Source organism: Aplidium turbinatum, chromosome 11 (genome assembly GCF_918807975.1).
Source record: "Aplidium turbinatum chromosome 11, kaAplTurb1.1, whole genome shotgun sequence".
In the NCBI taxonomy this organism is placed as follows: domain Eukaryota; kingdom Metazoa; phylum Chordata; class Ascidiacea; order Aplousobranchia; family Polyclinidae; genus Aplidium; species Aplidium turbinatum.
Window position 1 is genome coordinate 4060320 of NC_137482.1, and position 265064 is coordinate 4325383.

The window sequence follows — 265064 nt, forward strand, 5'->3', positions numbered from 1 at the left end:
TCCAGAAACCTCTTATTTACAACTATCTGGAAGGTTTCAGTTGCTCCTGTAATCGCATATACACTACACCTAAATGTGGACCTTTTCGGCTCAAGGGGGGGTTCTCGGGAACCCTGAGAACCCCCCCTGGCTACGGGCCTGCCGTGCACAGACTAATTGAAAACTCAATCTATTTTGAAAGATTTGACTGTGATATAGGCTAGGCTACAATTGCAAGCATGGACGAAATGGAAAACTCAATTTGAAAGGCTCGATCAGGCTATATATGTATAGCTCAATTTATAGGCTACCTCATATATATTTATGCTCAATTTCTAAATTTCAATTCCATTTGCGAAACACATAATTGCCAAACTCATTTTTGAATTACATTAATAATGAAGTTTATTCTCTGGAGAGCATTGTGCTCAGTCAAAAACAAAATAAAATCCAGGCAAGCTAAGGTGTTTTTTTTTTAAAGAAGTCTTTCTGCCCCCCAATCAAATATTCTTGATCAAACATCATTCATTCAATCTACTCAATGCAGCAAAAAGCCTTTTCTAATCGATGCTCAAAGTCAAGTGCAGATTTTCTAGAAACGCTTTTGATACTACGCAACAAAATATGCAAGCTCTTTCTCTTCCAGCATTGCAGTCGGTACGCAGCTGGCAAGTTGATTCTTTTTTACATTGCAGACATTGAATCATTGTAAAAAAAACGGCAAGGCCGATTTTGCTGGCTGGGTTGTCACATACACTACTTGCATTGTGCTGTCTGTGCGTCGGAAAAGTTACGTCAGAGGGAAAGTTTGTTTGCCAACAATTGTCTTATGAAAAGGATGAATTTTCTTGGTTCAAAGTCTAAATTGCCTGTTTCTAAAGCCACTTTTGTTGCAAGTTACATCGGTTAAACGTCAGAACGGTTCAAAACAACTTGAAAGTCAATTTTGGTTTGGAAGAAAGACGCTCTCCCAAAACCGGATGCAATGAATGCAGAAAGTATTCACACGGTAAAAGATAACAATGAAAAGCTCTGCAAATAAATCCCAGAAACACTTGCTTTTTTTATCTTTCCTGTAAAGAATATTCAAGCGTATTAACATATTTCAGTGCCATTATAAAGAAAAGATCAACTGAAAGCTGCATGAACTTTTTCTCTACACATTGTACTTTTCGAAAACAACTTGCAGCTAGTTTTACGTTTTATTCCTCCTGTAGTTTTGAAAACTTATTGTCTAAAAAAGCTCAAAAATAAATTTTAGTTGCAAAACAAATAAATAATTTGATAAAATTGTTTGTTTCAACTAATACTATGATGAAAGCAAAAAGTAAAGAATGTGCGAGTACTTCCTTGTCTTGTTAAAAAAATTTAGCAATCGTGCAATTGTGAAGTAGGGTGGGCCGTTTTTGACTTTTTTTTGAAATTCATAAACGGCTAGTCATAAAAAGTGGCACATACATGAAAAAATTACGTGTGCAAAATTTCATCAGTTTGCGGGTGCATCTTCTGCCCCCGCAGGGAGGTCAAATTTTCATTTTTTTGAAAAAAAATAGGAAATTTCACTTTCCGTTTTGACATAATTTTTTTTATAATTTTTCTACTGGCTAGTTATAAATTGTAAGTGGGATGTTATCAGAACTTTCCTATGTAAAGGCATGTTCGAAGCTTGAGGTTTACTGCCCCCGCATCGACGACCAAAATGCTGAATTTTCACCAATTTGAGATGCTATTTTGTCATTGCTCAATAAACAAACTTGTCGCAAAAGGGCGAGATAGTGTTAACGCTGTACGCTCATTTATGTTCTGTCCACTAACTATGCAGGATGATACGAATGAGGTACGAACATCAGTACATATTTACGATAAAGAGTTACAAAAAAAAAGAATAACCTTTTGAAGTCAAATTCTAGAGGTGGGCCTGAATTTTCTGCAAAATTTGGACCAAATGAAAGAATCTGCAAAGTAAAAATATTTGAAATCGGTTGTTGTAGCCAAAGTGTTCCAATTTTCTGCAATGTACTTGTCCGTAGGAAAATCGTGTCCCTGTTACAGAACGACAGTTTCTTCTTGATCAAAGAACAACTCGCATAGTGGTGATTGATAAACATGATAAATCGGCCACAAAATCTAATTTTAAACGTTTTTCGATGAGAGTCGCAAGATCAGAACAATTCCGTTCTTTACGTGAAGACCCAGGAGCAGGCACAAGTAGCGCTTTGGTTGAAATACCTTTAACTTCTTATTCAAGCTCAGAAACTTTGTCATCCAATGAAGAACGCTGCGAAGATTTTGATTATCAACCCAATTTTGCCTCGGAAAACCACAGAAAAAGCAAGGTTACTTCCAATTTAGTAGTATTTGCTGAATCATGCGATCGTGCTGGTATTTCAGATAGGTCTGCAGCACTTACTGCTTCATCATTTCTAAAAGATGCGGGAGTTGTAACGGATAGCGAATCTCAATCAGTTATAGATAAAAGCAAAGTGAGAAGAGCGAGAAAAAAAATGAGGTTTACAACTCAAATGGAAAGTAGGCCTATCATGTGCATAAATTTGCAAAGCATATATTTTGATGGCCGAAAAGATTAAACCATCAAACAAAATGAAATTGCTGGGCGACTTCGAAAACATTTCGCAGTTGAAGAACACATTACTTTACTTGAGAAGCCAAGTTTTCATTTCATTGGTCATTTTACTGCAGCCAACTGATCTAATGTGTCAATAGCTACCGGGATTCTTCAATATGTTGGATCCAATAAAATTAGCTACGATAATGTAATGGCAATTGGATGCGATGGAACCGCAATAAACGCAGGTCAAAAAGGCGTCGTGATAAAGCTCCTGGAAGATCATTTCCAAAAGCCACTTCAATGGTTAATATGCCTACTCCATAGTAATGAATGGCCTCTTAGGCATCTTATAAAAGATATGGCAATACTAGCAGACCTGATAGCTTCACTGGGCCCATTTTAAAGCAGCTAGCCACTGTCACACAACTAGATGTTGTAAAATATAAACCAGTTCCTGCACCAGAGATTGAAATTGATGAAAATGACCTCAGCACTGACCAAAAATATCTTCTACACATGCACAGAGCAGTGAAAATTGTAGATATATCAATTCATTTCGCATATAGGAGTCCAGATATGATGAACCACTCAAGATGGTTGAACACAGCCAATAGAATTCTACGTTTATATGTTGCATCTAACGCGTCAGCTGCATTGGTGGAATGTGTGGACTATAGGCTATTATGAATGTTTATATTCCAGTATGGTTTGCCATTATAAAGGAAAGCAATTTCACTAATAGCCAAAAACATTTCTTTAAAAGTCTACACTCTGCTCAGAAGCTATCGAATAAACCCCCAATATCCTCAGCAAAGTAATATACAGGAATGCGTTTTATGCCCATCCTGAAAACATTTGTAAATGTTTGTAAATGACAAATTTGTGTAAACAAAATCATGATAACAATTCACGTGGAACTGTACAGTACATTCCATTTACGGAACCTGCAGATCATATTGCTTTTATTCTGAAGTAAATTATAGGTTGCGTTTTATAGCTGCAACTTCATTCATAGCTTGTCACGCCAGTGTCGGAGCCAGGTAAGAGCATTGTTTGTGATGTTTTTGAGGTCGTTGTCATCACATGAAGGGCTAAGGGGGCAGTTGGTGAGGATGTGCTTCATCGTCTGATTGTCTAGGCCGCAATCACACGTTGGGTCAGGAGTCATCTTCCATCGGAAAAGATTGCTTTTATTTCTCCCGACTCCGCAGCGGGCTCTGTTTAGGCTCTGTTTAGGAAAGCTGCAACTGATCAAACGTAGGCTACTATTGCTTTTAGTTTAAGCAAGACTACGTCTTATAGTTTGTCAGTTCGTATCATCCTGCAAAGTTAGTGGACAGAACATAAATGAGTGTACAGCGTTAACACCATCTCGCCCTTTTGCGACAAGTTTGTTTATTGAGCAATGACAAAATAGCATCTCAAATTGGTGAAAATTCAGCATTTTGGTCGTCGATGCGGGGGCAGTAAACCTCAAGCTTCGAACATGCCTTTACATAGGAAAGTTCTGATAACATCCCACTTACAATTTATAACTAGCCAGTAGAAAAATTATAAAAAAAATTATGTCAAAACGGAAAGTGAAATTTCCTATTTTTTTTCAAAAAATTGAAAGTTTGACCCCCCTGCGGGGGCAGAAGATGCACCCCCAAACTGATGAAATTTTGCACACGTAATTTTTTCATGCATGTGCCACTTTTTATGACTAGCCGTTTTTGAATTTCGAAAAAAAGTCAAAAACGGCCTACCCTATTGTGAAGTAAGCAATTTTTAATTTCACATTTTTCACAGTGAAAAAGTTCACCACAAACCCAACTAGATTTAAGGAATTGATTCTATATTTTCTGAAATGTTTTATTTCAGCTTTAGGGAACATTTTTTCTGAATTGCATGTTTGTTTATTTCATCAATAAATTATTTCTTCAAACCTGCCGCCACGTAATTGAAAAAATTACAAATCCATTAGCAATTCTGCGATGCCGTTTAGTTGCCGCAAATTGGACAGAACAAGCATAAATAAAATCATTACAAAACCTGTAAATTATAAAGTAAATTTAGACAAAAATAGCTGAGCTGTTTCAAACCACAACTCCTTTAGTTCTCCCCTCATCCAAAAAAACAAAACAAAAAAAAAAACAATTTGTTTGGACTGTACTTTGATATACTGTATTTGATATCTACAATACAGTATAATACTAGTACTTATGCAATCTAATATCTATACTAAAATTGCCTATCTCTTTCTCTCCCTTCCTGCACTGCACACAAGACAGCAAAAGAAAAATTCCATTCTAATAAATAGTTTGTAATGCTTAGTAAACAAAAACGGAGTTAAAACGTCATGAGGAACCAAACACAGCTAAAATTAACCCCATTTAACCTTTTTAATGCAAATTCAGAACGTTTTTAAACATTTCTTTAACCCAGTACGCCAACTAATGACTCAACAAGCCAACAATTACCTGGCAAGGATGGTATCAATTGCTTCAAATTACTTTGTTCCCAAGCTAATTTGTGCTATTAAAAGGAAGAGAATATTTGGTTGCATTGTGAAGGCATTTTTGGGGATAAAACAGTCCATGACAAACAAAAATTCTTAACAGGCCTAATTGCTTTTTAACAAAGATAAAAACTCATTCAGTAAATAGGTAAAACATTATCGCACTGAATTCGACTTTTGTCTGGACATTTGCAGTCTTGGCCGAGTGGCACGAAGGCTTCTTATCTACTCTCTGAAGGCTGTGGTTCGCCTCTCCCCGCAAACACACAGTTAAGTTTCAGTTTTAAACTTTAAATTCCAGAAAATAAAGTTGGCGGTTGACTTTCTGTGAAGCTCGGTAATAATAGCCTACTGCCACTGGACTTTCGACTTAAATGACTGTGTCGCTGGTAACCGTGTGTTGCAAGCAACTGACTTCTTTGCTTATCTTTTCAAAATTTTCATTATTTACTCGATTGAATATTATTGTTTTTCCCTATTGTGACTCTATCTACTGTGCTGTGGCAACTACAGAACTTGTGACTTTGTGTTGTAACAACGTAAGTAAACACAATTCTTTATCTCTTGGCTTTAAATTAAAATACTACTGGTTGCAACTTGTGGTCACAGCTGTCTTACATCAGAGCTGATTCAATTTCGAATTTCTTACTAGCTTAGGCAATATCTTTGCATAATGAGACACTGGTATGCAAAGCTTACGTTTTGTGATTGGGAAAAGAACTTTGCAGAGAATTTCTCCAAGAAAAATATGTGCACAGTCCGCTTTACATCCTACCCAGACAACAAAATCCGTCATTTTTACATTGATTTAACGTCTGCAAACGTTTACAAACCAATGTAAAATGACGGATTTTACTATCTGGGTACGACCTTTGCCATAAAAATTGATGATGCTTAATATTGTAGTTCTGACTAAAAGGTGAAAATGACAATGTTAGTTAGTGACGTTTCAGACAAATATTTTAATATTCAATTCAACTTTTACATAAATGAATCAACTTTTGATATCGAAATAGCAAGGAATATTGAAATAGATGTACTGTAGTGTCTGACAATTGAACATTTTATGAGTTTCCTAGTCTAGTTCTATTGCCACAAATTAGATTCTTATTGCCATCCTAGTCTTAGAACACAAACCTCTTCCTCTGACAACATCAAACATGGCCTCCACCATATTTGGTGTGAAGCGACTCTTGTGCGTAAAATTACGACTGTCTCAACTCAAATACTTTAGCAATGAAACTTTTGCTGTGTTTAAATTACAAAATTATAACGTAGTCTAAATTTGATGAAGGTAATACTTGCGAAAACTTCAAAACTTTCCATTTACTGCCTTGACCAAAAGCATAAAATTGAACATAACTTCGCAGTGTTTTATTCTTGTGATGTTTCTTAACGTAAAACTAGCGTTCTGCTACTTCGGATTTGTCACCTTTCTCTAAGTTACTGATTAACAATGGCGTGTAGCAAAATCTTTAAACAAATGAATCATAACAAACAGCAGCTAATATGTAGAGGCAGGCACGGGCTTCTGTTCCGAGCTAAAATATTTTCAAATTTAAAGCATTTCGTTTCGTTTCGACGCAAACTGTTTGTCTTAATTTTGTTTAATTTCGAAAGAAATGCATTTTTTTCTGCGGTTATAACCTCGAAGCAAAACGATTTTTCCAATATTCAGACTTATAAGGGGGCCAGCACAAAAATCTTTCTAAATTTCAACACAAATTCGTGATCTTGATTTCGTTTCGAACTAATTTTTTGTTTTTATTAAGGTTTGTTAAAAAAACACTTTCACACAGCCTGAGTAGTAGATACTGCTTTTGTAAACTCTGTTGAAACTGAAATGTTATTGGAAGCATAGCCGTGTTCACTGTTCAATGCTTATTATTGTCGTGTATTATTTACTGTTCGTACTCTTCATTGAATGTTCTTTAAAACAAGTTTAAAGATTTTGGAAATTGTCTCATATGTACAGTTCTAATCCATTCTAGTATTTTTTTACCAACCTAGGAAATAATCATATCAACCTGGTTCGACACCTGCCGGACTGAAAACTACTTTTCCTAAACTACTCAGTTTTACTAAAAATGTACTAAAGATTCTCTCCCGATAGCCTAGTTAGTTAAGTGCTTGACTTCAGATGAGGAAACATCGAGATCAAACGGTGCTGGTTCAACTCTCGGGGTATGCGCTTGAGCAACTAGTTTCAAAAACTGCTCTTCATTTAGTGGCAACTAGTGGATGGAATAACTCACAGACAACAACAATTCAACAAGCAGAATCTTCACTCTGTCTCACTCGATGACCGAGCCTGCGTCAATGGTTCAAAGGTGAGATGGCTGAATAATTTACTATTAAAATCAGTCCCGGTTTGAAAAGCAGATGTAGGCTAATTAATTCAGTACCAAGGATCTTATAGAGGACAATTATTCTGTAAGTTAGCAGCTGTCTTGAACAAAAAAAGTTTCTTTTCGACAAGTTAAACGACTATCCGTTTTATATTTCTACTGTTCTTATTAGGATCATGCCCATTGCACAATCAACAAAAAATAAATTTTCAAGGCTAGATAACCTTATTTGTCGTTATTAAGCATAAGAAGTGAGCATTTAAAAACTATATTGTCTCCTGTTTGTCCACCTCGTTAGCGCAGTGGTTAAGCGCCCGACTCACAATCAAGCGGCGATTGTTCGACTCTCGGGGTGTGCTCTTGAGTAACGCATTTCAGGACTGCTCTCCATTCAGCGGCACCTAGTGAATGGAATAATTTCCAGGCATCAACATTTTAACAATCGATACTTCACTCTGTCAATCTCAGCAACCACCCTGCATCAAAAGTCTCTGCAAGTATGCAAAACTACCAGGAATGACCTATCAGAGGCTTTGTCAATCCTAGGATAAAGATTCAATACCAAACCAACCAAGTTGTCCATTAATTTTAATAGACTTTAGTCAGCTTAGGCTACCATATGCGGCTGATGCTTCACTCGCATTGTTTAGTAAAAGTTTCAAAGTCAAATACTATATTTTCTCCTTTCTCTCGGGCAGTCGTTTTGGTTTGCGATCAATTGACTGTGACATTAAAATGTTGCTTGTTTTGAAACAAATGTAGACAACAATCTGGTTTGATCACAAATTCTAAAGTCCATCAGCCACAATCTTCTGGTCCATAATCGCCAAATGATATTATTTGCGTATTCTAGAGGTCTCTTGATGTAACATGAAGACATTGAACGTGGATAGAATAATTACGAAAATAAAGATGTTACGACTCCTCTGGTTGAGGAGGTAGTCATCCCTTGACATAACTTGCAAAACCAGCCTGTAAGCGTGATTTTCCCTACGGAGTCCAGCTGGGGCAATGCCTGATAGTAGGCTACCGGCAGAAAGTCAGTGGGAGTCGGTGGTTAACTCATGGTGGTGTTGAGGACAGTGTCAGTTTTGCTAGTGTGTACGCTGCGACACCAAGCGGGGGAAGTCTATTTGGAAGTGCTTTAAACAAGTGCAAGAGGACTTTGGAGTATAGAGATGTTTCACTTAAACATTTCAGAAATATTTTGCATGCTGATAGGTTTGCATGGAGTGCTTCAGCGTGTTGTTTATAGGTCAATTGCCGATCGAGGTTCACTCCAAGGTAAGTTGGGCATGGGTTGTGTGGTAGGGAGTTTCCATTAAGAAAGACCGACAATTGGATTCCATGTTGCACTTTTTTCTCACAAAAAACTTTGTCGCAAGCAAGTTAACCATCATGTCTAAAACCATTGCGGTAATTGGTAGGCGTCTAGGTACCAAGTTAGTGCTTGGCTTTCGGTTTAGAATTCCCTTTATACAACGTTTCAACGTCTATTGAGGTAAAAATAATATAGGCTATCAAGGTCAGCTCCGACAAATTCCAATTATATTGTCAGGAAGATGGAACGCCTGTGAGCGATGTGCATCGGAAGAACACTACTAGCTACAAAATCACGATCGTGTAGTTAGTTGATAAAAGGGGTTTGCACCACCTCAATGGCCGAGTGGTTATTGCCTTCGGCTCTGGTACTAGGAGATCTGAGATCGATTCCAGATCGGGTCAAACAGAAAATTTGAATAAGGTACCGATTGTGTTCTTTTCAGCATAACGCAGTGGACGACATATCACATCTGATAGGTAAGTCGCATACTTGAATCCAAGCATCGGGGGATGAGAAGATAAGGTTCTCATTGTACTAAGCCATCGGCACTAACGAGAGTAGGGTGGCCAGTTTCTTTCTCTCAGCCGCCTTTCCTTCAGCAACTACGCCCACTCAATTTATTAAACCCTGGGTAGAGGTGAGCGCTGTTTGTCAACAACCAGCTTAGCCGGGAGTCGAACCAGGATTGCATGATTGGATAGCGAGCGCCTTACCCACTGCGCCATCCCAACTCCGCGCCATCCTCAGATCTGATATAAAATTAAAAACGAGCGCTTCCGCTAAAAGACCTTAGCCGTTGCAAAGCGACGGTAAATAAACCATTGCATTTCGTTATGACATTTGTTGGTGTAATGAAAGTAAACGTAATTCCACATGCAATAAAAATGCCAAAACAATAAGTAACGACATGAAGAGATGATGCAGAAATCTTCTGTTGCTTTTTGTTTCAGTAGCACAACATGAAAATCTTCGTCTTCGTTATTGTCCGCCATACTGTTAAAATATGTAAAAAGTTGATAAGTCGCAGCACTGGTAGCCTAACAATCTTCATAAAAACTCTTGACCCAATCTTATGCCGCCAAAAAGAATTCAGTTATGCCTTAAAACTTCTTCGTTAATTTTAAATTATCCTGATTAGCCAAATTTATATTTCTTTTTTCTTTTACCATAAATATTTCATCACTTTTAGGCTAATTTCATTTTAGCGATAGCTCCTGAAGAGAGTCAGGCGAAAACCAGCAGTTTCGAGCTACCATGAGCAACATTCTCCTCGCAATAAATCCAATTAATAAGTTGTATTAATCACTATGCCATCTGTGTACTACTCACTGTGAAACTAACTAAAATATAAGTACATAGGAACCCCAGTTTTTGTAATGTACTTCCTAAGAGATTTGACACTTTCCTTCCTTCTTCCTGCCCCGTTAGCTCAGTGGTGAAGTGCTCGACTCAAGATCAAGCGGCGCTGGTTCGACTCTCGGGGTGTGCGCTTGAGCAACGTATTTCAGGGATTGCTCTTCAATCAGCAGCACTTAATGGATGGAATAATGTCCCAGCAACAATACCTCAACAATCGGAAAACTTCACTCTGCCAATCTCGGTAACCGTCCCTGCGTCAAACGTCTCTACAAGTATGCGAAACTACCAGTATTAACTTATCAGGAGCTTTCCCAGTCGGATGATAAAGATTCAAAAACAAATAAAAAACTTTTTCAGCTATACCTCTGTGTGGAGTGCATCAGAAGGTTCGTACAGGCAGCCTACTCAAAATAGAACGTGCAGTTTACATTGAGTAAGCACTATTTGAGTAAAACTCATCTGCCGTTTCTATCAAGGTAAAACTGGGGGTGACAGAGATAAACCTCGGCCCCAAAATCTCATACGTAAATAAACAACGACGTTAATTTTGTGTTTTTTCTTGTATAAACGCAGTGACCACAAGTCAGGTAAATTGATGTTGTCGTCAAATGGTCATACCATAAGTATAATACAAACTTAAAAGTAGCTTATAGTGGTTGAAATACCAAAGCAGTCGTAACCCAAACAGCAAAATCCGCCATTTTTGCATTGATTTGATGTCTGCATACGTTGAATCAATGTAAAAATGACAGATTTTGTTGTCTGGGAATGCGACAAAATTAATAATTTCTTACCCAGACGGGAACACTTAGGTCCCCTTCAACGCAGTCGTACCTCACCCCAGGTTGAGTTTCCACACATTTGTATGGTTCCTTGCAAGGTTTTTGACTGCAACGTCCGCTTTGAAGAGCTTGGGCTAAAATTGTGTTGTTATAAATTGTGCAATTTTGGTAAAGAGGCAGTTCTATTGAGCAAGAAGCAGACAAAACCAAGTGGTAATATCAGGAAACAATATGCTGTTGGATTTTGGCGAATGCAAACACACGAGGGGCAAGATGAAAGTATAAAAAAATTACATCGGCTAATTATATTTCTTTTGTATTACGATAAATGCCGCGTTGTTGCTTGATTTTATTGTTGGGCGTCTTGATCTTGAAGCTTCTTCGTAGTTTGAAATCAGGGCGCATTTTGAAGCGGTAGCCACTTTAAAATAGGACAGTTTTCCGTGCGAACCAGCTACCACCATTGCGCCGCGGCGTATTGGTTAAGAAAGAAAGGTAGGACAATTTTCCTTATAAACAATTGATCACAGTCATTAAGATCCTTCTTGCACTCGGTTCAGTTGCAGAAAAAAAAAGAACATTAGCAGAGGGTGGGAATCGACTCCACGCAATCGAAATGGCTATTCCCTTGCCCAGGGCCCAATTAACCATGAGGCACACGAGGCACAGGCCTCAGGCCCCCTGGCTTTGGGGGCCCCCAATTTTTTTACCTTAGTACCGTAGGCGTCAATACTTTTATAGGTTTCAAGCAGTGCCATTTAAAGGGGGCCCGGACCTCGGGCCCACCATCTCAGGGGCCCACAAATAATAGATTTTTGTGTTTCAGTAAAGTTTTTTTTTGAGTTGCTAAAGTTCACTGCATGTACTTGTCCATTAAGAAGATGACTTAGGCCCTTATTATACTAAAACATCTCAAATTTGGGCCCTATTATACAAATTTGGGGCCTAACTACAAGAAAACATCTCTAAAAACAAAGTTAAAATGCGATAACGTTAGTAACATGATCTGCAGAAATGTATTTAACATATAACAGGTTTGATGCAATTGAATATATGAATTCAAAAAGGGCCCAATTGCCACAAAGTGTTTTTGGCACAACTGTTTTGATTATTTTGGTCATTTACATTTGTGGTGAAACTTCGATAATGGTTATAATATATGCTTAAACATACTGGTAAGAAGCATCATACCTAAAAAGTTCACTCAGTGAGGATTGAAGTGCAATTGCTGTAGTTGGGCCCATTTCAAAATCAATGTAAAAATTGATAGGGTATTTTCAAACACGGCAAAGTTCAAACAGTCAAAATTTTGTACGATGGTATTACCGCGTCGTGACCGATATGTTTGATATGTTCCATTTCCAGTATTTTTTTTATTAGAAATTGTTAACACTTTTGGCTTTCATTCCAAGCAAAGGTGTAGCTAAGAAATGAAAGACTTGTGTTTGCGGTTACTTACACTTGTGTTGTTTTCTAAACTGGTGAGAAAGTCTATTGAAATGAACCACATTTCCATGTCGGTGCAGTGAAAATATACACAATATTATAGGTCTGCTTGACGATAGAGGGCCCAAAATTATTCTGGCCCCGGGGCCAACAAAGGGTTTAACACAGCACTGGTTTCAAGGATCAATTAATAAACTCTGCTAGTTCAAATTCAAATGTAGCATATATTTTGCTAGTGTTTTCAGTATGAAATTGAAATGAGCTCAATTTCCAATCTGTTATAGAGATTTTTCATCCAACAATGTTTGTAACAAGTATAAGAATATTCATCCTGTTAGAAAGTTGTAGGTAAATTGGCTAAATTAAAATTTATGAAGTTATAGTTTTGCTTGAACTATTTGTTAGCCCATATTTCATCATTCGCAGAGACTACATGGTATTGCATTGAAAGCGATTGCCAACAGGAGCCCCTAAACTTAGCTGTGCCTCGGGCCCCCGTGAGCCTTAATCAGGCCCTGCCCTTGCCCTAACCTTAACCCATTAGGCCACGCTGCTTGTGGCGATATATTCACTTAATTTTTTTTGTATCAAAAAATCTTTCGAGTAGATCGGTCAGAATATCACGTGCTGAGTCGCATGACTGAAATCAGCTGATTCATAAGAAAAACTGTCCTATGTCAAAGGGCCTTTTGAAGCAACCGATGTTTTAATCATTCGAAGGTTTGAACATACATGGAGATTTATGCCTAATAAAGATCTAAATATACAGCGAGATGGCCTATCTATAGCACTCCTACAACTTTAAAATTGTTAAAGTTACAGTACAGTAGCCTACAATGCACAATGTGAAAGAAAACGTACAGATTTATTCTATCAAAACTTTCATTACACCTACTTTTGTCCACGCAAGTGTCTATGCCTTCCTTCATCCCTGGTATGTTCTGGAATCCATCACATTCGCAATAGACTAACTTATTTCTCATCCTTGTGCAATACGTTGGATCGTAGGCGCTTGCCCAACGCGGTGGAACTAAACAACAACACAATGACAACACCCTTCATAAAACTGTAAATTATCAATTATCATCTTCCTTACACTGATGCACACAGTGCCGTACCCAGAAAGAAACTTATCAAAGGGCAAAAGTAACTACTGGGGGTAATACGTTGGTTTGGTTATGAATCTTTATCCTCGGACTGACAAAGCCTAGATTGGTTATTGCTGGTAGTTTCGCTTACTTGTCAAGGCTCTTGACACAGGGCCGGTTACCGAGATTGGAAGAGTGAAGTTGTCCGATTGTTGAAATGTTGTTGCCGGGGAATTATTCCATTCACTAGGTGTCGCTGAATGGAAAACAGTCCTGAATATACGTTACTCAAGCGCAGACCCGGAGAGTCGAACTTACGCCGCGTGCTCTTGAGCCGGGCGCGTAACCACTGAGCTAACGGGGTGGATTTAACGGGGTGAAACGTCATTTAACATTAATTATTGTACTACCAGTGCCGACCGCGCGTATACACGCGGTCACCCCTGGACCGCACTGGTCATTTTATAAATAGATAAATCTGGTCTTTTTGTTTGCCAAACTGCATGAGTCTGACTGTTTTACAGTCCCAATTAGTGTACAAAATTAACAATTTTGATTACAAAACTGAAAATTTAGATCACAAAACCAGATATTCTGCTCATACCACCAGAAGTTCCGGTTAGAAAACCAAAAGTTGCGGTAAGAAAACCAAAAGTTCCGGTTAAAAAACTAAAAGTTTCAGTTTGAAACTAAAAGTTCCAACAAAAAGATACATACCACAAGCTGATGTTTGACCGCCGTCGACAAAGACAAGCCACTCTGACTTTCCGCATTCCACTTCATCGTTCCGCTTTTCAATATTTCCGCGTGGTGGTTTTCCTGGTTCCGTCATCTTCACACTTGTGTATCCATTGTTCATCTTTGACGCTTCTCGTCGTGGGTGTGCTACATCATCTTTATCCCACTCCTCATCTCCCACGAAACCTCTTTTTTTGCTCGCATTCTCCTCTGCGTTCTTCAGAGAAAGACCCAACGCAGCTTTGTACTTTTTCAACAATTGCTCTAGTTCACCATTACCGCCTTCCTTTTCGGCATTGATATTCTTCATTGATATGGCAATGCAAAAACACAACACCAACTTTGAAAACAGCATTCTGGTAATTGTTCTCTTAAAACTAGAACGATAATATCGGTCTAAAAAAAATTCTGCAATTAAAATTTTTGCAATTTTGGTAGTTTATGGTTAAAACGGATTAGCCCTACGTCAAACATTTAAATTTTTCTCATGCCAACCGACATGGATAGCCTACAGAAGAGGTTATCCCGCTTTAAGAAGAAACATTTCCACTAACAAGCAGTTTTCACTCACATTTTATTGAAGTTTTCATATAGGCTAGCTCTAAATCTAATGTCGCCTTAATGTCTTCTTGCTGGAATTTTTGAACTATAGTGTAAGTTTTTCTCTACCTTGTGCAAAGAAGTTCTTCCACCATGCTGCAAGGACGGTATTCCTTATACTTGAAGTGACAAATGTCTTTATATAACTTGCATTATAGACTACCTATTAGCCACAGCGCAAATTAAACTTTTTAACATTTTGTTTAGTCATCAATTCGGTTCATTAAACTGTTGGTCAGACGTCAGGGTAACACGGTTGATAAAAAAAAAAACCTTGACAGAAATAGTACAAGACATTTGGCCTGTTTTGGACGCAATTATCTGATTTCGGTACACTTCCATTTTGCCGAATGCAAAGAAAGCTATGATCGACTGTCAGGATAAAGCCACATCTTAGCTTAGTTCACAACTTCACATCTAATATTTTTTCAGATCAAACCTATTCAAATGCTGTAAACTTTTTGATTTTTCTTTTGTTTGACGTTCCGAAAACAATTTTTTAAGTAAAACTGCATCAAGGTTGTTTACAATACTAACTTAATCAGTACCAGTACCAAAAAGTAGACAGGCATAGGTTCAGTGAGACTATCATGACAACAATTAGGGCATCTTCTATGGTTGTCTTCCATAACATTCAAAGCGGTCATGTAAACAAGACAAGCTTCGATCCGAGCAACCTAACATTTATAATGATGCACTTCCAACAGCCGGAGTGCAACAACAACAATAATTACCAACCTAATATATGCCGCACGAAAAAAGAGTCTCAAAGAAAGCTGAATTAGTCCTGTATGTGTATACTAGTCTTTTTAGATCAAAGTTATATAAGAGCTTTCCAATCATAGCAGAGTTAGTTTCAGGCAAAAACATTTCCGATTGATTTGCACAACCACAGACCGGGCTATCTGCAAAGCAACTGATTGTGTAAGTTTCAGCAGCAGCTTAGTCAAGCAAAGTGACATACATGATCAGGAAAGGCGTATTTTCCCGAGACAAATTCACAAATTAAAATGCAAAAATCAAATTCTCGAAAGACATGATTAAGCTCGCCAACTCACGCTTCCAAAATTATTTGCACTTTTTTTGTGCTTATTGGACTAGAAATTGACTTCTATCCTTTCACGAGATGCATTGGTCATGTCGTGCGCGAGTTAATGACTCCAGCGGCTACACACAGCAAGATTTGCAGTGCAGTAACACAAAAAAGATAAAAAAAAGCGATCAAATTACAGAACAGTGCGTTTTTTTGATCGATTTAGAATCGATTCAAACTTTTCTATGGTTGCAGACGAAATTCTTGCTGCAGAAGTTTAGGCTACACTGTCAATCTTAGTGACCATGACTAGGTCGGTAGATCGAAACTCTGGCACGGGAAGCCAGATATCTATAAAACAATACCGAATATAGTCATTCACAGTCATTTATTCTAAGCATCAGTTAAAAATGGTACAGTATTGAAAATATGAAATTGGTGCGGATCTAATTCAGTGCAGCACCAATTTACAAAATTATGAATCAACAATCGACAAGGAACATCCCGACAAGGCTTATGATGAAACAAAGCAGTATGACCAGATAAAGTTACAACGTCTGGCGACGGTGAAAAGATGCAAAAATGGTAACGCATCTCACTGAGGACCAACACATCAAAATTCCGATTGAATCGCCACTGAAAAAGCATGTGCTACAACACACAGCACAAAAACAGCGTGAAGAATGAAATAGACTACACATCGCATATATGAAAGCAAAAAGGTACAGCACTAAGCCAACACAAGCAAGGTTGCAATCTGCAATACGTTGAACATTAAAGAACAAACAAAGAATAGACTAGATGCAATCTAAGGTATAGATACGTACATGAAACGATTTGCTCCGGTAGGGGGCGCTAATGGTAATTACAATGTTTTATAAGTTACTTCAGAGCAGAGTTTCTTAACCGGGGGTGCTATCACCCCTGAGGATGCTGGAAAGCAGTGAAGCCAAATGTCCACCATGAATCAAATTTGCAAAACAACATGCACTAGTGATTCGAAATTAACGATACCCAGGGGGGTACCAGAATTTCCAAATCTTGTTTTAGGAGTGCAAGTGCTAAACAAGGTTAAGAAATGCTGGTTTAGAAAATGTTAAAACAATCGCCTACAGCTACACAGCATGAGGGAATAAAGATTTTCTGGTTGGATCCACGTGTAAAGAAAGTGGAGAACTTTGTGGAATTTTTGATTGTAGCCATTTCCTCACTCATAAAAAACAACATACACAAAAAATAAATATTGTACAAGAAACTTAGACCAAGTATTAGCACTGTCTATCCCAGACAGCAAATCAACCGTTTTTTTATATTGATTCAACGTCTGCAGACGTCTGGGATACGGCACCGGAGCAACACTTTGCATAATGCAACTTAGCGTTAACTGTGCCAGCAGCAGCGTGTGGTGCAACAAAGTATCGACCAAAGCTGTGTAACTAACCATTGACGGTTCTTGTTGTCAAAACACTGGTTTCGCCAACAATGAATCAGATTTCTCAGTTTCAACGTTTTCTATACGCGTTAATACGTCAAGTATAGTGAAGGTTATAAAGATTTAAAAAGTTTTACATCATACTTCTAAAGCAATGCTCGCATCATTGATGAAACAATTCACTGTAGCGCCAAAATGCTGATTAAATAGATTTTTGTCAATTATAAACATACAAAATGCAGATTACAATGCAATATACAGCTGCGGTGGCAAATGCTTCAAGAGTGAAAACCTCAATAACAAGGTCCGTTTTGTAAAATATTTCACACCGTTGTGTACCAAATATGCATGCCAACTTGTTGCTGAAAGAAGTTATGAAAAGATGATAAATTTATGAAAATTGAAATCATTTCAGCTCGACAAAATAAACTTCCCTGTTCGCTGAAGTCACCAGTCACGTGACACCAGGTCTTTGTTTCACCAAACAAAAAGTTCGGCAATAAAGGAAAGTGAATTGTCTTGAAATAATGAACATTGTCGTTCAGCGTAGACAATCTCTAAGCCGCCTGTACACTTTTTCAGGTGGCAACAATCAAAGAAAAATACAAAAATAATCGAAATTCAACATGTAACTGAGCAAGAATATGTTCGAAAGATTCATTTCTCAACTGAACAAGTGGTGACAGGCCCAGACAGCAAATCAAACGTTTTTTACATTGATTCAACGTCTGCTTATGTTGAATCAACGTAAAAAAACGCTTGATTTGGTGTCTGGGGGCACGGGTCGTTGGAATTGTGAAAAATGTCCATGTCTTCCAACTTGTCGGTCAATCGTTATCTGAGGGAGAAAGAACGATTCATTAATTCAAAGAAATTATTAGCAGCAAAGCTGGTTGGCTGAATTTGGTCGACGTTATCAATCAACCGCACTGGATGACGCTTCATGAAGACGAATTCGATCAAGCGAGCAAAATCTTGAAAACTAAAATATGGCGCTAACAAAAACTATACAGTACATAAAAAAACACAACAAAACAACTAAAAAAGAACAATCAAAAACGACAACAATGTAGGCCCAATGGGATGTGAAAATGAATGGAATTTGGTCGCAAAGTCACCGAAGTGCAATATGAAGCTCAAAAATGAATATCTCTGCATCGGCACATCGGAATGCAACTAAAGTATACTTGGGGTACCAGCCCTAGTGGGCTGAACGACTTGACGGGGCTTTTAGGGGTGAAAAGGCCGGAAAATCTCATGAAAGGTTATAAACGTGACCATACGTTATTTGGTTTTTAAAAATGATCATTATACAATTATACATCCAACTGACACCAGTGCAATAAAAATGTATGAAAAGCGGAGTTAGCTATCAAGAACTCACCTTCACAATATGCCCCATCCGCCATAACCAACTGCAATATCCTCTTGTAGTAGTGGTCGTGCTTTTCTCCTAGCAACGCTTTGACACGTGACTGACATTCCATAACCTCTTCGTCTTCATCTTCGTGAATCGCCTGGCAATGTTATCACATGATGAGGTCATAAAAGGTCAAAGGTTACATAAGGCTACTACCAAATTGTACTAAGTTGGTGCTAATCACCTACAAACTAACTCCCATCGGACTGCAGTGATTGATTAAAATTATTTGTTAACTTTTCTCATTAAGAAATGATAAAAATACCAAATTTCTCAACAAAATTGTGTCATCCGCAGCTTTGTACCTGGACGCTTCTATAAACCTTTAGAAACTTTTCGAAGCCAAGTTCCCATTCTAGTTCTTCTCTGTTGTGCTCTAACCTGCAGAAGACGCTCTCAGTGTCCGAATCCCCATCGTGGTCGCTTGATTCCGAATCCGTAAACGAATCGCTATCTGCAAACAAATGGAAGAGAAACTAGCAACAAGGAATGTGCAAGTTGATACCCAGACAGCAAATCAGTCGTTTTTTACGTTGAATCAATGTAAAAAACGACTGATTTGCTGTCTGGGTATAAACCGAGTCGGTTCCAACCGGTCGTGCGAGCACAGCGGGATAAGAAAACAAACTGAATTTGAAAACGAAGAGCCAAAACTCCAAAGATTAAGCATTGGAGACAGCAGTGCCTCAAAATTTCAAACTCGTTTGATTTATCTGATGGGGATGTCGAGTTGACAGGTTTGATTGATTGATTGTGTGCCTAATCTGACACAGACGTCATGGTCTTCAAAATCTCTCTGCCATTTGACATCCGTACAAAACCGTTGTTATTGAACGGCTTTGAATTGGCGCATAACCAGAAGAGCCTAACCTACGATAGCACAGATGTGAGTTTATCCTGTCTCACAACCCAAGACTGTGACGCACAATGCATAGAAATGATCGGTTTGTAAGTTTTTCCTATGACGGGTCGGGATTCGAATCAAAATCTTTTGAATGCGACTTTTCGACCTTCCAGCCACCGTGCTGGCTGATAACGGAGTTTCATCTTGCGTATCGAGTCAAGCTGGACGCCGGCTAAAGAGGTGGGTAAGTCAGAATTTTCTGGCGACATTGTGTCATCAGGAACAGCAGTTTAGAAATAAGAAATTTTCTGAAGCAAATTAGTGGCCCAGCAATAATATTCATCCGCCAATAATATACCCGACTGCCATTCTTCATTGGCGTTTCCCTGACTTCCGGTGCTTCCTTCACTATCCTCTTCATCCTGGAGCATCACTGATGTAGATTCTTTAGCCGAGTAAGAAGGAGACTCCGATTCTAAAAACAAAAATAAAAAATAAATTCACGATGAAATGAAACATGAAATAATACAAAACATTCTCGACGTCTAAGCAAAAATCCACCAGCGCATGTCTAACAATGAACGCGTCAGTAGATGCGGTTTTACAATGACAAAATAACAATCAGAAGAAACAATGTTGACAAAAAATGAAGCATCAACAAAAAGCAAAGTTTATCAATAAAAACGTTTTTAAAGTGTGCTTACACACGCAGTCGTAATAATCCTTTACAAATTTATTTATTTCATAAAAGTTATGACCGTTTCTAAATTGAAGTAATTTCTGGACGAAATGAAAAACTAAGTCTACTGGAACGTTTTACATCATTTTTGTGAAAATGGTACGAACAAATTCACCTGCAGCGTCTGAGCTAAGGAGAACACTCTCTAAGTTAGCTCTCAGATCATCCATGTCTTCATCATCATCAGATGCTGCTTCCGAAACTCCATTCAAAGTGCTCTCTAGATTAGATTCTTCATCCTCATCAAAGTTAGTGTCGTTCATGGAAGATACAACGGATATTCCTTGAAAATCTTCATCAACGTCCGAAGAAAGTTCCGGATCTTTATCTGTTGGTTCCTCATCATCCTCTTCATCTTTAACCGCATTTTGGAGATCCGGCAAAGAACAGGTCCGTAGGAGCTGAATTAAAAGAGGTCGATGTAACTAAGGGGATGTAACCAGCACAGCACCAGGCAACGTCTTTTGTCGTATCAAGGCGTACACCCCGTGAGTGAGGTTGTTGGTTAAGTTAGTAAGAAGTTAAGAATCTTTTATGTCTTTTACGTCTTTTACGCCTTTTACGCCTTTTACGCCTTTTACGTCTTTTACGTCTTTTATGTCCATTTTCAAGAGTTTCCGTCTTGCCAAAGCCACAACTGAGTGCTTTGGATAGGTGTCGAACCGCCGCCCTTTCGAGTGTCAAACAAAAGCAATCACCACTCGGCTATGCAATCGAAAACAAAGTTAATAGAACCATACAGACGAAGAACAAAGTTGGGCAGTGGGCTCACATGTCTTTTAAGAGTACAATCCGTGAAACTGTAGTCCTCCATTTTTATTTCCAAAATTAGCAAGTTTATGAGACAAACGTCCTTACTTTGGGGTTTGGAGAATCAAAATGTCCCAATGTGAGTTTCATCAACATCTGGTCGCTCGCTGTAGCGTAAAGGCTCTTACTCAATGGACTGGTCTCTTCTTTTGCTTCCAACTTGTCAATCTAGAGATGATATACCGAAAGACATCACTAAGCTGCAGTTTATGAACTCAAACTAAAGTGTTATTTCTAAACCTCCTCATGGAAGTTTCGAGCCTTATACATTCACTTATATTCAGAGTGAGTAGCATTTTTATGTTTTAATTCTCAAAGAATGAAAGTAGATGTTCGCATAATACAAAACTTAGGCCTAAAAACTTGAGGAGTACGACATCGCGTGTCAAGCGACACATCTCCAAAAATAAAATGTTACGCAGCTCTGATTAAAACTACACCTCAACGGAGATTCGAAGTTACTAAATTTAAATCAATTTAAATAATGCCATCAAATATTGACCTACCTTCGGCAGCGGTGAAGTGGTTGCGCCTTCTGTATGAAGTTGGTGCACTTTAGAAAACAATGGACTTGCGCATATAGATGGCTTCGGTACGGGGACTGTATAGCTTGGAGTAGAGAAACTATAAAATATCAAACAGAATGTTCATGAATTAAGCATATAAAAGATATATAAAGCCATTTTTCAGAAACCAACAGTAGGTTCCACTCCGGCACCATAAGCTAATTGGTAAACCAATTGTTGTTCCACACTAAGTATTGTAATGCTCATTATTTGATGGCTGTTTCGCTTTGACCCAGAGCGAAAAATGTTTAAATGTCTTATTTAGTTTAGCTAAACTAAAATAGAAAAGTAAATGATAAAAGATTTATCAATTGTTAAAAAGTATTACCTTTCAGCTTCAGCTTCTTCTTTGGCTGTGTCCTTTTCTGGGATCATCTCGTCCTCCTCACGCATAATCTCAGCTGAGGAGGGTCTCACTGCAGGCTCTAGAAGGTCCTGCGGCTTAGGAAGAGTTTGGGGCTTAGGAAGAGGCGGTTTTGGTGGCAGAGCAGGCTTTAATTGAGTTTTCGCTGGTTTTATCTCATCCGACCAAGCTGTAGATTCAGCTGCTTGCTGCGGAGAGGTTTTAGATTCGTTTTCAAATTTAATCTCTTCAATATCGTTTTCGGTAATCGCGTCTGCGTCAACAGGGTTTCCGTTCGCATAATGAACTTTTTCAGATTCTTCCGATTTCTCGGGAAAACTTTCTCCTTTAACTTCTCCAGCACCGTCTTGCGGTTTGGTTTCACTTATTAGAGCCTGGTCAGAGGGCGCTACAGTTGACCCATCTCCCTCCATCTTGGCATCAACACTTTCGGAGGTTGCTTCGTCGCCTTCAAGCACCTCTGGCTTCTCTACGTCGACAGACTTGATGACGTACGTGCCTAGCTTCTTGATTGGTTGAAATTTGGCGGCTAACTGCTTGTCAGGTCTCGCTTGACTGGACGTTGCTTGGTTTTCCACGGGGCTCTTGCGCAAGACAACAGTTTTTTCGTTGACAGCCACAGAAGGCTTGGGTTCAGTTTGTTTCTAAAAATTCAGCAAAAACTAAGTTCATGATAAACCAGTGAAAACGTGTGATCAACCCAGCAAGCCGCAGATGTTCAAGATCGGCTAATAAAACATAAAAGGTAATTTACAGTCAATATTAACGGAAAATATCCTTTTAAGCTAAAAAGCACGACGGTTCCTTAACGTTTGTTAGCGAAGTTAGTTGAAATACTTTCCCTCAGTGACACTTACCTCAACAATTACATTTTGAGAATCGTTGGATACGTCGGAACACGAAGAAACTGTAGACGAAGCCTGTTCCTCTGCTTGAACTAAAATATTAACATTACACAAGGCCACGTCACTAAGGGAAGTAGTCACGTGACATACGTTGCACCACGAGCTGGGTGGCTTAAAATTACCAAATAAACAAATGAGAAAAAACCCTTGGTTATCTAATAATGCAGAGATTAGCGTAAGATGATGAAGTTTGTATCAGTAAAATAATTCTAACAGTAATACATGACTTATTGGGGCATGATTGCTCGTTTGGCATATACAGCTTTGTGATTTTGAGCAAATATCATATCTGTTGACTTGTCGAGAGGAGCTTCCTTGCAGCGATAAACTACATCTATACAATGCAATGCACACAAGACAATTTTGCAGTCAAATCTTATGCGGTCTTCGTCACAATTATTGATAGAATTTTTTATTAATAAAATCTTTAGTGTCACAAGCGAAAGCACGTTCTACCTTTTCCCTGGTCAGTTCCCGGGGGAAGGGTCAGCGTTGGGGTGTGGAGGGTCATCTGGTTGAGTTTTTGGATGAACGTTCCACTAGGAACGGCCCATTTCCTCTTCCCAGGAGCAGGAGGCTCCTCCGAAGAGGCGGTGGAGGAGATTTGCTGTGGCGATGAAGCGTCGGGTTTGCCTGAACGACATTGGTTCGTTCTTTTAGCATCAATTTGACGTAATTTTTGGTTGATTGAATATCGCAAGTACCAAAACACACAATATATTGTTTAAACAACGCATTCTTAAATCCCGCTATTGCACCCTTATGTGGTCCAAATGTTCACACGTCGATCAAGATACAAGCGATGGATACGAGCAAGAAACCGTGGTTCTGGATAAAAGAAAAAAGTTGATACCAACTTTTTCTCATTTATTTTTTCAGAGAAAAGTGTTTTGTTTGAACTGCATTCTTTCTATTCTTGACCCCCCCAAGCCCCCATACCAAAGTAGCTCCAGGGTTATCGAAAATGTCTTTTCACTATTCACCAAACCAACAAAAATCCACCATCCTCTTAAACAGGATCTGGTTGACAGCTAAGAAAGGATTGACAACAAAAGCCACTCTGACGTCACCTGTAGGCCGAAATAACGTTTCGACTGCAGCACCAAGCATAGACGCCACATTTAGGAAGCCATGAGAGGTCAATTTAAGCTAGTATTCTTCTTCTTGCGTATGAGATGATAGCAGTCACATTGTTCCAACCAGGTGCTGCAGCCATCGGACTATGTTACTATCATGCACTGCGAGACTCTATATTTGGCAACGAAATAAAAGTAATCTGTAGCTAACTTCAGGATTACTTAGAATTTCTCACCTCCAATGACAACTGTGATTTCTTGGAGGGGCATCTCAGAGATGATATTTCCTATGTTGGCATCTTTACCCCAAGCCTTGCGTGGGGCTGCATTGGTGACCTGTAAATGTTAATTTTGATTTAATTTTACATCGGAACAACATCTCACATTGAAGTTAAATGACGTATAAGCAAAATAACGTCGCCGAAGTGTTTAATAATGATGATCAAATAATCATTTTTATACAATGCTCTGGTCATTGCAGATACTCGTTGCTATCAGCGCTTTACAAATCAGACAGTGTCAGTGCGGCCATACAGACGTGCATCTGAGTACATTAATCCCCCAAATCTGTTCCTTCGCCGAGTGGAAAGCAAGAATATTTCGTACCACCTTGGAAGGGTTTTGGTATTACCCGTCAGAACATCGAACCTACGTCTAACCCGTCAGAACATTGAACCTACGTCTAACCCGTCAGAACATTGAACCTACGCCTAACCCGTCAGAACATTAAACCTACGTCTAATCCGTCAGAACATTGAACATAGGTCTAACCCGTCAGAACATTGAACCTACACCTACCGATTCTGAAACGCACACTCTGAGTGCTAAAATGCAAGTCCGCAAAGTGGTTCAAGACAAAAGCTGAACAACTTTACGAAGCAATGAAGGAGTTAAATACCTGATTGCGCTCATGCAAAACAGGCAACGGTCTGGGGAGAGGTCGAGTTGTCTCAGATCTGCAAAGCAAAAGGAAATCTCTTTGGTGCAAAATTTCATGACGAAAATTGCGACAAACAAACCTAGTTTCGAACTCCTTGCTCTATGAGTAGTGCCATGCACAATGAGTCAAACTATCCTGTTGTAATGTTGCGTCGATGTACAACAGACGCTAAATCGTTATTTCCTTAAATTATCCAGGAATTTTAAATACTTTTCTTTCTTTTCTTCATCCTTTTTCTCTTGTGGCTCCTCATCTTCAAAATCGACGCTAAATCTTTCATTGACGCGCTGTAAGATCTTCTTTCGAAGAGCAGGGTCCTCCGCTCGGGACGGACTTAAAATCTGAAAAATAGCAGTAAAAACGCATGTAAATACATGTGCTTTTCAAAATTGGCATAACCATCATAGCAATAGAAATATCAACCCAGTGCGAGTAGAAATCAAGGTTGCATTGCTTGCAGGTATGACCTTTAGAAACAAAAGAGACTTTAAACAAAGCATCGTTTCCCGACCTTTACGTGGTCATGGGACCTTTCGAACAATGTTTATCTCGTTGGTAATGGTTAAGCCCATTTTAACTCTACTTGGCAACAAAATTTCAACTAAATCTTTCGAGAGCACTTTCACGAAGAAACAAAAGCATGAGAAAATATTGCACAGTTTATTTAGAGATTTAAAAAGTGGAAGCCATACTTTGTGATCTAATTTCTGAATGGGTTCTTTTGTCTCTTCCTGGACTATAGGGGCGCCGACCGCATGAAGAGCCTGCGTGACGCTGATCGGATTAGGATTATAGATGACCGGTTTCTCATCGGGGTTGACAATATCGCGTGCACCTCCTTTAGAGGGCCGCTCGTCGGGGTGGCTGGCTGCTTGTGCCTATGATCAGCAAATATAATTTATTGTTATTGTGAAATGAGTATTAGAAATATATTTGCACATCGTGAGACAACGTATCCCAGAAATTATATGCAGCAATCAAAAATAAAATCTAAAATCTCAACGCATGAAGAAAAGTCAAGAAAATAATCGACAACAGTTGACAATAAGGTGGCAATTATGCGTACACTAAACAATAAACATATATAGATCTATGTTTACGACCGTGGCCCCTGCTACGTTTGATTTATCATTCAACTGATGCAAGGACCGATACCATGTCATCTACCATACGTTGATCACATCAGCTTTGTTAGTGCGCTATTGGATATTAACTATCATCACACAACCTAACAGTAGTGATGGAACAAACTCAAGTTCCGGTTGGGGCCACTTTTTTCAACTCCGGCTCGGAGTTGGAGGTGTGTGTGCTAACTGTGTGTATGGCTGTGGTCAAATGCATGACCTTGGATAAATGTAATTTTGTGTTTTATTGTAGTATTGTAGTAATGCAAGAATACACAATTACATATGTTGGCCGTAACATTGGTCCTAAATGTACATGTAAGATTGAAAATGGGTTCAAGGAAGTCAATAAAAATCTTTGATATCTTAAAAACAATACTATACATCAGGTAAATAGAAAACACAGCTTGTGTTTTCTAACACAACCAACCGCTTGTTTAAAAAGTTCATTACCTCATGTAATATATATTAACAAAGGCCGAAAGCTCTGGCCTCGGGTCGGAGTTGCAATCCTCTGGCCGGAACAACCTGCCTCCGCCCAAAATCTTGTCTCCGGTGTATCACTACCTAACACACCTACCCTCCACATAGCGTAGCATACACTCATACAGTTTTACTGTATATCACGTGCAGCTGGGTGCGTGTTAGGATTGGCTGAAAGCAAACTGCTTTCGAAATCATTCCTAACTCGGCGAAAATATGCAGGTGTGTAGCAACAGTATTGCTCAAAGACCATGAGATGTGAACTCCAGATGGGATTTAAAATTTTAACTTTAAACGAAGTTTATACAACGTTGAGCCTTCATATTCATCGGCACAGAACACACCTTTCCTATTTGAAATGTAATCTTGGTTAAAATTGGTTTCGAGGGACTGCGGCCGGTTTTCAAGCTGACAGACACTTACTTGGACGGGATCTCTATTCATGCCTTCCTTGGCGTCAAGGACTTGTCTTCTTTTCTCGATATTAGCTTGCAGCAACCTTGCACGATCCTGAGCTTGCTGCTGGAGAGCGTTGAGCTTCTTCTTCCTGACCTCTTGGCTCTCCTCATCCTCGCCAGATGGCTCCACCTAGCGGAAACAATAAAGTTAAAATGGAATATGAGTTTGTTGCTTAGTTTGCTCTGGTGCACCACGAACATAAAAAATACACGAGACCGCAGAAAACATCATTTTTCATTCAAACGCACAAAATAGAATTTAAAAAAATTCTTAAAGCCTAGGTTGCTACTTTTTATCACATATTCAATTATATTAGGTTTTCTATCACATTGCTTGGTATGTTGGAAATCACATTGCTTGGACTTAATTATATCAGAAAATAATTTTCAACTTTCTTGACTTATGTTTAGTCACACATTTACGTGTTACGTCATGAACGTGATGGAAGCAGCGCTCATCGTCCTTCGCGCCTTTGGGGCTACCTCTGATATCACATAAACCTGGCAGACTGTTTGCTCTATTTGCCCAAGAAAATGCGGAAAAGGCAAGTTGAGAAGGAAAGCAGCAAGGTCAGTTGACAAGAGAGGACACGTTAGACAGATCGATTTGGAGGCAGGGTGTGAAGGCGATTGCGGGACTTGGAGGTGAATCCGGCCACCCTCGGTAATGGGGACATCACCGGATTAAAACTGGACTACTGCTGCTACTACTACTACTTGGCAAACAAAAAATAGTACAATCGTTCATGATAAGGGTGATTGTATGTTCGACAGCACCACACTCGTAGAAATATGATGACATTAACATTACTAGGTATGCATTTGAGCGTAGTTGCTGGCCTACCTTGTAAGCTTTCTTGTTGCCAAGCATTTTATTCTTCAAAGCTTTTCGCTCGTTGTAGTTTTGCAAACGAATCTGCTGCAGCCGTGCGAGATATTGATCCTCAGATTTCTTTCCTGGAAAATATTACTGCGCTTATAAGTATGTATTTGCTAAAGTAAGTCGTTTTTTCTTATAACATAAAAACAAGCATCCATTAGCTATGCACAGCTGCGAAAGTCAAACCTACTATTGCATGATGCTGCTGAGTGGTGAAGACCACCTGATTTTTCAAAGGTTTTTCCAAATAATAAGCCAAAACATGATAGTCTATTACATGCATTATCTATTTGATAACATAGAGTTGCTATGACAAATGTAATAGTTCACCTTTGACAAGTCCTCCAGCGGCGTAAGGCTTCAGAGCAGCCTCTACGCCGACCTGGGGATGCCTGGATGGAACGTCCTGAAAAATTAGCGAATTTAACGAAACAATTTCAATGTGAAAATGTTACTGCGTTCCAAAGTTGGCCAACTTCACAGCATTTTCTGCTTGGTTTGATGCTAAAGTCAACAACAGCGCTTTGAACCGTTTTGTGGATCCAAAAACTAGCTAAAAAAGCTTTTGCAATTTTGTGGCATAAAACACTTGTATCCACAGTCCATCTCCCCATGATCCATTGCCCTAGCCCTATATAAATTTTATGATAAATGAAATTTACTCTTTCGTTGCAACATTATTCCGCAATATTATTTTTAGACTACTTTTAATACAGGTAGCGTAAATAACTTCAAAGCTGCGAGTAAATACTTTTCGGAATTTTGAAACAAAGTTTCCATAGAAGACAGTACAGGTGGAGCAACTATGCCTAAACAATGAACAAGTTACAAACTACTGGGTATCACGCGCGAAGCAAAGCAATATTGGCAAAAAATAATGAACAAACCAAACCTTTTGCAAGTAATTTCCTTTCATTTTGTTCATCTCTGCTTCCCGTTTGCGCAGAAGGTACTCACTAACAACCTGCGCCTTGTTGGCTGCCTGTTCCGCGGCCATTCTATAAAGACAAATCAATAAAATGTTAAGGCTCAAGGCAGCGGTTTTCAACCTGGGTTCTAGAGGTCATCTGTTAGTGAAAGTTTCCAACTTGGATGGATTATACTCCAGCTAATGTCATCTGTGATTGTCTACGTCAGTGATTTTCAACCGGTGTTCCGCGGAACACTGGTGTTCCGTGAAAGATCGTCAGGTGTTCCGCAAGAAATTTATTAGTTTGACTAGTGTTCCATGGAACACCGGTCGAAAATCACTCCTTTGACACAATTAATGTGCACAAATAGCTATTATTCATGGCGTTCTTTAATACAGGCCATGACAACAGCGAGCGCTTCTCGCCGGCTGAAGGCTGATCAAAGGTCACTCGCGATCGCAAAAAGCAGCGCATTTCAGGTTGAAACGAAGAAAGTTTTAATTATTGCATCATAATATCAAAAATTATTGTATTAATTATTTGAAAACTCTCGAGGAGAAACTGTCTTTTTATTTCCCTTCTGCTCCTACCGAACGCTTTGACTGGGTCAGGGATCCTTACAGCTCAGCAACAGCTTTTGACAAAGTCATGACTGTACAGGAGCAAGAAGAATTTATTCAACTTAGACAAGATCGCACGTTAAGATTGAGATTTTCCGATCTACCTTTGGAACGTTTTTGGGTGATGACTTCCAAGGAGTTTCCTATTGTGGCAAACAATGCTATTTTGACTTTGCTTCCATTTTCAACAACTTATCTGTGTGAGATGAGTTTTGCAAGCATGACTGCTATAAAAGTTAAAAAACGAGAAAAATTGAGAACTGTTGAGGAAGAGCTTCGCGTTTGTCTTTCTGCAATTCCTGCCCGAATATCAGCTTTGTGCTCATCCAAACAGGCCCAGATATCGCACTGAGAAAGCTGACAGCCAATAAATTGTTGTTGTGCTGTTTATATTATTGCATCATTATAAAATTTCGTTTGGTGTTCCGCAAGATTATTTTAATGCATAAACTGTTCCGTGGCTCAAAAAAGGTTGAAAAACACTGGTCTACGTCATGCCGGGATCGACGTTTGCCGACGTCCAATGCTGACTATACGAGAAACAAAGGGTCGAAAACCGCGTAGTAGCAGTCAATGTTTGGTCAAATCTATTTCAGAGCAAATTCCTCTTGTGGCTGTGCCTGTGCAATTTGAAAGATGACGCTTCAATCTACACGCACCAATCGACCATGGAAATGAATTTGTACATCAGAGATGAGACAAACAAAATTAAACTTCACCCCAAAATTAAAATTAACTCAAGAAATGGCAACATGAAGGCTTCCCACATAAAGGCTTTATAAATAATATAATTTACTGCAAAAAACTGAAATTACATCACGCCAGAGCTGCAAAACTAAAATTTATCTTCAACATGCCTATTAGATGCAACAAACCTATTGGCTTGGGCTGCAAGAATAGCGGCCTGTCCTTTGTGCCTGTCTTCCCATGCTTCTTTGACCCGATTCAGACCTGGGGCTGCAAAATCAGCTGCTCCAAGCCTTCGAAGAAGAGAATGTTAGTCAATGGCTAAAATTAAGCTTTAACTTTAACTCTAGTTATGCATCTGCAGACGTTGAATCAATGTAAAAAACGATTGCTTTGCTGTCTGGGAATGAAATGGTTTCAACAACCAGAAAAACAATTCAATGTTCCACTGCGATTCTCACCAACCTGTCTCCTTGTTCGAGTTTATTGAGATACTGGTGATATTTATCGTAGTTCCCACGGTCACCATAAGCTGCTGAGACAGGACGATCTCTTTCGTTCACAAATGATGGTTTCTGGTTAATAGACATTGAGTACTTAAGAGATAACGAGTTGGATAATATATCACATTAACATCGGTCTATTGAATATACACCACGAGAAACCAAAAGAAAGAAAGGAAAACCAAAAGTGAGATGGAGGGACGACATTGACAAACAATGCAATACAACCAATTGGTACCAACTAGCACATAATCATGTAAATTGGCATGAAAAAGGGCTTACGCTCTGCAGTGGGCTCTCACAGGCTGAAAATGATTGAATATAACTGGAAATATTAATGAAACTAACAGGAGAAGTTATATTTTGTTGCTCATCATGCCCTCTGAACAAATGTTAGACTACAATGGCGCACAGAATTCGTTTTTTTTTTTTACAAAGGTGTATTTTGCATTGGGACAAAGCACAAAAAATGAAGCGGTACTAGTTATTTTTTTCATCTCAGATTCTAAAGTAGACAGCTGCTTTACTTCGACTCTAACCAAACAAGATCCTAGTTTTTCACATCGCACGCTACGTACAGGTTGCTTGGAAACAACAGGGTCTTCATTTTTCTTCGGTTCCAGAAGTTCGGATGACCTTTTGAGATGATTGACACGAGCTTCATCTCTCGCTCGTTTCATCTGCTCCTCCTTCAGTCGAAGAGCGCGCTCTCGCTGCCTCTTCTGAAGATCTTCCTACACCAGGGAGTTCAAAGTTTAAATAAAATGGGTTTGTCTCGCACCCTGATTTGCTTATGATGCAGGTAAGATGGTCAATTCTAAACTTGCAATTAAAGTTCGATACCCATGTAGTTGTGGGTCGATAAATCGTCGCTATCTGTTACTAAGTGGAACAAACATGGTAAAAATAAACCCCAATATAAAAACGAGAAATGATGGCCCATTACGTTACATTATCTATTACATTAATGGCTTTCCCTCTTATACATGGTGTAGTTCAAACACAGATCAAAACTTTATCCTAATCAGGCGACTATGGTTCGACACCCGGCTAAGCGACATTTCTGTAAAAGTTGTTACTTTTTGCAAAATGAACAACCAAAGATGTTACCAGTCTGGTGTTTGTCTGAAAGTACTGGTTTATAATTCTCCCATTCGTATGGCATGTTGCATCTTGAGGTCTACTAACCAGACAGCAAATCAACCGTTATTTACATTTATTCAACGTCTGCTATACTGCAGACATTGAACTTGTTGGCTGCCGTACATTGAATCAATGTAAAAAAAAAACGGTTAATTTGCTGTCTGGGATATGTTGGACAGACAGCGTTGAAATAACACAGAATGTGCCAATCACAGCAACAAAGCAAAAAAACGTATAGAACACGCAATAATCACGTGATTGATTGTTAGATCACAAATACTGTAATGTGATCCACAAACTGACCAAACGTTTCTTTTTTTCTTCCACGATCTTTGCCTTTCTTCTTTTCTCTTCTTCAACCAGCAACAGTCTCTTCTGCATAAGCAAACAAACTTGTATAAATTCACCAACGACACACAAAACAAAAACCAACTTGTATCAAATCACTCTGTCCACTTTAACTCAGGACGTTTAACTTTTCTCAACTATTTGACTACATGTTTCAATCGAAAACTATATGAACCACATTCTGAATTTTTGGGAAAACTGTTGTAAAATAGGTAGCAAACGAATTGATCGCATAATATCATTTAGGTCTTCCAGACCGGTAAACACCGCAAACCACATGGTGAACTTCACGATCAACGGATCAACGGAACCCCCAAACGGGGTTCATGTTCTGTGTGATTTAGACGATAAAATAGCACTCGATACCTGCCCCTAACAATTAGTCCAGGCAACCGTCACTGCTTCAGACAGAGCCCCCCGACACGGTCAACCACAAAAACTCACTTTTTCTAGTAAATCATCAATGGCCTTTGGTTCATTGACAACTTTGCTTGCTCGGACAGCAGGTTTCGGCTTCTTGACTGCAACGGAAGGCCCATAGGCGGCTGCTATCTGTTGGTCGCGTCGGTTACGGACGCCCATAGCACCACCACGGACTTCTAAGTTCTGGAGACGCTTGGCTGAAAATGCAAAGCAACTTATGAACACAAATAACTTTGATAGAAATACAAATTGGATAGAAACGTAAATGACAAGACAAATCCATTGGCTTCGTTCCAACCAGCAAATCATTTTCTTTTGACGTTTATCCAATGTCTGCAGACAACCGAAAGATTTTGCGAAACGTATGCTGTTGGCTTTCATAAATCGTGAGATCGCTCTGACGAGAAATGTCGTCAACGACATACAATATCATCGCTGCGAAAAACCTATCTCTTGAAGATCTTAATAACATTGTTGAAACGTACTGCTGGAAAACTAAATGGCATCCAAGAAAGCAAAATCCGTCATTTTTACATTCGCCTGCAGACGTTGAATCAATGAAAAAGACGGATTTTGCTGTCTGCGATATGCTTAAGCTTGAACAAAAAAAGAAAATTTTCATTAAGTGAAATGGACCAGTTTTGTTGATTTTATTCAGAAAACGATAAAACCACACATGTTGTGATAGCATCTCTTACCAGCAATGGGTTGATACCTTCCAGCAGGAGATGGCTTGGCACTAGAAGGCCTGGCCCTGCCTTTGTGCAGGACAGTATGGCTGAACTCGTCTTCGTGCTGTTCGGGCGAGAGAAACTGGGCAGTCAGACCTGCAATGAATGGCTTACGAAGGATACTGTTTATGGACGGACGTTCTCGTGGGCTCCGGCGAAACAAATGGGATACAAGGACCCGGAGATCGTAAGAGTAACGGGACGGGACCGGAGGGTAAGAGCCTCTGAATATAAAAATAACAAACTAAACATATGAAGCTATACGGTTGTTATCACGACAAAATAATGTCCCAATGCCGCAGTGGTAACGCCACTGGCCCAGTGGCAGATACGGGGGGTGATCCCCCTTAATAAACAGAAAAGTAACTTTATTCACAATACGATGAAACGTATTGTGAATAAAGTTACTTGAAAACGTTGGTAATAAAATCTAGGTACCGTATTTACTTGATTGTAAGCCGCGGCTTATAAAGTTTTTTTTCCATCATGTTTGCGGCTTAAATTCAAGGGCGGCTTACATTAAATTTTTAACACTATTACATGCGGCTTACAATCAAGTAAATACGGTATCACCTTTAACCAGTGGCGGCTGGTGGCCTCCTGAATTGGGGGGACTGCAAGGCAGCATATCCAAGAATTGTTGGAGGGCGATATCAGGCGAACCTTGCGGGCGTGTCGCCGAAGGCGACACCCACGGCGGGGGGTCTGGGGGGCCTCCCCCAGAAAATTTTTTACAATTACATTTAATTTGGTGCATTTTGAGAGCATTTTCAAAAGAAATTTGGGAGTGGAATAACAGTCAAAAATGCTGCTGTAGAGCTTGAAAAATACTAATATTTCAAATTTTTATATTCAAAATCAGTGCTAAATACAAATCAAACTATGTTCTATGCACTTCGTCGTTTTCTCAATAGTTCGCTCAGTTTGTTGTCTGCAAATATTTATTGTCGATCGCCGGCATCGGACACGATTGTCCACATACGATCCACACAAAAAAATACACAGAAACAAAAGACAAACAGAAGTACATTCACAGGAATGACGCTGAAGTAAGCAATAAATTTATTAATCAATCGTCCATTTCAGATCATGCGATCCATATCACACAAATTAAACATGCGAAACAAAAATCAATATTCAAAATGAAATATCATACTTAATCTGTTCAAACACCCAACTATAAAAAGAAATTTAAACTTTATCAATCGATGAATGTTGATATCACTGCTGTGCCATAGCAGCCATCAAGGCTAGGTAACGGCATAGCCTACATAGTGGTATTATAATGAAGGAGGTAGTTTGAGTTACGATAGCAGTCATACCTTATCAGGGAATCAACAATAGAGTTTGACGATGATTCACATTACCCAACAAAAAAAAGGCCCTTTTCCGTTGTAATGCATCAAATGTTATATGACATACAATGTTACACAAGACTTGATGTTCACGTAGCCTACGCTATAATGTTTGGGCAAATGGTGAATAATTCTAAATGCATTATTGAATGCAACACGCAAGCGATTAATTCACGTTGGTGATAATTTTCCCATGGTGACATGCATACATTGGGGTACAATATGAACGGAAGAGAACATTTTTAACTTCACTGGAGCTCTTGTAAAATTTTAATTTATTGGTAAAACAGTATAATGATCGTACTTGTCGGTTTATATCCTTGTCATCACACATTGCCGTGTCAAGAAATACACCCAAGTATCTGACGCTATCTACAGATTTGATTTGACTTCCGTTGAGCCGTGAAATTGGATTTAAATTTAACTTTAAGTGATTAGTTAGAAAATACATAGCAAACGACTTTTTGCAGTTAAAAACGATCTCATTACAAAGTACATAATCTTCGCACACACACAGTATATTGCAGTATACATGTAGTATAACCGTAGCTACATCTTTTTTGGAGCACCCTGCATGTATGCACCCACTGCTCCAGAACTAAAAATGCTTGGAAGTTAACATTTTTTATTCTTTCCTACAAAAATTATCTTTTGCCAGCTGAAGCCAGCTAGCAACCCTGCATGTATCACAATACAGAAGGACAAAGACAAAATCTCAATTCTATCACAAGTATAAATGCCCACTGGATGGCAAGTATAATTCAGTTCAATTCAAATTATTTTTCTTTGACAGAATGCAAAAGAAATGATATTGTAAAAAAGAAATACAGTAACAAAACCAACAAAAGGAAAAGGTGGCAAAACCTTAATGGTTTAAGACGTGCATGAAAGGATCTAATATTGCGGTATATGCATCGATAAATATAGTTAAGCACGGCCACCAAACCTGACACTTTAAAACAAGTAGATGAATTAGTTAAGAATCAGTCGCCTCCTCATTCCAGAAACAATTGGAGCGCCAATTCTTAAAGCAATGAGAACACGACTGAACCTAACATTACAAAAACAAACAAATACACACACACACATATTGTAATTATAACCATTGATCTCGCTCAAGCCATAGGTGCCACATTTACTCTTTGCTACACATTACTGAGCATCACATATAAAGGACAGCGGACCTTTATTTATAGATGAATTCCATTCGGCGACTTTTTGCCATGGCAAAATGGTCAATTACCCTCTCGTTGAAATCTTTGGTTTCAGTTATTAAGCGATTTTCTATTGACACCATGGCTAATGCAGAAAGTCTTTCAGTACACATGGTGCTGCGGGAAAAGGTTTTAATCCTTTTCAGTGATGAAAAGCAACGTTCTGGTTCTGCTGTTGACATTGGAGTGGTAAGTAGAATTTTAGCTAGCTTTATTACTTCAGAAAAAGTTGATTGCATTCCTTCCAGGTTTAGCAACGAAAGCAGCTGCACAAGTCCACTCACTGAATGCATGTCATTTCTAGAATAGAGAACAGACAGCTCCGGTTTGAGCTTGTCTTTGATTAACATAGGGTATGCTTCACAACATTTTTCTAAAGCTTTTTCTGGAAACTGTCTTGCATATTGTGAAGCATTTTTCAAATTAAATAAAGTGCTTGCTTCAAGATGATTGGTGAACTTGAACCTTTCTTGACACTGCATTAAGACAACATCACATACTTCTTTAGCATCAATGATTTGGGATTCAGGCATTCTCCGTGTGGGTGAAGGTGACTCATTGTCTGCAGCAATGCCTTCCCTTATTCTTTGTATTGCTGACAGAAAATTATCCAGAGAGCACTGCACTTTGAATGACTCAAGCTCCACAGACTGCAGCTGAGCAAACAGTATGTCAACATGAGGCATGATTTTCGAAAAGAAATCTAACCAAAACACAAATTTTGGATCTATGAGCATTCGTTTTATACCAGCAGCAGCAAAGCCAGTCACCGAAGAGTTGCTTTGTTCCAAAGTTGAGCAGCATTCTATAAGTGCGTCTTTTACCTCCGATACAGCATTCACCGTCCTGCTTTTAAAATTCCATCGTGTTGCTGATGGGCGAGGAATACGCCTTTGAGCAACTTGGTCCAAAGCAGCCATTCTTTGAGGAGATTTGGAGAAAAAACTTGGGATTCCCGAAAGACTGTTAAAAAAGACTCTGACACTGGTATTCTGCGAAGTGGCTTTTTGTATAACCAAGTTTAGCTGGTGTGCATAACAATGGACAAAGTGTGCATTGCTATATACTTGCTTGATTCTTGATTGCACACCATTTCTTGCACCACTCATAGCAGCAGCACCATCATAAGTTTGTGCTACAAGTTTGGATGTATTGCTCCCAAGCAAAACTTTAAGTTCCTGAAATAGGATTGAAGACAGAGCTTCTGCTGTCTGGTTAGCAGGATTAAAAAAAACCCAAAATCTTTCAACAGGCTTCCCATGACTTTCATACCGTAGTACAATCACCATCTGTGTCTTCTCTGAGATGTCAGTAGTTTCATCACACATGATTGCTACAAATTCAGACTGTGATATTTCTTCTTTAATTTTGCTTTTGCAAAGCTCAAGAATCGTTTCCAAAAGCTCATTTTGAATAGTTTTGGATGTACCTTTGAATACCTTTGCAGAATTAAAATGATTTTGGAAGCGTGAGTCAAGATTGGAAGCAAAATCAATTAACCCCATGAACACACCAGGATTTTTTGAGCCTTGACTTTCATCATGTCCCCTTAATGGCAATTCAAATCTGCCACAAAATTTTATACAATCTATAATCTTTGACAATACTGTTCTGTTCTTCGTTACTTCTTCATTATGTTTAGTAATGGAGAGTTGATATCCAGAATCTATAAGTGTAGCAATATTAACTCTGCCAAGCACTGAAAGACTCAAAGTATTGTTCATGTGGAAAGTTGATCTACTATGCTTCTCTGTCTTTCTACTGAGATGTTTCAGGTCTTTCACACCTACTTTGGTCCAGGAATGTTCTTGATCTCCACCAAACAGTAAACAGGGAAAGCAAAAGAAAGCATTTTCACTGTTGCAGCCACACAGCCAGTCATGATCATCATACACATTTCTGTTAAACTTCCTTGCATAAGGGTTACCTCTACTGGTGGATGATTGGGAAATGTCAAGGTTTGGAGTGGGTCTTCCTTGTGCTTTGATGCTAAGTTTTTCTTGCAGAGACAACTGGGAAAACCTAATTTTTTTCAATGACATTACAGAATTATCCATTGTATATAAATTGCAAAATGTTCCAATTAAAGTGTAAATTATTATAGCATAAACCTGTTAAGACAAATGAAATCATTGTCAATTTTTTTAAATGAAGGTAGATTCAGAGTCAAAATAAGAGTATCCATATATATATGATATTTTTTTTTTATTTATTTGCATCAGACTCAAGATGAAAGTAGAAACAAAGCAGATACTCAACTCCGAAGAGCTGAGTCGTAATGTACCAAATACAAAGATTGAGTGTAACAGTCTGTTCGCATTAGTTCATATATCCATTGGTTGGAAGACAAGTTACAGCGGGTTACAAACTGATATAATTTTTTACAAATAAAAGCTTGAAAAATGGTGATATTGTTATCAACGAATGCAGAGGTGATGCTGCATCGTCTCTGCAGATTAAACAACATTCTGTAACAATTATTGTATCCAACACGTAAGCGATTACTACTGGATAGAAGATAGTTACACCATAGTTGACAGGCATATAAAGGCATACAATAGGAACGAAACAACACATTTTTAACAGCAATCAAACGTTTGGAAAACCTTGCTTTTAACATGTTTTCAGAACAATACAATGACCGTAATTGTCGTTTCATGTCTTTATCATCAGGTAGAAGCGTTAATTATTACTCCAATATATTTCAAGGGTCTCAAAGCAGATACGATTTTTATTTAAATACCGTATTATATATGATCGGATTATAGCCAAATTTCAACATCTAGGCTTTATATAAAACACCAACAGTTTTGTTGCAATTAAATATAATGTCATGAGAAACTACATACATTTGACAAACATTGATGAGTTTCTGGAGTCCCTTGACACTTGATGCAAAACAACACAAGCCTTCAGCATACATTAAATGATTGAAGACAGGAGTTGCCAATGCAGCAGCCAACAGAAAGACCGTTTAATTCAGAAGATAAATCATTCATGTAGATGCACTTCTGCAGCATACCGGTACTAGACCTAGAGGGCAGACACTAGTGAAGCACCTAACTTAACTATCTATCACTCCTGACGGATCACTGAGTGGAAACAATTATCGTTCCTTGCCCTAGAAAATACTATACCAACCCTCAGCAGCATGGAGTCACATGCAAAGATCAAAACCCTAACCTTATTCCTAACTCTAACCCTTACCTTAATTAACCCTACCTAACTTTAATCCTAACTCTGGCAACACCTGATTGTAACTATGGCAACAAGTGTGTAAAAATAGCCACTTTGTAATAACAATAATAGGATGGATAAAGAAAACCGGACATAAAAGAAACCCATCCTCAGGCAAAAGCAGGTTTCGATGTGGCCCAGGAGAGCAGGTGTTGAGCTCTTTTTATGGTCAGACTGCACATCACAGTCACACAGTAGCCTAAGACGATTGAGGTTCGAGATCCAGTGTAAGTTATTGTTTCTTGTCCTAGCACTATTGTTTCTTGTCCTAGCACTGTTGTTTTCTTGCCCTAGTACCGGTACATCCAAGAACCTGTTGCATACCCTAATCCTACAGCTATCACATTTACAGTCATGTCTCATCGCTACTCTGCGAAACAAAACTTAACTTTAAAAAGTCTGTAGAATTATTCGGTTAGGGGGGGGGGGCTGTTTTCCATGCAGCCCCAACAGATTCAAAAATTGCTGTTATGTATTCTGTAAAATACCAAAAGAGGTGGAGCTTCAAGGATATTTTTTAGCCAATCAGAGCACTTGAAATCCAAAATCTGGGGCTGCAAAGAATGTTGTCCCAAAGCCATGTTTCCAAACAAATTTTTAAATATTTTAATTTTCAATCCGCAATCCATAAGTGAAAAAAGTAATCGGGTCGGACAAACACAGAGGAAAACATATCTTCCCTTTTTTCTCTTTCTTTCAGGGGGGGCTGCAGCCCTGCAGCCCCATGGCACGAGCCGCCACTGCCTTTAACATCAGGAGGTAACCTACAGTCACCAGAAGAACGCAAGTTACTTTAATTTATTCACAATGTTTGCAAGGCCGGGTTAATGTTGATCTTACACATCATTGTGCTTTGTTGACATCACTCTCCGCTAAGATCATTTGCTGGATCCGTCCTTGTAATATTTACAAAGGAGAAATAGTGCAAGTTTAAGAGATTTGGTGCACTGGAAACAATTAACTGTTAGGGATGATTATTCCAAATGCATGTACATAACAGCAATGGATATTGGAATGCTATCAGCCACCATGTCTCAACTGTTTTGAGAGTAAGAGTAAGTTTACATTACCAGCGAGAATCCAAACAACGTATGTACACACCAACCTTATGATTTTAAGCACCAGATTCTTCATGTTCCCAGCTTCAAATGCATGCTTCAGTGTTAGAGTCTCATACACGACGCAGCCCAGCGCCCAAACGTCACTCTTGTTGTTATAAGGTTTGTTTTCACATATTTCAGGACTGAGATAGTATGGGGTTCCTGAATAGCAAATGCAGAAAATTTAGTCTGTCTAATAGCTCAGTTGTCTGCCCAATTTTTGGCACGAAGAAACAACAAGATCAAGCAGCGCTTGTTCGACTCTCGGACCTTGCGTTTGAGCAACGCACTGTGAGGCTGGTGGATGGAATGATTCACAGACAACAAGTCGACAATAGGAAACTTCACTCTGCTAATCTCGTTAACCGGGCCTGTGTCAGTGGTTTAAAGCCTCGACAAGTAGGCTATGCGGAAACGCGAAACTGCTAGAAAGATGAAGATTTAAAACGACCAACCACTACATCATTATAAAATAGCCCCATCATATTGAGCATTAATTTTTACTGTGTTCCCTGGATGTGGTTCCGCGCAACACGCTGTTAATGTTTGTGTCACGTTCATCCACTGCAGCTTTACTCCTCAAGTAAAGCATCGCAACTATAGATTAACTCAAAAATTTTACTTTAATCTTGTTCACTTTAACAACGTGATTGTGCCCATGGTTTAAACCAATGAAACAAAGCAGTGGTTTTTCAACAGGGGTACTGTGACATTATAAAGACAAATAATTGTATTTTACAAATGAATTTAATTTGTCATTTAAACAAAGCAAAAGAAGTCTCCCAGATCAACAGCTCGATTAGTACTGAAACTTTAAAATATAAATTGACAGGTGCACTTTGCAAATGCACGATTGTTAGTAGCCTAGAGCATTAGGATAAGCTGAACTGCCTTCACAGAGGCAAAGCACTTCAGCAAGCGTTCCACAAAGGCTATTTTGAAGATTTAACCAAACTAAATCGATTCATGAAATAAAGATGTATGCTATTGGTATTACTGCTGCATAAGTGATGAGATATACCCAGTGCTTAATTTCTCAACCCAACACACTTATTTTAAAACTTGTCGCAAGAGAAGCATCTTACCTTTCAATGAAAAATATTTGCAATAAATATTACTGTGTTGCCTTACCGATACAAGTCCTAGCTAGCTCCATGGTGTTGTTAAGGACTCTTGCAATTCCAAAATCACCAAGTTTAATTGTTCCTGCTTTAGTAAGAAAAATATTCTGCAAGTGCAAACAAAGAACGTAACTTTATGTGACGTCAGGCTATTACAGTTAACACGACTTTAAAATATTGCTGAATTTTATTTCTATTTGAATAAGAAACTGAAGAAGCCGCTTTATGGTGGTAAAAGCTTCATCAGTAAATTATACAAGTTTCCAAACCTGACTGGTTTTATATACTTTTTTCATTTATTGCTCTGCTTTTTAATGCTGCTGTGTTGAACATACAAAGGTTTGGCTAAATATTAGCATCAGTCTGACCAAACATATCATTCCACGACTAATTTATTCCACAAACTCTTGTGGGGTCATTGACATTTAAGCGCAGTCACATCAGCCAAGTAGGCACTGTGGCTAGGGATGGGCAAAATAGAAGAATAAGCTATTCTAGAATTATTCTAGAATAATTTTTCGAATCTAGAATTTCGAATACCTATTCTAGAATAATTTTTTTAATTTCAGAAAAAAGTTAAAAAGCTTTGTTTTTATTCTGGTTTTATTGAAGACACATAATGGAAAAGTGGCAACAAAACAAAAAACAACAGTAACGGGTCATTCCATGTCAACTGATCCAAAAAAATAGCAAAAGTTAACCCAACATCTCAGATTTTCTTGAAATTTTGTTTGGTTATTGAACTTTTCGTTCTGCTTCAGAAAAAGTAAGTTTTATGAAAATTGGTCAAGGTTTGACGAAGTTACAGCTTGTACAAATAAGGTGCTTTTTGTGTTCGGCGAAGCGGAACAGTGAGCATGGCAATGGTTGTTAAAGTTTAAAGGGTCGGAAAATCACTTTACCAAACGTTTTCAAAAAATTTTTCTTAAGTAATACGTTATACTATGGTCTGGCTTTCCAGGGTGAGAAAGAAAATTTTATACTGCAGGACCTTCCCCCTATTTTTAGGGGTATCTCTAAAGAGGTGCATGAAATCACTCATGCGTAACACTGATTTGAAATGTTGATATCTTGACAAGCACACATGCTGTGACCATGTGTGATATATCCCCTGAAAGCTCTTGATGAGGGGAATAACATAGTAAAATATCGTGAATGTCTTTTTTGTTTATTTTCTATAAACCAGCTTTCAATTTCAAAACAAATTGAAGTGTGATTTAGTGATTTCCTTAGTACATGACCAACGTATCGATCATACTCCACATACAGAACTTCTTTATTCAACATCTTACTATTGTCATGAGTAATATTAGCCTTTACAGCAAGCATAGAAAGCATTTAACTGGCAAAACATCTGAAAAACACAACAATATTGATGCTACATATCGATATCCGAGGCCGCAGGGAACCACAACGGGCCTTGGAGGTCAAAGTTAAATGTTGGGCTCTTTTCTCCACAATTCCTCAGCTTTTGCAAAAAAAAATGTGAAAATTATTTTTGATCAGCTTGAATTGGACATAACGCAATAAAATCAAAATTGATTGGTAACAAAATTTATGTTTTGTTAAACTTATGAAATAGCGAATGCAGATTGTTTGTCAATATCATCGATTTAATTTCATTAATGTGAAGGATGCTGCTGTTGTCTTCAACAAGAACATGAAATTGCGGCTTCATCTTTGATAGGGCAACATGCATGTTATCCTTTGCATCCAACCGGTTTCATGAAAATCCTGGCTCACATGAATATGTAGTCGCAAAAGGGATTATAGCAGCCATGGCTCTCTTTACCAAAAGAGGATATGCTTGCATTAACGAACTCCAAACATCGCCAACACTTTTCAAATTGAAGGATATTCTTAACAATTCCATTGCCCTTAGTTCAATGAACTCATCTTTGCAGGGTTCTCATCACTGATAGATTCCAGTTCAACGAGGAAAGGGTAACGTACCCATGCTGTATTTTTAATATCCTCCGCGGCTAAGCAGTAACCTCTGATAGAGTTTTGCAATGCTTCCAAATGTCTGCACATGTTTATGTGCAGAGAAGATGGTAGAGCATTAAAAACTGCAGTTCCATTTTGAAGCATCAATTCTTCCAAGGTTGACAAATTAGAATAGTTGTTAGTTTCCAATCTCCTTTTCCACAGAGATGACTTGTCCTGAAATGCTTTAAGTTTTTCAGAAGCGTCCATAGTTGTAACGGCAGGGCCTTGAAAAGAACGATTTACCTCATTCATATGAGCAAAAACATCCGCCAAGTAAGCTAACCCTTGAATAAACTCTAGTCTTCACTGTCAAACTGCTTTGAGAGTTCAATGTTTTTGTCTCCTAGAAAAAAATAAACTTCCATTTGAAGTTCAAATAAGTGCTTCAAACCTTGTCCCCTAGACAGCCAGCGAACTTCTGTATGATAGAGAACTTCATGTTCCGCTCCCATTTGACATAACCTCTTGAATATTCGATAGTTCAAAGCACGAGCTCTGATAAAATTAACGATTTTCACACTACCAGACAAAATTTATTTCAAATTAGTTGGGAGGGTTTTCGATGCTAATGCATGGCGATGTACAAAGCCATGAGTAACGATGACCTGAGGAAAATCATCAGCGTTGTTTGAACTTAATCTCTTTTCTTTTGAAAAATTTATTCCATTTTTGAAATTATATACTAAGATTTCTATTGGGCCTTCATGGACCCCCTAAAACTAGTCCTTGTGCCCCTTGGGGGTCCACGGATCCCAGTTTAAGAACCCCTGGATTACAGCATGTCTTTTGGAGACTAGGATACCGGTCAATGTAGTTATATTTGTGGAATATACAAATATTGTCCAAATATCCTTTTCTCAAGTCTTCCACAACACGAGCATGCAAAACCTCCCTTTCATCATCTGTCAGCGTGTTTACAGGAATCAGGTCTTGTTTTTGTGCTTGACAAGCCTTTTGATGGCAAGCAGCACTCATTAATTTACCAATACTGCATTTCTCCATGATCTAAATAGATTGTAATAGCGCTATTAATAATATTATGCGGTAATTTCTCTAAAAAAAAAAGAAATAATAATTGGAGTACAGGACCAAAGAAACAAAAAAGACATTTTCAATATTTTTCTCAAATATGAAGCTCAACAAGACCTTTCATTTGAGCCTACAACCAACTTTCTACCTAGTGTGCTTGTCGAGATATTTATGTTTGAAATATGTGTTATGCATGAGTGCACACATGTATACCCCTACACTAAACCCACCCCCACTCAATAACCCCAATACAAAATTCCAACAAAAAGCAAAAACCTCTTCAGAGTAACTCCCATTATAACCTGAACAAATTTTAAGGTGATACAAATTTCCTCCATGAAGATATGACACTTTAAAGAGCAAGCTTGTTTAAAATTAGAAGTGTTCCGGTTGAGCGATTACAAAAAGGGGTAAATTTCAAAGTGTTGTAACTTCAACTCCGTTTGACCAATTTGAAAAAAAATTTGTTGTTGAAATCACGGTTTCCTGAACTTTCCAAATGTGAAATTTAAAGAAAATCTGAGAGATTGGGTTAACTGGCCTGGATCACTTGACATGGAATGACCCTAACTGCCTGCCTAGGAGAGCAAGAATTTGTTGCAGTTAAGATTGTTTAAAGCTTCTACTAAAATGCTCGCCAGTGAGCCGCAATCGCAGTTTTGATGCTGTTAATCCAGCACTAGAGAGGGATCTTTCTCGCAATACTTTCTCGCAAGATCAAACAACAGCGAGAACTTTTCTTTATTTTTGTTCCACCATTCAATTGCATCGCTGTTTGGCACTTTTGCCTTAAGGTACAATCGGATTTCCTCGGCAGCTAAAAGCTGTTTGTTGTTACTTGATGCTGAAGTATTCGTCGCTTCAACACCGGAGCTCAATAAAGCATCCATTTCATTGGATTTAGAACTGCATTGTTATGGAACTTCCTACACTAGGTGGTAGCCTCACCCAGAGTTGAATTGTTTTCCATGTTTCGTACGACGAAAATAGATGCAAATCCACAGCACAACGGTCTTCTGACGTCTACAAAGCGCACTGGTAATAGGGGGGTATGTTAAAATACGAATTTTGAGTACAAACTCTGAGTACCCCCCAAAATTATGTCACTGGGAGTAAAAAAACATATTATGAAAAAAATTTTGGATTGCCCCCCCGGGAACTCCCCGCTACCGGGGGGTTTTATGAGCGATTGTCAAAATACATGGGATTTGATACCTACAATTTGAACCGATTGTCATAGAAGGCTGGGACCAGTCTCAAAAGTTTCGTTTTGAAAAGTTAAGATAGGAATGTAACAGTTTCAGAAGTGTCAGGTGTATGGACAGGCCCATTTTGGTCCAAAACGGCGTATTTGGCCTATCGTGATTGTATGAAGTTCAAAATTTTACCTTAATAAGTTTGAAATCGGGATATTTTTTTGTTGAAAACGTTGTGATTCGAATTAGTACTTTCAAATGAATCATATGCATGTCTAGTTGTAAAAAATTGATTGATTATATGACGTCATTACGTTTAAAATCAGAGACATTTTGGGTAGTGTCATAAAAATTGAAATATAGGTATTACAGCCAGTCATCATAAAGCATTTTCAATTTTCTTGCCCATGTTTGCTCTTTTGAAATATAAATATATGTACGCGTCAGTTACCAATACGACGTATTATATATATATATATATAATATTCAGTATATATACTGATAAAATAATAAGAACAGGAGGCTATTGCTATGTAATATTAAATGATAGTTTGTTTGTTTGTGCATTTGCAGTCTGTGTATTATTTTGTTGTTTTGTTTTGGATATGGACAGCTTTGTCTGACTCATATAAAGAATAATCATAGTTATGTTTCAAAGGTCCAATGTTATGGAAGTATTGTGTAGTTCTAGATATCAAATTAGTTAGTGTTTTTTATCTTTTCATTAAGAGCTTCATTCAATAGTTGAACTGTTTCATTTGAAACATAGCATTTGATATGGGCAGATCTGACATACGACACATCCAAGCTATTATGAATGATCTGATAAGTATCAGTAACAAGAAGTTCAGGATTTTCAGGGGAAATCCATATTTCTCCATGTCTACTGTTGCCAACCTTCTTGAAGTATGTAAGTAGTAAGGCATCATCATTCACAACTTCAACAATGTTAGCAAGGTGCCAGTGTTATTCACTTCCTTCAATCCAGATGGCAGCTACAAACTCACCAACTTGATAGGCTGGTGCTGCAGAATCAGCTTCCTGGTCATTTGATGTGGAGCTTGAATTTGCCTCTGTAAGCAAATGCAGAGCAGAAAGCACACTTTGGAGGTCTAACATTGTTATAGTTGCACATGAACGTGGATTATCTAACTAGCTGATAAGGTTGTTGCCATAGTCTTCAAATCTGGAATTTTTATAGTCTCATTTCAGTCGCAATATTGAAGCACTTGATTTTAGGGAGTGGCATGTCTTCTTTGCATAGCGAAATTCAGTGCAAAGTCTTTTGTTCTTTATGTGTGATCTGATACAACATCACTTAGAAGGTAAGCACTTACTTCCTCAGAAGTGGTGAAAGGCCCTGGTGGATTTTGCGCTTTCAGGAAATCTAAATCAGCAAGTTTACTTTGCTCTGCTCTGATATTAAGAGCTTCTTTTTCAGAGTAATCTTTTTCTTCATAAGCTTTCATCTTTTCCTTCCATTGTAGTCTAATTTCTTTGCTGTCTTGTACTGATTTTTCCCATTTCTTTTTGTCAATCTTCTGAATATTTTTAAGTAAATCCGTGCTTTTATTGAGAATTACACTTCTGGAGACTGTATCAAGATTTCTTTTACCATAAATATTTATCTTGTAGTTCACTAATCCGACACTACGTTCTTCACCCAGGTTGTGAACTGGTAGATTATCCAGTTTCTGTAGGACATCATCACTTGCCGATCCAATTTTCAGCAGCGATCCTGTGTCCTCATTTGCAGCAGGACCAAAACCAAACAGAGACCCTTTTTGAGTTGCCAAGCCTTTTGCAAAAGATTGAAGGAATAGAGCAAGCAAGCTCTTAACTTCGTTACAATGTTCTTGCAAGCAAACATCGATCGAGCTGAGAATTGTTGGTTTAGGTAATGTCGATTTGAACATATCAATTGACGAAAAAGAAGTAACACACTCTGATGTTTGCAGGAAATGATGTGCCTGAAGCATAGTCAAGTCGGGCATATATGACTCATGCAAAAATATTGCAACCCTATCATAGCTTATTAATCAAAAATTTTAGGCCCATTTCCAACTCATTAAGGCCAATTATTGCCAAATTTTTGATTTGGTACCATCGCAGTAGGCTAAATGGATCATTTTGGGCCAAAATGGGCTTGTACGGGCCAAACTATACACCTGAAACTTCTGAAACTGTTACATTCCTATCTTAACTTTTCAAGACGAAACTTTTACGACTAGTCCCAGCTTTCTATGGCCACCGATTCAAAAGTTAGGTGTCAAATCCCATGCATTTTGGAAATCGCTCGTTAGACCCCCCGGTAGCGGGGAGTTCCCGGAGGGGCAACCCCAAAATTTTTTCATATGTTTTTTTACACCCAGTGGCACAATTTTGGGGGGTACTCAGATTTTTTTAATTTTAACATACCCCCCTACTGGTAAAGAGAGCTGGCTAGCCGTTTTCGCTAGAGCGAACAGCTATCGCCGAGCCGAGGTGATCGGCGAAAAATTGATAAAAAATTTTGGTAGTCGAAAAAGCGGATATTTCATTTCGGTTTGGAAAATTCGATTCGAAATGTGATTTCAATTCGAATAATTAGATATTCGGATTGCAACTATTCGAAATTCTATATTGCCCATCCCTAACTGTGGCATCAAGCAATTTCGGCCATATTTTTGAGAAAAAACATATTTTTATAGAGTGCATGGTTAGGGTGGTAGGGTGCGTTGTTAAATGTTTGTTATGTGTGATCGTTGCTTGTATGTTAAAGAGAATATGCCTTGCCTGTCGTAACCACTATGCAGTATGCACCATACAAAATGCACTTTCCTCAAAACAGTACCAAAATCTGCCAGCGCCCTAGTGAGGCAGCATCTAAATGGCAATGCTACAGCAAGTGCACCAGTTATACATTCGTTCTTAATTCTGAGTGTGTAGTCACAAACCCACTGAGCTATCGAGGCAGATTGAAGGTAAAATTACTAACTTTTGTCTTTGTCAGACAAGGTATATATATTACTAACATTGTCATAGGGAATGATGGTCATCAAATAGAAATCATCCTTATAGATGGAGATGTTTTTAATATATCATTCATGTTGTCTAAACTATAAACTACGTTGAGCTAAGCACAGCAGTTCCATTACTATGACCATTTTGTACTGAATATTGTGGCCTATATTAGGCGGAAGGCCACAATAACTAGAACTTAATCAATCAAATATATAAATAATCATGTAAATTGGTTTTTTTTTCACAGAAATTGCCATAATCAACAACTAAAGTTCAGAGGAACAATCTAACTAAAAGTCTTAATAATAAGTACAACACCTCTAGATCTTAAATAATAATTTAGGCTTTTCTACAATTCAGGAGCTTAGATGCTAACTCACGGATGTTTTAATGTCCCGATGCAAAATCTTACGATCATGCACATGCTTCAGTGCAAGGCAGAGTTGAACAAACCAGCTTAGAACTTGCTTCTCTGAGAACAAAGCTCCTTTTTGCTTGTTTATTAAAGCATAGAGATCTCCTCCTTCACAATACTCCATCACAATATAAAGATAACCATTTTCTGGAATAATTATCAAAGTAGTAAAGGTTATTTAAGTGATTACAAATAACACATGCACATCACTGCACAAAGTTTATGCATATATATCGGTAATATATAATATATTTAAGTTACAAAAAATACATAAACGTAAACGCATAACAATTTGGACTAATGACATTAAAGAATAGACGGGGTTTGACTACAAAAACACAATCAAAATATCTCAAAACAAAAACACTTGTTGTTTCATTGCTTTCAACCTTCCACGAGAGGGAAGAATCTGAAGATAAATACACAACAACATGAACAATTGAACCTGATAAATTTCTGACTCCTAATAAATATTTCAAAACAAATTTTATTCTAAGCATAAAAAGACAAGAACGACCTTTGAAAAAAAATTCAAATTTAAAAAAAATTAGTTTTACACAATACTCCTTCAATACATCATCAAGCACACCAAATACCTTCAAAAGAAGCAGTGTATTGCACAATGTTGGGATGACGCATTTTAGACAAAACAGTAACTTCCTTTCTTGCCTCATTTCTTTCTTTCGGTTTCATTTTTGAAATTCCAATTTCCTATAAAATTAAATAAAAATTGTCTTATTTATATTTAAATTATTTTACTATTCCATGTGAAGTATTGGGTGTGTTATGTTAGTTGTGCTGTTGACAATGTATTAACATGTCTCTGTTGTTTGTTTTTTTTTCTCCACTCATGTTTCGATTGTTGACAGTAATTTATTACGTCTTTATCAGCTGTCATTGTTTTTTTTCTATTATTGTTTTTGTTACTTAGGCCTATTGAAGGTGAAGGGCTGGGTGAAAAGTGATGACTGACTCGATGACCTTTTGTGGTCTTTTTACTGTCTCCAATTCATTCCGTGGAAATTGTTAGTTATTGATTTCGTCATAAGTGATGTTTTTGTTGTGTCTGCTGAATGGAAAATAAATTTAATTGTTAGATTATTCAAAAAAACAAAGCAATAAGGCATTAGTGAATAAAACATTGCATCTGAAAGCCCACCACTAACTCAATAGCGTACAGTGGAGACATTTTTGATGATAAAAAAAGCTACAAAACTCAAAAGCAAATAAAAATGAGTACAATTTTACTCTTTCAGTACAGGTATAAATGCTTTTGTAATATCAAATCAACTAAATTACCTTCACAACATAGTGTTCTCCATTCTCTTTGCTCTTGACAAGGATAGCTTTCCCAAATGAGCCTTCACCAATCTTTCGTATTTTCTCATATTTATCCATTTTATTGCAAAATGTCTTTGAACGTTGTTGTTTTAACAAATAATTTGTGTTTTGCCATACATTACTTCACTTGTCTTTAGTACTGGTATAAGAAATAAAAACAAAATATTGGTCATAACAGCAACAAACAGAAAGTTCTTTGTAGTTATTACATCACGACCAACAATGTAACTGCACAAGACAAAAAAATCACGAGATAAAAGATCGTTTGATTGATTTGGGTTAATTTGTTCTATCACAGCACAAGGGATAAGCAATTGAACATTAATAAGCAAAACGTAAAATGGTGTATCATTGGCATAAGACTCTGTAGTCTGATACAGATCACCCAGTAACGTAGCATGCATTATTGGATTTGCATCGACATATTTAGGTTAACCTCAATCGACTGCAGACAAGAGTTGGCCACTTTTACTCTAGAGTTACTTCATACAAGTCTGCATTACATGATGTCACGATTTCTTTCTATCTCTTACCAGAAAAGAGACTTGGAAAGGTTTAATGACGTAGTTTAATGGGATATTACTGAAAGGCAGTCAATTAAATGTCAAATAGTTCTACTAGTGAAATGATAATGAAAATTCTTTAAGGACTTTAACGAACGGCTCAACACAGCCTCTCATGTAACTCTAATTTCGATCAAAATTTATATCAGCACCAACTCTCATCTACTTGTATTCAATTACGGTACTTCAACTCTCAATGAACAATAATCTCTGCACCTATTACCAACTCTACAACGACAATCTCTCATAATTCATAATCAACTCATAATAATCATTTACGCAAATTACACTACTATTTATAGCAGGTCATTTGGTCTAGTAACTTCGAGAAGGTTACGTAATGTTACACCATAACAAACAACATCTGGTAATTGTGAAAAACAAAAGAACATTCCAGATTCGCACGTCAACAAAACGTTCTAGAAATACGTCATATACCCAAATAAAGATTTTGCAATCAGAGGTTACTACCGGACAGTAACCGACAATAACATATAGCATAAGAATTCCACAATCAAAACAGCATGTTCAGTCAAGATACAAAGCAGGTTGTCGCGAGGCCTTACACATTGATTGTGACACATGAAATAAAAATATATTATATTGATGGAAAACAAAATCAGATGCAAGATACAGTAACTCACATATTAAACTTCATCATATTAAAGATGACTGTGGCTATATTTACACTATATAGTGTAATAATAGCCTCAATAGTGTTGTCAGATAAGGAATTCTGCCCTAATTTGAGAAAAGTTTAAAGCTGTTGAAAACAAAAACTTGTATTTTGGAAATTTTTTTTAGTCCTGGTTAAAGATCAAAACCCTAATCTTATTCCTAACTCTAACCCTTACCTTAAACCTTCCTCACTTTAATCCTAACTCTGGCAACACCTGATTGTAACCATGACATTAAGTGTGGAAAAATAGCCACTTCCATTCAAGATTGTGCATATTTAGGCCAAAAAGATTGAGCTTCCAAAAACGTTTAACTATTATGCTCTTTTCACTAATCTTTCATCCCGAGAGCGCCCCAGCAAAGCGCTACGGTAGTTACACGTGTGCTAGTGATCCGATTTGTATGAGTTAGTATGTTGATCAAAGGCCATGGCAGACTGACAAATGACAGCAACTTACTCTAAGTCTCCAAGGTCATAGCTGTTTATCACAAAAGATCAATGGACTGAGCTAAGTAAATCAAAGATCTTACAAAGAACATTTTAAGAAATCGACCTGTCTCATCATTTATTTCTTTCGCCATTCATTCAGATAATTTGAAAAATAAATCTTCTATCCCGCGTCCTGTTACCAAAACTACAAACAAAAAATAAAATTCCAACAGAATACTCAGTTGCGCCACCTTCTGTATTAGTGTACAGTAATATTTTGAAGAATGGTGTTGCAGTACCCGCGATCACTTTTGGTTCCAACGTCACACAGGTTTATTAGGCGAAATTCACACCGAACATACCAAACTGTCTTCATCATATAAAAACGTCACACGAAAATTGGCGCATGTTTGTTTCCTTTTACCATTCACACCAGGAATACAACTTTTGGTGTAAATGGTAAAGGAAACAAACATGCGCCATTTGTGGTTGCGACGTTTTTGTGTAGGCTACTGAATTTTGTACATTCGATGTGTGAATCTCGCCTTAGGCTACATTTTATACTGATTCTTTTATTAGTCATTTTACAAGAAAATCTTTTTGTACCCACTCACTAATTAGATTATTCCAATTGTACAATTTTATCGAGTTGATTTCGAGTGCCGTAATGGGTAGTACGGTATCAAATTTAAGTCATAATTAGAGTAGGCCTAAACAACCGGAAACAGACATTGCAGTCGGCTGAAGCGTGGGTCAGGTGTACGTCGGAAGGCGGAAGGCGTACACCGATGCATAGCGCTCAAGTCCGCTTTCCCGCAATGCAGGATAAAGATAACAAAACACAAAAAAAAAAAAAAAAAGAGTTGATAGTTCGTCATCTAGTTCGGACAGACCACGTAGGCCACTCCGTTTGGCACATGATAAATGGTAGGCTACAGTTGCAGATGGTGTGGACTACGGCTTGTTTCGCACTTATTTACACATCATAGATGGAGCTTCTGGGGAGGGTGACTATCAGGGGCTCTATCCACTTTTATAATTCTGGGAGGGGGGTGATTTATAGACAGTGGGCTAAAATCGTCTTAGTCATTCCAAACCACTTCAATAAATGGGGGGATGATCACCCCCTTACCCCCCTTGGATACAGCCCATGGTGACTATAGTCCTCACTCCTCAACACTGACAACACATCGATCCGTTGGTTGACGTTGCCTTGCATGCGATTTACTTAGAGCAAAATCCCGAAGCGGATTAACGTGTTTCGTGCCACACAACAACGCGACAGTGTCTGATCAAGGGCTGGGTTTGTCAGAGACACCCAAATTTAGAGTGCCTTGCGCTGTTCTGAACGTCGGGGGCACCGGTGCTGGAGAGGGTGATTACTGACTAATCCTCACGCCCGTTGGTCGATGTTGCCTTCATGAGAGAATGGGAGCTCCCGATGTTGGGTTGCTCAGTGAAAGAAAATCGACCCTTGTGTCCAGTCATAAACAACTTAGGTTTGTAAGTAGGCTACTGAAGTAAAGCGAAATCCCAAAAGCAGATTAAGCGTTTTTTTGCCACAGAGCCATTCCCATTCTGTCATGCTCTTTTTTGCTATGAGCTAAATGCGTCAAGATGCGTCAAGATTGCACTGTTAAATTTCGTATGTGTATTGTTTTTTTATGTTGTATATTATATATATCTATCAATCAAATCAATCAATATATCAATCAATCAATATTTGCGTTCAACTTCGACACCGTTCCATTTTAAATAAGCCATGACACCACACGGGTGTGGCAGACTCGATGACCAGTTCGGTCCTTCTGTCACTCCCATCGTCATCAGCAAACAACCTAACTCACATTGTAATCTTGTATTGTTTTGTTTTTTCGCATGTGCTGATGATGCAAAATAAAAGAACTTCTTCTTCTTCTTCTTCCCTCACCACCATCTCAGCACTCTTGATAACGCACCATGGCCGATCTTCACAGTAAGTATCTATTTATACAAATCTTGAAAATATCAGCTCAAGGATATTGTTCCCGACAATTTTCACCAAATCAAACGTCATATAAAAACCGTTCAAGTCTACTGAATATTACGTCATGGAAATTCCTAAAGCATGTGCCAAAATTGCACCATCGTTCATAAGACCTGTTTGGACCTGTTTGGGCCTGTTTAAACAGGAAATATTACATCAGCTTAAACACCTGTTGGAATGACTTCATAATTGTCTTTCATTTATTGCGTCACAGTTACTTTCTACGTGAATTTGAGATATTGATATCTATTCTGGTCATTCGTAAAATGATTGTTTGAAAGTTGGCCGCACATTTAACTGTTGGCTTAGTGCTTGCTAGCTGGACAAAAGTTCCGTCTTTTATCCAAGTAATCTGTTCTGTAGTGACAGTTTTCAGTGGTGTACGCGTTGCACCCCCTCGTTTTCGGTAGCCGTGGGCTAATTTTTACAGAAATACACTTTTTGAAAAGAAGTTCAAGTGTGTGTTTCTTCGGTCATTATATGCAGACGAAAGGATCCGGGAACTTTAAGTTACAATTTTCCCACGAAGAAATTATGGTTTACCGCTGTGACCAGATATATCCTGTATCAGCTAAAAGCTATATTATGCTGAATGCTGATCAAGCTATGGATATATGTTCTTGTTTTTATTTTTGTTGATATTTTTTTTAGTTTTCTGTTTATCCTGAGCTTTTCTGTTACAACCGTGCCAATTTTTATTCAATTATTCGGTCAGAAGCACGATGTAACCGTTTTTTTGTTTCTACCTTTTACTAGACCTTTGCTATGTCAACGTGTATTGTTTTCCCTGTGATGGTCAGAAAAATAAAAAAACAACTGAACTGTGATAATGGTCGATTCCAATGTTCCGTGTGATTACGTCATTTTCTTGTAACCTGTCAGGACCGAATGACCGATCGCGAATTCGCGAAATTGCACTCAGATTTTCGTGAATCAATCAATGTTTTATTTGTCAGTAACAGGAACATAGGTACATGTTTGAAATATGCAATTAATATACACAATGCAAAAGCAGGGATATCTAAAGAAGGAGATACGAAGGCTTTTATTACGTCTGACAATAGAAGGGCGTAAATAATCTGTGTTTATCGTAAAATGACAATTGGCACCGATAGTAGTTTAATAAATCTTGTTATGATAACTTGCATTGCGCTATTAGCATCAGGCCTGGATACTCACAGCATGCTCATGGTTGCTTGATAATTCAAGTACCTATATACTTGTTTTACATTTAGCCTACTGCAAAGGCTTTGTTAAGAAAAACAGCTTACTGGTAACTTTTCAACTGTCTTTGTAAACAAGTCTTCTTTAAATATGCTCTATGTAACATTTGCTAACTGTCTTCTGTAGCTCATTGTACCAGCTCCACTACAAAACTTTCTACGATTTTAAAAAGAACCACATATTTAAAGCACTACCAACTACCGCCCTGGTAGTGTCATGAGAATAAGGCAGTCGCTGCGAGCCTTCATATCCCCTTCTCTAGATATCCTTGTGCAAAAGTTACACAAGTTCCCATACCGACAGGGAGACAACGAGACGACCATATGGTCTACTAGGCCTAGTCAATTGCCACCCTACGGAAATGACAATTTTGCCATTTAAAGCAGTGAAGCACTGGTTGGTTGGTTTTGAATCTTTATCCTCGGACTGAAAAAGCCTTGATACATTATTCCTGGTAGTTTTGCATACTCGTAGAGGCTTTTAACGCAGGGCCGAGATTGAGAGAGTGAAGTTTCCGATTGTTGAAGTGTTGTTGCCAGGGAGTTATTCCATCCATCAGTTGAATGGAGAGCAGTCCTAAGAATGTTTTACTCAAACGCACACGCCAAGAGTTGAACCAGGGCCGCTTGTTCTCGAAGCTTCTTCGTGCATGAAGTCAGGCGCTAATCAATTGAGCTATCGGGGCAGTTAGTTACAGCGCAGTGTAATCAATCAATTTGATGTTTAAAACTATCAATCTCACTAAAGTTAAGTTTATTTTTTGTATACTGTTTCTTTTGTGATTCGAATATGGGCATTCTTGTCTGATACAAATAAATAAACTAGACTTGAATGATATCAGTATGGTACCTTAATTACAGGGAATGTTAGCCTATAGGTTTGAACCCATTGTTTCTGAAACTTTTTTTTTGAATAGAATGCTGCTTTGAAGTCTAAGCATTGCATTTTGTTTAAAAGCTAATGCTGCGTTTAAATCAAGAGGGATAGCCTATGCCAGGGCTTCCCAAAGTGGGGGTCGTGACCCCTTGAGGGGTCGCGTAACGAACTTCAGGGGTAGCAGAAAGTATACAAATCTTACACAAAGCACTGCATATTAACACTTACGGTATGTGCAAGATGTGAAAGTTATCAACTTTATAAAGAGTCGTGCACTCAATTAGGCTACCCGTATTTTGTAAATTTATATAAACTTAGTGAAATATGGAATAGGAGTTTAAACCTTCTTTGCTGCATTGTAAACGTGGATTTCAAAACTAAAGTCAATGCTTTAAAAAGTTGAAGTCGTGATTTTTCCAACTAAAAAAGTTTAGACTTTGTCGGCCGCTTTTTTTAAAGACGTTTTTGAAAGGCTTTTCAAATTATGCTATTTGTCAGGTTTGCTTGAAAAAGAGGAACAAATTTAATTTGTCCTTCCAAGGAGAAAACATCTATGTTTTACATTGAAATCTAAAGTTGGAGCATTTATCAAAAAAACTAAACATCTAGAAACAAAAGATTAAAAGAGTTATTTGAAATATTCTCATTTACTGAAACTGTTTGGCTAACAATGTGGATGTGGAATCAAAACTTATTAAGCCTCTGGTTATCGACACTTGTCAAGACTGTTGAAAGAGTTTAAAAAGTCTTTTCTTCTTGACTTGGACAATACCAATTTAGATTGAATTCAAAATCCATTTGTAATGCAAAAACAAAGTACCGAGCACCTCTGTTTCAAATCTCAGGAAAAATTTTCAGATCTATCTTTTGACTCTAAGTTGTGGCTTGAATTTTCTAGAAAAAAATTTCACACTTTTTAACTTAGCCTAACGTTAGAGCAGAATATTCACCATCATAAGGCTTAGCAATAACCGCACTCCTGCCGTTTGTCTCCACGTATATGTGCGTATCAGTGTTTTCAACGTTGATAAAATACCGTTCCAGCGTAAGTAACATTGAAACCGTCTTCAGACCAGCATTGACAAACATCGAGCGACGGCTAGACTTGCTTTGTAGCAGAAAGCAGAAAGCACCCATCACACTGAATAAATGTGCAACTTTTTGGTTTTGTTTCCAGCAGGCTACAAGTAGTAGCCTAAAGTAGCAGGCTTCGAGTATGGATAGCTTGTTATTAGTTTTTGTTTAAATTAAGCCTTCCTTTCAATAAATATCACAAATGTGGGCCTATATTTCGCATTGTTTATCCTTTTAACCATATAGGGTTGCGGAAAATTTTAGGAGATTAAAAGGGGTCGCGAGCAAAAAAGTTTGGGAAGCCTTGGCCTATGCCATTAAAAGCTATTGTTCAATTGTATATGTACAAATTTAACATTAAAAATGTTGTGTTAATAGGACCTCTGCTTACTTACGTGGATACAGTACTGTACCGGTACCGTAGTAGTCTACAGATAAAAAAAAATTGAAACTGCTGGCCGGCTGTGTAGCCGAGTGGTAGGAATGACTGCGCGATGTTTGAAAAAATGTAAGTTTGACACCGCTCCAGAGCAAGTGGCTGTGTCTCGGCAAAGACACTTAATGACAAGCCAAAATAAGGGGAGCAGCTAAGTCGGAAGACTATATGTCACTTCGCTGCTTCCTGTCATCTGTTGTGTTGCATCTGTGATCGCAATGTACTGTATAATATCACAATGGGTGCAAATCATGGCGATCTATACTACTGGCCATCCCAACGTGGCAACAGCCTAATAATGTGGGGGCCTATACGAAATTTCAATTTACCGACTGAGATAAGTGTTACAACATGAAATCAGCAATTTTCATTAGTCAAGTAATGTTTTTTAGCCTAAAAGTTGTAAATACAGTGCCAAAACGTAATTAAGATGTAATATTATTAAATAAGTGGCAAGAAAGCAGGACAATAGCTACATGTTAAGAATACCATGAGAATCAAGATATCAACAGAATCAAGGTACGGTACACGAAATCAAGAGTGACCCAACTTTCAAAACATTCAGTATGTTAAAAAATTCGTTTCTAATCCAGAAGTATTTGTTTTTAGTAATAATTTATGTAAAAACGCCTTTTTTACGCCTAATACCTGTTATTTGCCAAAATTTAATAGGCCCCCACATTGTTTGGCTGTTGCCACGTTGGGAAGGCCAGTAGTATAGATCGCCATGGTGCAAATAAAAACACGATTATTATTTATTATTATTAGTCAAGTTTTTAAGGTTTCTATGCGTGTTAGCCTACTGAAACATGTAGGTAATTAACCGAATCAGATTATCGGGGCTTGTGTAGCGGTAGGTTTTAAGCCACCCACAATTTTATGAGGGAGAAATATTGGAGAGACGTTGCCGACCATCGGGCACAGGCGGCTTTAAGCCTACAAGTGCCAGATTATCTTGTGATTTGATATTTTTGAATCTTCTGTATTGAAACAGTTTATATGTTAGGCAGTGTTTCCCAACCAGGTATCTTAGGCTTATAGTGTTAAAAAATTTGTGAGAACGGATTTTCAACTGATGGGTTTGAAAACGAAAAAGAGGAATAGGCTCATTGAGCAAAACAATGCACATATTACACTCAGTGTTATCGCACAGAATTATTCCCCCAGAATGACAGTGGTGTTTGGACTCATTTTGAAATTAAATCAGCAATCACAAAATGTGGTATTGTAATATTAATACACATTACACAAACAATACCATCAAATTGTTACACGCTTGAGACTATGAAAATATCTGTCTAAAAAAAGAGTGTATCTGTTTAAGTTAACAAATACAATTTTCAGAGGTCCTTAAAAGAAATGGTCGCAAATATGCACCTGGACTATATATATATATACATTGTTTCTAAAAACTTACTGAAAAGTATGTAATGAATAAAACATTACAAATAGTCCTGAGCGTAATAGTTCAGTATTTTTACATTTAGTGAAATATTGGGTGTAATACACTATAAGCGTTGCAATATTTATTTGGGTATGAGTAGCAGCTTGAAAATGGTTGGGAAACACTGCGTTAATCAATAAGCGATTATAAATGTCGATTAACCACTTTTTGTCTGTCCTAAGAAGAAATGTTTATTGTACAATAAAACCAAATAAAAACACCATTATTAACCGTATTATATATATTGCCTATTGTAATATTTGCAGATTGTTGAAATGTTGATTATTCTTTTCTTGAATTGCTATAATTAATTCATTACAATGCTTAATGAATGGCACCAGTAAGACTGTAATTGACTTTGTATTGAAAATGATACTTGTCAATAGTACCCAGCTTTATGATGGATTCTGAATTCCTCGGTGACATTCTTGAATGCTCAGTGTGTCTGAAGCCATTGGATGATGAGAACAAAGTATGATGATTATGTTTTGTACTGCTATAAGTTCACTTAATGTCAAGTTACATTTTTTTGTATTATTTTGTCAAAACTACTTTTTAAATAAGCTGAAACAGTACGTAAGCATTTACAACTTAAGCATTTACAATAAAAAAGTTTTTTTTGGAACTAGAAATATGAGAAATTCTAACACCAGACTCCCCTGTGTAAGGCTTGTATAGAAGTGGATATGTAATCTTTGATGGTGTACAGTGGGTAATGGGTATACATAATAAGGGTCTGCTACTATTCGGTGAGTCCGATTCGGTGAGTTCCTAACCTTTAACCCCTAACCCTAAAACGACAATGATAATTAGGCTACGGTACCAATAATTTAAAAAAAAAATTGAAAAAATCCTTGAATAGGGATCGGACTCACCGAATCAGACTCACCGAATCGGACTCACCAAAACGGGCCATTCGGACATAATAAAGTACTTTTCCAGGTTTTGCCTTGTCAGCACACATTTTGCAAATCATGTTTGCATTCCATTGTTAAATCACGTAAGGAGCTGCGATGTCCCGAATGTCGTATTGTAGTTCGTCAGCGCGTGGAAGACTTACCATCAAATATTCTGCTTATACGACTCCTTGATGGTATACGAAGCCAAAAGAATCAGTTACTTCTTGCTTCAAATTCTGATAAAACAGAAACAAGGCGGCATTCTGGTGGGTATCATATTTTATAGAATTATATGCCATGTATGCAATAAGAAGATTTGATTAATCGCTGATCATTACTTTCTTTGCAAAGAAACCTGCTTAGTGCTTTTGATTTATTTTTGTTATAGTTTTAGTTTTTTGAAAGAATTTATCTTTTTGCTACGTTGTTTGCCTTGTTCATTATTCCATTCAAGAAGTTAGTTATATAGTTATAACAAGCAGTAATTACCAAGCATAATGAATTTGTGATGAAAGCTTTATTGCATTGAACTTCACAAATATTAGTTAAAAGATTAATACTAGAATATACATTTTGGATGTTTTTTTGTTCTTGAATTATATATTTGTTTTTATTCTTTGCTTTGAGAATGGAAATTATTCTGTGGTCTGTTACTATTCGGAAAATCCAGTTTGGAGATAGCCTTTTATGGATATTTCTAAAATCTCATCTCACAGCCGCATCTGTTTAATCAAAGAAATTAGCTTACAATAGAGGTTAATCAAATAAAGTCTCAGCGAAAATGTCTCAATAGTATAATCGTATGTTTGTTGCTGTAGTTGAAGGAATTTTAAGCGAGCCTGTTCCAGCTAGTGGTGGTGCCAAGGATGGCGGTATACAGCCTCATGGTGAACCTCTTCGCCCAAAATCATTACACGAACGTACAAGCAGTGAGCCGGCATCAAGCAAGGTATGATTCATGAAGCTAGGATGTAACATGTAGAAAGATATGATTATGAAACATTAGGTACCGTAGCATATCTTAGCTAGTTCAGTTTTTCTGTAATTGTGTTTGCTCCGCTAACTGCATTGAGCACTCTTTGTTTGCAATTGCTACAATTTATCCTTGAAATACCACATAAAACATAAGCATGATTTTACTGCAGATACATGTCATGTCGTCCAAGCCTTTAGCAAAAGCAGTATTCCCTTTCCACTCTGCTCAGTCCAGGTACACTTTTCAGAATTTTATTGACTTTGATAAGTGTTTGTTTACCTGTATTTTTTAGTGGTTTTTAACGGCCACTTGATTGATTTCCAGAAAATGAGTTAGTTCAAATTTTTCGATTGATTTCAGGATAAACTGATTTCAATGGTCGTATGCATGTAGTCATGATCATCGTTTTATTCATTCTAAACTAAACAGATAGATTTTCTTATGGTAGGCGCTGGATAGCCACATATATGCTAGTACATATTTGCTATGCAGTGATGCAAATGAACCTTACCAGAAAATATGGTCAAAGCGGCTTTTCGAGAAGGTGTGGTGAACTAATTGTTGAAGGAAGGAACTCACAATAACTTGCCATTTGGTGTGTGTGTGTGAGAGAGCTTATTTATTGTGTTGCTTGTTTAAACCTACGTTGGTGCAGCCGGTAGAAGATTGATCAATATTTGTCCAAGTATTGGCAAGCTTTTAGTATTGATCACCAAACAAAAGTCGCATCAAAAACTTAATTTCTTCCATTGCCATGTTGGGACTCCAGCGTTCTTACTATCAATATACTTTGTTTTGAAAGGTTGATGAATGGTGAGTGTGTGTAAAGAGTGTTTGTTTTGCGGGTGAGACATTTGAATTAATAGCTGGTACACATCACTGGCTAAATCGTAATAAGTTAGTTTCATTGCAGAGTGCAGACCAGTTTTACCCGATTGTAATTGCTAGAAAATATCTTGCATCAATTGATTTTTTAATTTTTCATAAATGCGTGCATAGTTGCTTGCTATTTGAAAGAAGTTTTACAACATTCCGATTAAGAACAATGACAACTTCTTTAGTGTCATTTAGCCACATCCCAGCTATTTTGACTTATGCCATCACACCATTTTTAAATGATAAGTATAAAGTATTTTGTACTCTTCACGTTGGATTATCTCAGCCTTTAGTTAGTTGGTACACGGTTTTTCGTTCTTTGTTCCCCGTATTGCGAGGGTTGGACGTCACTAAATTTCGATCCTGCTTGATGGCGGCTTTCCACAATCCACATATTCCTATTTTGAACATTGACCACAACAAGGTTCCCCTTTCAATGAGTTATATTGTTTGCGTTTTTCTCAACAAACATAGGCTGCATATCATGGAGTTTAAAGTGTCATCAAGCTGTGACAATTACGTGCCTGATCTGACACAAATGTTGACGATAGTCTTTAAACTTCTCTGCCTTTGGCATTTGTGTAAAACCATAAGTTATAAGCTGCATAGTCATACCGTATTTATTTTTTATGTGTTACAATGGATATCTGCTCTGTATGTGCAAAAATGGTGTTTATGGCATTTGGCTTAGGCGTTACTTGGTTATTGTTCAGCTTGAAAAAAATCAATAACGATGTATTGTGCTTGAGATGTAAACACACTTTTTTTAGAAATTTGATTCGGCTATTTCCGATTTCATTGAAACCGCTTTGGGTATTTCTTTGCTAGGTATCACTGTCGTCACAACAATATTCACAAGAAAAACTAAAAGCTCAATTCATATCTTTTTACGACCTTCAAAATGGCTTTCATTCCTGCCATAAGAAAGCTTTTAAGTACCATAAGGACCACACGTATTTACCATTGCCGTGTCTTCAATATCGTCACGCATCAGTGATGATAATGTCTGTCCTCTAAACTTGTAAATTGCCATTTACATTGTGTTCCTTTTGTATGCCTCAGCGACTTGTCATTCGAAAAGGGTGATACGATCCATCTGTTGAAGAAGATAGATGGCAACTGGATGAGTGGAGAATGTAAGGGGCGGACCGGCGTATTTCCTGTCAGTTACGTTAAAGTATGTATTGTCACAACAGAGCCTGACGTCAAACTATTTATACAAATATTTGTTGGTAATTTGATGCCAAACCATTTCCGAAATCTTGAATGGTTTTTGTTTTGTGTCTTTTTCAGTGGGTATGACGTTTTGTTCACATTTCGGAAACGGTGTTACCGACTTAGATTCTTTGCAGATTTTTCAGTTTGGTTGTCATTTTTAATTAACTTTATCCAACGGAAATGTAACGCAAAACTTCCGTGTGCATATTTTATGAAGAGATCTTAGCGAGTTAGCTTTCTCGTAATAGAAATTTCGCTGCTTCAATTTTTCCATGAATCAAGAAACTACTTTCAATGTAAATTTATTACAGATGGTTTAACCGGTATTCAGCCGCTATATTGTACGTTGAGTCGATTTGGTTCATGGTAGCTGCTTAATGCTTTCATTCATTCATAGATTTTACAACCGCTACCATCAGAGCAACCAAGTTGCGTTGCTCTCTACGACTTTGAATCTGACAAGGATGACCATGACAGGGATTTCCTTCATTTTTCAAAGGTGGGTGACCTAATTTTGGTTAAAGGAATGATGTTGATAATTTGGAAAGATAATCATTTCAGCTCGATGCAGGTTGACTATTATTCATAATATTTCATTTAACCACTTTTTGGCTGTGGCCAAAATGTTGCGCCGGAGTTGGACTCTGTACGTTCTTGCTTTAAGCAATTGAGACGATTTTAAATCTGTTTGTTCGTCAGAACGATCGTATCACAGTCATCAGGAAAGTCGACGAGAACTGGATGGAAGGAATCTTAAACGAGAAGATAGGAATATTCCCTGTTTCTTTTGTTGAGGTAAATCCGTAGTTCAATTGTCGCTGCCCTATAATATGCATCCTTACGGGGCAAATGCTTATCTACGCCCAATAGGCTATCTCGCCGTGTTATCTACCCTCTAAGTCCTCCCCAGAGTCCCAAATAGCTCAGTTGGAACAGCTTAAACAGTAAATCCAATAACAAAACTTTATCAACAGTAAAACTTCGAGATCAAGCGGCGCTGGTTCGGCTCTCGTGGTGTGCGCATGAGCAACGCACTTCAAGGACTGCTCTGCGGATACCAGTTGATGGAATAATTCACAGACAATAACCTTCAAGCAAAAACTTCGCTCTGTTCAAACTCGATGACCGAACTTGCGTCTGTAGTCCAAAGTATCTACAAGTAGCTATGTGAAACTTTCAGGATTAAACTTTCAAAGAAGCTTTCCCAATCCAAGGATAAAGATTCTCTCGATCAGTCATGTTAGTTTTATGAAGAATAGAACCGATTGTGCCTGATATTACGCTTGCTGCGATAATATCAAAAATGTCTTGAAACCAAATAACCTGGAAATTCAATCAAATAATGCATTCAATAATAAATGCGGTTTTCGTATATAACCAATAATATAAAGCGAAACGAAACAAACCAACTCAAATGTTCAACAAGATTAATCAAATAAATACACTTATAACTATTTATCTTCTTCAATAGATTTGTCGTACTTGATCAGCTGTGACCTCCCCTATGAACTTTCCATTAGGTTGTTTTTTTTATTACAGTAATATTTCCAGCATGCTTTTCAGTCCTGTACAGTAATTTGTTTAATATTTCATCTTTTGTCGTCCTTTAGTTGGTTTGCCTTGCACCATCCTGGTCAACATCACATATTTTAATAAGTTGCTTCTTACAATGAAGTAAATTAGTTTTCTGAGGTTGATATGGCGGATTAGATTCCAACTATCGTCTATTTGTTGGTCCTTAAATTCATTTGTTTTTCAACTTATAATCATCAATGTCATCTCATAATAAAGTCCAATGATGCTTCTAGCTGAACAATAAAGCTCGGAAGTTGGTCGACGATATGTCCTCTCCTGATCCGGCGGAGGATAGTAAGTCTCACCGCAGTGGGATCTTTGGAGCAGCTGCCAGAAGAATAACCAGCAATAAACAAGGAGGAAAGAACACCAAGAAGCGCCATTCGTTTCCAACCTTTTATGCAGGTAGCCTGTTCACTTTAGCTTTGACAAAGTCTGAACGCAGTGTTTGCTTCTATTGTCTCGCTTTGTTTTATTTTGAGTTGAAGTAACTTTTTATGTCTATGAGCATTTGACAATGTTATGCTATGGGTGCAACATAATTGTAGTGTCCGCCTTTGAATCGGTAGTCGTGGGTTCAATACCCTATCAGGTCGTATCGTTACTAAAACTTATTCCTGCTTGGCACTCAGCAAACGAATGGATTCAGGGTGATAGTGTACTCAGTTGCGCATCTATACGACTGCGCTGACACTGTCTGACATGAAAAGCATTGAGAGCAACGCATGTTTGGGTAGATGCAGCGCTATACAAAACATATTAATTTTATTGACGCATTTTCAGAGGCTAGATCAAAGATGTTAAGATTTTTCATTCCTCAGGAAAGAAAAAAGAAGAGAACTCACCTTCCACTTCTACTTCCTCTCATCGTCACTCCATGGAGCTGAGTCCTTCATCTTCTATCGCATCCTCCAACGCCAACAATTCACCTGCATCAAACACCTCCATCAATGGTGACACTCCCTTAGTTGCTGCATCAACAGTTCAAGTCAGAATCCAAGACGATTCAGTGAAGATCCGTCTCCGGAGACAAGAAGCAAGCAGCGGTTTAACCAAACGCTGTTCAGGTGCAATAGAGACACACTCTTCACCTGCATCAAGATCATCTTCTATTCCGAATCCATCATCTGCTCAGGTACGATAGATTTCTTGGTATCCTTCGGAATTTCTGTTCATTTTCCTTGAAAGTGCTATCTCAGTGTCCAGGAAAGACACTTTATGACTTGCTCGAAGACGGGCGAGAATATTGGCTTCTCGTTCGCATAATAATAAGTTTTAGAGCACCACGTACAGTATGTATCTGGCTACGAATAAAATGTGTTTGAAGATGCAAGTCAGCGTATTCATATCTTCAGTTAGAAAGTTCCACTTTCAACGTTACTCTTTAAAGACCAATTTGAACTCCAAGACAGTATGGTTTGTTTTACGTTTGTTTCTGAAAAAACTTTTTTTTATTAGAACCTTTCAGAAAGACCAAAAAATGAGCGATCTTTCAATAGTCCCTCCATCGGTGGACCTGCTCTCTCGATGCCTGTGCCAACACAATTGTAAGTAATGACATACGTTTGATCATGAATCATTGATGTCATGCTGTAAGGTAGCCCTAAGTTGTGTGTTGTTGAAACGGCTGATTGATTGCTTTCTATATTGACTCCACATCAAGCTGATTTTTTTGCTTCTTTATTAAAATACAGTAAAAATGCTTATACTTTGGGTAGAATCGAACTAACTGGTCTTGGTTTTCAATTCTGCTTACTATCACAAAGACTCCTTTTTTCTTTTCTTTCCGATTCTTTGATTGCGTCATCCAGAGCTACTTTTGGTTCCACTTCATCCACTGGGCTCTTACCAAGATCTCTTTTAAAGTGTCTTATAAGTCTTCTATCACGCATCTTTTCATCTTCAATTTTGTCCATCTGTTTTCTCTTTACATTCTTGGGTCTTGTCCTTTGCCTCATTTTGCTGCATAGATCGCGTTCTCAACCATCAAGGTAGACCAGTTGTTTGCAGCGACATTTCTCCGATTTGTTGTCTAGGTTATTTTTTACTGTCTGATTTCTTTTCTTATTTTTCTTATTACTTACACATTCCCCCCCCCCCCATTATTAGCCCTTCTGGACCAACCGAATTCTCTATCGAAAAGTCAATTAGTGCTGGCTCCTCAGATAAACAAATGCTAAAATCAAGCGGCAATAGTGTACTAACGTCTGGCATGTATGATTGAGCAGCGCGCTTCATCGAATACAGTCTTCCATTCCAAAGCGTAAGCTGGATCGTAGTTTACAGTTAATCCAACAAACTAAAACTTTAAAAAAAGAACTAACAATTATGGCTTGGTATGTTTCGTTTGTTTTGAACCTTACATATAGATGTGAGGCTATCAGAATAAATCTTCCAAAGAGGGTTTAACTCCGAGTAAGATACTCATGCATTGTTGATTGTCATCAAGTTAAGCAAGGGTCGTTCTCGCAGGGTGACTGCCCTGTATGATTATCCGAGTCAGAAGTTCGACGAGCTTGACGTCATAAAGGGAGACTCTTATCACGTCATAGAAGTATGTGACGACGGATGGTGCAGCGGAACTCACATCAAATCTGGGAAGTCTGGTGTGTTTCCCGGAAATTACGTCACGTCATCTTCTTTAGCATCAACGTCGTCCAGGTGAGTTGGCCGTCAACGTCATTCGTGGTGACATACGCACAGCCATCTTATTTGTTACATTATATATAGTAATATAGGGCAAAAAAGCCAAAAGCCACAAACTTCGGTATAAATTAGTTTGTGAACATTAAAACAAAAGTATTTTACATTGGCTGTAAAGGCATATGGGGGGGCACTTTTGAAAAAAAATTGACTTGTCTCTGTGCATTATTTCTAAAAATATCTATTAAAATCTTCTGATTTTTTGCCCCATTTGTGGGGCAAAAAACATGAGTGGGGTAAAATATTTGGTACATACCAACTGTGTCATACAAAAGTTTTGAAAACCGTACCAAAAGCTTTTTACTGTGATTTTTGAGCCTTTTATGTAAAACCGACTTGTCAGAAAAAAAGTGCAGTGTAAAACAATCCAGTTGTGAGAAAAGCTTCATAGATAAATGTAATATAAAAATATTGAAACATTTTCTATGTAGTGCAACATTAAATTTTTTTAGGTGGATTGCTTTTTTTGCTCCAACTACCCTCTTGTTTTTTGCTCCATCTTACTATAATTTAAAGTCTGCAAACGTTGAATCAATGTAATAAAGGACTTGCTGTCTGGTAAGGTTGTAATTCAAAAACAACTGCTGCCTAGGATAGTAATCAGTGCTTACTTTACCATGTTGAGGTCATATAGTTCATTTATTGTACTTGTCGTTTTAAAACGCTTTTGTCTCAGCTGTTGTGATACAAAGTTCCTTTTCATTTTAAGACTGTTTTTATTAAAATTTTGTACTTGTGAGTCACACTGCAGGAGAAATTGTATGACGAAATTGAACTGTATATTTGATATTAAATTTGTTACAAACTTTTTTCCCATCATATTTACTTATAATTTGATTCTGTCAGGCCACCACCTATTCCCACAAGCTCATCATCTTCTACTCCGGTAAGAAGCATGAGTGATGTAGTGAAGATATAGTCTAGTTTGAGTACCTGCGTGAAAATAACCGTTTTGTTTGTCGAATGAATTCTAGCCCTTTTTCAACGCTTTCTTCCGTTGTGTACGAATTATATTGGTTTATAATAAATAAAGACCGTTTTAGATCTAAAATCAATCTTAAATCATTGTTGAAAAGTGTCTACAAGGAGTTTCCAATAAAAGCGAATGTCTTGGCAGGGAATCAAACTTGTGGCGAATTGTTCTTTGTAACAACGAGCTGTCACCACACTGATAAAGTTTATCGGTTTACAGAGAACCTATGAGCTATTTCGACAAAAGCAACAGCAGAAAGTCACCAACGATGTTGAGAAGTTGTCACCGGTTACCAAGTCGGCGAGTCTGCCTTCAACCTTGTCCCCTGCATTATCATCCTTGCCCTCTTCGACAGAAAAGCCTCTCAAGTCAGTTTCTCCCACCCCAATGAAACCCCTCACGCCAACGTCTGCCAAAAAAAGTTCCTCCCCCTTGGCTTCTTCCACATCCAACCCAACGTCTGAGGTTGCTTCCAGCCGGCTTCGAGCCGGTGCCTCCTCAGCTTTTAAACCAGGAGGATCTGGAAAAGTTACGCCACTGAAATTAAGCTCTTCCAAGTCACCCGCTCCCCTCAGGCCGGCAGTATCCCCTTCTTCAGTAAAGCTGGCATCTTTAAAAGTTTCAGAAAATGAAATGAATTCCAAAAGTAAGTTTCTATTTTTGTTTCAAGATAATTATAAGGATGATTATTATATTTGCTCGATTAGTTTCCGTCTGGGTAGTAAAGTTTTGATCCATATAAATAGGAAAGCAAGTATTCTTTAATCTTATCATTAAACACATTGTCATGACACAGCCGCATGCTCTCGGTTGGAATCGAACTGTTGACCTTTTGTTCATCAATTGCTTTCAGTAGTAACTATACAGCTCATCTCACACCTTACACTAACTTGTTATCTAATTAGTGAAAGTGGACACGAAAACTGGCTTCCTAGTTTTTTACTTAAATCTTCCACCACCTGGCATTATCTCTGGATATGACCAAAAAGTTATTTAATTTCTGAGTTGGATTTAGTGATCGGTAATTAATGATTGGCTTGAATTCTTCAATGCCATTTAAATTTAAAAACTTAAATTGTATAACAATCATTAATAATAATAAAATCTTTAAAATTATATCATATGTAAGCTATTCTTTCTAATGATGTTGCTTGTGATTGAATAGGCGAGGCTGCAACCACCAGCAGATCACTTGATCTTTCCTCATACAAATTGCACTCTTCCAACAAAGATTCGAAAAAATCCACAGAAAAGGTAAAAACAGCAAATACAAAAAACGCAGTCATGTATTCACACCCCTTTTATTTAAGACTTTTTCACAAATTTATTTGTTTGTTTAAACTACCAAGTTAGAGATCGAGATCCTTTCTTTCGAATGTTGATTGTTGTTTTTCGAACGTTAATTGTTGTTGATTTAACGTTGCTAGTTTATCAATACAACTTTGCTAGTTGTTGATACACCTTTGTTGGTTGTTGATGCAACTTTGTTGGTTGTTGATGCAACTTTGCTGGTTGTTGATGCAACTTTGTTGGTTGTTGATGCAACTTTGCTGGTTGTTGATGCAACTTTGCTAGTTGTTGATACAACTTTGCTGGTTGTGGAACTTTTCTAGTTGTTGCACCATTGTTGGTGGTTGATGTAACTTGTTGGTTGTTGATGTAACTTGTTGGTTGTTGATGTAACTTTGTTGGTTGTTGATGTAACTTTGCTGGTTGTTGATGCAACTTTGCTGGTTGTTGATGCAACTTTGCTGGTTGTGTTGACAACTTTGTTGGTTGTTGATGCAACGTAAGAATGCTTTGATAATTGACTGACTTCCAGGATAAGAGGAGAGATCGTGGGATGCTTAGCAAGTTAATCATGGGAAATAGTGGAGGAAGAAAACCAAGAACTCCTCCACCTCCTGGATCGTCTGCTTCTCCCTCCAGGTATGTGACGTCACAATGGTTGTTTGTTTCTGGTTGCTGTAGTAACTGCATTGGTTGTTTTTGCTATTTTATTTTTTTTATTTATTACTTAGCTTCTTGTGGTCGCACATTTTCCGGAGCATCAAATTGTTGTTTCACTTGATGTTTTTTTGTGTCTAATTCTTGTTTGAACTTGGGCTGAAAAGAAACACGGATTTGCGAATCGCGCCATTGGCTCTCGACTCTGTCAATCAGTTTGCTGTGTTGTTGATCAACGAATTCGATTTTGCTTAACGATTTGATTAATGTTGGAACGTTGCAAACCGCTCATTTTTATCTAGTTCTCCCGGTGTTTCTAACAAGGATTTTCAGAAGTTGTGGTCTAACCAAAATCAGCCGAGCGTGAAACCGTTACCACGTGACAGGTAAGTTGATTGTAATGTCAAACGTACAACCGACTGCTTGCTTCAACTGTGCCGTGAAACAGTGATCTCTGCTCGAGGGACGGAATTTTGTAGCGCTTTCCAATAGATAATGTTCATCTCACAGCAGTCGCCGCCTCTCCTGCTGTTGAAGGGGTTTTGATTACTTTTTACTAGTAAATTTTGTGACAAGAAGGATATTTCAACCACTATCTTTGATGTTGCTACTCAAGCCTGTTGACTTCCATACCCTTTCACCCGCCGAGTGGCGGCTTAAGCATCGGTGACTCCATTCGCACCTTTAAATTCGGCTGCCACCAACTAGGAAGGCAATTGTCCGACATTCTAGCACTGTGAAAAAGAATTGAGTTGTTTACTTGGTTTTAGTTTTTTTTAGAAGGATTGTGACTAACACTGAGTTGGATAATTCTTATAGTTTATGTGTATTCCTGCATCAGGTACCTCGCCATTATGGACTACCCTGCTCAGGATGAAGAAGAGCTGGACCTGACCAAGGGTGACGTAGTAGTTGTGCACAGTCGCAGGCCGGACGGCTGGTTCAAAGGAACGCTGCAGCGAACTGGGAAAAGCGGGTTATTTCCAAGTACTTTCTTGCAAAGGATTCCAAACTGAATTTTTGTTTTCATTCCGCAGCGTCACTGAGTTACACTGACAGCAAATCGACAGTTTTTTACGTTGATCTGCTGTCAGGATATAAGCTTTTGCGTTAAATATAAAGAAGGATCATTTATATTTTCTAATCAAATTGGTGCGTAATGTGGTGCCCCTAATAACGCTGTTTCGAACTTAGATGTTTTAGTTACAAGTCTAACTGATCGTTGTTGAAATTGAAAACTGTTTTTAGGCGCTAGTCTGAAATTCAGCCAGCACAGTTATCATTTTATGACGCTTCTACGTCTTGCAAAAAATGGAACTTTTGCTGGTTGGGAATTATGTTCACTACATTTTCTGTGTTGGTTTATTATCAAATTATGTTGTATCAATGTTGTGTTGACTGCTTTTACCTTCCCTGGATGAAATAGTCACCCCGCACTTCAATTAGAATACACATTATCATATCCCAGACAGTAAATCAACCGTTTTTTTACATTGATTCAACGTCTGCAGACGTTGAATATCAATGTAAAAAAACGGTTGATTTATTGTCTGGAACTAGATCATCTGACAAGCTTCTCCACCGAAACGCTTTGGCTTCGTTTTCCTTATACCTCAGCCAGGGAGTAGTTATAGATATCCCTGACCTCAGCTAACGAAGCTGAGATTTTTTACACTGCTTCAACGTTTGGCAGCGTTCTGAAAAGTGCAACTTTGCCTCCACTTTGTCAACTTGATTTCCACTTTGTTTCGTTATTTAAACTTTCAGTTCAACAACGTTTGTAGAGATAATACAAATCGTGAAAATGTCATTTAAAAGACAGTTCTAAGCTTTTATGTTGAAATTTGCATATATCTTTTTCATTAATGCAACTTCTGTATTGATATGTTTCCCGTCGCTTTTCCAGTGCAATTGTCACATATATGAAATGTTGTCCAACATAAATAAAGAACGTTGTACAAATGTAACTAAATGTTTTGACAACGTTATTTTCTTATTCTTAAAGTTGGTAGTTCTCGCCTGAAAACCAAAGTCTGCTATGTCAAAAAAACGGAATTTTCGTAAACTTCTACTTTCATACTCAATGTTTGGGTTAAAAGATAGAAAATGCATTAATTCTAAAATCATTTACATAAGCTTCAGAAAACTAACTTGTTGGTAGAAGCTAAGTGCATAAACAAGAGAAGAAAAAACTACGAAACCGAACATAGCTCACTTTGGTTTTCATCTTGACCGACACAAACCATCATGAGGAATTAAAGTTTATTGTTGAAGCGGGGTTCCTACGTTTCACACTCCCACCACAATCTTGATTACACTCCACCGTATCATGTCAGTAAATCGTCGTTCGTCCACTGATACAACCCAGACCGTCATTTTTACATTGATTTTGCATCTGTAGACGTTAAATCAATGTAAAAATGATGGGTTTTGCTGTCTGGGAATGTCCCAATTGAGTGCAAATTAATATGTTTACATTGTTTCCTCCTACTTCACTTTTTCACTCCACATCGTCTTTGTGCTGGGTATTCATCTATGGTGGTAGCTGGCAACATCGAGTGGTGCAAATTTATGAAACACTCGATTTTTTCAACGATTATAACAGGTTAAATTATGTGGTTATATTATGACGTCATACAGAAGTAGATGGTATCTGTTGCCATTCTGTTTGTCATATTGTCGTTGAATGAATTGTCAATGACTGTACTTGATAGCAGAACTAAGTCGTCGCTATGAGTTCAATAGCTATCAACTACGTAGTCTCTCTGATGTTTAATTTCTAACGCGTACCCTCCAGAGTAACGGTCGTATGTTAGCAACATAGCCAGCCTTCAACTGCCGTGTTCGCAATAATTTCTACTGAAATTTGCTGTCCATTGTTAAACGTTTTAGAAATTTGGAACAATCGAAAGATTTGTGGTAACTATACGCCGGTGATGCAATCATGAAGTAGCGTCGGTCCACAAGTTACCAGGGTTGCCCATTTTTTGTGTAATAAGTTCCGTCAAAGGAATTGATTATAAAGTATACATAAACATAGCACTGATAACTAAAATGGTGTTTTCCCTTGCAATAGAAAAGCGTACATTGCTATAATTCTTTGCCTTCAACACCGGACAACTCTAAAATTGCTTAAATTTATTACAAGCTGTTCACGTACATATGGCAACACTTTTGACATAAATGTAAGATAACTTATAACCTGGCGTAACTTTTAGACCGTACTCTATCCAGAAGTTGCATTAACTTTTGGACTGATGTAACTCCTACACCGAACCTAAAAACTAAACTCCTGGCCACAAGTTGAATAGTTTCAGAATCAATTTCCGACAGAAACGAAGCTCTGAACTGATCCAAGATGCACGCATAGAAATCCACCTCATTTTAAAATTAACGTTGCATTTAGTTTTTCCCGTGTTGGTACGCCTTCGTTGTCATATATTATTTTTGTGGTGCTGGACTGAAGTTTTTGATTTAAATAAAGTTTCGTTTTTTGTCGTCACGGGAGCTTTGTAGTGCTAAAAGACTGTCTTATTCCAATGGGTTGACCGGTGGACCATGATCGGTTTTTGGTTAGTATTGTGGTTGTCAGGGCAATCACTCACTATTAGCCTATCTATTTGCATTGTTTGTTCATTGTGACAGCAGGGCTGCAATCCTCAATAATGTCAGTAGAAGAAAGCCATTTTTGTATCATTTCAACCAAATTAAACTTCCAAAGTTGAGCTTTCATCGTCAATTAAAATTTAGTCTTACGTTAACACCAATTTTAAAGCAATTTATGTCGCCTTCGTTTGTGACATAAAATGTTGCCCTCCTGGAAAAAAACCTTGCCCTCCATGTGAAATTGATCTAGTTACACCACTGAACACAAGCTCAACTAGTCACTGTTTTTTTTTCCAAAAAAGGCCCATGTTCAAGAGAGTTGAAATGTTCAGCCCCTAGACTCTTGGACTGGCGAAGAAATAGGTTTCTCAAAGAAGAAACCGCACGTGCAGTGTAGTAAAGATCTGTCATACTGTTGGCTAAAATATTTAAATTAGACAGTAACATAGCCCACTTGAAGTTCCTGACGAGGCCCCAATAGAAAGCGAAAACATTCAATTTATTTCTTTGTAAGTTTTTTGTTTATCTAATAAAGATTGATAATTTCTATTAATTTAGCATGTCATAACTTAAAAAGAATTTGTTATGAAGGGTTGCTTCAGAATGAAACAAAACTTTAAAATATTTTCCAAAAACTTTGGAGGATTCCGCAGAAAATGAAAGGTTTTATTACAATTGTTTCCAATCTTTTCACGTTGAAAGCTTTCCAAAATTACTTGAAGTTAATCAATGTCAACGCTTATACTTTACTTTTAGTGCTCTTTTCTAGGATCTATGCTTTGGGTGTAAAGCCTTTTTCGAACCACTTAGGGGTCAGTGAATAACCGGTTGCAAACCGCGTTTTTGATCTTTGATTTATTGATGTTAAAAAGTGCCACTGTCTTTCGTCATAACGGCGTTCAACCATAAATCATCGAAAAAGTTACTTTGATCGTTCGTTTGGCAAAATTTAATCACAAAGTTACATTGTACAAGGCTGCTGTTTAACAAATCTGCAAACCCTAAACCAATGTAAAAAGAGAGATTTTATCCACAAAATTCTTCAGTCGCAACGCATCTTCATCGTTGTTTTCTTAAGGGCAACACGAAATCCTTTCCATTCGTTCCAAATGATATTTCTCCAGGGCCCTTGTGACTTTCCCCATGCGGCATTTGGAGTAGCATGGTAGCAAGCATCAAACCACCAACCACCAGTGTAAACTTCTGAACCTGAGCATTGACCAGTGCTGCAATTGAAAAATATTGTGACAAACGTACATCTTGATCTATTGTGGGAATTAGAGAAACTAATCACAAACGTTTGAAAACTGTGAAAAAACGTCATGTCTTGTTAAACAAGGAGTTATTACAACGAGACGTTAACAACGTCACATAGACAGAGTTGAAAATGCAAGATTCAGATCTGAAAATGATTTGCAACTCAAAGATGAAAACTTGAATAAAACCAGTAGCTTTATAGCCTATCATGAATCCTCATCATTTGTGTGTCCGCTCCAATAGCTCAGTTGGTTAGCACCTGACTTCAAGAAACCTCAAGATTAAGCTACGCTAGTTCGACTCTCAAGGTGTGCGCTTGAGCAACTTATGTCAAGAACAGCTCATTCAACACAACACTTCAATAATCGGAAACTTCAATCTGTCATTCTCGGTGACCGAGCCTGCGTCAGTGGTTCAAAGCCTTCACAAGTAGATAAAAAACTGCCAGAATTATGCTTTCAAAGCTGTTTTAGTTCGAGGACAGAGATTTAATCAATCAAGAACAGGTAAAAAGGTGCTTATTATAAGGTCTAACGATGTTTTATTTCATAGTTCAGGTATTAAGCTTAATTCATTCACCTTCTATCGTTATCCCTATCCTTTGTGGAAAACCGTTGGCCATGATGAATTCCGTTAGGTCCTCTACCCAGTCCATCTCCTGCTGTTCCACTGTAACCAGTGGCATGAAGTCGGTACAAGTCGCTTTCGTCCGACACCGAAAAGGAACTAAAACATGTTTTTTTTAAAATCATACCAAAGACCTTTTAAAAATTACTGAGTATTATAATTTTTGGTTTGCAGGATAATAATGCACCCGGCTGCTCTCACACTGTCAACTTTGTAAAGAAATGACAGCAGCGCATATCAGCGAAGTAGCGTTTCACAAAAACATCTCAATATTCCAACTTTATTAAACTTATGTTTTGCATAATTTTTTTTCTTAAGACTTTTGAAAGTTAGCTGATTTCGTCAATTCAGTGTGATCCTATGCGTGAGCTAATGTCAGTGAGATATGATAGTGAAATTAAAGTGTAGCATACATGGCGAACACTATAACCTACAGAAAATATGAAACACTACTTTTCCAACTGTAAAAAATTTGACAATGAAAACATTGGAAATTACTGTATAATAGATTCATCTGATTTGTTCTTTTCTTTTTTATCAATTTGTACTTCAGAATAATCAAGAACACATGTGATTTGCGATCAAAACTCTACATTCTTACACTTTGTGCGCATCTCATAACAATTACACTCATCATGTAGAACCAATTCTGTTACGGTACAGCTAGTTTAGGCTACTACAGAGTACAGACCTGTATTCAGCAAAGGCTTGGTCGTTATCAAAACTCCACAAATCGACTCACAATCTACACCGACGGTTCCGAGTTAGACTGTGGATTTTGTCAAGTCCTGTGTATATTTATATCAATTAACTGAAAATTAGGAAGCTTAGTGCACTTTTCCTGGATCTTCATAGAAACGTTATAGCCTATGCATTGAAATAATACTAAGGTATGTAGTATTTAAAGATGCTGAGAGTGTGTTCCTAAACGTCTAAAGGATGTTTCCATTGTTTTCTATTCAATCACAAAGGATTAGCGAAAGAAAAATATTAACAGGCTTTAATATTGAAGGTATGACGCACAGGTTTTTAAGATACTCTTTTCTTTTGCAAGTGAAAAGTTGCCTGTGCTGCACTCGACATAAATAATAAGCTTACAAGAAAGATTATTAGCATGATTATTACTAGCTTACCAAGCCAAAATTCCCCATTCAAATCCCCAAACCCATTTTTATACACATTCCACCCTTGATCAAAACTAACGCTTCCATCAAATCGTCTTTGGAAGACCTGCTAATATAAAACAAAAAAACGTGATAAGCTATAGCCTACCGTCCTCAAAAATATTAATCTGCTTTGCAAATAAATAGAGAGATAAAAACGATTGAGGAAGTCTGACGTTTTTAATGCTTTTTTGAAACGTATCGTAATTTTCTTTTAGTGTTTGCTTTTGAAAAAATATTTAAATTGAGCAAAGTGCGTTGCGTCTAAACTCTAAAGCACCACCTGATCGAAAATACATGAATGAAGAAGGAGAATCCTTCGATTGGGATAGAATAGTGGCAGTTTGTATTTACTGCAGCTATTCCCGGTCAGCAAAATCTGTCATTTTTACATTGATTCAACGTCTGCAGACGTTGAATCAATGTAAAAATGACAGATTTTGCTGTATGGGTTGTTATCGATTTGACGTAAAAAGCTTGTCATTGTATTGAAAGAGCCTTGATGTCAGGCTGTAGGCTATCTAGACCACTGGTTTTCAGCCGGGGTTCCGCAAGTTTACATTCAAATCCGAGAGTCTATTATATTATTATATGCATATTGTTTAAATATAATCAAATATTGATTAGGTTTGCCGTTTGCCACTATTAATAAATTTGCTATACTTTAACACGTTTGCTGCGATCCCGCATTTTCGTTGTTTTCTTGTGATGCGATAACCTTTAACTTTCTGCTTTCCGCCAAATTTTGTCGACATTTTTTCTTCGCTTCAGCCTTCAAGGAGTTCTTTCAGACAGTTCGTTTGTACACAGGTGGGTCAAATCGGCGTGAACGTGTTAGAGATCATTTTGTTTTGCCAGTATTAGGTTTTTTACAGCTTGTATTTTTATTGTACATAAATAAATCTGAAAATGAGTATTTTAATTTAGTTTTATTAATCGAATGATGTTTTTTGCATAAGGCAATTAGATTATTGAACAGGGGTTGCTCGAGCTTTTGGAATGTTTCATTGGGTTCCGTTCCACCAAAAAGGTTGAAAACCACTGGTCTAGACTAAAAATCCACAAGTTTGTTCGGTGGTGCTTTCTGGTTTTCTTTCTTTTGCGTATTTTGTTAGCTCCAGTATTTTATTCCTTCTCAATGTGTGTTAGAAAAACAATACAGCATTTTCCTCTTTCTTAACAGGGATTCACGCATCACTAAGGGGTACGAGACATGTTCCGAAGAGGCACAAAGCAGAGGTGTACAGGAGCCGGAGTTTTAAAGTATTTATAAACCAGTGTCTCGATTTTCAGCCGGAGTTGTAGTGGAGGCGGGTCCTGAAATTTTTGGAAAGAATAGGAGTCAGAAGAGAGCGGAAGTCTGATTTTTACTAGTTATTATTTTTTGCGTATAGTACAAATCATAGGCGCCTAACCCGTGGGAGCGTGGGGGCCAGGCCCCCACGCATATTTATGCGTGGGAGCAACTTTTTATGCTGCATTGATACATAAAACAATAGATGAACTAGCGATCGGCAGCAGGAAAACATTTTTAAATGCAAACCGCAACAGCTTCGCGCTAAATAATCACTAGAACGAGTAGCGATGCTACAATCCCACCCCAGACAAAAAAATCTGTCATTTTTACATTGATTTAACGTCTGCAGACGTTGAATCAATGTAAAATGACTGATTTTGCTGCCTGTGACATAGCAAAAATCTACCATATTGCGTCGATTCAATGTCATCAGATGTTGAATGCACCCAAAAACAACATAATTTGCTACGTTGACGCAGCGTGCGTTTAGCTTAATGCGCATGCAAACAGACTCGATGTCGCTTTCGAAAGTCGAAACCTCTGCAGAGAATTGTCGCGGCAGTGAATCGCTTGCTGTGAAAATGAACTTGAAGTCTCGGCCCGAGGTTACCACTAACCAACGTAACAAGGGATGGTGCAAACCGCATTGCGCACACGCCGCATAATCAACGCAACAATGGACTCGCGCAAACTGCATGGCGCACACACGACCGTTGCCATAGAATCCCGATCAAAGGCGGGGAATATGCGCATCTTTTGTTTCATCTGCAACACGAAAACGGGCGTATTACAGCGAATTGAAACTTGAAAGCTGGTCAGCCATAAGTTGCGATATTGTAGTGAAAAGGGAGCAATGTCAAGTCGAAAACTTAATCAAACGTCTCTCCGTAACTATTTTTCAAGGGCTGTTTACGGATGTCAGCAACTTTTAAATTTATTAAAGGTGACGTGCTGTTGAATTGATGTAAACATGAGTGATTTTGCTTGCAACAGGTATATTTTCAAGCGTATGATCAAGTTAATATTTTCATTCCATTTACAGACAATACCTTTTAGTAAACCTTTTCGTCTCTTGTTTCATGCTAATAAATCTAGTTCGTTGCTAAACTTTATGTTGTGCTTAGTTTGAAGAATCGCAGTCCATCAACCGCTAGCCAACGCAGACGCATAGCATGTGTTTTGGTCGAGTTTTGTTTATAATAATTAACGGTAGGTCGAACGTAGCGATAACTCCGAGTGTGGCAATAAAAGCAATTCTAGTGTGACGACATAATTACGTCATCCATCTGCATGACATTTCGCTGAATTTACGTTGCTGCTGGTGAAACACGCTTTCGCCCCCACGGCCAAAAAAATAGTTAGGCGCCTATGGTACAAATGCTTGCTTTGTAGGCTGCTTGGTGCGGTTTCTGTTTTGGTGTACAAGTAGGCTACTAAGTAAAGTACTTTATGGTTTTATTTTCCAAGGGTTAATTTTTTTTTATTTTAAAATTTGCTCTTCTTTTTATGGCAGGAAGTAGGGCAGGTATAGTTTATGATATAAAAAAATCTGCATTGTGGTGCCGATTGTGGTTTATGGTCTCCGTTTGTAGTCAAAGTGGAATTTGAAGTCAATATCTCCAAAATATTTGAAGCAAGAGTAGATTTTGAGAAAGACTTTGGCGTCGGAGTGAGGCAGGAGTCCAGAAAACCTGACTCTGTACACCTCTGGCACGTATATACAGTAAATTATATTGCTTGGTTATAAATTGAGGTAAGAAGCTATAGGCTTCTAGCTACCTATTTACCGGGACTCAACATTCTCAATTGTTAAGTGACTATTACTCTTCAGCTATCCTTAGAGGTACAAAAAGTCGAAAACTAGTTGGTGATTTCAATGTGGTAGCCTACCAACAAGGGAAAATAATAACAAGTAAAACAATATGAAAGTTTTAGAATGTTTGTTTATTTGAATTACTAAACAATTGAGTATTCTCTTCTTTGTTGTTAACATTATGACGTCTTCCCCTCCATCCTTCGTCACAGAATGCCTCCTCACCGGATTGAAATGTTTGAAGTCCATACACAGATGACGTATAACAAGACACGGGTCTAGTGACTAGTCTTTTTAGCTCTGCAACATCCACGATCACATTTGTAATGAAGAAGCAATGTGAAAAAGCCTTGAAATGGTCAAAATTGTTTTGATTTAAATTTGCAAGTATTTTAATAAGTTGCAATACAAATGCAGGAAAAAATGCTGTATGAAAACTATATGTTTTCCTGATCCTTGTTCGGTTTACCTGAGAATTCTCTTCGGATCTCCTCCTCAAAATCACCAAGCGCACAAGCTTCTCCTTTCTCTCCTTTTGCACCAACATCTCCTTCACTTCCTTTCAATCCTTTAGTTCCAGGAGCACCAGCCTTTCCAGGAGCTCCAATGTTTCCCCTTTCACCACTTGCTGTGCCAGTGGCATCATTGCCACAAACCGTGATTTGTTGACATTGTTGCATGCAGGCAACTTCAATGAAGGTTGCAAGCAAACCAACCACAAATGTTTTGGTTATCATAGTTTGGTCATTGAAATTCAAATATTTGATATCTTTACATTCCTATGTCATATACATTGCAACTTTATTATGACCTGAGCTAACTCCCTTTACACAGAATCACCGTAGGCTTAATTAGACTCAGGGATACCAGACTTGTTTAGATGTCCTTGATTACACTGTTCATGGGCTTAGCTCAGGGTTATCTAAAGAAGGGGATGCGAAGGCCCATAGCGATTGCCTTATTCTTATGACACTACCAGGGCGGTAGTTTGTAGCGCGTGAAACATGCGGTCCTTTTCAAAATTGCAAAAAGTTTTGTAGTGCAGCTGGTACAGTCAACTACAGAAGACAGTTACCAAATGTTGTATAGAGCATATTTAAAGAATACTTGTTTGAAAACACAGTTGAAAAGTTACCAGTAGGCTAAGCTGTTTTTCTTAACAAAACCTTTGCAGTAGGCTAGATGTAAAGCAAGTATGCAAGTAGTTGAATTAACAAGTAACCATGAGCATGCAGTGAGTATCCAGGCCTGATGCTATAATAGCGAAATCCAGGTTATCATAGCAAGATTTATTAAACTAACCTACTATCGGTGCCAATTGTCATTTTATGGCAAAAAGACATTATTTCCGATAAACAGATAAGAAACTGAATATGACTAGTTTTTAACTTTTTCACAAGCGAACTATCAAAACTACTGTCTTACACTTCTATGCCACAAACTATTAAAGCCCTGAACAAAATAACTTAAACATTTTAAACATCAACAACAAATTTCTTTTCTACCTTACATCTAATCACTTAGGCTACGTCTTCACACGTTTTCTTCATGAACTAAACGTAACAACATTTCCCTACACTTAGACACTTTGTCGCTCTTTCCACCTACCAACAAAGGATATCCGTCCACCTACACACCAAACTATCTGCAGGCATATAATCCTTCCAGCTCTTCGTTGGCATTTCAAGAAAAATCAGTCACGACGATTCACAATAATTATTGGTTGGTTAATAATAACAATGTTATTGTTTTTATTTATTGTTGCTCTACAACAGCTATAAGGTCTTTTAGTGACAGGGCTCGTTTTTAATTTTAAATTAGGTTTACGATGTCTCGACTTATAGGCCTACTCACTGCGTTATGCCAGAAAGAACACAATCGATATCGCTTAAAGTCTTCGGTTTGACCCGACCTGGAATTGATCTTAGATCTACCAGCACTAGGGCTGAAACTCCTCGGCCACTGAGCTGGTAACTCCACTTCTTATAATTTGAAGCTACCAAAAATTAAATCTGTTTCTCATTCGGAAGGTTATGAACTTTCCAGTCGTCGTGATTGTGCCCTAAAGCGATCGTTGCGGTCGTTGATTTTGTTGCTGTATCCCTGCTAGTTAGTTTTGAGCTCTTTTCTGGTAGTTTAAGAGCTTAGTGGATATTTGGATAATATCTGTATCTCTGATTCAGTTTGATTATTGACGCCAAAGTAGGAAATAGTTTTGGTCAGAAACACTAGATCAGTGGTTTTCAAACTTTTTGTCTTGGAGGACCCATGTTGGTGCTTTCGAAGCAGTTGAGGACCCCTAAAAAGTCTTATCTGAAATTTTAGTATATCGCGTCTCCTGATCGAAACAATGTTTCATAAGCTTCAAAGAGACACACTTATTAGAGTTTGCTGAACTCGCGACACACTTATGACGATTGATGATGATGACATTGACAAAGTTATATTATTACTACAGGCTTATGTTGGCAGACAGGACCGAAAATCAGTAGCCTAGTCTTATATTCTGGTTTAATGCTTATTTTTATTTTATTTTAATATTAATAAAGTTTTTGTGATCTTTAGGTTTACAAAGAATGTTTTCCTTTTTTCATTTTGGATTAATATTTTGTTGGCATCACAGTCATGGCGAAACTGTGTGTTCTAATAGGCTGCTGACTAACGTTTGCATTTCTGAATTATGAATTGATCAATAAGCTGTTTCAAAAGAATTAAGTTGAACATACATAGCCGATGGCCACCTGAAGTTGCGCCCTGATTTGTTACATTGTGCAGATTTTGATGTCTGCTACAGCTAGTGTCTGATTGAAATTTTTAAGTTTTTTTTTTACTTTTTGTAACTCGTAATGGTGAAAAAGTTTTTGTTGCGTTGGGAAATCAAAAAAAATCAAAAAGACAGCTAAAAAACGCTCAATCAGACGTCATAATAAAATGTTTAGAAAATTCATTCAGATAGTCACCAAAGTTGGTAAAATCTGGAAAATTCTGCAGGATTTGGCAAAATCGGGCCTTATTTCTAGGTAGCTAGCATGCATAACCTTATAAAAAGATTTAACTTGTTTACTTGACATTCTTTTAATTAGCAAACCCAACCTTTGTGCGCTAGGCTACCTTATGGAATTTCAAACGACCCATCAAGAGGCTGCGACGCTTAGTTTCAGTATCACTATAATCCACAAATCAAGCACAATTAATTTGAAATGTTGAAATTCATCAATCATGATACAAATTTTACTTTCACAAACCCCCTGAAAACGCTTTATACCTTGGGGTCCGCAGACGCCATGTTGAGAACCGCTGCACTAGATGTTTTTTTTAGTTTTTTGAGAGATACATGCCAAAGCGAAGCAGGGTCTTCTTAACTTGACTGAATAGCCTACTGCCTAAGGATGAGTTACCCATCACAGTGTACACTATAAGTTCCATTTCTAAGGCACATCTTCAACAAGGATATAAAGGTTTTTGCCTAGGTGGCCGTTTTCATGAAAAGCGTGCCCTTGCCAGACAGAAAATGATATTTTACTGAATTTTCGAAAGAAACCGATCAAGCACAATTTGAGAAACTGCATAAAAACCGGAACGCTGGCGAAATTTGAGAGCTCAGCATTTGTTTATCAAAGACCATTGCAACTATGATACAAATCGTCCACGTTCATTTAGAATTATTACTTGTTTAATATTTGTTATAATAGATCCTATAGCTTGCCGAGGTAGGTAGTGTTGTTGGGGAGAAAATAGCCTATTTAAAAGTACGTAAACGCAACTTTCCTTTGTTTTGAAAGTGACACATACCCAAGCATTCTCATTGTCCTCTACGTTTGTACTTTGTTCCGCTTCAATATTGCGCATCAGGCTTCTTGAGACTCTATTTTAATTGCAATCTCTATGGTTTAAAACTTGGGGAGATGATGTAAAACAGTGAGCTGACTTGTCAAGCATTGGAGAAGCAAAAAGAGCAGCAGAAGAACGTGACATGTGGAAGCAAATGACAGCCAACTTTCGATCGGAGACGGCACATGATGATGATAATGGTTTTAAGTTTAAAACACAATACATTTAAAACCAATGCACATTTTGAATTCTTTTGTAATCACAACAGAGCTGTAGCCAGGGGCGGTTCAGAGGATAATTTGGGCCCGGTACCAATGAGATCCTCTGTCTCCAAATTAAGACACTACTCACAACAGAGCTGTATCCAGGGGCGGTTCAGAGGATAATTTGGGCCCGGCACCAATGAGATCCTCTGTCTCCAAATTAAGAAAATTCTAAAAAAACGCACTATATCCACAGACTGCTAGGTGTCTTTTTCAAGTTCCCGGGAACTTTGGAAAGGTTATGGCTCCTAAAATCGTCCGGGAAGGTCCAAACGTATTCCTTGAAACCCCCATAAAGCCAGAAAACAAAGAATGTGACATTTTGTTTCAGCTAAAGAAAAAATTGCATCCAAACACAACTCAGTCGCTATTTCCTATTACTTGCGCTTTCACGCGCAAGCTATTAGACACAAGCTGGAATATTTTAGATTAAAACCATTTTCAACATCTTCAATCTTATTACGTTACAAAGGCTCTTCCATTAATTGATAATAAGCATCGAGTGACACATTTTGTTCTGTTTATTAGCAAAACCTGATGGCAAAATGACACAGAACATTGGTAGCGTTAAGTTCACTGTACAGTTTGTGACAAAATGGAGCAAGTGTGATTACACGCAGAAGCTTATTGGATATATTGGAGGACCTTCAGTGAATCCGTATCACTTTTTCAATTAACGTTTTTCAAAAATATTCAACTTCAGCAACTGGAAACGATTCGTTTAGTCGCATCGCATCTTCATCGTTGTTTTCTTTAAGGCAACAAGAGATCCTTTCCATTCGAACCAAACGATATTGTACCCATTTCCTTGTGACTCTCCCCATGCCGCGTTTAGAGCGGAATGATAACAACTGGCAAACCACCAACCACCGTTGTAGAGCCTTCCTGATGTTGGGCAACTGTCACAAAAGACTTGCGATAAAACTTTTTTAGTATTTACTGCTGATTTTCAACTTCAGGCTACAAATAAAACGTTTTTACGATATAGACTAATTTAAATCCTACAAAAATTTTACGCTATCTGAACTTGGATAAAAGTTAAATGTGTTTAAAGTGTATTCCTCATTTTATTAAAATTGTGGTTTAGTGTTAAATGAATCTCGTAATAGATCTGTCATTGTAGGCCAGTAGCCAGAGGTAATTAAATTCATTGTTGTTCGATCTTAGTCATAATACACGTTACGGCTATTGTACATACGGGCAGTAGCGTTGTCAAGGAGACCCAAAGAGTACTTTGGACCCGGGCCCGAGATAACTCTGGGGCCTGGATTACTTTTAGGAGGAAGAAATTATCCCTTTCCTTTGGATACCTATTGTTATGTTTAAAATGTGTCTTGTTTGGAGGTCTCGGGCTGCTCCTTGACACCGGGCCCAAATTGTTTCCTCAACGGCCATGTATGCAGCTTCTGTAATTTATTACTGCAATAAATAAATTCAGAGCTATAGCGATTAACTGTTTTTTCAGAGTTCATTTTATTTATACGTAGTCTATCTCATTGACCTAGTCCCGCTTTTCCGATCCTTTGTGGCAAACGGTTGACCATGATGAATTCCATTAGGTCCTCTACCCAGTCCATCGCCTGCTGTTCCATTGTAACCAGTGGCATGAAGTCTGTACGAGTCACTTTCGCTTGCCACCGAAAAGGAACTGAAAGACGCAGAAATAACTGACATAAGCTTATGTTTTCGTAGTGTATAGTAAGTTTCCGAAAATGCTTAATTCACCCTATATCGCTATTTGAGGCCGCTAGTTCCGATGACGTCATACGCACTTCAAATGTGTGGATTTGTAGTTTCCAAAAAAAAACGACGCTGCTGATCATTACAACAGAAAATAAGATTCAATATAAATTCCTGTATACAAGGTATGACGAGATTTGTAGACTGTATTCATACGTAATTTTATCTCAAATACGTAAAAGCAAAAAACATTATTATATAGCCAGTGACGTACGCAGGGGGGCATTGGACCATGCTCCTCCCCCTTTCAAAAACGTTTTTGAAATACTTTAGTCATTTAACTTTAAATTAAGTGTTTAAATACAACTTTCAATGTACTAAAGTGTTAGCCTACTTATTGTCAAAAATGCTCAATTGAATCAAATGCCCCCCACCTCCCCTTGGCCCTTACGTAACCTTGTGTACGGCTCTTTGGTTCAATCCGCCCCAATAGCTCAGTTGGTTAATGCGTGACTTCGTGAACGAAGAAGCTTCAAGATCAAGCGGCGCTGGCTTGACTCTGGGGTGTGCGCTTAAGCAACGCACGATAATCACTGCTCGCTATTCAGCGGCATCTAATGGATGGAATAATTCCTCGGCAACAAGACTTCAACAATCGGAAACTTGACTCTGTCAATTTCGGTGACCGGGCCGCAAAATTTTTTTTCCCACGAGATTTCTGTCTTATTTGCATATTTTGGTAAAAGTTTGTATTGAAACCGTGTGAATGCAACATTTTCTCGTTGGCACGGTTGGTTCAGTGGTTTCATCCGCTGCCTAGTGTTCATGAGAACGAGGGTTCACTTTTTTTTTCTTTAAATTAATTTTTGCGATGCACAAGAGCTTTTCAAAAAAAGTAGGGTTAGGGAAGGCTTATATTTTATTATCATTGGAGAATTTCATTGGCAAATAGTTATTTCGCAATCTGAATCAACCAATCTCTCAAAACACTTTCGGAAAATCTTATTTTTAGAGTGACTAGAGTCAATGAGACAGAAATCTCGTGCGGAAAAAAATTTCGCGACCGGACCTGCGTCAGTGATTCAAAGCCTCTACAAATATGCGAAACTACCAGGAATAAGCTCTCAAAGAAGCTTTCCTAGTAGTCCGAAGATAAAAATTCAATCAATCAATCAGTCCCAACTCTTTCCTGAAAATTGGCAAATTACAAAACTTGCAAATTTATAATTAATTTAAATAAATCACATAGATAACATGTGATGAGGAAGTAGCAACATAGAACGACTGCCAATTTCAGAACCATGGTGAATAATCTTGTAACTAATATTAATGAAATATATCAGTCAACATTGATTTGTCAAATTAGCAAAGAACTAGAGAAAATGATTATGTTTTCGCCCTGCATTGCACAAACAAAATGGCAGACAGGATCAGCACTGACAAAAAAGCGAAGCTGAATTTGATGCATAGTCAAAGCATTGCTTTGTCCTATGCTGACATGTGCTATTTTAAAAGCAAATGGGAAAACTCCCCGCAAGAAAATCCCACGTACGTCACTAGCAAGCAAGATATAGTTATGACTAGGGCCATTTTTATTTTGAACTAAAAAAAAATTTTTTTGACTTTATTTTTATCAAATTTTGACTTTATTTTGACCTACCGAAATTGCTTATTTGTTGAGGGCACAGTTCTTCCTTGAATTGATACTAGTTACCCAAACATAATATTTTATCGATTTCAGACCCAAACGTAATTTTTGTCGAAAATTCAAGGTGTTTTATGGATTATAAAAAGTGTGTCGTGTTTTTTGGCGATAGGAAAATCTCGACAAATCTGTCTAACTTTTGCTGAAGACGATTTAGCTTGATTAGGCATTTTTGTTTTACAGAATGTCAGTAGGCTATTCCTAAAATCTAAACTGTTGATCTTCGAAAAGACCACGTTTGTGAACAGTGGCGTAGCCAGAAAAAAATTTTGGGGGGGGCCAAATATTTGATGAATTGAAGAAAACGACAAAATGTTTGATTTCAGACATCGCCACCTGATGTGCAGTGGCGCATCCTGGTCGGTTAAGCAAGGGAAGCAATAAAGCTGGTGGGGTTTAGAGCGTGCCGAAAGCACGCGTATTCTAGGGGGGTCCGGGGGCATGCTCTCCCGGAAAATTTTTGCAAAATTACACTTAAATAATGGATTATAACGCTTTCTGGAAACACTTTTAGGGTAATATTTGTATGAAACTTATCAGCAGATAAACAGCTATTAACTTATTAAAGGTAGCTCTTACCTACACACAAACGGGCAAAAACTGCGGCTAAAATTAGAGAACACAAAAAACTCAGCTACACAAAAACCCTACAGAGTAAGCGATTCTGAAATTGCTTCTACAGATTAGTTAAAAGAAGCGTAAATCGCGTAAACTTTGCGCGATTTACGATTTGCAAAATTTATTGGTGTCTTTCTGTGTGTCTAAAACAAGTCCTGGGGGGTGTAAATAGCCAAATGTCTTGGAAAACAATATAAATTTATACAAATTATATTATATTTTCAACAAAGGGTTCAACTTCGGAATCCAAACTTTGAAAATTTGGGGGGGGCCATGGCCCCGTTCGCCCCCCCCTGGCTACGCCTATGTTTGTGAAGAGGAAGTGTTTTCATAAGAATAATTAAATACGTAACAATGAATAAACAATGGACAATTTGCGATAAAAGTTACTGCTGATCCAAGTGGGCATTGTGACATATTCCTGCTTTTATGGGTTAATATGGTTTAATTGTGTCGCAGTTCCTGATTTACCATGCTTCCACGAAGATTTCGACAAAAATTACTCTCAAGAAACACAAAAAGTTTATCAAAAGCCATAATTTGACAATTTTGACTTTATTGTAAATTTTGACTTTATTTAGACCTATAAACTTCTTACAAAACAGTCCCCTATAGGTGCGAAAACAACTTAATTCTTTGATTCGTGGATAGACGAGGTCCTTAAAATTTTTTAACTTTATTGACTTGTGCGGGCCCTAGTTATGACAAATTCTAGCCTACATTGAAAAGAATGTACAATCAAATTTTTCAAAGTTAGCTCAGGGTTAGCTTAACACTCTACCTGTATTCGGCAAAAGCATGATCGTCATCAAAACTCCATAATTCAATTCTCAATCTGCATTCACGATTTCGGGTTAGAGTGTGGATCTTATCGAGACCTGTTTGGAAGAAGAAGAATGAGTGGCATTCAAATACCCTAACAAATCAGCAAATCACTTCCACCAAAACTTTTAAAGTTTAAATCCACATTTGCGAAATGCCCGTACATAAATACATTTTTAAGGAAATAGAAAATGGAAAGGGGCTGGACTTTGTGAAAAGAAGCAGCAAGATCTTGTAAAACGCTGGTTGGACTCTTGGAGTGCGCGTTTGAGCAAGACCATTCAAGAACAGCTTTCCATGCAGCAGCACCTAGTAGATGGGAAATTATACAAAAAACAACACGCATTAGAGCTTTAACTTCACTCTATCAATCTCAAATACCAGGTCTGTGTCAGAGCTTCAAAGCTTTCGCAAGTGTATGTGAAACTGCCGAAGAGCTTTGAAAGAAGTTTTCTCAGTTTGGTGATAAAGACTCCTATAACCAATCAAATAAAAAACCTGTTATTAAAAGATCTATGTTTCTTTATTCATTTAAAGATCAAACAAACCAAGTGTTGTTAAAAATAGTGAGTATTGCTTTTAAACGTAGGCCTTACTTCTAAAACATGTTTTTGTTGCAACAACAAAAAAACTCTTCATAAATGGATAAAAAAACTAACTTCGTAAAATTAGTTTGATTCGGCCAGTAGCTTACCAAACCAAAATTCGTTGCTCAAATCTCCAAACCCATTCTTGTACGAAGACCAATCTTGGTCAAAACTAACGCTCCCGTCAAATCGTTTTTGGAAGACCTGTGTGAACAGTTTTAGATCAAGTTTCGAAAAAATATTTAGTGCTGATGAAGTGATCAGTTCAGTGAGAAATGTTACTATGTACAGAAAAAATAAATGTTCAGTATAGGTAGGAAATGGGATGAAATAGAAGATGGAATAGAATGAAGGGCAGATTCTGAGATGGATGATGAAAAAAGTCAAGGATGGAAAGCGATGGAAGATTTAGATGATGGGATGGAAGACTGTCTTCCATCATTTCATTTCCATAAAACGTTGAATAAAAGTTTCCGTTTAATTACGTTTCTTAAACTGAAATGACTCAAGTTTCGTTTCGTATTGAACCAGTGCGATTGTTTCCCGGACAATTATGCGAGAACGAGAAGCCGACAACACTTACACCTCGTGAGTAGCGTAGAATAGTTTTCACTCCGTGAAGGCCCCAAAAAGTACATCTAAGTCAGCGGTTCTTAACCTTTTGTCTTGTCGGCACCACCTTGAAATTACCAATCAATTCTCGCACCCCTTACTATAGGATTGGCTGAAAAGTAATAGACGCCTACAGTTCAAAGTTTTTGTTGAAACCTGGTAAAACTTGATAATTCAGCATCCCTGCGCCGCCTAGGCACAGGTCTCGCACCCCTTAGTGGTGCGTGCACCCCTGGTTAAGAACCTCTGATCTAAGTCTAGGTGTCCCCAGAAATTTAATGAAAGTGAAAGTAAAGATAGAAGAAAGAGTATGCTTGTCCTGCTACAAATTTCAAACACAGACTGGACAGAAAACACTGCGAAAACAGAATATACAAACATCCCCTCTCACGCTCACTCAAATTACAACATCGTTAACATGCACATTGCACAAGCTTGGACCCGCATGAATATCGCCACTCTCTCATCCAACTTCCCCACACCGCAATCCATGTTGGCGACTGACCAGCACACCGACTGAAGTCTAACAGTACAGCGACATTTAATGAACACAGCCTCAAAGAGTAAAAGCAAAAAAATTTAACAGTTTCGATTAGACTCTTCTAATAATAGTATAAAACAATTGCAGCCATTGGGCCTACTCCAATGGTAGTATAAGCACAGTAACTTCTTACCTGCCATCCTTCCTCACAGAATGCCTCCTCACCAGATAGCAACGTTTGTCGGCCTTGTACAGATGACAACGAGCACGAAACTTTTGGTATCAATGAGATCAGTCTTTTCAGTTCTGCAACATGCACAAAGCATCAATATGTTGACATAAAAGCGCAAATGATGATCTATTTCTATAGTAAAGGAATGAGAAAGACCACGACATTGGGGATCGACACGTTCTTTCAGCTTTGCAAAGTAAATGTACAATGCCTTGATAACATAAAAAAGCAATAAAGTGATAGGCCTATTGTATGTGTCGGAGTAGTTGAGAAGTTTTCATTTTTGTCTGCAAACAATGACATGGTTTAGGCTACTGTAGTAGAGTCTGCTAGAAAAGCCGTTAAGAGGTGATGAGCGGATGCACATTTGAAACCATATTCTAGGCCAAGAGCACGTGTCTGGCAGTGACGTACGGTGGCCATTTCTTTGACAATTTTTTGAGCATTTTTCGAAAGCATACTTGATTTGCACATTGACTTTTTCATGTAGCCTAACACTTATTCATTTGGTGATGATTTCAGAAACACGTAGTTTGGCGTAATCCAAAGTTTCAATCACAAAGGCACAAACTATCGTAAACTTGAAAGCGACAATCTTTATTTCAATTATTTGGTATTATTGTGCTTCACATATGTCTCGTTGTGTTATAGTTAAGCGTAACTCAGCAGTGCATTCAAAATGGTCTGGTGCTTATTGCAAATGTAGAGTAACTGATAACAATTTGAAATTGCATGTAGCTTAGGGTATTTCATATTTTCACCCGTTTCGGTTTTCTAACAGCCTGGGGTGTGATGTGATATGATTATCAAACATGCAAGTCTACCGGGAAGCCATAAAGGTGTGAAGCACGGCCCTTGAAGTTCCAAATAGCCCAATTTTCACGTATTTCGAAAACGCTAATAGCAGAGTGACAAAATTGGTGTCAAAATGCGCAGAAGAGACAGTTTTTTATGACCGCTTCTGATTGTCAAAAGATGTGTCGGCACCAGAAAAAAGTTATTTGAAAAAAACTAGTTTTTGATTAATTTTCAATTATAATTTTTAACAATAGAGAAATAAAACAGAGTAACCTTAGCGGGTTTACCACACTTTTTTTACACACAAAAATATAACATAATTAAAATCAACTCAAACGTTTTTGACACGTACGTGTGTCCTCATCAGGAATTAAATCTGCAATATACATAAAACGAAAAATCGTAAAATCCTTTTATGTATATTGCAGATTTAATTCCTGATGAGGACACAAGTACGTGTCGAAAACGTTTGAGTTGATTTTAATTATGTTATATTTTTGTGTGTAAAAATAGTGTGTTAAACCCGCTAAGGTTACTCTGTTTTATTTCTCTACGGCCATGACTCTACGGCCAACTCTCCACCAAAGCTTTATAATTTTTAACCAATTGTGTTTTTTAGAATCTTGTAAAGCGGGATCACATGTATTTATTTATTTTTTGTTATTCAGATAAATTTGCAATAAAAGTAAAACACACAGAAAACTAGGTAGCCTAACGAATTTTAATAATTGCTTAAAAACAAATCAATTCCCGGAGTACAATAATTGCAAAATATTCACGCAAGCGAAATCAGAGCGATTCAGCTTTGTAGCTTTTTTACTTATTTTTTTTTCAAAAGGCTTTTTAATTTTCCAACTCTTCTTTCAGTGGCCCGATTGTTGCCATCAACCGATTTCCAAAGTGTAGGTTAACTCTGTGGAATCTCGATGCAAGGGACCTCTTTGGTTCTTTTGGCAAAAAACTGTTTCAAACACGAAAGCTCAATCTCGCAAAAAGGAGCAAACATCAACAGAGTGAGGAATGGGGTGTCCAACGTTTTTTTCGTAAACAGTTTTTCGTAAAACAATTGTTCGTAAGCAGTTCTTCGTAAAGCAATTCTTCGTAAAGCAATTCTTCGGTCATGCAATTGACCGTAATACTAATTGTTCGTAAACAAATGTTCATAAAAGTTGGGCTACAGCTTTAAAAAAAACAAAAAAACAGTTACAATTGTTTACGAACAATCAATTAGGGTAGCCTATATCTTAGAGATGTGCTAATTGTGCTTAAGGACGTGCTGTACCTAAAAAGTGTAGACGAGCAGACAGAGTGTAGAGTCCCTGATTCAGAATGGCATTACAGTTTGTGAGCAGCGAAAAAGGAAAGCCAAAACTTTTGTATAGTGGCCAGTTTTATTACAGAGATTATAGTGCACTTAACGCACAAGGGCAAGAAACTACTTATTGGAAATGTGAGCATTTTAATAAGAAATGTCCTGCACGAGTAACAACTGCTATGGCAGCCATTGTACAATCCAGAGGTGAGCACAATCATGCTGGAGATGCTGGTCATGTCGAAGCAGCAAAGGTTATGGAAAATATTCGTTGTGCAGCAAAAGACAGTCGTGATGCCCCAAGTTACCTCGTCTCAGCAAAAACTATTGGACTCAGTCGAGCCAAGGCAGCAAAACTGCCAAGTGTGCAGAGCATGAAAAGGGCAGTCACCCAAGTGCGATTGAAGGAAAATGCAGGCCCGGCAATCCCACATTCTCTCCGTGACATTGTGCTTCCAGTAGAGTACAAGCAAATGTTTGCTGGTGTAACATTCTTGGCCTATGATTCTGGGCCTGGAGATAACCGTATGGTCCTCTTTGCCACTGAAAGAAATCTGCAGCTCCTTGCCCGTTCAAAGCACTGATATGCTGACGGCACCTTCAAGACAGTGCCTTCACTGTTTGAACAGCTTTACACAATACACCGACTGAAGGAAAACACTTTAGTGCCTCTGGTGTATGCCCTGCTGGGAGACAAAAGGAGAGGGACATACATTCATCTGCTGCAAAAGATCAAGCAGTTGTTACCTGCTGTTGCTGTTCCAGAGACAATTATGACTGACTTTGAGATGGCCATGGTTAATGCAGTAAGCAGAGAGTACCCACTTTCAACTCACCGAGGCTGTTTCTTCCATTTGTGCCAGTGCATTTGGAGAAAGACGCAATCAAGTGGCCTGAAGGAGCAGTACGAGACAAGTGCAGAGTTTGCTCTGAGGCTGCGCATGTTGTCGTCTCTGGCCTTTGTGCCTATTGATGAAGTCAGCCGGGCCTTTGACATTCTCATTGATGGGAATGTATTACCAGATGTTGCTCAGCCAGTAATTGACTACTTTGAAGACACTTGGGTTGGGCGCCCAGATCGTCGTCAAGGGCGCCGTCCTCCAATGTTTGCAATTCAAATGTGGAACTGCTATGATGGCGTCCTCAGTGGCCTTCCCAAAACTAATAATAGCATTGAAGGATGGCACAGAGGGTTCATGTTCCAGGTATCTGCAAATCATCCAGATATTTGGAAGTTCATATCTGCAATCAAGCGAGAGCAAAACCTAAATGAGGTTCGCATTGAACAGTATGTCAGTGGCCAGGCAGGACCCCCTCCAAAGAAGAAGTACAAGGACAGTGCAGAAAGACTAACTAGAGTCGTCCGAACTTGGCGTCAAGACTTTCAAGATGATGAAATTTGTGATTACTTGCGTGGAATTGCACACAATACTTCATACTAAACTTGGCTCGTGGACAATTTGTACGAAGTTACTCAAAGTAGTATTGGTAGTGTAAGCAAAGAATTGCTAAACACAGACAATTGTTGTATTCCAATAAATAACAAAAAATGCGCTTTTTCATTGTGCTTATTTCTTTGTGTCGTCGTAACTTGGTTATTCAGGAAAATTTGCATTACGCACCTTCATCGGAAATTGCAAGACAAACCTTGCTGTTGCGAAAAATTGTTCACGAACAATTCACCTATCATCTGTTTACGAACAGTTCACCTATACGAAGAATTGATGTATACGAAGAATTGCTTTACGAAGAAATTGATTTTACGAACAATTGTTTACGAACAATTGCTTTACGAACAACTGTTTACGAACAATTCATCTATATATAGATGAATTGTTCGTCGGTTATAAATGAATTGTTCCTCGGTTATATAAATGAATTGTTCCTCGGTTATAACCGAGGAATGAAATGATGAATTTTTACAGCAGCATCGGCAGAATACGAAACTACTTCAGCGTCAACGCTTACAAATTAACAATCTACCAAGAAAGACATTGCAAGGTTTGTTCTAGATAATATCTCATAATCACGATAACAATTTTAGGATTAATCTGAAAAACAAAAAATAAACAAATACATGTGATCTCCCTTACAAATTTGCTAAAACACGATTGGTAAAAATCATAACTTAAATTTAGTCAAAAACTAGTTTTTTTTCAAATAACTTTTTTATGCTGCCGACACATCTTTCGACAATCAGAAGCGATCATAGAAAACTATCTCTTCTGCTCATTTTCACACCAATTTTGTTACTACTATAAGCGTTTTTGAAATACGTGAAAATTGGGGTATTTGGTACTTTGAGGGCCGTGCTTCACATCTTTATGGCTTCCCGGTAGACTTGCATACTTATCGGGGTCATTTATTTCTTGTGTTTTTGTTTGATAAATCTATTCGGCATATCAGTGTTGCATCCCGCTTCCTCAACTTATCAGAGATGAACCTGCATCTTACAACACACACGATTTCAAGAGAAAAATGCAAGGTTGTTTTCCATTTTGAGATGGGACAGCAATTTTGGGGCAATGTCTCCTTTTTGCAAAATCTTTGTTGTGACTGACGTTGTGGGCCATTAAGTAGCCATTGTCACGTCACACTCTAGAATAACATGTTTTTGCAATGGAAAAATACAGAAGCATGTTTGAAAATGCAACAAAAGTTATCATTCAAAAATTAAAATTTACTCAAAAAAACCAGTTTCTTTGAATAACTTTCTTTCTTCCGATTCGACTTTCGACTTTTAGAAGTGGTCAAAAGAAACTTTATCTTCTGCGCATTTTGACACCAATTTTGTCACTCTACCATAGGTAGTTTTTGAAATACGTGAAAATGGGGTATTTGGAACTTCAGGAAGCGTGCCCCATATCTATATGACGTCATAATGAAGCAAAATTTTGGGTGTCAAGTTTTTATCCAAAATCTCATCACATCACACCCCAGGCTTTTAGAAAATCAAAAATGGTGAAAATATGAATTGTACTGTAGCAAGCATTGTAGCTATTATAGGGGTAACTTCAAGAAGTACCAGAGATAACTTCAAAAAGTCATTAAGCCTAACCAAGAACAATAAATAAGCAAGCAAAACTAAATACCCATACACAGTTTAGCAGTAGGCTATACTGTAACATAAACCTGTGATTGAGAACAAAGTGTTAATTAGACGGAATTACAGAATTCTTCTAATCAAAAATGAGCACAACAGATAATTTTTGTAGGATTATTGGCGTAGCCTACCACTGTTCCTTTGCCAAAGTCACAAAGGGTGGTTCGCAGCTGCTTCGTGCCACAATGTCAAAAACATACGTGATTTCAGCTAAAAAGCGTTGCTATGTAAATCGTCAAACCTGCGAGTTCTCTTCGGATCTCCTCTTCAAACGCATCAAAAGCACAAGTTTCTCCTTTCTCTCCTTTTGCACCAACATCTCCTTCACTTCCTTTCAATCCTTTAGTTCCAGGAGCACCAGCCTTTCCAGGAGCTCCGATATCTCCCTTTTCACCACTTGCTGTGCCACTGGCACCATTGCCACAAAGTGTGATTTGTTGACATTGTTGCATGTATACAATCTCGAAGCATAACACAAAAACACAACAAATTGCTATGTTAGTCAACATAGCCTCTTAATTTTCTCTTTCTGTTACATAACAATGAGTAATCTTGGATGTCACTTAAGGTATGCTTTATTGCTTACATATCTCGGCTCTTAATTGTTTTCTTTATTTTCGATAGAGAGCTTTGAGATGTTGCCATTGGAGAAAGAGGCATGACAGAGGAGCACAACTTAGTGTCATTTTTTAATAAAAGGTATAACAGTAGTCCCCGCTCAATAAACCCACTGTAAATAGGCCCACCCGTTTATTAAGCCCAAAATTGTCTTCCTCCGAGATAGGCTTGATAAGCGGGGACTACTGTATTACAATCATTCTTTCATTCAGGATGGATAATAAATTTTATAAAAACTTTCACAGGAATTTATTTTTCCAAACCCAGGAGTACATATTCCCTACAGAAGGCAAGTCGATGCTATTTGTTGCATCACTTGCATCGGAGTCAAGCTAATTGTCAAGGTGTCAGTCAAATTGGTTGACTCAAAAATTCTTCCAATGTTTATTAGAAAAGGCGTTGAAATAAATTGTTTTTCACGAAGTCAATTGGTCATGTACAGTGGCGTACGCAGGATTTTGTCAAGGGGGGGGGGGGCCATTGACAGTAGCGTATGGCCATAAATTTGTAAAGGGAGGGGTTTGACAAGGGTCGGGCGAAGCCCGACCGCGTTTTTGCCTGAGAGGACACCCAGCGGCGGGGGGTCTGGGGGGCCTCCCCCAGAAAATTTTGAAAATTAATTTGAATTTGGTGCACTCTGAGAGCATTTTCAACAAAAATGTGGGTATGAATATTCCTGTAAAATGGTGCTGTCAGGTGGCATAGCAAAAGGATAAGATCATGTTTTCTTCGGCATTTTTCGGAAATAGAGCTAAGTCTCTATGTTTTCTTGTTGCTAATTCCTGGCTGAGATGTTTGAATGTTTGGTATTGGCAAAACTCGCTCTTTTAATGCAATTTTGTTTAAAATTAGGCAAGTTTTTTTTAGACTGAAAGCATCAATCCAAAGCATAAAGAGACTGAAGGCATGATTTTTAATATCGTGATGTCACACGCGTGCCAAAGAGGGGGTTGTAACCCCCAAACCCCCCTGGCTACGCCACTGGCCATTGATATCCCAGACGTCTTCATGATATCCCAGTATGGTTTTAGTTTAGACTTTATCCATTTTTTTCTCACTATAGTAGGCTTACAGAACACTATGCTACATTGGCATACCTGGGGTGGGGTTGGTGGATTGGGCCATGTATTTCGTATTAGCTTAGTCTATAGAACAACATTGTTAATTGCTCTGACAGTGCAATCCAAAACATATTAAATGCCTTAATCTACGTCGTTAACTACTAAAACATTTTTAGGGGGGGGGGCCATGGCCCAATGGCCCCCCCTGCGTACGCTAGTGGTCATGTATTAGGCTAACTACATTCAGTGGTGTAACCAGATCAATTTTACATGGGGAAAAGGGCAAAGAAAGGGCAAGGCTTTTTCCAGGAGGGTCAACATTTTCAGTGACGTCATAAATAATTTGCTATAAAATTGAGGTTAACGTTAAGCCAACTTCTAATTGACGATGAAAGATTAACTTTCTTGCCTTTGGAAGACGTTTTTTTGGACTGATCATGCGTATGGTAGCCATCACAGAGTTTCTAGAGGAGCAAATGAGTAGCCCTGAGGAACCTCCCTCAGAAATTTTTGAAAAATTGCCTTGAAATTGCGCATTCTAAGAATAATTTCAGCCTAAATCAACAGTGAAACTCTGTTAAATAATGCTGTAACACAGGGTCAAAAGTTTATTTAAGTTACATAAAACTAAAACAGCTGTAAGAACAAATAGACTGCACTAGACTTATAATAGTTGGTTCAATGACAGGCTTCACTATGCCAATAAATATCTTTCGCACAAAATACAACACAGTAGCCTACTTACAGTATCTAATTTTTGCATTAGATCTGAGGTGTGCGTCGTAGGCGTAAAAACAAACATACAATTACAGTTGGGTTGGCTACTGCCTACTGGTAAGCAAAAGGTTAAGTAGGCTAACAAAAGCGCATCACTGCCTCTGACTATACTGTAGCCCACTGTTAGCAGCGAAAGTGTTACATTACATGACTAATAGTCGCATAAATTTGAATGAAGAAATACTATAGCCTACATCTTTTTTGGTCAACTTTTCAATAGTTGTTAATTGGTTACAAATCCAAAAATATTTTGAGAGGGGTATTGGAGGGCAATTGTATACTTTCCTATGCTAGGACTAGGCCTACGTCCCTGGTTATATGGATAGCACTTGCTGACTTTTGTTTGGTTATAATTGAGGAAAAGCGATCCAAATGACAGTTTGCAAAGATCGAAAATGCTGGATCATGACAACACATCAATTGTGACATATAGGAAACTATTTTCAGCTGGATCAAAGAAAACGAATGTGTTTCTCGGCAGCCGATTTCTGCTCAGCCTTGTGCTGATAGCCAGGAAGAACGCTCCTTTCTTCACGAAAACGAATGTGTTTAACCCGTTTAATCAAATTTCATTAAATTAGGCGAGCAGCTGTTGTAGGGCTACTGCACTATGAGATACAGAATTCCAATCAAAAACTGTTTTCCCTGATTAAAATTTTATTAGCTGCATATTTATAAGGGGGTAAGAAATTTTATAGGAGAGCAAAAAAATTACAGAGGTGGCAAGTTACCCCTTCCTTGGTTACGCCACTGTCTACATTAAAGATGGAGAGTATAATTTTAGGGGAGTTAGGAATTTAGAAATTAGTATTTTATGGTAATGGGGTGATTGGAAGATTTCTGTAAAAAGTTAGAATTAAGGAATATTTGGGTTTGAAGGAAATAGAGGATTTGGAGCGATGAATTTTTGAAGGTCGATTCGTGGAATCGAATCATGGTTTGATTCGTGGAAAATGGTTTGATAGGGGGTTCGTGGAATCAAGCTTTTAGCATATTGAGGCTTTGGGTATTAGATAATTGAGATTTTGAACATTAAAAATTTTCTAGGAGAGTGGTGGCTAATTTGGTAAGAAAATAAAGTTTTATGGGATGTAGAAATTAAGTTCTTTCTCTTTACTAGTCTCAAGACAAATAACTTACATTTTTTTCCTTTGTTTCGTAACAAACTGATCAAGCTTGCTTAAATCAACCGATTGAGAGACGATGATGAGAGATTTACGTAGAGAGATGTACCGGATACATCGGTATCGATATCGGCGACATATGTCTAGATGTGTTTATTGCTCATTTTACAGTTTTTATGGAAATGGGAAAATGACAGGTTTGTTATGGCTATGATTATAACAATTAAAACTTTTAATAAGTTTTTCAATTATCAAAATAGTAACCGTGATCTACTGTAGTAGACGGTGGCTAGTGACTTATTGTTCAAATTACTAAATTAGTTTGTCAAGCATTTTGTGTCGTAGGGGAAAACGGGGCTTGTCGGAGCACCGGGTTGGCTGAAACATTGCTGTTTTTTTCACTCCATATCATGGAGTGTTCTTTTTGCACAGATCGAAAATTCTCTGCTGACTCATTTAAAATTTTACGCAAAGGGAAATCCCAATGGCACGAAAATTCAGGAGCGCTGTGTGAAAATTCTTTTGTAGTTACGTAGTTGCCTTTTCCTAATGTAATTTGTTTTCGGTCTGTCTGTCTGTTTTCCACACTATTGCTTTTAATCGCTGCGTATTTCTTGATGCTTATAGTCTGTTAGCTAGTTACCTTCAAGAAGTTGAAATTTATTGCATTTTTTATAAATATTTTCAGATTCCTGATGAGGGCTTAAGCTAAGCCGAAAACGTTCGACTATTAAAACTTGAATACTGCACATAGTGAATCGCTACATGTCTCCCTGATAACTTGTCAAGCTACACGCCACTATGGCCTCACTGATATTGAACACTTTTGATTGTTGACATCGATTGAAAGACGCAATTGAATGCTCACGGTTATACTGTATACACTACAGTATACAGGTATAAAAAATTGACGTATATTCCAACTAAACCCGTGCGGTGCTCCAACAAACCCGGCCCATGGGGTTTAAACCTATAATGCATGTTTGAAATAATTAAATTTGTGCAAAAACTTGTAAGACATTTTGGTCAATCTTTTTTAATAGGCCAAGTTGCACAATATAATGGTCTAATATCACACTCAATAAAGTTTTGCAAACTCATTCTGAATTTTTGTAGTTTAAATTTTACTAAAATTTGTTCTGACTAATCCCGGTCTCTCCTAATATGCTTGGATAGACGGTTTGCCAAACAAAGTATTGTTAATCGCTTAGTCAAAACATTTGACTCCCCTCAAAATTTTGGCTGGCTACGCCATTGAATGTTATGGTTAATTTATTGTCGCTGTACTACAACTACTGAAGTATTTTAGCGGCAAGTCTCATGTTTAATTTTTTATCAGGTTTAAGATGTCACCACATTATTACCACACTTATCCTCGCCGCAGTGAGTCTGCGGCGAGGATATCTGCGGCGCAGTGAGTCTGCGGTTAGACCCGACCTGCAATCGATCTCAGATCTACCAGTTCCAGAGACAATTTAGGCAAAACCCTCTCGGCCACTGAGCTGGTTTTACGACTCGCCTGGAAGCCACGCGATATATGGGTGAGCGAAACGCAAAGTAACTTCTGAGCTATCATATCAATCTTCCTTTGCATTAGTTCAACACAGGTGCTCGCTTTTTGTTGGTGGTTAAGAACTTTCTTTAGTCTAGTTAAGGCTGCATCAACGGGAACCCAAATTCTGCAGAGAGAGCTGCGGTCGAAATGAAGCCAGAGCTGCCAGCTTTGAAAGTCATTACAGGCTGAATTGCACGTGGATAACACTGGTCTACAAAAAAAGAATTTTTTTTTGCTCCATGAACTTTGAAGACTGATTTAGAGTAATTTTGGGGTTCTAAATCCGAATCTGACCTCAGATTTATCCTATCACGTCAGGTTTGTGAAATATGATAACAACAAATTGTTACTTTCGTCAAAAGTGAAAGATTTGGCGTTGCGTTTACCACCAACTTATGCAGTGCTGTAACGAAAGGTTAGTGTTAGACAGGCCTAAATATGGTTACTGAACAAGCATTGCCATCATCATCATCATGCCATCATCATCACCATAGGCCTGCTTAAATCTTTGTGGTTTCATGCAAAACATTGACGGGGGAGGGGGTCAGTTACACTTATACCCTCCCTTTTAGCTTGTTATTACTGCCTTGTTCATAATGTTGCTTGGAAAACAAATTGGTATCAAAATTATAATTGGTAGGTGTATTTCAGCTGCTTATGCACCACATGGCCTGGATTTCCGGATCTTGCACAATGTGTATGTGCAATAAACGCAACGTCAAATCTTCCACTTTTGACAAAAGTAACAATATGCTGTTATCATATCTCACAAACCTGATGTGATAGCATAAATCTGAGGTCAGATTCGGATTCAGCACCCCAAAATTACTCTAAATCAGTTTTCAAAGTTTATAAAGCAAAAATTGTGTAGACCAGTGTAATTATTATGCTGTCCAAAAAACAAAACATACCTGGCTATCATTTCATTTTTACGCCAATTCACTAGAGAAGGCAGAAAAACTTTAGAGTTTAAACTAAAAAAACCTTTTCTAAATAGCTTTCAATTGATAGGAATAATGATAACAATGCAATATATTAAGTTTCGTTTTTAGCAGCATGATCGTTGTTTGCTTCACAAATGTAGATACAAACGACCTGTTTTAGCCTGATGCTGCGGGTTCGTTGTGTGGTAGTAACGTTTTGTCAGGAGCTTTCGGAACTGTATTCCCTAGTCACGTGCAATGACGTTTCTAAAAGCTCGTGACATACCACTACTAACACCCAGGGCCGGATTTAGCTGATGGGGGGCCCGGGGCACTTTTAGATCAGGGGGCCCTCTTGCAAAAACCACCTCTACGTCTACAATAGCATTAATCCAGCACTGCACAGCATTTTGCAGAAACTTCAAAGGCTGATGCAAAACAAAATAAACACAAAATCACATTTTTTCCACGTAAGGGGCCCTTCAAAAGTCGGGGGGTCCGGGGCACCTGCACCCTCTGCCCCCCCCCCCCTAAATCCGAGCCTGCTACCACCGCAAACCGCAGCATCAGGCTAAAACAGGTCGTTTGTATGATTGTATCTACATTAATCTTTTTTTTGCCAATTGCGACAAAATGCAGTGTATTGCCATTAGCCAATCATCAGCTCAGTTACGGCCTTGTGCTCTATCGCCGGTAGATCTGAGATCGATTCCAGGTCGGGACCGATTGGTAGGCTATTTTAAAAATTTTAAAAACGGGACCGATTGGTAGGCTACTTTTTTTGCCGTAATGAGGGTAAGTCTGGTAATAATGTGATGACATTCCAAATATGATACTAAATTAGAAATGAGCCCTGTCGCTAAAGATCTCAGCAGTTGTAGAGCGACAATAAATAAAACCATAACATTAGACTTATTGTTAACTTATTATGGCACTGCGAATCATATATGCAACACAATAAACAACCAGAATCAGCGAAAGGACACGTAGTCGTGGAGTTGGCTGCCTTCAACTATTTTGGCATGCCATGTTTTTGCCGAGACACAGTCGCTTGCTCTGAAGCGGCGTCAAACTGGTGTCCTTTACTCCTTCTGAGAGTCGCTCTCACTCTTCGGCCATGCATAAAAAAACAAATAATAAAATTAAAACAAAGAAAGGCAACAACAAAAAACACATGTTTCTTTAAATTTTAATAGAAAAACAAATTTCATCACACGCAAAGATGAAAAGGCTTTTGATTTTCTGGTTTTAGGTCAGTTTGTAATATGCTTGATCGCTTGCAGTTAAACATGGAATGACAAATTGGCAACTCTGCTTTAGTTCATCATTTGATGATTTATTTGCAAGCAAGTTTCAAGTCTGTTTGCGGTCAAAGAAAAATGAAGGCTATTTCCAGCTCATTTATTTGAGTGATATAAAAATGAAATGGTTATGTTTTATGTGTTTGTTTCCCAATTTGACGCTTTATTCACAATCAATCGATCATGATTGAGTTTAGCTTATTGGACGATACATACGAAAGCATTCATGACCACATTAGAATATTAAATTCAACAATCCAGACAGCAAATTAATCGTTTTTTATTATTTCGTTTATGTCATTATTCAAGAAACGACGGGTTTTTGTTGTCTTGGAAGCTATACAGGAACAGCATCGTTTTTCTTTAATGACCGGACTTTTAGTCGTTGCCAACCTCATGGAGTGAAAAGTCATTTCGTTTCGTCAACTTAGTCTTAGATGGACAAACATATTTCTTCGACAAGAGGTACAAGAGATTCAGGTTTCAACCAGTTTTGAGATAATGGCTGTAACTAAGACCTGATAGACATCTATTGTAGACCAGTGGTCCTCAACCTTTTAAAGAAGCGACCCCAATTTGAATAAAAATAAAATCAACGTCTACATACGACATCCTTTTGTTTTGCGGTACCGGTAGGCTATAGAGAAAAATATTTCAATACCGGTAGCCTACCCCTAAGAATAAATAACATGAATAAATATGTGTAGATTATACAAAATTACAGAAAACTGTGGCTACACATATATTCTAAAATGATTTTTTAAGATGTTTCCATTGACACATGCTTTTGATTTCAGGAACACAAAATTGTCAATTTGTTTTAACAATTAATTTGCACTGTTATACTGCGTAAGGATGAGTTGCCCATGTAGGGGAGAGTGCCCAACAGTGCCCCTCCCATCGTTTTTCGCAATCCGTGACAAATTATTCACTCAACTGTACATTGCCATGGTCACGTGGTCCGTAAAAGCTGCTGAAATTAAGTTAGGCAGAAATAAGTCATTGCTTGTTGTTGGCAGAAATGAAAGTTTGTTTTAGGGGGTAAAAAGTAAATTTTCAGAACTTTATAACTTTTTTTGTTGCAGTTTTTACGGTGGCTTCAGGGATGCTTCACAAGTTTTTCATGCTTGGTCAGTCACTAGACTAGGTTTCAGTAATAACGTTTCAGATCGTAGGCCTCGGTAAAAAGAACTGACGCCATCTTATCTTGTAGGCCCGTGGTTCCAACAGTGCCCCACCCTGAGGTCTCCTACAGTGCCCCGGTGGAGCACTGTTGGAAGCCATGAGATTTTATTAATCAATAAGCAGTGCCAAAATGATTATCAACATTTTATGTTATATCAACAATATTATAGGTGTTGGGGAGTTTTTGGTAGCCTGTGTTTCTAAGTTTCGGCTGTGGAAGAAGCTTCGTGCCTAAACTATATGTAGGCCTATTGTTTAGTAATTTTGTCTGTTAAATTTGGTTATTTTGCTCCATAAACCAAGCCATTTCTTATGAACCACATGCCAATATAAGGCCTACCAAAGTGTGTTGTGTCTGTATCTTGTGTTAATCATACCTTCCATGTGGCCAAATCAATGATGTCTTTAATCTCCTGCATTGATTGATTGATTGAATTTTTATCCTCGGACTGGGAAAGCTTCTTGCAGAGCTTAATCCCGGCAGTTTCGCATACTTGTAGAGGCTTTGAATCACTGACGCAGGCCCGGTCACCGAGATTGACAGAGTGAAGTTTCCGATTGTTGAAGTCTTGTTGCTGGGGAACTATTCCATTCATTAGGTGCCGCTGAATGGAGAGCAGTCCTTAACGTGCGTTGCTCAAGCGCACACCACGAGAGTCGAACCAGCGCCGCTTGATCTTGAAGCTTCTTCGTTCCAGAAGTGACGCGCTAACCAATTGAGCTATCGGGGCTATTATTGCATGTTCTTTCACTGATTGACTGTTGAATAAACACCTTCCTTATTGTAATTGGTAGTTAGGGTTAGGTCATAACACCAAAGTTTTAAAAAAAGTAATTACAGCAACTTGGGCTGTTCTATAAACTACAGCTCAGTGTGTTCGCATGGTTCCTTGGAACCTATTCGCATTATTTCGTTTAAGCACAGTCACCACGACGGGCAGATAGCGTGTCCTACATGTTATGATAATTGTTGCTGTTATATTTTGTGTCTGTGATAATTGTGTAGCATATGTACCACTTTAAAAGGTTTTGTCTTGACCTGACCAGCTCAGTGACATCCATCATGTAAAACAATACCGGTATTAACACAAGTTTCATACCTAGGGTAATCATTGCAAAAAGAGTGGCTCAACATTGCAACTAAAGGCACCAATTACTTTGATAGGGGCACTGTTGGATATGGTATCCAACAGTGCCCCACTTTGACAGGTGATTATTAACGCCTGATTATGAAGTTTGTGTAAAACTTTTAAACTTTTTTTTATGTGGAAATACTAAAGAAAAGAAGGAATTTTCATAATAGAAAAAAAAAATTGAAAAAAAATTTTTTTTTGATGTCTAAACCTCAATTTTCCAAAAAGCGGGGCACTGTTGGACACTCTCCCCTACACTATAAGTTCCATTTCTAAGGCACATCTTCAACAAGGATATAAAGGTTTTTGCCTAGGTGACTGTTTTCATGAAAAGCGTGCCCTTGCCAGACAAAAAATGACATTTCACTGAATTTTCGAAAGAAACCGATCAAGCACAATTTGAGAAACTGCATAAAAACCGGAACGCTGGCGAAATTTGAGAGCTCAGCATTTGTTTACCAAAGACCATTGCAACTATGATGCAAGTCGACCAAGTTCATTTAGAACTATTACTTGTTTAATATTCGTTATATTAGATCCTATAGCTTGCCGAGGTATAGGTAGTGTTGTTGGGGAGTGAATATCCTATTTAAAAGTACGTAAATGCAACTTTCCTTAGTAGTTTTGAAAGTGACACATACCCAAGTATTCTCATTGTCCTCTACGTTTGTGCTTTGTTCCGCTTCAATACTGCGCATCAGGCATCTTGAGACTTTATTTTAATTACAATCTCCATGGTTAAAACTTGGGGAGATGGTGTAAAACAGGGAGCAAGTCTTTTAGGCGCTGACAGTTAGGCGCTGGTCTAATAGGCGCGCACACTGTGGCGTCTGGATATTTAGGTGCGGAGCACTGTGGCGCCCGGTCATTTAGGTGCTATTCCTAGTAAAGTCTGCAGATTGTATCAGCTTGGCAGGTAGGAGCGTAGGGCAATGCTTTTCACACAAAATGTTATATTGAACAGAAAAATATATTGTTGTTTTATTGATTTATTATTGTTTTATTTGTTGTTAGTCCAGGTTTGCGTTGGTAAAAGCTTTATCAATAAATTATTCAAGCTTCCGAACATTATTGAGTTCGAATAGTCGCAGCTGCCATATCAATCTTTGCTTTATGATGTAGCAAACTTACCAAACTTTTTGGTGCAAATGAAGTGCTCAGATCCAACATCAGCTTATATGCAGGGCAATTCGAGCAGTAGACTACCTGATCTCCACAGGACACGTACTTCTGGAGTAGAAAATTACCAAACTTTTCTGTGCACACATGCAGTGCTCAGACCCAATGTCGGCTTATATGCAGGGCAATTAGAGCAGTAGACCACCTGATCTCCACAGGACACGTACTTCTGGAGTAGAAGTTGCCGGTTTAAAGGCACAGCGTTGTGCAATCTGTTACCTTTAATAATTAAGTTACTTCTACTTGAAACGGATAGATCGTGTGAAGATGAGGTGCGAGAAAACGCTCTACTACTATTGATATTAGCACATCTCTACAGGACATTTGCAATGCATCCTGAACACAAGTTGCAGCCAGATGGAACTTTACTCAATCTGTTATCTTTCGCAATTACTTCTGTTCGGGATGGATTGGCCATGTGACGAGAACGCGTAAGACGCTCTACTACTGTTCACATGAATATATTTCTACAGGGCATATAGGCTACACCTTGGCTACAAGTTGCAAGCATAATGGTGAGACTTCGCTCGTTATTAAACCTAGTCGGGGTTTTGACGGAAAACTAAGTTACTCTTCACTCAAGCCTACCGCCCGCTTGAATACAGGCTACGGTACATTTTTTACTGGTGTTTAGTGTAGTTATTATTTGACCTAACGAAAAGTGAACTCATACATGTTCGGAAACTTGAATAATTTATTGATAAAGCTTTCGCCGACGCAAACCTGGACTAACAACAAATAAATGCAGAACATGCGCATTAAAAAAACAACATATTTTTTTGTTCATTATAACATTTTATGTGAAAATCATTGCCGGTTTAAGCAGCTTCACTCACGGAAGCCATGACATATTTTTCTGTTCAATATAACATTTTGTGTGAAAAAGCATTGCCGGTTTAAGCAGCTTCACCCATATATTTTTTCTGCTGAATATAACATTTTGTGTGAAAAAGCATTGCCGGTTTAAGCAACTTCACTCACTGAAGCCATGACCAACAACGCACACGCATTAACAAAACAATATATTTTTCTGTTCAATATAATATTTTGTGTGAAAAGCATTGACCTACGCCCCTACCTGCCAAGCTGATACAATCTGCAGACTTTACTAGGAATAGCACCTAAATGACCGGGCGCCACAGTGCTCCGCACCTAAATATCCAGACGCCACAGTGTGTGCGCCTATTTGACCAGCGCCTAACTGTCAGCGCCTAAAAGACGTGGACCCGTAAAACAGTGAGCAGACTTGTCAACCAACTTTCGATCGGAGACGGCACATGATGATGATGATGGTTTAAAGTTGTTTGAAACACAATACATCCAAAACCAATGCACATTTTGAATTATTTTGTAATCAGAGCTGCTGTAGCCAGGGGCGGTTCAGAGGATAATTTGGGCCCGGTACCAATGAGATCCTCTGTCTCCAAATTAAGACACTACTAAAAAAACGCACTATATCCACAGACTGCGAGGTGTCTTCTTCAAGTTTCCGGGGCCTTTGGAAAAGTTATGGGCCCTTAAAATCGTCTTAAGGCGGGTCCAAATGTAGGCCTACTTCTTGAAAGCCCCCCCTCCCCCTTAAAGACAGAAAACAAAGAATGTGACATTTTGTTTCGGCTGAAAAAAAATCGCATCCAAACACCTCAGTCGCTATTTCTCATTATTTACGCTTTCACGCGCAAGCTATTATACACAAACTGGAATATTTTAGATTAAAACCATTTTCAACATCTTCAATCTTATTACGTCACAAAGGCGCTTCGATGAATTGATAATAAGCATCGAGTGACACATTTTGTTCTGTTTATTAGCAAAGCCTGATGGCAAAATGACACAGAACGTTGGTAGCGTTAAGTTCACTGTACAGTTTGTGACAAAATGAAGTGTGATTACACGCAGAAGCTCATTGGATATATTGGAGGACCTTCAGTGAATCCGTATCACTTTTTCAATTATTGTTTTTCAAAAATATTCAACTTCAGCAACTGGAAACGATTTGTTTAGTCGCATCGCATCTTCATCGTTGTTTTCTTTAAGGCAACACGAAATCCTTTCCATTCGTACCAAATGATATTGTGCCCATTTCCTTGTGACTCTCCCCATGCCGCGTTTAGAAGGGAATGATAACAACTGGCATACCACCAACCACCTCTGTAGAGCCTTCCTGAAGCTGAGCATCTGCCACAAAATATTTGCAGTAAAACTTTTTTAGTATTTATTGCTGATTTTCAACTTCAATCTACAACTAAAACGTTTTTACGATATAGACTAATTTAAATCCTACAAAACTTTTCCGCGATATGAACTTGGGTAAAAGATAAATGTGTTTAAAATCTATTACCCATTTTACTAAAATTGTGGTTTAGTGTTAGATGAATCTCATAATAGGTTTGTCATTGTAGGCAAGTAGCCAGAGGTCACTGTTGTTCGATCTTAGTCATAATACTCGTTACGGCCATTGTAGGCTAAATGCAGGCAATAGCATTGACAGAGGGACCTAAGGAGTAGGCTACTTTGGATCCGGGCTCCGGGCCAGGGATAAATCAGGGGCCTAGAATGCTTTTAGGAGGAACGAAAACGAATAAAACATCCCTATTGTTATGTTTAAAATGTGTCTTGTTTGGTGGTCTCGGCAGCTCGTTGATACGGACCCAAATTGTTTCCTCAACGGCCATGTATGCAGCTTCTGTAATTTATTACTGCAATAGATGAATGCAGAGCTATAGCGATTAACTGTTTTTCAGAGTTCATTTTATTTATACGTTGTCTAACGCATTCACTTATTCCTGTTATTCCGATCCTTTGTGGCAAACGGTTGACCATGATGAATTCCATTAGGTCCTCTACCCAGTCCATCTCCTGCTGTGCCATTGTAACCAGTGGCATGAAGTCTGTACGAGTCGCTTTCGTTTGCCACCGAAAAGGAACTGAAAGACGCAGAAATAACTGAGATAAGCTTATGTTTTCGTAGTGTAGTAAATTTCCGAAAATGCTCAATTCACCCTATATCGCTATTTGAGGCAGCTAGTTCTGATGACGTCATACGCACTTCAAATGTGTGGACTTGTAGTTTCCAAGAAAAACGACGCTGCTGATCATTACAACAGAAAATCAGAATCAATATAAACTTCTGTATACAAGGTATGACAAGATTTGTAGACTGTAGTCATACGTAATTTTATCTCCACAATCAAAATACGAGCAAAAACATTATTATATAGCCAGTGACGTAGGCAGGGGGCTATTAGACCGTGCTCATTGCTCACTCCCCCTTTCAAAAACGTTTTTAAAATAGTTTAGTGATTTAACTTCAAGTCAAGTGTTTAAATATAACTTTCAAGGTACTAAAGTGTTAGCCTACCCATTGTCAAAAAATATTCAATTAAATCAAATACCCCCCCCACCACCTACCCTTACTTAACCTTGTGTACGGCTCTTTGATTCAATCCGCCCCGCGATAGCTCAGTTGGTTAGCGCGTCACTTCGTGAACAAAGAAGCGTCAAGATCAAGCGGCGCTGGTTCGACTCTGGGGGTTTGCGCTTAAGCAACGCACGTTAATCATTGCTAGGGCCATTTTTATATGACCTTAAAAAATCAATAATATGACTTTATTTTTTGGAAAATATGACTTTATATGACTTTATGTGAATATCGTTTATTTTTACATACGAACAACGTCACTCATGAAACTAAAGAGTAAAACATACGCAACATAACAGTAATACACATCCATTTTTATTTTAAACCACTGTTGTAGTACAGTTTCATGTAGTGTGGAATGTTAGAGTCTTTGAAGTTACGATTTGGACGTAATAATGACTTTAGTAAGGAAAATGAGCGCTCCACAGACGCTGATGTGGGTTGACACTTCTGCAGTTTTGCATAAAGCGCTGGTGAAATGTCTTGTCTTGGTAGCTCCATAATTTGTTTCACATCGTTTTTGTCCAATCGCTTCTTAATGTAATTTTTGAGCTCAAGCGGATCTTTTCTGAAATCAAGGGCATTTAGATCAGCATGGGCCTCTTTGATGGTGTACGTACAACTTTCCATTTTGAGTATTAAGTTGACCTCAATGTGTGACCTCATAAAATATAGGTCTGTGACTGTAAGTGTTATGTAGGCTAATCCTACAGTTTGCCTTCGTTCAATCAGAAATTGCCTTACTTTCTTAGTGCTTAATTGCTTCACCGCTTAAATTGGTACTTTTTATTTAAAGTATACAACGGTATGACTTTATAACTCAAAAATATGACTATATAATTTAAAAAGCTGATATATGACCTAACCAGGAAAATATGACTTTATATGACTTCATAACTTTCTTAATATACCTCATAGGGATGCGGTTTTTGCGTTAAAATTGATTTCACGACTTACTGATGCATAGAAAAAAATATGACTTTAATGACTTTAAATGGCCCTAATCATTGCTCTCAATTCAGCGGTATCTAATGGATGGAATAATTACCCGGCAACAAGACTTCAACAATCGGAAACTAGACTCTGTCAATTGCGGTGACCGGGCCTGCGTCAGTGCTTCAAACTCTTCAAAGCCTCTAAAAATATGCGGAACTACCGGGATTAAGCTCTGCAAGAAGCTTTCCCAGTCCGAGGATAAAAATTCAATCAATCAATCAGCCCCAACTCTTCCTTGAACATTGGCAAATTACAAAACTTACGACAAAACTTGCAAATTTATAATTAATTTAAATAAATCACATAGATAACATGTGATGAGGAAGTAGCAACATAGAATGACTGTCAATTTCAGAATCATGGTGAATTTTCTTGTAACTAATATTAATGAAAATATCAGTCAACATTGATTTGTCAAATTAGCAAAGAACTAGGGAAAATGATTGTTTTCGTCCTGCATTGCGCAAACAAAATGGCAGACCGGATCTGCACTGACAAAAAAGCAAAGCTGAATTTGATGCATAGTCAAAGCATTGCTTTATCCTATGCTGACAAGTGCTACTTTAAAAGCAAATGGGAAACCCCCCTGCAAGAAAATTCTTCATACGTCACTAGCAATCAAGATATAGTTATGACAAGTTCTAGCCTACATTGAAAAAAATGTACAATCAAATTTTTCAAAGTTAGCTTAACACTCTACCTGTATTCTGCAAAAGCGTGATCATCATCAAAACTCCACAATTCAACTCGCAATCTGCATTCACGATCTCGGGTAAGATTGTGGATTTTATCGAGACCTGTTTGGAAGAATGAGAAGAAGAATGAGTGGTACGCAAATAAAAAATCAGCAAATCGCTTCCAATAAAGCTTTTAAAGTTAAAATCCACATGAGCGGAATGCTCGCACACAAGTAGGCTACATTTTTAAGGAAATAGAAAATGGAAAGTGGCTGGACTTTGTGAAAAGAAGCAGCAAGATCTTGTAAAACGCTGGTTGGACTCTTGGAGTGCGCGTTTGAGCAAGGCCATTCAAGAACAGCTTTCCATACAGCAGGACCTAGTAGATGGGACATTTTACAAACAGCAACACGCAATAGAGCTCTAACTTTACTCTATCAATCTCAAATACAGGGATTGCGTCAGCGCTTCAAAGCTTTCACAAGTGTATGTAAAACTGCCGAAAATGAGCTTCCAAAAAGTTTTGTTAAAGACTCTCATACCTAATGAAATAAAAAACTTGTTGTTAGAAGATCCATGTTTCTTTGTTCATTTAAAGATCAAACAAACCAAGTGTTGTTAAAATAGTGAGCACTGCTTTTCTTTAACGTAGGCCTTACTTCAAAGACATGTTTTTGTTGCAACGAAAAATCTCTTTATAAATAAACAAAAAAACTAGCTCTGTGAAATTAGCTCGATTCGCCTCGCTTACCAAGCCAAAATTCGTTGATCAAATCTCCAAACCCATTCTTGTACGAAGACCAATCTTGGTCAAAACTAACGCTCCCGTCAAATCGTTTTTGGAAGACCTGTGTAAACAGTTTTAGATCAAGTTTCGAAAAAATGTTTAGTAGCCTACTGATAAAGTGATCAGTTCACTGAGAAATGTTACTGTACAGAAAAAATAAATGCTCAGTATAGGTAGGGAATGGGATGAAATGGACGATGGAATGGAATGAAGGGGAGATTTTGAGATGGCTGATGAAAAATGTCAAGGATGGAAAGTGATGGAAGATTTGGATGATGGAATGGAAGACAGTCTTCCATCATTTCATTTTCATCACACGTTGAGTAAAAGTTTCCGTTTAATTACGTTTCTTAAACTGAAATGATTCAAGTTTCTTATTGAATCAGCGCGATTGTTTCCCGGACAATTATGCAAGAATGAGAAGCCGACAACATTCACACCTCGTGAGTAGCATAGTTTTGCACCGAAAACATAGTTAGGCACCAAAAAGTACATCTAAGTCAAGGTACCCCCCGAAATTTAATGGAAGTGAAAGTTAAGATAGAAGAAAGAATAAGCTTGTCCTGCTATAAACTTTAAACACAGACTGGTCATAAATCACCGCGAAAACAGAATATACAAAAGCAGTCCCTCTCACGCTCACTCAAATTATAACATCGTTAACATGCACATTGCACAAGCTTGGACCCCCATGAATATCGCCAATCTTTCATCCAAGTTTCCTTCACCCCAGTCCACGTTGGCGACTGACCAGCACACCGACTGAAGTCCAACAATACAGCGACATTTGATGAACACAGCCTCAAAGAGTAAAAGCAAAAAAAAACTTAACAGATTCGATTAGACTCTTTTAATAATAGTATAGAACAATTGCAGCCTTGGGCCTGCTCCAACGGTAGCATAAGCAGTTAGCACAGTAACTTCTTACCCGCCATCCTTCCTCACAGAATGCCTCATCACCAGAGAGCAATGTTTGTCGGCCTTGTACAGATGACGACGAGCATGAAACTGGTAGTGTCAATGAGACCAATCTTTTCAGTTCTGCAACATCCACAAAGCATCAATATGTTGAAATAATGGCGCAAATGATGATTCTATAATAAAGGAATGAGAAAGACCACGACATTGGGGAATCGACATGTTCTTTCAACTTTGAAAAGTCCTAAAGTCTATATCGATTTTTGTAGTTAGTATCGTTTTCGTCCCGGACGCGTTAATGACGAAAAATAAAATGATTGATTGATTGAGTGTCGAGTTTTTACCCAAAATCTCATTACATTATACCCCAGGCTTTTTAAAAATCAAAAATGGCGAAAATATAAACTGTACTGTAACAAGCATTGTAGCTACTATACGGGTAACTTCAAGAAGTACAAGAGATAACTTCAAAAAGTCATCTAGCCTAAGTAAAAATAAAGTCATCTAGCCTAACTAAATAACAATAAATAAGCAAGCAAAGCTAAATACGCATACACAGTTTGGCAGTAAGGCTACTGTAACATAAACCTGTGATTGAGAACAAAGTGTTAATTAGACGGAATTGCAGTATTCTTCAAATCAAAAATGAATATAACAGATTATCTATGTAAAATTATTGGGATAGCCTACCACAGCTCCTTTGCCAAAGTCACAAAAGGTGGTTCGCAGCTGCTTCGTGCCACAATTTCAAAAACATACGTGATTTCAGCTAAAAAGCGTTGCTATGTAAATCGTCAAACCTGCCAATTCTCTTCGGATCTCCTCTTCAAACGCATCAAAAGCACAAGTTTCTCCTTTCTCTCCTTTTACACCAACAATTCCATCACTTCCTGTCGATCCTTTAGTTCCAGGAGCACCAGCCTTTCCGGGAGCTCCGATATCTCCCTTTTCACCATTTGCAATGCCAGTGGCATCATTGCCACAAAGTGTGATTTGTTGGCATTGTTGCATGTATACAATCTCGAAGCATAACACAAGAACACAACCAATTGCTATGTTAGTCAACATAGCCTCTTAATTTTCTCTTTCTGTTACATAACAACGAGTAATCTTGGATGTCACTTAAGGTATGCTTTATTGCTTACATATCTCGGCTCTTAATTGTTTTCTTTATTTTCGATAAAGAGCTTTGAGATGTTGCCATTGGAGAAAGAGGCATGACAGAGGAGCACAACTTAGTGCCATTTTTTAATAAAAAGTATAACAGTAGTCCCAGCTCATTAAACCCACTGTAAATAGGCCCACCCGTTTATTAAGCCCAAAGTTGTCCTGTCCCGAAGTAGGCTTGATAAGCGGGGACTACTATATTACACTATATTCATTCTTTCATTCAGGATGGATAATAAATTTTGTATAAAACTTTCACAGAAATTTATTTTTCAAATACCCAGGATAGTGATGCAAGCCGCGCCGCGTACGCGGCCGCTTTTAACTTTTTCGCCGCGTGCCGCGCCGCGCCGCGGCGAAAAAGTTAAAAGGTTGAAATGACCCGTGGAAGGTTGAAATGACGAAGCCGCGCCGCGCCGCTTTTCGCGTAAACTTTCAAGAAATTAAACTTTCGTAAACGTAAACATTCAAGAAATTAAACTTTCGTAAACGTAAACTTTCAACTTTTCAAGAAAATCAGTTATGAAACTTCAAATTTAAATTGGAAACACGGATCAGTTTTTTTTCCTTCGGAAACTTTAAGCTGGAAAGCTATGCAAATGCAAATTGCAAATGGCTTGCAGTTGACAGGGTTTTGGGGCTGGCTTGTCAGGGAAGCTGTACGAATGTTTTTGGTTAATAACCTAGTTTAGCAGATAAGCTCAGCTCCCAGTTACCAGGCTATAGGCCTAGCGCAACTACCGCATTAGTTACTATAACAGTTAGCCCAGTGAGTTCAGGCTATAAGTTTTACTCTTGTGTGTGTAGTTCATATAGCCACTGACATTAAAATTGCATTATTGCTTACAAAAAGTGTTCAAAAGTCCTGATACTGGATCCAGGAACATTCTATTTGTCTTAGTTTGTATTATGTCTTAGAACTTAGATGCATTGCTGATAAAAGAATATATGATCTGGTTAGCCGGATGCAACCTAGTTCGTACCTTGAACAGTTCGTACCCTGGAAAGATCGAGGAAAAATTTTTAAAAAAGCGGAAATCGCTGATCGCAGTTTCCGCAAACATTTTAAAATTTTCGCCCTGAAAAGATCGAGAGAAAGATAGCACAAAGCCGAAGTCGCTGATCACAATTTCCGCTAACCCTAACCGTAACCCTCACCCTAACGCTAACCCTCGCTGATCGCAGTTTCTGCAAACATTTTTTTTCTGCACTTCCCGCTAATCCTAACTCTAACCACCATAGACTAATCTATGCTCTAACCCTCGCTGATCGCAGTTTTCGCAAACATTTTTCCGTAGTTTCCGCTAACCCTTACCCTAACCTTAGAGTAATCTATGCTCTAACCCTCGCTGATCACAGTTTCCGCAAACATTTTTCCGCAGTTTCCGCTAACCTTTACCCTAACTCTAACCATAGAGTAATCTATGCTCTAACCCTAACCCTCGCTGATCGCAGTTTCCGCAAACATTTTTCCTCAGTTTCCGCTTACCCTAACTCTAACCATCGAGTAATCTATGCTCTCTAACCCTAACCCTCGCTGATCGCAGTTTCCGCAAATGTTTTTCCGCAGTTTCCGCTAACCCTAACCCTCCAGTTGTTTGCGGAAACTCCGATCAACGACTTCGGCTTTGTGCTATTAAACTGCGATCAGCGACTTCGGCTTTTTTTAATTTTTTCTCTTGATGTTTTCAGGGTACGAACTGTTCAAGGTACGAACTAGGTTGCACCCTGGTTAGCCTAAGCAATTAGTGCACAACTGTACTGGTAGGTTACCAGTTATATACCTTTTTTTTTTTTCCGCGCAACTTAAGCCATGAGTGCTTTTTGCTACATCTGACTTTCTAAAAAATAACGCGTTAAAATATTTTTTAAAAATTTTGTAGTTTGCGGTGTGCGGTGCGGTGCAGTGTCAAAGTTCCAGATAAATTGCGGTGTGCGGTGCGGTGCGCGGATAGATGAGTCAGTTGCGGTGCGGTGCGCGGATAGATGAGTCAGTTGCGGTGCGGTGTGCGGATAAAAATTTTGGGTTTGCTGCATCTCTAGCCCAGGAATATATATTCCCTGCAGAAGGCAAGTCGATGCTACCTGTTGCATCGGAGTCAAGCTAACTGGCAAGGTGTCAGTCAAATTGGTTGACTCAAAAATTCTTCCAATGCTTATGACAAAGGGCGTTCAAATAAATTGTTTTTCACTAAGTCAATTAGTCATGTAATATGTTAACTATACATTCAGTAGCGTAACCAGATCAATTTTATATAAGGGGAGGGGCAAAGAAAGGGCAAGGTTTTTTCCAGGAGGGGCAACATTTTCAGTGACGTCATAAATGGAGGCGATAGGCTATAATTTGCTATAAAAGTGAGGTTAACGTTATTCTAAATTTTACTTGACGATGAAAGATTAACTTTCTTGTCTTTGGAAGACCTTTTTTTTGGACTGATCGTGCGTATGGTAGCCATCACAAAATTTCTAGAGGAGCAAATGAAAAATTACGAGAGGGGCCTGAGGAGTGAGGAGCTTCCATCAGAAATTTTTGAAAAATTGCCTTGAAATTGCGCATTCTAAGAATAATTTCAGCGTGAATCAACAGTAAAACTCTGTCAAATAATGCTGTAACAGAGGGTCAATAGTTTGTTTAAGTTACATAAAACCAAAACAGCTGTAAGAACAAATAGACTGCACCAGACCTATAATAGTTGGCTCAATGATAGGCTTCAGTATGCCAATAAATATCTTTCGCACAAAATACAACACTGTATCCAATGTTTGCATTAGATCTGAGGTGTGCGTCGTAGGCGTAAAAACAAACATACAATTACAGTTGGCTACTGCCTACTGGTAAGCAAAACGTTAAACAACAAAAGCATATCACTGCCTCTGACTATACTGTTAGCAGCGAAAGTGTTACATGACTAAATGCCACATAAATTTGATTGAAGAAATACGTAAGCCTACATCTTTTTTAGCAAACTTTTCAAAAGATTACAAAGTTTGTTAGTCGATTGCAGAGATGTACGTATACGCCGCAAATTCTACGCCGTAGACTTTTTGTTTACGCTAACGCTTAGGGCCACCTTTTTTTGGATAGTTGTCGCTTGAGTCGCCCTCTCGGCCACTGAGCTGGTTTTACGACTGGCCCGGAAGTCATTCGATACTCGATAGGGTAAGCGAAACTCAAGTAACTTCTCAGCTAGCATATCAATCTTCTTTTGCATTAGTTCAACACAAATACTTGCTTTTTGTTGATAGCTGAGAACTTTCTTTTGTCTAGTTAAAACTGCATCCATAATAGGAACCCAAATTCTGCAGAACAGTTGTCGAAATGAAGCCAGGGCTGCCAGATTTGAAAGTCAGTTACGGGCTGAATTGCCTTCTGCTCTATCGCCGGTAGATTTGAGATCGATTCCAGGTCGAGTCAAACCAAACATTTAAAAAACGGTACAGATTGATGTTTATTTTTGCTTAACGTAGTGAGGGTAAGTCTGGTAATAATGTCATGACCTTCTAAATATGATACTAAATTGGAAATGAGCCCTGTCGCTAAAGATCTCAGCAGTTGTAGAGCGACAATAAATAAAACCATAACATTAGACTTATTGTTATTTTGGCACTGCAAATCATATGCAACACAATAAACAACCGGAATCAACGAAGGACACGTAGTCGTCAAGTTAGCTGCTTTCGACTATTTTGGCATGCCATGTTTTTGCCGAGACACAGTCGCTTGCTCTGAAGCAGCGTCAAACTGGCGTCCTTTACTCCTTCTGAGAGTCGCTCTCACTCTTCGGCCATGCATAAAAAAAATAACACATAAAAAAATTAAAAACAAAGAAAGACAACAAAAAAAAGTTTCTTTAAATTATTATAAAAGAAAAACAAATTTCATCACACGCAAAGATGAATAGGCTTTTGACTTTATAGTTTTATGTCAGTTTGTAATATGCTTGATCGCTTGCGGTTAAACATGAAATGACAAATTGGCAACTCTGCTTTAGTTCATCATTTGATGATTTATATGCAAGCAAATTTCAAGTCTGTTTTTGGTCAAAGAAAAATGAAGGTTATTTCCAGCTCATTTATTTAAGTCATATGAAAATCAAATGGTTATGTTTTAAGTGTTTGTTTCCCAACTTGACGCTTTATTCACACTCGATCGATCATGATTGAGTTTAACTTATTGGACGATACATACGAAAGCATTCATGACCACATTAGAATATTAAATTAAACAATCCAGACAGAAAATTAATCGTTTTTTTATTATTTCGTTTATGTCATTATTCAAGAAACGACTGATCTTCGTTGTTTTTGAAGCTATACAGGAACAGCATCGTTTTTCTTTAATGACCGGACTTTTAGTCGTTGCCAACCTCATGGAGTGAAAAGTCATTTCTTTTCTTGTCAACTTTGTCTTAGATGAACAAACATCATTCTTCGACAATAGGTTCAAGAGATTCAGGTTTCAACCGGTCTTGAGATGAGACATCTACCGTAGACCAGCGGTCCCCAAGCTTTTAAGAAGAGACCCCAATTTGAATAAAATTGAAATTACATACGACATCTTTTTGTTTTCCGGTACCGGTTTAGAGAAAAATATTTTAAGTACCGGTACCGTTAAAAATAAATAACATGAATAAGTATGTGCATACTATGCAAAATTACAGGAAACTGTGGCTACACATATATTTCAAAATGATCGTTTCTTAAGATGCTTTCATTGACACATGCTTTTGATTTCAGGAACACAAAATTGTCAATTCCTTTCAACAATTAATTTGCACCATTAATGCGATGGTTGCGCCTGCGCACTGTCCACAGGTTTTTGAAGCTGCGGCTTGACTTTGCATAAGCATAACCGCATGCCATGCTCTACTAATCGATTACGATGTTTCATTTTGTCACTGCTCTGAATTCTGCTTCCAAAGCCATGTGGTTGAAAGCGGAATGAGCAGTTGAATAACGCAATTTGACATAGTCGGGACTCGGGTACGTTGAGTGTATTGACACCCAAAAGTATAGCTTTGCTGAGACCTTTGGATGTTTTTTTAAGCGAGTTAAAAATGCGGTCTGCTGCATCAGCTGTCATTTTGTAAGGGGTAGTTTCCTCAAATTTTTGACAGAAAAAAATCTATAATCTTGTCTTGCGCTTAGGACGACGTCAGGATCTCGCCATAGCAGTGCTCAAACTTTTTACTACACTGCGGAAGGTGTCCAAATATGATATTTTAAACATACAGTAGCCTATAACTCTGTAGACAACATTGCATTGTTGTAGTTCTGGAAATATGTCAAGCCCATTTTGCTTCACATAATTTTGCCACAAGATAAGTTTTTTTGTAGAAGGCGGTTATTTCGGCACTGAGTTCAATAATTGTAAAATCAAAACCTTACACGGTTGATTCAAACAGTTCAGCGAATCAAAGATGTCCGCTAAGCCACGTTTGCTATAAAGTGCTGTGACGTCACTACACGCAATAATCATCTTGAAAAAAAAAGTTAAAAAACGCTGCACTGGCAAAAAATAAGTCCAAAAACAAACAGCCCGCAAATTAAGAAAAACACTCAAACTTAAAAAGTTGAAACCAGTTTGAGCATACATATAAGTTGCACCAAAACAGTCAGCATGTGGGTCACTGATTAGTTATGGCGTCCCTCAAAAAGGTTTACGCTACTTCCCGTGGGGTCGCGACCGACAGGTTGGAAACCACTGGTCTGAACAACCATCAAGGATCTATTGCTTTAATATCCTGCCAGAACCTCACATTGCATTTGAAATTCCATGCAGATCGTTTGTAGGAAATCTAGTCCACGCGATTGCCCTTCGAGTAGAACGTCAACTCAAGTCCAAGACAACCACAGTCGAACTATACTTAGTTTTTAAAGATCGAACTCCTCTCTCGTTGAGTTTTAAAGGCCAAGGGTCTAATATACAACCAATTCACTTAGTTTGTTCTACTTGCAGAGTGTAAACGTGGCTCTTTCGTTTAGAGCAAGCATTGAGTAAAGTAGGCCTTTGGGTCAAATCCCGCCCGTTGGATCTTCTAATCTTGACGACCAGATGCTGTTGAGGCTATAAATTACTGCATCAAACCAATCTATTCTTTGTCTGAGTTTGTTGTATATTGTTGACCCCACGCCTTCACACGACAAATGAAATCCAAACACAACCAATCTGTTGTAGCAACTTTGGTTCTGTTTTGTAGCAGCTAAGGAATGTTGAATATTTGTTCATAAATTTTTAAGAGAAAACGATCTGTTTAAGTTGTTTAGGCATCAAGTCTAAAAAGTCATACGTGTTATTGCAGATTCGGTCTTCTTCAAAGAAAAAGGTGTTTTAATCTAATAGTCATATTGTCGCTAGCTATGCAAAATATTACGCTACAGGAAATTTTTTTCAAGATTAGAGTAGTTCATTAAAGAAACAAAAATTCGTCGTTGCGCTAAAAGCGGAGCGGACAAATAAACTCTTTACGCTGGAGTTAGATCAAATACCGTTGATGTGATCGAAAAAGGGCTCGTCCGGGAATTGAACCCGGGATCTCTCGCACCCGAAGCGAGAATCATACCCCTAGACCAGGGGTCACCAAACTACGGCTCGCGGGCCAGAACCGGCCCGCGAACTGATTTCATCAGGCCCGCCACGTGCTGCGGAAATTGCAGCTGCACTACAATAATTCTGTGCATGTGCTTCCCTTGGCATTAGCAACCGTCTTTGGCTTTTCCTTTTTGTGTAATAGACACTTCTTTGTTAAAATTGTTCGTTCTTATAGTTCGTTGTTGTATGTTGAATCTGTACATTTTTCCACCAGGCAGCCTACATGTTGGTGCTCTGTTTTTATCATTAGGTTGCCACAAATGGGGACAGATTAGGTCAAATTTGGAAAGATGTAATGCTTTTTCAAGAGCACGATGCCCTGTATAGTGTATCACAGCAGGGGATAACTGCACCAGCAACCTTTCGATTTTCATCACAACTTTGCTATTCCACCGCTGACTTTCTTATTTATTGTGCTCAATTCAGTTCAGTTCAGTTGTTTTTATTTCTGACCATCATATCAAAAAACAATACACGTCAACATAGCAAAGGTCGAGAAAAGGGTAGAAGCGACAAAACGCGAACGTTAAAACGTGCTTGAGACTGAAGTAAGTTATTGATTTGAAAGAAATTTGGCACGGTCGCAACACCTTCAGAAAAATTTAAGATATAAAGGGAAAATAAAAGAAAGAAAATGTTACAAAAAAAACAACAAATAAACAACATATATTTAGGCTATAGCTTTATTAGCCCACATAGCTTTAGCTGATATATTTAAGATTTGTATGGACAGTTGCTATGAAGATCGGCCATGGTGCGTTATCAAGAGTGCAAGTCAATGGAGATTCTAAATAGTTGTAGGCCTATATTTTTTCGCAATTTGCATCCGGCCCGCAGCTTTTAATCTCGCAGCAATCCGGCCCTCAGAGAAAAAAGTTTGGTCACCCCTGCCCTAGACCAACGAGCCGACAAAATAAGCACAAGTTGTACAAAACAACAGAAACTTTCCTTTTTTTAAATTGGGAGATGATAACTCTACCAAACTGTTCAAAACGCAATGCTCCAAATCAGTCCACAGATCATCTTGTATTGAAATGCCCAGCAGCAAAGCTTCAAGGAGGATACCACACAGCCCACCAATGCAACAACGTCCTCGTGGATTGGCTAAACAAAAACTGCTTGCACTTGTAACAAGATAAACATAATTTAAACGTTTTTTTTGTTTACTTTTTTTGCGTTTGCAAACAAAACAATTGCTGATTTTATGACAGCAAAATTATACTGCGTGGTTCAACTTAATTCGTTTTATGTGACTCGTTGGTCTAAGTCAGCGTTTCTTAACCGGGGGTGCTACCACCCCTTGGGGGTGCTGGAAAAGAATGTAGGGGGTGCTAAATGCATGCAGTATAATATCAAAAAATTGCCATTTTACTTTTCTGCATTTTTCGTCTTACTGCCAGTATCAGCAGTTGTCATATGAATGATTGCTGTTTCGAAGTAGCCTACATGATTTGCTGTTATTGTAGTCATCTTCCTGTCAAGTACGCAAATTGATCCTCAGTAGTTTGTGCGAATTACCTGGTGGGTGCTTTGTTGTAATATTGTTGCCAGGGGCGCCGGAACGATATTTGACTGGGGGGGCAAGATTACGAAAAAAGGGCACTTTTGTTTACTAAAAGGCCAATTTTTTTTCAAGTTTTAACATAAGATATAGCGATAATGCTAATCTATCAGCTCACTAGGTATTGAGTAATGATAGCCTACAAGTGTCCGGTATACAAAGAAGGGCATCATGCTATGTTATAATGATGTAACCTACTGTCAAGCCTTAAAGCAGCCTGCGGCCATGGCCGGTAAGTAGTGCTTGAATGACCGCCTGTGCTACCTCCTCAATCGGCCAAGTTTGGCCGTCGGTCTCTTCTAGCCAATTCTTTAATAGAATGATCGTGGATTAACTGTCGAAAATATGTAGTGTCAAAGAGTGACGCAAAATTAGGTCAGCGCGTCATAATCGCCACTGTTGCATTGTGCGGGAATATTTTTTATTGATGGAATATATCCATCTGCGATCACCAGCGCTGCAAGTCTTGTTTGTAATTCCCGACGTTTATTTTAACAAAGTCTTAATCCGAAGTGTTAATTTACGTCGGCTGGCAATATTGTCGTTTTTATGGCGATTCGATGTTGTCGGACATTGAATCGTTGTTAAAAAGGAGAACTAGGTTAGTTAACATCCCAGGGGAAAACATTTTTTGAACATATTTTGCAAAAATTATGCTTCTTTTAGGCTAGTAATGTCCTTCACATCAATGAAATACTTATTTTATTACCTTGCCGTCATTGTTAGCACATGTCGAACGTTGTTTTTCGTTGCTAAAAAGAATTCTAGGGGAGTGGCGAACTTCTTTAAAATCAGCCATATTGGAGACACTCGTGCGAGTGTCGTTTACGGTTAGATGGTCCCGCAGTACTGGATTACACTCCTGATAAAGCAGTTATTGCGTTGTGCAACGATTCTATTGTAGGACGTCGCCCAGGCCCAGTCTTCAACAATGCTAAGTGATCATTTTAGCATTGTTGCAAGTTTAATTCTATTTACTTGTGCTGTCGTTATTTTTATTTTGGCCTCCAAGCACGCAGATTTGGCCGCCGAGAAAGAGCTCCCGGTAGGCCACAATGGCTGCCGAAAAAAAAAACGAGTTTTAAGGCCTGAAACTGTGTTGCAAAATGTTGTGGCGTAAATATTATTTTGAGGCAAAAATAAAAGATTATAATCAGGCTAAAAGCGAATAGCAGAAATTGTTATATTGCAAAATGTGCAGTAGCTTACATGATTTTAAAAGGGCACCATTGCCCCTCCTGCCCCTCCATCTGCAGAAAAATTGAGGGCAGGGGGGCATCCGCCCCCCCGCTTCCGGCGCCCCTGATTTTTGCTCACCTCTCGCTTCCAGAAACCACCATTGCAAAATACATTCCCACAAATCACTCACATCCACAGTGGATGCAGCAGCCTTTCTTGGCAGACATGAGTGATGATAATAAACTAAAGAAGGAGCTGATTGACATGCAGATGAATCAGAGTTGTCGGACAAAATTTCGTCAACTTCCGCTTGCTGATTTCTGGTGTGATCAGTTGACAGCATATCCTGCATTGGCACGAGCAGCATTGGAATTGATCCTTCCATTTCCGACTACCTACCTGTGTGAAAAGGCGTTCTCCACCATGCTCCAAATCAAAACAATTGGCCGGAACCGCCTTCAACGTGGGTTGCTCCACGGTGTGAGAGTGGCTTTGACCAACACGAAACCTCGAATAAAAAAATTGGTCACACATAAGCAACAACAGAAATCGCATTGATAGGCTACATGCGTAACTAGTTACCCAACTGGGTAACTAAAGTATGCTTAAGTTTTTCCATGTTCTTTCACTATTCTCGGGTTTTCCTTTGTCTTTTATCACCAATTAATGAGTCAATGACGACAGTAGTTTTGAAGAATAAACAAATTGATCAATTTGTACATCGCTTTTCTTTCAATAGTGCAGGCCAAAGTTTAATGGCGGTGCCGAAATTTTGACATGCTTTTTGATCACTGGCGGTATATTTTGTATTTTTTGTCGCCTAAAAAACTGTACTGTTGTTGAGAGTTGATTCGCTTACATATGGTTATAATTGAATTTCTGTTGGTGAATGAAAGTCAAATACCAAATCCTAAATCAACTTCGTTAAAACAACTGCACAGTTTGTTAAACAACAAGAGACTTCATTACAAAATAGATCGCCAGTAATCTGAAGGCATGTCAAAATTGCAGCCTCTACTAAACTTTTGGTCGGACTTTAGTACCGTAGTCGTATGTCAACGATAGTTAGGGGGTGCTAGACTGTTCAGGCCTGTTTACAGGGGTGCTAGAGTCAGAAAAGGTTAAGAAACGCTGGTCTAAGTGTATGCATCTCGCTAAAGGTGCAACCATTTGATCACAACTACAAGATTGGTAAACTCATCTGAGTCAAAATTTGTGTCACAACATTGTGTGGTATAATTGCATAGCATCACCAAGATCGATAATACGTCATTCTTAGTAGGTCTACGTCTGACCCAGATAAGATGATAATATGGAAAAGGACATAACGTAACAAAATGACATGAGAGTTGCAGACATAACTGCAAATAATGCCGAATTAACAATAAAAGCTAAAGATAAATCTTTGGTAGAGAGTTTGCTTTGTTGATAAAAGGTATTACTATTTTGCACTAAGTTAGTTGAAGGTACGTAAGAGTTTAACTGACCGATAAATGCGTGGTCGAAAATCCTTGTGGCACATATTAGTGGTGCGATACTGACGATCGAGCCCGACCTCATGGGTTAAACACGGTGTCGCCTTCTTATTATTATCAATCGTTGGAAATTTTTGCTACAATCTGCTGCTAAAAAATTCTATGCTCAATGAGGTTTAGAAATAACTAATTTGCAATCAAAAAGCAAGTGGGCTCGTCCGGGATTTGAACCCGGGACCTCTCGCACCCTAAGCGAGAATCATACCCCTAGACCAGGGGTCGGCAAACTGCGGCCCGCGGGCCAAATGCGGCCCGCGGACAAACTTTTTGCGGCCCTCGAACGATCTTACTTTTAGTGCATAAACTAAAGTTTCATCATTATCTACGCATGAATTTATTTTATATCATAACAAAAAGCCCTTTAACATGTGTCCCGACATTACTCGGTAACTCTCATGTACGCTACAAAATCTCTCAAAATTATGGTCTGACGTTACTCAAAATTAAAATGGAAATAATTGAACTTCAATCATCCGACATATTGAAGGCCAAATACGATTCAGTTCCAATTGCCAACTTTTATAAAGAATATGTCCAGAAATCCACCTATCCTCATCTGTATGACAATGCAAAACGTGTAATGTGCATGTTTGGAAGCACATATTGCTGTGAGCAGCTCTTTTCAAAAATGAATTACGCAAAGAATAAACTTCGCACTCGCCGTCAGATCGTGATTTGAATGACGTATTGCAAATATCATCAACAAAGTTGCCAGTTGATTTAAACACCTTGGCCATGACACAGAAACAACATCATCCTTCACATTGATAAATGATAAGTAAATAAAAACAATGCATTGCGTTTTAATACGTGTTTGATAATAAATATGAAACGGCAACAAACACGTCTCATTGTGCAATAGACACAGGAATAGGAGTTGCAAGTGCGCCATGATTTTAAAGATAATGTGGCGATTGTTTATAGGTTGAAATTTATGCGGCCCGCACGGTACCAGAAGTTTGTAGATTTGGCCCAGTAGTACAGAAAGTTTGCCGACCCCTGCCCTAGACCAACAAGCCACATATTAAAACAATAATTGAAAATAATAACCCAGTAAAAATGTACCAATGATGTTGCGCACACAATGCACAGCAGTATCATTTTTGCAACATCAGGTGACCCAAACTAATTCTTAAGTTTTTTTCAAGCAATCTTAGTCGATAACATAAAACTTTTAAAACTGAAGCCTTTGATAATAACAATTTTTAAATCAGATATTTTGTTTAATTAAAAATAATGGGTTTGCATGTTAAAAATAATTCAAAAATATTGTTGATTTGAGTTGTTTGAAACAGCGAATTTTCAAAATTTAAAAACAGCTTTAAAATACAACTCCAAACTTGTGTTATAAATACAGTTTAAATAAACTGATTGATTGGTTATTTTGTTCAACATAAGCCGTTTTACTTGGCTCATTGGTCTAGGCCTAGAAGTATGAATCTCACTTAGGGTGTGAGAGGTCCCGGGTTCAAATCCCGGACGAGCCCTTTTTGATTAGTGCAAGGAGATTAATGAATGCATCAAAATTTTTATCACAACATCATGTCGTATAATTTCACAGCACCACTAAGATCGACGATAAGTCATCTTTGGTAGGTGCAACTTCGATAGTATTACATGGAAAAAGACACAATATAAAAATACTGATATGTAAGGCAATGATCTGGACAACCATGAAGCAACTGTTGCTTTATTATCCAAACCAAAAAAAAATTCTTTCAAGATTAGTTCATTAAAGAAACGAAAAGTTGTCGTTGCGCTAAAAGCGGAGCGGTCTCTTTTCGCTTGAATCAGATCAAACGCTGTTGATCTGATCAAACAAGGGCTCGTCCGGGAATTGAACCCGGGACCTCTCGCACCCGAAACGAGAATCATACCCCTAGACCAACGAGCCGACAAAATCAGCACAAGTTGTACAAAACAACAGAAACTTTCCTTTTTTTTAAATTAGAAGATAATAACTCTACCAAACTGTTCAAAATGCAATGCTCCAGATCAGTCCACAAGCCATCTTGTATTGAAATGCTCAGCAACTAAGCTTCAAGGCGGATACCACACAGCCCACCAATACAACACTGTTCCCATGGATCGGCTAAATAAAAACTGTTTGGACTTATAACAAAAAGGCGTCATTAACATTTAAAATTTGAACCTTTTTTGTTTGCTTTTTTTGCGTTTGCAAACGAAACAATTACTGATTTTGTGACAGCAAAATTATATTGCGCGGTTCAACTTAATTCGTTTTGCGTGACTCGTTGGTCCAGGTGTATGCATCTCGGTAAAGGTGCAACCATTTGTTCAGTAAACCAGCTCAGTGGCCGAGTGGTTTCGCCTTCGGCTCTGGTGCTGGTAGATCTGAGATCGATTCCAGGTCGGGTCAAACCGAAGACTTCAAAAACGGTACCGATTGTGTTCTATCCTGCATAGCGCAGTGAGAATGAGTCGGGTAATAATGTGATAACAGCGTAAACCTGATACAAATTAAAAATGAGCCCTGTCGCTAAAAGACCTTAGCTGTTGTAGAGCGACAATAAATAAAACCATAACATTATTATTATTTGTTCAGTACTACAAGATTGGTAAACTCATCTGAGTCAAAATTTGTGTCACAACATTGTGTGGTATAATTGCATAGCATCACCAAGATCGATAATACGTCATTCTAAGTAGGTCTACGTCTGACCTCGATAAGATGATATGGAAAAGGACATAACATAACAAAATGACATGCAGACATGACTGCAAATAATGCCGAATTAACAATAAAAGCTAAAGACAAATCTTTGGTAGAGAGTTTGCTTTGTTGATAAAAGGTATTACTATTTTGCACTAAGTTAGTTGAAGGTACGTAAGAGTTAAACTGACCGGTAAAGGCGGTGGTCGAAAATCCTTGTGGCATAAATTAGTGGTGCGATACTGACGATCCCGGCCTCATGGGTTAAACACGGTGTCGCCTTGTTATTATTATAACAATCGCTGGAAATTTTTGCTACAATCGGCTGCTAAAAAATTCCATGCTCAATGAGGTTTACGAATAGCTGATTTGCAATCAAAGAGCAAGTGGGCTCGTCCGGGATTTGAACCCGGGACCTCTCGCACCCTAAGCGAGAATCATACCTCTAGACCAGGGGTCACCAACTGGCGGCCCGCTAAGCTGTTATGTGCGGCCCGCGGAAGGTATCAGCGTACAAGTATAACCAAAAATGCGTTTCTTTAAGACAGAGCATGAAGGCAAAAAATACTTTCCGGGAAGCATATTTTCGCTTTGCACACGATTCCACCGACCGACCAATCAGATTGTAGTGCTTGGTGGGGGTCGCTTAAAGTTATTCCAATGCGATGTCCAGCCACACTGTCCCAGTGGTTGATAAAAACGTTTGTTTTCGAATTTCGAAATTGTCTGTGAGCATAGGGTTGCTTATTTTAAGTTTGTAAATGTTATGTAAACGCTAGTGTGCGTTTCACCGTTATTGTGTTTCACGAGCAGTGTTCCTTTATGCAAGTTTTCGTTGGCAAAATAGGTCGGTGTGCCAACTCAATTTATAATAAATTGGCAAAATATTATATATAAATTTAAGGACTTTTTCTGGCTGTATTATGAAAGTATTTAGCTTAGTACTGCAAAATGTTGTTAATCAACAATTATTGCCATGCTGATAAGCACCGCAAGTGACAGTTGTCTAATAATCAAAGAAAGACGGTTTTATAGACTCTCACAAAAAGAATGAAAAACCAACTCATTGCTTTTTTAGAGGGAAGACTGTTCATGAGTTACGATAGAAACGTTTTTTCGTTGATTTCCACAAGCGTTTGTTTCATGGTGCCTGATTTCTTTTCCCTGTTATTGGAGCCTATTTATCGCTGATATGTTTGCAGGTCACTATTGTTGCCTGTATTGCGATGTGTCAAACATTTCCTTGTTCACTGAAGCTGTTAATTGCAAGATATCTTTTGTGAAGCGAAGTGACAACACCACTCTTGTTTGGCGATGAATATTCTGTTGAAACCACTCGCCTCGCTATAAGTGCACAAAGCAAGTGGCCTCGTTTATTAGGCATTGTTAAAAAAATCAAAAGTGTTATAAAGGGAGCTTGGCCTGGCAGTAGCGTTGTTCGATTAATTTTGTTGCTGCGGTATTCTAACATAAATATGAACAACATGTAACGCTGGATACTGGGTATACGAAATGTGTTTTTTTCTAGCATAAAAGTCAACCTACCTAACATTCTATTAGTGCGGCCCGCCACAGCTCTCCTTAGTGCTAAAGTGGCCCGCATGCAAAAAAAGGTTGGTGACCCCTGCCCTAGACCAACGAGCCACATATTAGGTCGTTGATTGTAAATAATAATCGAGTAAAAATGTACCAATGATGCTGCCCGAGACAGCAAAATCCGTCGATTTTACATTTATTCAAAGTCTGCCGACGTTGAACATTGTAAAAATAACGGATTTTGTTGTCTGGGTCCTTGCACTGATCAAAAAGGGCTCGTCCGGGATTTGAACCCGGGACCTCTCGCACCCTAAGCGAGAATCATACCCCTAGACCAACGAGCCACGTCAAACGCCTTAAGTTAACCTGTTAAGTGCGTATGACGACAATTGTCGTCCGAGACAGTCGCTCTTGCTGTGCGTAAGACGACAATTGTCGTTTTCGTGATCGCAGCTATTCATGGTACTTTTAATTTCGCTTTCCTCTATTCGCTTTGTCTGGAAAGCGCAATTATGACGTGTGAAGAAACATAGATGCATTGTTTACATTACAATAACGATTGCAGCCTGACGGAAATCATTAATCCCTAAATCACTCTATTACAATATTTTATTACTATCTTATTACAATATGTGGTAGCTTCTGCACTCACCTACAATATAACCATAATTGCAAGAATAAAAAGATTTCATCCTACACGTGTTTTTTTTTTTTTTGAAATGGCTTCCTTCCAGTGTATAAAATTCGAACCACATCATGCGCGTTCAGTTAGTGTGAAGTCATTTTTATGTAATGTTGCAAGCAGTTTCACAAATTTTTGTTGTGTTTGAAAACATATTTTGTAACATATAGTGAACAAAACAATAGGGTTTTGTGTTGCTGCTAATATTAGAACAAGCGTCAGAAAATGATACAGTTTGAATATTTCCAAACTAAACTTCACTTGAGAGTAATGCAACTACACCAGAAAACAATAGTCCTGCTGGAGACTTCTCCGCAATAGTTGATGAAAAAGTAAAGCAATAGACACAAAAGGAAATTAAACAAAAGCGTATTGTGCTGCGTCATGGGGGTTCCCCAATATCCTAGCAAGCAATAATAATGCAACGAAAAATACTGCGAGTGATCAAATTAAATACGCACAGTAAGGAGAGTTTCGAAAATTTAATTACGCACTTAACAGGTTAAACAAAATAACACAAGTTTGCTGTTATATTTCAACGTTTTTTTGAATTTTGAAAATTTGCTGTTTCAAACATCTCAAATCAACAATATTTTTGTACTATTTTTAATGTGCAAACCTATTATGCTTAATTAAACAAAATATCTGATTTAAAGTGGTTATTATAAAAGGTTTCAGTTTTTAAAGTTCTATGTTATCGACTAAGATTGCTGTGGAATGGAAAATGCCATCACAGAATAGAAGACTGTTGGCCACCAACTCTCGCAGTACGGGGAACAGGAGACGTTATATCGTAGACATGAAGACAGACACAAAACATAAAAAACGCAATTTTGAGATCCCCTGTATGAGGAGCATCATATTATGGTTTTGTTATATTTACCCATGAGAACAACATTAGCCTACTTTTGAGCAATTCTAAAAGGGAATGCGAGAACTGGTTAGTGATTTCAAAATGGTGCCAACAAGGAAAAAGATTAGAACCACTGGTTCAGAGCAAGCATTGAGAAAACTAGCCTACGGCCTTTGAGTCAAATCTCGCCCGTTGGGTCTTCTAATCTGGCCTACCAGATGCTGTTGAGGCTATAAATTACTGTATCAAACCAATCCATTTTTTGTCTGAGTTTGTTGTATATTGTTAACCCCACGCCTCCACACGACAAATGAAATCCATACACAATCAATCTGTTGTAACAACTTTGGTTCTGTTTCATAGCAGCTAAGGAATGTTGAATATTTGTTCGTAAATTTTCAAGAGGAAACGATCTGTTTAAGTTGCTTATAGGTATCAAGTCTAAAAACTTATACGTGTTATTGCAGATTCGGTCTCCTTCAACAAAAAGGTGTTTTAAGCTAATAGTCATATTGTTGCTAGCTATGCAAAATATTACGCTACAGGATTTTTTTTTTCAAGATTAGAGTAGTTCTTAATGAAACAAAAATTCGTCGTTGCGCTAAAAGCGGAGCGGACAAATAAACTCTTTTAGATCAAACACTGTTGATGCGATCGAAAAGGGGCTCGTCCGGGAATTGAACCCGGGACCTCTCGCACCCGAAGCGAGAATCAAACCCCTAGACCAGCGGTTCTTAACCTTTTTTTCCCCAGCGCCCCTTTTCAGAGATTTCCATAGTCTGGCGCCCACCATAATATAAGGGCTGTAGCCTACTAATGACATTTTCTTCCAAGACTATAAGGCTAGCCTACAGCCAGTAGTAATTAGTTATTAGTTAGTAAGAAAAAACTAGTTTAAGCCGATGTTAGTTTTAATACTAAAAAATCAGCATAGATGTGCCTTAAGGCTCTTAACTTAAAAGTCTTAAGGCACATCTCTGCTGATTTTTTAGTAGTTAGTAAGAGTTACACTAATAACCATTATTGACTGACTATTATTATGACCAGTCCTTATGGTTTGCTTGCACTGCCTGCCCGCTGTCCCTGCCAAAAGCTGACCACAAAATGCCATTTACTTACTACAAGGAAAGGGAAACAATGCCCATTATCAACAACAAAGGCCATGCACAACACCATCCGACGTCCACGCTTGTCGGATGGTGTTGTGCATTGTGCTGTATAGGCCAACATAGAATGCTCTGAGAGAGAATCACTACTTCCCTTGTTAAACACAATCTCTATACTGTATATAGCTCCTCATCCTCGGTGGATTCTCGTACCCCCAGCAGAACTACTAAAGCAAATTTGCAGTGAGGAAAATATCGTTACACCTTCTGAATGTAGCGCCCCCTATAACGCCCCCTGAATATTTCCGCCCCTCTAAAAGTTAACAGCGCCCACTAGGGGGCGGTAGCGCCCAGGTTAAGAACCACTGCCCTAGACCAACGAGCCGACAAAATCAGCACAAGTTGTACAAAACAACAGAAACTTTCCTTTTTTTTAAATTAGAAGATAATACCTCTACGAAACTGTTCAAAATGCAATGCTCCAGATCAATCCACAAACCATCTTGTATTGCAATGCCCAGCAACCAAGCTTCAAGGGGGATACCACATACCACATAGCCCACCAATGCAACACGTCCTCATGGATTGGCTAAATAAAAACTGCTTGGACTTGTAACAAAATGGCGTCATGCAAAACAACATTTAAAATTTTAACGTTTTTTTTGTTTGCTTTTTTTGCGTTTGCAAACAAAACAATTGCTGATTTTGTGACAGCAAAATTATACTACTTGGTTCAAATTAATTCGCTTTATGTGACTCGTTGGTCTAGGTGTAGGCCTATGCGTTTCGCCAAAGGTGCAACCATTTGATCATAACTACAAGATTGGTAAATTCATTTGAGTCGAAATTTTATCACAACATTGTGTGGTATAATTGCATAGCATCACCAAGATCGACAATACGTCATTCTTAGTAGGTCTACGTCTGACCTCGATAAGATGATATGGAAAAGGACATAACATAACAAAATGATATGCAAACATCAAAGTAAATTACGAGACTGAAAATAATGCCGAATTAACAATAAAAGCTAAATATATAACAAAATAGAGGAACTTGATGAGAGGTCACAGGCTCACAGCTGATCAAGTATGGTTAATCCGTGAGGATGGAAAAGTTCCTCCTGGCTATCAGCACAAGGCTGAGTACTAGTTCTAGTAAATGGTACTGCTATTTTGCACTAGTAAAAGGTACGTAAGAGTTAAACTGACCGTTAAAGGCGGTGGTTGAAAATGCTTGTGGCATAAATTAATGGTGCGATACTGACGAGCCCGGCCTCATTGGTTAAACACAGTGTCGCCTTCTTATTATTAACAATCGCTGGAAATTATTGATGCAATCGGCTGCTAAAAATTTTTCTACTCAATGAGGTTTACGAATAACTGATTTGCAATCAAAAACCAAGTGGGCTCGTCCGGGATTTGAACCCGGGACCTCTCGCACCCTAAGCGAGAATCATACCCCTAGACCAACGAGCCACGTGAAACGCCTCAAGTTAAACAAAATATCACAAGTTTGCTGTTGTATTTTAACATTTTTTTGAATTTTGATGATTTGCTCTTTCAAACTTCTCAAACCAACAATATTTTTATACTATTTTTAATGTGCAAACCTATTATGTTTAATTAAACATAATATCTGATTTAAAGTGGTTCTTATAAAAGGTTTAAAAGTTCTATGTTATCGACTAAGATTGCTGTGGAATAGAGAATGCCATCACAGAATAGAAGACTGTTGGCCACCAACCCTCGCAGTACGGGGAACAGGAGACGTTAAATCGTAGACATGAAGACAGACACAAAACATGAAAAAAGCAATTTTGAGATCCCCGTATGAGGAGCATCATATTATGGTTTTTGTTATATTTACCCATGAGAACAACATTAGCCTACTTTTGAGCAATTCTAAAAGGGGGTGCGAGAACTGGTCAGTGATTTCAAAATGGTGCCAACAAGGAAAAAGGTTAAAGGGCGGGGAAACCCAAATTACCTTTGCGAGTTTTTTGTTTCAGCGTGATGTCATTGTGTACAACATGCGCTTTAGCTAGAAAAAAATCCAAACTTTGTTGCCCTCGTCTCGCTAAGGCCGCTTTTGTTTGATACCTGTTTGCGAGGTCTCGTTGCGCATCAAGCTGTGATTCTGTTCGCTGTGAAGTCACAAGGTACATATAGTTGTGGCCAAAAGTTTAAGACCAGACTTGATTTATGACGATTTTTGCATTCCTTCAAAATACTGCATCAGATATAAGATGATGCATAAAGATGATGCAACTGAAACAATATATGATGCAGTATTTTGAAGGAATGCAAAAATCGTCATAAATCAAGTCTGGTCTTAAACTTTTGGCCACAACTATATGTACCTTGTGAAGTCACAGCGAACAGAATCACAGCTTGATGCGCGCGAGACCTCGCAAACGGGTATGAAACAAAAGCGGCCTTAGCGAGACGAGGGCAACAAAATTTGGATTTTTTTTTGTTGCTAAAACGCATGTTGTACACAATGACATCACGCCGAAACAAAAAACTCGCAAAAAGTTAATTTGGGTTTCCCTGCCCACCACTGGTTCAGAGCAAGCGTTGAGTAAACTACGGCTTTTGGGTCAAATCCCGCTCGTTGGGTCTTCTAAATCTGGCCTACCAGATGCTGTTGAGGCTATAAATTACTGCATCAAACCAATCCATTTTTTGTCTGAGTTTGTTGTATATTGTTGACCCCACGCCTCCACACGACAAATGAAATCCATACACAACCAATCTGTTGTAACAACTTTGGTTCTGTTTCGTAGCAGCTAAGGAATGTTGAATATTTGTTCGTAAATTTTCAAGAGGAAACGATCTGTGTAAGTTGCTAAGGTATCAAGTCTAAAAAGTTATACATAGCATTGCAGATTCGGTCTTCTTCAAAGAAAAGGTGTTTTAATCTAATAGTTATATTGTTGATAGCTATGCAAAATATTACGTTACAGGAAATTTTTTTCAAGATTAGAGTAGTTCATTAATGAAACAAAAATTCGTCGTTGCGCTAAAAGCAGAGGGAACAAATAAACTTTTTACGCTGGAGTTAGATCAAACACTGTTGATGTGATCGAAAAGGGGATCGTCCGGGAATTGAACCCGGGATCTCTCGCACCCGAAGCGAGAATCATACCCCTAGACCAACGAGCCGACAAAATATGCACAAGTTGTACAAAACAACAAAAACTTTCCTTTTTTAAATTGTGAGATGATAACTCAACCAAACGAAAGGCACTTTAATATGCAGATATCCAATCCATGGACTTCTGTCCAATCCAACCACGAACCAATCAGATGCTACGTTGTCTGTCCAATTGTGACCATTCCAGCATTCAGCCAGAGAATTAATTCTTACTTCGAACTTTGTTTGTCTGATTACAAAATAAAAAAGAGCTATACCAGTGGTGGGAATCAAACCCACGTCAAATGACTACCACCGCCCTAACCCAATGCGCCAAGTCAACCGATGGCAAAGCATTGATTTAATTTAGCTAGAATTTGCGTTTTTCCTTTATTCTTCCTAAACGCAACCTTGATGACGTCATGAACAGCGTAGCTTCTGATTGGTTCGTGGTTTATTAGAAATCTGCTTGTTAAAGTGCCTACCCAACCAAACGGTAGGCACTTTAACACTACCCACTTGTCGAAAAGGTACGCAATCATGCGTGATGTATAATGACATCACTGGTATTTCAGTCACAATTTTCCTTATTAACTCCATTGATTGCAGTCATTAAAATTCTTCTTGCACTCAGTTCAGTTGCAGAAGAAAAGATAGTATTAGCAGAACGTGGGAATCGAATCCACGCAATCGAAATTACTACTCCTTTGCCCTAACCCATTCGGCCACGCAGGTTGTGGAGATGCATTCAGTTAAATTTCTTTGTATCAAAGTTTTTCGATAAACACGACCAGATAATCACGTGTTGAGTCACATGACTGAAGTCAGCTGATTTGGGTGTACGTCACGCATGATTGCGTTATGGAATTCGGACAGTGTACAACGTTAAAGTGCCTACCGTTCAAAACGCAATGCTCCAAATCAGTTCACAGATCATCTTGTATTGAAATGCCCAGCAGCAAAGCTTCAAGGAGGATACCTCACAACCCACCAATGCAACAACGTCCTCGTGGATTGGCTAAATAAAAACTGCTTGGACTTGTAACAAGATAAACATAATTTGAACGTTTTTTTGTTTGCTTTTTTTGCGTTCGCAACCGCAACAATTGCTGATTTTGTGACAGCAAAATTATACTGCGTGGTTCAACTTAATTCGTTTTATGTGACTCGTTGGTCTTATGCATCTCGGTAAAGGTGCAACCATTTGATCACACCTACAAAATTGGTAAACTCATCTGAGTCAAAATTTTATCACAACATTGTGTGGTATAATTGCATAGCATCACCAAGATCGACAATACGTCATTCTTAGTAGATCTACGTCTGACCTCAATAAGATGATATGGAAAAGAACATAACATAACAAAATGACATGCAGACATCAAAGAAAATTACGAGACGGAAAATAATGCCGAATTAACAATAAAAGCTAAATATATAACAAAGTAGAGGAACTTGATGAGAGGTCACAGGCTCACAGCTGATCAAGTATGGTTAATTAATCGTGAAGAAGGAAGAGTTCCTCCTAGCTATCAGCACAAGGCTGAGTACTAGTTCTAGTAAATGGTACTGCTATTTCGCACTAGTAAAAGGTACGTAAGGGTTAAACTGACCGGTAAAGGCGGTAGTTGAAAATCCTTGTGGCACAAATTAGTGGTACGATACTGACGAGCCAAGATAATAATTCTACCAAACTGTTCAAAACGCAATGCTCCAAATCAGTCCACAAACCATCTGGTATTGCAATGCCCAGCAGCCAAGCTTCAAGGAGGATACCACACAACCCACCAATGCAACAACGTCCTCGTGGATTGGCTAAATAAAAACTGCTTGGACTTGTAACAAGATAAACATAATTTGAACGTTTTTTTGTTTGCTTTTTTTGCGTTTGCAAACGAAACAATTGCTGATTTTGTGACAGCAAAATTATACTGCGTGGTTTAAATTAATTCGTTTTATGTGACTCGTTGGTCTTATGCATCTCGGTAAAGGTGCAACCATTTGATCACACCTACAAAATTGGTAAACTCATCTGAGTCAAAACTTTATCACAACATTGTGTGGTATAATTTCACAGCATCACCAAGATCGACATACGTCATTCTTAGTAGATCTACGTCTGACCTCAATAAGATGATATGGAAAAGGACATAACATAACAAAATGACATGCAGACATCAAAGAAAATTACGAGACTGAAAATAATGCCGAATTAACAATAAAAGCTAAATATATAACAAAATAGAGGAACTTGATGAGAGGTCACAGGCTCACAGCTGATCAAGTATGGTTAATTAATCCGTGAAGAAGGAAGAGTTCCTCCTGGCTATCAGCACAAGGCTGAGTACTAGTTCTAGTAAATGGTACTGCTATTTTGCACTAGTAAAAGGTACGTAAGGGTTAAACTGACCGGTAAAGGCGGTAGTTGAAAATCCTTGTGGCATAAATTAGTGGTACGAGCCCGGCCTCATGGGTTAAACACAGTGTCGCCTTCTTATTATTATCAATCGCTGGAAATTTTTGCTGCAATCGGCTGCTAAAAAATTTTTTTACTCAATGAAGTTTACGAATAACTGATTTGCAATCAAAAACCAAGTGGGCTCGTCTAGGATTTAAAGCCGGGACTTCTCGCGCCCTAAGCGAGAATCATACCCCCAGACCTAGACCAACGAGTCACATATTAGGTCATTGATTATAAATAATAATCGAGTAAAAATGTACCAATGATGCTGCCCGAGACAGCAAAATCCGTCGATTTTACATTGATTCAAAGTCTGCCGACGTTGAACATTGTAAATATAACGGATTTTGTTGTCTGGGTCGTTGCACTGATCAAAAAGGGCTCGTCCGGGATTTGAACCCGGGACCTCTCGCACCCTAAGCGAGAATCATACCCCTAGACCAACGAGCCACGTGAAACGCCTTGAGTTAAACAAAATAACACAAGTTTGCTGTTGTATTTTAACGTTTTTTTGAATTTTGAAAATTTGCTCTTTCAAACTTCTCAAATCAACAATATTTTTGTACTACTTTTAATGTGCAAACCTATTATGCTTAATTAAACAAAATATCTGATTTAAAGTGGTTATTATAACTGAACAACCAGCTACACTGTTACTAACTGATCCTGCTAAACAGTCATATTCCAATGTAGTGAAAAGACACAACTCCATGATTACAGTGGATAATCATCCTAAGTATCCCCACAAGATTACCTCTGATAAAGTCCAAACTGAATCTAATGTCAGAAAGGATAATTGGGTTACAGTCAAGAAAAGACGGCGCAAGCCCCGTCTGGGCCAGCTTGATTCCTCATCAAGTTTAAAAGCCATACACATGCCTGTACACATCTTTGTATCAAGGCTTCAGCCAGACACAACTTCAGAAACCATCACATCTTTTGCATCGAAGCAATTTCCTGAAGCCACTGATATAAGCTGCATGAAGTTGCAAACAAAATTTGATCACTACTGTTCTTTTAAAGTTTCTGTCTCAGGAATTCCAATGAAAACATGTCTGGATACTGCCAACTGGCCTACTGGTATCTTGGTAAAACGTTTCTTCAATGCTTCTAAGAATTTTAGGATAGAGCCTACAACCACACAAACTCCTGATGGAAGGTAACAATAAAGAACAATTAAAGGCTGTCTCATACAACTGCAGAGGTGTGGCATCATCTCTGCATGATGTTCAGTTACTATGCAAGGATTATGATATCATACTGCTGCAGGAAACCTGGTTGGCTAAGCAAAACCTGGCCTTCCTTTCTACAATTAGCAAAAATCACTATGCATATGGTTATTCTGCAATGGACTTTTCTGATAAGATGAATACAGGTAGACCTTATGGTGGCACTGCCATCCTATGGAGTAAAAGTATTCCTGCTTCTGTATTTCAAAGTGATGATTCATCTATTATTGGCCTTAAAGTTGCAATAGGGGAAGCAGACATGGTCCTTATAAATGTCTATCTACCTTACTGCTGTGATAACAATGAAGACAAATATTTAGAATACTTGGGTAAATTAGAAAGTATGCTTTTTGACTGCCCAAGCAACAACACTTGTATCCTAGGTGACTTTAATGCAAGTGACAAAAATATGTTTGGAAGCATGTTCAAAAGCTTCTGTGCAGACCAGGACCTGATTATTTCTGACATGGCCCTGTTACCTGCTGAATCATTTACCTACATCAGTGATGCTCATGGGACATGTAGCTGGATTGACCATTGTGTCACTTCCACCGCTCTACACCAATCCATCTGTAAGATAGAAGTTCTCAATGACTATATTATATCTGACCATCGACCCTTATCGGTTAATTTCAACTGTAAGTCGCTTCCAAAATTGGATTTCATTGATCCCAAATATACCAATTCAAATACTTTCTCTTGGAAAGCAGCATCTCAGCTGCAATTAGAACGCTATGCTCAAGAAACCAAACACAGGTTAGCTCATATTTCTTTGCAAGCTGATTCTGTCATATGTCAAAACTCTCTCTGCTGTGATAAATCTCATTTAAAGGAGATTGACAAGTTTTATGACAGTATCGTGGAGGTCCTCCTAGATGTCTCAAGAAAAGTTCTTTTAGTTAAAAACAAGAAAATATCTACTTATTCAACTCCTGGTTGGAACAATACTGTCAAGTCACTCCACAAGCAAGCCAGAGCTAAGTACCTGGACTGGGTTGAAGGTGGCAAACCTAAAACTGGCAGCATACACAAGGCCATGTCTGCTACTCGTAAAATATTCAAATCTTCTCTACGAAAGTGCAAAAGTAACAGAGATCAGCATGAAGCAGATGCCATTGCCAAAGCATTTCATGCAGACTCCTCGTTTAAAACATTTTGGGATAAAATTAGACAGTCTGGATCACAAAGATGTTCATTACCTACCTCTGTCGGAAGTGCTGTTGGAAGTAAAAACATTTCGATCATGTGGATGTGTCACTTTAATAAATTGCTAAACTCGACTGGTAAAAAAGTTGTCAATGAAGAATTTGTTTCATCGCACTTAAATGATATACATGGCTATCACAATACTAAACAATTTCTGACCTCTGCCGACACAGTTTCTTCTTTGCTTCATAAATTGCCATTAAATTGCTCTGTTGGTTGTGATAAAATATCTTCTGAGCACATTGCTTATGCAGATTCCCGTATCAGTGTATATCTTTCATCATTTTTTAATATGTGCCTTGTTCATGGGTATGTGCCAAATGCTTGTCTTAAAACTGAATTAGTTCCCATTGTTAAAAACAAATCTGGTGACGTTAGAGACATCGCAAACTACAGACCTATTGCTCTTGCTACTGTCATTTCTAAACTATTTGAACATGTTGTACTTTTTTTTATTAATGACTATCTCACAACAAACGATAATCAATTTGGCTTTAAACCTAAGCATAGCACAGATATGTGCATTTTTGTACTTAAGCAAGCTGTGTCTTACTACAGAAAACGTGGAAGTCCTGTTTTTTCTGTATTCTTAGATTCTTCGAAAGCATTTGATAGGGTAAACCACAACCTCCTATTCAAGAAACTAATTCAACGAGGAGTGCCAATGTGCCTTGTTCGTCTAGTAGTTTATTGGTATACCCATCAGCGGATGTACATACGCTGGGGTTGTCATTACTCACAGTCTTTTTCTGTCAGCAATGGTGTCAAACAGGGTGGTATTCTCAGTCCTTACTTATTTGCCGTGTATATGGATGATCTATCGACTGTGTTAAGCAAAACCAAGGCAGGCTGTTACATAGGTAATACACTTGTTAATCATCTCATGTTTGCTGATGATATTTGTTGTATTTCTCCAAGTGTTCATGGTCTGCAGAGTATCTTGAATGTGTGTGAAGATTATGCGCTTTCTAACGATGTCATTTTTAACTGCAAAAAGTCATTTGCTATGTACTTCCAAACAAAACACTTAAAGTTAAATATGAATCCAATTGTACGGCTCAATGGAAGTGAGATCAAATTCGTAGACAGTGTCAAATATTTGGGTGTTTTTCTTGACACGGCAATGTGTGACGACAAGGATATAAATCGACAAGTGCGATCAATCTACTGTTCTGCCAACAAATTAAAATCCAAATTTTACAAGTGCTCCAGTGATATTAAAAATGTTCTATTCCGTTCTTATTGTACTCCAATGTATGCATGTCATCTGTGGGAAAATTATCATCAACGTGACATTAATCGTCTGCGTGTTGCCTTCAATAATGCGTTTAGAATTATACATAATTTGCCTAAACACTATAGCGTACGTGAACATCAAGTCTTGTGTAACATCATAACATTTGATGCATTACTTCGTAAATATGTTTTTTCTTTTGTTGGAAGATGCGAAGTATCGTCTAACTCTATTGTTGCCTCCCTGATGAGGTCTGATTGCCATCATATATCAAATTACCGTCTTCATTATAATAATTCTATGTATGCTATTAACTAGTTTTGATGGCTGCCATGTCATCTGATTGTTTTTATCGTTCTCAATACTTTCAGTTCTTCTAACTTGTAACGCTACCGTACCATTGTCTGTAAACTTGTAACAGTAGATAGCCTATTTATTGAGATTTTGTGCATTTGCAGTTTGTGCATTATTTTGTTATTTTTAGATGTTATTTCGTTGTTGTTGTTCGTTATTTGTGCATTTGCAGTTTGTGTATTATTTTGTTGTTTTGTTTTGGATATGGACAGCTTTGTCTGATGCAAATAAATTATTATTATTATTATAAAAGGTTTCAGTTTTAAAAGTTATATGTTATCGACTAAGATTGCTGTGGAATAGAGAATGCCATCACAGAATAGAAAGCTGTTGGCCACCAACTCTCGCAGTACGGGGAACAGGAGACGTTATATCGTAGACATGAAGACAGACACAAAACATAAAAAACGCAATTTTGAGATCCCCTGTATGAGGAGAATCATATTATAGTTTTGTTATTTATCCATGAGAACAACATTACTTTTGAGTAATTCTAAAAGGAGGTGCGAGAACTGGTTAGTGATTTCAAAATGGTGCCAACAAGGAAAAAGGTTAAGAACCACTGGTTCAGAGCAAGCATTGAGTAAACTACGGCTTTTTGGTCAAATCCCGCTCGTTGGGTCTTCTAATCTGGCCTACCAGATGCTGTTGAGGCTATAAATTACTGTATCAAACCAATCCATTCTTTGTCTGAGTTTGTTGTATATTGTTAACCCCACGCCTCCACACGACAAATGACATCCATACACAACCAATCTGTTGTAACAACTTTGGTTCTGTTTTGAAGCAGCTAAGGAATGTTGAATATTTGTTCGTAAATTGTCAAGAGGAAACGTTCTGTTTAAGTCGCTTAGGCATCAAGTCTAAAAAGTTATACGTGGTTTTGCAGATTCGGTCTCCTTCAAAGAAAAATGTGTTTTGAGCCAATAGTCATATTGTTGCTAGCTATGCAAAATATTACGCTGCAGGAATTTTTTTTTTTCAATATTAGAGTAGTTCATCAAAGAAACAAAATTCGTCGTTGCGCTAAAAGCGGAGCGGACAAATAAACTCTTTTCGTTGGAGTCAAGTGAAATGCTGTTGATATGATCAAAAAAGGGCTCGTCCGGGAATTGAACCCGGGACCTCTCGCACCCGAAACGAGAATCCTACTCCTAGACCAGGGGTCACCAACCTTTTTTGCATGCGAGCCACATTGGCACTAAGGAGAACTGTGGCGGGCCGCACTAATAAAATTTTAAGTAGGTTGACTCTTATGCTAGAAAAGAACGCATTTCGTACCCAGTATTCAGCGTTACATGTTGTTCATATGTATGTTAGAATACCGCAGCAACAAAATTAATCGAACAACGCTACTGCCAGGCCAAGCTCCTTTTACAACACTTTTGGCTTTTTTAACAATGCCTAATAAACGAGGCCACTTGTTTTGCGCACTTATAGCGAGGCGAGTTGTTTCATCAGAATATTCATCGCCAAGCAAGATTGGTGTTGTCACTTCGCTTCACAAATGATATCTTGCAATTAACAATTTCAGTAAACAAGGAAATGTTTGACACATCGCAATACAGGCAACAATAGTGACCTGTAAACATATCAGCGAAAATTACGCTCCAATAACAGGAAAAAGACACCAGGCACCATGAAACAAACGCTTGTGGAAATCACCCAAAAATCGTAATTCTATCGTAATTCATGAACACTCTTCCCTCTAAAAAAGCAATGAGTTGGTTTTTCATCCTTTTTGTGAGAGTCTATAAAACCGTCTTTCTTTTATTATAGACAACTGTCACTTGCGGTGCTGATCAGAGTGGCAAGAATTTGTTGATTAACAACATTTTGCAGTAGACTACTTGCTTCGACAGTACATATACTAAAATTGGAACGATGCAGAGAAGATCAGCATGGTCCCTGCGCAAGGGTGACACGCAAAATCGTGAAGCGTTCCATATTTCTTTAAAAAAAACATTTTGCAGTACTAAGCTAAATATTTTCATAATACAATTAGAAAAAGTCTTTAAATTTATATATAATATTTTGCCAATTTATTATAAATTGAGTTGGCACACCGACCTATTTTGCCAACAAAAACTTGCATAAAAAGAACACTGCTCATGAAACACAATAGCGGTGAAACGCACCCTAGTGTTTGCATGACAGTTGCAAACTTAAAATAAGCATTAAGCAACCCTATGCTCACAGAAATTCGAAAACAGACGTTTTAATCAACCACTGGGACAATGTGGCTGGACATTAGGGTGCATCGTCTCCCCCTTTTTTTTGAAACTGGTTTCGTAACATTGAGAAGTGTGTTCCACTTCAGGAAAAATTCATCAAAAAAAATTTTTTTCGCTCAGGGACTCCCCCTTCCACTAGCGCCTGACCCCCCCAAATTGCGGACAGAAAAATCGCCATAACTCCAAAACTAAAATACTTAGACATAAAGTGTTTGGTATTAAATTCATTGCAACTATATGATTTGATCCAAATTTGGTGAATAAAACATATTTTATAAAGAAACAATTTTTTTGCTATTCAGTAGACACTGTTCACTCGAATACATCTAAAAAAATAGCTATGAAATGATAATGCACTGTTCGTTTTATGCATGTTCCCTCGCAAATATTATAATAATATCAATGAATGAACTTAAAATATCAATAAGCCTAAAGTGAATTCTGTTTCATTACTAATAATTATAATAATATTCAATAAAACTTTAAAAAAAGGCAGACTTTGTCTCATAGAATAGCCTTAAAAACGGCTTTAAAAAGGGGGGTCCAACAAACGTTTTCGTCTAGCTCCCTTCGGGAGTAGTCGCTAGAATAGATTCTTCAGGCAAACGGGGTAGTATTTGTAGTAAAGCTGTTTTAAATAATTACATTTCATGGGTATTTGAAAATTATGTGGCGATATACCGTAGTTACGCACAGAACTCAGATTTTGTCCCATAATCAAAGGCCACTTTTGAAAGTGGAGTTGCAAGCTTGTTAGATGGATGTAATGCAACAGTCTATGGTTTTTGTCGCAAGTTTGGTCTCTTAGATTTGCTTTGTTGAACCACCTGAAGAATGCTTTCAAAGTTTTGAATATTTTGAGCTGATGATCGAAAATCTGTGGCCAGCTTGACATTACGCTCGGAGCAGCCATTTATAACCGTTAACATTTCTGCTTTTGATTTGGCCAGTTTATACTGACCATCTTGTTCCCACTCTAACGTTTTTTTCAAAAAACATTGGGCGTACTTTTAACAGCTTAAAGAGATACCAGGAATCTTTACCAATCAAAACAATCAGTGAAGTATTGGCATCGATTGTGCCTGGAAAGCTTTCCTTTACCTTTTCTTTTCAGAGGTTCCTGAATTGAACCATCAGCTGCTAGCATTTTTAACAAAGCAGTAACAATTCCTCTTTTTGTTTCCTCTGGAACACAGTAATCAAACAGAGAAAGAGGAATCATTTCCTCAGTTAAGTACCAGAGGTGGAGATTCAGCTTCTTCAAAGCACTAGAAGCTACAATGGGATCAATCTTCTCAAACAAATGTAAAGTTTTCATTAACTTCAGGTCTGCCCATGGTGCAGAAACTCCTGAACTGCAACGAAACCACCATGACACATACACATATAGGAGGAACGTTGCAAACATTTTCAACTTATTAGTTTCCTCTGGCTGCGGAATCAAGTGTTCTTGGGATTAGCAGCATCCATTACTTCTTCACTTCAGCCCTTCCAGACAATAGTGACAACTTTATGACATAAATAACTTTAGCCAACTTCTGAGCTTTGTGAATAGCTCCTGGCTGTTTAAATTTAAATGGCTTCTTGCATGGCAATGGATAGTTGAAACTAAATAGACACAGCTCCAATAGTTCTCTGTAGTCTTCTTGAGGAAAATATCTTTCATCATTTTTTGTAAGCAACTGGGTTGCAAGAGCTACAGATTCACTGATTGACAAGCACTTGTAGCTTATGTAGGCTATCTAAATAAGGTGGGAAAAAGATGAGGTCTTGAGAAATAATGTTGAAGTGAGTACGAAAGTGAACAAACATAGTTATTTCAGGCGATCGAGATGTTTCAATACTCAGTGCTTCAAGCGCATTACCTACGATTAGTTCTCCAACATGTTTTCTGTTGCAATTCAGCACAACCTCCAGACCAAAGGCCAGTGTTTGTTGATGTAGTGTCAATACCATGCTGATAGCACCATCAACAGAACAGTTCCATGCATCCAATAATTCAGTAGTGAAATCAGCTATGATGCTCCCAATTGATTGCTCTATTTTAGGATTGAAAGGCACACCAAGCAGTTTGGTTTAATTTCGAGGACTGAATAGTTGATTGATGGTACAAAACTTGATTAAATCTTTAAAAAGAGACGGATCCATAACTCTTTATCTCATAGAGTAGCCTTGAATAAATAATATAATATAGCCTTGAATATAGAGTAGCTTTAAAAGGGGAGTCCAACTTGAACGTTTTCAACAAAATTTTTGTTTTTTTGTAAAATATGTTTTATTCACCAAATTTGGATCAAATCATATAGTTACAATAAATTTAATACCAAACACTTTGTGTTTAAATATTTTCGTTTTGGAGTTATGGCGATTTTTCTATCCGCAACTTGGGGGGGCCAGGCGCTAGTGGAAGGGGGAGTCCTTGAGCGAAAAAAATTTTTTTTGCTGAATTTTTCCTGAAGTGGAACACACTTCTCAATGTTACGAAACCAGTTTCAAAAAAAAGGGGGAGACGATGCACCCTACTGGACATCGCATTGGAATAACCTTAAGCAACCCCCACCTAGAACTATAATTTGATTGGTCGATCGGTGGAATCGTATGCAAAGCGAAATTATGCTTCCCGGAAAGTATTTTTTGCCTTCGTGCTCTTTAACTCCTCAAGAAAAGTATTTTTGGTTATACTTGTACGCTGATACCTTCCGTGGGCCGCAGCGATACAGCACGGCGGGCCGCATGCGGCCCGCGGGCCGCCATTTGGTGACCCCTGCCCTAGACCAACGAGCCGACAAAATCAGCACAAGTTGTAAAAACAAAAGAAACTTTCCTTTTTTTAAATTGAGAGATGACAACTCAACCAAACTGTTCAAAATGCAATGCTCCAGATCAGTCCAGTAAGTCCACAGACCATCTTGTATTGAAATGCCCAGCAACCAAACTTTAAGGAGGATACCTCACAGCCCACTAATGCAACAACGTCCTCATGGATTGGCTAAATAAAAACTGCTTGGACTTGTAACAAAATAGCGTCATGCAAAACAACATTTAAAATTTAAACGTTTTGTTTGTTTTTTTTTGCGTTTGCAAACGAAACAATTACTGATTTTGTGACAGCAAAATTATAATGCTTGGTTCAACTTAATTCGTTTTACGTGACTCGTTGGTCTAGGCCCTAGGGTTATGCATCTCGCTAAAGGTGTAACCATTTGATCACTAGGCCTACTCCAAGGTTGGTAAACTCATCTGTGTCAAAATTTTATCACAACATTGTGTGGTATAATTTCATAGCATCACCAAGATCGACAATACGTCATTCTTAGTAGGTCTACGTCTGACCTCGATGAGATGATATGGAAAAGGACATAACATAACATAATGACATGCAGACATTAAAGCAAATTACGAGACTGAAAATAATGCCAAATTAACAATAAAAGCTAAAGATATAACAAAATAGAGGAAGTTGATAAGAGAGGTCACAGCTGATCAAGTATAGTTTTTTTTTTGTCGTATCCAGGCTTACACCTGGTGGTTGAAGATTTAGATTAAGTGGACGGGAAGGCAAGGAAGCCAATCTTCGTGTCCACCTTCAGGCATGTCTTTAAGTGTCCTGCAAAAGACACAGCCGCATCTCTTGAGCGGTGTCGAACCGGCGCCCTTTCGGCTATCAGCACAAGGCTGAGTACTAGCTCTGGTAAAAGGTAAGTTACGTACTAGTAAAAGGTACTATTTTGCACTAGTTAAAAGTACGTAAGAGTTACTGACCGGTAAAGGCGGTGGTCGAAAATTCTTGTGGTATAAATTACAGTGATCAGATTAATAATCGTGTTTTTATTTGGACCCATTGCGATAACATACAGTACAATGCGATCACAGATGCGATACAACAGACGACAGGAAGCAGCGAAGCGACATATAGTCTTCGAGTCAGCTGCTCCCCTTATTTTGGCTTGCCATTAAGTGTCTTTGCCGAGACACAGCCGAGTGCTCTGAAGCGGTGTCAAACCCACGTTCTTTCGAACGTCGCGGAGGCGTTCTCACCACTCGGCTACGCAGCCGACAAGATTTCTCGGTAGTGGTGCGATACTGACGAGCCCGGCCTCATGGGTTAAACACGGTGTCACCTTCTTATTATTACCAATCGCTGGGAATTTTTGCTACAATCGGCTGCTAAAAAATTCTATGCTCAATGAGGTTCACGAATAACTAATTTGCAACCAAAAACCAAGTGGGCTCGTCCGGGATTTGAACCCGGGACCTCTCGCACCCTAAGCGAGAATCCTACCCCTAGACCAGTCGCTCCCAACCTTTGTGTTGTCACGGACCCCTTTAGACAAAGTATTAATTCTGCGGACCCCTACCTAAATTTTGCCTGAAACTCAATTAACATACTATTGACTAATGTAATAATTATGCTACTCAACTACTGTACTGTGTCATATTGCATTGCCGCTATGACTCCTGCGGCAAATATCAGGTTAAACAGTTGCTCAAATAAGAAAACGAATGAATTGTTCAAGAAATGTCAGCAGTATTTGAATATTAAGGTGACCCAAAGTGCCATGCCGAAACTTTTTCAACGTAAGTAAATTTAATGAGAGGACTGTTGTTGCCTTTCCTGAACTAAACGACTGAACTGTGCTTGAGTTTTTGACAATGCAACACGTATGTCATCTGCAACGTCATGGCGATTTCGATGTTTAGTTTTTATTGTAACAAGAGCTGAGAATTCTGCCTCGCAAAGGTAAGTGGTTATGAATGGTATAACAAAACAATAATCGCTTGCTTTGCCAAGAATGGGTAGGTTTGCAGTTACATCAAAATTCTTCCACAGTTTTTGAATGAAATTCAATGCGTAATAACTCTTTTGATCTCAAATCAATCAGGTCATCTTTACTGAGATCGTCATCGCTAATGTTGCTCAAGTCAAAAAGAAAAGGATTTCGAATCCATGTTTCAACTTCTTTCGGCATGTGTTCTAAATTAAAATAACGTTGAAATGAGATTTGCAGGGTTTCCAAGTGTGCGCAAAATTTTTCTCTCATAGAGATCAAAAGAGTAGGCTACATTCTCTTTGAGTTTCATCCATCAAGATAAGATCTTCTAACATTGGAAAGTTAGCGTAATTACCTGCTTCCAATTTGCGTTTCCAAACCGGCAACTTGGCTAAAAACTCTTTCAGTTTTTCAGCTGCATCAATTATTGTCACACCTGGTCCTTGAATGCCACGATTAACATTGTCAATATGACCGAAAATATCGGCTAAGTAGGCCATGCCGTATAGAAAACTTTTACTCTCAAACAATTTTGAGAGGGGACTTCCTTTTACTTTCAAAAGAGTTGATACCTCATTGTTTAGCTGCTGCAGTAGTTTTAAAACTTCCCCTCTAGACGTACCTCAGAATGATACAAAAGTTGCCTACTTCGTAATCTGACTCTACTTCTTGAAAGAGCGCTTTAAAAGTACGGTGGTTTACAGCTTTGCTTTTGATGAAATTAACAACTTTCACGCAATTTGTCGGAATTTCTTTGAGACTTGTTGGTAAAGTTTTTGCTGCTCAGGCGTAGGCTACCTGTGCAAGAAGCAATGGGTAACAACCACGCGAGGAGCTTCGTTTTTTACTAAAGCAGAAAATCCGGATTTGTTCCCGAGCATAGCTGGTGCTCTATCTGTGCATATAGAACAATTTTTTTCCCAAAATTCATCAAAGTAATCACGGACCCCCAAATGCTTTCTCACGGACACCCAAGGGGTCCGCGAACCCCAGGTTGGGAACCACTGCCCTAGACCAACGAGCCACATATGAGGTAATTGATTGCAAATAATAATGGAGTAAAAATGTACCAATGATGCTACCCCAGACAGCAAAATCCGTCAATTTTACATTGATTCAAAGCTTGCCGACGTTGAACATTGTAAAGATGACGGATTTTGTTGTCTGGGTCCTTGCACTGATCAAAAAGGACTCGTCGGGGATTTAAACCCGGGACCTCTCGCACCCTAAGCGAGAATCATAACCCTAGACCAGAGGTGACGAACCTGCGGCGCGTCAAAGAATTTTGTGCAGCCCGCAAAACAATTTGACAATCGCTCATGCATTAAAGACATCTCAAACAGGGGCACCGAAGCGGTTTTTGACTGGGGGGAAAGGATTATGAAAACAGGGTATTTTTGTTGCTGAAAGGCCAATCATTTTTTTTTAAGTTTTAAGATAAGATATAGCAATAATGCTCATCCATCAGCTCATCATCGAGTAATGATACAAGTGTCCCGTAGGCAATACAAAGAACAATGGTACGGAAGGGCATCATGCTATGTTATGATGATGTAACCTACTGTGATACAGAATTTTGTGTCGTGGATAATACTTTGAGGCAAAAATGAAAGATTATAATTTGACTAAAAGCGAATAGCAGAAATTGTTATATCGTATTGCAAAATGTGCAGTAGCTTACATGACCTTAAAAGGGCACCATTGCCCCCCTTGCCCCCCATCTACAGAAAAATTGAGGGCAGAGAGGGAATCCGCCCCCCTGCCGCCCCCCGCTTCCGGCGCTCCTGATCTCAAAGCTGTTTTATGCCTTCACTGGTACACCATTCATTCGCTATTTTCTTGCCCTAAACACTAACTTTTAGCGTTTAAAGTTTTTATTTTTTACTGTTGTATGTTTCGATTCTGCGTAAGATAATTTCAACTGTGTAGGTTTTATTACTTTCATCTGCCGTTTGTTACTTTTCATGAATAATATCTTGAGTCGCTTCTAAAAGATTTCATTGTAGGTTACGATTAAAAAGTTGTGTGGCCCGATAACTCATGTGTAATTGACAAAGTGGCTCGCGACCGCAAAAAGATTCGTCACCCCTGCCCTAGACCAACGAGCCACGTCAAACGCCTTAAGTTAAACAAAATAACACAAGTTTGCTGTTATATTTCAACGTTTTTTTGAATTTTGAAAATTTGCTGTTTCAAACATCTCAAATCAACAATATTTTTGTACTATTTTTAATGTGCAAACCTATTATGCTTAATTAAACAAAATATCTGATTTAAAGTGGTTATTATAAAAGGTTGCAGTTTTTAAAGTTCTATGTTATCGACTAAGATTGCTGTGGAATGGAAAATGCCATCACAGAATAGAAGACTGTTGGCCACCAACTCTCGCAGTACGGGGAACAGGAGACGTTATATCGTAGACATGAAGACAGACACAAAACATAAAAAAGGCAATTTTGAGATCCCCTGTATGAGGAGCATCATATTATGGTCTTGTTATTTAGCCATGAGAACAACATTACTTTTGAGCAATTCTAAAAGGGGGTGCGAGAACTGGTCAGTGATTTCAAAATGGTGCCAACAAGGAAAAAGGTTAAGAACCACTGGTTCAGAGCAAGCATTGAGAAAACTAGCCTACGGCCTTTGGGTCAAATCCCGCCCGTTGGGTCTTCTGGCCTACCAGATGCTGTTGAGGCTATAAATTACTGCATCAAACCAATCCATTTTTGTCTGAGTTGTTGTATATTGTTGACCCCACGCCTCCACACGACAAATGAAATCCATACACAACCAATCAGGAAAATTTCTTTCAAGATTAGTTCATCAAAGAAACAAAAATTAGTCGTTGCGCTAAAGGCGGAGCGGACAAATAAACTCTTTTCACTGGAGTTAGATCAAACACTGTTGATGTGATCGAAAAAGGGCTCGTCCGGGAATTGAACCCGGGACCTCTCGCACCCGAAGCGAGAATCATACTCCTAGACCAACAAGCCGCCAAAATATGCACAAGTTGTACAAAACAACAGAAACTTTCCTTTCTTAAAATTGGGAGATGACAACTCTACCAAACTGTTCAAAATGCAATGCTCCAAATCAGTCCACAGACAATCTTGCATTGAAATGCCCAGAAACCAAACATCAAGGAGGATACCACACAGCCCACCAATGCAACAACATTTTCATGGATTGGCTAAATAAAAATTGCTTAGACTTGTAACAAGATGGCGTCATGCAGGGGCGCCGAAACGATTTTTGACTGGGGGGGGGGGCAAGATTACGAAACAAGGGCACTTTTGTTTACTAAAAGGCCAATTTTTTTTCAAGTTTTAACATAAGATATAGCAATAATGCTAATCTATCAGCTCACTATGTATTGAGTAATGATAACCTACAAGTGTCCGGTATACAAAGAAGGGCATCATGCTATGTTATAATGATGTAACCTACTGTCAAGCCTTAAAGCAGCCTGTGGTCATGGCCGGTAAGTAGTGTTTGAATGACCGCCGGTGCTACCTCCTCAATCGGCCAAGTTTAGCCGCCGGTCTCTTCTAGCCAATTATTTAATTTCGCAATAGAATGATCGTGGATTAACTGTTGAAAATATGCAGTATCAAAAAGTGACACAAAATTAGGTCAGCGCGTCATAATCGCCACTGTTGCATTGTGCGGGGATATTTGTTATTGATGGAATATATCCATCTGCGATCACCAGCGCTGTAAGTCTTGTTTGTATTTTTCCGACGTTTATTTTAACAAAGTCTCAATCCGAAGTGCTAATTTACATCGTTGCAATATTGTCGTTTTTATGTCGATTCGATGTTGTCGGACATTGCCAGCATTTGATGAATGCAAAATAGCAGTACTACCTAGGTTAGTTGGCATCCGAGGAGAAAACTATTTTGCAAAAATTGTGCTTCTTTTAGTAATGTCCTTCGCATCATTGAAATACTGATTTTATTACCTTGCCGTCATCGTCAACACATGTCGAACGTTGTTTTTCGTTGCTAAAAAGAATTCTAGGGGAGTGGCGAACTTCTTTAAAATCAGCCACATTGGAGACACTCGTGCGAGTGTCGTTTACGGTTAGATGGTCCCGCAGTACTGGATTACAATCCCGATAAAGCAGTTATTGCGTGGTGCAACGATTTTATTGTAGGATGTCGCCCAGGCCCAGACTTCAACAACGCTAAGTGATCATTTTAGCATTGTTGTAAGTTTAATTCTATTTACTTGTGCTGTCGTTATTTGTATTTTGGCCTCCAAGCACCCAGATTTGGCCGCCGAGAAGGAGCTCCCGGTAGGCCACAATGGCTGCCGAAAAAAAACGAGTTTTAAGGCCTGTTTTGTGTTGCAAAATGTTGTGGCGTAAATATTATTTTGAGGCAAAAATTAAAGATTATAATTAGGCTAAAAGCGAATAGCAGAAATTGTTATAGCCTATTGCAAAATGTGCAGTACCTTACATGACTTTAAAAGGGCACCATTGCCCCCCCTGCCCCTCAATCTGCAGAAAAATTGAGGGCGGGGGGGGCGTTCGCCACCCCTGCCCTCCCGCTTCCGGCACCCTTGGCGTCATGCAAAACAACAATTAAAATTTGAACGTTTTTTTTTTGTTTTATTTTTTGGCGTTTGCAAACGAAACAATTACTGATTTTGTGACAGCAAAATTATATTTCTTCTTTCAACTTAATTCGTTTTATGTGACTCGTTGGTCTAGGACTCTAGGTGCTGTATGCATCTAGCTAAAGGTGCAACCATTTGTTCAGTACTACAAGATTGGTAAACTCATCTGAGTCAAAATTTTTATCACAACATTGTGTGGTATAATTTCATAGCATCACCAAGATCGACAATACGTCATTCTTAGTAGGTCTACGTCTGACCTCGATAAGATGATATGGAAAAGGACATAACATAACAAAATGACATGCAGACATCAAAGAAAATTACGAGACTGAAAATAATGCCAAATTAATAATAAAAGCTAAAGGTATAACAATATAGAGGAAGTTGATAAGAGAGGTCACAGCTCATCAAATATAGTTAATCCGTGAAGAACAGAGCGTTTTTCCTGGCTATCAGCACAAGGCTGATACCAGTTCTGGTAAAAGGTGGGTATGTAACTTACTAGTGGAAAGTACTGCTATTTTGCACTACTTAAAGGTACGTAAGAGTTAAACTGACTGGTAAAGGCTGTGGTTGAAAACCCTTGTGGCATAAATTAGTGGTGCGATACTGACTAACCCAGCCTCATTGGTTAAACACGGTGTCGTCTTCTTCATGTTATCCATTGCTGTCAATTCTTGCTACAATCGGCTGCTAAAAATTCTTTGCTCTAAGAGGTTCATAAATAGGTCTAAGTTTGCATGTGCAATCAAAAAGCAAGTGGGCTCGTCCGGGATTTGAACCCGGGACCTCTCGCACCCAAAGCGAGAATCATACCCCTAGACCAACGAGCCACATACTAAGGCATTGATTGTAATGAGACAAATGAGAGACATGGCAGACAGCAAAATTCGTCATTTTTACATTGATTCAAAGTCTGCAGACGTTAAATCAATGTAAACAGTAAATTGACGGATTTTGTTGTCTGGGGCACATACAATGCACAGCAGTATCATTATTGCAACATCATGCAACCTAAACTTATTTTTAAGTTTTGTTCTTTTTATAATAGCCACTTTAAATCAGATGTTTTGTTTAATAAAAAATACTAGCTCTGTATATTAAAAATAATTCAAAAATATTGTTGAATTGAATGTTTGAAACAGCGAATTTTCAAAATTCAAAAAAAAACTTTAAAATACAACAGCAAACTTGTGTTATTTTGTTTAACATAAGCCGTTTGACGTGGCTCGTTGGTCTAGGGCAGGGGTGGGCAAAGTTGTTCAAAGAAAGAGCCGCTCGCGGATAAACCATAAACACCAGCGAGCCGCAAAATCAGTTGACATAACATAACAGCAATAAAAACACAATGATTGTTTATCCACATGAGTTATGTACTTGACTCACTAATCTCTGAAAATTTGGACGATAAGTTGTTAATGCTGTGCGAATTAATTCTTCCATTTGTCAAAGTTGCACGATGTTTTGATTTTACAAAGTCATAAATTCTTGTAAAAATGAATAAGTAAGTTCTGGTACTACTTCTAAGCTTCAACTAATAGCGACTTTACTAAACTTCCAATTGTTGCTGACTGAACTCAAAATGAGCCAGGAGAAGCACAATGTTGTTTTTGCAAAGTCACAATTTCATTGTTTAACAGTGGCTACAGTAAAAGAGAGACTCTTGTTTGATCTTTGTGTTGTATTGGCCGCAAATTAGATTTTGAAAACAGTGTAGGCTAAGTCACAAATTTTAATTGATACCAACCGATTTTTGCGCCCCTATCAATGTGGCGCCCATGGCTCGAGCCCTACCTGCTATACCCTATAGGTACGCCACTGCTTGTTTGACAGTCCGAGATACATTTATAAATTATAATCTTAATTTTTTTTGTAATATTACGATTCAATGCAAGAGCCACAAAATTTATGCTGAAGAGCCGCATGCGGCTCGCGAGCCGCAGTTTGCCCACCGTTGGTCTAGGGGTATGATTCTCGCTTAGGGTGCGAGAGGTCCCGGGTTCAAATCCCGGACGAGCCCTTTTTGATCAGTGCTAGGAGATTAATGAATGCATCAAACTTTTTATCACAGCATCGTGTCGTTGTCGTATAATTTCATAGCATCACCAAGATCGATGATAAGTGGAAAAGGACACAATATAAAATACTGACATGTAAACCTCATATTGACAAGACATGAGGTGTATAGCTTCAAAATTGGGTTATATAAATTTCCAGACAACAGATCAATCCTTTGATGTTGATTCAAAGTTTTCAAATGTTATAAAAATTAAGCCATTGAATCAGTGCAAGTGTGTTTTTCACTTTGGCGTGCTACCCAGACAGCAAAATCGGTCATTTTTACATTACACTAAACTATTCTAAAGGCAAATATGAAAATGACGGATTTTGCTGTCTGGGCAGTGGTGTGGAAACGTATACAACCACTAATCTATTCTAAAGGCAACAACTTGTGAACTCATTCAAGAAACACAAATCGAAAGACTTATTTATCTTTGTAACAGCTTAAAACTTAGATACTGATACACAAAACTACAAAACAAACCATTACGCAAATCCGGAAATGCAAAGACTGCTCGTTCGGAAACTGAACTGAGCCATAAAGTAGACAAACTGGCAACATTGATTGTCGGTATGGTTAACAAAACGTTTGTGTACTGTACACACTGTGACACTGACATAGTTAACCTAACTAGCAAATCAATCCTTTTTTAACAACGTCCAAAGACGTTGCATCAATGTTAAAAAGAACGATTTTTCTAACTGCAAAGTCAGCAGGGGATGAAGTAAAATCAGGTTACCATACAATAAAGCTGCAAGCGATTTGTCGATTGCGCTTTTGCGACAATAAGTTAAGAAAATATAAAGTTGCAGTTGGCCAGGTAGCCCTTGCATTTTGGCAACCTATATTTCACTAGCGTCATTGGCAGCGTATTAGATAGAGAACATTGTCATTTTGTTTGTTGTGGAAAATTGTGAACTGAGCTAGCAACATTTCAGCAAGTGGCTGAAGTTGTTAAATGATGAAACTGAGCATGAGCAAGCCGTAACTTGGAATGCCAGAAGTTAGCAAAATGAGTTTGACAAGCGATGACCAAGCACGTCCGATGCTGGATGAAAATTTAGTTTGCTGACTTGGGCAAAAGCTGAAATGTAATTGCCGAAATGAAGCACTTGCTGAGTTGTCGCATGCCGTGTTGTCCGACTACCTACTTTTTAAAACTTGCAATGAAATGTATTGCTGAAGGTTAACAGGTCGATGAGCCTTCAACCCTTCATTGTATTAAAATAAATAATAAAAGTGAGTCTGTTGTCTGAAAAAGCAATACGTCATAAATGTTATCTTTTTTTAATCGAAATTATTTCAAACTGATCTTCAAGTTGCAGACGTCCTTTTCACATTGATTGTAATGAACATCAGCAAACGTTAAATCAATGTACAAAAGGTGAAATTTGCAAACTGGATAGAAGATGCATGTTTCAGATTTAGACTTTTAGTTTTGTTTGATATCGCATTGCTTGTAGGCTACTTGTAAAACGTCAACAAAGCAGTCAAACTACATACAACACAGTGACGTTCGGTGGCTTAAACCATTGGGAAAGCAACTTGGAAATATGTTGCAGCAAGGTAGTAGGCACGAGGGGCGTAACCGTCGGGCGAAGCCCGAAGGCGTGTTGCCGAAGGCAACACTTCCAGCGGGGGGTCTGGGGGGCCTCCCCCAGAAAATTTTGAAAAACACTTCCAATTTGGTGCGCTCTGAGAGCATTTCCAAAACAAAATCTTCGGACTTTCCCAGTCCGAGGATAAAGATTCAATCAATCGATCAAACTGGGACTAGTCTAGAATGTTGGCTGCTTTTTTAGACTGAGCACAAAAACTTATTGTCAATGTCATCTGTAAGCATTTACAACATGCATTGGACTGGTGCACCAGTAAAGAGCAAATAATTAGCCTATAAATTAAGCTAGTCCATTCTTGAAGAACACAAGTATGTTTGCTCTGAACTTGTGATGTCAGTCTATTGACCCAAAGAATTTAAAAAACACTTGTGCTGTTTCAGTACTGGTTGGTTAATGTACCCTTTGGAATTGCATGTCTTATTGTAGAATCTATGTTTTTTTTGGTAAGAGAACCAGCTTTATTTTCAGCGTACTCAGTAGCCTATAGTTACAAGCCCGAAAATCACTCATGCGTAGAGGCTGTATTCCTTTCGCCTGAAACCAAAAGCAGCCGCTATGAGATACGCATGACGTCACTGGGAAAGCAAGTTTAACCATAACACCAGATAACACATCTGATTGGCTAAGCAGCTGGTGTCGTTTTGCAAAACGATTGAGGATTGGATAAAACGAAGGCGTTTTTCAATGTAAGGTAAGCACTTTTGAAAGTTGATTTCCCTGGAGCTTCAGTGATGGTTTCTGACAAAAGCGTTTGCGTTAATTGGCATTTATAGGCAAGAAATGCGGTTTGGTGAGGACTTAGATACTCACAAGAGTTACGAGTAATTCTAGTCACGAACACAGTAATTTTCAAGTTAAAATAGATTTGATAAAAATAATAAGAAGTTAAACCTAGAATTCAGTCATTATATTTTGCATAGTTTTCGCTCAGGTAAGCACTGCTTTCCTTGCTTTCCCTCACCGATCGTCACTGATACAACATAGCATGAAGCACAGGTACACATGTATAAAACTTACAAAATTAACACGTGCAAGAGATTTCTTTCTTACCACGCGGTCGCTTATTTGCTGTTTGCGTCACGACTTGCTATCTCTGTACACAAACCATGACAAGTTTGAAGCTTTAGTTAGGCTATGTAGAATTAGAATATCAAGGGTCTCAAACACGCGGGTCGCATCATCGCATGCGGCCCGCGAGAATTTTTGGTGCGTCCCGCGATGCATTTTTAAACTTTGAAATAATTAACAATTACAGTAGGCTACACATCTTTTCTATAAATTTAGAAAGGTAAAAATTAACTCTAAAATTGATCAAAAAACCTACAAACAGGGTTGGAAGTAACGACTAGTTGTCACTATTCGATAGCGTTATTCGTTGCTTTCTGAATATCGAATGCTTATACCCATTCCTTTTAAAAATAAATATCGAATGCGCGTTATTCACTGCTTTTTTATGCAAGCAACGAAATCATTATTCGTTTTTCACTAATCGATATTTAGGAGAACTGCTGAATCATTTTTTGTTGTTCACTTACTTTGTCGTCAAAACGAATTTACGAGATTTGGTTTTCGGATTACTATCCGACCTAGTCCCCTTCCAGTTTTCGAACTTTAAAGGATTAAGGAAAATTTTTCGGCAACACAGTTCAGAAAAACCATGCCAGTGAGAGCCGTTAACAGTGTTGCAAACCTTGCAGTTTTCCCGCAAGTTTGGGATTGTTTGATTTCGAGTTTTTTTAAGTTTGCGGGTTGCTTGTTTTTGGGCTTTTTTGGTCAGTCAATTTTTAGTAATTGCTATTCGTTGCTTTTTTTAAGTATCGATAGCGGAAAGTCATTGCTTTTTTGGGCACTATCGAATAGTGAAATAGTCATTGCTTTTTGACTAACGACTTCCAACCCTGCCTACAAATGCCCATCAAACTTCACACGACTTTTCAGCACTACTGTCGTGCCATTTTATAGCGTGCGAGAAACTCGTATTGTTAGTTATTTGTTACATCATAATCACATTGCCTATTCATTTGTTGTGTCGTTACCCCAATAGCAACCTTGGTATTAGCTGAAGTCAGCTCTTCAAAAATTTAGTTTTTTCTGAGCAGTTTGAAAGTTTATTGCAAGATTTTTACTCTCCAGTCCGTCATTTCGTTCGCGTTCATTTTTGTTTATCTTTTGCGTTTTTTTTGCCTTTGTGCAGTGTTTCTCCATCTTTTTGTTCTTACTACTTTTTCTTGTGATCTAACCTTTTTGGTGTGTTCTTACTACCTTTTTTATTGCATTTTTACTATGTTATTTTGTTTATTGATTTCTTACTGTGTATTCCAACCCTCGGGTTAATTTAGAAGTGTTCATTTGGCCATCGAGCAATTTGAGTTTGAGACCCTTGCCTACTATAGAATAGATCAAGTGTGCCGAAACTGCCAAATCATTTTAAACTGTTCTAAAATGCCAAAGTTCAAGTTTGGAAGCATATTTACAGGTTTAAAAACTAAATATTTTTCCATCTCTCTTTACCAGCTGGGTTGTGTAATTTAATCGTCCGATTTCGTTTACTTTGAAAGTGATTGTGATCACGGGTGAGTTTAAGTTTGATAACATTAAGTAATAAAAATTAAGAATTGGCTGTGGTCAGTGGCTCACGTAGGTTCTTTCAAGATAATAATCACGAAACCCGAAAAATGCCCTTTCAAACATTTTTGCATATTCAAACATGAAAAAACGTTCAAGTGCCGAGCTGCTTCACAAAGTATCCCACATAATAGGAAACAATGCCTTTGACTAACGAGAGTCCACTCAGACGAAGATCAACCTCTTTAAGAATTTATGAACCAAATCGGAATGAAAAAGAAGACTTAAAAATTTTCTTTTTTAAGGGTTTTCAATTTCATATCTACTCAGCTTACACTAATATACCTAGATAAGTCGTACTGGTTGTAAACTATATTTCAGGTGGTTCGAGCGGTATTGGAGCTTCAACGGCCAAGGAGTTTGCCAAAGAAAAAGCATCACTAGTCATTACTGGAAGAAATGAAGAAAAGCTTTCCAAATCAGCAGAAGCATGCAAAAGCGCTGGAGCCAAAAATGTAAATAAAAAACGATGAGATATTAATTTTAAACCTCGTCATGTGACATGCGAAATCCGTCCGTGCGTCTATGCTATACATCCCTGTCACAGGTAACCTGTGGTACAGTACTCGATTTCGGACGTTTCTGTCCTGAAGCGCTTTGCGCTGACGCTAATTACTTTGTACGCTTACTTTGTTTGCCACAGTTGAGTTCTGTCTTGCATACTGAGCTGCAGTTGCTTTGTTCAGTTTAACCTTTAGTAGAAGTGTTGTTTGTTGAGTTTCGTGAGTTAACCTTATTGTGTTTTAGGTTATGCAACTTTTTAGTTAATTAAAACCAACTTTGTTTGTGTGACTAAATGTGTGGTACTACAATACCTATTTGCAAGTTGTTACCAAAACTTGTTGCACAAGTGTGGTAATAATTAATATCACAAGTAGCCTAGATCTACTTCATTCACACGTTTACCGTTTGGGTGTCATTCACACCAAAACCGTATCAGATTTTCGGCTTTGCATAAGTATTGAAAATACAGTACAGTACTGACTGAACGTAAACGTATACATGAACTATGAGCATGCATGTGCGCTCTACAATATACCTCTTCTGCAATATAGGCTACTGTAATATAGCCTACCAATATACCTATATCAGATTTTGTTGGCTTAGCAAAAAAAATTCGCTTGTCTGTTTAATAGAAAATCTTAAATTGACTTATGGACACCAAATAGGTGTTACAAGTACTTGCCGACCAGCGAGAGTTGCAAGACCTTGAGAAGATTATAAATAAAACTATAGAACAATTCGGACAACTTGATGTTCTTGTCAACAACGCTGGAGGAGTCTTCGCTCTTGGAGGAGTAAAAAGCGTAAGTGAATAAGTAACTTTGAATAAAACAAAGATTTCATTTGCTATCCTGCAAGACCAACTCAGTACTTCGGCTCATCAACCTCGATGTTTTGAATTGTCAATAATAAGAATACAATTTAAAAAACGTTGAATAGAGAGCAAAGTTTGTGTGATACAACAATCGCTTCATCTATGTTAGGATTTGCTTACTGGTACGGTAAGTGTATTTGTGAAAAGCGAAACAGCTGTTTCATCTGTGTGTGTCCTGAGACGGTGCGGTCCACAGTTTTGGGTTTCCTATATCATTTGGCCTTGTCATGACCTTGGTCTGGGTAGAATCTCACTGTCTTTATATCTTGGTAAACTATTGAATAAGCTGAAGATTCTATTTGAATAAGCTGAAGATGCTATTTGAATAAGCTGAAGATGCTATTTGAATAAGCGGAAGATGCTATTGCTATGGCGAAATCGATTCTTAATAAATTACACTAAGAGGTTAGCTTGTTGTGCAAATGCCAGCATTTGATGAATGCAAAATAGCAGTACCATCTTGGTAAACTACATAAGTTTCGGTCGGCTCGTTGGCTTGACGTCAGCTTTCACAGTCATGTTGCTTTTGGCTGAGAAGTCATTGCGGCTTTTAAAGAAAGGCCATACCAGCAAGTCATGGAGCTTCTGCACTACAAAGACGAGAGTTAAAACAAAAATTTTGAGACGCCTCCTCAGTATAAGGGTAAACGTCGTCGTCGTATGAGCTTCTAGGGCCGAGGGTCTATCCTTTCACCACCCCAGATTCATGATGTTCCTGGACTACACTGGAAGGCTACTAGAGAACAGCCAGTCTTTGGTTTCATCATCCAAGACGCGCAGACCTTCCGCTTTGTTAGGTGGCTCGAAGATGGTACAATCGTTGATGACCTTTGATGATGATGGACTCTGTTTCTCAGCATCACATTCACAAGAACTGGAAGATGCCATTCCTAACTGGTGTGTGGTTGAACGGAAAAACCGAACGCTCGTACGAATACGACTGAAGCGCACCCAAGCCCTGTCTAGGAAAACCAATTATACAGTACAAATAGTGTATATTCCAAGTTTGATTGCTCCAGAGTCCTTGATTAAGATTTTTATGCATAAAAACATAGTATTTGGCTAATGAGCTCTCAATGTTTAGCTCAAAGTTGCTTGGTCATCATTTCCAGGACAATAATCGCCTCACTGCAGCTATCTAGTGTTTCTTATTTCATAAAGTTTGTAACTTTTTACTAACTTTCTCATCTTCAGGCACCCATAGAAGCATTTGGGATAACCTTTGACACAGTGGTTAGAGCTCATTTTTACCTCACGAAACTTGCCATTCCCCATTTAAAAAGAACTAAAGATATTAACAATCATATTGTGGTTTATTATCGCTTCTGTATTGAAGGCTATTGATGCCGCCTTCCGTACTTGTCTATCTTGCACCATATTAACGATGTGATAACATTAGAACTTGGCCTTCGCACTGAACTGCTTACGCAATAAAGCGCGATAGATAGAATTGTCACGTTTTTGGTGTAACTTTGTTTGGAGTCGAACCCAGGAAGTCGGGTGTGTGCATCAAGTAGTTCAACTGCAGCCCAAACCCCCATAGCCGGTGAAACCACCTCACATCAACAACATGATAAAAATGATGAAGTCTTTTCATGCGTATCAAACAGCAAGGTCGAACACGATCCACGTTTGCTGCTTGGACGACTTTAGGCAAGAGGTAACCGTAGTCAGAGGATAGAGGAATACCTGGAACTCAGGGTCGTTGATAACATAATTTTGGCCTGGTACCAATCAAATTCTATAGCCCCTATTCAAGACATTTCTAAGAAAAATGCACTACAGTATATTTAAAGTATACTCGGTAGTTTCGCCGTTTTCAGCCCCCTTGAAAAGGTTATATAGCTCTAAAATCACCCTGGACAGTGTCCAAAAGTACCTCTTGGACTCCCATGTTAACGCTACTGCTGGAACTCCACTATTGATTGGCTGTCGAGCTTCTGGATACGAGCGAAGTGTAATGCACGATCTCCACAAACCTAATGTTTAGTTAAGGAAAAGATTTCACAATCTAATGGAATAGAGCCCAAAAAGTAGATAGGTTTTTCAAAAAATGTTTCGAAAAGTAAATTGTTTTCATCTTCAGTACGAGTTTGTGCTCTTTATTTTTTTATTAGATTGACCACTGACCAGTCGTTCCAACCAATTTGCTCCAAACTTCTGACAACTTGCAACCTTTCGTGCAGGCTGTGTCATCAACGTATCAAGCATGTGTACTGGGATCTATGCTGCTGATATACTTCCTGCAATGGCAAAGTCAAGCATTGATTATTTTACCAAGAGTGCTGGATTGGGTAAGACACACAGACATCAAAGTAGCAGTAACTCTTTGGTCTTTTTGTCGCTTGTGTTCCTTTGAATATATATTGTAAGTACAAGTGTCAATTGTTCTGCCTTTTGCCACTCTCAAACATTCTTAGTAGGTTGCAATGATATTTAAAAACAAACAAAAAATCTAAGTTGCTTCTCGCTGTTTTGGTAGTTGGTACTTTTTGCATTTGTTGAATGGACAAGATCTGTTTGAGCTAATGTCTTGCTGGTCTTGGATCAATCTCTAACATGTCGATATCTTATGACAGAACTAGCCAAAAAAAGGATTCGAGTAAACGCTGTGAAGTAAGTTTTTGCAGAAAAAACTATTTTTGTTGTAAATCCTGCTGTGCTTGTAGTTTGGTGAGATTTGATTTGATTTAATTTACAAAGAAATTTGTGATTGGTGAATCCGCTACTGACGTCATCACCAAATCAACTTTCGATACCCAAAGCTAATCACATAGAGCTGTTTGATGATGTCGAAACAGTGTTTCCAGTCTTATGTACAATGTTATGATAAAGATTTAGATTGTACCAAGTTGTGTTACCATCTTGGTAACTGCAGTTAGCCCTGTTAGCTCGGTGGTTAAGTGCCCGACTGTAGAAGTGTGCGCTTGAGCAACGCATTCAAGACAACTTTCCATTCAATGGCACCTAGTGGATGGAATAGCTTACGGACATTCGGACAACAACAATCAGAAACTTCACTTTCTCAATCTCAGTGACCGGGCCTGCATCAGTGGTTCAAAGCCTCCATTAGTATGCTAAACTGTGAAGATTGGTTGGTTGGTTTTGAATCTTTATCCTCAGACTGACAAAGCCTTGATTGGGTATTCCTGGTAGTTTCGCATACTTGTAGAGGCTTTTGACGCAGGGCCGGTTACCGAGATTGGCAGAGCGAAGTTTTCGGATTGTTGAAGTGTTGTTGCCAGGGAATTATTCCATCCATTAGATGCCGCTGAATGTAGAGCAGTCCTGAAATGAGTTGCTCAAGCGCACACCCCGAGAGTCGAACTGTGCCGCGTGATCTTGAGCAGGGCGCGTAACCACTGAGCTAACGGGATTAAACTCTGCAAGAAGCTTTTTCAGTCTGAAGATAAAAATAAAATCAATCACTCTTCCCTACATCCACACTCATGAAAATGTTCTGCCCAGTATCTGCACACTCTTTTAAATGTTTAGAATAGATCATTTGACTAGAAGCCAACATTTAGACCGGCAACTACACGCTAAAATTTCGATAGTAAAAAAGCATTCATTTATATTTGTTTCAGTCCGGGGTACGTGCTGACCGACGTTTTCCAAAAAGGTGGAATGACCGAAGACGAAAGAGATAAGTTCTTTAAGAAAATGGGAGAAGGGCATCCGTTAGGTGGCGTCAATGTTAGCTTGGAAGAATTTGCTAACACCATTTTGTACCTAGCTTCTGATAAAGCTTCAGCCATCACTGGTACCTGCTTGTTTGTCGATAGGGGGCGCTTATTAACTGGAAAGTAAAACGCGAAAGTTGACAAAAGATTTCAAAGGCCACATGAAACGTGCGAGCTTTTAAAATTACGTTGATGCGTTTAAACGGTAGACCACTAACAGTGTGTTACTGTATGATGTTTTCAAATTGTTTCATTTTCACACTTGTGCAAAATTACATTGCCAGAGTTGTTTTGTGGTCATTCAATACTTCAATTCGAATGAAGCTAAATAAAACTATGACACCCAGCAAGTCACAGTTAGGACAAGACGCCACATCAGACACGCATGAGATTGTATGGCCAATGAAAGCAAGAACATCTTTGAACTTTCTGTAACTCATTGACAGTTTTTGTACATGACAAAAAGTTTTACTTATGGGAAAAAAAACTTCCACTTGTTTCAAAATAACCACAGAGTCAGTGAGAGAAGAACACAAGCAACTTCAAATATCACGCAGTTCCAACCTCATTCAAAAAGTTAATTTAATTAATTTGAAAGTAAAATTGTAAGATGTTCTAGTTTCAATAAACACTGATATTTTTCTGATATTTTCATTATTAATAAAGAGTTGCATTTTGGATAAGTTTAACTTACAAATAATATTACTCTAGTGACGTTTCTACACACCTGTAGCCTAATCATATTATCGCAAAAAGGATTTCTTTCACAACAGACATTAGATTAGAATTTTTACTATAATGTGAACTAAACTGTGTTGCAAAGTTAAAAACGTAAGAGGGAAGCGAAGAGTCCGGACTGCGGAAAATTCTAAAAACTCCTCCTGTGTTCTGTTGGTCATGTGATCATAATTGTGATCTTGTTGAGTTCAAAAAATGAAGGCGGGAACATTTCAGGTTCACCTCGAATAATTCTTTTTTAATTTTATAGCTTTTAGCCACAGTAGGCCTATAGCAGTGATTCTCAAATTTTTTTTCTTGCGACGCCTTTGCAAAAGTTTGCTGGACTTCCGGCGCACTTAGTCGTAAAAATTTAAGAAATTTTATTTAGTTCTTCGTGTCTCCAGCCTTCATTTATCTCGCAGTGATGTCAAGTAGAAATGTGCAGTGTGATTGAACAGTTTATTAATAATGAGTTTCAAAATATTCAGTTATTTTCTGCTTGCTACTTTTTCCTACAGTGATTTTTGCAATGCAATGAACACGAATCTTTACCCCACCTTCTATTCTTTATGTAGCACTCAACGGCACCGAGTGGATGAAATAATTCACAGACAACAACACTGCACTATCGCAAACCACACTCGGTGACCCGATCTGCATCAGTAGTCCAAAGCCTCTACAAGTACGCGAAACTGCCAGGATTAAGCTCTCGAGCAAGCTCTCTCAATCCGAGGATAACGACTTCCATGATCAATCAATTTCGAAAACCGCCCGAAGTTTCTACACCTTCCCCTTATTTGTTAAATAAACATCAAATTAACCAAGCAATTTCCTGCTCAGTAGCCGAGTGGTTTCGTCTTCGGCTCTGGTAGATCTTAGATCGATTCCAGGTCAGGTCAACACAGAAAACTTTAAAAACGGTATCGATTGTGTTCTTTCTTGCATAACGCAGTGAGATTAAGTCGGCAATAATGTGGTGACATCGTAAGCCTGATTTAAAATTAAAGATGATCCCTGTCACTAAAAGATCTTAGCTGTTGTACAGTAGAGCGACAATAAATAAAAACCATAACATTATTATTATTAACCAACCAATGATTATGAATCGTTGTGACTGTGACTGATTTTTTTGAAATGCTAACGAGGAGCTGGAAGGATTATAGGCTATGCCCGCAGATTGTTTGGTGTGTAGGTAGACGGATATCCTTTGCAGGTAGGTGGAAAGAGCGGCAAAGTGTCTAAATGTAGAGAAATGTTGTTACATTCAGTTCATGGTGAAAACGTGTGAAGACATAGCCTAAGTGATTAGATGTAAGGTAGAAAAGAAATTTATTGTTGGTGTCATGTTGGTGTATAAAGTGTTTAAATTAATTTGTTCAGGGCTTTAATAGTTTGTGACGTAGAACTGCAAGACGTAGTTTTGATAGTTTGCTTGTAAAAAAGTTAAAAACGAATCTTGTTCAGTTTTTTTTTTGTAAGTAGGCCTATAGGCTACTTTAGCATAACCTTAAGAATCGACATTACAGCATGACTTAATATGCAGAAACAAACTTTTAAAAGCCAAACTATGGTCATCAAAGTAATTGTTGTCTGTTTGATAGCATCCTTTGTTGAAATGGTTTGCACTGAGCAATCTCAGCAATGTCAACATCTCACACTTTGTGGCAATGGTGCCACTGGCCCAACAAATGGTGAAAAGGGAGATATCGGAGCTCCTGGAAAGGCTGGTGCTCCTGGAAGTAAAGGATCGAATGGAAGTGAAGGAGATGTTGGTGCAAAAGGAGAGAAGGGAGAAGCTTGTGCGCTTGGTGGTTTTGAAGAGGAGATGCGAAAAGAACTCGCAGGTAACCTGTAAGAGCTTACAGATGACAGTTTGGATGAAATGTTACCCGTTACAATTTCACAAAGGGCTATTGTTATTTGCATTTATTTATGCTAAGCTGTTGTTTTGAAAAAACAACGTTTTCATTGCTAATCTTGTGAGTATTGATTTTGAACGGTTGATTGGCAGTCGGTAAGCTATTGAGAATAGGCCAAATAGGTAGAAAAAAGGCCAAAAATAAGCCAAACTCAAACAAGATAAAATAAGCATTGTAAGTCGTGTCTCAATGTGCCAGAACCCGAGCTTGGATTTGTTCTTGTTGAATATCAGCATTTAGAAGCAGAGATGCCAGACTATGAAAAGGTCTTAAAGCCAAAATAATACAAATGGTTTGGTTTTTGGTTTTGAATCTTTATCCTCGGACTGACAAAGCTTTGATAGGTTATTCCTGGTAGTTTCGCATACTTGTAGAGGCTTTTGACGCAGGGTCGGTTACCGAGATTGACAGAGTTAAATTTCCGATTGTTGAAGTGTTGTTGCTGGGGAATTATTCCATCTATTAGGTACCGCTGAATGGAGAGCAGTCCTTAGAATGCGTTGCTCAAGCGCACACCCCAAGAGTCGAATCAGCGCCGCTTGATCTTGAAGCTTCTTCGTTCATGAAGTCACGCTAACCAACTGAGCTATCGGGGCGAACTTAAAAAAAGCCAAACAAGGAAAATATTAGATAAAAAAGGCCAAATGGATATTTACCTGTTTCTATCAAAATACTGTCTATAATATTCATATTTCTTGATATTTTTATGACTTGTAGCGGATTTTGATAAATTGTAGCAACATTATTTCTGAAAGTAGCCCGAAAAATAACAAGTATAAAAGATCTGAAGCGGATTAGTTTAAATCCGCTACAATGGTGAGATCTGGAACCACTGGCGGACTTAGAGGTGAGCGCAGTCTGACTCGGCGCCAGCGTCACATTACGAGTATTATTACATGGCATCTTTTCACATATAAACTAGGTGGGCAATTGCCCACCTATTTGCTTGCCCCCCTAGCCTTTTCTTTGCCCCCCTAGTTTGAAACTAGGTGGGCAATTTTTAAGACTTAATTTTTGTTTAAATTAGATCCAAGTTAAAGAATGGACAGCTAATCAGTGGTTCTCAACCTTTTTTTGGCTGTTACCCTAATTTCCACCCTGAAGTGAGCCAATTACCCTCAAGATCAATTTTCAAAAACAAAAGTGTTTATTGCTAGGCCTATGTATTTCAAAGGGCTAACTATGGCAATCAAAATGCAATACTATGCTGAATACAAGATGACAATGCGCGGTAAACATTCAATGCGAAGGTTGGACCTGGACTTCAGCCGCCAGCTTTGTGATCTTGGCTTTGTGGTACTGATCCCGATTCTTGTGTCGCTTTCAACATCCAGGCGATTGCGCTTCTTTGACTTCATTCCCAAGACAGTTGAAAACCTGTTTTCACAGCGATACGTTGTTGAAAAAGATGTCAGGATATTTAATGCAGTGTCGCTAGCAGTGGCGAGTGGTTAGCGCGTTGGGTTCGCAGTCGAGAGCCTGCATGTTCGACTCCAGCCACCCGCACTTGCTGTTGTTTCTCTGGGCAAGAAACTTTACGATAATTGCCTCTACCCAGTGATCGATTTCGAGTAATGGGTAGTACCAAATTTAAGTCATAAGTAGAGTAGACAACCGGAAACAGACATTGCCGTCGGCTGCAGCGTGGGTCAGGTGTACGTCGGAAGGCGTACTCCGATGCATAGCGCTCAAGTCCGCTTTCCCGCAATGCAGGATAAAGATATGAAAAAAAGCAAACGCTAATGTTGGTGCGTCCTGGAGTCTGCCAAATCAGAAGGGTTCCAATCCAAAAATCAAGTTTCAACGCTTCGTTCATTCGGAGAGTGATAAATTGGGCTCAGCGCAACATTGGAGACTAGCCGTGTCCAAATTCGGAAAAGTAGTTGGCCAATGCCCATCTTCTTGGCTTGCTGGCCTAAGTGGTCAGCTATGTCCTCCTTCAACGCCGCTGTCAACTCAAGTCCATTGCCTTCGAAGTACATGTCAAGCGTCTGAAACTGCACTACTGTGTCTCTTCCAACTCGCTTGTTCCAAAATTTAACCTTCGCGATAAAGGCAGCAACGGCTACTTTGGTGTCGATCACAGTTACATTCTTGCCTTGAATTAAAAGATTATCTTTGTTCAATTCACCAAAGATATCAGCCAGGTAGCACAGCTGGGAAGTCCACTGTTGGTTAGGGAAATATTCAGCCAAGTCGGACTTCTTTTCTACCAGAAAAGCATGGACAGCCTTACGAAGTTCGACCAGGCGGGTTATCACTTTGCAACGAGACAGCCATTGTACTTCTGTGTGATCCAGTAATGCTTCGTATCTTTCTCCCATCTTCTTGCATAGTTCCTTGAAAATACGGCTGTTCAATTCCTTCACTTTTATAAAGTTCACAACCTTCACTTGCTTCACTGATTCCAAATCGGGTCTCGTTACCCTCCAAAAATAGGCAAATTACCCTCCGGGGGTAATTTACCCCCAGGTTGGGAACCACTGAGCTAAATGGAAAGCTTTAGCATACATTTAGAACTTATGAGCCTACTTTTGACTTTACTTATAATATCTTTAATGTTCCATTCAGGCCCGTAGCCAGCCGGGGGCCAGGGAGGGCCTCGCCCCCCCTGAAAAAATTTTGCCTCCCCTGGCAAAATCTAAACATTCTCGAGCAACAGCTACAATTATAATGATTTTGCCCATCTTTCCCGTTGCAGAGCTCCAACCTAGGCCCAATTAACTACAGTTGTTTTGTTTAGTTAACAACTAAGATGATTAAACAATTTCACAAACACAAGGATTTCTAAAGCTTTTTTTCTAACTGGGGAAATGTGTTGAGTTGTGCACACCAGAAGGCATCCAACTGCATTGGATCAAACTTCATTTTGCTTTTACTACTAACTTTCATTTCAATAAGATAGTCTTTCATTTGGTCATTATCATCCATAGAATGTAGGCTGAAAATAAATGGGTCTTGCATCCATCCCTGAGAAGTAGAAACCTCTCCAGTATATAGACATATACAAAAGTGAATTGTTACGCATTCTTCACACATGTGCCTAAATAGCGTATAATTTCACAGTGCACGTCGTAGGCCTACCCCCTGCTTTGATGCTTCGTACCCCCAACGGGTACACGTACCCCTGGTTAAGAACCACTGCACTAGACGCGGAGCATGTTACAACCAAGACAGGCAAACTTGGTGCTTATGGCCTTTGAACATTCTGTATCGAAATCTATCGATTTAGACTTGTTTGTGAGACGGTTTGCATCCAAACATCCGCGACTGCAATTGCAATAGACTAGCTCACGGGTGTATAGGCGGAATGTAATCATATATATCAAAATCCTCGGCACTAGCTTGTTCGAGCCAGTTAAAGTTTTTGCTCATAACAAGGGGGAAGGGAAGGTAATTTGATACGGAAGGTAATTTGGTACACCCCCCCTACAGAAATGTACAAAAAATATTAGTCAAAAATATTGTTATTAGGTGGAAGATCTGTGAAAATAACGCCTACAAAAATTGCACCATGCAGCTAACTCGTGCTTTTGTGGCATAAAATTGTAAAAGTGTGTTTTTCGAATATTTTCGTAAATTTTTTAACTCATGATTATTTCCGTCTGGAAAATTAAAGAAAAGTTCCTGAAAGATGAAACCAAACTCATTTGACAGTTCATTGATAAGGCTTCAAGGGCATGTCACGTTTTTTCTGCAATGTGCATCCAAGCATACAAAAATCAGAATTTTATAACTTTTTTTGAAAAAGGTAAATTGATACATGTGGAGAAGGTAAATTGATACAGCATATTAAATTCTTTTTTGTGACAGTAATAAATGTTGTCATTGATCTAGTTGATTTAAATAAGTTGTTCTTTATTAACTAGACCTGCTACTTTGGGAAACAACTAGCCTATTATATAGGGTTTTGTAGGCCTACACGCTATCTGCTGTCAAAAAATGAGAACAGCGCATAGCACCCCCCTTGAATAAGAACTCCAGCCAATCATCCTTCCCATGTCCATACTGCAGCAGAAGCTTTGCCCAGTGCTTTGCCGTACACAACTATACATGAGCCTCAACAGTCATCTTTGCACCCAAGCACGCCAACCACATATTAAATTTTCATTTATTGCTTTGCTGTCAAAGGGGATTTCTGTGTTAGTTTTACTGCATCAAATTACCTTCCGGGTGTATCAATTTACCTTGCGTGGAAGGTAAATTGATACATTTGAGTGACGTTTTTAAAATTTTAATTAAAAAAAAAAAAGTAACAAAAATATAAAAGTGAAAATGTTTTTAAAAAGTGTGCAAGGGATCAGACTTTCATTTCAGCTTAAAACCAATCGTTTGTGTCACGTAATTTTCAGTTAACAGGCAAAAATGTTAAAAGTGTATCAAATTACCTTCCCTTCCCCTACCGCTATTTATAACTTACAACAAGTCAACAATTGCTATGTTATGTTGGTCATTGTAATGCGGTTGCCGTGATTTAACTAGCGGATAAAATAAGAGACCAGTGTTGGTCTTAACACTAATCTGATATATTGCAACTTTTGTGGATACGGGTATTTAAGAGTTTAAAATGCCAAAATTATTTAAATTTTTTCGGCCCCCCCTGACAAAAAGTTGCCCCCCCCCCTTGCTCTGCGGTCTGGCTACGGCCCTGCATGGTTCTATTCAAGCAGATTAATTATCAATTTGTGTTGTGAGTAGGCTACCTCAAATTTTGTGTGAGATTCTAAATGTCTGAATTACCAAAGTTTGTTTTCTGGTTTTCAGCAAAATAAAATACCAGCTCTTTAGAATCACCTAATTCTGCAAAGATTCAACTCATTCTAATATCTTAGCAGTTGTGTTTCACATAGGCTATTATCATAGTTGCAGTGCTGTATTCGAGGGTATACGGCGGTATACGCAGTATACTCTCTGCTTTTTCGAGCAACTACAGTCTCTGGTTTTCCAAAAAGAGTGCCTATGCTACCCTTGCTGATTCTTGACAACTACTACAGAATTCTAAAATGGTGCCAATTAACGCGAATCAATTCATTCAGAGCATTGTTAGCAGAATGCAAATGAGACTTTGCGCTAATGCCGACACTGACAATGGTCAGCTACTGGTTGATATTGCTAACTTGCAACCTGAAAAAATGATAGAAGGAAATTTACGTCATGGAGAAGCAGAGGAGAGAAGAATTTGTAGACGCTTTGACATTTCTGACAGTAAACCCTGTGCTTTTTTTACGAATACAGCACTGCATAGTTGTTTCTTTTTACTTTAGCACAAGAGACCTCTGCAACTAAATGTTGCTAGATTAAATTTTATTACATTATTATTTACAAAATATTGTGGGCGGGGATAAATAAAGGAATTAATTATAGCCAGTGGTGGATTTCCAGAAGATTAGCTTCCGGAGCGCTAGTTTTTTACTTTCCAAATGCGCTAGATGCCGTAGAAAAAATTCAGAAATATGTCTTTATAAGACTTTGAACCAACACACTTGATGTACGGTAGCCTACCTAAAACGTTGCTAAAGTAAGTATCATGGTCTATAGATGGTACAGCGTTGTTCAATGCAAATATTCATATTTTAGTGAAACAATAATACAAAAAAAATACAAGTTATAGCCTAGAAAAAAGAAAGAAAAAAATTTGTTTTTAGTTTTTTCCACTTTTGATTTTTCAAGTTATAGCCTACAATTTTTAAGACACTTTTCGTATTCAAAATCATAAAACCTCTGGCCTCTGGCGACTTCGTGTCTCAATTGCCGGATTACGTCCATGGCGTAATCAGGATCCAATAACATACTTCGCTGGTTAAAAATTTCTCAGTGGAAGACGGATCATTCGTATAAAGAGTAAACTTGAAACAGTTACAGTGTGTAGAGAAGCACGGTCAGATGTCAGTATGAGGTTCATTTGTAAAAATCCGCGCTCACATTCGCTCGATGAAATTGGAAGGGATTATAGTGACGTTATCAAATTTTGAAGACTCTGGGATCTTCTTTTCGTAGTTATATATTCACGAAGTCCTCTCACAGCAGCTTCGCGTTCATCTAAGCGCAATCTCTTTGCCACTTCAATGATTTCGTTTTCTCCGTGTGTCATTATACTGTGTCCTCTGACCAAGTAGTTGAATCAAGTATTTTTCAGCTGTTAATAAATGACAGGTCTGTTGAATTCAACAAGCGATCTTGGATGGAATTTCCTAAGTGATTATACACCCTTCTCTGTTGGGTGGAAAATACCACCCTTTGGTAAGGTGGAAATGACCATCTTTCCGAATAGGCTATGGGGTGGGAATGAAAAAGTAGAAGTGGAATTTTTAGACCACCCCTAGAAGTGGTTAAAACTACACTTTTTGATTTACAGTGTAGAAGAGGCGGGGATTGATTAGCGGGCTATTTCTGCAATTGTTTACATGTAATTCTACACCTTTGAACTCTAAGTTTTCTTCAGCATCCTTAGCAATGCCATAATGTCGTCCGGGTTCGTTCCTTCGTGTTTCAAATAATTTTGCAAGATTATTAATTTTGTTATCTGCATCTTAAATAGTAGCCTACATGCTCTGTTTTACAGTTCAAGGCTTAGGCTATTTCGGATAATTTTTGCGAGTATTCGTACATCAAAGCCAAGTCCAACAAGAAATCCGTATATGTTATCTTCGACAAGAGTCCTTGATATTTTGCACGTTCCCAAGAATCTCTTGTGTCGCTAATAGCCCCCTTTTTAAACATTCGACAAGTGCTGAGAAATCATTCCAGACGGCACTAACTGTGCGGAAACTCGAGGCTACCCAAGTACCCAACGTGTGTCTAGTAGGCCTACCCTTCCGATTTTCAACAACTGCACTTCAACAGCCGCTGCACATTCACCCAATTCCCTGCTATGGTTAGAAGCGTGATAAAGGCTATAGCGTTTGTCCATAAAAGATCGAAATCGATTCAAATTACTGACTGATTTTACAGCATGACGAACCGATAGTTCCAATCTATGGTTGCACAACCTACCACACCACAATGTCTGAAAATTAATCACGAAGCCATTTTGCTACACCATTTTTGCGACCTATCATCACAGCCGCGCCATCACATACAACACAAATCAAACAAGAAGATAAAAATGTTGTAGACATGCGATTTGATCTTAGGCAGCTCTTCAAAGAATCATAGATGCCATTCGCCGTAAGAATAGCGAGCTCAACAAGACAAATACATTCACAGGTTCGCTTTCGTCAAGACTGGTACCAAGATATATTATCAGAGTGAATACCCGATTTAACGTGTTCGACTCATCAAGAATTATGGATATACTTTTACTGAACAGGGCAAAGCATAATAAGAGTATAAAATATTTGAGCTTCCGGAACGCCGTTCCGGAGAAGTCAATTTTTTGATCGAGCTTCCGGAGCGGCGCTCCGGACCGCTCCGGCTGAAATCCAGCCCTGATTATAGCCTATGGGTCTCAAAAGTTTAGTCTAGTTATAATATGCCTTTTCACCCACAATTTGCCTGAGAAATCTACGTTTTTAAGCTTAGCCTACATGTTTTAGGCCTACGCTCGGGAAAAAATGCCCTTTTTCCCTTCATTTACGCGCGAAAAGTGCCCTTTTTAACATAACTCTCGCGCTAAAAGTGCCCCTTTTTGAAAATTTGCCCTCCTAGTCCCAATTTGTGAAAAGATGTTATATGAGTATTAAATAAGTCTAGAACATGTCTTGAACAATGGTGAATATGGTTTTCATCTGGTAAGGTTACAATATATGAGAAATATTGATTATTATGCATTTTAAAGAATAAATTTAAAAAAGGCCAAATCTAGAAAAAAGCCAAATGTATAATTTCTAAGGCCAACATACTTTAAAAAAGGCCAAATTCGAGAAATTTGGCCTTAAAAAGGCCAATCTGGCAACCCTTCTGCGAACACTCATGTTCACTGCGGCCTGCGGGAAGGATCTGATAAAAGTCCAGACTGACATTATTACATAATAGATCAGACAACTTCAAACGAAATTTATTTTACATTTATTGGTATTTTGAAAAAAAAATGAAACTGACAACATCAAACAAATCTACTTTGTGTTTTGTATACGTTGTTTATGATTCGGCCAAAAAATACTTATTTTATTACTGCGCATTTTGCAGTTTATCACTGCACAACTTTGATTTATCATTGCACAAAATGGTTATCACTGCGCCTTAGAATTAGGTATGATCGATAATGAATATAAAGCTGTACTCCTCGCTGCTTAATTACAACACACTACAAGCGCTTGATTTTGTCGTTATGATTTGCATAATAATAATAAAAACCTTTTTATTTTCCCGTTTTCCACAACTTCTCCTTCCGTTACACAACCGATAACGCAGACAAGTCAATATTTTCTAAACCGTCCGGATATAGGCTACAACATGTTATTTTTCTTTTCATGTTTTTAATACACTTTAGATTTATCTTGCAGAGATTAGAACACTTATTGGTCCACCAAGGTCATGCTTGTCGTCGTCTGTGTATGGCAGACAAATGTTGCAATCAGGAGAAGAGGTTTTCTGCGAAGGGGGATGGCGGGTGAGTCATTGTGCTTAGGCTTAAGGATAAGAACGTGAAGTTAAGAAGTAACTTTTTCTTCCGTTTTCAGCTAGATATGTCATGAAAAGTGTTTAAGTTTTTCCAAGTGTTTATAATAATCAATAGTTCTTTTACTTTGTTAAATAACAATCATTCTACTTTGCCTACATTTTATGCCGTGAGCTTACATCTGGTCAACAAAGATTTAGGTTGAGCTGACGGAAAGAACAAAGCCGATTTTGTGTCTACGTTTAAGCACGCCATTAATTGTCATACCAAAGACACAGCCACATGTACTTGAATGGTCACTAAGTTAGCTACCAACTATGGCATGCCATTAGGCGTCTTTTCCAGACACAGTTGCGTAGGGGACGGTCGGGACCTGCGAGCCACTTTTTTCTTTTAGATGCATATCTTCTACGTTTCTCAATATTTTTCTCTAAAAATTGGTTTTGCAATGCCTTGTAGTGCTACCTACTCTACAGCAAAAGCACAAGTTATTATTTCAGCAAATGTTTAATTTACGCTCAAAAACATAAACACGCGCCAAGCGTCTTGTCGCACCCCACATGTAGGGAGCGATAAGACACGTGTCGGGAGCGATAAGCCACAATTGCGATAAGCCAAAAAATGTAGTATTTTAGCTAGGAAATCACTTCACCATTTCAAAAATACAATTCTAAAACACAGTTGTATTATTTATGTGTCAAATCAATCTTCAAGCCAGCTTCCAAGCTTTAAATTTTGAATTAAGCGATGGAGAATTTTCAAATGATTCCTTGGGATGAGTTGTCAGAATTTTCATGTGAAATAGCATAATTAATAGTTGCAAACGAAACAAAAGTCAGAATTGTGATATATTCTAATGGAAAGGTGTGAACAGCAAAAAAATTATGTCATATGACACTTTAACATCTGCTATCACAGGCACTTGTCATGGCTTGCAGGTCCCAACACAAGGTGACTCAAGGCTCCCTACCTGATGTTTCAGAAATGAAACAACAGCTGAAAAAAAACTAACATTGCTATCTAAAAATCTTTCAGCTTAATCTCATCATAAATACATGACCTACTATTACAAAAAAGTTCATGAACATTTCTTGCATAACAAATGAGTTATTTTAAAACACATTCAGTCAAAAAAATTTACTTTTTTAACACAAAACTTATAAATCCTCATTGCACCTTCATTTTTAGTACAATTTTGACCAAAGCATTGTGGGAAAGTTATCCAAGCATAAAAATATAATGACGTCAAAAAATGCAAAAAGAATACTTTATATTAAAAAAAAGGGGGGTGGATTATGGCTCCCACCATGATCATGGGTCCCGACCTTCCCCTACTCTAGAACGGTTTCGAACCGATGTCCTTCGAACGTCGTGCAAGCACGTTCAAAATTTGGTTACACAGTTTATGAAGTAAGTTTGTGAGGTTTCTTTTATCGTTTCTAGCACAACTGGAGTTGCAACATTCATCTGATGATAAACACCCAGACTATTTAGTATTCAGGTTTATTTTACTTGATAAGGCCAAAAACTGAAGAAATTGAAAGATAAAAGTTTGTCAAGATTGATTGTTTATTCAAATTAAATGGGTATCGAAAAAAACGTTAAGACTTTAAACTCTCTCAATTGTTTTTAATCTCCATTTTCTTCTTCGTTTAAAATCTATTTTCAAAGCAGACTAATACTATTGAACGCGATCTTATTATATTTGCAGGTCTTTCAAAGACGATTTGATGGAAGTGTTAGTTTTGATCAAGGATGGATATCGTACAGGAATGGGTTTGGAGATTTGAATGACGAATTCTGGCTTGGTATAGGCTACGAGTTAGATTAATGTCTTCTTATTTTTACATGTGATTTAGTTGGAAACTCAAAATGAAAAAAACATTAATTGAAAAACGAAACTAAAATATCTCCAATATAGGAAAACACTAATCAGGAGATCTGGTCGTTGGTTTGTTGGTTTTGAATCTTCATCCTCAGACTGACAAAGCCTTGATAGGTTATTCCTGGTAGTTTCGCATACTTGTAGAGGATTTTGACGCAGGGCCAGTTATCGAGATTGACAGTAAAGTCTTCCGATTTTAGAGGTGTTGTTGCCGAGGAATTATTCCATTCACTAGGTGCCGCTGAATGGAGAGTAGTCCTGAAATGCGTTGTTCAAGCGCAAACCCAAGAGTCGAACCAGCGCCGCGTGATCTTGAGCCGGACGCGTAACCACTGAGCCAACGGGGCGGACTTAAACTTAAAGAAAGTAGCCTAAGTTTTCTAAAGTTTTAGTTGCTTGTTCTTACTTACTGCTTTACACAGGTCTCAGTAAAATCCATTCTCTAACTCAGAATGGCGCATGCAAATTGCGCATAGACTTATGGGATTTTAATGGAGAACACGCCTTTGCTGAATACAGGTTAAATTTTAACTATAGATTCTTGATTCTAAGAGCAAAAGTTTGATAAATTATGCAATTTATTGTTGAGCGCACAGTAGCCTAAGACTTCTTGCATTTTTCAGTTTGTGCATCAGTTAGGTTATAACGCAAGTTTGGAAAGAATTTAACTCAAAACCACATAAAATCCCATTCGAGCCATAACTATATGTAGAGTTATGGAATGACTTGTTAGATCATTTGCAAACTATTGCTAAAATAGTAACTTAATAAACTTTCTAAAATCATCTTTTCTTCTTTATCACTGCCTCTTTAAGAAAGGTTGCCGATCAGGATGAGTTATATCCAGGACCGTGTGAGCACCATCTTGGGCTCCCCCAGAAATCCACTAGTAGGCCCCTATGTTTAGTGATTGCTCTTAAAAATTGGACCATAAAGCGTTTAGGGTCGCAAACTCTTTCAATACAAGGAAAAAATTTACATTCATCATTTTAGCAAATAGTAAACAACTCTTAAGATTTTCTAGAAAAAATATTTAATATGCTATGCGGGCAATGCATTAGCCGATCTAGAAAAAATTGGGAAAATACTAGAGTTTTAACAAAGCAAAATTTATAACATAAATAAATAATGCAAAACTTAATGTCCAAAAAAGTGAAAGGGGGTGTGGGCGTGGGGGGTTTGCTCCCCAAAGTTTTTGTCAAATGTAATTTTGTTTTGGTCATTTTTAGGCATTTTTATAACTAATAATGTTTTTTTTATCAAGATGCACACTTTGTATGTAATCAAATTCATCAAATTAAAATTGCATTGGGATGGAAGGTTTGGTTTAAAATTTAAGTTAGCCTCCCATTTCAAAAAAAAAACTTCATTCACAACCACAGAAGGATTTCAATAATTTGTTTCTTGAAAGTTTTTATAGCTTTGAAAGTGGTTTAGCCTTTCAGCAAACTAGAACTTCGAAAATTTATCTGAAGTGTCCCCACCTTCGCCGATAGCATTTTCTCTTCATAAGCTATCTGGATTAACACTGGATTTTATCAATTCACTTTTTTAATTAATTAGGCCATTCGAGTGAACAGTGTTTAGTTTGGAATATTCCACCATGTTGTTGTTATTTTTGGGACACAAAAATTTTCGTTCCCTTAATCTCCAACTATGCTCAATATCGCCGATGTGAACAAAATGTGGTTGAGCGAGCAAAGCGATCGAGAAAATTTTTGAAAAATGGATAAAAAATATAAAAAATAGGCTACATAGCCTATTGTTAAAAGACTACATGTAAAATTACAAGCCAAACAACGCTTCACGTACTGCCAGGGCCGGATTTAGCTGATGGGGGTCGTGGGGCACTTTTAGATCGGGGAACCCCCGCGCAAAAAACTTTTCAAGCCTAGGGCGCGAAAAACCACCTCTACGTCTACAGTAGCATTAATCCATCTGCCCCCCCCTAAATCCGGGCCTGCGTACTGCATGATTAAAGCTATTAAGTATCGAGCTTTTGTACGTAGTAATTTTTTTTTTTTAACACTTACAAAACATCTAGCAGATTAAAATGAGTGAGTATTCAGCCATGCCCCCTCCCCCGGCCGCGACATTTTTTTCCCACGAGATTTCTGTCTCATTAATTCTAGTCACTCTAAAAGTAAGATTTTCCGAAAGTGTTTTGAGAGATTGGTTGATTCAGATTGCAAAATAACTATTTGCCAATGAAATTCTGCAATGATAATAAAATATAAGCTTTCCCCAACCCTACTTTTTTTGAAAAGCTCTTGTGCACCGCAAAAATTAATTTAAAGAAAAAAAAGTTTGTCTTCGACGGGCGTCGAACCCTCGTTCTCACGATCACTAGGCAGAGGATGAAACCACTGAACCAACCATGCCAACGAGAAAATGTTGCAATCACACGGTTTTAATACAAACTTTTACCAAAATATGTAAATGAGACAGAAATCTCGTGGGAAAAAAAATTTCACCCCCCGGCCGGGAGGTATGGGGTCAGTTAACACGGCCCTGGTTATATCATTATTTACAAGTCAGTAAAAATGAGAGATTTAATGAAAAAGACTGATTTTAGAAAATGCACGCTATGCCTTCATACTTGAAATAAAATAAGATTTTATCTGACATTCATCTTAGGAAACTGTTTAAACATTATTTTTTCTTACATTTATTTTGGCGGGAAACTGTTCATTTTTAATCTGTGATTTCTCAAAGTAAACTTGAATTTATGAACTTTTATTGCAAGCTAATATAGCTTGATTAGGTTACAGATACTATACATTTCAGTTCCTTTTTGGTGTCGGGCGAAATCGACTTCTACAGACTTCATGCCACTGGTTACAGTGGCACAGCAGGAGATGGACTGGGTAGAGGACCTAATGGAATTCATCATGGTCAACGGTTTTCTACAAAAGATCTGGATAACGATAACTAGTCAGTAAATTGCTCATGAAAGTGACAAATTCAAACAATCATGCTAAAAATTGTCTTGTTATTGAACAAACAAAATCTTTGAAAACTTTACTGCTTATTAAACTTTAAGTAAACTAAATGTTTATTTTGGCTTAAGCTATGCAGCACCAATCGTGCTTTCCTTAAATTTTAATTATTCAGGGCAATAATATGGAGGCCCAATAGGCTACGCACCTATAGCCTACAACTGCGCTAACACTGTCTGATTAGTAGCCTAAAGTGCTGAGAGTAACATATCAATACAAAGCTATATAAAAACACACACACATCCGCCCCGATAGCTCAGTTGGTTATGCGCCCGGCTCAAGATCACGCGGCGCTGGTTCGACTCTCGAGGTGTGCGCTTGAGCAACGCATTTCAGGACTGCTCTCCATTCAACGGCACCCAGTGAATGGAATAGTTCCCAGGCAACAAGACTTCAACAATCGGAAAACTTCACTCTGGCAATCTCGGTAACCGGCCCTGCGTCAAGAGCCTCTACATTACAAGTATGCGAAACTACCAGGAATAACCTATCAAGGCTTTGTCAGTCCGAGGATAAAGATTCAAAACCAACCAACCAACATTAGTGTTGCAGAGCATTCTTCTTACTAAGCGCAGTGTAAGCTCTGTAAATGATAACGTTTGCGCATCATTCTGTTACATGATTGGCTTGTTCTGTATAAGTTATTGGCATCATTCTGTTACGGTACATGATTGGCTTGTTCTGTATACTGGCATCATTCTGTTGCATGATTGGCTTGTTCTGTATATTGGCATCATTCTGTTACATGATTGGCAAACACAATTAAGCCACTTCTCGTACCGTTGCTCATCTGGAAGTAAACGAAGAAGATTTAAATGTTCCGGTACGGTACGGAAATATTATAAAAGAGAGTTAACAACATTAAAAACTTCTTCATGTTTTTTTGCTTCAAAAAAAAAATTAAAGAAAAACTTTTCACTTGGCTATTTGAAGACATAAAAACTCAAGTCAGTAGGCTAAGTTGGGATAAAAACTTGCAGGCTATCTATCGACTATCGGTATTGAAAATCTTTTTAAATTGCAGTGGCGGCTTATGTTCAACTACTGGAAAATATTACACTGGTGGTTGGTGGTTTGATGTCTGCTACCATGTAAGTCCAAACGCGGCATGGGGAAAATCGCGAGGGGGCTGGAAAAATATAATTTGGTACGAATGGAAAAGGGAAAATATTGCCCTGAAGAAAACAACGATGAAGATGAGATGCGACTGAAGAATCGATTCCAGCGGCAAAAGTTGAACATTTTGAAGAACTGATTGAAAAAGTGATACAGGCTCACTGTAGGCCTAGTAGGCTATACTGTATAGCCAGGGATATCTAAAGAAGGGGATACAAAGGCTTTTATTACGTCTGACAATAGAAGGGCTTTTGTTTATCGTAAATAATCTGCGTTTATCGTAAAATGACAATTGGCACCGATAGTAGTTTACTAAATCTTGTTATGATAACTTGCATTGCACTATTAGCATCAAGCCTGGATATTCACAGCATGCTCATGGTTGCTTGTTAATTCAACTACCCATATACTTGTTTTACATCTAGCCTACTGCAAAGGCTTTGTTAAAAAAAACAGCTTACTGGTAACTTTTCAACTGTCTTTGTAAACAAGTATTCTTTAAATATGCTCCACTTAACATTTGCTAACTGTCTCCTGTAGCTCACTGTACCAGCTGCACTACAAAACTTTCTACGATTTTAAAAAGAACCACATTTTAAAGCACTACAAACTACCGCCCTGGTAGTGTCATGAGAATAAGGCAATCGCTGCGAGCCTTCATATCCCCTTCTCTAGATATCCCTGTGTATAGCCCTTGAATATCTGCAAAAAATCTATAAATAGAGAAACAGATTTAACTGACTTGTGAAATATTAGCGTTTTACAGTGAAAGATTTTTTCAAAAATCACAAAGCATAGTCTGTCAGATCAACATCTATTCTTACTACTTTAGATGTGCGTTTGAGAAACGCAGGTGAGGTAATTCAAGGACAGTTCTCCATGGAAATTATATTGGATGGAATGATTTACAGGCAAATTAAAAACAAGAGTCCGCCCCGATAGCTCAGTTGGTTAGCGCGTGACTTCGTGAACAAAGAAGCTTCAAGATCAAGCGGCGCTGGTTCGACTCTCGGAGTGTGCGCTTGAGCAACGCATTCTAAGGACTGCTCTCCATAAAATGGCACCTATAAAATAATAGATGGAACAATTCCCAGGCAACAACACTTCAACAATAGAAGACTTCACTCTGCCAATCTCGGTAACCGGACCTGTGTCAAGACTCAAGAGCCTTTACAAGTATGCGAAACTACCAGGAATAACCTATCAAAGCTTTGTCAGTCCGAGGATAAAGATTCAAAACCAACCAAGAGGAAACTTCACTTTTTATAATTCGGTGGCCGTTAGTAGTTTATAGCCTCTACAACAGGGGTTCTTGACTCTATTGGTCTGTGGTTCTTGCAAACAATGGACGAAACAACATCAGCAGTAAGCGCTGGGATAGAAATTAAAGTCAAAACTTGGTCACCATTAACAGTCAATAATTGTGACACAAACTAAGGTGTTTCTCGGCAGTCGAGTGTAGCAAGAATTGACAGCGATAGACAGGTGTTTCGCCCATGAGGCTGAGCTCATCAGTATCGCACCACTAATTCATGTCACATGGTTCTCAACCGCTGCTTTTGTCAGTCAATTGAATCAAAGTTTTAATGGCTAGCAGGGCCGGATTAAGGGTTTTTGGGCCCCTGGGCTGAGCTGAAAGTGGGGGCCCTTATCAAGTGACATTTTTCGCTAAAAAGGTTATCGATTAATGACGCTAAAAGCATTTCTCAGCAGCTGGGGGCTCCGCCTCGAAACCCCGAGCTGTGTGTATTGTGTAGTTGGTACTGTGCTTTTGCTGCGATTGGGATTGAAAAAAGCGATTAAACAGGAACATTGCTTTTAGAACAACAAAATGACATAATTCGTTTAATGCTGACTGCATTAGAGGGGCGCAAACTCTCACTTACCCGAGCGACGCCACTATTCTCTATGTACGCCACTGTTCTCTAGTTGTCTTTTTGAAAGCAAAACTAATCATTTCAGAGCAGATCAACAAACGAATCCGTTTGTGAGATAGGCTATCACTGTTCAAAGGGAACTCGATCCTTTCTCCACAATTTTTAGTGGCAACACTTTCAATACAAATTGCTTATAGGCGATTATTGATATATTGTACGATAAAATGTTCATTTTGTGCACTACTGTACTGTTCAAAACAAACAATTTTGCCCCAAGAAAATTGTAAGGAAAAACCTGGTTAATTTTCAACAGTATTTCTTCGGAAAAGATTCGCTTAGTTACTAAACGTTTGTTTTTGGCCGCAACTTTATGTATGAACCGTGAATTGTTTGTCAGCTTCACACGATAAAAACAGAATCATATTCATAGGAGTATTGGTCATAAATCAAAAATGAAACTGCAAACTGGTAGGCGGTATCGGTAGTCATTTTGTTTGCTGCACTAGAAAATTGTTCATATCAACTCGAAATGAACGCTTTCTTGCTTTTCTCCTGGCAAAATCGCTGATCAATTCTTCAAAATTCAATGACTCCAAAATATCGTGTTCAATGCTTAGAAGCGAAAGATTCGAAACTCGCTCTTGCCGCGAAGAATTTCGAACTTCGTTTTTGATTCTCTTTAATTTTGAAAAAGATCTTTCTCCACTGCAGTTGGAGACCATCATACACAAATACATTCACAGAGCAACGAAGACATTGGGAAAGGTTTCAACGCACCTGTTTTCTCTTAGAAGTAAGAACATGTTGAGCTCAACACTGCTTTCCACTTTGGGTTTTCTGAGGCTTCTTTTCCACCATCAGCAGTTTTCACTTTGGAAAATTCTGCAAAATGAACTGTTTCAGTTGGAAAATTGGCTTCGAAATCCATGGGATATTCCTTCATCAATGCAACAGTAGCATGATGAATCTCGTTAGGGATAAGATCCGTCAGTTTTGAAATGAAACTAAACTTACTTTCGACGTCACGGTATGCTTTCAAACGCTTATCTAGTTCTGCAGATAGTTTGTCAATTATGGCAAGATACACTTCAACTCTAAATTTATCTCTTGGGGAAAAAATCGTTGGCTCTGTAGAGGGCTAATCAAAATGCCTATAACGTTGCGTTTGAATTCGTTTTGAAGAACCTGCGTAGGTGTTGGATCCACATTTCTTCTTACCTTTTTCTTCATACGTTTCAAAGTTGGATCTTTCGCTTTTGACAAAGCTCATGAGACTTTGTAACAACTGTACTGCATTATTCAAACACAATCCACTTTTTTGAAGGGACATGTTTGTTTTTTGAAACTTTTCCAATATTGCACTCCATATTTCAAGCAAAATAGCTGTCTCCAGTTGTTTCAACTTTTTTAAAAATCCTTCTCCTTCGACTTTGCTGTCTCGAGATTGAGCATCATCAGAGGCCAATTCTAGCGCTAAAATGGTCTCACTTAGTGGTGGATTTCCAGAAGATTAGCTTCCGGAACGTTAGTTTTTTACTTTCCAAATGCGCTAGGTGCCGGAAAAGAGATTCAGAAATATGCTCTTATAAGACTTTGAAACAACACACTTGATGTACGTGTTTAAAACGTTGCTAAAGTAAGCATCATAGTCTATAGATGATGTTTGTTTGAGATACGAATTAAAGCAGCAATCTCCAGCTGTGCAACTAAAAAAAATAATAGATTTTTTTCTTTGAGGTGGGGGCCCCCAAAAGTGGGGGCCCTGGGCTTCAGCCCAGTCCGCCCCCCCCCTTAATCCGGCACTGATGGCTAGTGTGGAGGCTACACCGGTATGGTTAGCGATACACAATGCTCGCTGTTCTATAGTGAGTGGCCAGGTAGTGTTGACGCCAGGAAGATCGCGCTTTCTAAACTGTACAAAGTAAGGTGTTGCCAACAATATTCTGTTCACGACTTGTACAGCACAGCAGCATACGGTACTAGTGCAACAGCCTACCACCTTCGCACCCCCTTAGGAGAACCTTCACGTCCCTGAAGGGGGCGCGTCCTCCAGTTTAAGAACCACTGCTCCACAAGTATACAAAACTGACAAGATTAAGCTTCCGAAGAGGTTTTCTCCGTTCCAGGATTGTGCAAATCAAAAAACTTACGTAGTAATAAACCAGTGCTTTCTCATCGTGTTACAATGTATTTACATCTTATTAACACAGAAACAATGTAAAACGATGAAAATGGAGAAAAGGTATCTTGAGACAATTGTATATATTGAGTTCAACTTCAAGACGCGACATGATGATCAACACGCGTCATTGAGGAAGTGTTTCCAGATGGCAAATCAGTCGCGTTTTACATTGATTCAACGTCAATGTAAAAAAGCGACTGATTTGCTGTTTGAGTTAGGACAATATTTCCAATCATTGGCTTGTTTCCTTGGCTGGTAAAATATGTTGTTTACACTAATTCTGCGTCTACAGACGATGAAGTAATGTGAAAAGAACCGATTTAGCTAGCTAAGTTAGAAACGACGCAGCTTATACAAATAACGTCGCTTTACATAAAATTAACGTAAATTACAAATAACTTAGCGGTAAAATTGATAAGACTTAAACCAGGTCAGAGCATTCCGAAGCCTTTGGAGTACTTGATGGCTTTGAGGAGGCGCTCCCTCATCTTGTCTCGGTTCTTGTAATCAGGTAGGAGAATGACATTGAAGCATGTGTGAGCCGTGGGGAGCCTGTTCGAATCTGGCCCGTTACGAGCAATTATCTGCAAGTGATTACAAAGAAAGTGAAATGAAAAGGTAGAATACTATTTGAGATGATTTCGTACTAAGTTTAACGCGCTGGTCTGTGAACCAGCATAAGAAGTTCTGGAAAACTCGGAAAGTCAAATCAGATCCTGCCACAAGCCTAAAAGAAAGGACTCGGATAAGATAATTGAGCAAATCTACTAATCCAACGTCCAAATAAAAATTGAGCCCGCAATTTTACTGATGTTGGTCAGAACTCTACTGCTCAGCCACAACCAAACCATCTCGGCTAACAAAACCTGCTCAGATTGATCCCGTTGAATTAATGCAAAAATAGCAAATGATAAGTTGAATGTTGCATAAATAAAATATCTTGTCAACCACAAAACAACGTTGTTCGGCTGCTTTACACCAAGACCTGATGTCAGCGGATTGAACCGTCACCATCGTAATGTAATGTTATCTCGGAGGTAACGATTGAACCCGGATAAAACCCATGCAACATGAAGTAAATTGTCCAAAGCTATAGATTCCACTTTTTAAACGGAAGAAACGCCACGAAATTACAACACTTTCGCGTTAAACAATAGATAGAAGAGCTTTACCATTTTCAACTTGGCAAGTCCACCAACGGGGGCTCTGTCGCTTCCAGTGGAGAACTGGAGCAGAGATCTCTTTTCCTCCTGAGTTAAGGTGTGCACGACCGACCAAAAATCGACGATGGTTTCGGAGGTTTTCGTGAATCCGCCGTCGTACTCGGTTGTCCGCTCCAACTCGTCAAAGTCGTAATCCTGTGTGATGTCACTTCAGTTTGAGAAAACGTCATTTCCGGTATACGATTGCAAATGAAATCGTTGTGTAAAGAGCAAATGTAATGCAACGAAATTTTGATAGATTAAAAAGATTTTCATCATCGGAAGTTATTCCTTCGCTTGAACAAAACTGACGATTGTTGCGTGAAAAAGTCAAACTTAATAAATCCGCTGACAAGTCCTCGATTGCGGAGTGGCGCCCCTTTGACTATAGCCCTTGATTTCTCTCATTATAAAGAACAGTACACTGCTCTAGGAAGCAATGCGTACGACCTTTCTCAGGGCTATGGCTTGCAAACTCAAACAGTCCTTGCTTGGGATGTCTTTAACCATCCATTCCAAAAGAGAAATTGCCCGGCCGGATGCTTACCTCGCTTCCTCGGACTAACAGCTCCAATTCGTCGTGGTGGAAGAGATACTTGAGTGGGGATTCGCTGACCACGAGGTCAAAGCCGCTCAAGAGGGCGTTGAACTGCTCAGATATAGATACGTTGAGCAGCCAGTCTGCATACAGGTGGACGTATTCCTGTGGAATGAAGACGTTATGATCAAATATACTTATGCTTCTTAAAGAAATAGAAAAAACAAAGCACCTAATTGAATGCAAAATACCGGAATTATCAATGGCTCTTAGGCCCAGAGGCTCCGAAACAGTAAATCGATTTTTGTCGCATCCAGGCTTTCGCCCGGTGGTTGAGGATTTAGATTGAGTGGACAGGAATGCAAGAAAGCCAATCTTCGTGTCCACCTTCTGGCATGCCTTTAAGTGTCCTACCAAAGACACAGCCGCATGCTCTTGAGCGGTGTCGAACCGGCGCCCTTTCGGGCGTCGTGCCAGTGCTCTCACCACTCAGCTACATAGCCGACGGAAAATCGTTCGAAATTTTTTATGTGCTTTTAAAGAATAACATGAACTGATGCGTTAAATATCACTATTTCATGACAATTCCACGAGTAAGTAATTAAACCACCACTCCTTTAAGAAGCCTGCCACATCGCGAAACAAATGAAGTGAGCATCTATGAAGAGCAAGCTACAGACCACCAAAGTTTGTTATTTTATAGGATATTCACTCACAAGGTGGTGTAAAAGTAGAAGTTTTTCAACAACATTAAAGTGAGAAGGTTGTTATTTTAGAATTAAAATACTTAGTAAAAAGGTCAAGTTCAGACGGCGGTGTGAAGGCTTTTCCTTTTATCGCATTTATGTAAAGTAGAATTTCCTGTCGTGGCTGTGATTGAAACGAAATATCGATTTGCGTTGTGTCAAAACAAAATGTTACTGGCAGTTTTGAAAATTCTGATAAAATTTAGAAAACCTAATTACTGTACAGCAGGGTTACTCAACTAATCTTAACAAAGGTCCAGTTTGACAAGTTGAACATTTATAGTGGTCGGGTGAATAAGTTATTTTACACGCAACCACGAAAGTGAAACCATCTGTACCAAACCATTTTTTAGGTAAAATGTAACTCGAATTGCATTTCTGAGAAAGTGTTGGGGAGTCTGGGAGTCGAAGCCCCCCAGCAACTAGGATGATCACAGTAAAAACTACCTCCTCCAAGCAGAAATCTGTTTAAAGAAGCCCTGAAACGTGGCAAAGAAGTTATTCTTCCAAAAGCTTAAGGTCCACCATCAACACCCAGAAGGTCCGGATTTGGACCGCGGTCTGCCAGTTGAGTAGCCCTGCTGTACAGTAAAAGAACGAAAGCAAAGAAACCCCGCATCAAATTCATTCAGTTTGGACTTCGGTTTGTTGTCTGAATAAATAAAACTGTTTATGAATGTGAAGAAATTCTTTGTTAGTACGTCGCAAGACAAAACACACTTTTGAGTTTGTCGCATTACAAACGTTTGGGAACCACTGCCCCCGTACATTGGAAGTAGAATATATCTGCAGGTTACTTGTCGGTTTTCTGACGTCACAGGTACGTCTTCCCCGCCTTCTTTCAAGTCGTGGTAATGTGTCGTCCCGAACACGTCCTGATATTCGACTCGAAATGTCACCATCAGATCTTCCTCGACATTACCTTCGTACGTCAACAGCTCCTGGAGGCTCTTGTAAAGGAGCTGAGAGAAAATATCGTTTGATGTTGACTCGAGTACAGAATAATTATTTTCCGACTTCATATCATCTTTTGTTATTAAAATACCTGGACAACTAAAAAGCGGATGAGACCGTTGACCAGGCATTTAATTCAATGACATAATACGCTTTTCCGGTGTAAAATAAGCCAAACTCGAAACGTCGGAATAAATTGTAAAATTGTAAATTACCGGATTATAGCCAGCTAGGTCATGGAACTTTCCTTTCTTCCCCAGCAGCTTCTTATAGACGACTGGTGGGAGGTTGACGTCAAGGATACAGTTGTTGTAGATGGCCAAGCCGAGCACTATCCCAGTAAGCCTGTACTGTGTCAGCGCTTCAAATGATTCGGGGTTGAACCAAAACAAATGGGTCCCTTCATCATACACAAACATACCTGAAACAAACAGAATTTTAACAATTACAAGATGAGCTCGCAGCTCAACTGCCGGCTGCATAGCCGAGTGGTAAGGGCCCTGGCTCAACGTTCGACAGGGCACCGGTTCGACACCGCTGTGTCTGTGTTTTTGGCAAGACACTCATACCAGATTATGCACTACCACAACAAATACATAGTTAAGTGTAATTGAGAGTAAACGGACAAACGTACAAAAGATTATCGGTTATCAAAGCATGCGGCCACACCTCGATAAGACACTTATATATCACGTCAAAAACCTCTAGCCAATGTTTATAAAAGGTTACAAAGAGTCCCTTGAATTTTTTCCATTCCCTCATCTCTGCCACAAAGCGTTCGTTTGAGTATGGTAAAAAAAGCAGACACAACAGGGCCCCAAAATATAACTGTAAAGCAGCAGCGGTCAAGTAAGAAAGGATCTTACCGTTCTCGGGGTTGAATATTTTGTCAATAACAAGCTGGAAAAACTCTTTGGACACCCCGCCTTCGTCTACGCCCTCTTCGCCGTCAAACTCAACATAAAGCTGTTTCTTTAAATCTTTCACGTTTTCCGTGGCCAGCTCAAGCTGTGGAAAAGAAAACAGATTTAAAAGAGCAGGTAATTGATTTGTAACCATCCCAACAAGTTTCTTTATAAAGAGGTTTACCAATTGAGCAGTTACTTTCTGCCTTGAACAATTGCAATTCGCTCTGTTTAATATAGAAAGTAACTTTTACATATTATTATGTCAAATTTTGAAGTGAAGACCTGCCTTGATTCAATGATGAAATCAGTTATGCTGGTGGTTGAAACGTTACCAACAATGACCACGGCTATTACTTTCAACATATTGTAGTGGCACAACTGCTTTGTAGTCACTGTTTGAGCACAACTAGCGCACAAATCAAAATGCAGGCACGTGAGTTGTCTCTCTGAAAGCACTAGGAGCCAACACTCGGCCAAGCAGCACATATTCTGGTGATTCGTCCGAGAACCAACCATTAGTCTGTCCCGATAGCTCAGTTGGTTAGTTAATAGTGCGTGACTTCATGAACGAAGAAGCTTCAATATCAAGCGGCGCTGGTTCGACTCCCGGGGTCTGCGCTTGAGCAACGCACGTTAAGGACTGCTCTCCATTCAGCGGCATCTAATGGATGGAATATTTCCCTGACAACAAGACTTCAACAATCGGAAACATTACTCTGTCAATCTCAGTGACCGGGCCTGTGTCAGTGATTCAAAGCCTCTACAAGCATGCGAAACTGTCAGGATTAAGCTCTGCAAGAAGCTTTCCCAGTCCGAGGATAGAGATTCAATCAATCAACCAACCAATAAAAAAACCGGAACCAACGTTTCATCGCACCTGGATTAATGTATCCTCTATGATGTGAGTGCGTCTGACTTGTAGTTTAAGATAGGGATGGATAAGAGATCCTTGCATAATGCTGGAAAACACTGTGCGGCGTCGTTCGCTGAACAATGAAAGAAAATTGTGAGAAGTTGCAATTCAATATCTGTTGATCTCGCATCCAAACAATCTAGAGAGCCAGAAGAAAACATCACTTTCGGATGCAATTCTACCATGGTAATTGGTAATGATCAAAACAACCAAGGAAAATATGAAGACTGGACAATGGGGACATGCATCACTGGTTCAAAAGTACAAGGAATAAGTTTCATAAAAACAATCTCATTTTAAAGGTAAATACTTTGTCATACAATTTTGGTAGAGAGGTGATTTTTTTAGCCATAGACAAATAAAACCTAACAACCAGACGGCATTTAACATACTAACATAAAAGCAATCTAAAAATTATTTATTGGCCATACTCAGTATGGCCGACAAACGTTTATGGCCATCCTGAGTATGGCCGAAAGCGTTTGTAATTTTTAGTTTATTTTGATGTCAAATGCCGTCTGGTTGTTAGGTTTTGTTTGTCTATGGTTAAATAGTTATAAATACTTTGTCAGTCCATAATTTCCGGCTGAGTTACCTATACATTGTGACTCTGTTGTCATAGAAGAGGTGTGTGGTCTTGCTAACTGTGTTCAACAGGAATGGATAGTGGAGGAAAGAAAACTTGGAGGGAAGTTGCTGACTTATTCTGTAGTTTGTGTAGTCTTTGTCAATCTGAAACAATAGTTCAATTAAAATTTTGATGGGTCTTCTTGTTGAAGCATCAATATAACAATGCAAAGAAATTTATTTTCACACGAGTCAGTTCAATCATATATATATAGCTAAAAATCGATTTCGATCAGCTTGAAGCTAGATCATCTTCAGTTAAGCTGAAAGCAAACAGCACAAAATCAAATGATGAAAGTGCGAAGGAATGAAAAACGTTTTACTTTAGCTACGTCAAAGAATTGATGGAAAAACTAACAATCAAAGGTGAAATAAAAGGAAAATGGCACGAAAGAGCATGGTATAGAATTGTACCATCGTCCATCAATAATACAAGATATCATGTGTATAAAAAAAGTATTCGCTTCCTGTTAAACAAGTTTCCATGTTTTTTTAATGTTTGTAAATGAAGTCATCAGCTGAGAACATCAGAACACCAAAACCAAATACCGAACACATGCCGCTTTCTTGTCGTATCTTGGCTTGCAGCCAGTAGTGACGAATTATGTACACAGGTCAAAGCTATAACGACTTTTTCTGGGACAAAAACGTCACGAATAAGGAGGACTGACGAATTAAACGATGAGGAATGTTACTGTACTACTAAACGTGCCTCTTATAGCAAATTAGTTGTTTTTTACATTAATTCAACGTCTGCAGACGTTGAATCAATGTAAAAAATGACTAATTTGCTGTCTGGGGCTTGTCAGAAGTTTATCACCTTTATGGAATCGTTTAAGGGCTCGTTGATGAACTCAGTCAGTGGCACAACGGGTTCTATGCCATCCAGCTTATCAACATTGAGTTCCTTCCCCAAAGGATCTACCCATGTGAATTGCAAGTCGTCGTCTGTGCATCATAAAAAAATCAGGGTGAAACAATTTGAAATCAATCTCTTAAAGCGTATATCATAACTCAAATGTGTTTATATTGCAGAGTCAGGCAAAAAAACAACATTTCAATTTTCAATCATTAGCAACATTGGGGATAGCTTGCACAAAATTATGCAATGGAGCATTTTGTCACTGAACAAACATAATTTTTGATTTAACAGGAAAAAAATAAAAAACACTATCTGATTTTAAATTGTTTTACAAAATACGCAATTTTTGCTACACATGTAGCTTGTAGCCTACATTTAGTTATCCGGCATGTGCAACCTAGAGTGTGCTTACTTATTGAAACAGACTTTTCAACCATAGTGTTTTACCCATATTGTCCAATGCTCCATGAATAAGAAGTCCAGCAGCAGTCTTCGATGTCTCTCTCAACTTGACAGAGACTTTGGCTCCAGACTGGTCGACGTCTCTGTCAATCTTGCCACCGAGGATTGAGGCATAAAATAAAATATTCAGACATTTCGATGCATATACAATTCCGCTATTGACTTGCTGACCAGAATCATCATCTGTTTCCTCTTCAGAAACAATCTGCAAAAACATAAAAATTCTTCTTCAATTGCAACAATTCATCAAACATCACGTCATCTACCAAGTCTATTGTCCAAAGCTAATTTTCTTTGAAAATAACCGCTCGTCTAAGGTTTGAATACAATTTGAAAAGTTTAGAATATCCAGAGTAGAATAAGCACAACAAACTCCAACAACTACTGTTTTCTCTTTTAAAAATCTGCATGCCATTTTTCAACTTAACCTTATTATACAGACATTTGCAGCCAGAATACCGTATCTCTTGTTCCCAGTCAATTATTGTACAGAAACAAGATCAACCAGAAACAGGCATAACTGACATTTATTTGGTGATATTTCAAATATAAAATTTGGTAACGGACAGACATTGATGCGAAAATCTTTAAATTTGAAGACCACAAGAGCCTCAGCTCCGCAATATTCAGCGTGTTAAAACTACTAAGTATGATGGTTTGTGTAGGAAAAAAAATTGGGTCTGGTTTCAGTATTACCAATTTTACGGACTATTGAAATAAAGTAACGAACAGACAGATAGAATTGGGAAATACCACTAGTCAGCCTTCACATGCACTTTCTATCTAAATTCAGCTCCCAAACCCAATAGATCAATGCTTTTTTTAATTTGAGATCTACCCCCCATCGTAAAAGTAGTATTTTTTGCTACTCCTTGATGCAGTGTTTGCGCAACAATTAGTTTAAAACCTTGATATAAAGTAACGGACAGACATTAAAAAAAGTAACGGACACTATCTCATTTCTGAAGTATTTTGCTACACTGAACCAAGGTGATGGAAAAAATGTTAATTTCCGAATAGGAAAAATTATGGTTTGCAATTTCGGAAAAACTTTGGTTGAAAAAAGTTTGTCTTATTTACAAAAAAATTGTTTTAATATTCATAGGCTGCCATTACAATCATATACATAAATTACATACATTTCCGAATTTGTTGTCATGCATTTCCAAATAGTGGTGCTACCCTGCTTTTTCCAGCCCTGCTGAAGTGTTTTTCTACCCTTGTTTTTTCATTCCTTACTATATTTTTATATTCTTATCAATATTTGCATCATCATAGCGGTCACTTTTCACTAGTGGAAGATAAAAGCAGTTTATTTATTGGATATATATATATTCTTGAAATTATCTTTAATTCGTGGAAATTTTCGACTTTTTCAAGTTAGTTCACACAATTTGAGTCATAGTATCCCCAAATGTGATGAAATTCTGGTATGTAAAAGGAAACATTTCTCTCTCCTCCAGGAATACGGTGTGGAGTGGCTATAGCCTGCACAACATCACTTATAGGGTATTATAATCATGGAATTCATAAGGGAGATCACAGCTGATCAAACATGATCAATTTGTTAAAGAAGAAGAATCATGGAAGTCCTCATCCTTTGGCCATCTCCATGTTGATCCTGATATGTTCGCTTTGGAATAACATTTGACAGTTTCTCTCTCTTCACTTGCAATCAAAACTTGTCAATGACATTTGCAGCGAGTAACCAACAATTGTTAGAACAAACATCTTTGATATTTCCCTGACTTGATCTTAAATTAACGTGATCTTCATTAACGAATCACAATTATAATGGAAATTTTTTTTAACAAAAAACATTTACATATAATTTTTTTTACTTCAAAATTTTTTTTTCAATCTATAAAAGGGGGTCTAATGCGCTAGGGCTAGTTCCAACCTTCCCTTTCTGACTACATACCCAGTCATCTTGTGACAGTCTTGGTGTTTAAAGCCCTATTTACAATCTACACAAATTCATAAAAAATATGGTAACGGACAGGCACAATATCAAACTTCCATAAATCTAGTGATTTAAATTGGAGGAAAGATAATTGTATAGGATTAATATGTGCTGCCAAATGTGAGATAGTCAATATTATGTTAGAAGTTAAAAAAACATATAGTTGTTTCTTGTTCGTAAAAAAAACTTTTTTGAGACTTTTTGGTAACGGACAGACATGTGTGGCTTACCAAACTTGCATACCTATTTTCTAAACTATGTATCAAACACAGAGCTCATTTTTTTTATACATAATTTTTCATATATATATGACTTCTCCAGATACATTGAAATTAGAAGAATAGAATAAAACAAACGTCATTTACACCCTGTACCATTCTAAGTGAAATTTTACTGAAAATTTGCTTGTAAGCAGGTGGAGATTTCAGAAATTAAGAAAAAGTTTGTCTGTAATGATAAAAACAAAGTAAAGTTAAATATTTGCTGTAGAGACTTTACCCTAACATTTGAACCTACTCAGACTTAACTGCGTTACAATTTTATTTTTTCTTACTCTGTCACACAATTTTGAAATATGCCCATTTAATGTGAGACTCACCTTAAAAGTGATCAATTGCTGCAAATTTTCAATGATATTTCTCAAATGTTTTGGATCAAACTCGGACCAATAATGAGCAAGTGCTGCTTGGGCTGGAATGGGTAAACGACTAATCACTTTGCAGAACAATGGGAAAGTTTTGTCTAAGGCTTCCGGGCTGTGAAGACTTGGATTCTCAATCAATACAACAAACATATTTAAATAATTGGGGTCTTGCATGTAAGCTTGCTTGTTAACCGATAATTGATGTTCGATGTCGTTTATAACGTATGCGATGGAATTGTGCATCACTCTTTCCAAAGAAGGGTGTTTTCCCCATAGTGTATATAAACCTCGAATATGTTCAATGTCTGCAGTCGGCCTATGAGACTTTCTTTTAGAAGTAACTAGTGAAGACACTGGAGAAGATTTATTTTCGGAAGTTGTGTTGTTTGCATAGTTGTCTTCGTCTAAATCATCCATTGATAACTTTTCTTTTTTGTTGTTTAGCAATTCTTCATCATTTTCATCTATGTCTTTGTCTTCGTCACACTCTTTACGCGAATTAAGAACTTCTTTTGTCGGCACACAAAACCTATTAATATTGTCAACAAATCAGTTCATTCCATGTGCTTCATTTAGTAGCGGTACATATTCAAATGTGGACAAAAAACACGTTCGTATTTTTGCAAAGAAAAAAGCAATAGCAATTAGGAAGCAAAATTAGTTTTAACTGTGACTTATGATTGGCAATTGGCATTTATAAACATATATAACATACTGTGGTTTACTTTCCAGAACAACAGCACCACAAGGGGTACTTGCCATGCTTTTGTGAAGCATTTTTCCTTATGAAGAGACTGCTGCCTCTCAGTAGACGAAGTTATATTACGACATAATTCATACATCTAAAATATTGTGTAAGAGAAAAACTTACAGGTTTAAGCATCTAGACTTCGAAAATATTGTCCATATTCCTTCTTTTAAAGAAGTCAGCCCATTATCTTCAGATACAGGGGACAATTCTCTGTTTGACAACTCTTCAAGAGCACGGTACTCTGAATCTGAAACTTTGTTGTAAAAATAATAATTTGGCAACGTAACATTATTGTACTTTGGACAATAACAAGTTATGCCTAATCTATGACTATTTTAAAAATACATCAACTCGTCAAACAGTTAGGATTTAATATACTGTCATGTAAAGCTTTTTTGTTGGCACCTGGTGTTGTTTCATAAATTAAAGTACAGATACATCTCATCATGAATGCAACGGAAAATTTCCCATATTTGATGTCACATACAGAGAAGACATAGGAGTTCCAAAAGAACTTGGTGATAATTTGTATGGAACACAAGTTAAAGATTTCACTACAATGCCTGCAATCGCTCTATGCTATGTCATCACAGAATCTGTGTCACTTAGCACAAAAATGATGCTCATCACAGGAAATCTAAGAATAACTCACTGTACGTTTGTACTGACATTTAGAAACAAGCAGCCAACAGGAAACAAGAAAGAACAGTAGCCGACGCTACAAATTCAAGGTACCTCTTACATTACGACGCCAAACTTAAGTGGACTTAAAATGGTCATGAAAAAGTGATAAAGAAGCTTCCTTGCACTTTTAAATCAATAAATAATAATATAATAATATTAATAGTATTAATCATGTTTTTATTTGTGCCCATAACATACTGTACATTGCAATGACAGATGCTATACAACAGACAACAGGAAGCAGCGAAAGGACTAATAGTCTTCGACTCTTCGAGTCAGCTGCTCCCTTTATTTCGGCTTGCCATTAATTGTCTTTTGCCGAGACACAGCCGCGACGCGTGCTCTAGAGTGGTGTCGAACCCACGTCCTTTCAAACATCATGCAGACATTCTCACCACTCAGCTACACATAAAAAAGGATGATAAAGGATGTTGCATCTTTATAAATACAGCTGATGATGAAAGACTTGCAGCTGAATCCACACTCACTCGTATAGAGGTTTATCAGGTGGAAAAGCTACCTCCAGGTACAAATGAGCAGTGGTACAACTGCCATGGTTTTAACCACAAGAGAACCAACACAGACTGCTGCAAAGTGTCTATGCATCATTTGGGTTTTGCCAACAATCCTTTCACTTGCATTTAAACACTCTAGCAAATCATGGGACGTCTTTTAGAATGCCCATAAACTACGCCCAGGACCTAACAGACTTCAATAACAAATCAAGTAATAAGAGTACTTGCTCTTCAGTGCTTTACAAATCAGAGTGTCAATGCAGCCATATTGAGATGCAACGGAGTAGATTATTAGCCGAATCCATTTCATTGCTGAGTACCAAGCAGGAATAAGATTCAGTGCCACTTTTAAAAATCTTTGGTATGAACTAACAGGGTATCGAAGCCACGTTTACTTCAGAGGCAAGTGCACTAAACACTAAGCCGGTAATACCATACATACATAATATATACATCGTGGGAGGGGTATCAACTGTTTGACACAAAAAATGTATTCTGAATTATCAGGCAAAGGTGCTATTTACTGCGCTGAAACTATATATATATACTTTTTATAACAGCATAACCATTAAAAATTAATGCTTAGACAAAAACATTTCACACTCCAACAGTATTTAATCTTATAATGTTGTTGAAATAAATCTACTTACGAGGAATTTCAGATTGAGAATGTGTGGTTGTTGCTATGCTCTGAGAACTTGAAGAAGAAGATTCATGTACAGAAATACTTTGCAACTTTGAATTGATTGAAGTGGAATCCCATGGTTTCTCTGATGCTGGCGAATCAGGACGAGAAACATTGTCATTAAAATTGTCCTTTGCACTAGTGTCATTGCTACTTTGTGATGTACCAACACTTTCTGAGGAACTATGTGAAGTTAACGATGAATGTGATGATTGTGGGCTTCTAGTGATGCAGTTACTTGGTTCTCCAGAACTATAATTATCAGGGCACGCTTGTGATGATGAGGATTTGATATCTCTCGCATCTTTACGAGCAATCTTTGATGGAGGCTTATCGCATAAACTAACTTTGCTTCGAAATAGAGTTAAAGCTCTGGCAGCAGCATCATCTGAAGACAGCTTTTCAAATTTTGGATTGGATGCACAATCCGTATTTGTGCAATCAGGTCGACCACATCCATCGGTTAATTGGGAATAAAATTGTTGTATCCGTTCTTTGACAACCGCGCCTCGTTTTGACATCATTAATGGCTTCCCAATATTGGAGGAATTATTTTCAATGCTGAAACAAGACAATATCATTGGACCTTCAACAGATTGCAATACAGTATAAAACAACACACATTTGAACGTCAAGGATAACCTGTGTACATCAGTTTAATGCATCTTCCAGTTTTATACACTTTCATGCACCAGTTTAGTTCAAAATTATTACCCGACTCTTTTCAAAACTACTATAGCAGCACTGTTAGCAGTAATCTGCTCATACACAGCTGTAGTTAGTACAGTAACATCCCAAGCACGATAGTGGTGGGGATGATCTGAGAACAATGTCTATACTCGTGCGTAGTAGATTATTGCAGTAAGGAAATGAATTGACACCATCAAAACAAAAGGGGGAAGACCAGTCTGATGCCCAAAACCAAACCATTGACAGAATGTAGAACAGAACTGCGAAAGACTTGATTACAAAAAGGAATCAAACTTAAAACCGATACCCATACCAAAGCATGCTAGTATACTGATGTACTATTATACAATCATACTGCCAAGAGTAGCTGAGAAGACAATCAAGATTATCTGAGGTGTACTCTCTGGTACATATCGACACATATTGAAACTTAGTGAAAAATTTGACTACGTACTTATGAAATACAAAGCTTGAATCCTTCTCTGAACAATTAATGTTACCTTTCAAATACTTGACCTGTTGTGCTGCATAATTTTTTCAGTTGTTATTTTGGATGAGCAAGTTACGCAGTCTCTCAAATGTTTTACAGCTGTGATACTGTATGATTTCTTTTAAAATATTTCTGTTTTTTTTGCTTATTGTTTTTTTTTATAATATTAAATGTAGTGTTGTTGCTGAGTTGCATCTGTTTATGGTAGTTATTAGAATTCATCAAATCTTATTTTTTACATATAGAAACATATATGAAAACTATTCCATATATATATACTGAACATGTTGCTTGAAACTCAACTCAAAAATCTGCAAATCCTCCTCTATAACTTTTAAAATAATTTACAAAAAGAAAAGATGGCTTGGTCACGTTGAGCGCAGCTCAAGCTGGATCGCACAGGTCAGATGTGTCAACATTGCAGCACAGCGGGGTCAAGGTAGATCAAAACTTTCTTGGGAAGAACTTGTAAAACGTGACCTTATAGCCCTGAACAGTGAACATGGACTCTGCCAACCCAATAAATCGCGAGGTGTGGAGGGGAAGACTTCGTTCTCGACAGACAGACAGGCCACAGCCTTGACATGAGGATTAATTCATGGCCTGTATAATCAAAATTGGTTGATGATGATGATGAAAATCAAAAAGAAAAAGGTGAAATGTTTTGAACAGTATATTTAATCATTGACACTTATCAACCAAATGCTAAATCATAAAACAGACTTGTAATATAGGCTACCTAAGTTTTTGACAGCTTCACTGTCTTCGTTTATTTATGTGTCTCGATTAGCCAATTATAATTATATCATTGATGAGTTTGAGGGTGGCTGCTTGACTTGAAGACCTTGAACGGTCACTTCGCAGCCTTACGTTGCTGTGACGCTATATATTACTATTTGCTTTTTTTATTGTGATGTTTTCAGCAGTTTTACTGTATGTACATTATTGTACAAAGTGTTTTGATTTATTGTACATTTTTTTTTGCTGTTTGCAGCAATTAATAAATCTTTATTTATCTATCATCTGTGGTACGGTAAGTGAATACTGAAAAGTTTGGTTGTTCATCAGGACAATTATCTTTCTATCCTATTTTTCTGTTCTTTCACCATCCTGTTTATTGTTGCTTTTACTTTCAATTTCATCAGATGAACGTTACAACTAGTGCTTGAAACGATCTGTGGTAAGCTAAAAATAGCATATTGCAAAGTAATCAAGTGAATGATCATCGTCTCACATTACTACTTTACACTAACACACTTTTTCCGTGACAAATAACTAAGTAATACTAAACATTAAACTATTATTGTGACCGACTGAGAGAGTACAGGAGCTTGATATCTTCATGCTATTGTGCAGAATGCCATGTGCTGTATTAGTGTATTATCCATGTTTTTCTATACAAATAAGTTTTATGTCTTAACAATAAAAAACAATTTGTTAATAACAATATTTTCTTAGTTTCCACTTTTAATTTATACAACTTCTTGTTTAGACCATATCCACTTTTCACAATTTTGCTTATCGTCGTCATGTAATCAAGAGCACATCACAATCTCGCCTTGTTATGACTTTCAGTGATGTACGCGCATACAAAAAATATTGACGCCATCAGCCTTAACGCAAATGTTCAAAAAACCATACCGGTACGCCATATGCGTCAACGTAACTTGTAAAAAAAAGTTGGCGGCGTCAGCACATACACTAGCGTAAACTCATTTTGTTTGCTAGGTGCCAAACATTCACACGGATAAACCACTCGAAACAAACAAGTTTTATTTTGAATTTCCACGAAAAAACACAAGCATCTAAAAGTGTTCATCTGACATTTTGCTGCGTTTTGGTTTCAATATGTTTTTGCCCATTGAAAACATTCTTTCAACTTATTCAAAATTTGGAAAGTTTAATAAAAAAAAATGCAAACAAAAGCTACAGTAAGACATTAAAAAGTTTGCGTTGACGCTATGCGCTAAAAAACCGCGAAAACTTTACGACGTAGCCTCAAGCGACAACTATCCAAAAAAATATGGCCGCAAGCGTTTGCGTAAACAAAAAGTCTACGGCGTAGAATTTGCGGCGTATGCGTACATCTCTGATGACATTTGCTTTACTCCTGTTCTTGCTATGCATCAGAATTAATCAATTAAGTTGCTAGTCGAAGGTAATATCAACATAAAGCTAATAATTGTAAGCATTAGAATGGTAAGAAATTTAGGAGCTTGTGTACAAGTCATTACCCTGGTCATAAAGCTGACATGATGTACAATTGTACATCAATGACCGAAATCAACCAAGCCTTGTAGGGTGAAATGTTTGAACAGTAAAGCAATAGGTAAAGCAGTTTCACCCTATATATTTTTGGTCGATTCCAATGTATAACAATGTGCAGTGACGTAGCCAGGGGGGGGTTTTGGGGGTTACAACCCCCCCTTTGGCAGGCGTGTGACGTCACGATCATAGGCGCCGACTTTTCAAAAAACCTTGGGGGGGCGAGAAAGGTGATGACGTCATAACCATAACGCTATTTTACTCAATTAAAATAGTCTTTGATTAAGCTTAGTGTCTTGTTTGTATTGACAGTTGACACCTAGGTCCTAGGTCGCAAACCGAATTTATTAGAACCGCTGCTTGAAACGATTAGTTTTACGCATGCTGTACGCCAAGTTGTAAAAATTATGATATTGTTAGCTCATAATTGGAACTGTTGGAAAACAAGCCGATTCATTTCCTTTTTGTGCAAGTGAATAACAACGATCAAGACAGTGAAGTTATCGAAATAAAACGCAAAAAATCATGATCTCAAGTAGAGTAGAAACCCGCTATCAGTTTTATTAACCTCGTTTTGCTAATTACTTATTTTCAAAGCGCTAACAACGACAAAGTGTTTTCTGTTTTTTATCAAAAGTCTTTACTCTTTATAGTCTTTTATCGAATACCGGCGTATATACTCGAGTATACGTCGAGATATTCGCAAGTGATTTTCACCTCAAAAAGACAGGTTCAACTTATACACAGGACAAGCTGTTGTCTCCAGCTCCGCAGTTTTCAAAATTTTTGCTGGGGCGAAATCATTGCCGACGTAGATTACGGAGTGTGTAATGGCGTAGTCGTCGGCTGAAATCAAAATTTTGAATACGTTTATTTGCAGTCAATCAAACTTAAGTTTCAAATTTAATGATTACTTGTCAATTCTAAACCTTATGCAATGTTAAGCAGTATGCAAAGCTCAGGAGACAAAAACAGCGGAAAGAGCTGTTTTAAGAGATCAATTTTTTTCTTTTGCGTGTAGGATATAATCGTTCTTATTACGTAACATTCCATGATCGTTGAAGTCGATGTCAAACCTTAGCGGCCGCATAAAACGATGTCAGTTGGCTTGGTGATAATAGCCGTAAGAGGCGTCGTTAAGGCAACTAATATCTGTGACCAAAACCATTGAACACCTTTTCTTTTAGGCAGTGGCTATTTGACCGGCTCCGGTCTTTGAATCTGAAACACTATTTGACCGGTCATGACGTCACTACATAAGCACTTTTTTCTTTTTCTCTTTCAAAGCAAAAGACGTGAAGCGCCGAAATAAGTTCTAAATTCAACACGTTTGCTTCAACTCAGTCTGTGGCGCGTAGGTTACGTCTCCGACTGCCATTCTAGAGGGGATGAGTTCGATACTATCCGGAAGCGTTCTTTTTTTCATTTTTTTTTATTTAAATTTTGACCCGAAGCGCATTTTTGTGGTCAATTTTTAATTTGAGTAGCCTACAGCCTATTTTTTTATGTCTTTTCAAATGTGAGTAATAAAGTTAGAGTTTTTTTTAATTTGCTGGAATTTGAGAATTTCTCTTGGTAATTTTCCGATCGTCATAAGTGACCGTGTTTGCCGAACAACCAATTACATTTTTGCTCTCAAGTTAGTTATATACAATACTTCTTTAAAAAATGGTTTTACCTTGACCATTTTTTTTAAAAGGTCACTTATGGTCGTTCAACAAACACGGTTTGAAAAGATATAAAAAAAAAATGGGCTGTAGGCTACTCAAATTAAAAATTGACCACAAAAATGAGCTTCGGGTCAAAATTTAGATAAAAAAAATGAAAAAAAGAACGCTTCCGGATAGTATCGAACTCATCCCCTCTAGAATGGCAGTCAAAGACGTAACCTACGCGCCACAGACTGAGTTGAAAAAAACGTGTTGAATTTAGAAGTTAAATATATCGGCGTTTCTCGTTTTTTGCTTTGAAAGAGAAAAAGAAAAAAGTGCTTATGTAGTGACGTCATGACCGGTCAAATAGTGTTTCAGATTCAAAGACCGGAGCCGGTCAAATAGCCACTGCCTTTCTTTTATCGGTTTTCGATTTAATTCTCACACATTGCGAACAAAACAATGCGTTCTGTTGAATCATAATTGATCTCACAGCGGGAAGACCTCGTTGACAATAGCGCGTCTAATTTAGCTGGTTTACTTAATATTGCAGTGAAGAGTTACGTGACTATTCCAGCAGCGTAAGTTACTCTACCATCTACTTTGAAATTTCCGTACCGTATGAGAAAGCCAGCTGCTGTTTTGCGGGCAAAAGCAACGTAAGTGTTTTATCTTTGAAACAACACTTGTAATAACCATTTTTCTTGCCCCTCAACCATAAATTTACGGGGGGCGCCGCTCCCCGGAAGTCGGCGCGTATGGTCACGATATTGAGAATGATGCTTTCAGTCTAAAAAAAAATTGCCTGATTTTAAACAAAATTGCATTAAAAGAGCGAGTTTTGCCAATACCAAACATTCAAACATCTCAACCAGGAATTAGCAACAAGAAAACACAGAACTTAGCTTTATTTCCAAAAAATGCCGAAGAAAACATGATCTTATACTTTTGCTATGCTACGGTACCGAACAGCACCATTTTACAGGAATATTCGTACCCACATTTTTGACGAAAATGCTCTCAGAATGCACCAAATTTAAAGTAAATTTTCTGGGAGCCCCCCAGACCCCCCACCGCTGGGTGGCTAAAACCCCCCCTTTCTAAAATCCTGGCTACGCTACTGACAATGTGGTATTTTCATCAGGGTGGAGACTACACCAGCTCCGAAATTTAGTCACCTTTCATACTTACCTTGAGTTTTCACTGTTCATCAGCAGTTTTCTTTAAAAACAAAGTTATCACCATAAAAAAGAAACAAATCTAATTTGTCAATTGGTTTATTTTAACACAATTTCACTTCATTATATAAGTTGCTGAAAATAATTAAAATATAAAGCATTTGGTGGCAGTTTTTAACAGTAAATAAAATATATTACTAAAAACATCATCAAAACTTTCAAACTAGGTATGGTAGATTTTGGAAAGAAATGTAGGTTTTAAATAATTACCGTATTACACATAGCCTAGATGCTATAATCTACGGTAAGTTCTAGGCCAGATATACACTTCTTCGCCTAAACATTAAGCCTGAACAACTACGGTACCGGTAGGCCATATATATAAATAAGGCAGTGGCTATTTGACCGGCTCCGGTCTTTGAATCTGAAACACTATTTGACCGGTCATGATGTCACTACATAAGCGCTTTTTTCTTTTTCTCTTTCAAAGCAACAGACGAGAAGCGCCGATATAAGTTCTAACTTCAACACGTATTCTCCAACTCAGACCGTGGCGCGTGCGATACGTATCCGGCTGCCAATCTAGAGGAGATGAGTTCGATACTATCCGGAAGCATTCTTTTTTTTCATTCTTTTTTTATCTAAATTTTGACCCAAAGCGCATTTTTGTGGTCAATTTTTAATTTGAGTAGCCTACAGCCCATTTTTTATGTCTTTTCAAATGTGAGTAATAATGTTAGAGTTTATTTAATTTGCTGGAATTTGAGAATTTTTCTTGGTAATTTTCCGATCGTCATAAGTGAACGTGTGTTGCCGAACGACCCTACATTTTTCTCTCAAGTTAGTTATATACAATACTTCTTTAAAAAATGGTTTTACCATTACCATTTCTTTTAAAAGAAGTATAGTATTGTATATAACTAACTTGAGAACTATACTTGAGAACTATTAACTAACTTGGACTGTAGGCTACTCAAATTAAAAATTGACCACGTAAATACGCTTTGGGTCAAAATTTAGATAAAAAAAAAATGAAAAAAAGAATGCTTCTGGATAGTATCGAACTCATCCCCTCTAGATTGGCAGCCGGAGACGAACCCTACACGCCACGGACTGAGTTGAAGAATACGTGTTGAATTTAGAACTTATGTCGGCGCTTCTCGTCTTTTGCTTTGAAAGAGAAAAAGAAAAAAGTGCTTATGCAGTGACGTCATGACCGGTCAAATAGTGTTTCAGATTCAAAGACCGGAGCCGGTCAAATAGCCACTGCCTATAAATAAAGCCTTCACTCCGGGCCTTCACTTGTGATCTAATGAGTTAACAGGTAGTCACACTCAACCAAAAGCGATGCATCATTTGATTTTCTTATTGTTTGCCATATTGGCATGCATTCTACTCTTTGATTTAGTTCGGTCTTATTTGATGATGTTGGCCAATTTCAAACATTAAAAATGCTAAGGTTACGAAATAAGTTGGCTCAACAAGGAGGGCAGCAGACCAAAAGGTTGCCTCAGCCAACCATCACCCAAGCAAATACTGTGAAGTTGTTACACTTTGGAGTGTGGACCACAACAGAAATAACCGAATGTGCACTGTGCAGCTGTCTTAATGTCTTGCAACATGTTTTTCATTGATGCTTGTTTCACTTGAACAAGCACATTGCTACAGTTGGAGAAATGCAATGCTTGTTGTTACATCGCAAGTGCTCTGTCTTATGGTGACAGCCAGCTAGATCACTTTTTTTTATATAGCCTGTTGAAAATGTGGGCTACGTTAGGTTAATCTAGCAATGAGGTAGGAGTAGGACATACCGTACCGTAGGTCTCTAGTTGTCACCACCACAAAACCAAAGAAAAGTTAAGTTCAGTTTTATTGTCTAAATGTGGCACATACAAAATTTTAGTGTGATCGATGATGAAAACCACCTACTACGCAGTTAGCAGTCTTCCTCTTGTAGTGTTGGTGTGAAAATCAATATTCAATCATCACTATTTGACATTTTGACTGAAAAAAATATCTGTTGTAAAAAGGCGTTTCCAAGCTGAAAATCGAATTAAACAAGAAACTGACAACAGCGCAAAGGAACATGGAAAGAATATTAAAACAATGAAAACTATTAACAGTACTACAAAAAGTGCTCAATGCCAAGCAAAAAGGCAAAGCAGATAAGACCTTCTGATGATCCGTTAGGTGAAACAATTTGTAAAGGCTTTGGAAAGAATATTATTAAATAGAAATAGAAAAAACAAGATTAGAAATGGAGTGAACAGAAACTAAACAAACATTAAAAATTTCATTGAAACTGCAAAAAATCTAAAGTGACTTAGAAAGAATGGCAGACAGCAGGTGGGCCAAAATCACCACAGAATGGACACCAAGATATGCAAAAAAAAAACAGAGGAAGATGGAAAAGAAAATCAGGATGATATTGAAGATAAGATTGGCATCACCTGGATGAGAACAGCGAAAGACAGAATGAATGGTATGGAAGCCCAGTGCTTCCACTTTAAAGGATTTTATCCCGAAAAAGGGATTTTTCAACGCTTCGAAAGATAAAAAAGGGAAATGAAGATCGGAAGGATTTTTTAGGGATTTTTAACAATTTTACAAGGAAATTTTGTCTTAAAAAGGGAATTGTTGTTTTTAACAATGTTAAAGAAAATTTTATTAATATTTTCATTCAAAAGTTCTAAAAACGACTGGAATAACGATGATCAGCTGGTTTCCGTCGCCACTCGCCATCCGAAACCCCCTCTCACTCTCTTTCCCATTCTCGCCTTTCCGTCACTTGATTTCTATTCTCGCCATTTTGGTAATTGGACGTGAGTGCAGTGAGCAAGGCCTGATTAAGGCTCACGGGGGCCCGAGGCACAGCTAAGTTTAGGGGCCCCTGTTGGCAATCGCTTTCAATGCAATACCATGTAGTCTCTGCGAATGATGAAATATGGGCTAATAAATAGTTCAAGCAAAACTATAACTTCATAAATATTAATTTAGCCAATTTACCTACAACTTTCTAACAGTATGCCTGAGCAGCAGTGGCGAGTGGTTAGCGCGTTGGACTCGCAGTCGAGAGCCTGCATGTTCGACTCCAACCACCCGCACTTGCTGTTGTTTCTCTGGGCAAGAAACTTTACGATAATTGCCTCTACCCAGTGATCGATTTCGAGTAATGGGTCGTCGTCGGCTCCAGCTCGTATCCGAGCATTGGTTTTGTCTTCAAATTGAATTTGGTTTTGGATGGTGATGTCGTATGTGCGGCTTTGGAGGCCCAGTCTATGATGGAAAAGACGTGGGCAAAAGTCACATTGTATGGAGGGTGGGGGACGTGGTAGTTTTAGCTTTTCTTTTCTAGTGTTTCGTTTTTCTTGGGCTTTTTGTATCCTGTTTTTTTCAAAAATTTCCGTGCCTTCCCTAGTTCTTTTTCTCCAAAGTAATCTGTCGCTAGCAAGTAGTTCCCATGAATCCAGATCAATATTTGCATGGTTGAGGGACACTTTCAGCTGATCTTTGTATCTCATTTTTGGTCTTCCGGGGGGTCTCTTTCCTGTTTCTAGTTCACCATAAAGCATTATTCGTGGAAGCCTCATTGGGTCCATTCGTATGACATGCCCTGTCCAGCGAAGGCGGTGTTTCAATATAGTGGCTTCTAAACTGGGCAACCTAGCGCGATCAAGGATTGCATCGTTGGTAAGATAATCTTCCCAACGAGTACCTAGCATTTGCCTCAGCTTCCTCTGCTGGAAATTCTCAAGACGTTTGATGTCACGGCGGTATAATGTCCAGGTTTCACAAGCATAGAAAAGGGTAGATAGAACGACTGCCCGGAAGACCATAATTTTTGTGCGGATGGATATAGCATGGTTGTTGAAGACACGATGGCTAAGTCTTCCATAGGCACAGTGAGCTGCTTTTATACGTTGCTCAATATCCTTTGCACATGTTGGTGCTGTTGAAAGTATGCTACCAAGGTAAGAGAAGTAGTCTACTTCACCTAAAGGTGTTGCGTTGATATTGATATCTGGGGAGGTGTGGTCAGGTGGCGTTTGGTTGAGTATCCTAGTTTTATCAGTGTTAACTTCCATTCCAAAATGCTCATAAGAATTGTTGTAGATTTCGAGTAATGGGTAGTACCAAATTTAAGTCATAAGTAGCCTAGAGTAGACAACCGGAAACAGACATTGCCGTCGGCTGCAGCGTGGGTCAGGTGTACATCGGAAGGCGTACACCGATGCATAGCGCTCAAGTCCGCTTTCCTGCAATGAAGGATAAAGAAAATAAAACAAAACAAAAGTATGAACACTCTTTTGTTACAAAAATTATTTGATGAAAAATTTCTTTAACAGATTGGAAATTGAGCTCATTTCAATTTCATACTGGAAACACTAGCAAAATATATGCTACATTTGAATTTGAACTAGCAGAGTTTATTAACTGATCCTTGAAACCAGTGCTGTGTTAAACCCTTTGTGGGCCCCGGGGCCAGAATAATTTTGGGCCCTCTATCGTCAAGCAGACCTATAATATTGTGTATATTTTCACTGCACCGACATGGTTCATTACAATAGACTTTCTCACCAGTTTAGGAAACAACACAAGTGTAAGTAACCGCAAACACAGGTCTATCATTTCTTAGCTACACCTTTGCTCGGAATGAAAGCCAAAAGTGTTAACAATTTCTAATAAAAAAAATACTGGCAATGGAACATATCAAGCATATCGGTCACGACGCGGTAATACCATCGTACAAAATTTTGACTGTTTGAACTTTGCCGCCCGGTACCGCGTAGATAAAACCAAAACTGTGGAAATTATTAATTTCCATTCAGATTTGGTCATCTGGTAACATTATTGTTTTTCCCCATTTTTATTTTTTATCTGGCAACATTACTTGTTCTGTCAACTAAGGTAAAGACATTGTAATTGTAAACAAAAACAAAAGCAGTGTAAAGCGTTTTGAGGATCAGGTGTTCAATTATTTTTATTCAATATTATTTCATTCCAAGGCAAAGCTTTCATAATTTTATGCAGGCATTCAAGTCTAATTAAAGTTTTTAGGGTATGGTAGCCTAGGTTATAGTGGCAAGAATAAACAGGTGCTTGTGTTAAGAATGATTTTTGTTTGTACCGTACAACATGTGATATGCCAGGCTTATAAGGTAGCCTATTTGAAGATAAGAGCAATTTCATGTGCATATATTCAGAAAAAGTAAATACAGAAGAACGTTTCTGCTAAAAGTACAGGACAGGTTTTTCCTGCTCGCAACATCACTAGTCAAGGATATTTATAATTATGGTATTGTATGTAAATGTTAAAAATGAAATGATATCTATCTGAAATGCTACTTTGCTTACACCTAACAACTTTTTAAAATAAAACACTTTTATTGGTGAAAATAAATTGAATCTGTAAATTCACAAAGGGCCTAACCCCATTTTTTTTATTTTACTTTTTGTGCTTTCCAATTTCTTTCAATGAAAAGAAATTGAATATGTGAATTCAAAAAGGGCCCTCCAGTTTTGTTTTTTTATTTCACTATTTGTGCTTTCCGATTTCTTTCAATGTCTTCTAAACTAAATGATACTTAAAAAAAACAGCCAAATTTTTCAAACATATCGGTAAACACATAAAAAATACCCTATCAATTTTACATTGATTTTGAAATGGGCCCTACTACAGCAATTGCACTTCAACTTCTTTATAGTTTCTCCACAGAATCCTCACTGAGTGAACTTTTCAGGTATGATGCTTCTTGCCAGTATGTTTAAGCATATAAGCATTATCAAAGTTTCACCACAAATGTAAATGACCAAAATAATCAAAACAGTTGTGCTAAAAACACTTTGTGGCAATTGGGCCCTTTTTGAATTCATATATTCAATTGCATCAAACCTGTTATATGTTAAATACATTTCTGCAGATCATGTTACTAACGTTATCGCATTTTAACTTTGTTTTTAGAGATGTTTCATTGTAGTTAGGGCCCAAATTTGTATAATAGGGCCCAAATTTGAGATGTTTTAGTATAATAAGGGCCTAAATTATCTTCTTAATGGACAAGTACATGCAGTGAACTTTAGCAACTCAAAAAACACTTTACTGAAACGCAAAAATGTATTATTTGTGGGCTCCTGAGATGGTGGGCCCGTGGTCCGGGCCCCCTTTACACGGCACTGCTTGAAACCTATAAAAGTATTGACGCCTACGGTACTAAGGTAAAAAAATTGGGGGCCCCCAAAGCCAGGGGGCCTGAGGCCTGTGCCTCGTATGCCTCATGGTTAATCGGGCCCTGGCAGTGAGTGAGTTAGTTTTCAGGGTACGAAATGAGGGTAGGCTACCAAGTGTTCAGGGTACGAATTAGGTTGCACCTATAATAGAGCTAGCTATGCTGTGTATACGACATGTATAATTGTATATACCGTATACTGTACAACTGTACACAGTCAGACTGAGTCAGTATCATGAATAGGCCTAGTATCCTAAAGTTTTTCATCAGTCTCAGATGATTGTGAAGACGTTACTGACAAGGAGAAAAAAGAGTAGCCTCGCCTTATAGAGTTGAACAAGTTACGGTAGCGCATCAAGGAAAATCGAACTAAACACAAAAACAAATTTGTTAATCGATGGATAATTCGTTACTGCACATGTACCACCTGTATATTTTCGGTGTTAGGGATAGGTTAAAGAGTCCGTGTGGGAAAGATGAGAGTGGTAATTGGTAAATGATGTCCAGGACTCCAGGTGGTAAACCGGAATATCCCAGAACCAACCAACTGACAAGCGGTTTTTTGGCTAGACAGCAGTGACGATCGGTGAGGGAAAGCAAGGAAAGCAGTGCTTACCTGAGCGAAAACTATGTAAAATATAATGACTGAATTCTAGGTTTAACTTCTTATTATTTTTATCAAGTCTATTTTAACTTGAAAATTACTGTGTTCATGACTAGAATTACTCATAACGCTTGTGATTAGTCTAAGTCCTCACCAAACCGCATGTCTTGCCTATAAATGCCAATTAACGCAAACGCTTTTGTCAGAAACCATCACTGAAGCTCCAGGGAAATCAACTTTCAAAATTGCTTACCCTACATTGAAAAACGCCTTCGTTTTATCCAATCCTCAATCGTTTTGCAAAACGACACCAGCTGCTTAGCCAATCAGATGTGTTATCTGGTGTTATGGTTAAAGTTGCTTTCCCAGTGACGTCAATGCTAGGGTTGCCATACCGTCCGGAAAATTCCGGACATGTCCGGAATTTAGTGTTAAATTTTGCGTCCGGAAGGAATTTTAAAAAATGCTCAAATGTCCGGAATTTTATGATGGGCGTTTTGGGAGAATTAGAAATTTTTTTTCTAGAAAATTCGCTCAGCCAGCTCATTTTACTGCATCTGCAATCGTACTGTGCAACACTGCCATTTTTTTTACTACGAGGTTGTACGAAATTATGATGTAACAGAGCGTTTGATTTATCAATGATGTTTACCACTTAGAACTTTATGGAGCTTTGGAACTTTCTTGAACTTATTGACCGTTGTGCTGAATCAGAATTGGTTAGATATAGATCACATGCTGCGAAAATTACTAGAACATTCCAACAGACTATAAAAGCAGGCGATTTCGCACATATAATCAGAGATTTACTTGAAATGTCATAGAGGAAGCCTAGTGAAATTTTGATATAGAATCCTTGACTAATTTTAATGGCTAATAGTTCGGTAGCGCATATATGGTCTCATGAAATAGTCATGCACTGTCCGGAATTTTGCTTTTTCAAATATGGTAACCCTAGTCAATGCGTATCTGATAGCGGCTGCTTTTGGTTTCAGGCGAAAGGAATACAGCCTCTACACATGAGTGATTTTGTGCTTGTAACTATAGGCTACTGAGTACGCTGAAAATACAGCTGGTTCTCTTACCAAAAAAAACATAGATTCAACAATAAAACATGCAATTCCAAAGGGTACATTAACTAACCAGTACTGAAACAGCACAAGTGTTTTTTAAATTCTTTGAGTCAATAGACTGACATCACAAGTTCAGAGCAAAGATACTTGTGTTCTTCAAGAATGGGCTAGCTTAATTTATAGGCTAATTATTTGCTCTTTACTAGTGCACCAGTCCAATGCATGTCTTAAATGCTTACAGATGACATTGACAATAAGTTTTTGTGCTCAGTCTAAAAAAGCAGCCAACATTCTAGACTAGTCCCAGTTTGATTGATTGAGTCTTTATCCTCGGACTGGGAAAGTCCGAAGATGTTGTTTTGGAAATGCTCTCAGAGCGCACCAAATTGGAAGTGTTTTCAAAATTTTTTGGGGGAGGCCCCCCAGACCCCCCGCTGGAAGTGTTGCCTTCGGCAACACGCCTTCGGGCTTCGCCCGACGGTTACGCCCCTCGTGCCTACTACCTTGCTGCAGCATATTTCCAAGTTGCTTTCCCAATGGTTTAAGCCACCGAACGTCACTGCTAGACAGTGAACAAAGGAAGTAAACCATGTTATTGTAAAATATGTGCTGCTTTTGTGTAGCGTACTGTTCTAATAAAACAACGTTGCTTCGACATACCGTTGCTACTGAAAAAAATCAAGCTAACCTTTGTAATTTATTCAGCAACTTTATGGTATCAGATTGGGTTTGTCAACTAAATCACCCATGCTACTGCGTGCAAGGTTTTGTTTTTTGTAGCGATTTGAATAGGCTACTGTACCACTTCTTCAAATCACTGATTTTCTGTTCTTTCAAGTTAAAACGTAACTTAGGTGAGATTAAAATAACTTTAAAGTTATATTGGCACTTTTTTAAACTTAAATAACGTGAAAAATAACCTCGCCTATGAAGGAAATTTTGAAGGATTTCCGACTGAGAAAAAAAGGATTTTTCAGGATAAAAAAGGAAATTGAAGAGGATTTATCAATTGTCAAAAGTGGAAGCACTGGTGGAAGCATATGTGGAGAGTGCCAGAGTGGAGACCATCTGCCAGTACTGGCTGATGAAGATGATGCAGTGATGTATGCGTATACAAAAAATATTGACGCCGTCAGCGTAAACGCAAACGTTCGAAAAACCATACGCCGTATGCGTCAACGTAACTTGTAAAAAAGTTGGCAGCGCATACACTAGCGTAAACTCATTTTGTTTACTAGGTGCCAAGGTTCCTGTCGAGACAATCTATCTGGTACAACTGAAATAGTTCACAGCATCTAGGCCTACTGATAAATTTATATAAATAATTAAAAAATCTTTTAGAGAAGACCGATAGAGTATAAGCTATGCTATGGCAAAAAATTGTGAAATCTTTGTCTACCCAAGGCTCTGCTTCACATAAACTAGCTTACGCATCATAAACGCTTCAAGAACAGCTCAGACGTTGTACCGTGCCTAAGTTATGAACCATGACGACTACTATGATATGAACAATATAAAACGGTCGTCGGACCACTATCGGCATGTGACAACTTCAAGATCAAGCGGCGCTGGTTCGACTCTCGGGGTATGCGCTTAAGCAACGCATTCTAAGGACTGCTCTCCATTCAGTATCATTTAATGCAGGGGTTCCCAACCTGCGGGCCATGCCCCCCTAGTGGGCCATGAACCTTTTTCAAGGGAGCCATGGAAAAATTTGAAAAATACCTAACAATTTTTTTAATTTATCATCTCTAAGTCCCCTCCAACACTATAAAATAACAAAAGAAATAAATAAAAATTTAATAAAAACACTAGTTGGCTACATTTTGCCCAAATCTTTGTGAAATGGTCTTTAATTCCCGGTTGTTTCAAAAATAATAATATAAGATGACGTTTCTTAATTTTTTCAAAAGGTTGAAAAAATAGGGGGGCCATTGATTTTTCACAATTTTTAAAGGAGTTCACGGTGTAAAAAATGTTGGGAACCCCTGATCTAATGGATGGAATAATTCGGTAGCCACTTTAACAAGTCGAAATTCTGCCACTGCAACCGCCAACCAATCAGAACATGTTATAAGAGGCTACCGTCCAATCAGTGTTGGGCGCGATAACTCATTTTTCAGTTAAGCGATAACGATAATCGATAAACGAAAAATGCCTAAAGCGATAACGATAAACGATAAATCAAAAAAAAGTTAAGCGATAACGATAAACGATAAATTATCGCCGATAATGTCCGATAACGATATATATATTTTTTTTTGATTAGCGCTGCCCCATCCCATGCAGCACGAACTGTTTTCATCAACATGCCGAAAAATTGAACATAATATACTGTAAAGGGACAAAACTTTTTGTAAGTTATGCATAAATAGAATCGCAATAGCGGCAGTAGGTATCGAATCTTCAACCTCTTGATCCAGAATCAAACCACTGAGGTAACCGTTGTGCTTATAATTATAGCCTACCTTCAGATACCAGTTGGATGCTTTTATCAATTGAGTTACACTGCCGCTTACGTGCAGTTGGCAAAATAATTAAATCAAATGAAAATACCATAAAAAATTCCAAACTTTGTATTTTGCTTTCTGCTTAAAGGGCTGTTTACAGCAAAGTCAGCAATAATTGAAAAAATTCCCAAAAACGCAAAATGCTTGAAAATTTATCAGTAATCTTAAGCGTTATTGGTAGTAAAAATGTGCATACTGTGAAATCCATCACGCTTGTCAAATTAGTCGTGTTTGTTTAAGAACAATAACATAATTATCGTAATTTACTGATAATTTCAGATAATTTTTTTTTGTTTTTTTTGTGAACACCATCATTAAAGCAATGGCAGAACGCTGAGTTGTTGAGATAAGAATTACAATGTAGGCACTGTATTAGTGGAAATAAAAATATTTGATTGAGGTAGGCTATGTCGCATAGGTAGGCTGCAGTAAATGAGAAAGGTTATACTGTATTTAGCATAATTTTACCACGTAACTCGATCCGCCTATTGTCATGCAAAAACTATTACAAGATGCAAAAAATGTGATGTCGGTCTGCATGTTAAATGCTTCAAGCAATATCATATTCTGCAATGACTTGTTTTAGTGATGTTGTGTTACTTTGCTAATTTTCATCTTCATATTTTTTGAACTTTCATTTCAATAACATGCTCGATGACAATAATGACATGAACAAGACATTTTCCATTTATCACTTTGAGCGATAAGTAAAATGTAATAACGCTTAAGCATTACGCACAAGAAACTTGTGAAATTTGATAACGGATTTGTCTAGCGTCTTATATATAGGACGACTTTTTTCTCAAAAAATACAAACACAATTAGAAAAAAAATAATTGTGATATGTTTTTTAGGTCATAATTATGCAATATTTAAATTTTCCGAAAATTTTTTTAAGTACTTTCACTTTTGGCACAAATGGGTTAACTTTTTAAGTTAAATGGCACTTACGCATTCGGTTATTATTTTTGGATTAAAGTTATATCGCCAAGCTACAAAAAAATCGATCTTACAGTCTATAACCGATGTGTTGTTATTGTGTGTGAATTTTGTCTTTTAATCTGAGTTTGTGACGTAACCGCACGTCTCAAGGCAAGTTCTTGCAATTTTAGTTAATCTACTCATCTAAAGATTTAATGCGCTTAAAACAGTAAGTTTCATGTTTTGACTAGAGAGATATTTTTTGACGAGATTATTTTTTTACGACAATTACTAAAAACTAACACATCCAACAAAAAAAGAAAAAAACAAGAATACAATAGTTGATCGTGAGGTGGCGCGAAAGACCATGTTTTCGATGTAAAAGCGGCCTCGCATTGCGACACTTTCACAAACCACTTGCCAATTTCTTTCGCTTCGCTTCAAAGGAAGTTGTGCCGCCTGTGCGCTTACATTTTAATTGTATAATTCACTCGCGATTGCCCATTGCAGCAAAACAACAAGAGACTTGTTGCATGCATTTCATTGCATTGCAATTTGCAACTCTAAAAATTATTGTGTTTTCAGGGCCGTGGCTGCAGGGGGGCGTGCCCCCTCCCCTGATAACGACCTGTGCACACACACTTCAGGCACTGAAGAAGAACTGGTTTTAATTTTAGTTTCATTAACTAGGTGGCTAGTAAAAATATTACTTTTCATGATCTTTCCACTTGTGTGTTGATCCAAAATAAAATTTATCGGCGATTAATTATCGGCGATAATCAAATATTGCCTTTGGCGATACCGATAAATGAAAAAATAATTGAGCGATAACGATAAGCAATAAAAATTTATCGCCGATAATGCCCATTATCGCCGATAATGCCCATCACTGCGTCCAATTGTGACCCTTCTAGCACTCATCCAGAGAGTTAATGCTTGTTTTGAAATTTATTTGGTAATTACAGAAGAAAAAGAGCAATAGCAGTGGTGGGAATCGAACCTGCGTCAATGAAATGACTACTTTCTAGCCCTAACCCCTAAGCCAACCAGCTGACAAAAAATCCATCACTTAATTTGCTTTCTATCATCTTCTTTTCGCCATTTTTTACGTCACTTAAACCGTAGCTTATGATTGGTTGGCAGTTTCATTCTAGTCAAGTTTAGTGGCAGAATTTCGACTTGTTAAAGTGGCTACCAAATAATTTCCCCGCAAAGAACACTTCAACCGCTTCAACAATCGGGAATTTCATTCTGTAATTCGGTAACCGGCCCTGATTCACAAGCCTCTACAAGTATGTGAAACTACTAGGAATGACCTGTTTTCCGAGGATAAAGATTCAAAACCAAATAAAATTTTTGTTTCTGCGCTTTGAGCTGAATTGCAACGCTGAAAAGTTTGGGTGTTCATTGGGATAATTATATCGTTTCAATTACAAGTTGCAATGTTCAGTTGATAAAGTAAAAGCAAAAACAAACAAGTTGATTTATTGCTTCACTGACGTTCAGGGCCATTGAGAGGACAATTTGGGCACGGTAGCCTACCAATGAGATTGACGACCCTCAAAACACTTCTGAGAAAAATGCACTATCACTAAGGAGTACCCAGCTTCTCTAAGTTTCCAGGCAACTTTGAAAGTTTACGGGCCCTAGATCATCCTGAGTTTAAAAGTACCTCCTAGACCACCCCTGTTATGGCTGTTAATACTAGAGAGAGAGAGAGAAACCTTTTATTTCGTCTGTTGTGACAATAGTACCGTACCGTACGGTACAATTATAAACAATACGAATAAAATAGTACCATAGCTATCTAAATACCACAACAGACAGGAAGCAGCGAAAGACTATATCAGTCATCGAGTCAGCTGCTTCCCAGTTCTTAATGTGACAAATGTCAAGCATCGGCAAATTACGTTGAAACAAGATAGGCTGATGTTCAGTAATATTAATGAAAGAAAAAAAAATCATGTGCTGCTGCGATCATTAAGTGAAGTCCTGTGGTTTTCGGGGCCTTCCATTACAATTGTTAAAAAGCTATATCAGCAATCGTCTACAGCACACGGTCGTCAATGGAATCTCTTCAAACTCAAGACAGGTTACCTGCGGTGTGCCCCAAGGATCGACATTGGGACCCCTTCTTTTCTTACTGTATATAAATGACTTACCAAATTCAACAAACATGAATGTTAAACTATTTGCTGACAACACCAATCTTACGATGAGCGACAAATGTGAAATAAATTTGCAGAACAATGTGAATGCCGAAATGCAAAAAGTTTACAACTGGTTGAAGCTTAATAGATTATCATTAAATTTCTCAAAAACTGAATACATGCTAATAACAAATAAAAAACACATAAAAAATTTTAACATTAACATTGGTAACACAAGCATTCAACAAAAAGATCAAATAAAATACCTTGGCGTTTACATAGATAACAAATTAACATGGAAATATCACATAGGCCTAGATAAAATTTGCGGAAAAGTAGCAAAAGGTTCATGGGCGTTGCTTAAACTCAGAAATTATGTCAACACAGACACTTTAAAAGATGTGTATCACGCTTTGATTTACTGTCATTTGTAATTTTGTATTTCAAGCTGGGGAAAGGCCTGCGACAGTGCACTGGATCCATTAATAAAATTACAAAAAAAGGTTATAAGAATAATTACGAAACAAAATTACTATGCTCACACTAATTTTTTATTTTTCAAAATGAACATCTTGAAACTAAAAGACATACATAACATTGAAATAAAAAAACATATGTACAAAGTTCATATGAATGAGTATCCGTCTACGTATTGTGATTTATTTACAAATGCTTCATCTATTCATCAGCATAACACAAGATATCAAACAGGCAACAATTATTTTATAAACAGATCAAACACAGAATTTGGCAAGAAGTCCATGCAGGTATTGGGACCAATGCTCTGGTCAGAGGTTCCAAGTAGGCTAAAAAACTTATCATTTCATTGTTTCAAAAAAGAGATCAAAACGTTAATTTTACAAAGCTACAGTGCATCGTAATAAGTGATATGTTATGGAAACCAACTTGTCAGTTGCTTCGGAAACTTTATTATTCTCTGCTTGCTTCATGGAATTTTGTGTTTTGGCCTACGTTATCATCAATATGTTTTTTTTATGCGTATGCTGTTGTTGAAGCGAGGGAACGTTTCAATTATTATTTTTCTCTTGTAAGCTTATTTTAAATGGCAAAATCGTAATTTCCGTAGGGTGGCAATTGACTAGTAGACCGTATGGTCGTCTCGTTGTCTCCCTGTCGGTATGGGAACTTGTGTAACTTTTGTACTGTGTATATTGCATATTTCAAACATGTACCTATGTTCCTGTTACTGACAAATAAAACATTGATTGATTGATTGAAAGTTTGAGCCCAAAATAACAATTTATGACAATTTTTGTCACTTTTCCACTGACATAAAGCAACAAAATTTAAATTCAATTAAAAAAATCAAACACTTCGCATTGAAATAAAAGCAAGAAAAAAAAAGCATTTTTGTCGATTTAGGCTAAGTGCGATTGATCCAAACTTGTCTGGCAGCCCTGCTTAAAAACTGACTAGGCTTGATTGCTGGCCAACGTTCGATTTTTATGTCAAAAACTAAGTAAATTATCATTAAAAACTCTTGCGCTGGTGTAATTAAATTGATTTATACCGATACAACACACACTAATCCAGAAAAGTTTAAAAAACAACTGAATTTAAAACAAAAAATTTTAGGACAAACTTTGAACCGATTTGATAATGGGCAGCAAACAAGATGTTACACAATAGAATGTAAAACAATTAATTCACATGGCTTACTAATGGTTGTTTGATAAATTTTCTACCGTACTGTACTTCAATTGCTTCACTGGATAATAATTTACTTTCCTCATCCCTATATTCTTTCAAAGCTGAGGCTGGCGAGTCAATTGCTTGTTTGTTACATGCGGCAACCGCAGACTTGGATTCTTAAAATGGATTTCTTTGAATTGTTCTGTCTTTGCGAATTCTTTATCGATTTCGAAAATTTTGGGACTGAAATGACCACAATTAAATTCCTTTCTAAATTTGACTAAAATTTGCTATTCTCCAGGCCTAAGTTTTTCTTTAATCCAATTTATATATTTAGACCTGGAGAGCAAAATCTTTGCTGCTTACTTTGTAAAAGCGCGGGAAAAAGGAAACTACTACTACTACTGCTGACGGTTTGCGTACCATGACAATGCGCATCTTCAATTGCTTTTTCATATTTGAAAAAAAAATGTTTTTGAACATTTTATTCTGGCAACACAGTTGTCAGTTGGCACCAGTGTCAGGTAGACTCTTTAACATAGGACAGTTTTCCGTGCGAATCAGCTGATTTCAGTCATGTGACTCAGCACGTGATATTCCGATCTTCTCCGATCTTCTCGATCCGATCTTCTCCAAACATTTTTGATACAAACAAAATTAAGTGAATGTATCGCCACAGCAGCGTGGCCTAATGGGTTAGGGTTAGGGCAAGGGAATTCATTTCGATTGCGTGGGTTCGATTCCCACCCTCTGCTAATGTTCTATTTTCTTCTGCAACTGAACTGAGTGCAAGAAGGATCTTAAAGACTGTAATCAATTGAGTTTATAAGGTTACAATCATAATGGCGTGAGTCACATGACTGCAAACAGGTGATTCACGAGGAAACCTGTCCTACGTTAAAGTGCCTACCCCAGTGTCAACATTGCGATTGCACCACTGACCAGAAAAAATTGCGCAACATCTTTACAACATTTGTTTATGCATTGTGACTCAGACACATCAGCTGACTTCAGTACTGGGCATATGTAGTCACAATAACAACCAGCAGTGATCAGTTGGTGTTGCTTTGTAAGTTGTCACCCATCAGTGTGTTCTGGTACCGTAGTTAGAAGACACTTTGTTAATTGTTGTCAAGAAAATAGCTTGACACTGAGTAGGCCCAACACTCTTTTTGCTTAGAAAAGACCCACTACAGCTCTCCATTTATGGAAGATATTGACTATTTTTCTTGCAAGCCAAGTCACATTAAAATCGCTCATAAACGATACAAGTTTGGTATGGTTACACGCTCTGGAGCTACACTGAGACGAAACACTGGAACTAAAAAGTGAGTTTGCAATAGTTTAAAACAATGGATAAAAGTAATACGGCAAGGTTCTAGTACAATCAAACAAACAGTATTGTCAATATTGTAGATGAGGGTATCTGACTCGATAATTTGTGGCTAAATAGTTCTTGTTATCATTAGCTTATATTATGTAACGCCTGTCTGTTGCGGAATCTAGTTTGTTATGTTGTTATTTTTTTTCATATTGTTTATAAATGTATCATACTACTCTCGCAATAGACAAAATAAAAGTTTTCTCTCTTTTTCACTGTTTTATAGCTTCCCTTGTCTTATCATGTACGTAGCCTACTCTGTGTCTTCAAACACTAAGGTATCAAATTGATGTATATGTCTATTGTCTATGGTGATATACAATACATTCTTACTTACAAATCTATTATACATTCTTACAAACACTAGTCAATTTATTTCCTTCAACTAAGCTCAACTTTTGTTGTTTCATTGAACTTGACCATCTGGTATTTAATTCCATGTAAATAAGCTCTAATCTTACAAGGGTTCACAAAAAATAAAAAAGACCATTAAAAGTTAAAAACTTAACTCAAATTTGCACAATTCTTTGTACCGTACCTTTTGGTTGTGCTTAGCGCAAAATAAAGTCTGTAAATTATATGCAATTAACCAGTTTCTGTGTTGATACAGCCTAGAATGATATAACCTGTGTATTATATTAAGAGTGAAAAATATTTTTTTATATATGTATGCTCTGCAGTCACATTTTCCATGGAGGTTGCCATCGAAATGGTGCAGCAATATTGAAGCACATATCTTCCACTGATCAATGGAAACCAAAGCAGGTACAAGAAAGTTTTGACATCGATGATGGAGGTAATTTTTTAAGCAATATTAGTAATGTTCTTATGCCAGTTTTTCTCTTGTTTTACTCTTTATCTTTTGTAAACTTGCTGAAGGTGGTGACTGGCTTGACAATCCGTTGGTCTTTTGCTGTCATAATTTCATTCAGTAGAAATTGTTTGTTTATTTTTTTTACTGTTAGTAATTTTGAAGATACTAGACCTACTGGATGAACACATAAACTTAATTCAGTGAATGTAAAAGAACTTTGTACATTCAATTTAGCTTTCTTTGCGTTTGCTTTATTTATAAGTAGTCATATTAACTGTAGTTGTACCAAGTAATGTTTCGTATTTCGTTGTTAAATGGTAATCTAATGTCTTGTGTAAGAATTTGCTAGGTTTGTTCAATTTAATCCACCAGTTCCCTTCTTTCAATCATGAACATGCAGCGGGTGTGGTGTGTTCTAGTCGAAGCCACCCACTCATGTTAGTCGCTCACCAAGAACAAAACACAAGGCCACCAAAATGTAGTAAGCCATGCAAATGTGAGTTACACATTTTTAAAAGACTTGCTGTAAAATATTTATTTATATTTTTAGGTATGCTGTCCTCTAAATCTTTTTCCAAAGTTTCTTCTCGTCGAGGAAAGGGGGTTTTATCTCCAATTGCAGGAAAGGGTCATTGGAATGGTGATGTGACTTATTCTATGAACAAAAAACAGAGATGGCTTTTGCCTGATATGCTGAAGAATGAAGTACACAAAGAAATGCACCAACAGAATAACCCTCTTGTAAGGACAGTTCCTTCTTTGAGGAACAAACTTTAGAAGCACAAACATGCTTTTCATATTCACATATCTAATCATTTAATGCGCAAACTCAGTGACATACGCAAAGAAAGTGAATGTTTATATTTCACCTAGGCTACTTAAATCTTGGTCAGACTATAAAGTAGCATCAGGCTACTCTTGATCAAAAATTGCAAATTATATCAAATGCCCCTTCTCCCAGTAACAAAGTCCGGCGTACGCCACTGAAAGTACCTTACGCCAATTACGTTGTCTACGTAAAACATAATGTGCGACGTTAAGAGGGTTGTATTATATTGTTTGTTTTAATTTTAAATGCAAAATCTATTCAAGTGAGTTACCTAGCTGTTGCATACTAACAAAATATCGTCAATTTAAGCTCAGTATGATAGGCAAAACTTACAACAGGCACCTAACTGTTTGTTCCTAAAAGACGTGAACCCGGCCCTATGTCTGGTTGAAAAATGAGAGGACCAACACCAGTATGGGCATCTCGATTTTGCCAAATCTTTTCATCGTGGTGATTCACATAAACTTTAAAAGCCGTCTGCTGATAGAATAAGTGAGCATATTTTTAAGCACAAGAAACATTTTTTAAATTGTTGCTTATTTCCTTTGCAGCTTGAGAACATTGACTTAACAGTGATAGAGAGAGAAATTGGAACAAATGGTAATTTGTGGATGTTCTACTCATTGGGCCAAATTCCTGATACTGTCAGTGTAACAACATCTGTCAAATCATGCAATAAAGAAGATCCAATGCCACATTGTCGTAAATCGAAGCGCAGGAAGTACGGCTGGTCCACTGATATGATGGGCTTGTCACAAAAGAAGTATGCACTGTTGTTAAGAATTTCTTCAACTATGCTGACAGTTAATATGCACTTTTGCATCTAACTCGTGAATTTTTTGGTTCTTTTACCTGACGGTTGGGAAAAGAGTAGAGTTTATGGAACCCAATTGATCTCTCTGTCACACGAGAAATCAGTTGGCTTCCAAATACCCTACTCTGTTCGTAAAACTGTTAGGTTGTTGTATTGTTTATCTGGAGTAGAGTAACTAGCGAAGTTGGAAACCTCTGCAGTGTTGCACAATTTCAAACTTATTTTTAAAATGTCACTTTCAACCATGCTGCATGTGTGTTCTTCATATTCTGTTAGTACGGTGGGATGGCGCAGCGGTAATAAATTGGGTGGGCGTAGTTGCTGAAGTAAAGGCGTATAATGAGAAGTATAATGAGAAGATAATAAAGTATAATGAGAACCTTATCTTCTCATCCCCCGATGCTTGGATTCAAGTATGGGACTCATCTTTACCTATTCTGTTAGTTAAGTAAGAGGCTTCAATGTGATGTTGAGCTCACTTAATGTGTATAGTGTCTTACAGATGTCCATTTCAGATGATTTTTTTCATGTGCAGAGACTGTGATACCGATGAAGTTCCGAATCTTTTTGAAGAAAACCTCAAGCCTCAAGTGACGTACGAGATTTGCCGGCCTAGATCTCCAGGACGATACCCGAACTTTGTAGAGCAACCTGATTACCGTTACGAGGAGTATAGAAAGTCACGCACAAATGCCAAACGCGAATTGCTGAGCCTGTATCAAGACTGGCAAGACAATCAGGAACAATCTACCCCCAGAACATCTCAAGAAACCGAGGATGACGTCACAATGACGTCTAGAAGATGTAGTATAACGTCTTTTTCTGTCAGTTCCTGGCTTTTTAATACGACTAAAAAAACAAACTACACTCGTACCAGGAAGAGACGCAGATGTGGGTCTTCTAAAGCCATCAACAGAACAGCATCTTCTATGAAAGATCGTGTAGTTTATGAACCTGCTATTCAGGTAGGAAGTGTTCATTGTTGTCAGTCTCAGTTAGCTTAGAACCGCTTATTTTGCTCACAAGGAGATAGCTAACGTTGGTTCGATTTTGCGTGTAAACGCTTGAATAGTTCATTTTCAAGGAAACCCTCGCAGTACATAAATGGTTTCCACATTTGCGCAGGTTTCGACCACATCATCGTCGACTATTTCTTTCTGCCATGGTTGATGCATGATTTGTTGATTTTAATAATAACTCTATTTGTCCTATCCGGTGGTTGAAGATTTAGCTTAAGTGGATAAGAAGGCAACGAAGCCAATCTTCGTGTCCACTTTCAAATATGCCGTAAAGTGTAGGCTACTGCCAAAGACACAGCCACATGTTCGTGAGTGGTGTCTAACAGGCGACCTTTCGAGTGCACACCAGTGCTCTCATCGCTATGCAACTGACGACAACTCTGAAAACCTCAATAGAAATAGTTTTAACAGATTTTTGTTGTTCTTTTTTTAGAAAGAGTCCGGACTTCAGAATAGTGTTCTCACAAACGGCGAAGCGGAATCTTATTCAGAACGTATCAGAAAAAGCGAAGAAAAGAGATCAATGGAAGTAAACATGTCACTTACATCCTTGAAAGAGCTAGAAAATCTCTTTGAAGAACCTTTGGAACAAGATAGCAAACCTAAAGAATTTTGCAAGGTTGATGTACTTCGAGGAAAAAGTTTACCTCTTAAGTACACATTCCAATTGACCAAGCAACTGGCCACAAACTCTGGAAGTGACAGAAATAAGCCAGCCAGGTGTTGTTTTACCTTGGAAGTCATCGATGGCCGTAACCGTTGTTTGAATGAACAAAATTGTTACACTGAAAGCAATTTGTGCTTATGTTTCGATAATGTTCGAACGCGGTTGAAGACCATAATTTTATCTGAAGATGATCATTACCAAATGGTCGCTGATGAATGGAGCAAAAACCTGAAAGAACAACTCGATCAAGGTCATCCAAAGGGGTTTTCTTTTGAACACGTTATCAACATGGCAGAGGAGAGTTTGCAAACAGCTGCGGAAGCTAACACTTTCACCGAGGAACAATCACCGAAGCCAGAAGCCACCGTTCCGAGGTTTTCCTCCTACACCCGTGACGTCATCGGTGCAGCTGCTCTTTTACTTGGATTTTCAACCAATCAAATTGCTAAAAAGGAGCTTGCAAATCAGTTTAATAAAAGTCACTTGAGCGATGTTGTGGAAACAAATCACTCAAGCATGACAACAGTCACATCACCTGATTATTGCCGGATTTGCTTCGAAATGCTTTCAGACGAAACCGGAGGTAGGTGTTCGATTTACACTCTTTCTATCTCAAATGTATTTTCTTAAGACCTTGCACATATCAGACGAAGCCGAAAATTTCAATAAATATGTATTATATATATTGTATATTGTTCAGGTGTAGATTATTTTTCCGACACACCAAATGTCACTACAGTAGAAAGTACTGTATATAGTTTGGTATTTCATTGATACAGATAAGGTCCTAACTTCGAATTTATTTTCACACGAATCATTTCGATCAGCTAGCTGCCAGATCATCTTTAGTTAAGCTTATTCAAATAGAATCTTGGTTGTTTAGCTGTTTATGATTGAACTGACTCGTATGAAAATAAATTTGTTTGTATTACAAGACATGTAATCGAATCGTTCATATCAAGCATTGTTGTGTGTTTGTCACCTGTCAGAAGATATTTCATTTTCTTGAGATCAGCTGATACTTTCTCACCTTGACCAAACCTCGCTGAAGACGTTCAGTCGGCTCTCACTAAATATATTGTACATTTTAAATACAGAAAAATACATAAACTTATAAAACTTTTATTTTCAGACGATTGCAGAGCTTCAGCCATGGCAGCCTGCAACCATTGGTTTTGTACGGACTGTTGGAGAGGACATCTTTGTTCTGTTACTTGCAATGCTCTTGCTTCTCCTGCACAATGCCCTGGTTTTGGGTGTGAAGTTAAAGTGGATGACGCCACCATGATGACATTGCTTCCCGGTCACGTCATCATGACGTATCGAAAACGACTTGTCAGTAACGCGATGAAGCGCTCGGAGAAATATCACGATTGTCCCGCATGTAACGATTCCATTAAAGTCAATTTTCGGAAGAGTTTGAAAGCGACTAAGAATAACATCCCCTTGTCCTGCGCCTGTGGAGCGAGATGGTGCATAGGATGCAAGGGAGAGCCACACTGGCCAGCTACTTGTGCTTCGGCTGCCTTGTACTGGGAGGAAGTGCAAAAGGAATGTAAGTGTCGCAATGCATTGCGTTTCCATGGCATGTGTTCTATCTTGTTGCGAAATTTGTAAGTTCTAAAGGTGTTGGTAATTTGCTTGTGTCTTGATCATGAGTAAGCTTTGCAATGATCAATTAATTACGGTCTAATAACCAGAGCTGTGGATTCACACAAAAATATACGAACCTGATTCCGCGATTAATAACTGACCGACTCCGGCTCCAATGCTGCCAGATCCTTTTTTGATTTTAAAGATTTAATTTCACTTAAGTTGGGATCGAAACTAACGGCAACTTTCACAAAAAGTAACAAGAAAAGACACTTCTATATTCTGGGAATTTTTTAATTAGAGCGCAATACAGAGAACAAAAAACAATATTTTGAAAAAATAAGATTGCAAGCAAAAATTTTATTGTTCATCGTTTTGTGTCAAGCCGGAGTCAGCATTTGTTTTAACGACTCCAACTCCGGACACTTCAACATCCCCCTGACTTCACGGCTCCGACTCTACAGCCCTGCTAATAACTATGGAGCTTTGTTTTAAATTGATTTTTATTGCAGTAAAATACTGTTTATCATATGTTCCGCAGGCTCGTTTGCCTTACGCACAGGTTCGGAACTGCTTGCCGGCTCTAGACATCATTAATTGTGCTCACGTCTTACTTAATTTTTGTTAGCCCTTTAACCTGCGGAAAAGGCGCTTTCTCAAAGCAAAGGCAACCCCGTTTTGTTTTTGCCAGTTCAATGCTATGTCCGGATGACTGTGACATTCAGTATGTCTATATATTTTGGTGTTCTACTTGTGTTCAGGAAGGTTGGTGTAAGACTCTATTTTTGACTTGAGTTCGATGGAAAAAAGAAAACAAAAAGTAAGAAGATGTCGTATACAAGCTCCCTAAACGTAGCCTACAAGTGTCCTGTGACGGAGTTTAAGGACGCTCCAATATATTATCAATCCTATTATTTTCATTTCATGCAACTCACTGATTTTTCGTTTCAGCTAAGGCACGCTATCGAAACGCCATCACTTCAGTCTCTGGAAAAAAATGTCCCGATTGTCATGAACCCATAGAAAAGGATGGAGGATGTCAGATGATGACTTGCTTCTGTGGAAGCACCTTCTGTTGGGTTTGCATGCGACCGGCAAGTGAATGCTGGTATCGTTGCACAGGTGAAGGGAATAGCAACCTCGAGGTCAGTTGGCGTCAAAGCAAAATCTTTTTATGTTTTTGTACAAATAATAATGATAAAATGTCAGTTATGCAATAATAATAATATTAATCGAAAAAACATTAAGCCAGCACGTTTTGTTTTTTTAAAACCTCAAGCGCTATCACCTCAGTTAAAAAAAAACTAGAATGGAGCACAAGCTTGAAAATAGCTTCTCTAAGCGCCATCTCAACCATCAAAATCTGTTCTTTTTACATGTCCGTTTGCGTACACGTAAAAAGGACATATTGTGCGAGCTGCAACAGTATCTTAGAGTTAGACATTTTCCAGTTTATGCTTTATGAACTTAACGCTAATTCAAAATATCTTTCGTTGTAAACTTCGATACAGCATCTCAACATCAATCATTCTGCTTTTGTATGCGGCTAACATCAGCGTTTGATCTCAGACTTGGGATATCTCCTCTTCTTCCTCAAGTTTCATAAGCGGAGTTCGAGAAGCGATTGTCTTCAGCAACCGCTATCACAGTTTAAGGGAGCACAATTTAAGAGTTGGTTTCTGTCATGCTACTGCCTTAAAGTGGGCAGCCCATCACTGTCCCGAGGCCTCATTTGATGAAATTGTGGCTAAGACAAAACAATTTGAATCCAAACTTGGAGAATGTTTATTGTTTTGTGATTCGGTAAGTGTTTGTAAAGATTTATACGTAGCCTAATGCTCTCTTGTGTTGTACTATCCCAGACAACAAATCAGTCGCATTTTACACACGTCTAGCTGTTGAATCAATGTAAAAACGACTGATTTTCTGTCTGCAGTAGCTTGTATCATCTCTAACATGACTAGTTGTAAAATATGTGATATCTTTCACACAGCAGTCGTTATCTTGAAAGGACGTTAACATAGACCAAAAGTTGGAATGGTTTTCAAACTAATTTAGATACCACCGGACCGGTGCAGAGATTTTCCGGAACTGCACTATTAAGTTCCGACCGGAATCGAAATTTGAAGCTTTTTCTGTTGATGAGGTTTTAGCAGTTAAACCAGCTGTACTGACGAGGCCTGATCAGCAGAAATGGTATGCTAGCCGACGTATAAAATTCACAGCGCCACATTAAAGCCATGCGAAGGTCTGTTGCTGTGGCTTCCACTTATCATAAATCAAAGTTCATAAAATTTGCAAAGGCGTAGCTAAGCTGAACCACTGGATCGAATATCGTTTATTGCGCAGGACATTTTGTTAAAATTCGATATTAATTGTTAGACTTATGTCATTTAAATACATGTCTTTTTTGTAGAAATTTTTTGAATTACATGATACGTTCAAAAAGCTGAATGTATTTTTGTAAATAAAACGAAAAGCCAAGCGTAGCGAAAGTCCGAAACCAAACTTCCACTCACTCGCAAGTAACTACTCCTTTTTGCAACATAAGCTACAAACAGTTGAACAAACATTTAGGAAAATTAAAATAAACTAGCACAGAAGCTTATTGACATTTTGATCGGAATTTTGCCAGTTCCGGTCGGAACCGAAACTTTATCCCGAATTTTAATAATTTTGATCTTGATGTGTGTAGCTTTTGTTCTCATATTGTTTCATTTCAGCTTTACCACATCATGCAGTACCTCACCATATGCATCGCCACACGCCAGCCTCAAAGCAAGTATCATCGTGCAAAATTAAACCGATTTCTTGCACGTTTGAAGATGGCGGCTGCCAGCATTGAGCATATCATCTTCCATTGGAACCCGAAGTATCACCATAGGATGTCGCCATTGCAGCGTGCACAGAAGCAAATGGAATCCGCGAAATGTCTTGTTATGTTCTTGCAGAGCTTCGTCCGGCGGTGCGAAATACGTTGAATAAACGTAATTTTGTATTGCTTTTACATTATTAAATGTTTGTACCATTTAAGAAAAGCTGCTAGGTTGTGAGGAATCGAGAAATATGGAGAGAGAAGATTTTATAGAGCGGCCGAAGGTCGAAATCGACTGAACGGATGATAATGATGATGACGACTAAATTTTATTGTACGAAAACTGGCTGTGGTTGCTTTCTTCAATTTATTCAATCGTTTCTTTAAATGTTGTGGTGAGACTGCTTTTTTAATTTTATACAAACTATTGACTCCGCTGTCGCTTCTTCATAACCAACTTGTTATTTTTATGCAATAATGAATCATATTACAATTCAGTTTTCTTTTAAAAAAATGTTTATGTTTATCTCACACTACAGTATCATGCACTTGTATATCTTGTACTGATTTATCTTTTTACGCATACAACAGTAAACGTTTGCATCGGCTGCATAGCCGAGTGATGAGAGCCATGGAACGGCAATCGAAATGGCGCCGGTTCGACACCGCTCAAGAGCATGCGGCTGTGTCTTTCGCAAGACACTTAATTGCATGCCTGAAAGTGAACAAGAAGATTGGCTTCCTTGCCTTCCCGTTCACTTAATGTAAATCTTCAATCACCGGGCGGCAACTTTACAAAAGGTACCATTAAAAAATCCCTTTTAAGCAACAAAAGAAAAAGGCATATAATAGCGAAATTAACTCATCGGTTTGCAACTGCCTGACTTGGCGCAAAGGGTTAGGGCGGTGGTAGTCATTGCATTGACGTGGGTTTGAATCCCACCGCTGCTATGCTCTTTTTTCTTCCGTAATTACCAAACAAAGTTCGAAGGGGATTTTTTAATGGTACCTTTTGAAAACTTGCCACCGGGCGTAAGCCTGGATACCATAAACAATAAAAGTGAACGTTGTTTGCATGTTTGTTGTTGCTGCACTGTGGCGTTTTACAAACACCCAAACTTTTCGGTGTTCAGTGGGAAGTTGCTAAATCTTGTGATATGATGTTTTTGATTTTCTTGGTACGAGGTTCAGCGTTAATCTTCGAGTTATGCTTTTAAACGTGTATTCACGAAATTATTGCCCGGCTATTTGTCCCCGTATTGTAACACAGATTGTGACGCAATCATGACGTCATCATTGCGATGCACTGTCACGCTTGAGCGACAATCTCTCATTATTTATTCTTTATTTACTAGCTCGTGTTTTCGCTACTTGACGATAGGCCTTTTTGACGATGTGCGAATCTGTCGGACGGACGTATTAGTGTGCACTGTGCAGTGACTATTCTATTTCACATCACAATTGAACCCGTCTCTTGTTGACAATATGTAATCTTCACTCAACACATGTGGAAGAGTCAAGAGTGAGGAAGAAGACAGGTTGGGTAGCAGTTAATACATAGCTGCTACCAGGAAGAAAGAACAACGTGCAGGTGTCAATGGTGATATTTATCAGGATAATTATCCTTTCTAGCGCTAGATGCAACGTTCATCTGATGAAAGCAACATAAACAAGTTGATTGATTGCTTCACTGACGTTTCGCACACAATGGCAATGCGCATCCTCACAGAGCGAATGGCATACAAAATAAAATTTACGAAGTTATATACTGCAGAGCGGTTAAAAGAAAGAGAAAAAAAGTGCAACACACATTATTTAAAATATTGACCAAAAGATGTGTGAGCGGTTGGTTCAAATGTTGAAACTTCTACGTTTTCTAAGTCGAAGCAGTTGAGACTAACAGAATATTCAAAACGAAATTGATTTACAAGAACGTTTCCAGCTGTACTGAATGAGGCCTGCCCATCAAAACAATAAAGATTTATACAGTTTCGCAACAGATTTCTGTCGTTTCAGTGGAGTACATGCGTTGTTTTGACGTAATCTTGATGAAGCAACTTTCTGCCGTCGTGTATTGATTGTAGCCTACTTCGTTTCATTTTTCAAATATTTTGTTTCTGACCTTCTTTTTTCTTGTCAGACAGGATTGTTTAGATTTTAGGACAGGTGGTAGAAAGTCAGGTGAGTAGCTTCGTGCAGTGCTGCTGTACCATGCATTCCATTTGATGCCTTGTAAATGGGACATTTAAGAACGACATGGTCAGCAGTTTATTCCTCCGCGCCACACTCTCAGGCCGATGCGGGAGCCAAACTCCACTTGTGCACATTGGAAGCGGCCGACTCCTATTCGAATTCTATTGAGCTTGATTTAAGTCAGCGGGGCAGGTCCATACTAGAGGGGCACCAAGAGTGTATAAATATAACCATGATGGAGTTAGGTATCGGTGGCTCACCATCCTGTGTTCCAAGTGTATTCCATGTAATGTGCTACACTGGTGGTGTGATCACTGAATGGTTGTAATAATAATTCAAGACAGGTGGTTCAAAGGGGTATCTTAACTTTAATCGCCGGGAAGATTCCTGAGGTCAGAGTTGAGTTTTGCGTAGTGCAAGTTGTAAGGATCTTCTTCCCGTCGAGTCAGGTGTATAATGCAGTGGCGGCTCGTCCATAGAAACTGCAAAACTGCAGCACCCCCTGCACATTTCAGTATTTTTTTTTTTAATAGTTTCACGTTTTTTCTCATGTTTTCTATAAATCCTACCGACTGGAAGTTTCATAATTTCTGGATTTTAAAAAGTATTATGATTTTTTAAGTTCTGTATTTGGCAGCTCTGAACTGCAAGCAATGCAGTTGCGATCTTATAAAAGAAGAACAAAGAGAAATTATGACGTCATATTTTGGCTGAGGTTGCTTTAAATCCTACAATTTCGAACTGCAAATTTTGCAGTTGCTGGTCACGTGGTTAAGCTAGCTACTGTTGCAAATACTTCATTGTTTTCAAGCACGATATTAGGTGGCTGCGACTGATGTTGTTACATGGTTAGACTAATGTGCTTTGCTTTCTGCACAAAAAGATAAAGCTTAAAGACTAGGTTATCATTATTGTTAAATTAAATTTTGTTAAGGTTCATTGTTAACTTACGATAATAAGTTAAGGTCAAAGGTCACATGCTAAAACAACCTATTTAAACTTGTTGAACATCAGGAAATTAAGTGCTCAAATAGCCTCAGAATTCATGAAATACCACTAAAACAAGGTAAAAATTTATGGGGGTCATGCCCCCAGACCCCCCTTGCTTGGCATCGCGCCTTTGGCGCTCACTCTTTCACGTATACCTCCGGTTGCAGCACCCCCTGCTATAAATACCACGAGCCGCCACTGGTATAATCAGTGCTTCCACTTCTGACAATTGATAAATCCTCTTCAGTTTCCTTTTTTGTCATGAAAAATCCCTTTTTTCTCAATCGGAAATCCTACAAAATTTCCTTAATAGGTGAGATTATTTTTGACGTTATTGAAGTTTAAAAAAAGGTGCCAATACAACTTTAAAGTTATTGTAATCTCAATTAAAGTTATTTTAATCTCGATTTTTTTCAGTAGCACCGGTATGTCAAAGCAACCAGCTAAAAAACTGCTTGTCAGATGGTCGGTTCTAGGACATTTACAACCTGAAATCCTGGACATTATTTATACCAATTACCACTCTCATCTTTCCCACCCGGACTCCTAACCTATCCCTAACACCGAAAATGTGCATGTGGTAAATGTCCAGTAACGAATTATCCATCGATTAGCTAATTTATTTTTGTGTTTAGTTCGGTTTTCCTTGATGCGCTAACTTGTGCAACTCTATCTATATAGGCTGGGCTATCTTTTTTTTCTCCTTGTCAGTAACGTCTTCACAATCATTTGAGACTGATGAAAAACTTTAGGATAATAGGCTTTTTTATGATACTGACTCACTCTGACTGTGTACGCTATACATGTTGTATTCATACTGAACAGCCTAGCTTGCTCCATTAATATTATGATGACACCATAGGCTACCGTAAAAGGTTAGCATAGGCTGTAACTAACTTTTCTAAACCTGAAAGATACCATTAGCCTAAGCTTATCATACCTAACTGTACGTCGAAGCTCAGTGAACTTTGTCATTGCTACTCAAGTTCAACCATAAATCAACGGATTACCTAATTTTAACTAAAAGAATTGAGAACTAACTCACTCACTGCAGTCTGCACTCACCTCCAATTCCCAAAATGGCGAGAATAGAAATCAAGCGACGGAAACGCGAGAATGGGAAAGAGAGTAAGTGGGAGGTTCCGGATGGCGAGTGCTGGCGACGGAAACCAGCTGATCATCGTTATTCCAGTCGTTTTTAGAACTTTTCAAAGAGAATATAAAAGAAATTCTCTTTAAAATTGCTAAAAACAACAATTCCCTTTTTAAGACAAAATTTCCTTGTAAAATTGCTAAAAATCCCTAAAAAATCCTTCCGATCTTCATTTCCTTTTTTTATCCTTCGAAGCGTTGAAAAATCCCGATTTCGGGATAAAATCCTTCAAAGTGGAAGCACTGGGTATAATGGCTCCTTTTCGGCGAAGCTCAGCTGGTTGGATGATTGCAGATCAGTTGATTATGTGCGAACAAAGCCGACTAAAGTTTCTGCTCAAAATTTTATGTATTAATATTCTTTGCCTCGGGTCAGATTTGACCTGAATAGGCTAGCCGGTAGAAGGTTTAAGACGTGCATGTACAAGATCTTTTATGGTATATGTATTGATGAGTATAATTACCGGCTACCAAACCTGATATTTAAAACAAGTAGGCTATCCTAGATGAATTAGTTGAAAGAATCATCACTAGGCCTATAAGCTTAGTTAAACAATTTTGAAAATGTCGGCCATCAAATTATTTAAGAAAAAAATAGGTAGAATACCTTAACATATTAACGTCCACTTTGGAGAGTACAAAGTGGACGTTAATATGTTAACTGAAGGTATTCTACCTATTTTTTTCTTAAATTTTTGACGCATAAGTATCTGCTTTACGTGGATCCCTTACAAACTTTACGTTTATTTAAGGTTAAATGTGTCAAACCTCTTTTTAATTATCAAGTTATTTCTTTGGAAAATCATAATCGTAGGGTAATCGAAGCTTTTTGACTCAAGTTAGTTCTGCACAGGTAGGCACTTTGACATAAGACAGTTTTCCTTGCGAATCAGCTGATTTCAGTCATGCGACTCAACACGTGATATTCTGACCAATCTGCTGAAGATTTTTGATACAAAGAAAATTAAGTGAATGTATCGCCACAAAAGGTTAGTAGGGCAAGGAAATAGTCATTTCAATTGCGTGGGTTCGATTCCCACTCTTTGCTAATGTTCTTTTTTTTTTCTGCAACTGAACTGAGTGCAAGAAGGATCTTAATGACTGTAATCAATTGAGTTTATAAGGAAAGTTGTCCTACCTTTCTTAACCAATGCGCCGCCATAGGCGTAGCCAGGGGGGCGAAAGGGGCCATGCCCCCCCCATATTTTCCAAGTTTGAATTCCGAAGTTGAGCCCTTTGTTGAAAATGTCATAAAATTTGGAGAAATTTATAACGTTTTCCAAGACATCTGGCGACATCTCCAAGGACTTGTTTTAGACACACAGAAAGACACCAATAAACTTTTCAAATCGTAAATCGCGCAAAATTTACGTTTCTTTGAACTAATTTGTGGAAGCAATTTCAGAATGGCTTACTCTGTTGGGTTTTTGTGTAGCTGAGTTTTTGGTGTTCTCTAATTTTAGCCGCAGTTTTTTCCCCTTCGTGTGTAACAGCTACCTTTAGTAAGTTAATAGCTGTTTCTCTGCTAATAAATTTCATACAAATATTACCCTAAAAGTGTTTCCAGAAAGCGCTATAATCCATTATTTGAGTGTAATTTTTCAAAAAATTTCCGGGGGAGCATGCCCCCGGAACCCTCTAGATAACGCGTGCCTTTGGCACGCTCTAAACCCCCACCAGTTTTATTGCTACCATTGCTCAACCCACCGGGATACGCCACTGCAAATCAAGTGGCGATGGCTTAAATCAAACACTTTCTTGTTCTCTTCAAATCATCAAATATTTAGCCGCCCCAAAAAAAAATTTCTGTAATGGTGGTAGCTGGTTCGCACGGAAAACTTTCCTATGGTATACGTTATTACATTATTTGTTTTATATTACCATTACCACAAATAAAGGTGAGTCCCGCCATACTTGAATCTAAACATCGGGGGATAAGAAGATAAGGTTCTCATTATACTAAGCCTTAGCAGTGGTTCTCAACCGGGGTGCCGCGGCACCCTTGGGTGCCATTTACAATACTCTTGGGTGCCGCGAGCTATTTTTCATATTCATTATTTATCTGTCTCAATTGGTTAGCTAGGATATTGTTGCTAATGAAATTTTCATTTTTGTTTAGGAAACTTTTGTTACATCATTAAAGGCAAACTCTAGAGGTCTAGAATGTACTGTTGCAACCTAAAATCAGGGCTAAAGTTGAAATTAAAATTAACTCTCTCCCTTCTCTAACCGCTTATCGAGCCCAATTTGATCCATTCTGGAATTACTCCTTTTCATTTAATTATTCTTGTAATAAAAAACATTTAGTAAGCCCAAAACTCCGCTTAATAAGCCCAAGTTTCGATTGTATTTGCTTGAAATTGTGTAAAAAAGCGTCACAATTTACTATTTTTATCTTGCATTCCACAATTTCACGCTTTACTACGCTGCTAACTCAGTTCTTAATGTTGATCGTATGGCTGTAAAAAGCAATGTTCGTTGCTGACACAACTCGCAAAAAAACGCAATTTTTGGTGCACCCCAAAAATGGATAGCGTAGAACAGGAAAGAACCGATCGTTGTGTACAGTTGTTATTTGGCAACTTTTAACCATAGTACAGTTGGTCATAGTCAATTATGCGTATAAGAGTGGCAGAAATTTGTCCCCTGCATAATAAACACAAATCGTCCGGCCCTGAGGTGGGCTTAATAAGCGAGGACTACTTGTACTTGCCTTTCCCAATGGGCACGCACAAGCGAACTTGCCTGCTTTTCTCCAGGTTGCATTACAGCGGAAAGTCAAGTATAGAGAAGCTATGAATAGGTTACTATTTTTAATAGTCTTTAATATGAAACGGTTGATGTATGTTTCAACTACCTGCTGCATTCGAAGTGAAAGATCGTTGGTCCACCACGGGGTGACACAAAATATTTTTTTTCTGCTAAAGGGTGCCGTAAGCCTAAAAAGGTTGAGAACCACTGTACTAAGCCTTCAGCACTAACGAGAGTAGGGTAGCCAGTTCCTTTCTCTCGGCGCCTTTAGTTCAGCAACTACTCCCACCCAATTTATTAGGTACACCCTGAGTAGAGGTGAGCGGTGTTTTTCAACAACCAGCTTAAGCCGGGAGTCGAACCAGGATTGTATGATTGGAAATCTCATTTTTTATTATAAAGACACAGTAACGCAGGAAGGAATTTCAAGTTTATCAGAATTGTAGACCGACAGCATTGCTCTCACACAACACAGTAGCCCAACACACAACCAGCAGTTCTTTCAAGCGCCATAGCTTATGCGCAGATGGGAGGTCATCAATAGTTGGCTTATCATTGTATCACTTGGCTTGCTTTTCTTATAAAAGTAACTTGTCTCTTAGTAAAGTAACCCGACTCTCGGAGTGTGCGCTTGAGCAACGCATTTCAGGACTGCTCTCTATTCAGCGGCACCTAGGGAATGGAATAATTCCCAGGCAACAAAACTTCAACAATCAGAAGACTTCACTCTGCCAATCTCGGTAACCGGCCCTGCGTCAAGAGCCTCTACAAGTACAGTATGCGAAACTACCGGGAATAACCTGTCAAGGCTTTGTCAGTCCGAGGATAAAGATTCAAAACCAACCAACTTGAATAAAATACAACAGTCAGTTCTTTGTTTTTTTAACGTTGATTCCATAATTTTACGAAGATTCTACTAACCGCTAAACAAGTTATTGTTATTATTTATTTGCGTCAGACAAAAAGCTGTCTATATTGTTAAGTATTTATAATATTAAGCATTTGCAAGCAATTTAGTGCTTGCTAATGAAGTAGCCAGCGTGATTGTTTTCCACGTCACGCTTCATAGCACAGAGCAGCGGGAAAGGTTGCGCCACTAGCTCGAAAAAAGTTGCGCAAAGTTTTGTCAGCATTCTTTAATCAGCCATGGCGTCACGAATCGGCACATCAGCTGAGTGCAGAATTAAGTTTATTCATCATATAAAAACAGCCAGCGAGTGATGATTAATTCACAGTTTGTGTTGTTTTTACAGTTGTCACAGCATTAGCGTGGTTTATTGATTAGAAGAGACTTTGTTTTCGAGAAACCTTTGAATTAATTATTAATGATCAATAACAACACCCCTTGAGGCCAAATAACATTCTTTTTGCTTTGAAAAAACGAAACAAAGCTCTTTGATTAAATGGAAGGTTGACTATTTTTCTTGCAAACCAAGTCACATTTAAAATCGCGTATCAACGATACAAGTTTTAATTTGGTTATACATACATTCTGAAGCTACACTGAGACGAAATGTGGATCTAAAAAGTTGAGCTTGCAGATGTTTAAAACAATAAATGAAAGAATGTGGAGGGTTTCTAGCATTGATTAGGTATGTAAGCAGTGCAGCATGATAGCGTATCAACTTGATAATTTGTGGTCAATAGCAACGGCGGCTCGTGATCATTTGTAATGGAGAGGATGCAATCTTGATTCGATACGTTTATAGACCTATATGATGATTTAATTAGAATCTCAAAAGATGTTCAAGGAATATTTTAAACTGTTACATATCTTAAGCTTAAAATCCTATCACCAACCTAGGTTTTGTTAGGTAGTCGAACTGCTCGGCATGCGACAACTCAGCAATTGCTTCAACTAAGTTCGATCATAAACAATGTGATCGTCTTTCTCATTTCGATTTACAGGTGGATCTGGTCTGTTTTCCACCCTCTTCTCTTAATGTAAATTACTCAATCAACACAATGTAAAGTTCGTGCAATTCTTGTTGGTCAGAAATATGGCATTCAACAGCATAAACAGCGTTCATAGCCTCTCCATCATTCACAAGCGGTTACATATTACATTATTATTGCGTAAATTGTACTCTCATCTTCGGCTATACACGTTAAAAAACATCCAGGTGCAACTGCAAACACTTCTTTTTCTCATACATTGGAAAATGCAAGATTTGCCACGGCTATGATTGTAACAATTAAGACTCTTAGAAATTCTTCGCCACAGCAACATGTTCGGCCGTGTTCTGGTAGGCCGTGTTGCTGCTTTATATCGTGTTTTTGCGTTCATTTAGGTAACAACAACGCAAACAAGGCGGTGAAAAATAATTTCAGTTTTTAAATACACTGCTTCCCAAGTAGGTGCAGAGGTGTTCGAGTTTTGGCTGAAGTACAAAAAGCATGAAGGACGACTGGTCCACTGATATGATGGGATTGTCGCTAAAGAAGTATGTACTTTTGTCTGGAATTAATCCAACTATTTCACAATGTAGATATTAACGACCTGTTTTAGCTTGATGCACAAGGCTAAAACTCGTTTTAGCCTTATGTATCAAGCTAAAAATAGATCGTTAATTAAATCGTCTACATTATGAAGTAAGCATCGATCATGCTGCTAAAAGCGAAACTCAATCTATTGCATAATCCAACTATGCTGACGATTAATATATTGTACACTTTGCATCAAATTGTGGATAATCTATTTGCTCTTCCACTGCATTTGGGGAAAAGGTAGGGAATCTGGAATCCAACTGGTCTCTGTCACATGGGACATGAGCTGATTTCCAAATACACTACTGGTCACAGCGGTAAACCATTATCTCTTCGTGGAAAAATTGTAACATAAAGTTCCCGGATCCGTTTGTCTGCATGTAGTGACCGAAAAAGAAACACTCCTCGAAACGTCTATTCAAAAAGTGTATTCCTGTAAAATTAGCCCGCGGCTATCGAAAATGGGACGCAACACCGTACGCCTCTAAAACTGTCACTACAGAACAGATTACTTGGATAAAAGACGGAGAATTTGTCCAGCTAGCAAGCACCAAATAAACCAGTTAAATGTGCGACCGACTTCCAACAAACAACTTCAAGAATGAATCAGAAAAATTTGTGATAACTCAAAGGCACGTCAGCAGTTAGTGTGACGCAATAATGAAAGACAATTATGAAGTCATTCAAACATTTGTTCCAGAGGCTGATGCAATATTTCATGTTTAAACAGGTTTCAAACCAAAACAGGTTTAAACAGGTTTCAAACTGAAACAGGTTTAAACAGGTTTGACACGATTCTATGAACGATGGTGCAATTTTGGCACATTTTCTAGCAACTTCCATGACGTAATATTCAGTAGACTTGAACGGTTTTTATATGACGTTTGATTAAGTGAACAATTGTCTGGAACATAGCGGCCCCTAGTTATGACAGTCTGACATGGCATAACTAAAAAAGAATTGACGACAATTGTGAGCCAATGAATAAAAACACATGATACACAAATTGTTTGAATCACTCACGTTTAAGTTAATACGCAAATACAAAGGGCATGCAAAGAATGAACAGCAATAAGAATAAACACGACGATACATGAAATTGGTACCATAGGTAGTAGGTACACGCAAAAAATGACGCTATATACAATGGTTGCGATAATAACCGACTGTTCTGGGCTCAGACAAGTGTCGGCCACCGCAGACAAAACCAGGCTCAAACCCTAACACTTAGGTGTTCTTTACGGGGGCGAGGCACGAAATATCCCTCAACACATAGTCTACTTTCACTTTCCCCGTAGTCTCATCATAGTTGCAGACGGCAACTTTAGCTCTACGAACCACAGGCTTCCCTTTCCTAATTTGTGGAACTACCTCATGCACCCTCCCAAGTTGATACTTCCCACGTTTACCAATGTCATGGAGAGAACCTACCACTACAAGTTGACCAGGCTCCAAATTCTCGGCCATTTTTAGCCATTTTTTCCGGCCCTGAAGACCTGGCAAGTAAAAATCGATCCATTTACTCCAAAACTGCTGAGAAAGTGACAAATTGAACCGATAATCCCTTCTTAATTGGTCACGATCATGTGGTTGCCCAACAGCACAGTATGGGTCTAAGTATGGGGTCAAAAGTGAGGCAGGGGTGATGACAGTAAAATCCCTAGGGTCGTCACTCAAAGGTACCAAAGGGCGTTCGTTCACGATCCGAACGGCACTGCCTGTGTACGTAAGCAGTTCAATAAAATTGGGCTTACGAATTGAAGAGTCCAAAATGTGAAAAAATGCAATTTTAAATTGTTTAACCATTGCCTCCCAGGCGCCACCTTGCGCCGGAGCATACGGAGGTATAAATTCCCAGTTTATCTCTCTCTGTCTCAGGGCGTTGTGAAATTCAGCTGATTCTATCAACTCGGGTAACTTTATTTGAAAGAAGCATTTAGTCACATCAGCCATGAGACCAAATCTACCAAGCCGAAATCTAGCCAAGACATCTACCAGAGGGTTTAACAAGTCAGGACCCGAAAACATTACATCATTAACACAAGTTCCTCGAAATTCAGACTTGCCATCGTAAACAATGCGCTTTTTTAATTGTGACGTAACAAAGTATGGTAAATACCATTCAAATCCCTTGACATTTCCTGCTTCACCAGTACGCTCAATATAGCCATTTGATTTAAGATCTTTCATGGTGTCAGTAAGGAAATCACGAAGTTCAGGTTGTTTTAAAGCCTTCTTCCTTAAAGCAGCAACTCTATCTGACGCCAACACAAAATTGTTAGGTAGATCAATATCTTCCTTCAACGGTACAGGTATCTCAAATCGACCATCTTTCAACTCAATATTCGGTTCAACAAGTTCTCTAGCCAAAATGTCATTGCGAGACAATTCACAGGTTTCATTTTGCAAGGTCAAATCCTGAATGACTTTGTTCAGGTCTGCTATTTCCATATCACGAGACTCAATTTTACGCTGAAAGCCAGAGATGACATCCGACTCTGAAGACGTCTGCACTCTGCACACGTTAGCAACGCTTTCATCTAAGGGTGACTTACCACCACAAGCCAACCAGCCGAGAGGAGTGAGTAAAGCATGCGGTTCACTACGATTTTCACCAACACGCTCTTCTTATGCACACATCAAATAAGCGTTGTCGTTGCCAATCAGTACATCTACAGTACTACAATCATTTAAATGAAACATATTCACGTCATGAAAATGACGAAAACCACTTAAATCCTGCTTATGTGGTAAAGTTTTAACATCGTCAGCCCAAGCTGGGTTAACCACCGAAGTTATATCACAAAACAGTTCATCTGTCTCTAACGACTGGATGTTGACTTTAACAAGGTCAGCACAAGTAGCTTTCTGACCAGCCAGGGTATCCATTTTAAACGACGCTTTATCGTACGGTTTAAGATCAAGTTCACACACCAAATCACTCGAAACAAACGTCAACTGCGAACCAGGATCATGCTGACAATACACCAACTTCGATTTGCCAGTCATTGGATTCAAAACACGAGCAGCAGTAACGCGGTTAAAAGCTGCTTTAACATTTCCAATCTTAACATAACGCACAGGAACTCTGGCACGAGCATCATCTTTCCCAACCGAATCCAGAGAATCACGTGACGTCACATAAAAATCATGCAGAAGAAAATAGTGTTTCCTATCGTTGTCAGGCCCACACTTACGACAGTTATTTGCATGAACGCAATCCCTAACCATATGCTGGCGCAAACAATTCAAGCATTTGCCAGCTTTCACAATGACATCTCTCCGATCTTTAGGTGTCAAGCGCAAAAATTCTTTACAATTAGACAAAAAATGATATTCAACTTGACCACGTGACGAACAACAAAAACATGCCGGTATGTCTCTACGTCTGGCCGCACCACCGCGCGGTGCGCCAACAGCAGTCGAGTACTGCGAACTCCCTGACATCACATCATCATGGGGTTTTACGGACGTCTGCCTAACCGGACATGAAGGCAATTTTCCTTTGCCAAACTTTTTAAAATGCTGCGACTCACCAGAATCGCCCATTAGCATAATGCTAAAATCAGTCGACTTACGCGTTTCCTCCCGTACTACAAATTCAAACAAACTCTGAAAAGTAGGCTCATCAGTGCCACCATACTGATCACCTAAAAAGTCAAGATAACGCTGCTTAGCGTCAAACGGGAGTCGCTTAGCCAAATCCAAAACAAAACGTCCTTCCAATTTGTCACGCTGACCATAAGCTTGCGCGTAAAGCAAACACTGCGATAATTCATCTTTAAACTCTTTCAGATCACTGGAAGAGGTCGAAGTCAATTTGCTACCATAGCGATACTTTCTAATTTCCGGTTCTGCAAAAAGACCTCCACGAACCCCAAAACGTTGGGACAAGCGAGCTAACGACATTTCTATCCTGTCTTCCTCTGACAAGCCAGGGGTGTCAGAAACCAAATTAGCAATCGTTTGCGCAGCTGTCCTAACACAAGCTGCTTGTAACAAAGTCAAACGAGTTCCCCTTAAAGGGCGAAGCTGCCATTAAGGCCGTAACACGATTTTTAAAAAAGATAAATGGCATATTATTACCATCGTAACCAATCAAGGCGCCTTATCGAAAAACGTCCTACTATTTTGGTATTCAAAAAAGCAATCCTGCTGTTGAGAACTCGATTTAGCGGGAGAAGACAAGCTATATCCCTTAAGGGGCTGAGTGGGCTCAGTCACATGCACAGCCCGATCACGATCCTCACACACGTTAAAATCAGGAGACGCGATACGCCTCTCACAACCACCCAAATTACGTGTAGCTGGGCGATCAAAACCTAGCGGCGCAGAAAACTGTGAAGGGGGCAAAGCATTACTACTAATGGCGGCCCCGTGACCTGTACGCTCTGGGGGAGGAGTTCGGTTGTAATTCGCAGACCTTGGCTCTACAGCATTCGGAAGACCCTTAGCCGCGGCCCCGAGACCTCCTGAAACAGCTGGAAAACGTGTGGATTGCCCTGGTCCACTCACAGGTTGAACGGGCGTTTGGAAAAGGTTATGTAAATTAAACTGCGATTGATGTTCATTTCTGGAATGCCTAGAAGAGCCCTTCTTAGAGCTACGCCGAGAGCCACCTCTGATCGATATTCAGCTAAAACTACCTCTTTACGTTGTTCAGCCCTCAACTGAGCGTCTTTGAGTGCAAACTCAGCAGCTCTCGCGGCGGCCTCAGCTGCTCTCGCTTCGGCCTCAGCTCTCGCGGCAGCCTCAGCTCGAATGGCCTCAGCTCTCGCGGCAGCCTCAGCAGCTCTCGCTTTGGCCTCAGCTTGTATCTGGAGCTCCTCTCGTCTTAGCTGCAGGTTAATTTGTGCCACTATCCGAGACGAAGTCCTAGACATCCTAGTGCTTACATTTGAGGCGCTGTCCTCAGGATGTATGTCAGCATCCAACATATCTGAGAACTCACTTTCTTTTTGTTCAAAGTTATTTTTTAACGAGTTAAATTTGGGATCTACCCTATCACGAAGTTCTGCCAAGATTGCAGAGTTAAAGATTTTAGTCAAAAGAGCATGGAAATGCCGTAATTCCTCTTCTAAAGTAGATAACTTAGATCTAAAAATTAACAGTTCCTGCTTATCACTCAAAGAACCTAGGGCTACAGAAAGTTCCCCAATTTCAGTCAAAATATCCCGTCTAAGATGCCGTGCCTCTCGAACTGACTTAGCCTCATCGTTACTGGGTCTCTCCCCAGAATGGCCTGCCCGACCGCAAAGAACATCATCAGGCTTAAACTCAGTCGAGTCTACGGCGGTCGAGTCCCTGTCGCCACCGAGTGTAGACATATTAAATGTTGGGGCTAAATTTAACAATTAAAAAATTAAGTTACACAAACACACAAAATTATTAGGCTACAGTAGTTATAAAAAACTTAACTGCAAAGACCGTAAAAAATACAAAAAAGAATTTAAATGCACGATACCGTAGCTGTACGGGTATGAAGTCCTAAAGTTCACAAAACTTGCTTGGATTCTTCCACTTGAATCTACAAGCACAGATGGATTGTCTTTAATCTTCTTTCTTGCCAATGAATGTCAAAGTTATTTTTCTTCAGTACCAAACTGAGAAGAAATGTCTTTACTTTTCTTTGCTTCTGTAAGAGTGTAGACTACCAACCAACAAATCTTCTTTTATTATTTCTTCTACTTCTAAGTAGTTCTTCTGCACTAGCTGACAACAAACACGTCGTTTATTTTTATGCCTTCAAGTGCTTCTTGGCCTACCAGCTAACAAATCGTCTTTTATTTTTTATGCCTTCAAGTGCTTCTTGGCCTACCAGCTAACAAGAACTCGTCTTTTATTTTTTATGGTCACAGCGGTAAACCATAATCTCTTCGTGGGAAAATTGTAACATAAAGTTTCCGGAACCGTTTGTCTGCATGTAGTGACCGAAAAAGAAACACTCCTCGAAACGTCTATTCAAAAAGTGTATTCCTGTAAAATTAGCCCGCGACTATCGAAAATGGAACACAACACCGTACGCCTCTAAAACTGTCACTACAGAACAGATTACTTGGATAAAAGACGGAGAATTTGTCCAGCTAGCAAGCACCAAATAAACCAGTTAAATGTGCGACCGACTTCCAACAAACAACTTCAAAAATGAATCAGAAAAATTTGTGATAACTCAAAGGCACGTCAGCAGTTAGTGTGACGCAATAATGAAAGACAATTATGAAGTCATTCAAACATTTGTTCCAGAGGCTGATGCAATATTTCATGTTTAAACAGGTTTCAAACCGAAACAGGTTTAAACAGGTTTCAAACTGAAACAGGTTTAAACAGGTTTGACACGATTCTATGAACGATGGTGCAATTTTGGCACATTTTCTAGCAACTTCCATGACGTAATATTCAGTAGACTTGAACGGTTTTTATATGACGTTTGATTAGGTGAACAATTGTCTGGAACAACTACTCTGTTTGTAAAACTGTTCTTTTGTTTATTTGAGTCGAGTAACTAGCGAAGTCGCAAATCTCTGCGTAGCTGAACATTTTTAACTTATTTCCTGAGTAAGTGTTTAAAATGTTATTTAAAACCACGCTGCATGTTTGTTTTTCTTTTTCTGTGAGTTAAGAAAGAGATTTAAATGTGTCTATGGTGATTGTTGAGTTCAGTTTATGTGTCTAGTATCTTTCAGAAGTCCATTTAAGATTACTTGACTATTTTTCATGTGCAGAGACTGTGACACACATGAAGTTCCAAATCTTGTTGAAGAAAACCTCAAGCCTCAAGTAACGGATGAACTTTGCCAGCCTAGATCTCCTGGGCGATATCTCAACTCCCAGCAACCTAATCACCATTATGAAGAGAATAGCAAGTCACGCAAAAATGTCAAGCACGAATTGACGAGCCTGTATCAAGACTGGGAAGGCAGTCAAGACTGGGAAGAAGATCAGGAACATTCTAGCCTAGGAACATCTTACGAAACTGACAATGACGTCACAATGACGTCTAGAAGATGCAATGAAACGTCTTTTTCTATTAGCTCCTGGCTGTTCAATACGACTAAAAAAACAAAATCTACTCGCCCCAGACAGAGACGCAGAAGGGATTCTTGTAAAGTGATCAACAGAACCAAATCTTCAATGAAAGATCGTGTAGTGTATGAACCTGCTATTCAGGTAAGAAGTGTTCATTGTTAAACGTCAGTCTCAGTTAGCGTAGATGTCTAACCCAAACAGGTTGCTTCTTTATGAAGAGATGGCTAACGTTGGCTGGACTTTGCGAGTTTGCGTGTAAACACTTGAACAGCTCACCACTCGGCTATGTAGATGACAACTCTGAAAATCTCAATAGAAATAGTTTTAAACAGATTTCTGTTGTTCTTTTTTTAGAAAGAGTCCGGACTTCAGAATGGTGTTCTTACAAAAAGCGAAGCGGGATCTTATTCAGAACGTATCAGAAAAAGCGAAGAAAAGAGATCAATGGAAGTAAACATGTCACTCACATCATTGAAAGAGCTAGAAAATCTCTTTGAAGAACCTTTGGAACAAGATAGCAAACCTAAAGAATTTTGCAAAGTTGATGTACTTCGAGGAAAAAGTTTACCTCTTAAGTTCACATTCCAATTGACCAAGCAACTGGCCACAGCCTCTGGAAGTGACAGAAATAAGTCAGCCAGGTGTTGTTTTACTTTGGAAGTCATCAATGGCCGTAACCGTTGTCTGAATGAACAAAATTGTTACACTGAAAGCAATTTGTGCTTATGTTTCGATAATGTTCGAACGCGGTTGAAGACCATCATTTTATCTGAAGATGATCATTACCAAATGGTCGCTGATGAATGGAGCAAAAACCTGAAAGAACAACTCGATCAAGGTCATCCAAGGGGGTTTTCTTTTGAAAACGTTATCAAAATGTCAGAGGAGAGTTTGCATACAGCTGCGGGCGCAAACACTTTCACCGAGGAACAATCACCGGAGCCAGAAGCCACCGTTCCGAAGTTTTCCTCCTACGTCCGTGACGTCATCGATACAGCTGCTCTTTTACTTGGATTTTCAACCAATCAAATTGCTGAAAAGGAGCTTGCTTATCAGTTTAATGAAAGTCACTTGAGCGATGTTGTGGAAACAAATCACTCAAGCATGACAACAGTCACATCACCTGATTATTGCCGGATTTGCTTCGAAATGCTTTCAGAAGAAACCGGAGGTAGGTGTTCGTTTTACACTCTTTCTATCTCAAATGTATTTTTCTAAGACGGTGTACAAGTAGGCTACGGTACATATATACAGTATATGGCAGATAAAGCAGATGATTTCAGTAAATATCTTGTTTAGGTTCAGTTGACGTTTCCTACACATCAAATGGCACAAAATAGTTTGGTACGTTAGCAATACAGCACATATATTGAGTTCCGGATAGGGGATCTCCTGACTACGAAGCAGCAGGCCAGCGATTCTCCATCAAGTATCAGTTCAGTATTTTTTTATTAAAAATGCATGGAGGATCAGCAGAGCCCTATTTATGGCATATGAATTTCGCTCTACTACTGCAGAGCATCATTAGTGCCTTATTCAAATAGAATCTGATACTTTGATACAACACAGCACACTGATACTTTGTCACCTTGAGCGAGCCTCGTTGAAGACGTTTAGTCAACTCTTACAAGACTGAGATGTATGTTGGTTAGAATATTTATTTCGGATTAAGAAAGCTTCTAAAAGGTTATTCCTAGCAGTTTCGCATACTTGTAGAGGCTTTGAACCACTGGCGCAGGCCCGGTCACCGAGATTGACAGAGTAGAGTTTCCTTTGTCGAAGTGTTGTTGCCGGAGAATTATGCTATCCACTAAGTGCCGGTGAATGGAGAGCAGTCCTTTAAAATGTGTTGGTGAAGGGCATAACCAAGGAACCGAACAAGCGCTGGTTGATCTTGAAGCTTCTTCGTGAACAAATTCAAGCGCTCAAGCAAGTAACCCATCGGAGCGGACTCATATTCTGTACATCGTACATGCAGAAAATATATAATTCACAAATTAATAGAAATTATTTTTTCAGACGATTGCAGAGCTTCAGCCATGGCAGCCTGCAACCATTGGTTTTGTACGGACTGTTGGAGAGGACATCTTTGTTCTGTTACTTGCAATGCTCTTGCTTCTCCTGCACAATGCCCTGCTGTTGGGTGTGATGTCAAAGTCGATGACTCCACCATGATGACATTGCTTCCCGGTCACGTCATCATGACGTACCAAAAACGACAAGTCAGCAATGAGGTGAAGCGCTTGGAGAAATATCCCCATTGTCCCGGATGTCACAATCCCATTCAAATCAATGTTCGACAGAGTTTGAAGATGACCAACAATAACATCCCCTTGTCCTGCGCCTGTGGAGCGAGATGGTGCATAGGATGCAAGGGAGAGCCACACTGGCCAGCTACTTGCGAATCTGTTGCATTGTACTGGGAGAATTTAGAAAAGGAATGTAAGTGTCGTAATGTATTGCAAGTGCGTCGCAATCAGAGGTTGGCATTCGCTACTTTGAAAGTAGCACGCTATCGCTACAATAAGTCAAAATAGCGGCCCTACCGCTACTCGTTACCAGTCGATGAAAAGTAACGCGCTACTGCTACCGCTACTCGGACAAAAAGGACCGCGCGCTACCGCTACTTGTACGCACTACCTTTGTCTTTAACAGACACTAGAAAGCTCTATCCTAGCATCTTGTGAAGTCAGAGTGACTTTGAAAACAAATGACATCGTCTTTCAGTATCACATTCGTTTTTGCTGCCATTTTAACTTAATTATGGAAAACAAGCACTAGGTGAAACTTTATTCTTATGCTTCAGTGTTTCTATTATAAATTTCAAAAAACGATTCATTTTTTCTCACTATCGGAAATTGTCTTGATTATGGGTAACTCTAACAATAATCAACTAACTACAGACAATTAACTTAAAAGCTGTCCGTTGGATTGATTTTGATTGCAATAATATACTGTTCAGCATAGGATTATCAATCCAGTTATTTTCCTTTTCGTATGACTTAATCTACTGACCTTTCGTTTCAGCTACGACACGCTATCGAAACCCCATCACCTCAGTCTCTGGAAAAAAATGTCCTGATTGTCATGAACCCATAGTGAAGGATGGAGGATGCCAGATGATGACTTGCATCTGCGGAAGCGCCTTCTGTTGGGCTTGCATGCGACCGCCAAGTGAATGCTGGAGTGGTTGCAAAAGTGGAGGCAACCAGAACCTCGAGGTCAGTGGGCGATGAACAGAAGCTTTTATACTCTTGTACAGCTGTATAGTTATAATATATTAGTTGCATCATTGTTGCGTTCTTGAAATACTAATACGAGCAGGTATCTTTTGGAAACCTAATATTACCTCATTTAATAAAACACCACATAGAAAGTTTCTCCAACCGTTGTTTCAGCCAGCAAAATCTGTCCTTTTTACTTGTATATAAAACGTCCGTTAACATTACGTACAAAGAACATATTGTGCGATCTGTAACAACACCTTCAATATTTTTGCTCAGACTTGGGATATCACTTTTTCTTCTCCAAGATTTAATAGCGAAGTTCAAGAAGCGATAATCGTTGGTAACCGCTACCAAAGTTTAAGGGAACACAATTTAAGAGTTGGTCTCTGTCGTGCTACCGCCTCCAAGTGGACAGCCCATCATTGTCCTGATGCCTCATTTGATGAGGTTGTGGCTAAGACAAAACAATTTGAATCTGAACTTGGAGAATGTTTATTGTTTTGTGATTCGGTAAGTCTTTGCTGAGATTTATTATACGTAACCAAATTCGGTAATGTGTAGGATAAAAACCAGAAGGGGAAAAAGACTGAAGAACTTTTGGATGTGCTAGAAATGAAGAAGACCATTGACACAGACTAACTTGCAAGAGAGAATTGAGTAAGATGACATGGGCATCAGTGGCGTACGGTGACCATTTTTATGGGTGTTCACTTTTGTTAGCAGGCTTTAAACACACACTAGGTTTGCAGTTTGCTCAATGGCTGTTCAGATCATATTAAAATAAACTGATATGATAAAGAGAGTCACTGTGAAAATCAAGCACGTGTTTAAAAATTCCTAAAAAAGTTAACACCCAAAAAAAAATGCAGGCATTAGGAGGAAGGGAGAAAGTTTTCTTTGGAAGGTGTTGACTTTGAAGGTAAATGAGAGGAAATGGGGACGTTAAAAAATAACATGGAAAGAACAGATGAAAATTGAAGCAGGCAAGGTCGGACGACTGAAGGAAGAAGATACGATGGACAGAATGAGATAGGGAATACAAGTGAAGACAACTGCTGCAAGTAAAGAATCGGTTACCTCCACTAGTGGGGACAAATCCAAATCTGGATGAGGATTGATGAATGCTCCTTTGTGTTTTTATGTTGTAGTTAATATTTTCATATCATCCTTAACATGACTAGTTGTAAAATACAGTATGTGATATCTTTGACACAGCAGTCATTATTTTGAAAGGACGTTGACATAGTCTCAAGGCTGGAACGGTGTTTAAACTAATGTAAATACCGCCGAATTAATGTAGCGATGTACCGGAAAAGCAATATTAAGTTCCTCCGGAACAGCAATTTTATTTTTGTTTTTGCTGATGAAGCTTTGACAATGAAACTAACTTTAGGCAGAAGTGATGAAGTAGCGGACTCATAACATCCGCAGTACCATGATAAAGTCATGTAAAGGTCCGGTGGTGCATCTTGCATTTATTATTTATACCAAAATTCATATTATTAAACCGCTAAATCTAACATTCACCAGCATTCGATATTGATTGCTAGGTCTAAATTATTAAAACGCATATCTTCCTTTTTGTGGAAGTTTTTTCATGTAGCCTAAATGATACTGTACCAACAATACTGAAACTGAATGTACTTTATGCGCTTCCACTGTCCGCGATTTTATGCAAAAGAAAAAAGTACTGCTCACTTTATGCAACATTAGACTACAAACAAAGTATTACTAACACACATCTAAGAAAATTAAAAAAAACTAACGCGTTAGCTCATTGGTGTCTTGGCTGATATTATATTGCCAGTTTCGGTCAGAAAAGGAAATATTTTTTTAATTCCTCTCGAAACCAGAATTCCTACGTTTCTAAACTGATGTGTGTAGCCTTTGATCTTAAATTGTTTCATTTCAGCTTTACCACATCATGAAGTACCTCACCATATGCATCGCCACACGCCAGACTCAGAGCAAATATCAGCGTGCAAAATTTAACCGCTTTCTTACACGTTTGAAGATGGCGGCTGCCAGCATTGAGCATATCATCTTCCATTGGAACCCGAAGTATCACCACAAGATGTCGCCATTACAGCGTGCACAGAAGCAAATGGAATCCGCGAAATGTCTTGTTAAGTTCTTGCAGAGCTTTGTTGAACGGTGCGAAATACGTTGAATAAACGTGACCTTGTATTGTTTTTACGTTACAGAATTGTTCGTATCATTTGAGAAAAGCTGCTAAGTTTTGTGGAAACTGTGATTATTTTGCTTCGCTTTATATTGAAAATATTCTTCAATTGCTCTTGTGAATTTCTGTTTATTTGCTTCTACCTCTTTCTAGGCCTCTGCTGTGTTTGGCATATATTGTTTTTCCTTATGATGGCTAGAAATTAGAACAAACTGAAAACTGCCCTTTCAATTTTATACAAACTGTTGACTTTGTTGATGCTGCTTTATAACCAACTTGTAAAATAGATTATTATTATTATTACTACACAATAATACATCCTATTTCGATTTAGTTTTCTTTCAAAAAGTGTATTTATGTTAGTTTTTCTTTGCAGTAGTGTATTTTTTTTCTTTTTACTCATACAACAGTAACTTGAGGCATGGAGGTAAGAAAACGTTTTTTTATTGCTTGTTTGTTGTTGCTGCACTGAGTGCACGTAAAAATACTTCAAATTTAAGAAAGCACATCCAATGCTTTCACTAATTGTGACAGTTCGTATTGCGAGTGCGTCAAATGCCGAGCAAACCCTATGATTACGTTTTTTGACTGCATAAGTTGACGTCACAATAGAACACCTGAGCTTGGTCCACTTCAGTTACGTTTTTGAAATTTTGAGCTGATGCAAAAAAGAGGCTAAACGATGTTAAAAGTTGGGATTTTTCTAGACTGGTCTTTCTTGCTGCTTTCACCTCATTTAAACTTCTATCATTCTAAAACAGCAAATGTGATGCTTCCTCTGGTTGTGGCTGCTTCCTGCTGCCTAACTGCCCAGACAGTAAATCAACCGTTTTTACATTGATTTAACGTCTGCAGACGTTGAATCAGTGTACAAAAACAGTTAATTTGCTGTCTGGGTAATCTTGCGCACTGCCAAAAACGTCACTTTAATACCATCATCATTCATCATAGCGTCACAACGATTGTACTTGTGGCCTAAATAAAAATGATTATTCTCATAAACGACTGCACACTGCACAGTGCGTTAACAGTTTTTTTTAACACCCAAGATAGACATTCAAAGATTGTGGCACCCATCAAGCAGATCAGCTCTTTTGCATTGATTCAACGTATGGAAACGTTGAATAACTGTAAAAAAGAGTTGATTTGCCGGATGGAATATGCTACATGGGAAGCTCAAGGGAATGTGTGACGTCACACTATGACTTTCACAAACATGCAGTTTCTCGTAAATCTTCAAATTCAGTAAATGAACCACGCAGAAATGTTCAAGTAGTGCTTTCAAGTTCATTACCTTGTGTTTGCTCTGCATCTCTGAGTTGGCGGCGAAACATGAAGCCAAACGACGCATGTTTTATGAAGAGATAATACTGTTTATTATGCCGTGATTTATGCGTAATAATTTTTGATTTACGCGATGACGACATCTTCCCAGACAGCAAATCAACCGTTTTTTACATTGATTTAACGTCTGCAGACGTTGAATCACGGTTGATTTGCTGTCTTGGGTTGTGTATCGGTCAAGTCGCACACATTGTTAATGTCGTTGAAGAACATTTCATAGGTGAACCCGAAAAGTATATTTACCAAGCAGATGTTGGGCGTATGGTGAATCTGTCCCAGTTATTTGTAATTGGAAATTAATGTTTTTTTAAATAATGAAGTCTTGATAAACTATTCAATAAATAGACCAGTTACTAAGAACGTGTTTCGAACATGTCCGCTTCTGAAAACCAGCTTCGCGGACAATTTTGAGGTAAGAGACTTGAAATTATATAAAGGATGTTGTTTATTATAGTTGCTCCGCAACAGCTAGAAATCCATCAAGTAAACTTTACATTCAAATCCTTTTTGAGCTTACAATAATTTGTAAGTATGAAAAAAATGTCAATACGACTCGAATGCCTCTCTTCTAGCTTACAAAATCCTGCGTACGCCACTACATACAATTCTTGTTAAAAATCTTTAAAATGACCCGACCTATAATAATCAGACTAAAATACTTTTCCACTGCGCTAGTGTAAGATAAATTACTTATAGCCTACCCACAGAACACAATATATTTAATTTTCGAATTTTGACAGTTAAACACATTTAGCAGCGTGCCCAGGTAGAGATGCACTTAATAATACCTTGATGAGTGTCACAATCAAGGTGCAATGCCTCGCGATGGCTTGCTTTGTATCTTCAACGAGCGTGTTGTTTGGGTTGTAGAATTCTGGTGCGATGTGTTATTATCGGTTATGACCTGAAGTAACCTCTGATTACGAAATCTGTATTATGTAAAATGTGTTTTCTGGAATCATTTTCCCTACGTGACATTCTAGAGACTTCTGTTGTTTACATTTAAATGCTGCTTGATAGAACAATGGTTCTTTATGATGTAACCTTACGTAACCTTCTCGAAGTTACTGGACTGAACAACCAACTATAAATAGTGGTGTAGTTTGTGTAATGTTTATTATTATTATTATTATGAGTTGATTATGAGAGTTGTGCTATGAGTTGTGGATTGGTAGTTGATGCAGAAATTATTGGTGATTGAGACTTGAAGTAATTGAATACAAGTAGATGAGAATTGGTGCTGATATAAATTGTGTTCGAAATTAGAATTATTTGAGAAGCCGTTCGTTAAAGTTCTTCAAGAAGTCAGATTATCATTTCACTAGTAGAATTATTCGACATTTAATTGACTGCTTTTCGGTTTGACCCATTAAACTACGTCATTGAACCTTTCCAAGTCTTTTTCCTGGTAAGAGATAGAAAGAAATCGTAACAATGAGGATTTAATGCATCCTCTGTAAAGACGGTGATTCAAATTTATAAAATTGCCCTGATATCACTTAATGTTGTTTCTAAATCTTCCATTATCAAGCACACTAATCTTACACCAAAACTAACTTGATTCAAAGAAATGAGCTGCCGACGCAGTACCGTAAGCATATCTCCGTATTATGGCGCTTGGGGACGAAAGCAAGTACCTCCACGTGGTCGTCCCCGCAAGCAGGGCCTCTGAGAGAAATTTTCACTAGGGGTACATAGAGTTACTCCGGGCCCCCTTCTCACTCCGGGCCCCCTTTGTCTTGGGAAAAACGATTGACTTATTGCTTAGGCGTACTACACATCATGCAACATTTTACTGTTGATATCTGTGCGCACTGCGCAATAATAGTATCAGGTGGCAAAAAACTATTATTTAGTGTTTTGTGTTGTGCAGATCATGTGATCTGTCCATCGCCAGTTTGTGTATCCTGCATTGAATTCGTGTGTCAGTTGTTGATGGTGCTGTTGAAAGGTGTTGCTTGTACAGCTTTAATGTAAAATTTTCAAATTCATTTCTACTCTTAGATGTAGCATAATTATTTCTGATGACTGAGGACACTATGTCGTGTCGAAAACGTTGGATTTAAGCTTAGTAGTTTTTTTTTTCTGTGTGTTTGATCAAAAATGTTAAATCTGTTAACGTTACTGAGAGTTACATGAATCTGGTACAAGTCAAGCTCTCTACCAAGGCTCAAACATAACATCTTGTTAAAACATAAACAAATTAATCATCTGACCAATAACCTTTCTTCATTAACTTTTGCATTTACCACATGCCGAACAGAGGTGAACGAAGTCAGTTTTTTTTTTACTCCGGCTCCGCTGTTGCTCCGAAAGTATTGACTCCGGCACCTGCTTCAACTCCGAAGTTAGTTGAAGTGAAATAAGCGTGAAACTACCCTTTTCAAACAGTTTTTAAAAAACACAAAACACCTGGCTTTTTTCAAAACTGCTTTTGCTACACTATACAGTACGGGTGCAACCTAGTTCGTACCTTGAACCACTCGTACAGTCAGTTCGTACCCTGAAAAGATCGAGAAGAAAAATTAAAAAAAAGCCGAAGTCGTTGATCGCAGTTTAATAGCACAAAGCCGAAGTCGCAGATCGGAGTTTCCCCCAAACAATTTGAAACAAACTCGAGGGTTAGGGTTAGCGGAAACTGCGGAAACTGCGATCAGCGAGGGTTAGGGTTAGAGCATAGATTACTCTGTGGTTAGAGTTAGGGTAAGCGGAAACTGCGGAAAAATGTTTGCCGAAATTGCGATCAGCGAGGGTTAGAGCATAGATTACTCTATGGTTAGGGTGAAGGTTAGCGGAAACTGCGGGAAAATGTTTGCGGAAACTGCGGAAAAATGTTTGCGGAAACTGCGATCAGCGAGGGTTAGGTTAGAGCAGGGGTGGGCAAACTTTTTGTACTGAGGGCCACATTTGAAAAAATGTTGCAGCCGGGGGGCCGCACACTCTCATTACAAAGTAGGAAAATTTACCCGGTGTGTAAATAAACGCATATTCATATTAAACACAATTTTTGTATTTCACAACTCAGTTACGTTTTTAAAGCTTTGCAATCATCATCACAAAAGTTGGTTTGGTTGTGTCTTTTTAAATTGTACTCCTTGAAAACAGCCACGGACTCACGGCACAACAAGCAAACTGCTTTATTTCCAATTTCGATAAAATAGTATTTAACATTCCATTACTTATTGAAAACACGACTTTCGTCTTCAATCTTTCGCTTCTTATCAGCACTCATTATTTCAACAGAGTAAAAATATAAATCTTTTATTTTTTAACAAAAGTCCTGTCAAAGTAGAAAACATTAAACTGTGCGTCTCAAATAACAATGAAAAGCTATTTGGAGGAAAGTAGAAGTACTGGTACGGAAGGCCTACGGTAGTCGCTACCGTATTTGTATTTTATGATCAAACAATTGAATCAAACAATGCGTGGGAGCATGTTGCAATACATGCGCGACTGACGTGTGTGCGTTTACGCACTGAAAGTGAAGAGAAAAACACACTCGTAAAGGGAATAATATTTTGTCATGTAACCTGTTTAATTAAAACAATAAGTGATGAGTAGTAGTAGTTTCTGCAAGTGCCGGCGGGCCGCATAAAATGGTCTTGCGGGCCGCATGCGGCCCGTGGGCCGTAGTTCGCCCACCCCTGGGTTAGAGCATAGATTACTCTATGGTTAAAATAAGGGCAAGGGTTAACGGAAACTGCGGAAAAAATTTTGCGAAAACTGCGATCAGCGAGAGTTAGGGTTAGAGCATAGATTACTCTATGGTTAGAGTTAGCGGAAACTGCGGAAAAACGTTTGCGGAAACTGCGACCAGCGACTTCGGCTTTTTTTTAATTTTTTTTCTCGATCTTTTCAAGGTACGAACTGACGGTCCAAACTGTTCATGGTACGAACTAGGTTGCATCCATACAGTACCCCCCCCCCCCCCCCCCGTCCCTCCCCCAGACAGGAAAATAACCAACTTTAATGATTTCATTTAGGGTACTTTTAAAAGGACATTTTGCACGTAAAGCATTAAATCACCACTTTGGGTTCCTAATTTGCTCGCAATGCACTCAATTACCTTTCCGGGCCCTTTTGCTACATTACGGGCCCCCAGGACTAAAAAATAACAACTTTTATGCTTGAATTTAGTCGTTAAGGATGATTTCAACCAAACATTTTTACGTGTAAGCTATAAAATCACAATTTTGGGCCCCCAACAAACACAGGCCAGGGCCTTCAAGGGTACGCCGTACCCTCCGTACCTTCCCCTCCCATAGGCCTTGCCCGCAAGTACCGACTCTGGGAAACCAAACTTGCTACAACTGTCGCAAGATGGCGCTGTTGAGCAAATATAAACAACAAATACAATCAGATTGATTGCTCCAAATTCATCAAAGAAAAACTTTAAACAAACACATATTTCTTGTCAGTTAACAAGATTCGCAACTGGAAAGGTGGCACAGAAGTTGTTCGAATGCAAAACATAACAAACCTACGTGTGCTCTTCATATATTTCATGTCATTCAATAATAATCTTATTTTTTGTTGCTAAACTCAAGTTTCAGAAATTGTTAAAATGAAAAACATTTTAATGTTTCGAAAACTTTACTGTCTTCATCTTCAGTGCTAGTGAAGACAGTATGGTTTGCGAAACGTTCGCTGAACATGAGTTCAGTATCTACATTTTGGGCCCTTTATTGTTTTATTAGACCTTAAACCTAATCCTCTTTGATGCCGAAGCATGTCTTCATATACCGTCCACGTAATGTCTTCACACACTTTGAAGCTTATGCACAATTGCTTGTTTTATTGCATGAAGTTTTCTATTGCGGGCGGTAAAGGCCGGGCCGATTGCTTATTGTTACACCAAAGCGATATAGCGATAATACAAAGGTCGTCGGTCTACTACACACTGGGTGCAAGCGACGGAAACGCTGGAATAGAGAGGGAAGAAGATGTAAGAATGCAGCCAATGTTTTCTGCAATGTGCATAAGAACTGTATAAAACTAAATAAGTTAGAGTAAAATTGAAAGAGGGTATAAAACGTTCTATTTGTTTTTAATGCTTGAATGTGTAAAAACAAGGTTACACAGCAAATACGTCTTTAAAAAGTATTTAAGCAGAAAAGTGATGATCTTTTTGTAATTTCAATATTCAATTTTGCAAATTCTCTATTTGAAGCATTTTCGTTATTCACCCATATCCTGACTCAACTGGCCTCGGTTCTGTTTCGGCTCGTTAGACGTTGAATCAATGTAAAATCGACTAATTTGTTGTCTGTGTAATTGTTGCGGCAAGAAAGTTGCACTTTTTATTTAAGTGTATACGTTTTCACTTGTCACAGAACAACGATTGAAGAGAAAATGGTTCGAGTTTGTGAAATCCCTGAAAGCTCATAATTGCATCAAATAATCTTCTAGTAGTTTTTAAAACGTGTCTCTATAAGAAAAAAAGTTTTATAGCTTTTTCATTTCCGATGTACAATTACGTTTTAAAATGTCGGTAACATAAAGCATTTCAGCACGAAACTACTTTTGACGATCGCTAGCTAGATTGATAAATATGGTTTTGCACTGACAATGAGCAAACTTTTTCGATTATTTTAAACACTAACAAATTTAGATTTACCACCAAGAAAATCAGTTTTCAGACAACACTTGAAGACGCTGAATCGTTGCAAAAGAAAACAGCATGATGGTTAAGTATGGCTTTCGCTACCGTAAAAGCGGTTTCTTCAGTATCTTATTCAAACAGAATAAGAGTTGCCGATTTTAGCTACTAGTTAATTTTTTGTTCGCTCTTTTTGCAGAGAGACCACGGACTTTAAAGTAACAGGAATTAAAATATCGAGAGAAATATAATGTTCACGGAGTCTTTATCATTCGAAAAACTTCGCATTCTGCTGCACGACAAAGTCAGTAAATACGAGTTCAATACCCTGTTGAGTCACACCAAAGACGATACGAAAATATAACTAAGTTTCCTTTTTGCTTGCCAGCATTGAGGCATTGGATTTGTGGGTGGTAATGTCTTTGGCGGCACAGACACTGCCTGCCTTGCAAAAAGTTGAAAGTGCCTGCCACAAACACAAAACTATGATAAAGAAGCACAATCTTATATCAACATAAACTTTCAATTAATGGAAAACAATCAAATTCGAACATAAAAAATAATAGGCTATAAAAACACTTTAAAGTTGCAAATGCTTGTGAAATTGACTAAAATTCTATCGCGTTTGTCATCCCGGCGACAGTAAAATGCAAACAAGCTAAACCTATCAAATGACAGCCTGACTGCGAACTGTCAACATTTTGCCTGTCAAGTGATACAGTTATTGAAGTACTACCAAAACCTATCACCAAAAAAGTGAGTGCAAATGATTAGATATTCTGAGAGGCACGATACAGCTTTCGTTGCCTGTGGGCTACATAATGTATTTTCTTTAGTTGATACAGCTTGACAATTTTTATCGTAATCTTTTCAGCAATAAAATCAACTTTGAAACATATGTTACAAGAAACAGTGAGACAATATTGAAAAATAGGTACCTCGTCTAAATAACAAAAACTGTTTCAATCAACCTTTGTCAGACGCTTAAATGCATTTAAAAACATCCTGTTTTTGCATTTTTGAGCAATTTTTGTAACCCCATCTTATGAAAGCAGAATTTCACTATTTGCCATTTTGGTCCCAAACAGCTGATAAAATGATCGATGTGAAAAACAAGATTATGAGATTATTGAAAAACAAACAAGTGTGGCTGTTGGATGACAACTGACCAGATGATGACTGTAACTATTTACAGTGATCATTTTTCAACATTTTAAATGTTTATTAAACGTAAAAACACCTGTTTTTGAGCCTGCACGGGTGGCCTGGTGTTTCGAGCTGTTGGCTGATAAAGTCTGTAATTCTTCATCTAAAAGCACAAGGCTGTGTAGAGTTAATTATAACGTATTGATACATCGCAAGATCCGAGGAATAATCTCTCATTTATAGTATTTTCATAAAATATTTTCAATGTTAAGCAGATTTTTTTAAACAAATTGCCAGCTAATGTCCCAAAAGTTGATGTGTGGCATCTCGTTTGATCTAAAAAAAAGTAATTTCTCCTCAATATTTCACACGATACCCATACTGTCTTCATTTAATCGCTTTGAGTCTAGGATTTAGTTTTCATCTTGTTAGTATAACTGTAATTGGAGCTGTGGAGATCAAAAAGCATCACACCGATTTAAATTTGTGTGAAAAAATAAAAACGTAGTAAAACAATCGAGATGTAATCACCTAGAAATGGATTTTTGGCTGGCATAATTCAGCCACCCGGCTTCACTACTGGATGTGTTTTTATAAGAGCACACGAAAAAGGACTTGGCCTCACTCGAGACTGACTCATATCATTTGTGTATACAAAGAAAATCTTGTGACATTTTTTATCTTTCTGTTATGCGAAAGCGGTTTCCGTTGAAAATGAGATGCTGCTGTATTATGCAGTCTATGGCTTCGATACCTTTTATGGAGAATCTAAGTTATCTTTCTATTGTTTATTTTTAATGCTACAACAATGAAATATAAGCTTCTGTGTTAATAATTTATTAACGACAGCAGACATTCTTTCGAAAGTAGGACCCAAAACAGGAAAAACTTTTACAAAGGATTCACATTTGTTCAGTTTAGTCTGTGTTCTCTGAAAATTTCTTTGTTGCCAACAATTTCATATTTATACCACCCTGATCACAACACTTGCGACAAAGTGCGAATAATTTAAAAAACACTTTTTGAGGGCACATTCCAGTAGGATATTTAATTAACTATACCGAGACGACAAAAGAAAGAGACAGAGAAGCAGCCCGAAAAAAGCTTAGCCTCAGCTTGAGAAGTCTGAAGAACTTTCGAGGTAAAATAATATAATAATGTTCTCGAGACGAAATAGATTACCTCGAGAAGTTTTGTCTATTTTTATCTCAAATTGCATGTTTATTATTGAGGGGGAACATGATCATGCTCCCTTCTTCCCAGCTAACTACAGATTGAAAGCAAGTTCTAACCTGAACAGGTGAGGTTCGTCTTGTTTCAGTAAAAATTGCTCACATTGGCCACTTGCGGCACTAGCGAGTTAAGAGTTTTAAAATTTATTGAGAAAGGATTTGTCTGAAGAAGTCGGTCTGCTATGCTGAGAATGTTTGAAATTTTGTGGTAAAACAAGACAGCTTGATTATAATTTCCAATAGCATGTAGTCCTTACGAAAGAAATCTACGAAATCAACGCAAAGAAAAACGTTTGATACAAATTTTGCGTCATACTTGGGATACCACTTGATCTTTTGTTTGCACTATGGTGTTCACCCTACTTTATATAGAAAATAACACCAAGTAACCAACACAAGCGATAGACACGTGTTTCGTCCATGAGGCTGGGCTTGCGTTTTAAGACATTTTCTAGAAAATTATGGGAACTCATATTTTTGCGTGATATCAGGCCCAATATATTTTTATAAAAGCAATGGACGCCTCTGACATCAACATTTTATTTAATGGGTTCAGTTAGTTGTGTTGACCCCTTTATGCTCCTTTTCCTCCTTATTCCCCCTGACACGTTATCAAGTTGTGTACTGTCGACAACAGCCTCATTTCACAAATGTGGGTTTCAGTAAAATGGCAGAAGTAGTTCCTTTGCGTCACAAGTGTTTATTCTGCTCTTCTGTCTGGAACTAAGCTGTGAAATCAATTGCACAGCAGTAGGGTTGTCAAAAAAGATTGGTCTTTCTCAAGGGATAAAAAAAAACTTTTTAAAAGCTTGAGACAAAGTTATCTTTGCTTCAAACAATTTATAAAAACAATCAGTTCTTGGCAGACTAACCACTTCCTACAAGAGGGAATCTAAAACGGCACTTCCGTCCATCAACCTGCTTCGAAATCACGTGACTTTGCTTTCTCATGGCGCATCAATTTAGCTGAAAATCATTTAAAGAAAAAACGTTTTCTTTATGCTTTCAACAACCTTACAATAACGTAACAAATAACAATTATTTCAGTTGTCGAGCTTGAAAAATATGCAAAGATTATTCTGAAAATTGAATGAGGCTGTTCACCAGGCATTTAGTTAAAGAATATCGGAATAAAAGCAGATTGTCACTTTATACATCTTGTGATGGTTTAGCTTAATTTGCACCAATAGAACGCATAATGTTATTTAACAAAGATTATTCTGTTTCAACGGTAGGGAGTTCGAAGTTTAACGTCACCTCAAACCAAACAAATATTGGCCAATAAAATGTTTGTCATTTCTTCCTTACCATCGATGAAAGATGTTTCATTTCGAGCCAAATTTCTTTCATTTTTTATTTTTTTTGCTTTGTTTTCATTTTAGTTCTGTTTTGTTTTGTTTTTGTTCTGTTTTTTTATTTTTTTTGCTTTGTTTTCATTCTAGTTCTGTTTTGTTCTGTTTTGTTTGTAAATTTGTTTTTTGAAATAATGTAAAATAACTTTATTGAGCCTCAACAATAAGGTCAAATCGAAAACGTACCGTACGGAACAAGTTGTGTTTGGGACATAAGCAACGAAACGAAACTTTATTCTATAAAAAATAGTTTCGTTTCGTTGCTTATGTCTATTTTGCTTATTGGTTATTTCTAACTTTATTCTATAAAAAATAGTTAGAAATAAAACGAAGCTCATTATTCAGAAACTTTATACAGTATAAAGTGAAATGAAGCAAAAAATTTTTTTGTCAAAGTATGTTTGTACTTTTTTACTTCTTCAAACATTCTTGTTGATAAATGCAATTGATTGAGTTTCGCTTTTAGCAGCATGATCGTTGCTTACTTCACAGTGTAGATTTTAACGATCTGTTTTAGCCTCATATATTTTAGATCAGGTAATATTCAACAGTGTGTATTCAACGTGTGATTGTCCAACCAGCTAGAAAACTCTGGCAAACTTCTTCCATGGCGAGAAAACAAATGTCCAGTACTCTAGCAGCAAGAGGATACTTCAGCTTCCTTTGAAAACAAATAAAATATATACCTGAAACGTTTATCTTTACCAGGAAAAATTGCCCGTTATTTCTCGTGGAGTAAGATACCTCCGTCAAGGAAGTACAAGAAAGTGAAGTTTTTATTACATCCTGGACGGACAAAATGTTTGGAACATTTAAAATACTATAAATTAGGACTACTGAAAAGATTTTGGACTGCAGTCCGCGTTTGGACATTTCCTGTCAGTGCTAGTGGAGTAGGGGTTGTAGGCTACGTCAAGTCGTCAACTTGAGTTGGATAAATAATTGCGAAAGTGCTATCTATTTCATCATCATGTAACCATTGTTACGTAATGTTGTTATTGCGTGTAGTTCACTTCTGTTTGCATTTCGTTGATCGATTAACTTGAGTGAATGATGAAATAAAATGGAGGTTGTAATAATTATGATACAAATTAGTATTGTGACACTTTGCTGGCTTTACAGCCAGGTATATCAGACAGATTCGTCCCTGCAATTTTTTTTCTTTTTCTTTTAAACACAAGAATCTACTGCCATTTGTGGTCTACTGCTACTCTACTACATTATTGCTCTGCAAGGAACGAGAAGAGGAAAAAGCGAGAAACCGCTGCAAAAAAGAGAGTGCGGCTTTGTCGTGCGTAAAAATGTCGTTCATTTGTAGAAGGCTTGGCGAGCTCGTCCAGCAGCAACAACTTTCAGTGCTCATGAATCTTGCGGGGGGAGGTGGTTTTAATTTTGCAGTTGAGAAATTAGTTTTCGGTTTGCAGGTTATGTGACCGCGCTCGCCAATGGTAGATCAGGAAAGGAAAAAGGTATTTTCATCGTTACTAGTCTTTACGTGTCTTGGGTTAATTTAAAATGCTGTACTTTAGTCGAGTCTGTTCTAGGCTGAGTAATGCTGGCTAAAATTTATTTAACTTTTGCAAGAGAATTGGTCGAAAATGGTTTTCCAATGTTGGCGTATAGATTGTGTCAACGTAAAGTATTTTATTTTTTTTCAGCTTATCACAAGTACACAAAAGCGCATACTTGGTATAGTTTGTTTACCCTTCAAATCCTGAGACTATGAACGCATAATCGAGCTACCAGCTACTGACAACTAGCTGTAACCATTGTGCTAAAAAAATGTTTTAACTTTTACATTGTGTTACGTCGCAACGATAACATGAGTTGTGGTAAAAGTCTTTCAGTGCAAAATCATTCAGCAACTGTACGTTAGCACTTTAAGGTTTTGTTAAGGCAAATTGTAAAGTTTGCTTTATCTTGTCAGACTTCGTGGTTATGGTTGGAAGAACAAGTAGTTTAAAGGTATTTCACCCCAACATTTTTATGTCGGAAATCGTCTGCGAATCAAGAGGACTTGTTCGAAACATTGAGAGTTGAGCATTTGCGTAACTTTAAAACTATGTAGAAAAAAGTATTTTAGCAAGTTGTCAGTGGGAAAAAAATAGTTCAAGGTTCACCTAACCGTGACCTAAAACGGCTGCGTAAAAGAAGCCTCCGCAAAGATTTTCAGCAAATTTTGGTTTGGTTATTTGTCTAGTAGGATTACTAAACTACGCAGGGTACCTTGGTTCACTCAGTCAAGAACATACTTAGCAGGCATTTCGG

The 265064-nt window shown here is 38.2% G+C and overlaps 8 protein-coding genes, 8 non-coding genes and 1 pseudogene across 17 annotated transcripts; 4 read left to right on the forward strand and 13 right to left on the reverse strand.

The window, feature by feature from the left end:
* Window positions 1-9633: 9633 nt before the first annotated feature.
* On the reverse strand, window positions 9634-14443 carry LOC145779734 (uncharacterized). The gene is made up of 4 exons (XM_082591373.1): window positions 14113-14443; window positions 13203-13337; window positions 10874-10995; window positions 9634-9713 (listed from the first exon to the last, which is right to left on the reverse strand). Exons 1-4 carry the CDS (start codon window positions 14441-14443, stop codon window positions 9699-9701), a joined length of 603 nt encoding a protein of 200 aa, XP_082447499.1. The 3' UTR covers window positions 9634-9698.
* Window positions 14444-16137: 1694 nt separating this feature from the next.
* LOC145779848 (serine/threonine-protein kinase Nek1-like) lies at window positions 16138-50230 on the reverse strand. 2 transcript variants are annotated; one of them, XR_014290570.1, is made up of 29 exons: window positions 50132-50230; window positions 49429-49543; window positions 48798-48979; window positions 41211-41307; window positions 40085-40241; window positions 33141-33397; window positions 32464-32639; window positions 31975-32046; window positions 31107-31262; window positions 30491-30600; window positions 30214-30318; window positions 28700-28805; window positions 28138-28213; window positions 27772-27884; window positions 26893-27057; window positions 25555-25740; window positions 25073-25203; window positions 24821-24878; window positions 24159-24258; window positions 23303-23479; window positions 22799-22878; window positions 21906-22585; window positions 21518-21635; window positions 21060-21179; window positions 20317-20602; window positions 19821-19937; window positions 19000-19072; window positions 18583-18715; window positions 16138-18036 (listed from the first exon to the last, which is right to left on the reverse strand). XR_014290570.1 is itself a non-coding variant. In XM_082591504.1 (29 exons), exons 1-29 carry the CDS (start codon window positions 50228-50230, stop codon window positions 18026-18028), a joined length of 4332 nt encoding a protein of 1443 aa, XP_082447630.1. In that variant the 3' UTR covers window positions 16138-18025. The 2 variants fall into 2 exon arrangements, 1 of the variants encoding a protein (XP_082447630.1); XM_082591504.1 differs by having other exon boundaries at window positions 18924-19072.
* A 9040-nt stretch (window positions 50231-59270) lies between these two features.
* LOC145779460 (E3 ubiquitin-protein ligase SH3RF1-like) lies at window positions 59271-73593 on the forward strand. Its single transcript, XM_082591054.1, has 17 exons — window positions 59271-59396; window positions 59867-60089; window positions 60642-60772; window positions 60969-61033; window positions 62738-62852; window positions 63291-63392; window positions 63593-63688; window positions 64702-64873; window positions 65290-65603; window positions 65927-66015; window positions 66941-67129; window positions 68018-68057; window positions 68364-68790; window positions 69310-69398; window positions 69967-70073; window positions 70394-70477; window positions 70933-73593. Exons 1-17 carry the CDS (start codon window positions 59322-59324, stop codon window positions 71105-71107), a joined length of 2493 nt encoding a protein of 830 aa, XP_082447180.1. The 5' UTR covers window positions 59271-59321; the 3' UTR covers window positions 71108-73593.
* Window positions 73594-74739: 1146 nt separating this feature from the next.
* LOC145779735 (microfibril-associated glycoprotein 4-like) lies at window positions 74740-80591 on the reverse strand (annotated as a pseudogene).
* Window positions 80592-84046: 3455 nt separating this feature from the next.
* On the reverse strand, window positions 84047-96423 carry LOC145779349 (microfibril-associated glycoprotein 4-like). The gene is made up of 6 exons (XM_082590911.1): window positions 96140-96423; window positions 90647-90759; window positions 89468-89564; window positions 88733-88829; window positions 85450-85596; window positions 84047-84847 (listed from the first exon to the last, which is right to left on the reverse strand). Exons 1-6 carry the CDS (start codon window positions 96405-96407, stop codon window positions 84670-84672), a joined length of 900 nt encoding a protein of 299 aa, XP_082447037.1. The 5' UTR covers window positions 96408-96423; the 3' UTR covers window positions 84047-84669.
* Window positions 96424-108645: 12222 nt separating this feature from the next.
* LOC145779737 (microfibril-associated glycoprotein 4-like) lies at window positions 108646-114564 on the reverse strand. The gene is made up of 6 exons (XM_082591376.1): window positions 114354-114564; window positions 113564-113676; window positions 112600-112696; window positions 111872-111968; window positions 109535-109681; window positions 108646-108932 (listed from the first exon to the last, which is right to left on the reverse strand). The coding sequence occupies exons 1-6, from the start codon at window positions 114562-114564 to the stop codon at window positions 108755-108757; spliced, it is 843 nt and encodes a 280-aa protein (XP_082447502.1). The 3' UTR covers window positions 108646-108754.
* A 12845-nt stretch (window positions 114565-127409) lies between these two features.
* Window positions 127410-127481, reverse strand: Trnap-cgg (transfer RNA proline (anticodon CGG)). Its single transcript has one exon. It is a non-coding gene; the product is annotated as a tRNA-Pro (tRNA).
* Window positions 127482-130069: 2588 nt separating this feature from the next.
* Window positions 130070-130141, reverse strand: Trnap-agg (transfer RNA proline (anticodon AGG)). Its single transcript has one exon. It is a non-coding gene; the product is annotated as a tRNA-Pro (tRNA).
* A 3703-nt stretch (window positions 130142-133844) lies between these two features.
* On the reverse strand, window positions 133845-133916 carry Trnap-agg (transfer RNA proline (anticodon AGG)). The gene has a single exon. It is a non-coding gene; the product is annotated as a tRNA-Pro (tRNA).
* A 1617-nt stretch (window positions 133917-135533) lies between these two features.
* On the reverse strand, window positions 135534-135605 carry Trnap-cgg (transfer RNA proline (anticodon CGG)). The gene has a single exon. It is a non-coding gene; the product is annotated as a tRNA-Pro (tRNA).
* A 2810-nt stretch (window positions 135606-138415) lies between these two features.
* Trnap-agg (transfer RNA proline (anticodon AGG)) lies at window positions 138416-138487 on the reverse strand. The gene has a single exon. It is a non-coding gene; the product is annotated as a tRNA-Pro (tRNA).
* Window positions 138488-143906: 5419 nt separating this feature from the next.
* LOC145780412 (U6 spliceosomal RNA) lies at window positions 143907-144013 on the forward strand. Its single transcript, XR_014290642.1, has one exon. It is a non-coding gene; the product is annotated as a U6 spliceosomal RNA (small nuclear RNA).
* A 7974-nt stretch (window positions 144014-151987) lies between these two features.
* On the reverse strand, window positions 151988-152059 carry Trnap-cgg (transfer RNA proline (anticodon CGG)). The gene has a single exon. It is a non-coding gene; the product is annotated as a tRNA-Pro (tRNA).
* A 2394-nt stretch (window positions 152060-154453) lies between these two features.
* On the reverse strand, window positions 154454-154525 carry Trnap-ugg (transfer RNA proline (anticodon UGG)). The gene has a single exon. It is a non-coding gene; the product is annotated as a tRNA-Pro (tRNA).
* A 12869-nt stretch (window positions 154526-167394) lies between these two features.
* Window positions 167395-182984, forward strand: LOC145779834 (fibrinogen C domain-containing protein 1-B-like). Its single transcript, XM_082591490.1, has 6 exons — window positions 167395-167623; window positions 176143-176249; window positions 177970-178066; window positions 178566-178662; window positions 180931-181077; window positions 182167-182984. Exons 1-6 carry the CDS (start codon window positions 167395-167397, stop codon window positions 182351-182353), a joined length of 864 nt encoding a protein of 287 aa, XP_082447616.1. The 3' UTR covers window positions 182354-182984.
* A 3362-nt stretch (window positions 182985-186346) lies between these two features.
* LOC145779417 (ubiquitin-protein ligase E3A-like) lies at window positions 186347-205182 on the reverse strand. Its single transcript, XM_082591003.1, has 14 exons — window positions 205059-205182; window positions 198736-199331; window positions 197007-197139; window positions 196091-196664; window positions 193515-193734; window positions 193026-193153; window positions 192174-192310; window positions 191543-191651; window positions 190624-190765; window positions 189973-190178; window positions 189601-189765; window positions 188067-188222; window positions 187490-187675; window positions 186347-186901 (listed from the first exon to the last, which is right to left on the reverse strand). The coding sequence occupies exons 1-14, from the start codon at window positions 205076-205078 to the stop codon at window positions 186749-186751; spliced, it is 2925 nt and encodes a 974-aa protein (XP_082447129.1). The 5' UTR covers window positions 205079-205182; the 3' UTR covers window positions 186347-186748.
* Window positions 205183-221133: 15951 nt separating this feature from the next.
* LOC145780106 (uncharacterized) lies at window positions 221134-231772 on the forward strand. The gene is made up of 10 exons (XM_082591821.1): window positions 221134-221511; window positions 222245-222360; window positions 222929-223119; window positions 223759-223970; window positions 224557-224986; window positions 225474-226290; window positions 226840-227262; window positions 228252-228445; window positions 228870-229103; window positions 230024-231772. Exons 1-10 carry the CDS (start codon window positions 221390-221392, stop codon window positions 230279-230281), a joined length of 2997 nt encoding a protein of 998 aa, XP_082447947.1. The 5' UTR covers window positions 221134-221389; the 3' UTR covers window positions 230282-231772.
* The last annotated feature ends 33292 nt before the right edge of the window (window positions 231773-265064 follow it).

Excerpts from the sequence above, each read along its gene's own strand:
- LOC145779349 (XM_082590911.1), bottom strand. The coding sequence starts at position 96,407 with ATGTTGACTAACATAGCAATTTGTTGTGTTTTTGTGTTATGCTTCGAG. Across the intron at positions 89,565-90,646 it reads TCTGTGAGGAAGGATGGCAG|GTCTTCCAAAAACGATTTGA; the intron begins GTAAGAAGTTAC and ends CTGTTCACACAG. Across the intron at positions 85,597-88,732 it reads CATGCTTTTGCCGAATACAG|TTCCTTTTCGGTGGCAAGCG; the intron begins GTAGAGTGTTAA and ends TGCGTCTTTCAG.
- LOC145779460 (XM_082591054.1), top strand. The coding sequence starts at position 59,322 with ATGATGGATTCTGAATTCCTCGGTGACATTCTTGAATGCTCAGTGTGT. Across the intron at positions 62,853-63,290 it reads TTCCTGTCAGTTACGTTAAA|ATTTTACAACCGCTACCATC; the intron begins GTATGTATTGTC and ends ATTCATTCATAG. Across the intron at positions 70,074-70,393 it reads TCGTCTGCTTCTCCCTCCAG|TTCTCCCGGTGTTTCTAACA; the intron begins GTATGTGACGTC and ends ATTTTTATCTAG.
- LOC145779834 (XM_082591490.1), top strand. The coding sequence starts at position 167,395 with ATGGTTTGCACTGAGCAATCTCAGCAATGTCAACATCTCACACTTTGT. Across the intron at positions 167,624-176,142 it reads GATGCGAAAAGAACTCGCAG|AGATTAGAACACTTATTGGT; the intron begins GTAACCTGTAAG and ends TTTATCTTGCAG. Across the intron at positions 178,067-178,565 it reads GAATGACGAATTCTGGCTTG|GTCTCAGTAAAATCCATTCT; the intron begins GTATAGGCTACG and ends TGCTTTACACAG.
- LOC145779734 (XM_082591373.1), bottom strand. The coding sequence starts at position 14,443 with ATGAAGAATATCAATGCCGAAAAGGAAGGCGGTAATGGTGAACTAGAG. Across the intron at positions 13,338-14,112 it reads CGGTCAAACATCAGCTTGTG|TTCCACCGCGTTGGGCAAGC; the intron begins GTATGTATCTTT and ends GTTGTTGTTTAG. Across the intron at positions 10,996-13,202 it reads AGACACTTGCGTGGACAAAA|CCCAAGCTCTTCAAAGCGGA; the intron begins GTAGGTGTAATG and ends ACACAATTTTAG.
- LOC145779417 (XM_082591003.1), bottom strand. The coding sequence starts at position 205,078 with ATGAACAGTGAAAACTCAAG. Across the intron at positions 191,652-192,173 it reads AACAGAGTCACAATGTATAG|CGAACGACGCCGCACAGTGT; the intron begins GTAACTCAGCCG and ends TTCATTGTTCAG. Across the intron at positions 187,676-188,066 it reads TGTTAGTCCGAGGAAGCGAG|GATTACGACTTTGACGAGTT; the intron begins GTAAGCATCCGG and ends GACATCACACAG.
- LOC145779848 (XM_082591504.1), bottom strand. The coding sequence starts at position 50,230 with ATGGATAAATATGAGAAAATACGAAAGATTGGTGAAGGCTCATTTGGG. Across the intron at positions 21,180-21,517 it reads CCACTTCACCGCTGCCGAAG|ATTGACAAGTTGGAAGCAAA; the intron begins GTAGGTCAATAT and ends TATCATCTCTAG. Across the intron at positions 19,938-20,316 it reads CCTTAGCTCAGACGCTGCAG|AATCGGAGTCTCCTTCTTAC; the intron begins GTGAATTTGTTC and ends TTTTGTTTTTAG.
- LOC145779737 (XM_082591376.1), bottom strand. The coding sequence starts at position 114,564 with ATGCAACAATGCCAACAAATCACACTTTGTGGCAATGATGCCACTGGC. Across the intron at positions 111,969-112,599 it reads GATCAACGAATTTTGGCTTG|GTCTCGATAAAATCCACAAT; the intron begins GTAAGCGAGGCG and ends TCTTCCAAACAG. Across the intron at positions 108,933-109,534 it reads GATCGGAATAACAGGAATAA|ATGCTCAGCTTCAGGAAGGC; the intron begins GTGAATGCGTTA and ends ATTTTGTGGCAG.
- LOC145780106 (XM_082591821.1), top strand. The coding sequence starts at position 221,390 with ATGGAAGATATTGACTATTTTTCTTGCAAGCCAAGTCACATTAAAATC. Across the intron at positions 227,263-228,251 it reads GGAGGAAGTGCAAAAGGAAT|CTAAGGCACGCTATCGAAAC; the intron begins GTAAGTGTCGCA and ends TTTTCGTTTCAG. Across the intron at positions 229,104-230,023 it reads GTTTATTGTTTTGTGATTCG|CTTTACCACATCATGCAGTA; the intron begins GTAAGTGTTTGT and ends GTTTCATTTCAG.